The sequence below is a fragment of the Capricornis sumatraensis genome, chromosome X (assembly GCF_032405125.1).
Source record: "Capricornis sumatraensis isolate serow.1 chromosome X, serow.2, whole genome shotgun sequence".
Classification (NCBI taxonomy): Eukaryota; Metazoa; Chordata; class Mammalia; order Artiodactyla; family Bovidae; genus Capricornis; species Capricornis sumatraensis.
This window is the reverse complement of record NC_091092.1, coordinates 10593685-10882042: the sequence shown is the minus strand read 5'-3', so window position 1 is coordinate 10882042 and position 288358 is coordinate 10593685. Positions and strand designations below refer to the sequence as shown.

At 38.1% G+C, this 288358-nt stretch overlaps 2 protein-coding genes across 2 annotated transcripts; one reads left to right on the top strand and one right to left on the bottom strand.

The window, feature by feature from the left end:
- The first annotated feature begins 57129 nt into the window (after positions 1 to 57129).
- Positions 57130 to 179579, top strand: NRK (Nik related kinase). Its single transcript, XM_068962949.1, has 29 exons — positions 57130 to 57186; positions 64448 to 64513; positions 113031 to 113087; positions 114368 to 114439; positions 120509 to 120634; positions 123739 to 123849; positions 125270 to 125360; positions 128373 to 128503; positions 130372 to 130426; positions 132937 to 133015; positions 134078 to 134253; positions 135829 to 135892; positions 136307 to 137474; positions 139475 to 139582; positions 142813 to 142880; positions 144662 to 144756; positions 147278 to 147375; positions 148622 to 148983; positions 150512 to 150848; positions 157479 to 157665; positions 158107 to 158262; positions 160960 to 161103; positions 165151 to 165309; positions 169552 to 169656; positions 171425 to 171567; positions 171858 to 172007; positions 174926 to 175085; positions 177715 to 177854; positions 179484 to 179579. The coding sequence occupies exons 1-29, from the start codon at positions 57130 to 57132 to the stop codon at positions 179577 to 179579; spliced, it is 4761 nt and encodes a 1586-aa protein (XP_068819050.1).
- Positions 179580 to 239941: 60362 nt separating this feature from the next.
- Positions 239942 to 246161, bottom strand: SERPINA7 (serpin family A member 7). Its single transcript, XM_068962570.1, has 5 exons — positions 246135 to 246161; positions 243585 to 244220; positions 242261 to 242534; positions 241406 to 241553; positions 239942 to 240859 (listed from the first exon to the last, which is right to left on the bottom strand). The coding sequence occupies exons 1-5, from the start codon at positions 246139 to 246141 to the stop codon at positions 240662 to 240664; spliced, it is 1263 nt and encodes a 420-aa protein (XP_068818671.1). The 5' UTR covers positions 246142 to 246161; the 3' UTR covers positions 239942 to 240661.
- Between the last annotated feature and the right edge of the window lie 42197 nt (positions 246162 to 288358).

The following is a 288358-nucleotide window of genomic DNA, read 5'->3' as shown; positions in this document are numbered from 1 at the left end:
ATTAATATCCAACACTGAGCATTACAGGGACTATTTTAAAGAATTTAATCATGAAATGTGTGTAAGGTAGGATACTGTTAATTACTAGTCATGTCTGTTATTCAAAGATGGCTAACACATTCTTTCTTTGAAAATATCAAAGCCATTGTTCCAATTACTATTTTTTATTTCAAATATCATTTATTTTCACATTAGAAAATGATTCAGAATTTTCACTGATTCAACAGTAGACAGATCTTCCAATTACTCTTGAATTACTGTGTTGTAACTGTACCTCAACAGTCCCTTCTTTCCCTGCCAAATAGCAACAATCTTAGACATTTTTAAGAAGTAGTTTTTCAACCTGCTTAGTCCCTTGGATTTTTCTACGCACAAGATATCAACAGGTTTGAAAGGCCAAAACAGTAAAGAGGAAGTTCACCAGGTCAACAAGTCATTACATAGTTGTGGCTTTTAGGCAATCAGAAGTTGAAATGAGTCAATACTGTGATGTAGCTTCTTAGAAAGCAAACTCTGTGTTAGAACAGAGAAATACAAATAGAATGCCCAGTTCAAGGGAGGAACTCAGCACTAGTCTGACCACATCTGGTAGACTGTGCTCATTTCTGGGCACCCACATTCTAATAGGAACTTTATCAGTTTGAAGAGATTTCAGAATAAGATAGTCCAGATGGTGAAGTTTATAAAATCATGCCAGGGAGGGATGATTGAAGAAATTGGAAACATTTTTTTTTTTCCTCTTCTCTTTTTCCTAAAAAAGGGAAAATTGAGCCAGAATATGACGTAGAAACAAAATTAGACATATTCAGTGTAATCCCAAGGGGAGAACCAAGACAATGAGTAGACGTCATGAGGAGGCAAATTTAGGCTTAGGATAAGAAAGCTCTAAGGATACAAAATACCCATAAACGGAATGAGCTGCCTTGTAGAACAGTAAACTCTGTCATTGCAAACTGTCAGGCTGGGAGGATGCAGAAAGGATTTCTACTTTATGTGTGAGGTTAAATAACTTGATATCTAAGAATATTTTCTACTGGGATCTAAGACTGTAGATCTTATGACTCTTATGTCCAGATAGAAATACCCATCTAGCTGATCCATCTTCTAATCCATGCTGAACACTATTATTACTACACTATTGTCAAGCTAACCCTTCAACACAATTTTTATTTACTATTTCCCACTACCCTCTCGTCTCTTCTCTCTCACACACATTCACATAATTGTTTAGACATGGATGTCGTTCACTGTGTGCCAGGCACTGCTCTGAGTGCTACATGTACACACACACAAATGCACTTTATGTATGACTGAATTTTACCTCTTGCGTTGAGTTCAAGTCTCTTTTCTGACACTTTGCACCTCCTACTCCCTGAACTGCTCCTTCTTGGCAACCTTATTCCTCCCTCTTCTTCAAAATACGTTCTCATCTATTGAAGACTTCCTAGCTAAGTCAAACTCATTTTATCCCATGCCTTTGTATGTACTGTGTTTCTTCCTGAAATCCTTTTACTTTTTCCCTCCATAAAATTAAATGATATTCATATTTCAGAGCCAAGTTCTAGCACATCTTTTACCTGGCGCTTTCTCTGGCTATTACAGTCCCCTGAGTCTCTTGTTTCTCTGAATTTGTAAATACAGCATTGTCTTATTTTCAATATCTAATTTTATGTAATCCACAATTTTCCAAATGAGGAAATGATATTGCCCCCAAACAAAGTGACTTGTCCAAGCTAATCCAGCATGTTAGTAGCAGAGCCATAAAAAGAACTCAAACATCTGTTTTTGGTCTGGGTGCTTTAGTGTGTCATTGGTTTTAGGTCTGTTTATTTAATCTTCTCACGTGGACTCTATACTTATGGAGGATAAGGAGTGCTTCATATTTAAATTTCAGAGGGATTACCACTTTATTAGGCATATAATTGATGCTCATTAAGCTCTTGTTGACTGACTCTACCAGGAAAGTCTTACTGAGTACTCTCTCTTACAGGCACTGTTCTAGTCGCCAGGTTACTAAAGTAAACAAAACAAATACAAGTGCCTGCCCCCATAGCACATACATTTTAATTGGTTGGCCAATAAACTCCAGGAAAGGAGGATTTGTTGAAACAATCTGACTTGCCCTTTTATAAAACCTTGCGTGCATGCTCAGTCATGTCTGACTCTTCATGACCCCGTGTCATATAGCCCGCCAGGCTCCTCTGTCTATGGGATTCTCCAGGCAGGAATACTGGAGTAGGTTGCCACGCCTTCCTCCAGGGGATCTTCCAAATCGAGGAACTGAACTCCGATCTCCTGCGTTTCCTGCACCACAGGGGGATTCTTTACCACTGAGCTGCTGGGGAAGCCCAGTAAAACTTTACACACTGCCAGATGTTGACTTGAACTAAATAACACAGATCTTAGCATTTTGAACAATTTTGAAAACCGAGTTCTTCTCCCTGTATTTTAATGCACCTATTAGAAGGGTCATCTGGCATGCTTGTGTCAATGAAAGTAAGTCCTAGAAGCTTCCAGTTTTGTCCTGTATATCCAATATAACTGGAGGCAAACTAAATTGACTACCATTAAGAAAAGAATGCTTGAATTTGGCTGTCCAAAGTCACATTTGTCCAGTGATTTCTGTTTTTTGGTTTTATACCTTTAAATGAAAAGTCCAATCTCTAGGAGTCAGAGATATCATTTTACGTAACTAAAGTTCAGAAATTACTAGTCAACATGAAAATTGAAGTCAATCAGTAGATATTGAGTATTACATGTGGAACATTGTGCACATAAAGTTTAAATCATGGTCCCTGCTTTTTTCATGCTAGACAAGAAATAAAATGTACCAAGTACGAAATATAAGCACTTCATGTGTAACCCTGGCCTAACTCACCAAGGCAAACATATGCATAATGTATAGTATTGGGGAAGGGGATAATTTAAGGGCAGAAATTAGAGATCCAAGGTGACAAAATCTGAAAATGCCCCAATTCTGATATTGTGCATCAATGGATGAAACTATTTCTGAGAGAGTAGCCTAATAAGTTGAAGAAACTCTTTTTCTCCCCACTTTTTACTTCCCCCACAGACCAATGCAGACTATGGAATGCAAGTCCACAAACCGCCACATCTCCACTCTTTACCTTGTGAGGAGGCCAAAAATGTTTAGCTATGTCAGTGGGTCCAATAGCCAAACCTCATATTTTTATGCATAAATAATTGGGAGTATGTGTAACACTCTGTCCTCAGGGTTTTCAGGGACTGGGAGGGTGTAAATCATCTCAGAGTGCTGAATAAATGCAGATTGATAAAGAAATATACACAGGTTTACACATATAAATTCACAGATATTAATATGCTGGAACATTTTCCTCAGCAACCTACAAATAACAGCTGGACCTCAAATATTTGAAAAAGATTTATAAGTCCAGCAACAGTTCCTTTGCTGTTTCTCCTTTAGGAGCTACAACTGGTGATTTTTATGTGACTTTTAACAGGTCAGCTAGTAGTCTGTAAGTTCCAGCAGCTTGAACAAGGAGACACAATCTCTACCTGCAGAATCCCCAAAATGGTTGTTTTACAATCCAGAAAGTTCTAGTCTCATCTCATGAGAACTCCTCAAAGAAAGAGAAAGCTTTCTTGAGAAGAAACTCCTTTTCAGGCCAGAGACCCTTATTTTATTCTCTGAAGAAGTCTCTCAAGGCAGATTTGTCTAGGTTTGTATACACTGATAATTCTGAACATATTTTTGACTCATAGACCATGTTGAGAATCTGGTGAAATTTATGGATCCCATTCCTCAAAAAAATGCACACATATACAAATACACATAATTTTGCTCAACTCACAAATCTGAGAGGATTGGCATGTTTCCAGAAGCCCATCTATGTGTCCATTCAGGGCCAGTGGCCCCCCGAAAAAGACTGTCTTCCTCCAGAAGTTGAAAAGTAAACATGGGAAGGCTGAGATGCATAATAAGAGAAAAGGTAGGGGGTATAGCATAACACTTTCAAATAAAGCAAAAATGCAAAGAATATAAGCAGTCTAGAGTTAGAGCTATGATAGTCCTATCCCAGGAAGAAAACAAAAAAGAATGCAAGTTGTTGTCACAAAAATTGAACTTTTTTCCTTTACGAAAATAAAAGGAGAATAAGCTTAAAGATATTCTTGCAGAATGTAGAAACTGTGACCCTTGGCTGCTATCATTTTTTTCTATTTTTCTTGCCAAATAACTGTTATGAAAGAATATCTCCAGGCATTTGCTCTACCCTGAGGGTTAAAAGCATGTACAGGATGGAAACTGGCAGAGTGCTGAGGTTGGCAGACTCATCTGCCTCGCTAAAGCTTCTAGAGACCTTCAAGGGCTCTAGGGATGAGGGAGTTGTCATTTTTTAGAGAAAATCAGGTCACAGGAGAAGTTTCCAAGTCTTCAGAACAATTGAGCCATGGCAGCAGATACAAGTAGAAAAAAAATTCTTCAGTGTAGATCCCATGATCTCAGAATGCTGTATTTTACATTAAGAGCATCTACAGGAAATACTCTTGCCAGTACAAATAATCAGGAACCTTTCTGAACTGGAGAAGCTGGGAAGAAAACAGCAGAGACATTATATCTTGGGAGAAGATAGATGATTGAGGCTTTGAGACAGGATTTCTTGAAGCTAAAATTCTCAAAAAGAATTTTATAGCAGCTGAGATCACTCTCAGATATTACTAGATTTCCAAGGATCTTTTCATTTTTTTTCTTGCCTCCAAGGAAAGCAGTATCATACTGTCTTTTGCATAATTAAATGACTTTTAACATATGTTTATGAATTCCACTTACAGGCCCTGCAATTTACCAGGCAGAAAGAACACAGAGAGCATAATGGATAAGGTTCCTGTCCTTAAGGAGCTTAGTCTAATGGGGAAAGTTAGAAACTCAAGCATCTAATTATCATGACCTGTCCTAAGTAGACTACTAGATGTATGTACAACATACTAGTTTTCCCTTCTGCTATTCCACTAAGTCTTCTTGAGGAGGTGATACTTTGACTTAGGTTTCAAAGGAAGAGTAAAATTTTGCTACGTAACCAAGGAGAAGAAGAGCATTCCAAAGAAAATGTACAGAAACTACAAAGAGAAAAACAAATGAAATAACATTCATATCTGGAGAAGTACAAACAGGAATTGTTACTGGAGCATAATATGCAACAAGTTAATTGATTTACAATGGCCATAATCTATGACACCCAAAAGATATATAATCAGGAGTTGGGTTGACCCAGATGAGTTTAAGAGCCAGTTAACTGGACAATGGGACTCAACTGGCTAATACTGTTTTTTAAAAAAACATTTATCCTTACCTCAAAGAGGTCTTTTTCTGAATCTTCTGCCCTCTAAAACCCAATTCACTTCAGAGTGGAAAATGTGAACCTCAATGCTGTAACACACATTTCCAAGAGAGCAACATGAATGTGATGGCTTACTGTCTTCTAAAGAAGCCAGTAAAGTTCCTTCATTAACCCATTAAGATAAAACTTTTTAAAAACATTTTTGTGGTGAAATTCATGCAACATAAAATTAACCATTTAAAATGTACATTTAGTACATTTAGTACATGGGATTCTGCAGGCATTTAGTACATTTACAATGTTATATGTGTGACCAATACTTCTATTTAGCTCCAAAACATTTTCATGACACCAAAAGAAAACTCAATACACATTAAAGTGAAAGTGAAGTCACTCAGTCGTGTCCGACTCTTTGAGACCCCATGGACACCAAGCTCCTCCGTCCATGGGATTTTCTAGGCAAGAGTACTGGAGTGGGTTGCCTTTTCCTTCTCCAGGGAACTTCCCGACACAGGGTTTGAACCCAGGTCTCCTGCGTTGTAGACAGATGCTTTACCGTCTGAGCCACCAGGGAAGTCTCCAATACCCATTAAGCAATTACTATTTCTTCCTTCCTCCCCTCAGCCCTTGACAACTACCAATCTACTTCCTGACTCTGTATTTTCCTATTCTGGATATTTAATATGAATCAGTTCAGTTCAGTTCAGTCGCTCAGTCGTGTCCGACTCTTTGCGACCCCATGAATCGCAGCACGCCAGGCCTCCCTGTCCATCACCAACTCCTGGAGTTCACTCAGACTCGCGTCCATCCAGTCCGTGATGCCATCCAGCCATCTCATCCTCGCTCGTACCCTTCTCCTCCTGCCCCCAATCCCTCCCAGCATCAGAGTCTTTTCCAATGAGTCAACTCTTCACATGAGGTGGCCAAAGTACTGGAGCTTCAGCTTTAGCATCATTCCTTCCAAAGATATCCCAGGGCTGATCTCCTTCAGAATGGACTGGTTGGATCTCCTTGCAGTCCAAGGGACTCTCAAGAGTCTTCTCCAACACCACAGTTCAAAAGCATCAATTCTTCGGCGCTCAGCCTTCTTCACAGTCCAACTCTCACATCCATACATGACCACAGGAAAAACCATAGCCTTGACTAGACGGACCTTAGTCGTCAAAGTAATGTCTCTGCTTTTGAATATTCTATCTAGGTTGGTCATAACTTTTCTTCCAAGGAGTAAGCATCTTTTAATTTCATGGCTGCAGTCACCATCTGCAGTGATTTTGGAGCCCCCAAAAATAAAGTCTGACACTGTTTCCACTGTTTCTTCATCTATTTCCCATGGAGTGATGGGACCAGATGCCATGATGTTCGTTTTCTGAATGTAGAGCTTGTCTGGAGTAATTTACTCCACATCACATATTTGAGGTTCATTGATATTGTACCACATACCAGTACTTCAGTTCATTTTACAGTTGAATAATATTCTATTATATAGAATATACTGATATACATTTTGCTTATCTTCTGATAAGCTGATGGACATTTGCTTTGGGTGGTTTCCACATGTTGGTTATTGTGAATAAATAGTACCACTATGTACATTCAAGTAGTCTTTTATTTTCTTTAACATGGATTTTCAATTCTTTCAGGTATATACCTAAGAATGGAATTGCTGGGATATATTTTCATTCTAAGATTAACTTTTTGAAGAACTGCTAAACTGTTTTCTTGAAGCTTCATCACTTTATATTCCTATCTGCAATGTGTAAAGGTTCCATTTTCACGATATCCTCACCAACATTTATCATTTTCAGGTGTTTTTTTTTTTTTTTAAGTTGTGGCCATCCAAGTGGGTGTGAATAAGGTAGATCTGCCACAATAAAAACAGGGAGAAAGAAATTGACTTTATTTACACTTAGGCAGGCTATCACATCAACTAGTGGAAAATTAATTAAGCTTTGGACTAGGGCATTAAAATATGTGGACAGTTAGCATCATTGGTTAAAAACCATGATCATCAATAAGTCACATGTATTATGTTATAAAAAAAATCTCTGTTACTTCACTCTGGAGATAAAGAGTTATGCCAAGAGAACACACTGATCATAGCAACCACCCTCTTCCAACAACACAAGAGAACATTCTACACATGGACATCACCCAATGGTCAATACCAATATAAGATTAATTATATTCTTTCCAGCCAAATATGGAGAAGCTCTATACAGTCACCAAAAACAAGACAGGGAGCTGACTGTGGCTCAGATAATGAACTCCTTATTGCCAAATTCAGACTTAAATTGAAGAAAGTAAGGAAATCCACTAGACCATTCAGGTATGACCTAAACCAAATCCCTTATGACTATACAGTGGAGCTGAGAAATAGATTTAAGGGACTAGATCTGATAGACAGAGTACCTGATGAACTATGAACAGAGGTTCGAGACACTGTACAGGAGACAGGGAGCAAGACCATCCCCAAGAAAAAGAAATGCAAAAAAGCAAAATGGCTGTCTGAGGAGGCCTTACAAATAGCTGTGAAAAGAAGAGAAGTGAAAAACAAAGGATAAAAGGAAAGATATACCCATTTGAATGCAGAGTTCTAAAGAACAGCAAGGAGAGATAAGAAAGCCTTCCTCAGCGATCAGTGCAAAGAAATAGAGGAAAACAACAGAATGGGAAAAACTAGAGATCTCTTCAAGAAAATTAGAGATACCAAGGGAACATTTCATGCAAAGAAGGGCTCAATAAATGACAGAAATGGTATGGACCTAACAGAAGCAGAAGATATTAAGAAGAGATGGCAAGAATACACAGAAGAACTGTACAAAAAAGATCTTCATGACCCAGATAATCATGATGGTGTGGTCACTCACCTAGAGCCAGACATCCTGGAATATGAAGTCAAGTGGGCCTTAGGAAACATCACTCTGAACAAAGCTAGTGGAGGTGATGGAATTCCAGTTGAGCTATTTCAAATCCTAAAAGATGATGCTGTGAAAGTGCTGTACTCAATATGCCAGCAAGTTTGGAAGACTCAGCAGTGGCCACAGGACTGGAAAAGGTCAGTGTTCATTCCAATCCCTAAGAAAGGCAAGCCAAAGACTGCTCAAACTACCGAACAATTGCGTTCATCTCACATGCTAGTAAAGTAATGCTCAAAATTCTCCAAGCCAGGCTTCAGTAATACATGAACCGTGAATTCCCTGATGTTCAAGCTGGTTTTAGAAAAGGCAGAAAAACCAGAAATCAAATTGCCAACATCCGCTGGATCATCAAAAAAGCAAGAGAGTTCCAGAAAAACATCTAGTTCTGCTTTATTGACTATGTCAAAGCCTTTGACTGTGTGGATCACAACAAACTGCGGAAAATTCTGAGAGAGATGGGAATACCAGACCACCTGACCTGCCTCTTGAGAAATCTGTATGCAGGTCAGGAAGCAACAGTTAGAACTGGACATGGAACAGACTGGTTCCAAACAGGAAAAGGAATACGTCATGGCTGTATATTGTCACCCTGCTTATTTAACTTCTATGCAGAGTACATCCTGAGAAACGCTGGGCTGGATGAAGCACAGGCTGGAATCAAGATAGCTGAGAGAAATATCAATAATCTCAGATATGCAGATGACACCACCCTTATGGCAGAAATTGAAGAAGAACTAAAGAGCCTCATGATGAAAGTGAAAGAGGAGAGTGAAGAAGTTGGCTTGAAACTCAACATTCAGAAAACTAATATCATGGCATCTGGTCCCATCGCTTCATGGGAAATAGATGGGGAAACAGTGGAAACAGTGGCAGACTTTATTTATTGGGCTCCAAAATCACTGCAAATGGTGACTGCAGCCATGAAATGAAAAAACACTTGCTCCTTGGAAGAAAAGTTATGACCTTAGACAGCATATTTAAAAGCAGAGACATTACTTTGTCAACAAAGGTCCATCTAGTCAAGGCTATGATTTTTCCAGTAGTCATGTATGGATGTGAGAGCTGGACTATAAAGAAAGCTGAGCACCAAAGAATTGATGCTTTTGAACTGTGGTGTTGGAGAAGTCTTGAGAGTCCCTTGGACTGCAAGGGGATTCAACTATTCCATACTTAAGGAAATAAGTCCCGAATGTTCATTGGAAGGAGTGATGTTGAAGCTGAAACTCCAATACTTTGACCACCTGATGCGAAGAGCTGACTGATTTGAAAAGACCCTGATGCTGGGAAAGATTGAAGGAGAGAGGAGAAGGGGACGACAGAGGATGAAATGGTTGGATGGCATCACTGACTCAATGGACATGAGTTTGAGTAAACTCCAGGAGTTGGTAATGGACAGGGAGGCCTGGCGTGCTACAGTCAATGGGGTCCCAAAGAGTCGGACATGACTGAGCAGCTAAACTGAACTGGAGATAAAGAGATACCTATATTACATATGTATATAGGTATACACACTCATTCTTAACCCAAATACTCAAAAAGAGAATAGATAAATTATATAAACATATCTAGATGCACAACTAGAAAAAGAAAAATAAACACAAAAATCTCATGATGACAAGTTAGAACATCTTTATCCTCTATGAAGAATATACTTCTTCATTAACTTTAAATCCTATAGATACTATTTGCTTTATCAAAATCTCATTTTTATAAAATAGCTGAGCCTGTTAAACTCTGGGGCCATCTCAGGATTTCTTTATCATCAATTGGAGCTACAATAATTTTCCAGTGATTTCAATTCTGAGCACACTCCTAAGGGAACTAAGCTGCTTGGGTGGAGTGGAGAGCAAAGAGCTTTGTATAAAAATTTCAGTATTGAGGAGTCTCTGGCAAGCCAAATAGCTGGATGAGAAGCATAGAGATATTCACAAGGACCTGGGACCAGATTATATGAATATCTCTTACTTCCAGAAAACCAGGCCAGCAGATATTTGCCAAAATTAATTATCCCACAGATAAACCCCACAGTCAAAAGTACATAAAATCCAGAGAGACCAGCATTTGAGCATAATTTTGTTCTTAAACATATATATTGTACAAGTTGTAAATGATACCAAAGGTCAGCTACTGAATAAAATTCTAAGTATTTAGGTCTTTGCATAAGTCCAGGTATACAAATCCATCTTATTAGTCTGCCTTAGTACCTGAGTATTTCAACATCTGACTCATTCTTTCAGGCTAAGGCACTGTCTCCAGAGGACCCTAGTGCTGATATATTAATGTAAAAAGGCCATGATCAGCTCAAAAATTTTGCCCTAGAGAAATGTATTTATAATAACATTTTAAGTAACATACTTGAATTTATATAGTATTTACTTGTGTGGAACACTATGCTAAATATTTTAGGTGTGTTTTCTCATTTAATTTATACTATGAGGAGGGTAATATGATTATTTCTCTCCCCAGTGGGGAGACTTAGCCTCCAAGATTGTAAGGCACCCGGGTAAGTTAATATGTTTTGCCAGTGATAAAATCAAAACTCATTATATATGTAAAGATTCTTATTTAAGTAAGAAGAAACATATAGAAATCTCCATTTTTAAAACCAATGGAAAGAATTAGGGGTGAATATTGCTATGACAAAATGGATTTTTCCCATTACAAAAAAGATTCAATATTCTTTAGAGAACCCAGTATATTTAAATGTTAAGAGGCAGAGTGCTGGGAATAGAGTTTAGTTGAGAAAAAAATGAGCTAAACCAAAAATATTTAGCTAAACCATTAAAATCTTTTCAAAATTAGACTGTATATTCCTAAAAACTCCATCACAAGGTATATCATATTCATTCTTGACACTTGGAGTAAAAAGAAAACTAAAATTTATTTTCCTAAATTACTGAGATATGATTGGCATGTAACATTTTATTAGTTTTAGGTATACATGATTTGATATTTATATATGTTGTGAAATGATCACCAGAAGTCTAATAAACATCTGTCACTGTACGTAGTTTCATTATTTTTATTGTGATGAGAACTTTGAGAATCTATTCTCTTAGCAACTTTAAAATATGCAATACCACATTTTTAATCATAGTCACCCTGTTGTTTAGTCACTAAGTCATATTCAGCTCTTTGTGACCCCATGGACTGTAGCCTGCCTGGATTTTCTGTCCATAGGAATTCCCAGGCAAGAATACCAGTGTGGGTTGCCATCTCCTTCTCCACGGGGTCTTCATGACCCAGGGATCAAACCTGCATCCCCTGCTTGGCAGGCGGATTGTTTATCACTGTGCCACCAGGTGTACATTAAATCCACAAGACTTGCTTATTTTTAACTGGAAATTTGCACCTTTCTGACCCTCCTTATCCATTTAAAACATGCCAGGCCTCTGGCAACCACCAGTCTGTTCTCTGTATCTTTGAACTTTTTTTTTTTTTGAAGATTCCACATATAAGTGAGATTATATAGTATTTGTCTTCCTCCATCTGACTAATTTCGCTTAGCATAATGACCTTAAGGTCCATCCATGTTGATATCAATGGCAAGATTTCATTCTTTTTATGACTTAATGTTTTTGTGTGTATGTGTGTAAGATTTTCTTTATCCATTCTTTTATCCATGGACATTTAAGCTATTTCTGTATCTTTACCATTGTAAGGTAAACGAGGATGAAAATATCTTTGAGTTAATGTTTTCATTTTCTTCTGATAAATACCCAGATGTGCAATTTCTGGATCATATGTTAGACCACCATATGATACTTTCTGGGATTCACATATGCCACTCACAATTTATCCCTGTCTCTATTACCTATTGCTGCACTTTTGGAGAATGTCCATACTGCTCTCCATAATGGCTCCACAGATTTACATTCCCATCTCTAGTGCAGCTAGATGTGAACTTGAGCAAACTTCAGGAGATGGGAGGGACAGGGAAGCCTGGCAGGCTCAGTCCATGGGGTTGTGAAAAGTTGGACAAGAATAGCAAGTAAACAGCTTCAGTGCACAAGGGTCCTCCACATCATTGCCAACATGTTATTTGTTGTCTTTTGTTGATAGCCATTGTGGCAGATATAAGGAAATATCTCATTGTGGTTTCAATTTGCATTTCTGATGAGTTTTATACAGCATTTTTTCATGTACCTGTTAGCCATCTGAAAGTATTCTTTAGTAAAATGTTCATTTGGATCCTCTGCCCATTTTAAAATCAGTTTCCGGTTTTTTTCTATTGAGTTATGTTCTATTGAGTTTCTATTGCGATGGCATCCAGTCCCATCACTTCATGGGAAATAGATGGGGAAACAGTGTCAGACTTTATTTTTCTGGGCTCCAAAATCACTGCAGATGGTGATTGCAGCCATGAAATTAAAAAATGCTTACTCCTTGGAAGGAAAGTTATGACCAATCTAGACAGCATATTAAAAAGCAGAGACATTACCTTGTCAACAAAGGTCCATCTCGTCAAGGCTATGGTTTTTCCAGTGGTCATGTATGGATGTGAGAGTTGGACTATAAAGAAAGCTGAGCACCGAAGAATTGATGCTTTTGAACTGTGATGTTGGAGAAGACTCTTGAGAGTCCCTTGGACTGCAAGGACATCCAGCCAGTCCATCCTAAAGGAGATCAGTCCTGGGTGTTCATTGGAAGGACTGATGTTGAAGCTGAAACTCCAATACTCTGACCACCTGATGTGAAGAGCTGATTCATTGGAAAAGACCTTGAGGCTGGGAAAGATTGAGGGCAGGAGGAGAAGGGGATGACAGAGGATGAGATGGTTGGATGGCATCACCAACTCAAAGGACATGGGTTTGGGTGGACTCTGGGAGTTGATGATGGACAGGGAGGCCTGGTGTGCTGTGTTTCATGGGGTCGCAAAGAGTAGGACATGACTGAGTGACTGAACTGAACTGAGTTTTTTCTGTTGAGTTGTATGAGTTCTTTGTATATTTTGGATATTAACTCCTTATCAGACTTACAAATATTTCCTACTTAGTTTGCCTTTTTTTTAAGTTTTTTATTTTCCTTTTTGCATATCAATCTTTTCTTTTTTAAATTTATTTATTTATTTATTTTACTTTACAATACTGTACTGGTTTTGCTATACATTGACATGAATGCTCCATGGGTGTACATGAGTTTGCCTTGTTTTGATTATTCCTTTGCTGTTCAAAAGCTTTTTAGTTTGATGTCTAACCCATTTTACTTTTGTTCCCTTTGCTTTTGTTGTCAGTTCCAGAGAAGAAAAAGCATCACCAAGACTGATGTTGAGCTTACTGCCTATATTTTCTTCTAGGAGTTTAAAGGTGTAAGGTCTTACATTCAAGTCTTTAATCAACTTCAAGCTGATTTTTATATATGGTACCAGGTAGTGATCTACTTTAATTCTTTTTCATGTGGCTCTCCAGTTTTCCCATTTCCACTTATTTAAGAGGCTGCCCTTTTCCCACTGTATATTCCTGGATCCTTTATCATAAATTGATCGTATATATGTGGGTTTTTGTTTTCTTAGCACTCTGTGCCACTGATTTATGTCTGTTTTTATGCCCAAATCATACTGTTTTAATGACTATAGCTTGTAGTATAGTTGGAATCAGGTGTGTGTGCCTCTAGCTCTGTTCTTCTTTCCTAAGAGTGCTTTAGATATTTGGGCCTTCTGTGGTGCCACACCGGAGAAGGCAATGGCACCCCACTCCAATACTCTTGCCTGGAAAATCCCATGGGTGGAGGAGCCTGGTAGGCTCCAGTCCATGGGATTGAGAGGAGTCAGACAGGACTGAGCGACTTCACTTTCACTTTTTACTTTCATGCGTTGGAGAAGGAAATGGCAACCCATTCCAGTGTTCTTGCCTGGAGAATCCCAGGGACGGAGGAGCCTGGTGGGCTGCCGTCTCTGGGGTCACACAGAGTCGGACACGACTGAAGCAACTTAGCAGAAGCAGCAGCGGCAGTGGTACTGTACAATTTTTTTTTCATTTCATTGAAAAATGCCAGTGGGGTTTTGAAAGGAATTGCATTGAATCTGTAGATCCCTTTGGGTAGTATAGATATTTTAACAATATTAATGCTTTCAATCCATGGGCATAGAATTTATTTCCATTTATTTGTATCTTTGTAAATTTCCTTCATGAATATCTTCTAGTTTAAAGTGTACAGGTCTTTTGTCTCATTGGTTATATATTCATAGGTAGTTTTTTGATCCAAAGAAAAAAACTAATAGATTTATTTCATATTTATCATATCTTAAGAGTTGTATCAGGCACCAGTGTTAGGACTAGATTTGTCTTCAAGTGACAGAAGACCCAAGAATAAATTTGAAATAAACAGAAAAATATCAATTTGTATTTTCTGTTGTTTAGGTTGATATAGATGATCTAGAGTAGTATTTTATATAATAATCTCAGGAATCCAGGTTCCTATTTATTTGTTGCTCTGCTCTGTTCTCACTTCATTGTTTAAAATAACTTCTGTAGTTCCAGTCATCATATACTTCTTCCAACTATTAAGACAAAGGAACAGAAGAAGGGCACAATCTCCCTCTTTAAAGACACTTTCTGGAATTCACATATTCCACTCACAATTTATCCCTGTCTCAATTGCCTATTGCTGCATTATAAACACATCAAAATCTAGCAACTTAAAATGACTCAATTCTGTGGATCAGGAATCTGATCATGGCTTAGTTGCAACTTGTGTCCCACATTCTCTCACAAGGATGCAAATAAGGTGTTGGCTGAGGCTGTGTTTCATGTGAAGTCTTGACTGGGGACATATCTGATTCCAAGCTTACTCAAAGCTGACAGGATTCAATTTTTTGCTGGCAGTTGGCTGGAGGTTGCTCCCTGTTCCTTGCCAGTTCCTTCTTCTCCAACCTGACCCCTTTGGTGAGAACTTAGTCACATGGCCACACCCAGATTCAAAAGAGATTGGAAATGAAGTCTTTATTTGAGGTGGGCATGTGGCAAAATAAAATTACCCATTCTGCTCTTAAGAAAAAAAGGATAATACAGAATTTGGGGAAACAATCCATGGTTTCTACCACAGATACTTTATGTATTTTACCTCATTGATTCTCATAATTACCCTGTAAGGTAAACAATATCACACCCCACCAAAGTCCACACAGCTGAGGACTTTAAGGCTCAGTCTTTTGTTAAATGACTTTTGTAGAGTTACAAAACCCCTTAGGTTGGGTGGAAAAAAGAAAAAATGATGGAAAAATCCTGCTCAAAGAGTGTCAATCATCCTAAACTTTTGATCTGTAATGAGGGCCAGTACCTCCTATTTTCTATATATTTCACAATCTCATAATAAGAATCGCGCTTCCATGTGGATGAGTGTCAAATCCTGCTCAAATGTCAGCCATTTTTAAGCACTCTGATCTTGGCATATTATTATGGCTTAACCTAGCCAATAAGAATTGAAATATCAAGGGGATTCCACAAGCTGCTAAACTACTTGGAGAAAGCCAGCTGGATTGTAAACTTCTTGAGGATAACATGCATTACTCTTTTTATTTATTTCCAAAAGTACAGTATTGGTAACAACCCCAATTTTTGTTGGGTCCAGTGGGGCTTATCCTCCTTAAGCTGATAAAGATGTAATTGACACACTGATAATTTGCATAGATAAGTATAATACAAAGGAAATAAATGTTTAACAGTGAAAACTCTAACCTTGATTATGCAAATGAAGCTTCAATAAACTCAGTTGAGTGGATACCAGAAATGAGAAAAGAAAATTATTTTAATGGGTGAGTCCAGTCCTATATAAAGTTGGAGTCAATTTTAGAACCCAAACACAAAAGACTCAAATTTGTTTTTCACAAAGAAAATAGTATCTACTTCTTATATGAACTCAGATTCCTAGAACCTTCCCTAAGCTAACCAACTCTTTGCCAACTAGACTCTTAAGACCACTCTAGTCTCTTGGAGTTTCTGGTTCCAACTTTCATTTCCTTTTGCTGCCCAAATCACAGTGCAATAGCCTGCTTAGTTTTATCTTGACATTTTCTCCATTTTTGCCTCTTAATTTCACACACGTTTCCATTACTTTATCTCTCTCTCACTTTTTCCCTCTGTGTGACCCTCCTATGGGAGTGGGGAACAAACATATCTGTGTGATAGAAGGAAAGGAAAATGGACAAAACCTACTCATTCCTTTTACTCTCATATCAATTCCAGTCTCAACCTGGAACATGTCCATTGTTGTACCCACTGAGCTGGGGCCTAAATAATTCTTTGGGTTTGGTTAAACTTGACAGGATCCTTTTTAGGGATTAAGAGTTTCTGAATTCCTTGGGATATTTAAGGGGAAATATTCAAAAGACCTCATAATCAATCTTTCTGTATACTTCTGCATGTTAAGTTTACTGCCTCCATTTAGTTGCTTTCCAGAAGCCCTTGGATCTATGTTTAAAAGGTGGGTAGACACGTAAGTCACTAATGTTTATAGGCATCACAGAAAAATGTTTACAACTGGAGCTGCAATGTAGGAAAGCTCAGCTTTGGCTATAACATCTATGATATGTTCTTTACCCTTTGCCCTACATCAGTAATTAAACCGTGCTTGTAATAAAACTTTGACAGTCTCTTAATTCTGCCAGAGCTTCCACGAGTGTCTTAAAAGACAAAAGAAATCTACAGCATATGGAATACTGGAATATAATGCCTAGTTTGAAAATCAAGAATATCATTGAGAAATGAGAGCATCATTTTTCAATTATAATGACAGATGAGGTTGATATAAGTAAATTTATGTGCCTGTCAAGCATTCTAAAAGCACACTTTGGAAGATAATTAATATATTAAGGTTCACATATGGAAACCACCAGGCTCTGTTATAGCTAAGTCCTACTTTGCCAGGAAATGGCCTATTAATTTTGCCTAAACATATTAAAATATTAAGGACTATTCAAAGGTAACAGAAATGTCAACACAGGGAGAAAAGGCTATCAGAAGTGCCAATGCATTTATTTGGAGCCTTTTCCCAGGAGTGCACAAGTATTCCTGTAACCGTAACCAAAGAACATACTCCTCTCTCTGTTAAGGTTAGCTTCTTCCAATGAGTGTGGGTCTCTCATGGAACTCCACAAAGAGGACTGAGCAAAGCTGTAGACTGACTATTCCATATTTCACTGTAAACCTGCCTTGGTAATCATCATCTTATGATTCTACAAATACAGAAGATATTTAGGGATTCTTGCCATTTTGAAAATGTAGGATTCAACAAGTAATAGAGGTTCTACTTTGACAAAATTTTCCTCATGATTATAATGGCTACCTACAATGGTACCAGTGGGAAGGGACCTACAATGTATTAAGTACTTACTGTGTTCTAAGCACTGTGCATATACTTTTCATAGCGTATTTAATACTCTCAATACTTATATTAAGTGATATTATCTTTGTTTTATAAAAGAAATCAAGACCCATAGAAGTTAAGTGACTGGTACAATGAAAACACAGCTAAAAAGTGACAGATAATAGAACCAAGATAGCCTGATTCTAGGACTAATGCTCATTCAGAGATCCTCAGTCAAAGGAAAGAGAACCATAAAGGATTTTTCTGGCTTTTGAGGTGGGTTTGTGAGGGTGAGGGAGACTGGAAGATTTTACTATTGGAATTGTGATTACCTAATAACACAAATCTGTGATTACAAAATGCTTTCAATATGCATCTTCTTTAATTCCTACAATAACCCACAAGGCAGGTGTTAGTATTCCCAATAATAAACATCCAGTCTAAATGTAAAATCCTTTAGAAGGTATTTCTGGAATATCCATATCTTTGCCTCTTTCTGTTATACTATCTTCTATTCCTTGTGAAAAATACCCATCCCAATTAACACTCCATGCTTCAGCTTGCTTCTCCTTTCTCCTTTCTCTTTTGAACACTTATTTTCGTTCCTTAAGAGTGCCACCCTAAAAGCTTTGGTGGCTGAAAGGTGAAAAATTGGAAACTACAATGTAAGCCTGCATTGTAAATTCTATTGATTGGAGAAAGAAGAGCAAAAGGAATGGGCAGCTATTATTAGTGGGCAGCTTCCAGGTCAAAGAACAGACCTAATGTCACCCAATACAGGAATAATGTTCCTCCTGCTCTACTCTTGTCAACCTGCACTCACCCTTGCAAGTACTGATCTCCCTATCACTGAAAATATAGCATGAGTTTCTTGTTTAAAAATACAAGAGAGTAAACTTGATGTTTCTTCATAATAGGTCTGTGGCTGCTACTGTTGCTAAGTCGCTTCAGTCGTGTCCGACTCTGTGCGACCCCACAGACGGCAGCCCACCAGGCTCCCCCGTCCCTGGGATTCTCCAGGCAAGAACACTGGAGTGGGTTGCCATTTCCTTCTCCAATGCATAAAAGTGCAAAGTGAAAGTGAAGTTGCTTAGTCGTGTCCGACCCTTAGCGACCCCATGGACTGCAGCCTACCAGGCTCCTCCGTCCATGGGATTTTCCAGGCAAGAGTACTGGAGTAGGGTACCATTGCCTTCTCCGTCATAATAGGGCAAGATATTGAATTAAGGATGAATCAATCAGGGAGCACTGAGAATTAAGGCAACTCTTTTGCCCAAGAGGAGAAGGGTGTTAAACAGAATGTAGCAAATACACAATAACCATTTACATAAAGCTATCACCTTTAAATGGGTATTCCCAGTGACATCAATTACAGAGTTAAACCTCTCATTTCACCTTCTAAGGCCATCCAGCTAAGGACCCAGGTGATGAAGTCAGCAGGACCCTTCCTTTCCTCATAAAAATGCAGTCATCACTGCTAACAAACAAATAACCCAATACGTCATGTAGAAATTGACACTGGCAGCAAAAAAGTCAAATAAAATGAAGATGTTAAAAGTCTCTCAATTTAAGTTGAAAATAAAAGCAAAATAGAATGACATTTTTTTCCTATCAGAATTTCTTTAAACAGACACCAGGTTGATGTATTCCAAATATGTTTAGAGAAAAACAAAGACATAATTAGGAAGCACGTTGCTTTCACTGCAACCTAGTTTATCCCGATCCTATAGTACATACATCCTGTGATAATACAAACAACTCTATACCAGAATGAAACTGCATTAAAACCTGAAAGTATGTTTCTGTCATTTGGAAATCAATATAGTATCTGTATTGATGAGCTTGAGGATTTCTTAACAAAGTAGCTTGTTTTAAAGATAGCTTTAAAAATAAGTAATATTCCTTAAATTTTTAATCTGTAAATTTAAAATATTTAATATTTGAAGAATATTCATCCCCAAAACAAAAAAGCTTTCATTAACTGGGCTCCTCATTTACATAGATGAAATTACATTCCAAGCCAAGGGAATAGACCCAAGGAAGCCAAATCCTAGCCCAGTAAGCAAAAAAATAAATAAATAAATGGAATTTGGTGGCCAGACAGGCCTGTGCAAATAGTATTGAAAATTTCCCCAAAGGAAAATTCACTGTGTCAGTGTGTGTTGGTAAAAGTAAACAGAAAGCTTCTAAAAACTCATTACTTGAGAAATAATGTCATTATATTATAGGACAGATTTGAGCATAGAAGCCAATATAGTGAAGAAAAAATAAAACGAAAGTGTGTATGTGTGTGTTCTCAGTCATGTGTGACTCTTTTGTGACCCCGTGGACTGTAGCCCACCAGGCTCCTCTGGTCCATGGAATTTTCCAGGCAAGAATACTGGGGTGGTTTGCCATTTCCTCCTCCAGGGATTCTTCCTAAGCCAAGTGCTAAACTCATGTCTCTTGCATCTTCTGAATTTGCAGATGTATTCTTTACCACTGAACCACCTGGAAAGCCATATATAAAGTATATAGTAACATATAATATATAACCATCCTGAGCACCGAAAATTGATGCTTTCAAACTGTGGTGCTGGAGAAGACCCTTGAGAGTCCCTTGGACAGTAAAGAGATCAAACCAGTCAATCCTAAAGGAAATCAACCCTGACTATTCATTGGAAGGACCGCTGCTGATGCTCCAACACTTTGGCCACCTGATGTGAAGAACTGACTCATTGAGGGCAGGAGGAGAAGGGGGTGAAAGGATGAGATGGTTGGGTGGCATCATTGACTCAATGGACATGAGTTTGAGCCAACTCAGTGAGATAGTGAAGGACAGGGAAGCCTGGCATGCTGTGGTTCATGGGATCACAAAGAGCCGGGCACAACTTGGCAAGTGAAAAAATACATATATATCCGTCCTGAAAAACCAGAAACATTACTGAAAATGCTACTTTGCACAAATTTAATGGGTGGTATTTTTTTTAAAATAAAGACCAAGGAGTAGCTTCAAGTGACTAAAGGATGGTAGGAGTGAGACTTGGGGCTCAACTCTGGCTAAGGAGATTAAGGATACAACATGATTAACATACTGAGGCCTTCCTCCAACCTGCCTCCTTCAATAGGAAATACTTGGAGGAGGGAGAAACAGAACTTTTGAAACTGGGGGAGGATAGGGAATCCATTGAAATAAACTCAGAAGTTTGAGAGAAATAAATGTTGTAAAGCTGTGGTACATATACAAAATGGAGTATTACTCAGCCATTAAAAAGAATACATTTGAATCAGTTCTAATGAGGTGGATGAAACTGGAGCTGATTATACAGAGTGAAGTAAGCCAGAAAGAAAAGCACCAATACAGTATACTAACACATATATATGGAATTTGGAAAGATAGTAATGATAACCCTGTATGCGAGACAGCAAAAGAGACACAGATGTATAGAACAGTCCTTGGACTCTGTGGGAGAGGGGGAGGGTGGGATGATTTGGGAGAATAGCATTGAAACATGTATACTATCATGTAAGAAACGAACCTAGACTAACCCTAACCCTAAATTCTATTAAAATACAAAAAATAAAAAAATTAATATATATTAAAAAAATTACCATACACTAAAGGATATTAAATGGCATGTATATTAGCAACATTTTTCTGTTAGTAGATCCATAAAGATTAAAAACAATTGTCTTTTTACCTTACTAATAATTCAAGACCAATATAATTTAAGATCCCAAAATTAATGGCTGTACCACCCACTCTTCCCTGGTGGCTCAGATGGTAAAGTGTCTCTCTACAATGCAGGAGACCTGGGTTCGATCCCTGGGTTGGGAAGATCCCCTGGAGAAGGAAATGGCAATCCACTCCAGTACTATTGCCTGGAAAATCCCATGGACAGAGGAGACTGGTAGGCTACAGTCCAAGGGGTCGCAAAGAGTCGGACATGACTGAATGAATTCACTTCACTTCACTTCACCACCCACTCAGAAGTCAATATATTCTCCTGAGAATTGAGACTATTTGATTCACCAGTAAACAGATCATGGCACAATGGTCAAACTTAGTAGAACCCACAAGTCAAGAAGAGTAAACTTTAGTACACTTTCAGATTCTGTCATGCCAACTGTGCATTGTTTATTCATTTTAAAGGGCGCTACCAAATCAAAGGTTAGTATCAAGGAGTATACAGATTTAAATCCCTTGGGACATATGCTAAGAATTCTCTGGAGAAAAATTTATTTTTTCCAAAAGGGTTTGAGTTAGTATTAGAACCAACATGCATTGTTCATCTATAGGATCAAAAAATAACATTTTCACCCATTCAGTAATGATATAGACAGAGAGACATTAGGCTTAGAAGAGCTGTTCTTCATTATTATGAGTAATGAATAGAATAGGTAGCCTAATTCATGGCATGATTATAAGGGTATCATGAAGACACCTTCTGTCTCCTTCCCTTTTCCTCACTACCCTACAAATATTTCCCTTATGTATTCTGCTGATGCCTAACTTTCACATACTGCTTTATCTTTTTGACTTAAGGCACTGTTCTGTTCAGTGCAGTTGCTCAGTCGTGTCTGACTGTTTGTGACCCCATGAATTGCAGCACACCAGGACTCCCTGTCAATCAACAACTTCCAGAGTTCACTCAAACTCATGTCCATCGAGTTGGTGATGCCATCCAGCCATCTCATCTGCTGTTGTCCCCTTCTCCTCCTTCCCCCCATCCCTCCCAGCATCAGAGTCTTTTCCAATGAGTCAACTCTTCGCATGAGGTGGCCAAAGTACTGGAGTTTCAGCTTTAGAATCAGTCCTTCCAAAGAACATCTAGGGCTAATCTCATTTAGAATGGACTGGCTGGATCTCCTTGCAGTCCAAGGGACTCTCGAGAGTCTTCTCCAACACAGTTCAAAAGCATCAATTCTTCAGCGCTCAGCTTTCTTCACAGTCCAACTCTCACATCCATATGTGACCACTGGAAAAACCATAGCCTTGACTAGATGGAACTTTGTTGGCAAAGTAATGTCTCTGCTTTTCAATATGCTATCTAGGTTGGTCATAACTTTTCTTCCAAGGAGTAAGCGTCTTTTAATTTCATGCCTGCAATCACCATCTGCAGTGATTTTGGACCCCCCCCCCAAAATAAAGACTGACACTGTTTCCCCATCTATTTGCCATGAAGTGATGGGACCAGATGCCATGATCTTCGTTTTCTGAACGTTGAGCTTTAAGCCAACTTTTTCACTCTCCTCTTTCACTTTCATCAAGAGGCTCTTTAGTTCCTCTTCACTTTCTGCCATAAGGGTGGTGTTATCTGCATATCTGAGGTTATTGGCATTTCTCCCGGCAATCTTGATTCCAGCTTGTGCTTCTTCCAGCCCAGTGTTTCTCATGATGTACTCTGCATATAAGGCACTATAGAATTGGTTAAAAACACAGACTTAAAATTCAATCAGATTTCTATTCCAAGCATATGTATACTATTTATTAGCTGAGTGGCCTTGGGAAAATTATTCAATCTGAGCCTATTTAGCAAATTTATAAAAGGAGAGTGGTGCTAATAATAACAATACCTACCTTATTGGATTATCATAAATTAAACTTAATTAAATTTATTCAATTTAATATTTAGCACAGTATCAGGAATACAATAAGTTTGTAATACACGTTAAATTATTAAAATTCAACCACTCTACTTAGAAAGAGAAAATGTTTAGCTTTATCAATCACTTGCTGATTAATGTATCAGCTCCTTTCCTCAGAGAGGAGGTAAAACTGCTGAGAGGATAGCAGGTTATAGAGGAAGCTATATATGATGAGGACAGCATCTTCACTCTAGGTGAGGGAAGGAGGTGCATGAAAAGCAAAGCAGAACCTGAGATATACTCTCAGATTCACAAGTTGGGTCCAGCCCCTCTCCCTCTGCTTCAGATATTTTCCAATAGCTTAGCCAAATCAGTTTGTGAGCATTGTTTTTTTTTTTTTGTTATAGTAGAACAAAATGTCTGTTCTCATAATGAAAATGTTCAAACATGTAAAATAGTAGTAATGTACTGAAAACTGTATTTAAAGGAAGGGATGCTCACAGGTAAGGATTTCACTTCTGGCAGTAGGTTGAATTCATTCTCTTGCTGAACCTTCCTTGTGACTTCTGGCTTTTATAGATTTACTAATGGAAACAGCATTGTCTTTGGCAAAGGAAAATACCAAGACTATCCTATTTTATTCCACTGACTTGGCATTTGAAGAGTGATTTTGTTTTATACCTCACTTTGGTCCCAGGGAATCTGGACCTGGGCTGAAGAAATGTGAGGACCCAGCTGAATGGTTAGCATTACCTTCAAATCGACTTTAAGACAAAGCCCCTCTGGGCACATCAAACCCAGTCCAGTCATATGTCTAAAGCTTGACAAGCAGAGCAACTCCTGAAAAATCATGTGGTGATGATAGGTATCTGTAGTTGACTAGCTATGCGACCTGAGCAAATTGCTTAAGCCTCCTATGCCTTGCTTGATTTCTTCATAGATAGTACGTTCGTAGTTTCTGCAGGAGCTAATTGGAAGTGAAACAATGTCCCTAAAGCTGTTAATACAGTGTTTGCATGCTAAGTCCCTTCAGTCATGTCTGACTCTTCGCAAACCTATGAACTGTAGCCCACCAGGCTCCTCTGTCCATGGGATTCTCCAGGAAAGGATATTGGAGTGGGTTATCATGACCTCCTCCAGGGGATCTTCCCGACCCAGGGATCAAACTCACATCTCTCCTCTCCTGCTTTGGTAGGTGGAGTCTTTACCATTAGCGCCACCTGGGAAGTCCCCTTTCCCCAGTTGGTAGCAATTAGTATTATTGGTGAATTAACTCACACTGCTGGGTAGCATGATAGTATAATGACAAGGAACATGGATTTCAGAGGCAAAGAAATCTTAATTTTGAAGCTCAGACTCCCATGTTACTTTGGGCAAGTTATTTTACCTTGAATCTTAGTCTGTTCATCCACAAAATGGAAACAGTGCAGACTGCATGGATCTCTTTCAGGAAAGAAATATAATGACATAGTATATGTGAGGAGCCTGGTTGAGGGCAAATGCTCAAAAAATGTGTCAGTTCCCTTCCTTTCTGCACAGAATCTAAAAACTTGCTCTCTAATGTCTACAGATTATTTTAGTGGAAAAGTTCTCATTTAGAAAATATTCTCAGCAGTTCCCTGGCAGTCCAGTGGTTAGAACTCCACTCGTCAGGGAACAAAGATCACACTAGCTGCATGGCACAGCGAAAAAAAGAAAATATTCTCCCCAACCCAACAAAACAGTTGGACCTAGGGAAAAATGAGGCATGAAACATACTTATCAGGTAGCATTCTCAGCTAACTGTCATCTCTTCATTGAGGCTTTAATTTTACTGCCTTAGATAAGGACATTCTCCTTATTATTCTATCCTTTGTATCATTTTCCTAGCAGTTGTTAAAAGACAGATATTTGTCTATTTGACACAAAGTACCCCCAAATATTCCTCAAATGAATGAATCCCACTTCTTTCCAATAAAGTCTAGTCAGTGCCTAGAGATGTGACAGATAGTTTGTTTTTTGCACACTAAAATGGCAATCTTCCATCTCTCCCCACTTGCTTTTATTTCCTTTTGGAAATCTTTTCCAGGGGTACAAACACTTCTGATCCACCACCACTAGTAAGTTATAAGCTATGAACTCATTTCAAGGTAGTGGAAGGAGGTTTTGTATTGAGCTATTCACATACAAACTGTGCCCATCTCATGATGAAAGCCAGAAGTTACAGCACAAAATTGACAATTGTTAGTGTTGGGGTCTGTAATTCTGGAACACAGCAAAAACTAAAAGGCCCATGTGAAAACTACACCCACAATTTTGGTCTTATTAACCACTTTTTCCTCACATGAATTCAGATAACAGAGAATACAAACCATAAAGCCAAGCCTACAGGCACCAAGAATTAACTTCACATTTCCTCTTATGTGTATTAGTCAGTCAGTTGTGTTCAACTCTGACTGCAGCCCACCAGGCTCCTCCATCCATGGAATCCTCCAGGCAAGAATACTGGAGTGGGTAGCCAGTCCCTTCTCCAGGGATCAAATCTGGGTCTTGTGCATTGCAGGTGGACTCTGCCATCTGAGCCACCAAGGAAGTCCTCACAATTCCCCTTGCCAGACAGTAATTCTGCCCTAAATGAAGTTCTTCAAAGTATAGAATGGGGAGCTCCCTGGAGGTTAGGACTCAGTGCTTTCACTGCTGTGGCCCCAGTTTCAATCCTTGGTCAGGAAAACTAAGATCCCACAAGCTGCGTGGTGCAGCTAAAGGGGGGAAAAAAAGATATAGAATAACTTGGGGAAATTCTCCATCCCAATCACCATTCTATTTAGTTTTCTGGCCTACCAAGGAATCCTCTGACCAAAAAAAAAAAAAAAAAAGACTCGAAAACATCTTCCATCTGCCAGTATTTGGGGGACCAATAAATCCATTTGAAGTGACGCAACTACCTTAATGCTGTGTCTCATCAAAATCATCAAGGTGCATGATCTGATTGGTGTGGGAATTTTTCAGCTAACTTGGGATGCTTACTGATTCAGTCATTTAACAAATGAGCATCTACTATGTGACAGGCACTGTGCTAGGCTCTGGTAAGCAAGCCATTTGCAGTCATTATCTCTCAGTATTGAGGGATAAAGTGCAAGACAGTGATATTTAAAGGAATCAGGAAATAAAAATAGGCATTTCTCGGAATGTACTGCAATGTCTAAGCACTTTTTAGTAAGGCTTCCTTTTGTTGAAATCATTGACAATAGTTTAATCCTTCAATCACTCTTAATACTTAAAAGTTGCATATTTGTTATTTTTATGAGAGTCATTAATTGTTGTATGGAAGATGCCCTGAAGGTGTTGGAGGATATGTTATAGAACAAATGTTGGCACAGTGGGCAAACCTTTGGCGTGGTATGCAAAATAAAGAAGAGCCAGTTTGAAAAAAAAAAAAAAAGAATCCAATAAATACAGGCTTGTTCAGTGAATGCTAAAAGAGTTGAAAAGATCCTTAGAAGAGGATTACTTTGTACTGGATAAAAATCAGTACATATATGGTACTGAATAGACAAACATCTCCAAAAAAGGCTTAGATGTGGGCATGAATGACTGACTCATATTGAGCTATTAAGAGAAAGTTAATGGCTGATGAAGTCTTTCAATTACATGCTCAATAAACTTTGCAACCTTTGAGATGCCGTAGATTAGGGATCAGCAAACATGGTTCCACAAGCCAAATCTGGACTGCCACCTGTTTTTAGATGCCCCATGATCTAAGGATGATTTTTTACATTTTAAATGGTTGAAGGAAAAAGGAAAAATGATATTTCATAACATGTGAAAATTAGATGACATTCAAACTTCAGTATATGGAAATGATTCAATGGAACACAGCCACGCTTATTTATTTATATATTTATGTTTTTCTATTGCTGCTTCACTCAACAATGGCAGATTGAAATAACTGCAGAGACTATACTGTCTACAAAGCCAGAAATATTTACTATATGATCACTTATAGAAGAAGTTTGCTGACCCTAGCCATAGACCATAGTAGCTTTAAAGTTTCACAAAACTGGGTTCAAGTTCTCACTCTGCCTTGAACAAATAACTTCTATGAGCCTCAGTGGTCTTATGCAAAAGTGGAGATATTAATAGCATGCTTATAGAACTATGAGATGACTAATGTAAAACATTAGCACTGTGCTTTTCATGATTTAAGCATTCACTAAATCAAAGGTGTGACATAATTTTCTCTGGGTATAAGACAAACGCTGGGTTGTATAGACCATAAAAGAGCCCTAAGTGGTATTTCTGTTTTTACTGAGTTATCTGACCAAGAAGCTCTAAGTTGCAATCTGGAAAACTAATATTTGCTATTCTTTTTCTTACCCCAAATCAAGCATCAGAACCTTCTTTTCAGAAAGTTGCTCAGGTTCAGGTCAAGAATCAGAATCTTCTTTTCAGAAAGTTGCTCAGGTTCAGGTCAGTCACTCAGCTGTGTCCAATAGACTGCTGCATGCCAGGCCTCCCTATCCATCACCAACTCCCAGAACTTGCTCAAACTCATGTCCATTGAGTCAGTGATGCCATGCAACCATCTCATCCTCTGGTCCCCTTCTCCTCCTGCCTTCACTCTTCCCCAGCATCAGGGTCTTTTCCATTGAGTTGCTTCTTCACATCAGGTGGCCAAAATATTGGAGTTTCAGCATCAGTCCTTCCAGTGAATATTCAGGACTGATTTCCCTTAGGATGGACTGGTTGGATCTCCTTGCAGTTCAAGGGACTCTCCAGTCTTCTCCAACACCACAGTCCAAAAACATCAATTCTTTGTCACTCAGCTTAAATGGCAATCCAGTCCAGCACTCTTGCCTGGAAAAATCCCATGGACGGAGGAGGCTGATAGGCTACAGTCTATGGGGTCACAAAGAGTCGGACACGACTGAGCGACTTCACTTTCCTTATAGTCCAATGCTCACATCCATACATGACTACTGGAAAAACCATAGCCTTGACTACACCAAACTTTGTTGGCAAAGTAATGTCTCTGCTTTTTAATATGCTGTCTAGGTTGATTATAGCTTTTCTTCAAAGGAGCAAGTGCCTTTTTAAATTTCATGGCTGCAGTCACCATCTGCAGTGATTTTGGAGCCCAAGAAAATAAAATCTGTTTCCATTGTTTCCCCATCTATTTGCCATGAAGTGATGGGACCAGATGCCATGATCTTAGTTTTCTGAATGTTGAGTTTCAAGCCAACTTCTTCACTCTCCCCTTCCACTTTCATCAAGAGGCTCTTCAGTTCCTCTTCACTTTCTGCCATAAGGGTGGTGTCATCTGCATATCTGAGGTTATTGATATTTTTTTGGCAATCTTGATTCCAGCTTGTGCTTCATCCAGCCCGGCATTTTGCATGGTGTTCTCTGCATATAAGTTAAATAAGCAAGTTTCTTATTGAATTAATTCAATAAGAAAGTTGCTAATCTCCTATATAATCTCCATAAAAATGTAGTACTACAATGATAATTCTTCAGTGAAATGATGATTTCGAACATAATGCTATTCTGGCCAGGAGGCATGCAAAAATATTGACTCTAAATGTTAGTTGGCACATTGGCAGTGTTAGTTGAAAGTCTCCTCATCAGTCTACCAGGTAGGCTAAGGTCAGATACCAAAGAACAAGCTGAGAGTTCTGCAGAGTTAGATAAAATGAAATAAATGATAGGCCTCAATGTAATAATAATTTTTGCTATATGAAAACAGTTTTCTCCACCTTTATCACCCACTGCCACAAACTCATATTGGAGAAGGAAATGGCAACCCACTCCAGTGTTCTTGCCTGGAAAATCCCAGGGATGGAGGAGCCTGGTGGGCTGCCATCTATGGGGTCACACAGAGTTGGTCACGACTGAAGCGACTTAGCAGCAGCCGCCACAAACTCATACCCTTGAAAGAGAAAGATCAATAGATTCAAGGCCCTATTCTATATGTAAGGCACTTGGAAATCACCACTCTGACAAACAAGTAAAAAAGTCAAACAGACCTAAAAAAGAAATCAACAACCATAAGAGTGGGGAAGACACAGGTCAAAGCACTGCCCCCAAAATTGGAGAGACAGGGAAATACAGAGATTTTTCAGTTTATAGGAATGGAAACTCATAATCAGAAACTGCTGTGGGAACCGCTGCCTGGGTAGAAAAACCTGAACTGTAAATGAGGAATTGCTGGAGGGAGATTCAGTGTGGACAAGTCTGGGAGTTAAAACTCCAGGCTGACCCAGTCAGAGGGGCCCTCGTGATATTGTGAAACTTATCTCTAGGAGTTGAACAGGTTCTCACAGTAAATACTACAGAAAAATCCCCTTGTGCTTCCAGCAGGGGAAAAGGTAAAGGGACCATTTTGAAATACATCAGAATACTCTGTTCTTAACGCCCACCCTTCTGGGAAACTTGTTAATCTAATCTTACAGATATAATCAGAATTAATTGACCTGGGGAAGTGAAATGTCCAATTCCAGCCCACTCAAACCATTTTATCCCAACTCACAGGGGAAGGAAAAAAACAGGCAACAAAAGTTACATGAAAATACTGATAGACACAGAAAAAACACTGTCATCTAAAAAGCCCTTCATAATTCACAAAATCTAACATCTGTTTGTGATAAAACTCAGAAGTAGAAATAAATGGGAACTTTCTCACCTTGATAAAGAATATCTACAACAAACGTACAGCTAACATCACACTTCATAATGGGAAATTAGAAGCTTTCCCACTAAGATCAGGAACAAGGCAAAGGCACCTCACTTACCATTATGTCGGGCTACAAGCCTTGTAGTTGCCCAGCATTGAGACTGAGGAAAGAACCCGGAGACAGAGACATCAATGGCTTACTGGACGTGGCATCTTATACAGTCAAAACAAAAGCCCTGGAGCTACACTCCACCACAGATGGCAGGAGGCAGCCAGGACATAACAGCCCTCTTTGCTACTCAGGGGAGAGGGAAGCTACCATTTATAGGGGGGATAGATATCAGGTTGGCTTATAAGTTACCAGAGAAACCAGCAGCTGGGGCAAAGGGCAGGTACATAGGCATTACTAATTAAGATCTATAATTAACAGGATTGGATAGTCATGTGAGAGAATCAGGCACTGATCAAGTACAGGGACGTACAGAGAGCAAGAGAACAGCTATCTTGAGTGGCCTGGTCATACACTCCACCCCTACACACCGTGCATGAACCTTACAGTCTTGATCCACCCCTCTTTCCACAATATCCCAAGATCAGGTATGTAGAGGTGCACTGCAATCGAATACCACAGGTGCAATAAAGATAGCAGTTAAAGAATATCAAGAGTCCTGCAGGGAGGCAAACTTTGGAGCCAGGCTTTGTTGGGTCACTTTTTCATTGAAGTCCAGAGGGGGACAACAATGGCATCTTACTCTAGACCCAACAATAAAACATTTCACAGTGAGACCCCCATTTGCTCAGTCCATGAACAGATTCCCTCCACTCAGGCTAGGGGCAAAAGTGAGATGTATAACAGGCACAATACAGAGAATATTGTGACCATTAAGCAAAACACAGGCAGCAGCAACAGCATTCTGAGATAATGCCACCCCTGATTTTGTTTTTTTTTGTCCTGGCCTACAGTACCATACTATCAGTCCACCCTCAGTCTGCATAGCCAGTGCCAAATACTGAAGAGGCAGTATCAGTTCAGTTCAGTTCAGTCACTCAGTCGTGTCTGACTCTTTGCAACCCCATGAATTGCAGCACTCCAGGCCTCCCTGTCCATCACCATCTCCTGGAGTTCACTCAGACTCACGTCCATTGAGTCAGTGATGCCATCCAGCCATCTCATCCTCGGTCATCCCCTTCTCCTCCCGCCCCCAATCCCTCCCAGCATCAGAGACTTTTCCAATGAGTCAACTCTTTGCATGAGGTGGCCAAAGTTCTGGAGCTTCAGCTTTAGCATGATTCCTTCCAAAGAAATCCCAGGGTTGATCTCTTTCAGAATGGACTGATTGGATCTCCTTGCAGTCCAAGGGACTCTCAAGAGTCTTCTCCAACACCACAGTTCAAAAGCATCAATTCTTCGGCGCTCAGCCTTCTTCACAGTCCAACTCTCACACCCATACATGACCACAGGAAAAACCATAGCCTGGACTAGACGGACCTTAGTCGGCAAAGTAATGTCTCTGCTTTTGAATATTCTATCTAGGTTGGTCATAACTTTTCTTCCAAGGAGTAAGCGTCTTTTAATTTCATGGCTGCAGTCACCATCTGCAGTGATTTTGGAGCCCCCAAAAATAAAGTCTCACAGTATAACAGACCACAAAGTTAATATAATGGTGCCTTTCTTCAGTAGGGGGCCGGGATTTATTACCTTAAAGTAGTCTTAGCTGGGGCCAGGTAGAACACAGATGAAATCTGTAAGTCCCTTTCCTAATCCTATTCCCCATGGGATGCAAACCCAAACCATCTGGCCTTACCTACTAGTCCTATGACCATTTGATAATGTGTTCCTCTGGAGGTACATCCTTTTCAGTTCAGTTCAGTTGTTCAGTCGTGTCTGACTCTTTCTGACCCCATAGAATGCAGCATGCCAGGCCTCCCTGTCCATCACCAACTCCCAGAGCTTGCTCAGACTCATGTCCATCAAGATGGTGATGCCATCCAACCATCTCTTTCTCTGCCGTCCCCTTCTCCTCCTGTAGCATCCTATAGCAAGGGCAAAAGTAAGTTATTGTCCTGATTAATAGTTAGCAAACGTCCTTTGGTGATCAACAGTTGAACTTGGATGGTGTTGACTAGTTGCTTCTGGGTTAACATAAGCACTAGGATGATTACTCCTGGGATGTTCAGTTATAGTCATAGGGCTTGAGTTAGCCTCTAGTCAGCATGGTGAGAGCGTGTTTCCAGTCTCAACTGCTGCTCATCTACCTTTCCAGTTAGTGTGTAGCAGAGGTGTTATAGGGCAGGTGGAAACACCAGTGGTATGTCATTTTTATTGGCCTAGTTCTGAACTTCATGGCTGGTAAAGTGGATTTCTTGGTCACTATCAATGTACGTGAAGAGCCTCTATGTCACACAGCTGTTTTAGATGCCCAATAGTAGTTTTTTGCATTGCTAGATGACTTGCATAGATCTTTTGTAATGTCTGAACCCCCACAAGAGACTGACCTGGGCCTGCCTTTGAGTGTTTAAGTGTCTCCTGCGGAGGCATGGGTCAGCAGTGACCTGCTGCGGGGACAGGATCTCTGACTACAGCAGACCTGGGAGGTGTGGCATAAGTCCTCTTGGAGGAGGTCACCATTAGCCCCACTATAGAGGTGCCAAGCAGACAACCCACAAATTGGAGAACATTTACACCAAAGAAGTTCTTGCTCTTTTGCAAAAGTTCTGGGACCCACAACAGATTTCCCAACCTGAAGATCCAGCAAAGGGACTGAGAAACCCCAGAGAATTTGAATTTGAAGGCCAGTGGGATTTGATTACAGAAATTCCACAGGACTAGGGAAACTGACTCTCGGACGGGACAAACAAAACCTTGTGTGCACCAGGACCCTGGAGAAAGGAGCAGTGACCCCACAAGAGACTGAGCCAGACATGCCTGTGAGTGGACAGGAGTCTCTGGTGAAGGCATGGGTCGACGGTCAGGGGCATGGAATACAACAGTCCTGGGAGCATGGCATGCTGGCATAGATCCTTTTGAAGGAGGTAGCCATTACCACAGTCTGACCTCAGGCCAAACTACAGGCAGGGAACGCAGCCCCACCCATCAGCAGAAAATTGGATTCGATTTGCAGAGCATAATCCCGCCCACCAGAGCAAGACCCAGTTTACCCCACAGCCAGTCATTTCCATCAGGAAGTTTCCACAAGCCTCTGATTCTCATCTATTAAAGGGCAGACAGAATGAAAAACACAATCCCAGAAAACTAACCAAATTGATCACATGGATCACAGCCTGTCTAACTAACTCAATGAAACTATGAGCCATGCCGTGTAGGACCACTCAAGACGGATGGATCATGGTGGAGAGTTCTGACAAAACGTGGTCCACTGGAGAAGGGAATGGCAAAAAGATTGAAAGCGGGAGGTGAGGGAGATGAAGAGGACGAGATGGTTGGATGGCATCAATGACTCAATGGATAAGAGTTTGAGCAAGGCTTAGGAGTTGGTGAAGGATGTGGAAGCCGGGCATGCTGCAGTATAAGGAGTCACAAAGAGTTGGACATGACTGAGCAACTGAACAACAAAATGTCTTAACCTGTTGTGATGCATTGTGGACTACATGTAGCTGTTCTATTCACACTATACTGTTGCTCTGTCCCCTTCCATATCTGGGACTAGAAGCTAATGGGTACTGTTTTATTATTTTGCCATTGCCATAGGCCCCAACCAAACCCTTCCAGGTAACTGGCTACATCCAATTCACAAGCCTGTCCCTAAGTTAATATTTCCTAAATCCTGTATTTGTTATGGTTTATGGGTGGTGGGTTGGGAGTATGCTTGAATTTTATAAATAATCCAGATCCTTGTGTTTCTCTGTATCCCCCAGTCATCCACATGTAGTCAGAGGAACTATAAGCAAAGGGCTGCTACATTTAAACTGAAAAGTGACTCTGAGGCCAACAGGATATCATCAATATAATGGAACAGAAAGACCTCTCTCACGATAGTCAGCTGCCACAGCGACCCACATGCTAGTTGACAGATACCTCAAGATTTTCCCCAGAACTTTCCATTCCTTGTCCTTAATTCCTGACATCTCAGCACTCACAGGAGATTCCTTGGTCTCCTGGCTGCTTTGTCAATTGTTGGGCTACACCTTGTGGACCTGTAAACCTTGTAGTTTGCCAGCCTTGAGACTGAAGAAAGAGCCCGAAGACAGTGACAAAGACATCAAGGATTTATTGGACAGAAGATCTTGCCTGTCTGAAACAAACATCCTGGAGCCACACCCCACTGTGAATGGCAGACAGCAAGCAGAACGCAGCAGTCATCTTCACTACTCAGGAAACAAGGAGGCCACCATTGACAGGAGGGATTGACATTAGGTTAGCTCATCAATTACCAGGAAAACCAGCAGCTAAGGCAGGGGGCAAGTTTGTAGGTAGTTACTAATTAAGCCCTATAATTAACAGGATTGGACACTCATGTGAGATAAGCAGGTACTGGTTGAATACGTGGATGCATAGACAGCAAGAGAACAACCATCTTGAATCGCCTAACCATCCACACTCCTTTTCAACATCATACTAAAAGTCCTAGCCAATGCAATAAGACAAAAAAGGAAATAAAAGGTATACAGATTGAGAAAGAAAAATTAAAACTGCATTTGCTTGCAGAAGATATAATTGCCTAAGCAGAAAATCAAAAAGGATCAACAGAGAAAGTCCTGGAGCTAATAAGCAATTACAGCCAGGATGGAAAACACAAAGTTAATACACACAATCACTTTCCTATATACCAGCAATGAATGGGTGGAATTTGAAATTTAAAACACAGTATCATTTACATTAGGACTCACCAAAATGAAATTTGTTGTTGTTGTTCAGTCACTCAGTCATGTCTGACTCTTTGAGACCCCAAAAATTAAATACTTAGGTATAAATCTTAAAAAAAAAATGCATAAGATCTACATGCAAAAAACTTCATGAATCCAATAAATGAAATCAAACAATTAAATAAATGGAGAAAGATAGGAAGACAATATTGTCAATCTGTCAGTTCTTCCCAAGTTGATCTATAAATTCCATGCAATGCCAATCAAAACCCCAGCAAATTATTATGTGGATATAAATGAAGTTGTTCCAATGTGTGAGGTGCTCTGCCTAGTTGCTCAGTCATGTCCAATTCTTTGTGATCCCATGGACTGTAGCCCACCAGGCTCCTCTCTTCATGGGGATTCCCCAGGCAAAAATACTGGAGTAGGTTGCCATGCCCTCCTCCAGGGGATCTTCAAACCCAGGTCTCCCACATTGCAGGCGGATTCTTTACCATCTAGCCATGAGGGAAGTCCAAGAATATCGGAGTGGGTAGCCTATCCTTTCTCCAGGGGATCTTTCCAATTCATGAACTGAACTGGGGCCTCCTGCATTACAGGTGGATTCTCTGCCAGCTGAGCCCTCAAAAATTTATATGGAGAGGCAAAAAAAAAAAAAAAAAAAAACAAAAAACAGAATAACCAACATGACATTGAAGGAGAAGAACAAATTTAGAAGACTGACATTAGCAGACTTCAAGACTTACTATAAAGCTACACTAATCAAGCAGTGTGATATTAGTGGGAAAAAAACAGACACATAAATCAAAGGGAAAAGAATACAAAGCTAAAAAAATAAACCCATATAAATGCAATTAACTGATCTTTGACAGATGAATAAAGGCAATACAATGGAGCAAAATTAGTATTTTCAACAAATGGTGCTAGAATAGCTGGACCTCCATATGTAAAAATAATAAAACCAGAAAGAATCTAGATAGACTTTACACCTGTCACAAAAATTAGTCAAAATAACTCGGACCTAATTGTAAAAGACCACAACTACAAAACTGCTGGACAATAACATAGGAAAATGCCTAGAAAGCCTTGTGTATGTTGATGACTTTATACATACAACACCAAAGGCATACCCTATGAAAGAAATAATTGATGTTAGACTTCATTAAAATTAAGAACTTCTGCTCTATGAAAGGAGAAGGCAATGGCAACCCACTCCAGTACTCTTACCTGGAAAATTCCATGGACGGAGGAGGCTGGTAGGCTGCAGTCCATGGTGTCGCTAAGAGACAGACATGACTGAAAGACTTCACTTTCACTTTTCACTTTCATGCATTGCAAAAGGAAATGGCAACCCACTCCAATATTCTTGCCTAGAGAATCCTGTGGACGGAGGAACCTGGTGGGCTGCTGTCCATAGGGTTGCACAGAGTTGGACATGGCTGAAGCAACTTAGCATGCATGCATGCGTTGGAGAAGGAAATGGCAACCCACTCCAGTGTTCTTGCCTGGAGAATCCCAGGGACAGGGGAGCCTGGTGGGCTGCCGTCTATGGGGTTGCACAGTCGGACATGACTGAAGCGACTTAGCAGCAGCAGCAGCTCTATGAAAGACAATGTCAAGAGAAGAAGACACGTCACAGAATGGAAGAAAATGTTTACAAAAGACACATCTGAGAAAAAAAAAACTCTTTATATAAATATACAAATAACTCTTAAAACTCAGGAACAAGGAAACAAATCCAATTTTAAAATGGACGAAAAATGTTAATGGACATATCACCAAAGAAGATATTTGTTGTTGTTTAGTCGCCAAGTCATGTCCAACTCTTTAGTGACCCCATGGACTGCAGCCTGCCAGGCTCTTCTGTTGATGGGATTTCCCAAGCAAAAATACTGGAGTGGGTTGCCATTTCCTTCTCCAGGGAATCTTCCTGACCCAGGGATCAAACTCATGTGTCCTGCATTGGCAGGCAGATTCTTTACCACTAAGCCACCAGGGAAGCCCAAAGAAGCAATATTGATGGCAAATAAACTTATGAAAAGATGATTATATGTCATCAGGGAAATGCAAATTAAAACAACAATGAGATACTACATTTATTAGAATGGCCAAAATACAGAATGCTGGATGCACAATGCTGGCAGGGATATGAAGCAACAGAAACTTTTATTCATTATTGGAGAGAATGCAAAATGGTATAAACATTTTGGAAGATAGTTTGGTTTCTTAGAAAACTAAACATATTGTTACCAAATAATCCAGGGATCATGCTCCTTGGTATTTTGTTGTTGTTCAGTTACTAAGTCATGTCTGATTCATTGCAACCCCATGGACTGCAGCACTCCAGACTTCTCTGTCCTCCACTATCTCTCAGGATTTGCTCAAATTCATGTCATTGAGTCAGTATTTACCTTATGTCTACACAGAAACCTGCACATACACAGATGTTTATGGCAACTTTATTCATAACTGCCAAAACATGAAAGCAACTGAGATTTCCTTGAGCAAGTGAATGAGCGAATAAACTGTGGTACATCCAGACAATGGAACATTATGCAACACTAAGACAATGAGATACCACGCTGTGAAAAGACATAGAGGAAACTTAAGTGTATACTACTAAGTGAAAGAGCAATCTCAAAAGACTTTATACTGTATAATTCCAACTCTATGACTTTACCTTTACTAGAAAAGGTAAAATTTTGGAATCCTTGGTGGCTCAGTGGTAAAGAATCCACCTGCACTGCAGGAGACCATCTGCAATGCAGGAGATGCAGGTTCTATCCCTGGGTGGGGAAGATACCCTGGAGAAGGAAATGGCAACCCACTCCAGTACTTTTGCCTGGGAAGTCCCATGGACAGAGGAACCTGGTAGCCTACAGTTCAGGGGATCACAAGAGTCGGACACGACTGAGAAATTAGACATCCAACCGTGACACCAACAACCAAGACAAGTGTTTTCCAGCAGCTGGGGAGGGAGGAATAAATGGGTGGAGCATAGAGGATTTTCAGGGTAGTGAAAATACTCCGTATGATGCCATAATTATACATATATGTTACTATACATTTGTACAAACCCATAAAATTTACAACACCAAGCGTAAACCCTAAGAAAAAAATATAGACTTTGGCCATTATGTCAGTGTAGGTTCATCAATTTTAACAAGTATACCACTATTATGGGAGATGTTGATAATGGGGGAGACTCTATACCTTCCTCTCAGTTTTTCTGTGAACCTGAAACTGCTCAAAGATATAAAGTTTTAATTAAAAAAAAAAAGGCCCACAAAGCAATCTAGGCACAGAGAGTTGAATAGCATATATGTTTTATTTTGTATGAGGTACATGTATATGCATTATATTTGTTTAAAAATTAGAATACTTATTGATATGCATGAACATTTGTAGGCTTATATTTTGTCGTGAATGGGAAACCATTGTTATTAATACAAGTGAAGTTTCTCAGTCATGTCCAACTCTTTGCTACCCCATGGACTATAACCTACCAGGTTCCTCCGTCCATGGGATTCTCCAGGCAAGAATACTGGAGTAAGTTGCCATTTCCTTCTCCAGAGGATCTTCCCGACTCAGGGATTGAACCTGGGTCTCCCGCCTTGCATGCAGATGCTTTAACCTCTGAGCCACCAGGGAAGCCCCAATTAATACAAAGAAAAACAAAAAATGCTGGAATCATCTATTGGGTCATAGCTGTAGAAATACAAGAACCCTTGTAAACTGCTGGCAGGAAGGAATGTGTTTGCCATCAAACATTTGGAAAGTAATGTAACAATATTATAAAAATTTTAAAAGTACATAACCTCTGAGACAGAAATTTCAGTTTTATAAATCTGTAACAGATAATATAAGCATCAGTACGTAAGATGGGGAAACAGTGGAAACAGTGTCAGACTTTATTTTGGGGGGCTCCAAAATCACTGCAGATGGTGATTGCAGCCATGAAATTAAAAGACACTTACTCCTTGGAAGGAAAGTTATGACCAACCTAGATAGCATATTGAAAAGCAGAGACATTACTTTGCCAATAAAGGTCCGTCTAGTCAAGGCTATGGTTTTTCCAGTGGTCATGTATGGATGTGAAAGTTGGACTGTGAAGAAAGCTGAGCGCCAAAGAATTGATGCTTTTGAACTGTGGTGTTGGAGAAGACTCTTGAGAGTCCCTTGGACTGCAAGGCGATCCAACCAGTCCATTCTAAAGGAGATCAAAAATAAATAAATAAAAATAAATAAAATAAAAATAAAAAATAAAAAAATAAAGGAGATCAGTCCTGGGTGTTCATTGGAAGGACTGATTCTAAAGCTGAAATTCCAATACTTTGGCCACTTCATGCGAAGTGTTGACTCATTGGAAAAGACTCTGATGCTGGGAGGGATTGGGAGCAGGAGGAGAAGGGGATGACAGAGGATGAGATGGCTGGATGGCATCACTGACTTAATGGACATGAGTTTGGGTGAACTCCGAGAGTTGGTGATGGACAGGGAGGCCTGGCATGCTGCGATTCATCGCATCACAAAGAGTTGGACATGACTGAGCGACTGAACTGAACTGAACATAAGATATATCTATAAGGATATTTATTGAAGGATTATTTATAAAGGAATAAAATCTGGAAACTACTTGAAAGTCCACCAATAGGTTGAATCAATTATGATAGATCTAACCTATGGAATATTATGTAACCATTTAAAATAATGGGCTGTCTTTGCACATTGACTAGGGAGATGTCCAAGGAAATTGTTAAATGAAAAGAACAGGATTCAAGGTAATATACTTAGGAGATCACAATTTTATTTAAAATGTCTTTTGTTGATCTGGATCAAGATGGGGTAGTACGAAGATCCTGAACTCATCTCCTTCTATGGATGCATGAAGACTACAACTACTTATAGAACAACATCTCCAAGAATGACCTGAAGACCACAAAACAGATTTTCTACAACAGAGGATATAAACAACAGGCCACATTGAGGTAGGTAGGAGAGGCAGAGATGCACCTCATCAGAATCCACACTCCTGATGCAGCAACCCACAAACAGGAGGAGTATCAAAACTTCAAAGTTCTGCTCTAAGTAATAAAGTGTTCTAGTCCTATGTCAGACTCACCAGCCCAGAGGACTACAAGGTAACTCATGATGTGTGGCTTTGAAAACCCGCCAGGCTTATGTCCAGAAGTGCCAGAGGGCTGTGGGAGACAGAAGTCATACTCTTGATGGTTTCATGTATTGAAAAACATCTATTTCTGCTTTATTAACTATGCCCAAGTCTCCCACATTGCAGGTGGATTCTTTACCATTTGAGCCACCAGGGAAGCCCAAGCATACTGGAGTGTGTAGTCTATCTCTTCTCCAGTGGATCTTCTCAACCCAAGCATCGAACCGGTGTCTCCTGCATTGCAGGGGTATTTATTATCAACTGAGCTACCAGGGAAGCCCATAGATTGTCCAGACCAAAAACACCAATAAGTAAACACTGGCTTTAAATGATACATTAGACTGAACTGAACTGAACTGAAATGACCAGTGCATCATTGAAAAGATCAAAGAGGAAACCAATAAATATCTACAGACAAATGAAAATGGAAATGTTCCGAAAGCTATCAGTTCAGTTCAGTTCAGTTGCTCAGTCGTGTTCGACTCTTTGCGACCCCATGAATCGCAGCACGCCAGGCCTCCCTGTCCATCACCAACTCTCGGAGTTCACTCAGACTCACGTCCATTGAGTCCATGATGCCATCCAGCCATCTCATCCTCTGTCGTCCCCTTCTCCTCCTGCCCCCAATCCCTTCCAACATCAGGATCTTTTCCAATGAGTCAACTCTTCGCATGAGGTGGCCAAATACTGGAGATTCAGCTTTAGCATCATTCCTTCCAAAGAAATCCCAGGGCTGATCTCCTTCAGAATGGACTGGTTGGATCTCCTTGCAGTCCAAGGGACTCTCAAGAGTCTTCTCCAACACCACAGTTCAAAAGCATCAATTCTTTGGCGCTCAGCTTTCTTCGCTCTTGTGAGAGTCCAACACTCACATCCATACATGACCACTGGAAAAACCATAGCCTTGACTAGACGGACCTTAGTTGGCAAAGTAATGTCTCTGCTTTTGAATATGCTATCTAGGTTGATCATAACTTTCCTTCCAAGGAGTAAGCATCTTTTAATTTCATGGCTGCAGTCACCATCTGCAGTGATTTTGGAGCCTCAAAAAATAAAGTCTGACACTGTTTCCATTGTTTCCCCATCTATTTCCCATGAAGTGATGGGACCGGATGCCATAATCTTTGTTTTCTGAATGTTGAGCTTTAAGCCAACTTTTTCACTCTCCTCTTTCACTTTCATCAAGAGGCTCCTTAGTTCCTCTCCAGTTTCTGCCATAAGGGTGGTGTCATCTGCATATCTGAGGTTATTGGCATTTCTCCCGGCAATCTTGATTCCAGCTTGTGCTTCTTCCAGTCCAGCGTTTCTCATGATGTACTCTGCATAGAAGTTAAATAAGCAGGGTGACAATATACAGCCCTGACATACTCCTTTTCCTCTTTGGAACCAGTCTGTTGTTCCATGTCCAGTTCTAACTGTTGCTTCCTGACCTGCATATAGGTTTATCAAGAGGCAGGTTAGGTGGTCTGGGATTCCCATCCCTTTCAGAATTTTCCGTAGTTTATTGTGATCCACACAGTCAAAGGCTTTGGCATAGTCAATAAAGCAGAAGTAGATGTTTTTCTGGAACTCTCTTGCTTTTTCCATGATCCAGCAGATGTTGGCAATTTGATCTCTGGTTCCTCTGCTTTTTCTACAACCAGCTTGAACATCTGGAAGTTCACGGTTCACGTATTGCTGAAGCCTGACTTGGAGAATGTTGAGCATTACTTTACTAGCATCTGAGATGAGTGCAATTGTGCGGTAGTTTGAGCATTCTTTGGCATTGCCCTTCTTTGGGATTGGAATGAAAACTGACCTTTTCCAGTCCTGTGGCCACTGCTGAGTTTTCCAAATTTGCTGGCATATTTAATGCAGCACTTTCACAGCATCATCTTTCAGGATTTGAAATAGCTCAACTGGAATTCCATCACCTTCACTAGCTTTGTTCATAGTGACAAACTACCAAAAGCTATGGGGAAGAGCAAAAGCAGTTCTGAAAGGGAAGTGTACAGTGATACAGGCCTACCTCAGGAAAAATCTCAAATAAACAATCTAAGTTTACATTTAAAGGAACTAGAAAAAGAACAGAGAAAGCCGACAGTTCATAGAAGGAAGGAAATGACAAAGGTCATACTGTAAATAAAATAGTGTATGAAAAATAGCAATAGAAAATTTAGGGCTGCTTCTTCAAAAAGATAAGCAAATTTGATAAACATTTAGTTGGACTTATTAAGAGACAAAGAGAAACAACCCAAGTAAATGAAGTAAAATATGAAAAAGGAGAAGTTACTACATATACCACAGAAAAACCAAGTGTCATGAGATAACTACAATCAACTATGCATCAACAAATTAACAAAGAATAAGTGGATAAAGCCCTATAATCATAAAATCTTCCAAGACTGAATCAGGAAGAAGTAGAACATATGAATAGATGGATTACTCATAATGCAATTGAATCAGTAATCAAAAAAACTCCTAACAAGCAAAAGTTCAGGACCAGATGGCGTCACAGGTGAATTTTACCAGATATTTAAGAGTTAATACCTGTCCTCAAATTATTCCAAGAAACTAAACAGGGATAAATGTTTCCAAACATATTCCATGAGGCTACGATTACCCTGAAATAAAAGCCAGATAAAGACATTACAAAGAAGAAAATTACAGGCCAGTATCCCTGATGAACATAAATGCAAAAGTTCTCAACAAATTATTAGCAAACCAAATTTAACAATACATTAAAAGGCTCATATACCAGTGGGATTTATTTTAGGGATACAAGAATGTTTCAACATTCATAAATCAGTGAACATGATACACTATGTTAACACTGTGTAAAAATCATATGATTTTCTTAATAGATGTAGAAAAAGCATTTGACAAAATTCAACATCCATTCATGTCAAAAACTTCCAATAAAATGCGTATAGAGGGAACTTCCCTCAGCATAATAAAGGCCATAAACGGAAAATCCACAGATCACATAATTCTCAACCATGACAAGCTGAAAATTTTTCCTCTAAAATCAGCAACAAGTCAAGGGTTCACACTTTTGCCACTTTTATTCAATATTGTATAGGATGCCCTAATCACAGTAATCAGACAAGAAAAAGATAGAAAGCCATCCAAATTAGAAATGAAGAAGTAAAACTGTCACTACTTGTACAGACAAATACAATATAAGAAAACTCTAAAGACTCCACCAAAAACTATTAGATCCTATAAATAAATTCACTAAAGTTGTAGTTACAGAGTCAATACACAGAAACCTTGTGCATTTCTAGACACTAATAGCAAACTATTAGGAAAAAAGTAATAAAATAATCCCGTTTACAATTGAACCAAAAAGAATAAAATATCTAGGAATAAATTTAATCTAGGAAGTGAAAGACCTGTACTCAGGAAACTATAAGGTACTGATGAAAGGAATAGAAGATGATACAAATAAATAGAAATATACACCCTGTATGGGGCTCCTTCCCTGGTGGCTCAGACAGTAAAGCATCTGCCTGCAATGCAGAAGACCCAGGTTCGATCCCTGGGGTCAAGAACACCCCCTGAAGAAGGAAATGGCAACCCACTCCAGTACTCTTGCCTGGAAAATCCCATTGTTGGAGGATCCTAGTAGGCGACATTCCATGGGGTTGCAAAGAGTCGGACACGACTGAGTGACTTCACTTTCTTTCTTTCTATACTCTGTGCTCATGGATTTTAAGAATTAATATTGTTTTAAAAAACCAATGCAATGTTGTAAAGTAATTAACCTCCAATTAAAATAAATAAATTTATATATATATATATATTTAATGTTCATACTATGCAAAGCAATCCACAGATTCAGTGAAATCTCTATCAAAATCCCAGTGACATTTTTTACAGGACTAGAACAGAAAATCTTAAAATTTGTATGGAGTCATAGGGTGGGCGTGGACAAATAGTGCAATCTTAAGAAGAAGAACAAAGGTGGAGGTTTTACATTCCCTTATTTAAAACTTTACTACAAAGGTATAGTTATCAAAACTATATGGTACTGGCACCAAAACAAAATCAAATACATGAATCGATGGAACAGAACAGAGAGCCCAGAAACAAACCTATGCTTACATGGCCAATTAATTTATTATAAAGTGGCTATGAATATACAGTGGTGAAAAGACAGTCTCTTCAATAAATGATGCTAGGAAAACTGGACAGCTACATGCAGAAGAATGAAAAAGGACTGCTTTTTCGGGGGGGGGGGGACCGCTTTCTTATTCCCTAAACAAACAAGCAACCCAAGATAAAGCACCCAAAAAATGGATTAAAGATAAATATAAGACCTGAAACCAGATACATGTACACCCATGGCTGATTCATGTCAATATATGGCAAAAACCACTATAATATTGTAAAATAATTAGCCTCCAATTAAAATAAATAATTTTTTAAAACTCCATAAATAAAACATAGGCAATATACTCTGACATCCATCTTAGCAATAATTTTTTGAATTTGTCTCCTCAGACAAGGGAACAAAAATAAAGAAATGGGGCTATATAAAACTAAAAATGGAGCTATATAAAACTATTTTGCATGGCAAAGTAAACAATCAACAAAATTTAAAGGCAACCTATGGCATGGGAGAAAATATTTGCAAATCATTTATCTGGTAAGGTGATAATATCCCAAACATACAAAGAACTCATACAACTCAGTATAAAAAAATCTGATTGAAAACAGGCAGAAGATCTATATTTTTCCAGAGAAGACATACAGATGGCCACCAAGTACATGAAAAGATGCTGAATATCACAAATCACCAGGAAAACACAAATCAAAACCACCATGAGATATCTGTTACCTCACACCTGTCAGAATGGCTATTATCAAAAAGGCTAGAACTAACAAGTGTTTCTAAGAATGGGGGAATCCATGTTGCACTCTTGATAAGAATGAAAACTGTTGCAACTGCTATGGAAAAGAGCATGAAGTTTCCTTGTAAAATTAAAAATATAACTACCAGCAATTCAACTTCTGGACAATTATCAGAAGAAAATGAAAATGCTAATTAGAAAATACTAATTAGAAAATACATATATACATATATATACATATATATATATATATATATATATATATATATATATATATATATATATATACACACACACCCCATGTTCATTTCAGCATTAATTACAATAGTCAAGATATGGAAGCAACTTAAATGACAATCAACAGATGAAAGGATAAAGACTATCTGATATATATGTGTACATATGTATACATATATAATATAGTGAAATATTTTTTAGCCATAAAAAGTATGACATTGTACCATTTAGATACAACATGGATAGGACTAGACGGTGTTATGCTAAGTCAAATAAGTCAGTAAGAAAAGGAAAATACTATAATGCTTCACTTATATGTGGAATCTAAAAAACAAACCAAATGAACAAACAAAATAAACCAGAAATAGATCCATAGAAATAGAGGGAAAAACTGATGGTCCTTGAGGGTTTGGGTAAAATAGAGGAAAAGATTAATAAGTACAAACTTCCAGTTATGAAATAAATAAGTATCTGGGATGTAATGTACAGCATAGGAAATATAGTCAATAATATTATAATAACTTTGTGTGGTGACAGTTATTAGACATTGCAGTGATCATTTTGTATTGTATATAAATGTCTAATTTCTATGTCATACACATGAAACTGAAATAATATTTAAGTCAATTATTTAAAAAGTTAGGAAAAATAATGTAAAAGAACATCCTTTGTTATGGGTTTGCTTAGGTTTGTAAAAGCATGCTGAATTGTGTCGTAAATATAAATACTCTTTAACTCATGGAGAGTGAGACTGCAAAGGTGAAGATGGAACTATTATGCTTTACTCTTGTGACCCCATGGACTGCAGCACACCAGGCTTCCCTGTCCATCACCAATCCCCAGAGCTTGCTCAAACGCATGTCCATCGAGTCGGTGATGCCATCCAACCATCTCATCCTTTGTCATCCTCTTCTCCTCCTGCCTTCAATCTTTCCCAGCATTGGGGCCTTTTCCAATGAGTCAGTTCTTCACATAAGGTGGCCAGAGTATTGGAGTTTCAGCTTCAGCATCAGTCCTTCCAGTGAATATTCAGGATTAACTTCCTTTAGGATGGACTAGTTGAATCTCCTTGCAGTACAAGAGACTCTCAAGAGTCTTCTCCAACACCACAGTTCAAAAGCATCAGTTCTTCGGTGCTCAGTTTTCTTTATATTCCAACTCTCACATCTATACATGATTACCAGGAAAACCATAGCTTTGACTAGATGGACCACTGTCAGCAAAGTAATGTCTCTGCTTTTTAATATGCTATCTAAGTTGGTCATAGCTTTTCTTCCAAGGAGCAAGCATCTTTTTTAATTTCATGGTTGCAGTCATCATCTGCAGTGATTTTGGAGCCCCTAAAATAAAGTCTCTCACTGTTTCCATTGTTTTCCCATCTATTTGCCATAAAGTAATGGGACCAGATGCCATGATCTTAGTATTCTTAATGTTGAGTTTTAAGCCAACTTTTTCACTCTCCTCTTTCACTTGCATCAAGAGGCTTTTTACTTCTTCTTCATTTTCTGCCATAAGGGTGGTGTTATCTGCATATCTGAGGCTATTGATATTTCTCCTGGAAACCTTGATTCCAGCTTGTGCTTCATCCAGCCCGGCATTTCGCATGATGTGCTCTTCATATAAGTTAAATAAGCTGGGTGACGATATACAGCCTTGATGTACTCCTTTCCCAATGTGGAACCAAACTGTTGTTCCATGTCCTGTTCTAACTGTTGCTTCTTGGCCTGCATACAGATTTCTCAGGAGGCAGGTCAGGTGGTCTGGTATTCCCATCTCTTTCAGAATTTTTCAGAGTTTGTTGTGATCCACACACTCAAAGGCTTTGGTGTAGTTAATAAAGTTGAAATAGATGCTTTTCTGGAACTCTCTTGCTTTTTTGATGATCCAGTGGATGTCGGCAATGCTTTACTCTATATACCACTATTTCATAGTTTAACTGTTACCCTCATTTCACAATAAAGTTTTTTAGTTTCATAATTTTAATGAAATATGTTTTTATTCTAGATTTACATTTTGCTGACTTCTATGAAGTTGAGCAAGTTTTTAAATATTTATTGGTTACTTATATTTCTTCTTCTGTGAATTGCCTATTCCTAACTTTTTCCCATTTTTCCATAAGGGAGATTTTTTTTCCTCTATCAATTCTCAATAGCTTCTTGTCTATTAGTGAAGTTAAGAATTTGTTGGTCATATATATTGCAAACATTTTTCCAGGTCCATTGACTTATTTTAGTTTTTATGTGGTCAAAGCTCCAAGTATTTTCCTGAAACTCTTGAGATGGTAAGTTAGAACTATTAGCTTTGATGTATATAAAATATTAAGTGAAATAAAGCAAGATGCTGAGTGATATGTACAGTATAATCTTCCCTTCTCATTTAAAAAATAGAGAAAATACATTATGTTTGCATATATTTTTATGAGCAAAGATGAAAGCATGGAAATATAAAACTCAGACTGTTAACACTGATTATCTCAGTGGTGTGAGATGGGAGGAGAAGTGATTATTAACTTCTTTTTTACACATCTCTATATTACTTGACTTGTTACAGCAAGTATGTATGGTTATTGAAAAGGAAAAAAATACTAAAGAATACTATCATTGTGCTTTCAGTATCCTCCTTGGATGAGAATGTATATCATGTAGGTCATGTACACTCTCACAGATTCCTCTTGGAAGCTCTACAAGAGGAATAATTGGTTGGATTTGTTCCCTAAATTATGGTTAGGAAAGTAGCATAGTCACAAATTTCCAGAAGTAACACACTACACCGCCAAGACACACACACACATCCTGACCTTAAAGACCCTCCTTAATGTTTGAACAACACAAAGAGAAAAACAGAAGAAATGGAAATAGATATTTGCAGATTGTGATTAGAGTGCACATGGTGTGGTATCCCTAGGATCAGAAGGATGCTAAAGGGAGAGGGAAGGAGTGGTGGCAATGTTTGCATTGCTTGGCACTTGTTCCACATATAAAAATAGCTGGTTATGTCTTTGCATTCTAACCAAGTGTAGCATTTGTTCTGTGACTTTATATAAAATGTAGTTTCATGGGTGTGACTTAAGGATAGTACATGTCCCTAAGTTGGAAACAGAATAGCAATGTCTTCTGAGTGAATAGCCAGAGACCACAACATATAGAGGAAAAGAACTATAGTTGCAGTTTCTCCAAATTGAAAAGGATATAGAGTTGCTTTAGTTAGTTCAAACTATCTTCTAATCCATGAGTTCTTTGTACAAATTCAGGGCAGATGATCATGTAGTCTCCACTTAAAATATTTCCAGTTAGAGAGATTACTTTCCTTTATAAGCAGCTAATTATTTACAGTGATAACTATTAGAATATTGTTTAAATTGCTATATGTTTTACCTTTTGGAACATATCCATTGATTCTCCTTTATTATGACTTCCCATGAAAAATATGTAAAGATAGCTACTCCATCCCCCTGAGTCTTCTTAAAAGGCTGTACATCACCAGTCCCTCAACCTTCCCAAATGTCATAATTTCTAAATTAGTCACCATTATTCACTATTTTAGCTTGGAGACTATTTAATTTGCTTAAATGTAATATTCTGAAATAATCAGCCTCCATCAGGTGTATTTACCTGGGTACAATTAAGAAAACTGTCCTTGATTTGGTTATCTTACTGGTCCTTCTGGTGTCACTGCAATACTAGATTAACATTACCTTTTAAAGTTTGGTTTTTCATTCCTTCTTCTTATGGAATAATTTGCTTTTCAAACCAAGACGTAAAAATTCACACTTATATCTGTAAAATGTCATCTGGTTGGTTTAGACTAATTCTAGGCTCTTGATCGGAGAAGACAATGGCATCCCACTCCAATACTCTTGTCTGGAAAATCCCATGGACGGAGGAGCCTGTAGGCTGCAGTCTATGGGGTCGTGAAGAGTCAGACACGACTGAGTGACTTCACTTTCACTTTTCACTTTCATGCATTGGAGAAGGAAATAGCAACCCACTCCAGTGTTCTTGCCTGGAGAATCCCAGGGACGGGGGAGCCTGGTGGTCTGCCGTCCATGGGGTTGCACAGTCAGACACGCCTGAAGCGACTTAGCAGCAGCAGCAGGAGGAGGCTTTTGAACAGTCTGATTCTCTTTAGAATTGATATTATGCTCTAGCCCATGCCCAAAGGGAATGCCATAAGGAAAATCAAGAGAAACAAGGCAGCCAAAAGCCTGCAGGAACTGGCCTTCATTTGAGCGTATTCTTCGCTTCACTTCAGTTTACCCCCTGCCTCCCTTTCCTAACCCCCTGTTCATTCATCATTCTAGCTTCCTGGCAGCTCCAGTCTCATCTCTAGTTTTATCTTCCCAGCTTTTCTGCTTCATTGCCTCCCAAACCTATGCCCAATTTATTGCTTGTCTTCTCTACCCTATTCTGACCTTGGAACTCTTTCCTTTGAACTAAACCTAAAGACTACCTAGGTCTCAGCCCAATCACTGCCTTTACTCTACTCCCTCCTTACTCGATCTTGGAGTGGCAGGCCTAAGAAAAATGCTATCAACCTATAGATTAATAATTCTTTACAGTTTGGGTTCATCAACAAAAGGTACATGCATGTCTTTCGTGTTGTCACCTACAGCATTGATAAATAAGCTGAGTACAAAGACAAGGACAGAAACTCTGTATCACATTCTCCTTAGAGTTTCTGTCCTTAAGATTCTATTTATTTTTCCACTAAATTTTAACAAACCTTACTTCTTAAATCACAGAGAGCTGCACTGTCCAGTATAGTGGCCTTTAGCAACTGTATAATTTTAACTTATTCACTGTGTAAATTATGCACTGTATAAACAAATTTAAAGTTACCTTAATTAAAACTAAGTAAAATTAAGAATCCCATTCCCAAGTTGTAACAGCCACATTTCAAGTAATTAGCCACATGTTTCTAGAGGCTATCATACTTAACGGTGCAAATATAGAACATTTTATCACTGCAGAAGTTCTATGGGATAGGTCTACTCTGGAATGTATATTTCATTATGCTCAGCATAACCTTATATCAGTATCACAAGTTCTCTTCAGTTTGCTATTGATTCATCAGTCAACTGTTTTGTTCATCTAATCATGCCTTTCTGTGCTTTTTCCAGCCTACATTTGTCTATTTTGTGTAAGATGAGTTTATAAGATTCTTTGCTGACATAAAGACACACTGACTATAGGAGTAACCTCATCTACTTGGTGAACAACTCATTTGATCAGTTATTTACTGCTTTACAACAATTCATCCCCCAAGTTTAGTGGTGTAAAAATATAACCTTTTCTTATCTCTCATGTTTTCTATGGGTCATGAATTTAGGAATGGCTTAGCTCATGGTCTGTCATGAATTTGCAATCAGATGTTACCCATGAGTGTTATCATCTTAAAGCTTGAATGGGGCTACAAAATTCACTTCCAAAGTGACTCATTACACAAGTGGCAAGATGGTATTAAATGTTGTCCTCAGTTTTTCTGCATGTAGTCTCACCACAGAGCTGCTTCACTGTCTTCAAACCCTGGCAAATGGCTTCCACCACAGCAAGCAATCTGAGACCTAGAGAGAAGCTTCAATGTCTTTTATGACCTAGCTTTATAAAGCATATATTATCACCTCATCCATACTCCATCGGCCACAGAGGCCAGCCCTCATCAATTGTGGGAGGACACCATATATGAATAACACCATCATGAATGACAAGATGCCTGGTTCACTGAGGGGTACCTAGAAGGCTGATGTCACAAAATAGAATACATTCAAAATAGAATATGAGCTGGTTTGTCACAGAGCCTTATCAACGTATCCCTGCTCCTGGGGATTACCTCTTGCTGCTGCTGCTGCTGCTGCTAAGTCGCTTCAGTCGTGTCCGACTCTGTGTGACCCCAGAGATGGCAGACCACCGGGCTCCCCCATCCCTGGGATTCTCCAGGCAAGAACGCTGGGGTGGGTTGCCATTTCCTTCTCCAATGCATGAAAGTGAAAAGGGAAAGTGAAGTTGCTCAGTCGTGTCCGACTCTTAGCGACCCCATGGACTGCAGCCCACCAGGCTCCTCCGTCCGTGGGATTTTCCAGGCAAGAGTACTGGAGTGGGGTGCCATTGCCTTCTCCGGGGGACTACCACTTAGGAGCCATCTATATAATAATCTGTGAGAATTCCCCTAGAACCAACATCAAGTTTTCTTGCCTGGGAAATCCCATGGACAGAGGAGCCTGGCAGGCTACAATCCATAAGGTCACAAACAGCTGGACACAACTTAGCTGGACACAACTTAGCGACTAAACAACAATGACAGTAGTCTCTAAAACCAATTTTTTTGTTCTGTTTTGAAAATTGGAATTTTGCCTGTTTTCGAATTTACAGCACTTCTTTCATATTCCAAAGATCACCACAACCACATATGCAGGGTTTTTAATTTTTTTTTTTTTTTTAGTTTTTCATTTTTCTGAGCCTAGAGCTTTGTCCCTAAGTGCAATAGTTCAGTGCCCTCCATCAATTTTCTCTCTTATCCTACACTATTGTGTAGTGTATCACAATATTTTTTGTTGAAGTAATATTCTCTCAGAACATTCTTGATTCTGTGTGTATTTGTACATGTACGTGTTGCTCTCTACAAGATAGAACCATGAACAAGAATCTCACTTCTTGAGATATAAATTAAAAGATAAAGAACAAAAGAATAAGGAGAGAGAACCATGTATGCAAGTGTTTTCTTAAAGCTTATCATTATAGAAAATGGTGTACATCAAATTGTTAACAACTAGAGGGAGGGGATTATGGTGGTAGAATGTGATGTGATAGAGAAGGTAGAGACGGTTATCTTTCTTTGCATTCAACTTTGGGTTGTTTGACATTCAAATGCATTGATATACAATACTATAAAACATTAAAAATACGCTCACTATCATTATTATTTCTTTCCCTAGTGGCAGTGCTGTGATCTAGATTCAGGAAAATAGCGCCCATTTATTTGCAGTCATTAGTTTGTAGCATACTCTCATGATACCATTTCCGTTTTCTCTTTCTTTTTAATTTTCAATCAAAAGGATATCCATTCTACTTAAGTAATGGATTCCTTTTTATGTAGATGTTTAAATTCTTCAACTTCAGTGTTATCTCTCTTTTCTTTCATTTTTCTCTCTTTTCAAAATGCACACTCTACTTGTGGATTGCTAGTTGCAGCTCATTTTGTAAGTCTCAGTAATATTATGGAGATTTTCACACACATACATGCATGAGTATACTTCAACTTTACTATGGTCTCTATACATTATGCATTCAGGGCCAAATCCAAGTTCTGTTGGATCCAAAGCTTTTATTATTTGGGATGCCCACTTCAAAATAGAGTATACATTTGCCAATACAGAATTACTAGTACCACTCCCAGGTCCTTAGAAGTGCAAGTGAGGTGTCTTGAAGCATAAGCCTCATTACCATCACAGTAAATGTATTCCTCTGTGCTTCTGCTGAGTGAGGCAAGCTGGCTAGCCTGAAGCTGCTGGGTTGGGAATTCCAGGACTAGAATGGAATGGCCTTCAATGAGTGGAAAGAATGGGGGAAAAGGAAGTCCCATGGCTAACTTCAGAAATTCATCTGACTTTTGGTTTTAATTTCCCTGTTTTAGTTCTCTTTATAAAACAATTGTCTTTTTTTTAGAGTAGCATTCCAGTTTTCAATAGCGACAAGACCCATGTTCAGCCAGGATCAGATTTCCAGGGCCCCATTTTAGAAACAAGCATAGCTCAAATCATGCCGAGCTTAAGAGCATTCCACGACAAGTAACAGAAGCTTTGCAAACTATGGTCAGAAGGCACATTTCATGACCTTTAGCCTGAGAAACATCAGGTTTTTTTTTTTTTTTTTTTGCTTTGTCCTCAGAGGAGTGAAACATAGGAAAAATCCAAAGAATCAGTGGCAAGATTGTTGGGGACTATAGCAGAAATCCTACAGTTTCAAAATTGTCTCCAAAGAAAAGAAAACCTTAAGCAGGTTCTTTAGCCCGATGGTTCCCAAAGGAGGTTCCTCGTTCAGAAAGGAATCCCTCAGACTCTTAAAAGGTAGGCTGCCCCAGCCGGCTCACAAGTATACTGGGAAATATTGGACCTTGAGTATTTACAATCACAAATGTACAAAGTGTCTTTTCAAGAAGATTGCTATGTAACCTTATTTGTAGGCAGCAAACTTGTCCTAACAGAAATTTACAAGATTTGTTTTCATACCCAAGGTGTCAAAGTAGAAGAAAAACAATAAATGGCAGACTGTTTTGTGTGCTTAAATGCTTAGTAAATTTCATTTTAAAGTGTCCATTAAGATATATATTGCCAATTATAAATGTATAAATGAAAAAAAGAAGGAAAAGCAGCCTAGACTCTTTTGGATCTGTATTTTTCATAACACACACACGCTCGTCAGTGTAATTTCTCTAGCTTACGGTAGTTAGCAATTTACATGAAAAAAATGAATATGGAATTCTTTGTATACAAAGATGAAAGCAATGATATTGGAGTTTCCTTTTTTTTTTTTTTTTTCTAAAAAGGCATCACTGGATGCCCAGAGGTGAGGTGCTATCAAGAGCCAAAGAGTAGAGAGATGCACACTGGCCCTCTGGAAGATCAAACCCTTACCCTTGGCACCATGTCTGCAGTACTCATACCAACTGAGCTAACTGGCTGTAACCTTGCCATTTAGTATCTCAGGTCAGCTAAGTACGATTGCTCACAAACACAGCCTCCTACAAGTCTCCACTGAATAAGGTTTGTTCTCAGCCAAAAAATCTCTCTGGAAGGAATAAGAATGGATTTTAATATTTTACAAGCATTGAAAATTGCTGGATTTTTTTCCTCTGGAAGTTTCTTAAGCTTGAAATCCATGGTTTTTCCCTATGAGGTGATCCACTTGGTAATCTCTGCTCAGGCAGGTCACTTGGGCTATAGCTGGGCTCCATTTCTTTTTATAAAGCCCTTGTTATTTCTGTTAGGAGGGCTTGAAGGCTGAAAAGGGGGAAAGGGGAACTGGATAGCTCAGGGGCCTAACTAATGTCATCTGATCTCACTTACCCTGAAGCTTTTTTGAATTTGGCTCCTCTTCACACAGTCTCAAAATATGCACTGACCCTTCAACAGTCATTGACAAGTGGGTTCTGGAGTCAGACGGCCTGAATTGGAAGCCAGATTCCTCCAATTACTAGCTGTGAGGCTTTAGGATAGTTACTCCATCTCTCTGTGCCTCAACTTCCCTGCCTATGAGACAGAGATCATTTAAAAGCTGAAAGAATTTTTGACAAAATTAAATGAGATAACATACACAAAACCAGAACACTTATTCCAGAACATTCCAGAACACTTATTTCAGTATATAACATATACTCAATAAATATTAGCTATTAAAAACAACCACCAAAAGTCACAAAAGGCACAGGGCTTTAAGATAACAAAGTGGATTGGAGGAGAAAAGGATGGAATACATACAGGAAATAATGTATTGGCAGAGAAATGATTTCTGGGTAGAAGACAGTCTGACAAGTTTCTAGACTCTGGATTGACTGGGCTTATTTTTATGCAGTTTGAGGTCAGGAAAGAAAGAGAGAAAAAACCACTTTGGAAGGGGGAAGGGGAAGTGATGGTTGTGGGGTGAGGGGAAAAGAAACCCTGAAGGTGGAAAACAAGTGCCCTACTTCAGGATTTGTCTCAGCCTCATGCTCAGGGGCCATCTATTTGCCTTCTGGTCAGCTAGCCAGGCTGACCTTACCCAAGCTGGCCACAAAAATTCCCATAATGCCAGCTTACAAGGCAAAGTTTCCAAGGTCTTCCATGACTCCTTTTTCCTTGAAAATAATAATAACTTTAAAAAATGTGTAGATTCTCTGTCAAGTTCTGGTCAAACACCTAGCTTCCCCTCCCCCCACCACGGGGGTCCCACTAGGCGATGTGGCTAATCCCTATGGAGTCATGAAGCCGCTAGCCTCCCACGGAGCCCTGCAACTGGAGCCCAATGATCTAGCCTGGATTCTTTTGCCTGGTCTGGACTTGTCCCCATAGACAGGCTAAAACAGTCTCTGCCATCGGGGGCTACAGGGCATTTCCCTATACCCTACAGTCAGCAAAACACGTTGTTTAAAAAAAAAAGTCTCAACACTTCTTCCCTTTAGCAAAGATTCTCTTTAGATATCCTTTAAATGTTCTATTTCTTGACTCTGTTTCTTGATTTCTAAAAACTAGTTATGTATTAAAAAGTGTAACTTTCTATTAACTAGCTCACTTACCCAGCTCTAGTTATGAAATGTTATTTTCAGATTAATATTCAGAGAGATCTAGAAGAGTTTTACCGATCATACAGGAATTCTTACACTGTGTTAAAAAGAGCAAGAGTTTGTGCGGTGGAGTTGTCAAGATTTGAATTTTTGGAAAATATAATTTGCTTGGTTTACATCATATTTGAATTAACACGAAAATTCGATCCAGAACAACCGAATCTCTTTTGGGGGGAAGGCAGTAGTTGGTTTTCCCCGCACCCGTTCACAGAGAATTTTCTTTATTTAGCGAGACCGGGTTCCTCAGATAGACTGGAGATTACAGAACTCACTGAGGCTCGGAGGTTAAGGAATGTAAAGGGGTCAAACTCGGAAATTGAAACAGACACGAAATAAACAAAATCCACCAATATATAAAGAAAATAATAACAAAAGTGAAAGGCGTGGGTCAGAAATAGTGAGCTCCAGGTCTATGGGAAAAATTATTTCTTAAATCCTTCTAGAGGAGGTAGAATTTTTTTTTTCTTTCTTTCTTTCTTTTTTCTTTTTTTTGCTTAAAAAAGAAAGAAACCGGAAACAAACCCCCTACATCACGTTCGGAGCGAGGGTGCTCAACGTGGTCGATGAGCTAGGGGAAGTAAGCAGCTTTGGGACGTTTTCTAAAGTGTTCCTCGCAGTGCAAGAGCTTAGAATGCGGTTAGTTTTAGACACCGGCTCCCTTTTCCCATAAATTCTCAAGAGGTGTCTTACTTCTCCAAGTTAAAGCGCCTTTGTCAGATTCTTTTAAACCGTGTATTGGACCTCCTGCGCCTTCTGGGGAAACGGAGGCGAACAGTCTGAGCGCCCGGAAATGTTTTGCAAGGAAGGAGCGAATGAATGAAACCCGGCCAGAAAGCTGAAGACAGGGAAGGACGAAGGGACTTTCTCTGAGCTTTGCGAACGCGGCGAACTGCAAACTTAAGACCCGGGTTAACCAAAGCTTCAGAGACTCAGACTCTTTTAACTCCCAGCACCTGTGAACAGGTGCGGTTCCGACTGAGCAGCCCGGGCCTGGTACCAACTAGCCCAGGACTAGGAGAGATGTAATCCACCTCGAGGGGACTTCGCAGCGGTCCAGTCCACGCTGCGCTGCCTTCGGCTACTGGCCTCGAAGGCCAAGCTGCGGGAGCCCTGCGGCGCACTTGATGTTCTCTACCGGCCCCGCCCGCACCGGGGACTCGCCTAGGTCGGATCCTTAACCCAGTGGTAAGTTATTTCCTTATCTCGCTTGATGGGTCCTTGCAACAAATGGAGCAATAGAATCAGAGCAGAAAGAGAAGGCAGACAACTAGAAAAGTCTCAAGTGTTTCGTGGAGAGTTGAGGGCGCGGGCTGTTTGGACTGTGGTAGGGCTGTGGGGCCCAGACTGGGAGCGGCGCGGAGCGGGACCAGTTTTCCGGGGCTGGCAGCTGCCTCGAAAAAGTTTCCTGTGGAACACCCGCCGGCGGGGGCGGCGGGTGCCGCGGCGGACTTAGGAGGGGGCGGGAGGGGGCTGCAGGGCAGGGGACGGGCGCCGGGGCCGGCTAGCAAACCGTTATAGTCCTTCAGCACCTCCCTCGGTCGCTGGCCCCCTCGCCCGCCTCCCCGGCGCTCGGTTGCCCACCTGGCGACGTGACGCTGCACCAATCCCCTTCGAGCTGCTCCCCGGCCCCCCTCCCCTTGCACCGCCCCCCTCCCCACCCTGAAAGAGGCGCACCCTGCCCCGGCAGACGCTGCGCTCTCGCCCGCGGAGCACCCTTCTCGCTCCGTGGTCTCCGGGACGGTCGCTCGGACTCTTCTCTCGCCTTAGCCAGACTCGCTTTCCCGCCTCTCAAACTCCAGCTTCCCTCCACTCCTCGCTCGTTTCCTTCCACTTTCCCCTCCTCTTTCTCCCACGCCGCCAACCCTGATTCCCCGTTCCTTTCCCCGGCCCTCTCCCTTCCCCTCTCTTCGTTGGACTTCTGCACGCTTCCACCTCGGACTCCCGCGAGGGTGCCTGACCTAGTAGCCCGCTCTGGTTCCCCTTCGAAGCCATGGCGGGACCTGGCGGTTGGAGGGACAAGGAAGTCACGGATCTAGGCCACTTGCCGGTGAGTAGAGGACGCCCGTCGACCCCCTCACCCCCAAGGGGTGTCTTCTCCGAGTTCTGAGCATCCAGGGAGGGGACCGATGTCCCGGAGCCTGGCTTGGCCAGAACTTCCAGGAGACCGCGAGTGCGGGAGGGAACCCCCAAGAATGGGCTTTGGGGAGGGCGCCCCTCTGGGCACCCGAGTCGCTCCAAACTCACGGAAAGGCGAAGGGCCAAGTTTAGAGGGGGGTGGTGGAGAGAGGTGGCAGTGGAATGGTGCGAGCCACAAACAGCGGGCCCTTTTCCCAATGTGGCCTCTTCGGTCTAGTGGCGCTCGGGTTCTTGTCCTAGCGGGGGCCCAAGAGAGCGACGACGCGTGGCTTCCTGAGAGCACTCCTATGTCACCTCGCTGCCCCGTCGTTTGCTGCTGCTTTTGCCAGAAGGGATGCCCACTCTCGGCTTGACCTTTCCTTCTAGGTGACAGCCGGCCAGAAAATCAAACCGTTGCCATCTCGCTTTCTAATAGCACTTTCCAAAACCTTATTCTTCCAGGGCACTAATTACGTTTTAGTATTGCGGGAGCTAAAGAACTCGACGGCTTGGGGAAGAAGTGAATTTTTCACACCCCAATTTGTGTTTAAATGGTATCGCGCTCAGTTGCTAATCACTTGCTAACTTTTTCTCATGGTTTTCGTTTGTGGATTCCCCTTTTCCCAAACTGCCCAGGTTTCCTCCGAAGTTGTAATTGATTGGTGAGCTATTATCACTGTCGTTATTAGTAGGCTTGATTTTTTTTTTTTTAGCAGCGCCGTTTATTTCATTAGCATCTGGTTTCTGGCAGATGTTGGATCCCACCCAAATCCGTTTTTCAAGTTCCTTTTTAGACTGGCATTTCACTTGCACCCTCTTGAATGTAAAGGGTCCCTGGACTCTCTGAAAGGCATGCACCCATGTTGGAAAGGTGGCCAAGCAACTGTATATTTCAGGGCAATGGCCTGCTTGCTTTGGTAAAAGCTAAATATTAACCTTGAGGTTATAGAACTATTCAAAGTATCAGTGCCTTAATTGTATACATATTTACATTTAAATATTGTCTTATTGATGATGGCAGACTCCCCTTTCCCTCAAACACTGAGCATTCTCCAAGCTTCACCTTTACAATTTGACCCTAAAATAATGTGGAGGAGGAGATGATGCACATGGGTAACATTTTAGCAAATTGTTCTCAGCCTTTTTAAAAGGGAGCCTCAATAAAAGCATGTGGAATTACAGATGCATTGTGGTTATTGATGCAGCTTCATAAAATAAACTCACAGAGTTTTTAAAAGTATTCTCCCACTTGGTGTATACATGAGATTTCTGGAATATGGAGGCCTCAATTGGTGGTTTCCTTTCTGAACAGCACTTTCATATTCTGACTAGATTTGCTCCCAAGTGTAAAACCAACGAATAAAATGTTACCCTCCTCCAACATCATCTGTGTATTGTGGAGGAAAGCAGAAAAAAAAAAAAAAGCAAACTAGGGTAAATAAGGAAACCACACATAGATAGGCAAGCTGAAATAAACTCTTTTGAAAACTGACTAAAGGTAGGAATGGGAAAGACTTCCTGGAAATGGCAGGGCAAGGAATCCCAAAAGCAAGGAGGAAACGGAGAAGGGGTTTGATTGCCTCAAAAAATGGGGGGAAATGGCTCAGACTAACTGGCCCACTCATGGCCTGGGAAATAAGAACTTGGTGAGGGCCAAGATGATAAAGGGAAAGGCTGCAGTCTGGGGAAATATTAGTTTTCTGGGTGTTGGTGGAGGGGAGAAAGATGAGGGTAGTTTTTAATGCAGGTGCAGGAAGAAGATACAAAACCTCAGGGCACTGATGTTTGGCTCATTTTACAGACTTTATGAAAATCTCATTAAGTCCTCAGCTTCTAACAGTTTCTAAATTTCTATTATATAGGAGCCATTTTATATCATGGAGATCTTCACCATGTGAGCAAATTATGCCTAAGTCTCCCTTTGAATATCCATCCAGGTCTAAACCCTAAGAAATCAAGTGGAAGAAGATCACCCCCTTTAGAATTTCTTTCTTTCTTTTTTTTTTTTTTTTTTACATAAAATTTTTAGAGCTGTGAGAAGTTCACTGTTGCTTTGGTCACTGAGGTATAGATTAGTGATTTCTTTGCATTTGACTTATGTCCTAAAGTTGGTGAAGAAATAAGAGTAAATAAAGAGGTCAAGAGATATCTAAGTTACCTGTTTGGAAGTTTGCATTTTGGTGCAAAATAGACATGATAAAGCAAGCAAAGAAACCTGCGTACACTGAGATCCCTTGTGATAATTATCCTCAATAGGATGTATATGAGATTTAAAAAGTTGGCATTTGTCAACACTAAGTATACCAACATGGCAAAAGCCAGATAATGAGAGGGGATTCAGACGTTAGAGTTTCATACTGAGCAAAACAGAATCATGCAGAGTATATAGAATATTTAAATACAGGTGTAGTTTAAAATTGATATATTATGTCCGTTTCAGGGCTGGCCAGCTAAATGACCACAAGACAAGGACCTTTGAGGGAAGTCAGGCTGGCTGTGAAAATTGTGATTTAAAGAAAGCGGTAGAAGTTTATTTGACACTTTTGATATTAGATATTTTTTAAAACCTAAAATAGTAAGCAACAATGAAAGCTGTGTAAACAGGGAGAGAGGAGGGGAACTGTACATTTTTTGCATAATTCCCTAAAGTGAAAGACATAAAATGAGAGAGTGAACATAATAATCAGAGAACAAGAGGTAGGTAAACTACATCTTCTTTGTTAATTAATAGGTTACTATCATTTTTCCATTTTCGCTAACTATTGAATAAATATTTCCTACAGGTGAAAAACAGAAAATACAGAGATTTGTGGTTTGTGCTTCCTTTTTTGAAAAAAGAATTGCGAAAGCCTTATGTTTTATATATATAAAACATTATATGTAGGTGTGTATTTGTGTGTATATATATTTGTAACCTGTGTGTGTTTCACATTGCCTGCCAACAGCAATACCTGGGGATATATATCTATATGTATATATATATATATATGTTTTTTCCCTAGTATACATATGTCACTCCATCCTTGGAACTGGAAACTATTTCTTCATCTCCAAATCTGGCATGTCTTTTGCTATGATAGTCCCTTTGCCTTCTGTGCCCAATATGGTAATGACATTCCTCACGACTGCGGCCTTGGTATTTGACACTGCCATGTGTAGTCCTAATCTATATTGGGGTCAGGATTAGACAGGCCTGGAGGACAGTAGTGGCAGAGGTGATCTGAAATAGTACATGATCCAAAAAACCATATTTGAATTATATTAGGTTTATATTTAAACATAAACTTCCGGCTCTCCCAGTCTTCCACCACCCTGGGTGGAAGACCAAGCCTACCTTTCACGCTCAGTCATGAGAACCTTTCACTTTCTCAAATTCCTTAGCCTCCTATTTGGAATCAGTCTTGCCTTCTAGTCCACAAGGACTGAAGTATTCAGCATATCCTCCATTAGGTATTCTAGAGCGTCACCTCAACACAGCGTTGTACTTCAGCCAGTTTCCTCAGTCCCCCGCCCCAGTATCTAGAGCAGCAGGTTTTATGTTAGTGCACCAGAACAGTTCTCAAGAATGAGCTTGGAGCCCATCCGCAGAAACGCTGTTTTCATATTTCCATGGTTGGGAATCTGTATTTTAAACAAGAATCCCCAGATGAGTCTCATGTTGGGAGAGTCTGTGCCGTCCACAGTTTGAGAAACACTGGTCTAGAGGAAGAGATTGTCCTTTTTAAATTTCCACGTGAATTGTGAAGCCCACTCGTCCAAATATCTCTGAAACTTACTGACACTTATTTTGTTATATCTGCCATTTTCAGTTTCTCTATCCATAAACTATTTTCTTAAAGTCACTATTTCTAATATTTGAAACAAAGGAACAATAGCCTATGGTATTCCTTCTAGGTACCTGCAATCTCTTTTCTTTCTGTAGCTAACTACTAGAATATGTTCTGTGTTTTTCTTTTACTGCCCTAAATCTGAAATGTATTGCTACCTGTGTTGACCATTTATCATTTCCCCTTTGTTCTTAATTTCTGCTGTATTTGATTCTGTAGATCTGTCTCTCCATCTCTCCCATGACCGGCAAACACTGCCTTCTAGTGGTTCTTTTTCTCCCTGTTACCCTTAACCCCAGCCCTTAATAAAAGGACCCATCAACGTGATCACTTTCTTACCTCTTTTTGAATTCAGAAGACAGAAATATCTCCCTAAAATTCTAGATTTCAGGGGGCAAACAGACTAGGACTTTTAAATTGCAGGAGTTTTCTAGACACGTTGAAAAATATAACAAAATATAGAGTATTTGCCCTACATTTTACGATTCAAAATGTTTTAAAAATTAGACTTTCAGTACTACCTTTTGAGGAAAACTTTCACAAATTAAGGTTTCTTGTTAACTATTTTTTTTTAACCAAATGGGACACCGAAGTATATACTGAACCACCGAATATTCTCTAAATTAATATAACAGTCATAAATATAAAGATCTTTCCTCTTCTGGGTTTCTTATCTGTAAATAGCAGGGCAGAGGAGAGGACCAAGTAATCATAAAGACCCTGCTAGTGAGAATCTTTCAATTTCACAGTCACCAAAAAAAAAAGAGTTGACGTCTCAGTACTTCCTCCCTTGGGAGCCTAGAATAAACTTTCTCTGACTATAATTCAGTGGAAAATTTGATATAAGAAATTGTGTAATGTTATCCTAGTCATTAGCATAGACCCCTCCTCTTTTTGCCCAGTTTGACAGTCATTTAGTTTTGAAAGATTAATGTGGAGACAGAAACAAAAAATCTTGTATAAAACTAATGAAAAAAATACTCAGAATAAATGAATACTAGATTTAGCTTCCATTAAGAACAGAAGAAAACGTTTTTAAAACGTTTAAGTATGAGCATGAGGAGAATGAATTTAAGATGTTTCAGTCATTTGTGATCAGGAAGAAATTTCTGAACAATATGAATATAGATAAAATGAGGCCTCCAAGAATTGCACAGGCATTTTATTCTCCCGTTTGTTTCCTTGGTGTCTTTTTTGAGTAAATAGATACTTGTGTTCAAGTATGAGTACAGTACTTGCATTATTGAGGGCTAGAAAAGGAATTAAAGAAATTAAAGACTGTGTTCAAAGATTTGGAAATAAACATGTTCAGGTAATGCAGTAATTCTCTGATATATGGTATCTTTTCTTTTTTTTAAGCTAAAATGCGGCCTCAACTATACAAAGAATGGTTTACCAATAAGAACCAGCTAACATAGTTGATTCTTTTGATCAATGACTAGAGACTATTTCTCCAGAATTAATAATGTCTCATATAAACTCCGCAAAGGTCTCCTTTAAACAAATATGTTAAATTGATAAGATCTTCAAGCCGAACCTTAGGAAATTCTTTGTTGGCTTTTTCCCATAATTTTTCAATGAATTATAACAACGATATGGTTATTATCAAAACCCACTATACCTCTCTTTTTACTTTTACTATATTCTCAAAATTATAATTTAAAAATCTTTGTATTTCTGGGAGTGTTTCCCAGAACTGTTTTCCTACAGTGATATTGTGCATATTGTGGCACTGATTTTAATGAGAATTTTAAGAAAGTAGCCTGCTAGCAATTGTCATATCAGTGCATTGAAAGCACCTGGATTTTCGAATGTCAGAATCTGATTTTTTTTCCAAAGAATTTTAGAGCTAGAAGTCACCTAACACGGCACCTTTATTTTATATATGTGAAAACTGAATCCCAGAGAGAGTAAGTAACTTACACAAAGTCATATAGTTAATTAAAGGCAGAACTGGGGCTAAATTTTCAATCTCCTGACTCTGTCCAGGTGAATATTTGTTGATTAAAGTAATCCCAGAGCTATGCCATTTTCCTATGACAGTTTTGCTAGATTACACAAATATCATACCAGTTTAAAGGAGTCTATAATTTCAGTCATATACATTGCATTTGCTCAATAGTTTTTCTGTTTATCTCATATTTGTCACAGTGATAAAAATATTTTCAAACAAGGTTACATGAAGTTTGTGTATATAAAATGTGCTTTCTATAAAGCTTGTGAATTTCCAAGAATTTGCCAATGCTCCAGTTACTTTGCGTGTAAACTGGCATCTGCTCATATCTCATACATATTTTGCCAAAATAGCATAATAAGCTGCTAGGATAAAAGTTTAAGTAGTGATAAAATTCAAGAAACCATGTTTTGTGGTGAAGAGGAAATTAATATCAATATTTTAAGGTAAGAAAATAATGTTTAAGGATGAATGCGGAAACCTCAGGAATCTGTTGATAAACATGTTGTATTTTGTCGTTTATGATGTCACATTTAAGGTTAAGACACAGACTGTATCAACAGTGAATTTGTGCCATGAAAACATATTCAGCTGATGTAAAGATTAACTTAAAAACAAACAAAAGCAACTCTGTCTTTTTTTTTAATGATATTCTTTTATTGCCATGATGTTGTTTTGTTATTCATATTTAGAAGCAATGTTCTTCTCAAGAAGTGTGTATGTTTGTGTGTGTGTGTGTGTGTGTGTGTGAGTTGCCCAGTCATGTCCGTCTCTTTGCAACCCCATGAACTGTAGCCTGCCAGGCTCCTATGTCCACAGGCAAAAATACTGGATTGGGTTGCCATTTCCTTCTCCAAGGGATCTTCGCCACCCAGAGGTCCAACCCAGGTCTCCCGCATTGCAGGTAGATTCTTTACTGACTGCGTCACCAGGGTAATTGCTACTATAGAGATAAACAATTTAGACTTTATAGCTAATATCTACTCATCGTTATATATCTACTCAATATTACCATTACTGTATGGTAAACTTTCTGCCTTTCTGGTTAGCACTCAACTGATGCATATGAAAAGAGTTTTTCATTGCAAGTAAATGAATTTCTTTCTACTTCTAATAGTATTTCTAATTAAATTATGAATATGCCTCACCTAGACATGATTGTACCAATTTCACAGTTTTATGATAATCAATTGTACAACTATTTAATGTTCACACAATTGCTTTTTTAAAAAAAAATAGTACACTCAGTCCAGGGAGATTGTGATAACTGTATTCTTTTGGTAAATAACACTTAGGGTCTTCCCATGGAAATTCTAAGGGAACAAGGCAGACTGAAAATAGCATTCTATACAGCTCAATGCTTAGCTGTTTTTCAAAAAAAAATTCAGAAGTTTTATTGTACATTTTTGCAGGATCCAACTGGAATATTCTCACTGGATAAAACCATTGGCCTTGGTACTTATGGCAGAATCTATTTGGTAAGTGGACTTACATTATGTTTTCATTCTGCATTTTCTAATGACAACAGTGATTGCAAGTCAAAACCCTACACTGCAAATCAAATAATGCCAAAGCATATTTCACTTTGAGAGAACAATCAGATTAAGATAGCTCAGTGACAACTGAGAATTATTATGAAAGAAATGGATTAGAAAGCTATAGTGAACCAACCAACAAAACCTAAGATCTAAACATTATTAGCAGAAAGTTAATAAAATTGCCAAAGGAAAAGGGAACTAACTCAAATAATATGTGCTCAAATAAAAATATCACTTGTTTTATATTGTATATCCATACTATTCTGGTTATTCACATTCAACTTTTAAGCTGAATGTTGCAAAAGTTTCCATAGCATTCTATATCATCCTGTATACATGAATGTGCATATGTATTTGATAGTTTACCAAATAATCTAACAAGAAAATCTATGCATTTGTTCAATGATTTTTATATACCACAAAGTATATGACAGACACTGTGATAGACTTTGGAAATAAACTGGTGAACAAAGCAGATAGTTCCTGCTCTTCTAGAGTTTATGGACTAGAAATGTATAAGTGATTAAATGCGTGTATGTGTGTGTCTGGGAGGGTTGGAGGAGGCAAATTTATAAAAGTACACACATAAACAATTATATAATTGCAATTGTAATACATATCTGTAAGAAAATTCCTAATGATATAAAAGTAAAGAACAAGGGGGCTTATTTTAGATTGAAGCGTCAGCCTCCCTGGGGAAATCACTGGTAAACTGACAGCAGGAGAACAAATATGAGATAACCAAGCAAAGGTATGATTGTAGAGGATGATGCTGATTCATTTGAGGAAGAGCAGGAGCAGTGTAAAGGGTTCTATTGGAGATAACGGTGCTTTAGTGGCCCTATCATTTATCAGGTGCCCTTCCCCGACTCTCTAATATGGTGAATAGACATTTTCTCAATCCTGTATAATGATATGTACAAACGCAGGATTCCTCTTCCCTAGGCATATCCCTCAAATACCAAATCACTATCCCTGGACTGATCCTTACCGTCAGCTGACCACAGGTCCTCTCCATATGGGTTGTGTAGAAGTATCTTGAAATGGGTCCAGTGGAAGGGGCTTCCTTCTAATCCAGACAAAGGTGCCCTCTGCTTGCCAAGCCTTGTACCCTTAGGGCTGCATCTGCCCAGGAGTTTCATTTTAAAATTCATCTACCCAGGTAGGGTGGGGAGACCTTTAAAATTTGTAAAAAGGTACCTATAGCACAGACACTGAGTAGTAGAAACAGAATTGTGGAGGAGTCCTAAAAGTAGAAGGAAACTTGGTGAGTATAAGGAACAGAGAAGGTCAATATTCATGGTGAAAGTTTTCTTAAGTCATTTTGACCTAACCTATTAGCAGAAACAATAAGCTTTAGACAGTGATGTGATACAGATGCAAATGTATTGTTTATGTTATCCCAGTTGCATCCAGACTGAATGATTAGTTAACAATTGTGTGATCGAAGCAAATTTTGCCAGCTTGTGCATAGATTCCTATACCTTATGCATACAAGTTGCTCTTCTCTATGGCACATTTGTCATATCCATGGCTCTACACATGTTTTAATTCCTCAGGGATGTGTATTTAAGTGTGTGTGTATTTGGGTACTTTCTTTCATTTGAAGGTATATAGCTCTCTTCACCATCAGATATTAGGAATACAACCCTCAGCTTTATAAGGCAAAAAGCAAAGGTAAGGCTAGATAACACAAAAAGATGGTTTTTCATCAGCAGTCATCAGAATTGCGATGCCATAAGAAGAAGAAAAGTCAAGAGGGTAAAAGGTGAGTGTGCATAATAATTCTTTCTTTTAAACCAGGGCTTACTGAGGTATTGTTTACACGTGGAAAAATTCATCCTTGTAAGTGTACAATTTCATGAGTTTGGACAAATATGTCCAATCATGTAACTACTACCATAATCAAGATTTTTCGGTATCCATCTTAAATTACACAGTATACCTTCAAGTAATATTCTACCACTTCACTGTGTGGTATCCCAGCTTGTATACTATGCTTATGGTTGTTATACATTTTGGTCTTATATATGATATAAACCCATACTACTACTACTCTGTTCCCTCTACTCAATACTACTACTTTTTATTTAGTCAGTTGTCTTTTAGAGCAATTTAAAAGGAAGAAATATTATATTTATACTCATTTGAGCTATTTCTGGTATCATCATTTATTTGGTTAAATCCAAGTTTCTGTGTATGATATCCTTAAGCCTGAAGAACTTCCTCTAACATTTCTTATAGTGCAGGGCTTCTGGTAATTAAGTCTCTGCCTTTGTGTGAAAAGTCTCTCCATTTTCAAAAGATATTTACATTGGATGTAGAATTTGGGGTTGACAGTTACTCTTTTTCCTTTGAGCACTGTAGTAATAATGCTCTGTTGTCTTCTGGTCTGCATGGTCTGAAGTCTGCTGTCATTCTTATCTGTGTTCCTTTGTGTTTTTCTTCTGGCTGCCTTTAAAATTTTTCTTCTTTGTTTTCCAGCGTTCTAAATATGCAATGTATAGGGGTTTGTTTTTATTTTTGTTTTGTGTACACATGCATGTGCCTCCGTGTGTGTGTGTATTTTGTGGGGGTATTTGCCACCTCAGGGGACTCTGAGTTTCTGGGATATGAGCTTTAGTTTCTCCTTGTGCTCTGTGCTTCAAAGATACTCACTCAGTGCTCTCGTGCCTCCCCCAGAGGTATGTATATTGCTTATCCCTTCTTACTAGGGTCAGGAATATCCCCTGGAGAAGGGAATGGCAACCCACTCCAATATTCTTGCCTGGAAAATTCTATGGATTTGCAAGCTACTGTCCATGGGGTCACAAAATATCAGACATGACTGAGCGACTAAGCACCTAGTAGGGCAGGGAAGAGTTTTCTGTTTTCCTGATTCAACCCCTGTCTGAGGCAGATCCTGTACCTCTAGGTCATGAGAGTGGGACCTTCTTACTTAACCTGCCCTTCTATTACTAGTAAGACACCTCTAAATGGCTTGGATCCAGGAATGATTCCTGTGCTTCCCCCAGAAGTAGGGGACTGAATATGTTTTTACATTTCCCCCAGCTGTATCAGGTCCTCATCTGTACCCTGGAAGGAACAGCATTTGGTGCCCTTCCCCTAAAGCTTAGGGCTTTTACTCAATGAAATTGGATATGGTTTCACATTTTTCCTACTGCAAGGGCTTCTCTCTACCAGGTCAGGACCATAAATATGTGGAGAAAAGCTTGTGACTGTTTTAAGAGTACTGCACTCTAGTGCTAGCCCATACTTGGCATTTAGCAGTTCATTAAAAATCTTTTTAAAAAAATTTTATTTTGTATTGGAGCACAGTTGATCAACATTGTTGTGTTTCAGATATACAACAAAATGATTCAGTTATACGTGTATCTATTCTTTTTCAAATTATTTCCCATTTCGGTTGTTACATAATACTGAGCATAGTTCCCTGTGCTATACGGTAGGTCCTTGTTGTGTGTCCATTGTAAATATAGCAGTGTGTACATGTCAGTCTCAAATTCCCAATCTATCTCCTCCACCCTTTGTTGACCATTTGTCATTTCCCCTTTGTAAATTATCTTAACTTAGTTAATATCTTCTTGCTCTGAAAAGCAATGTTTATGAAGCTATCTAGCAGCACAGAACTATGTTTATGGTGTTACATATTACATATTATTTTTATATTCTGATTACAGTTATGTTAAAAATTTGCACATTAAAAATAGTGAATTAAATGTTATTAATAGAGTACTGAGATAGTGGATGTACTTTTCTATATTTTAAATTGTATATTTCTAATGATTGTAATGTTATTTGTTCTTTACCTAAATAATATATATGTGCATATATATATGTGTGTGTATATATATGTGAATATATATGTATATAAAATGATGTATAAATACCTTGTACAACAAAATGGAAGCATGATAACATTCAAAATTAATGTCAGAGTGACTCATAGAGTCCTTTGCTTTTTCAGCTCTGCCAACCACATCCCCTGCTGGTGTTTGTTTTGGTTAAAGTCTCTCCAATGTCTTCCAGCTTGTTTCCAAGGCCTTGTTCTCTGGCAGGTTTCCAGCTGTCTGCTGAGGTCTGTGCATGTTGAAATGAAGGCTGAGTTGCACACTCCACATTGTAACCCTTTTCCTTTCCTTCTTTTTCTTCTAATTAAATACCTGTCTTTCTACCCTCTCCTGCCTCCTGCCAGTATAAACCTCACTTAAAATCGTGGGTTTTACTTCTCTCTCTTTTTAGGAGAAAGTGCAGTTCTTTTTTTACTCCGCTAGAGTTATAAAATGCAGTTTCCTTTTCACCTTTAGATTCTGGTCTCATAGCTGAAGAATTGTCATTCAAATCGGAAGAATCCTTAGAATTTGCCCATGTGAGACCATATTAACAAAAAGAAATTATTTTGAAACTTTTTTTAATGGTACTATTAAAACTAGACAGTTTCCCAAAGATCAATATACCCAGAGAGACTGTAGTTATTCTATGGAATACGGAATATTAAGACAGAGACCAAGACCTTTTAGGATAGCTCAGTGGGTGGCAACCTGACCCTCCCGTTAACTGACACAATACTTGTAGACTGACTTTTCTGGGCCTATTTCCTCAAGTATAAAATAAATCTATTTGACTAGATAATCGCCAGCGTTTTTTTTTTTTCTTTTTTTGGGGGGGTGCTCTTCAACAATACACCTAGCACAGTGCCTGGAACTCAATAAAATGGAAACTTATTCTTAGTGTTATGAACATAGTAAAAACTATCCTATAGTTCTTTCACCACCTTGCAAAATAGAAGCTGATTATTGGCTGTTAGGTGGAGAAGTTACTCATTGTACAAATACAATGTGTTTCCATTCTTTCCTCCACTTTACTACCTGATGCCAAGACCTAATATTTAGCTCAGTAACTACTATGATATCCAATGCAAAGGTAAAACTGTGTTCAGTCAGTTCAGTCGCTCAGTCGTGTCCGACTCTTTGTGACCCCATGGACTGCAGCACGCCAGGCCTCCCTGTCCATCACCAACTCCCAGAGTTCACTCAAACTCATATCCATTGAGTTGGTGATGCCATCCAACCATCTCATCCTCTGTTGTCCCTTTCTCCTCCCGCCTTCAACTTTCCCAGCATCAGGGTCTTTTCCAGTGAGTCAGTTATTCGCATCAGGTGGCCAGAGTATTGGAGTTTCAGCTTCAGCATCAGTCCTTCCAGTGAATATTCAGGACTGATCTCCTCTAGGATCGACTGGTTGGATCGCCTTGCAGTCCAAGGGACTCTCAAGAGTCTTCTCCAACACCACAGTTCAAAAGCATCAATTCTTTGGCGCTCAGCCTTCTTCACAGTCCAACTCTCACATCCATACATGGCTACTGGAAAAACCATAGCTTTGACTAGATGGACCTTTGTCAGCAAAGTAATGTCTCTGCTTTTAAATATGCTGTCTAGGTTGGTCATAACTTTTCTTCCAAGGAGCAAGCATCTTTTAATTTCATGGCTGTAGTCACCATCTGTAATGATTTTGAAGCACCCCCCAAATAAAGTCTGTCACTGTTTCCATTGTTTCCCCATCTATTTGCCATGAAGTGATGGGAATGTTTCTTGAATGTTGAGTTTTAAGCCAGCTTTTTCACTCTCTTCTTTAACTTTCATCAAGAGGCTTTTTAGTTCTGTGTTACTGTTACCTAACAGCATTTTGTTACACAGAATACTATTGAGGTAAGACAATGAACTGAATCGCCAGAGTGAACCAGTTTGCCTTGATCTTCATGAAGTCTTGACTATACTTCTAACCGTAATCATCTGTTCCCACGTTGCCATTTGCAGGTGATGAGGGCAGGAAAAGGAGTGGGAAAAGGTTCAATTGGTTATTTCAGGCAAAGGAATAATTCATCTGAGATAGGGTGAAACTTTACGATTGGTCCTAGAGCTTAATTTTCACTTGTCCCTGATGCCTAGTTGGAACTGTTACTATTGGTGGAAGGAATAGATGGTGTCAAATATCTTATTATTGTAAAACTTAAAAACATAATGGGCATAAGTAAGCATCCGTCCTTGAGAGATCTTACAGCAGTCACCTGTCCCTTGGTACTCAATGGATTATGTCAGATATAGAAGGTGTGGGTGGCATTACAATGATGAGCAAATTCCCAAATTGTTTGCTCTCTGGAAGTGCGCTGTTGAATATGGCAATTCCTTTTTCTTTTTCTTTTCTTTTATTTTTTTAGTTCTTTATTTTTTATTTTTTTACTTTACAATATTGTATTGGTTTTGCCATACATCAACATGAATCTGCCACAGGTATACACGTGTTCCCAATCCTGAATCCCACTCTCACCCCCCTCCCCATACCATCCCTCTGGGTCATCCCAGTGCATCAGCCCCAAGCATCTTGTATCCTGCATCAAACCTAGACTGGTGATTCATTTCTTATATGATATTATACATGTTTCAATGCCATTCTCCCAAATCATCCCACCCTCTCCCTCTCCCACAGAGTCCAAAAGACTGTTATATACATCTGTGTCTCTTTTGCTGTCTTGCATACAGGGTTATCATTACTATCTTTCTAAATTCCATATATATGTGTTAGTATACTGTATTGATGTTTTTCTTTCTGGCTTACTTCACTCTGTATAATCAGCTCCAGTTTCGTCCAACTCATTAGAACTGATTCAAATGTATTCTTTTTAATGGCTGAGTAATACTCCATTGTGTATATGTACCACGGCTTTCTTATCCATTCATCTGCTGATGGACATCTAGGTGGCTTCCATGTCCTGGCTAGTATAAACAGTGCTGCGAGGAACATTGGGGTACACGTGTCTCTTTCAATTCTGGTTTCCTCAGTGTGTATGCCCAGCAGTGGGATTGCTGGGTCATAAGGCAGTTCTATTTCCAGTTTTTTAAGGAATCTCCACACTGTTTTCCATAGTGGCTGTACTAGCTGGCAATTTCTTTTTAAAACACTGTCCAAGGCATCCCTGTTAAATTTGATTTTTTTTTAAATCACTGCTTGACACAATGCTTTTACTCGGAAATCTCACCAGACAGGTAATATTTAGGTTTAATAGTTACATTTTCTGAATTTGAAGTTGGGACAGGGAGTGGGAACAGAAAGGCAGGAAAGAAATGTCCTCAAAGTGGATGACATACAATTTATCATATTTTAAATTAAGTTTCAGAAACATGGTGCTGACATTTGGGTTGCCTAGCCACTAGACCTATTGGATAGGGGTTTGAGTATTTTTCCTTTTAGGCTGAAATTATACTGTTTATTTGCCTACCAAATGTCTAGCACTGTGAATGCTTTCTTTTTAGGTAGGAAAGTTTTCTCACATCCTTGCCATTTTGCAAATATAGCTCAATTAAGTCAGCCAACAAATATTGCTTGAGCAGCCGTAAAGTGCATAACACTGTGCATTTCATTATACATTGCAAGACTCACAAGCAGAGACTGAAGCTGCAGCTGAGTTGAGGCCACAGGCTTACTAGACTGTTGTGCCTTCCTGGTGCAGTATCTTAAGTCCAGAGCCTTCTCTGTGTTCCTCCTCCTTCCGATGACATCGCCCCCTGGTGATTATATGCCTCAAAAGTAGGGATTGGTCTTTAAGTAACCCTCAGGCTTCTCTCGCATAGGAAACATAAATTTATCCATTAAATAAATAATTGTTTTGAATGTTTAATTTTCCATAATACAATTAAAAATATTTATCGAACGTTCACTGTGTCCCAAGCACTGTGTTAGGTACTAGGTGCTGGTTAGAATTATCAGAAGACATTTGGTGGGGAGGGATGGTCATTTTTATTGATTTAGTTTTAGTGGACCTAAAGAAGGAGGTTATTTTCCCTATGATTGTAGTTCTATATTACGGAGGGAGTCATGAAATACAGTAAGGAAAGGGAATGCAAGGGTGAAAGTGGGCAAAAGGAGGAAGAAAATCGGGATCTCCTTTTTTTTTTTTTTCCTGGATGTGGAAAGTCTAATGAACCATCTAACTCAGACTCCGGGACTAAGTTTTTCCTCAATAAGAGAACTGAGGTTGAATATTTGCAATAAGGGTGAATGAACCAGCATACACTAAATAAATTGAGACTCAGGGGACCAAATTAGTGGAAAGTGCTGAGGCCTAAAGGCCTTGGAGAACACGGAGTATTTCTGTGTTGGCCATGACATCTCTCCAACTGTGGTATGTAACTCAGTCTCTGAGTTTTAGGCTTGTCTTTTTTCCTTTTGTGTTATACCTAAGTTTACTTCTGCCTCCTGATAAAATTTGAGGGAGGAAAAAGCAATAGCGTGAAAGGTGATAATAAAAGTCATATGTAGAATTTGAGCCCTAAAGAGACCACAATTAAACATTTTCACAACTACTCTTATCTATTCAATGAGTTCATAGATATGTATGGAGAGAAAATGAAATTCTATATTTGGTATGTTGGGGTAATGCCAAAAAGCATCGTCTCATGTCTTCATATACTTAATTCAGTTGTTTTTCTAAACGAGTTCTACAAGCAGAGAAGACAAATTTAAGTGAATGGAGACAAATATATATTTTTAAACAAAAGCTGAGACTAATAAACTATAGCATAGTGATTTTGTTCAATCAGATAAAAACATCCCAATTATAAAATGTAAATAAAATATCAATCTCTGTGTGCCAGGGGAAAATAGTACAGTTACTTAGAAACTGATGTACAAAGTTTCATGACTGGTGGGAGTACTGCTAAAAACATTAATGTACTCTTTGTCAAATATATTGAAAATCAAGTTTATTTTCCATATGTATGCATATATATTTATATATACTACAAATATACATATATTTATAGGACTATACATTTAAACATATACATTTGTATATACATACATATATAAAATGCATATATATGAATCTACATAGCATATGTTTATATATAATTATACTATATAGGGACTTCCCTTGTGGCTCAACTGGTAGAGAATCCACCTGCAATGTGGGAGACCTTAGTTCAGTCCCTGGGTTGGGAAGATCCCTTGGAGAAGGGAAAGGCTACCCACTTCAGTATTCTGGCCTAGAGAATTCCATGAACTGTATAGTCCATGGGATTGCAGAGCTGGACATAACTGAGTGACTTTCACACACACACATACTATATAGAATATTTTATATGTATATATGTGACACAGTGGTCAGATTCTCAGTAAATTCAGTGAAGGTGATTAAAGTATCAACAGTTTTTTCTTTTGTCGTTGATCCTGTAACAGTTGGCCCCTAGAAACTAATTAACCGGGTCATCACCACACTTCATGAAACAGATACTTTGGAAGATAGCATTTAGGCAGTTCTAACTCTTGAAAATAACAGTGAACCCTAACTTGGTTTTAGGGCTTTTCAACATTCATGCCATATTTGTGTATCTGTAGTTAAGGTAGTTTTGTGGGTGATGCAAAAGTAGCATTTAGAAATTAATGTGCCACTATAGCTCTCTGGAGGTGACAAAGCAAAAGTTATTTAGCGACTCAGTTGTTTGACTCTTTAGCGACCTTCTGGGGTCTACTGTAGACCACCAGGGTCCTCTGTGCATGGGATTTCCCAGGCAAAAATACTGGAATGAGTTGCTATTTCCTTCTCCAGGTGATCTTCCCGACCCGGGGATTGAACCCACATTGCTTGCATTGCAGAAGGATGCTGAGCCACCAGCAAGGCCCTCAAACTCAAAGTGGCAGTTCTTAAACTTTTACATTCCTGGGGCTACATTAAAGGCAGTCTCTTATAAAGAGGCCTGTGAGTAAAATAATACTAAAATATCAAAGAATATCAGAATATTAAGTAGTTATTTAACCTGTACTCTTATTTTCTCTGCTCAGCTACACTCAGGAATTTGTATTCCTCCTCTACCAGAGCATGGAGAAAGAGAGGAACAATGAGGCATAAATTGTGTCTTTTCAACTGGAGAAATAATAACATGGAGGTGGTTTATGTGTAATTCATGCTGAAAAAATAATAAAGCTCCTTTTAGGTATGTCATTTGTAGACAGAGTTGTATTATCACTAGGAAAAGGAGTTTGGATTATTCAGGTTCCCCTAAGGGAAAAGAAGATTGATTATATTCTAAGCACTGCCACTAACGTTTTATATAAATCATTAACTCTGAAGAGAAACAAAACAAAAATACCACCTCAATCAAAAAGGACACATCTGAGAGTCCTCATAGAAGGACAGCTTTTCCTAACCCTGAAAATAAAATAAAATAAAATAAAATAATTTGGTACACAAATTGAGTGAGTAAAAAAGATGGAGAATAAAATGTTAGTCAATTTAGAGATAGTGAGCTTGGTGTCCTAAAAATTGGTACCATTAAAAAAAAGAGGTTACATTCACTGTGTTACACTGTGCCTAGTGCTTAATTTACAGTGTATTATTTATATCTCATAAGAGTGTTTTGAAGTAGGTACAATTGTTATCTTTAACCTCCCCCATCTCATAAAGAAGAAATTAAGGGTCCAAAATTTGAGTTACTGAACAAAGCTAGTAAGTTGCAAAGCCAGGAGTCAACCCAAAATTTGCCTGGCCACTAGTCTGTGTTCTTTACTATATTCTGTTCACCTCAACAGGTGCAAGCCAGAGTAAAAAGCAGTAAAGTAGATCGGCTGATTGAAAAAAATATTTGCCCAAATATAAAAGTTTACAGGAAATTGGTGAGCTGAGGTCAGTAATGAAGATTATTTGTGATATGTCCCTCCAGCATACCTGTCTGCATCATGATGGGCACTAAGGCATACTTTAGTCTGAGTGACTTAGGAGAATTCCAGAAGTAGACTGGGACAAGCAGATGGGCTTTATAGGACACTTGAAGCTCATGACTAAATCCCTACTCAAACCCTTAGAAGCCCTAGGAAGGCAAATAAGTGCTTGCTAATGCTTTACTCTAGTCCAGTGAGCAAGGCCAGAGGTATTTTGCTTCCGTTACTGCTCCTACTGGGAGCCTCAGGGAAGAGGGAGGCAGCAAATGATCATTTAAAATTAGTGTCTCCCAAAGATGAAACAGAACCTCAGGATCTCCTCTGTGGATGATTGGTTTCTGATTGGTGGGAATTTTAAAAATAAAATAAATAGATAAATAAAAATTTGTGTATTTTCTAATAGATTAATTTCTAGGAATATTGGTGAAATTATATATATGTGTGTGTGTGTGTATATATATATATGCTTCCCTGGTGGCTTAGCGATAAAGAATCCATCCTCCTGCAATGCAGGAGCTGCAGGAAATAGGAGGGCATGGTAACCCACTCCAGTATTCTTGCCTGGAGAAACCCATGGACAGAGGAGCTTGGCAGGCTATAGTCCATAGGGTTGCAAGGTCAGACACAACTGAAGCGACTTAGCATATATATACGTATAATTTGTTTCCTGCTCAAGAACCCAACTTCTCCCAATCTGGCCGGGAATAAATTTCATGTAGTGGCTAAGTGGCTATAGCTTAGAAGGTTAGAGGGTGGCAAAGGAAGACAGTTGAACAGGTTGATGGAGTCAGATTTGGCATTGAGATGAGGTAAATACTAAGTGTACTGCTTAAGTAAAATTCTTATAATACCCCTTCAGATGGAGATGCGGGTTTCAATAGAACTTACAACTTGAGGCTTTCCTGGTGGTTCATTTCTACAAGAATTGTGTAGGCAGCGAATTCCTCCTTGTTCCTCCAAGTTCCACCTTGTCACAAAATAATGTGTTGCAATGACAGTGGAAAACCAGCTACGAAAGCTTGGAGTGTATGCCTAGGAATTCATTAGTCTTTAAAACTAGTTCACAGATTTCTTCAGGGGCAGAGACCAGGACATTTTCATTTTGGCTATACTTCCAGAGCACCTCGTAAAGTGCCTTGCAGATATTAGGCACAAAGAGCATCAGGGATATATGCCAAGCAAAAAATTCAGTGTAAATGTCTTAGTATGTTTTCTATTGCCTACATTCATTTTCTCCTTTTTTTTTTATCACTGTTGTCATTCTACAAGCAGGTCTATGAGACAATTAGGTGTGTCCAGAAAATCTTTTTGAATCACCTTTATAATCTCTTTGAGACTAGCAGAATACCTTCTATATGTGGATACTTGCCACGATTTTTTGTGGGACTAAAAAGATGTATACAAAATTGACCCATTCCCAAATAACACGTTTTATTGGGGGCTCTCTGCAGATGTGCCTTGATGGAAAGGATTGTCTAATGATACCCTGTTAAGCCAGTGCTGGAGACAGGTTGGCCTTTAAAAATTATGCCACCTAAGTAACTTTCTACTCTGACTATATAAAAAAAAAAGGTGACACTGTGTAGAGATAAATATTTCCAAAGGATGGAAATATTAACCTTACTTATTTTTTATTACTCTAGGCTGAATGAGTCATTTAGGAAGCCTGAAAGAGTATTTTTTTCTTGGGGTACTGTAGTTTGCTGTAGTGTTTTTGGCACAGCCAAGTGTAAGGATGGTTTCAAGAGAGCCTCATACCTTCAGGAAGATGTCTAGAACATGTGCAAATATTTCCTGACTTGGAAGACTGGCAGCCATTAGAAAGAAAAACACATGAATAAGAGCTTACAAATGTCTTTGCTTCTCTCAGCCTTCTACCCATGCTTGCCAGTTGCTGTAATGGGGTTTTAAACTACCTTAAATTTTAGTGAGTTTCAAAAAATTAAATGCCCCCAAAATATTAAACTCTAAAAATTTTAGTAATGTGGATTTTGCAGGCCCTACACCGATGTATGGGCGTTCCTGGTGGCTCAGTGGTAAAGAATCTGCCTTCCAATGCAGGAGACGCGAGTTCAGTCCCTGGATGGGGAAGATCTCCTGGAGTAGGAAATACAACCCACTCCAGTATTCATGCCTGGGAAATCCCATGAACAGAGAAGCTTGGTGCGCTACAGTCCATAGGCTCACAGAGTCAGACACGACTGAGTGAGCATACACACGCACACTGATATATGTGTATATGTACATATACACACACACACCTTTGTTGTTGGGTTATATTTCTAGTCCCTAGTCCCATGCCTTGGGAAACTCCCATAAGTCAGGGACACCATACGTACATGCTGGATTTATTCCTTTTTAACTTGAGCAACATATGGTACCGAATAAGAGGTAGTTGTATCCTCCCCTTAGTTGTACTCAGGGCAGAACTAACAAATGGGAATAGAAAGGTGCAGAGTAGTTTCAAAGAAGTGAGAAGCAGAGTGGTGATACTTTTAGGGAGCAGAGTCTACGTCTACCCCAGCCAGCACAATGTGAAAATTGGTTTGACTGATTTCTTCACCACCACCACCATTCCCCTCCAAAAATACACCGACAGAATTAGTTGACTGATTATTTAACAGAAATTACCCAAATGTTGTTGGCATCTAGTATGCAAAACCTTACTAAAATTGAAAATAGATGTTTTACATTGTGTCCAAAATGTTTTTTAGGAGGGACTTCTCAGACAGATCTTGATGCTTGGACATCAAGGGACGTAGATTGAAGAAGCATAACTTACTGTCAACCTACCTCCCTGAGGTCCTTCAGATAAGATGTTCCCATATGAGACCAGAACTTTCCAAATTAACCTCTCCCCGTTTCCTTTACCTTCTTGGATCTGGCAGTTGCATGAAAGGTGAGTTGGGCTGGGAAAGGGTTTACATAAATAAATTAGAATATGACCAATTAATTTATAAAGGGTAATTCATTTAAAGAAATAAATATCAAAGTAACCATTTATATGATTCCATTGAAATTGAATTGTAAAGCCTTCCTCACTCTCTACAAATCAAGAGAGTTTGTATTTTTTTTAAAAAGGCAAATGATCCACCTTTCAACAATATTGGTAAATACAGTAATGTGTTCTCAACTCCTATATACTTATTTCTTCTATATTTTCTGGTTTTCTTTATTCAAATGTTATATCCCAGTGCCCTGATGATCAGATAGGGGACTGGGGGAAATGGAGAGTAAAAATTAACATATACACACTACTATATATAAAATATATAAAATCAGCTAAAATATATAATCAACAGGGACCTGCTGTATAGCACAGGGAACTCTACTCAATACTCTGTAATAACCTACATGGGAAAAGAATCTGAAAAAGAATGGAAATATGTAAATGTATGACTAAATCACTTTGTTGAATGTCTGAAATAACATAGTAAATCAACTATACTCCAATATAAAATTTTTAAAAGTTATTAAAAATAGAAGGGTAAGACAGAACTTAGAATAAGGGCTGCCAGATTTTATGAATAAAAATATGGGATGCCCAGTTAAATTTGAATTTTCATAAAGAACAATTTTTTTTTAGTGTCAATGTATCCGAAAAGTATATACTTATGCTAAAAATATTTGTTTATTTGAAGGTCAGGTTTTACTGGGCCTAACCTATAGTTTATCTGCTAACCCTATCTAGAACAGCTTTTTCCTGGGTCACAGATTTACTACCCACCAACCCTGTGTTAAGAAATGAGAGAGATTGTCTTGCCCACCTGCTGTAGTATGGCAGAGAATGCCAGTTCAGCCTACCTAAGAAGCTGCCAAAGGGTGGATAGGAGTGGTCTTCTGGTCCCCAAACCGCTGCTACTCCTCCCTGCTTCTTCTATCAAATGTTGTTTGGTGCTGCCTTCAAGCACCATAGCAAAGCTGCTTTGCTGGTTGCTGTAGGGGCCACAGAGTGCAGGTGTGTAATTTTCTCTTTACTGAGAGTCTGAGTAGAGGAAAGAAGAGATTTCTCTTTGACGTGCCAAGGAGAACATTTTGCCTGCTCAGTCCCCTGAGCTGGAAAAGAGAATCAATCTAACCTTTTTTTCTTACTCTAAAGGTGGAAGGGCACCAGGCTGGTAGCTTGCCAAGCACCTAGTGTTATTGCAGCCAGTATCGGTCAATGTTTGTTTTGTTTTTAGGTGAACAATCTTATGTTATTCTGTTTCACAGGCAGGGTATCACTGGCTCCAATTCAGAGTTGTTTCTTCATAGAAGGACCATTTGTGTTGTTAAGAGCCGTATTGCATGTGGTCCATTTCTTCTTAGAGTTGTGAGTTAAATCATTTTGCCTGTGATAGTGAGAGGTTGACCTGAAAGAAGGATACATAGGGCATGACTGATTTACAGTGCAAAATAGACACAGATTGCTAGCAGAGCTGTTTAAATCCAACCATCATGTCTTGCTGTCCCTAATCCCCTCAGGATGGCCCAGCGAATGTTCTCAAGGGTAACTGATACTTGCAAAGGAAGAATCTTTCTGTAGATTTTTTAAGATTCCAAAAGGGGCAGTGATGTACGGGAAGTCTCTAGTTCATGTGGCATTGTTAATGATGCCCTCTCTGGATTTGCTAAGAGTTCACAGTAGACAGAGAAATAGAGCCTGAAGCAATGTCATCATCTCCCAGCTCTCTCAGTGACTTCATTTGTTGGAACTTCTGCCATCATCAACTTTTTCTAGTGCTTCAGGAAGATGTAGTTCCAGAATAGTAAGTGGGGAATGCCATGCAGTGTAATGTATAGATGTAAAGTAAAATCTGTCTTGAACCCTAGCCCCAAACAGTTCAAGTTACCATTAAGCATTAACTGATTTGAGCCTTAGAGAAATCACATGAGGTAGATTTTATGAATCTTATTTTGTATGTGAAACTGAGGCATGCTGCTGCTGCTGCTGCTAAGTCGCTTCAGTAGTGTCCGACTGTGCGACTGAGGTATAGAGAAGTTAAATAACCTATCTAAAGTCATACAGTAAGTAGACAAGCCAGGTTTGAAACCAGATCACTCTGGTCTGCAGAGCCCTCACTTTTAACTATGCTGTTGAAAACTACAAGAGAATTGCTAAGTACAAAAGTAACACCTTTCTACATGATATAGTTGGATCAATGAGAACTTGGAAGGTGGTTCCACCAAGCCCTGAAGGAGTGTATAAGATGAGGTCCCAGTGACTCTGGTGTAGACCGTTCTCCATTTCAGTATTATTGTTTTCCTCCATTCAGTCTCAGAGAGATTTTCTAATGAAGACAGAGTTAATCAGAGAATTATCTTTTCAGTCAATTGACAAAGCCAAATTGGATGGTATATTTTATGGGGAACATTAGAAGCTACATGAGAAATTAATTAGCCATTCATGAAGTGCCTGTTCTGAATAGTAAATATTTAAGAAGGATTCAATTAAATTTTATCACTGAGAACTGGCTTTTATTTTTAAGAATAAATTTTACATAAAATCTTTCAATAGCAAAGTGTCTGGTGCACAATATAGGTTTTGGAATCAACCAGAACAGAGACATGCTATCAATATTGTGCTATACCATTTCAAGAGGAAAAGCTCTTCGCTCAAAAAAAAAAAAAAAATCTAGACAGTAGACACATACTCCTTAAAAGACTAATCCCTTTGATGAGAGCCCCGGTCAGGAAGGTTTCAGCATAGGTTCATAGAATAGATTCTAAATAGTCAGCTAAAAATTCATGTAGGGGCTTATTTTGACACAAGCTTGAAGTATGCAGCTTCCATCCTTAGATAATCAAGTCTGTCTACTCCCCTGCCATGCCACAGTGGGAGCATGTGTTTTCGTGTTACACAGATCTGAATTTAACTCCATGAGGTGAGTGACCAGGAGGTGGGTCACTTGTCATCTCTAAGCCACAGTTTCACAAAAATAACGGGGATAATAAACCCATTATGCAGTGCATCTGCTATTATCCCCAGGAAGGAATAGGCAAAAAGGCTTTCATCAAGACTGAAAACATTATAAAAATGGTATCACCACTGAGAATGCAGGAGTTGATGGAGGAATGTCTTTCTCATATAAAAGTTATTTTAATATTCTCTGGTTAGAAAGCAGAGGCAAGTGGGAAGAATCAAACTTAACTGCAGGGACAGAGCTGGAAGGACTCCCTAGAGATCAGATTATTTACAGATGACAAAACTCAAGCCCTGAGAGGAGATGTGACTTGCTTAAGGTCAAATATCTAAAGGTGTAAAGCCTTGCTTTGTTTTAGAAATACCATGTTCTATCCCTTGCTAACTTGTACTCAGTTCTTCAAGGCTTCTCAAATATTAGCTAATGCTCCGAGTTCCAGATAGTCATCCCCTGAGTATGCTACTTCTTCATAGGGAGCTGAGATGAAATGCTTCATTTTCTCTCATAGCAGATTATGACTAACACTGTGATAATTCCACGTTTTTAGTTATAACTTTTGTGCTATTATACCAGTGAAACTACAGTTTTTGAAATCAGAATGATGATTCAAATGTTCAAATGTATTCCTTCAGCCTCTTCTGAGTGACAGCCAGGAGTAAAGGATATTATTCAGTTTACCTTAAGGAGGCCCTTTGGTATTTATCAAAATGCAAGAATAGAAAAATATTTTATAAATCAGGCTTTAGTTACTCCAGCCTCTGAAAAATGAATCCCCTACTTTCAGCTCACATTAGCCCCACATTACATTTCTTTGTCTTGACAGGTTCTTTTTTTATATATATATCCCCTCTTATTTTTTCTTTAGTTACTGACAATCCAAAGTGTGGTAAATGACCTTGACTGCTATAAGTCTCTTTAATTTTTATGGACAGAATCTGGAGGAATGTAAAAGCAACTTATTAGTTAAGTTTCCAGAGTCACTGTGCACCATGTTTATCTCCATATGGTTTGTATTATTATGTAAAATTTTGAGTAGTTTGTCCCAGATACTTTTGATGGCAACGAACACTTGAAAGCAGTGAATTCAAGTGAAGTCCTGGCCTGCCTCATCTTTAAAATGTCTCTGTGTTATTCCTTATGGCCCTGTAGCCAGTCGAATAACCACTGATAATAGATAATAAATAATAGGGGTGAGAGGCAATGAGGGAAAGTGAATGAATGATTTCATGGATTTGTGTTGCATTATTTCAAGAGCAATCCATAATTTGACATGAATTGAGAAATTCTGTTTCAGCAGCATTGTGAGCAAAGACAATATCAGGCCTGGGTTTGATGCCTTCTAATGGAGCAGAATGCCCTGACTTCTGTATTTCCATGGTTCTTAAGCAGTAGTGCATATTAAAATCCTTGGGAGGAATCACTTAAAAATGTGAATGTTCAAGACCCACTCTAAGAGATTCTGATTGGGAACCACTGCCTAGAGGAACTTGAGATTCTGTGTGTAAACTAGAAAATCTCAAGAGAGGGTTTATTATTTTTTTCATATGTGGAAAAAATTAAGCATATGTGCTAGGAGGGCAAAGATTGAATTCAGTATGGTATGAGTTTCAGGAAAGCTATCCCAAACCAAATATATATCCCAAAGACAAACCTACCACATTCCTTGAAATCCCCATTATTAAAAAGTCACTTCTTTGGACATCTTACCAGAAATGACCTGGGTACACACATATTCTAAATTAAGTAATGCATTAAACTACTAATTAACACTTTAGCGCAGATGAGATTAGCGCTCACCCTAATCCCAAGGGAAATGAGGCACAAGGCAGGTAAATTATTTCTGATGTCTGTGAGAGAGGGGAGAAGGAAAGTTTTGTAACAGGGGGAGTTGTTCCCAAGGAAAGCAAAGCCAGATGTAGCACCTGTATAAGAGAAAGCCTTAGGGCGACATGGGAGGAGTCAGTGAGTGGGGGAGCTGGGGATGTTGGCAAAATACACTTTGCCAGAGGTTATCCATTGGCCCTTAATGGAGGGAGCCTGTTTCTCTCATTCTCATAAACTCAAGTCTTCTTGGCTTAGAATGACCCTCCACTGACCCTTATTTAATGCAAAGTGTTCATTTAAATGCAAAGCAAGGAACGGAGAAAGACTGGAGAGACTTAACCCTCCCATTTAGGTTACATAGTATTTAATAGCTGGCTGATTTGGCCTGTTCAGTGAAAAGAAACACACACACACACAGTCATGCATGCACACAGGCACACGCAAATGCATATTCAGAGCAACTTTTAAGTTTGTCAGTTAAACTATGTTAGATCAATGGAAAAACAACTTTCTCAATCATTGTGAAATGCCATTTTCTTCTTGCTCATATGAACCTCAGTCAGAGTTGTGGGTCCTACTACGTCCTCTGGCACAGAGGAGAACTGACTTGGGTGAAAGAAACCTTTCAGAAGACATGTCAGAACTTTTCAGTATGCTGAAAATGCAAGCATAGGGATCCTGGCTGAAGGCTAGATAGAAGGGATGGGGAAAATGGTCATGCAGATTTGACTGTTTTAAGTTAAATGAAAAATAGTGAATTGGTGAAAGTTCTGGCTTGGTTAAAAAGCAGTTCAGGGACATTGGTAATCATGAATTCTACTATGATTTTATCTTTCTTTCCAGATACCAGGAAAGCCCATTTGTCCAGATGTCCTGAGCAGCATATAGTTAAAAGACTATGTTCCCTTAAAAATGTGGTTTTGATTCATCTGCTCTTGGATCATCCTGTTGCTCTTTGGTCAGATGACTTGAGACTTGGACTTTTTATTATTATTTTTTCTTTTTAATATTTGGCCATGTAAAAGAGGGATTAAAGCACATATCAAATCTAAGCAGCAGGATTTAAACCAAGCCAAACACATGAACTGTCTTTTTACTTCCCCTGCTCCCAAGTTAGCATCTATTCCCTAAAGCAGCACCAATGTTTTTAATTAAGGAAGCCAGCTGAAGTGGCATGATTGGGGACCACTTTCTAAAGAGGAGCCCAGAATCTGCTTCTAAAGTCTTGGCAGATCATATAGTGGAATTAAAATCTAGTCAATATGGATTTACTGGAAATATGCTCAACTGCTCCAAACCCTCAAGACCTTAACAGTCTAAGTAGCAAAGGAAGGTGGGATATAGTGATTAAAATAATTTTTTGAATACCCTGTTACACCCTGATGAACTTCACATCTATCAATTGAGTAATGAAATTAGTTGCTTTTTTTTTTTATTTTCCTCCTCTGGTTTACCAATTTCTTCCTGTAAGGTTCAGTGCAGTGTCTCAGTGGTCCTTGGAATGACTCTTTAGTGTTTTTTTTTTTTTTAATGACTTTTTAGAGCAGTTGATTCACCGATTCTACTTTCACATGTTAATACCCTAAAGTTTGGCATCTGGACTGGAAGCATTAGTATCACTCAGGAACTTGTTAGAGGTACAAATTCTTGGTTGCTACAGTCTATGAAGGTGCTGTTTTGTCCCTCTATGGCACATGCTATTATATATATCTCCATGTCAGGCACATGCATTTATATAGGTTATCCTTCAGATTAGGTTCTCAGAGGATATAGGCTTGAGAAAGGTAATTAAGACTCTCTTCCACAGTAAAAATAAATTATGAAAGCATGTCCTTGGGCATTGATAAAAGGAAATCTCCCGACTCCTTTGCTCCCACACCACAAATCCCTAAAAGTTTAGAAATACATGTAGCCCTGGTTTTGATTATAGAATTAGTTACTTTTCCTTGCTTTGCATATGTATCCTGTTAGTGAATTGGAAACTTAAGCAATTTGTTCCTTACATCTTAATACACAGTCGAGTAGCATTTGGGGGCTGTCTTCGCAAAGTTCTTTCTTGGCAAGTCAGGGGTGGCAGCTTAGTGCCATGGTTTGGAGTACTATAACAGCATACTGCAGTAAATTTTCCTGTGATGATGGGCTAGAATTCACTAAATGTTTCTGCAGAACTTTCAAATCTGGAAACCTGGGCAAGATTCCTCAGAAAGGGCAGAAGTTAAGGATGGTAATGGAGAGAGCTGTATGATCCCCTCTCCTGGTTAAGATTTACAGAATGAGCTACTTTGAAGGTGATTTTAGGACTTTTTTTTGTTTTGCCACCGAACAGATTGTTCTATCCCAGCCTACTTAGTCAATCAGTTTAATAATAAAAAAGAAACATTGTCAAACCAGTTGTTTGACTAAATTAATTCCTGATTAACTGTATGGCTGGCTATTTCATTCAAGACACAATAACCTCAAGACACAGCTTCAGTTTGGTACATTCCCAGAAAGAAACTGAGGAAAACACTAACATCTGCAAACTACAGGAATATAATTTTATATTTCATTAATGGGCTTTAATGAAACTTCATCATTTGAGTCACAGGAAGCACCAAACCTTTTATGGTCAAGTACACTTCACCTGTGTTTCTTTTAACCTGCACCCAAGTTTACTAAAGCCAGGTTCACTATGGTCTTGTACATAACATTCTAAGTGCACATGTCAGATGATAAATGTTCTTCTGCTCTGTCTGAGGTTGAGTTTCAGTACACACAAGGGAATTCTTGGTTGTATCAGCTGTCTTTAGTCTTACTTTAAATAAATAAAACCTGGATTGCCTTTGGGAGCTGCTTATGGTATTGCAGAAAGCATGAGCTTTGAATTCACTTGGACCTGGGTTTTAACCATAACTCTGCCACTTTCTGTGTGACCTTAGGAAAATTCCTTAACCTATCTGAGCCTCCTCATCTATAAAATTAAGGATTATAATACTTACTTCACAGGATACAGTACCTGCTACTTAAAAAGTACGCAGTAAAGGTTAGTTACCACCATTCAGGACAGATGAGTCTATACTTAAGAAACTAATCTTAATTAAGAGATATAAACACTGAGATGTCCTAGTAACCTGAAGCGAATATACTATTTATCTTCCTGACAGAATCAATCATGAACTGTGTACATTTTGATATATAAGCTATTGTACAGAGGGGAAAAGAAGAAAGGGATTGAGGTTGGCACCTCTGTCCTTTGATTCAATAACAAGGGTAAAAAATGAGTTTTGATTCAGTGGAAGAAGCAATATCAAATGGTAAAATGGAAGCATGGAATTGTCTGGAAAGAAGCAAAACCTAGAATTAGGGGGAAAGGGAGAAAGTAATATCTTCATAATTGAATTAGGAGAAAATTCAGAAATAATTGTAATGCAGTGCTTATTGTAGTAAGTACTATAAAGGGAGCTATGAATGAGTGGGGGGTTGTGGGAGAGAAGAAAAGACACTGAAAGTGTTCTCGTTGAGACGATTGAAAGTGGGTTGAGTTTCTGGAAGCTTCCTCCTGAAGCCCTCCTACCTCCTCTAACTGAAAGGCAAGTCTGCATTTGCAGCATACATGATTGTCTCCTCAGGTGACTGTCTCCTAAAGTGCGATCTTTATCTTATAAAACAAAAGAATGAAAGGAAAATTATTGGCAGTAGAGACCTTTAGTTATTCATGCCTCACTTTTTATTGAGACAGTAATATTTTTTTTCTTTTTTTTTGTATTTTTTTTTAATTTTAAAATCTTTAATTCTTACATGTGTTCCCAAACATGAACCCCCCTCCCACCTCCCTCCCCATAACATCTCTGTGGGTCATCCCCATGTACCAGCCCCAAGCATGCTGTATCCTGAGTCAGACATAGACTGGCGATTCAATTCTTACATGATAGTATACAGTAATATTTTTTAATTGTGTTCTGATTCTGACAGAAATAAGATAATATGAAATCCTGCTAAACCACATTTTTTTGGTAGAAGATAAAATATGTAATTAAGATATTAACTCAGGTCTCACATCTTTCTTCATGCCTCACTTTTTAACACCTTTGTAATGTACCTAACACTAAGGGGACAACAAATTTAATAAATAAACTAAAGCGTATTAGTATGAATAGTCATTCTATAACCATTAGTCAATCAGAAGTCATTACAGCTTTCCTCTGAGCCATTTGATTCATTAAATAATTACTTTTTTTTTTTTTACCATTTTTCTTCAAGTTTCATGTTTATCAACCACACTCAAGGATAATTTGGGATAGTAACTTTTTTGTTGCTTCTATTGATCTATTTCCTGTAATTCTGCCTTTAAAAAGGACTCTTTGGGGATAGTTTCTCAAAGCCTTGAATTTATACATTAGGAAATATAGCTAGTTATTTTATGTTGATATATTAATAGTTGCTTACAAAAATATTGAAAATCAAGAAATTTATGAGGAAAGTTTGCTGAGAACCTAGGTATCTAACAACTCTCCTAGAATTCTAGTTCTTAAAGGAATTCCAAATTCTGTGACTGTGTTTATTTTCCATTTTTGCCATCTGATCTTCAATGGTATGTAAACAATCTGTAATAAAGTAACACTAATGCTCCTGGAATGCCATGAGGAATCCCATTGTAGTCCAATATGTTACAGGGTTAGTGCTCATGTACATAAGATACTAAACATCTGGATGTTTGACTTCGGAATCACATCAGTATTGCCTATGTGTGTGCTCCTTATTTAAGACTCTTCATGGATGCAACAGCAGTAGAAGCCAGCATCAGTGCTTATTATGCTTGTAGGCAATTGCAAGTGGAGAAAAATGATATACCAAACTAAGGATACCACCACCACAGGGTCATTGATTATTTAGGGACAGAAATAGGTACCTCAGGATAAAAGGGCATGGTTTTCTAAGCTACATGTGTGCATGCTAAGTCACTTCAGATGTGTCCAACTCTTTGCAACCCTATGGACTGTAGCCTGCCAGGGGCCTCTGTCCATGGGGATTCTCCAGGCAAGAATACTGGAGTGAGTTGCCATGCCCTCCCCCAGGGGATCTTCCAGACCCAGGATCGAACCCAGGTCTCATGTCTCCTGCATTTGTGGGTGGTTTCTTTACCACTAGCCCTACCTGGGAAGCCCTTCTTAACTATAGCAGTATCTAAACTATCCCTGCATGTGAAGCTGTTTCAAATAGATGCTGAATCGAGTAAGTTTGATCAGTAAGTGGGTTGTTGGGTTCAGTTAAGAAAATTATATGACTTAACAAATAGTGAAAGGCAGTAGTGTACAATCATTAAAACATAGGATCTGGATTTTTGAATTTGTATCTTGGCTCTGCCACTTAAGTACCTATGTGATTTTGGGCATGTGACCTCTTAATTTTCTCATCTGCACAGTGGGTATAATACTACTACTTATCCCATAAGGTAGTAGTAAATTAACTGAGTTTATATATGTAACAATTGTTAGAACAGAACCTGGTACATAGAAAGCCATCTAAAATTTTAATTTTTATCATTGTCATTAGTTATTTGAGTCTAATAGTTCTTTGTCCTGCAGTAGTTGTGAAACAGTAACCATCATACTGAAGGAAATGAGATTAATTTATTTCCTTTTAAAGCAATCCTTATTTTTTATTGCTCTAATTTACTATTAAGACAATAGTAGTGCTATGTAATCTTTGATTAGAATCACACTCCTCATAAACTATGGGCTATCAGTTAAGAAGCAAAAGGTTGGTACTGATTCAGGTTCCTCATTACTCTTTTTAGGCAGTTACCAAGCAACAAGATGTAAATAATTTATAAATTAAACCTTGGCTTTTTCAGATAATTTGAGGTAATTTATAATGTTGATATGCATTTGTTAAGATCAAGGTGAGAGACCAGAAACCAGTTTGGAAAAGAATAAAGATAATTATCCCAGTAATCTAACATAAGATAATGCCTTCAGATGAATAATAAAGATCTAAATTTCTGGGCATATGAGGCAAAAAGGGGAGAAGAATCCTTATGGCATTTATATCAATTTGTTGGAAAACTATATTTTTTAAAAGAAATGAAACTAATTTTTCTTAAAGTCCTATGTTGATTGGTTAAGCCCAACCTAAGAGAGCATTAATTTATTGGGGTTTTATTACATAAATAACTTGTAGGACAAGGAGGAAAATAACAAAGCAAGCATTAAAAGCTATTTCCAGGCATTTGCTGGCAAGCGAACACAAATTCCCCAGAGTTTTACAAATCTTCTGTCCATGTCAACCTTCAAGACTGACTGTCTGCAAAATATATTAAGCAAAATTTCCTTTGCCATCTCACCTTCCTCTTTTGTTGTTCCTTCCTTCCCTCTTCCCTTCCTCCCTCCCTCCCATTTGGTAGAATTCCTCCCAGGCTTGTCACCTGAGGAACCTTACTTGATCCAGTAAACTGGTCTATATCTCCTGCCTTTCTCTTTTTACTTAATAAGGCAGCAAATTTATGCTGGCATTTTAGAAAGCTTTTCAGCAAAAGTGGAACCAAACATGTTTTTGATTACCTCGCAGTTAAGCTAAACATTAAGTCAAACAGAACTTTCCAGTAACTGCTAAGTTCACTACCAGCACTGTCAATATATTAATAGTAAGAATAAAGTGCTCCCCACAAGGGAATTTTCCAGGATAATGAGACTATTCTATATCTTGATTGTGATGATAGTCACATGACTGTGTTTGTCAAAACACATAGAAATATACTCTAAAACAGGTAGAGTTTACTAATGTAAATTATACCTTGATAAACCCGACCTCCCAAAATGTGCTCCATCTCCAATTTTGTTTTGCTTCTTGAAATTTGAAAGGGAAGGATTTAAAAGATATGTGGCTGGATGAATGGATAAATTTCCAAAATGCTAGAGAGATAAAATTATGTAGCTATAGAAGAGCATTGAGCCTGAAACCCCAGAAGCATAATTTCAGGCTCAGCCACACTACTGGCTATACCCCTCCTCCACGTGACACCACTGTTTACTTACACTTCCTGAAGGTTGTTTCTGCCTGTTATAAGCATGAGAGGTTGGACTAGAACCTCATTAAGGTCAGGCAGTTCTCTGTTGAGGTGACCTGATTTGGGGGGAGGGTGGGAGGAGCAGTTAGGGAGATTTAAGTGTCAGAAAGTAAATCTTCTGTCACAGAAACAGGTGGAATGGATAATGTCACGTGAAATTTGAGAAACATCTGTTAGCCTATAGCAGTGTCTGGGTCAAGATGGAGCCACCTGGATCGAAGTGATGTATTAATATCAGGTTGCCGAAATCAGAATCTGGTTGACTCAAGACATTTGGTCAGTGTGAAAAAAAGATTATTATCAGTTTTATAGCTTTTAGGATTGTTTTCACTTTCATTGGGAACTTTTTTCTTTTTGAACTAGTGGCAGAAGAGGGGAAAGCGAATTAATGAACAGTTATTTTCAGTGTAAGAGAATTATACTCATCTTAGATGAGTAAAGATTGCCTCTAAGAGGGGTGGGTATTATTTTAAGAATGTTTTATTGTCTTGCTTTCCTGTAATTGCTTGCTCAGAAAGATCTCTTTCAGTTAGAGAAATGAGAAAAACCTGTTTCATTGATTGTATCAGTACTGAATGTGAAAGAGTAATACATTGAGCGGTATTGATATATGCTTTTAATAAAACCTGATTATGTTTAGGACACATGATTTCTATTTCTAGGCACAAATAGATCGGTTAAAATAATAAACTTGATAAGATGATGATTTTGAAAAAGGCCAGGGCAAACTATGTTCTCTGGTTGAACTTGGTTATCTTCAACCTATAAAAAGCATCTGTAAATGAAACCTGCTGGATAAGATTCTCTAGTGATAAATTAGAGTATTTTTATGTCAGTGATTTGTCAAACAATTATATATAGCCAGCATCAGCATGATTTTAGCTACTCATAACCCAGCAAGGGTGTAGTTAAGATAAAATGTGGCTTGAACCTAGAGAACAGCAGCAACTGAGAAGTCTTTATATATCTCAGAAACACACTGGAATGTGTCCCTCCACAGAGTGCTTGGAAATCAGGCTTCATTTAATTGCAAAATACTTAAAAATATATAATATAGATATCCCCAGTGAGAAGTAACTGCTTTATAGTGTTCACTTAATAACAACATGCACAAGGAGAATTCTTCACACTAGCTTACTTGACGTTTCCATAATCATATGTGTAATAGTGCAAGGGTGAGAGGGTACAGAAATCTTCTGAGGGGATAAATGGGTAGCTGAGTCGCCCTTGCTACACGGAAAGCTTGGAAAGAATAACAAACCTGGTTTATGGTCATTTTTAATAGCCTAGTTGACCCTGAACTTCTTGAAGGTGAAGTCCTTGACTTAATTTGTTTTTAAAGCTCAAGCCCAGCACCTTGCATTGAATGAATTAGTTCTCTTTGGTTTCTTTCTTTCTTTCTTTTTTTTGGTGCTTACTTTATGTCAGGAACTATGCTACTTCTTCCATGTACGTTATTTCTTTTGATCTCCAAAACTTCCCTGTGAGAAAGATATCATCATTCCAGCTTTACAGATGAGGAAACGGAGATTCAGAGAAGTCAAGTAACTTGCCTAATAATTGGTCACATAATTATGTTATGCTAAACATCTGAGATTCAAAGACCAACATACTCTATCATACCAGAGCTTGCTTCACTGTCCAATGAGATGAAACTTATATGTGTGTGTACTCTAATATATTAGCAATTATTATTATTAAGCTGTTTCTTTTGACAAATTATTCTGTTAAGACTAGAGGAGATTCAGGGGACTTCCCTGGTGGTTCAGTGGCTAAGACTCCACTCTCCCAATGCAGGGGGCCTGGGTTCAATCCCTCATCAAGGAACTAGATCCCACATGCTACAACTGGGAGTTCACATGCCACAGTTAAAAGATCACACATGCTGCACCTAAGACCTAGCACAGCCAAATAAATAAAGACTAGAGGAGATTCATCGGAGAAGGCAATGGCACCCCACTCCAGCACTCTTGCCTGGAAAATCCCATGGATGGAGGAGCCTGGTGGGCTGCAGTCCATGGGGTCGCTAGAGTCCGACACGACTGAGCGACTTCACTTTCACTTTTCACTTTCCTGCATTGGAGAAGGAAATGGCAACCCACTCCAGTGTTCTTGCCTGGAGAATCCCAGGGACGGGGGAGCCTGGTGGGCTGCCGTCTATGGGGTCGCACAGAGTCGGACACGACTGAAGTGACTTAGCAGCAGCAGCAGAGGAGATTCATGCTTAATGTTCCCACTGTCATTATTTAACTTTCATTTTTAAATAACAGCTTTATTGAGGTAAAGTTAACATAATTTTCACCTCTTAAAAGTATGTAGTTCAGTGTTTTTTTTTAGTATATTCACCAATGGGTACAACCATGACTTTTATCTGATTTCAAAATCTTTTCATCACCCACAAAAGAAACCCTGTACCCATTATGCAATCATTCGTCATTCCCTGTTTTCTCAGCCACTGGCAGTCACTAATATACTGTCTCAAAATATTTGTATATTCTAGAAATTTTACATAAATAGAATCCTACAATATGTGACCCTTTGTGACCAGATAACTTTCACTTAGCATACTATTTTCAGGGCTCATTATGTTATAGTGTGAATTAGTGCATCATTCTTTTAAAATAGCTGAATAATATTTTATTGTATGAATATAGCACACTTTATCCATTCTTCAGTTTTTTTGGAGACTTGGGATGTTTTAATGTTTTTGACTATTATGATAATGTTTCTATGATTCATGTACAAGTTTTTGCATGGTGGTATGCCTTCTATCCTATTGGGCATACACCTTGGATGGAGTTGCTGAATCACATGATAAGAATGTAACCTTTTGAGGAACCATAAGAGTTTTCCACAATGCCTGGACCATTTTACATTCTCACTGAAAGTATATGAAATTTCTGACTTTTTCCATCCTCACCAACACTCATTTTCATTAAAAAAAATTATAACCATCCTTGTGGCTATAATATGGAGTGGTATATGAAGTGGTATCTCATTGTGGCTTTGATTTGCATCACCATAATAACTATTGGTGTTGAGTATATTTTAATGTACTTATTGACTGCTTGTGCTTTTTCCTTGGGTAAATATCTACTCAAATCTTTTGCTAATGTAAGTCCCTAATCAGGTATATGATTTGCAAATATTTTCTCCCATGCTGTGGGTTTTCTTTTCATTCAATTTTCATGAAATTTAATTTATTTGTATTTTCTTTAGTTATTCTATGAAACCATTACCAGATTCATTGTCCCAAAGATTTACTCCCATGTTTTCTTCTAAGGGTTTTTTTAGTTTTGACTCTTATATGTAGGTAACTGATCCATTTCAAGTTAATTTTTGTGTATGGTATGAGGGAGGGGCACAACTTTATTCTTTTGCAGGTTATCCAAATACCATTTGTTGAAGAAAACTTATTCTCCACAAATGTCATAACACTCTTGTCAATATCTATTTGATCATAAATATAGGTGTGAGTTTATTTGTTTTAATATTAATATATTATCAATTTTTATGATGTCTGACATGAATTTAATTTAGATATTTGAGCTTCACAGAAAAAGAGTCATAAGATACAAACTTACTTGCTTTAAAATAGCAATTCTCTATTGTAGTTTCACCTTAACTGTGAAATGGATTACCCAAGAGCTAGTTTTGAATACAGTAATATATAAATGTCATTATTGACTGCCTTCTGTTAAATACAAGGAGAACATTTACTGGTTAGCCACTAAAATTACAAAGTGATAAGAAAAAAAAACCTTTCAGATAATTATCCTATACAAATGAAATATAATCACAAGACACTAAATATGTTAGATATGTTAGAATAAAAGGAAACTTGTTACACATCTCCAAAATGAAGAAATATATTTCACAGTTTCTGAATTGCTTTCCTTAGAACTTTCTTTGGCTGAGATCACGTATAGATTTATTTCAGATAATAACAATGGGTGACAGAATGTTTTGGTATTATGATATGGATCATTTATTGTACAAGCAAACTATGCAGAGAAAAAGTTAGTTTTTTTTTTTTTAATGAATGTGTTTCTGGCTATCACTTTCCTAAGTCAGTATTTATGATGGATACAGTTAGTGGCAGGTGTTAAAACCAGGCTGGAGGAGCTCGTGCTTTTTGTGCTCTTAATGTATTGCAGCAAATTGATTAAATTTGTTTCCAGTGGCAATACATTTGTGTGAGAGAGGCCCTACATGGTACTGAACAAATTCATACTTTAACTGTCCTTAAACCTTCTAAATGGTGAGTGACTGATTTGAGAACTGGGAATTTTAATCACTAAAAAATTAGAAAGTAGAAGGAGAGTTTATATTCCATTTATCTGACATGATAGACCTGGCAAAAACAAAAGCAATAATGTATAAATGGAAGACAAGGAATAATAGTTAAGCTATGGGATGGTATGATACATGATTTTTATGAAACCTTAGTCCACTCTTGTGTGCTACATTGATGATGTTTCCTGAAAGGCAAGAAGGAAGGTCACTATGAAAACACTAGGAATGATTCAAAGGATCCTAAAGTCGCAAAAGGTAAGAAAGCAGTGTATTATTGAATACTATTAATATCAGGGAATAGTAGGTTTTGTTCCAACACTAACACTCTCCGTTTAGACTGGCCATACTTCAAACTTCAAGTTAGTTACACACACACACAGTTTTTAAAAGGCTCTGTGAGAAACAAGTAACCCATTCTCATTTGTTATCCTTGTAATTGTCAAAGAATTCTTGCTGCTGTTTAGTCAAAATCTTTCCTGCTTTAATTAAAGTCTTTTTCCTTTCTATCACTTTTCTGTAGTCACAGGATGTGTGTGTGTGTGTGTGTGTGTGTGTGTGTGTGTGTGTGTATTTGAAGACAGTCTTCCAGCTTACCATTGAACCTTTTCTGTCAGCTTTACAACCTTAATACCTCTAAACTTTCCTAGAAAGATTCAGTTACCTTCACATCAGTGATTTCTGTTATTCTTTCTAAAAGAGTATCCTCCTTAAAAAATGATAATGCTCAAATTGTCCTAAGTAGAGTTTCTTTGTGGAAGTGGAGGGGGGGGGTCAATACTTTTTATTCCTTTTCAAATGAAAAAGGGAGCCTAACAATCTCAGAATTCTATTTAGAAGAGTATCATTTCTCATCTTGACATTTCTCAAACTGTTGTTTCTCACCAAAACATCTCTCAAAAGCTTCTGCTGCCATTGGAGTCGATTTGGTCATTAATGCAGGAGAACAATGTGTTTAAAACAAATTGAGTCATTTTTTTTTACAAAAGGATGATCTTCTAAGCTTTCCTTTATCTATGGTCATTCAGTGCAATGCATAGCAATATAAAGTGGTAATTTGAATGGAAAGTTTTTCAAAGGGGTTTTGAAAGTTTTTCTCTGTTATTATAACTATATTTAGAATGTATACTGCAAGGACATGCTGAGTTTATATATCTGAAGGTACAGTGCATAGAGTTATAAATCCCTATAGGAAGGATCCCATAGTTCTCAGCTCTGCTTAATTTCAAAAATCAAATTGGGACAGAGACAAAAGACAGATATTTAGTCTGTAATGTTATATAGTACATCTCATTACCTTGTAAGTATAGGGGAGATCCTAAAATATCTATGGGCCACTGCCCAGTTATATCTGGCCAATGTTGCAAATTTATTCACCCTATTTATTAGAAAAATCTCTCCATATTGTTTGAGCTGAAAGTTTTTAAAACCTTTAAAGTTAAAAGGAATGAAATAGGTATTAGTTGAAAAACTCTGAAACCATCAAATGTCCCAGATAGAGGGATATACCTGATCTTTATAGAAAAATATCATTTATTTTAGCTGATGGCAAATGTACCAAACCATCCAAATGTTAATGAATATATATCTATTAAGTGAAACACATATGCACATGCACCCATATATATGTGTTCTCAATACCTGAATGATCGTATTGATATAACTTGATAGTTAAACTTATCAAGGTAGGAAAACTAGTTTCCATTTGACTTTTCTATAAGGCAAGACTTGGTTGAAACTGAAAGTCGCTCACTCGCGTCTGACTCTTTGTGACCCCATGGACTATATACTCCATGGAATTCTCTAGGCCAAAATTGTAGGATGGGTAGCCTTTCCCTTCTCCAGGGGATCTTCCTAACCCAGGGATTGAACCCAGGTCTCCCGCATTGCAGGCAGATTCTTTACCAGCTGAGCCACAAGGGAAGCCCAAGAATACTGGAGTGGGTAGCCTATCCCTTCTCCAGGGGATCTTCCCAACCCAGGAATCATGCTGGGGTCTCCTGCATTGTAGGTGGATTCTTTACCAACTGAGCTATCAGGGAAGACTTGGTTAGGGCAGAGTTAATTTGGGAGAATAAACCTAGCTCTTTTAGAGTGTCTGAATTTTGTGAGACTAGTAAACTTTACAGACACTAAGCAGAAAGGACTAGTAAAATGAATTGCTTTGGGTATACAATTTGCCGACTCTCATAGAGTCAGTCTTTCTCATCCTCTTCCTTCTTTTCCTTACCCTACCCTCCTCTTCCTCCTGCTTCACCACCTCTTTCTCCTCCGGCACCTCTTTCTCTTCCTTGTTTCATCTTCTTCCTTCCCCCCCCTCCTCCCCCTCTTCTTCCCCTTGTCCTCCTCCCCCTCCTGCTGCTTCTCTCTCTCCTTCCTTCCTCCCCTTCCTTGCTTCTCCCAGTCTCCAACTTGACCCAGTCAAAGAAGATTGGTCTACTCCATTCTACTACACAGCTCTTCTTCAGGGTCATTTTCAGGAATGTTTTTCCCCTTCATGATTGCCTCTGATGTTTGTTTTAATTTGTGAATGTCCCCTGAACTTCAGTGTTGTTGCACTCCTTAACAGCTGCTGAAGCATATTACAAGGATTCCATTTCAGCCAGACAATTATAAAACAAACTCACTGTTTTTCTAAGCTTATGCCTAGACTGCTAGATTGGGGAGGATAGGGGGAAAGGTAGTGGAGGATAGCAATTTATTCCTTGGAGGGAGCTTACAGTTTTCACAACTACAGTATCCTCCCTGGGGGGGCCCCTGAGTTCACATTCTTTCAGGTACCGCCCCACAAAGATAAGGAATGTTCTGACTTCTCATAGTTCACAGTTGAATAAAGGTGTAGTATAGGATAAATAAGAACAATAACTTATGTATTACCTGCTGACACTGACTCATGACCATACCACTATCAAAGACCCTTGAAACCAGAATACTTTGGCGTTGTGGACTTAGATAGTGAAAGCTTTTGTTAAATAATTGTCTTGTGGAAACCCTGCAATATGTTTTCATCCTCTGTTATGAGGTCCAGCAAACATTTAAATCCACACAAGTGGTGAAGGCTGTTGAGCTATTAGTTATGTAAGTAATTTGGACCTGAAAGGAATTTAAGTTGTGTATTCATAAAATTGGAATAAAGAAAAAAAATCTGCCTTTGCTCCCTTTCTTTGCATGTATCTAATTCTATTTCTGTATCTGTTAAATATTTGTTTAGGAAAAAGATATTTATTCATCTTACAGCTTTTTAGGCATTACTATGGCAAGATCATCTTTTCTTCTTTTAGATTCTGTCAACAGAGCCATTTGTATGTCAATTCAGGGGAAAACCAGTCAGTCAGTTATTTTGCTTTCAGTTTGGCCCAAGGAACACTGCTTAACCTGGGGAATACTCTAGGTGGCATAGCTCTCACAAACTGTAAGTCAAGTGCTTAAAACATAGGAAAACAAAAAGTAATAAAAAGAAGTTCATTCATGATAGGTTTTAATATGTGTTATAAACTCTAATAAATTTTTCCCTGGCTTATGTGTATTTTTATTAAAAGAAGCTTATTGTATAATTATGAAATTTAAAATATACTGGTAAAATATTAAAGTATCAGAAGTGAAGAAAAACTGATAGAATGACAAGGATAAATTGGTCTGTTCCCAATTACAATGGAAGACTTTGACACCTGTCTCAGAATTTTAAAGACCAAATTGACAAAATTAATGAAAATATAATTAGCAAGCTTGATTTCTTAGAAATGAGTAGAATTCTGCAACCAACTATTAGGGGACAAACATTGTTTCCCATCACATAAGCAACATTTTGAAAAATTGATTATATGTTTGGCTATGAAGAAAATCTTAAAATATATCTTACAGAACATAGTCTCTGACCAAAATTCAGTACAATTTAGAAAGCAACAACAAAACGGTAACAAAACCTCATGTATTTAAAAATAAAAAAACTTACATATATAAATAATTCATAGAGAAATTAGTATTTTAATATACATTCAAAAATATTTATGTACTCAGATATTTATCCAATCCAGCAATAATTTTGATTAAATAGGAAAGGGCTATTTTGAACTTCCCATGCATATCTAATAATAGCAGTAAACACATAACATAATAATTCTTTATACTTGGTTGATTGGGGAAGAGTGTTAAGCAAATTATAGATACTTACAAGATTATTTAATCTGTTTAGAATAATATTTGTTTTCAAATCCTTTGATAGCACTAGATTTTCACATACTTCCTAGAAAAATGCTTTGGAAACAGACAGTCTGTTCATTTTTGTTGGATTGTATGCAGTAAAAAATAGTGAAAAACTATCCTCAGTATAGTCTTTATGAGCTAATTGAAAATCATTCTTACCTAGTCATTAAAGTAGATTCACTAAGGTTGTCTATTTGTCAACCTGGATTGATATAATGAAGTTAGATTTTGGAATAATTCAGATGGGCCTTTCTGAAAATTATTCTAAATTAATGAATCAAAATATACATATTTAATCTCTTGAAAAGGCAAAATGACAACCAAAGCTACATCATACAGATGCTCTTTTGCCCAAGACAGGTATGAGTGAAGTGTCTTCTCTGGAATCCATACTCTGATCACAAGCCAGGTGTGATATATATTTTTGAAAGATCTGATAATTAGCCAAACTGAGCTTGCTACGGTTATAGATAGACCAGCTAAACATGGTGGCCTAATTCCAGAATTAGGCCACAGTCCCTGACTTACACAAGCCCACCCTGAAAATAAATTTCACCAAATGTATTTCTATCACTTAGTAAGTCTCAGCATTGTCAGAGAAACACTTGGCTGGTTAAAATAATATTTAAACAGCACATTTGTGCCTGTATTTGAATTCACAGAGCTGTTTACATAGGAACTCCTATCTTCCATTAGAAATAAAAATGGAAACATTAAAAGTCAAATAGTCTGTGATATTGGCTGTTTTCCTTATATGCTTTAAATATTAGCAGTTTACCTCATTGGATTTTATAATGAATCCATCCTGAAGCTTATAATAAAAATATGTGACATTGCCATCAATATGAGACCACATAGAACCTATGGCCTAAGAAAATGTAACTGTCATGTAGGATTTCAGTTATATTCTAGGAATTTGAAAGAAGTCAGACATATAAGATCCAACAGATTTAGAGGAATGCTGGTCTGAATTTGTGAAATATTTTCAATAGGAAAATCGTAAGTATAATTCTGGTAGTATCAAGGACTCATTTGCACCCTTATAATAGTTGCCACCTTGTCTCCTGCATTTTGGTAGTTTATGTACCTTTATTACTATTTATAAAATTCCTTAAAAGTAGAAACTGTAACTAATTTTTATGTCTTGCCTGGTGTCCAGGATATAGGTAAGATTTAATAAATATTTCTTAAATATGGAGGTTGGGTGAAGGAGTGAAAGAAACACTAGATTGGGAAAGGAATTTCGGGCCTAATTGTGGCTCTGCTGCTAATGCTAGTGGTGGAGAAAATAGCAGGGAAAAAATGGCAAAAGTATTTGAAGGAGAAAAGAAAAAAGTTGAAATTGTGAAGAAGGCAAAGTTGATTTCCACATGCCCCCATGGTCCTTTGGATTTCTCTTGTTTTTTCCTCCAAATCTGGAAATTGTCATTGGGAAATTGTCATTGATACATACACACACACCATTCCCCACTAATGCTCCTCCCTCATATGTATGTGTATGAACACACACAGAAATTTTATTGAAATAGCAAGGTATTTGATATAAATCTATGTTTTTAGCCTTATCATTGCCTTAGTCTCCATTGCTTCCTTTGCTAGATTTGACTTGCCTCAGTGCCTTCCCTCTTTTAATTAGCTGTCACTAAGATCTTCCTGTACTTTTATTTCCCTGTGTACTAGCATCATTCTCCATTTATCATGTTACAGTTTTCAACTCAGCAGTTTTGGGAGGCTATACCCCACTATCATTTCTCCCCACCCACCACTGTCTGCTATGCAACTGTGAGGGATACACTGAGGGGTTTAACTTTGAGCCTTTTAGTTAATTTCACACTCTTCAGATTTCATTTCTGCAGACTTGATGTAAACAGCATGTTACTGGCAAATCCAGCACTATAGTTGCCAAGATGTGCTGAAATTCCCTTTGCCTAGATAATTCCTTAGAGTTAAAAAAAAAAAAGCCCCCAATAAGCAGACAGCTCTAGTTAAAATGCACGTGTAGTTCCTTGATGAGAAGGAAGTTCACTAGACAAGACCTTCCCAGTACATCTGTAAGAGAAGATTAGCTATTGCTTTGACTTTGAAAAGGCCAGAGCAGGATCATGAAGGAATGCGGTAGCAGAGTGGAGTGTTAAGGGAGTAAACATGTAGGGCATGGAGCATTGCCCACAAAGGTCAATTCAAGGTCAGTTTAAGGGTTTAAGTCATCTTAGTCATTCTTAAGAATGAAGACTCCCAAAATTTTAAGGTCAGCAGAGACTGGGAGTTAGTGGTAAATTACCAAATTAATATTGGTGGAAAATGTCCTTTAATTTCTTCACACTTATGCTTTGGAGCATTGATTAAACCCTGAAGGCTATTGGTGTTTCTTGGCCTCTCTTCTGTGGAAGCCAGTTTTTTCTCTCTTCATCTCCTTTCTCAATCTTTCCTATGCCCAGCCTGTCCTCTCACTTACCCCACTACTCCTTCTTTTTCCATTTTCCCTTCTCCTTGGCATTTCCCTAAGTATTAGTGTCCATCCTGGTCAAATAGAGATGCCTCAAAGGTGCCTTTGAGAACTGCTAATCACTGCTGTAGATCATGGAGACAGTTTCGTTTTTAAGGACTTTTCTCTTGAAGGCATCAACATCCTCTCCACCTTAGCTTCATACTGAAGGTGTTGTGTTTGTACCTCTGTCGACAGACCTGGGAAAGTTGAGGATTCTGTTTTGATTGAGTAGATTTTGAGCCAAAGCTGCTGCTTTTGGTTGAGTCTCTTTCCTTACCCATCTGTCTTTTTCTTTCAACTAGTTGTGCTATTTGATAGAATTGAAAACACTGCAGCTTACATCTGTCTGGGCAGATGGAATGCATTTTGCATGAGTGTTAACTGATTCATGCGTTGCATAAAGAAAGCAGTCTGTATGCATGCTGAAGACTATTTATTGGCTTATAGAGGGTTTGATTCTTTGCCTTTGCCCATGCCCTCACCAACTACCCCATGGTCAAGCCCAGACAAACCTTAAAGAAAAAGAAAAAAAAGGGGGGGGGGATACTATCAATGACAATGGAAGAAAATGGGAACTTAGAGGGAAAAAAGTCTGAACACAGAAGTGTCTTCTGGTAGCTGAGTTCCTTTTGTATTTTTCTAGTGTATGGACCTTCAGAAGGGGAAAACTCATTGTGGGGAAGCTTCACACATGAAGTAATTCGTCATCTCTCACTTGATCATTATTTCACCATATATTATAGACAAAGCTGTTTGGAAATGTTTTCAGAGCATTTGGCATAGTGTGGTCCCTAGTCCCACAGAGTTCCTACACAGTTTCCTCAGCATGAACATAGTTACAGACTGTGACTTTAAACCTGAGTTTGTGATCAACATCAAAGTTTTTATGATGCCACCCATTTGCAGCACAAATAATGGCTTTGTGCTTTTGTCCCCCGTGGATGCTGATGTGCTTGTCACACAGCAGCGTGATGAAATCTCCCCTTAGTTGACTACTAGTAGCTATCCATGTATTTCCAGCAAATGCTGTGTGTATCCTGAAGCCGAGAACATTGAACTTTATTGTCCATTTTGTGCAATTTGCTCTTTGAATGCTATAGCGTGATAGAGAGCAGCTTCATTTGCAAATGATGTTACTACATATTTTGACCTAATTTTCCCTGCTGGAGTAATAACAAGGGTAATAAAACTCACTTGAAGCTGCTGTATAAGCACACATAACTGCCTCAAATTACAGGGGAGTTTCTAAGCTACATAGCCACTGAAACCACGAAGGCCCTCTTCCGACTCTTTTCACAGTTCTAATAAGCATGACCATGACTGTCCCAAATTTCTGGATGAGGAAAAACATTATTCTGTTGGATTATGCTGGTGGTTAGAAGGTTTTTAGCTACAAAATTTGTGTTTCAGTATATATTCTTTGGCTCCATCTAGCCAGGGTTTGGGTAATTTGGGGGTTTGCTAGGGAAAAAAAAGAGGTGAGGAACTTGGAGTGCTCATCATCTCATGTATTTGCAGTAGATATAACGACAAGAGGTGTAAACAGCAGATCTTTAATGAAGAAACTTTGGAAGTAGTAGCCATGGGTTAAGGAAAGCAAGGCTAAGAATTAGGCAAATCAGACATACCAACTGGGCAAGAGCCTTGGCACTTCCATTACTTATGCAGGCTCATGCCCTCTGAGTAGCACATATCGTCTCCTGGATGGTCTCTGACTGAATGAATTTTGAGGAACTTCGAGTGGCTTCAGAATGGAACTCAAACATGATTATAGAGTCAAAAATGAAATTCACCTATGGACTAATAATGATCTTTGAATTCCTGGAGTACCCTGGTGCAGTGCAGCATTTCAGTCTTTGTCAGAAAGCCCCAGTATATCATAGGCACATTGGTCGCTGAACTCCCTCCACATCTTCTCACACATAACTTGGCATAAAAATTATCTTTGTACACCACCCTTCCACCATTACGTACACACCTTTGCCCATGCATGTCCTCCCTTATTTAGAGCTCCATATGGAGATTGACTTGGTTTAGTTTAATGCTTACTTGCAGAGTGATGGTGACATGCCAGGCTTTGTGCTAGACTATAAAGATATACCAGAGAAGGCAATGGCAACCCACTCTAGTACTCTTGCCTGGCAACAGAGAGGAAATCTGCCCTTAAAGATCTGCCAGTCTAATAGCAGAGATGGACAAGTAAATAGACTAATTAAATAAAAGGAATTTATGAAGCCTCAGGAATATAAAGTACCAACTTAAAATGTATTTCATTTATGTTGCTGAAATAACATGAATGCCAATTAAATTTCCTAATATCTGATGCTGGGAGGGATTGGGGCCAGGAGGAGAAGGGGACGACAGAGGATGAGATGGCTGGATGGCATCACGGACTCGATGGACGTGAGTCTGAGTGAACTCCGGGAGATGGTGATGGACAGGGAGACCTGGCGTGCTGCGATTCATGGGGTCGCAAAGAGTCGGACAGGACTGAGCGACTGAACTGAATATGTTTATAAAGATATGATATTTCTTCAAAGGGACCTAAATGTGACAACTGGGTCATTAAAAAATATAAAGTCGAGCAACAATCTCTTTGTTACTCTTCTTGAAGGAAGTGTAGCTCCTGTTTCTGCCCAATTGCAATTTCTGAAAGTTGTATCAACTTGATTATAGAAGCCTGTGATCCTAAGGCATCAAGGTTAAAACAGTATTTATTCAACTCCAAGCTCCATCTTCTCAAAGCCAGAAATATCTGCTCCTGCTTATTCTGAATTCACTCCAAAAGGAGAAAGTCACACCCAAAAAGAATTTTTCAACTTTGGTACATTTGGTTGCATCAAGACTTTTGTGGTGACGGGATGCTCATGTAAATATCAAATTAGAGACTCTCCTTAGTGCCTCTTGTCAATTATTCCCCTCAATAAATTTAATGAACACAATTTCTGTGGCCCTGTACTGTACATACTAGACTTTGAGGGAGTTATAAAAATTGTGTCTTAATAATCTTAATTATCAAATAGCACTTATCAAACATGTACACATCTGTGAGTTCCTTACAGCATTTATTCATTTTTTTAAATATAAATTTATTTATTTTAATTGAAGGTTAATTACTTTACAATATTGTATTGGTTTTGCCATACATCTACATGAATCCACCACAGGTATACACGTGTTCCCCATCCTGAACCCCCCTCCTGCCTCCCTCCCCGTACCATCCCTCTGGGTTGTCCCAGTGCACCAGCTCCAAGCATCCAGTATCATGCATCGAACCTGGGCTGGCGACTCATTTCATATATGATATTATACATGTTTCAATGCCATTCTCCCAAATCATCCCACCCTCGCCCTCTCCCACAGAGTCCAAAAGACTGTTCTATACATCTGTGTCTCTTTTGCTGTCTCACATACAGGGTTATCGTTACCATCTTTCTAAATTTCATACATATGTGTTAGTATACTGTATTGGTGTTTTTCTTTCTGGCTTACTTCACTCTGTGTAATAGGTTCCAATTTCATCCACCTCATTAGAACTGATCCAAATGTATTCTTTTTAATGGCTGAGTAATACTCCATTGTGTATATGTACCACAGCTTTCTTGTCCATTCATCTGCTGATGGACATCTAGGTTGCTTCCATGTCCTGGCTATTATAAACAGTGCTGCGATGAATATTGGGGTACACGTGTCTCTTTCAATTCTGGTTTCCTCCATGTGTATGCCCAGCAGTAGGATTGCTGGGTCATAAGGCGGTTCTATTTCCAGTTTTTTTAAGGACTCTCCACACTGTTCTCCATAGTGGCTGTACTAGTTTTCATTCCCACCAGCAGTGTAGGAGGGTTCCTTTTTCTCCACACTCTCTCCAGCATTTATTGCTTGTAGACTTTTGGATTGCAGCCATTCTGACTGGTGTGAAATGGTACCTCATTGTAGTTTTGATTTGCATTTCTCAGATAATGAGTGATGTTGAGCATCTTTTCATGTGTTTGTTAGCCATCTGTATGTCTTCTTTGGAGAAATGTCTATTTAGTTCTTTGGCCCATTTTTTGATTGGGTCGTTTATTTTTCTGGAGTTGAGCCGTCCTTACAGCATTTAAAAGCAAATCTAAAGTCAATGGAATTCCTTTAAGGAGCTCCCCAAACAGGCTGCATCTCTTCCTTTGGCAATTTTTAGAATAAATAAATCTTCCTGATGGATAACTGGTGGGGTGTAGAGTGATTGACACTTTCCCCAGCTCGACCCATTCATCATCTGTGTTAGATCCTCTCCAGTATTGGCCACACCTCTAAACTCTGACAGCCCCAAATTCATCTGTCCCTTTGGGGTTCTTGAGCTTGTTGGTAGTGATGAAGACTAAATGGGGAAGCAAAGGAAAAGACTTTCAAATAACCAAACCACCATTACTTCCCATCTCAAACACTGGTTAAGGAAAGTCCCTGCTTGGAGGCAGGATTATGGGCATGCTAACCTTTGAAAGTTCTCTTGAACCCCGTGTCCTTGTTTTTCTGCATAGACACAATGATGATGAAAATTGCCCTGTTAGCCACGTTATCCACAGCACAGCATGAAGTACGTGGTTGATGCCATTTAGGGCTGTACTCTTGGTGACCCTGAAGCATCACTTGGTTTGTTTGCTAGGAGAAAACTGGAATACAAACAAATGACTAGAAGGACAAAACTGTGTGAATGAAAAGCAAGGTTACCAAATAGATATGAATGCAGTGAGTACCTTGTGGCCTTCTGCCACCACAAAACGAAGTGAAAAGAAAGAAAGAATGCCCTGGGGATTATGTGCTTTAGATTTGCCAACAGAAGGCAAAGCAAATAACTAGAAGGACTATGTAGGAGTTGCTGAATAGTTGGCAGTCTTTCCACAGCAGTTTCCTTCAACTGCATTATTAACAATAAAGTTTTTAGCCTAATCAAAATTACAAGGCCATCAAGGACTGTCTTGTGTTCTTTCTGGGGAAAAAACATGGTAATTAACTGCTGCAGGATGATGGATTTTTCCAACACAGCTGTCACAACTGCTATTTTAAATCATTTGTTATGGTTTAAAATGTGTAATCCCCAAGAAATTGATCATTACTGCGATTCAATGCTGGTGTTTCAGTGCCTTAACCAACCTGAGCTTTACATGAGACCATTAACTAACAAAAGCCAGTCATGAAGTGCTAACTACTAATGACTGATTTCTCAATGATCACTTCTGTCTTCTTCTAAACAAGATTTTATTTTTTTTTAAATTTGCACTGAAATTTCTGACAAGACAAAAACAGGTGCACTCTCATATTCTTGTTTCTTTCTTCTCTGTATGGTCACTGCCACTTTTTTTCTTTTCTTCCTCGCTGGCTGTGCCTTCCTAATCAGGATTACTTCATAGCCTTTGTTCATGGTGTGTCACTCATTGGGTCCACCCTGCCCTTCAGAATCTGTTCAGATGCTGTGACATCTTCATGGTGCAATTGATATTGTACCTCTTCCAGGAAGCCTTCCCGGTTACTGTATTCATCATTCCCTCAATTAGTATTCATTAAAAGGGTACCAGCCATTCTGCTAGGCATTAGCGATACCAAAATGAAAGACATATATTCCCAAATGTCAAGAACTTTTTATTTTTTCATCCAAGTTTATTGTTGGAGTGACTAAATCCTTGATATGATTATATGTGTGAGACCTAGACTTTATTGACTTTATTTTTCCATTGTAATTGTCTGCATGTAAATTAATTTACCCATATATCTTGCTTACCATCATCAAGACTCTTTGCGACACCATGGACGGTAGCCCACCAGGCTCCTCTGTCCATGGAATTTCCCAGGCGAGAATACTGGAGTGGGTTGCCATTCCCTTCTCCAGGGATCTTCCCAACCCAGGGTTCAAACCCAGGTCTCTTGCCTTGCAGATGGATCCTTAACCATCTGAGCCACAAGTGAAGCCACCGATTTTCTTCTATAATCATTGGCTAATCTGTAGTTTGATTCTGGATTACCAATCTGCAAGTTGATCTTGCTTTATTACTTCTGATATAGTTCCTCAAATTGGAAGTAATCTGAAATGTGGTAATTCCACTTTCTGAAAATAAACTTGAAGAGTTTGGTGTTTAATGAAAGCTAGTGTAAGTCCATTTGTAAACCAGAGTTCTTTTATAGTCATCCCTTCATTTATTTTGTTATGTATGTAAAGATTGTCCTGCAGTTATTTTTGTTTAAAGCAGACACATACACCTTTTAACAATGGTTTATATGTAACTAGTGTCCTAAATTCAGAGACATATCACATTTTCTGTTCAAAGGACAGATTCACAATGTTTAAATTGAGCTTGGAGCCATTGACAAGCAATAGTACAATAGTAAATTTTGTTTTTCCTATGAAGAAGACCAACACTGCTTATTTGATTATCTAAATTAATTAATAAGAACATGAATCATTGCCAAATTGAAATCAACACATTGAGGAATTTATGTTCTTTCCTGGATAATTTCAAATGGTCCTGGAAAAAGAATACATTTGTCCTAATTACTATATTTTAGGGTATAATCCTAGAAAATAGTTGTGAGATCATAAATTAGAGAAATTTCTTAGGACTTTATTTAAGACCTTCATGTGGTATCATATGTTTATTCTCTCAAACCCTTTAAACTGTATTTAGACTGTATCTGGGACCCAAGAATTCATGTTATTAAGTAATCTTTGTATTTGGTTTCATTCTGTACTTGTTTCAGATATATACATCTTAAACACTGTAAATTCCTCCAGTAAAATTGTGACTTGGCACATTTTGTCTCTTTACCTCTCCTCTCCACCCCCTCTTTTTATTTTTTCTCCCTCCACACTTTCAGAGTCTCTTCTCAGACACCTTTACCTTGCTCCCCATTCTAGACACTTGCTACCTTCGTTATGGTTGAGGAGCAATCTCTCCTGGAACTCCTCAGACCCTCGCACTTTCCTTCCTCCATCAACACTTAACTGTTTATTACCATTCCTGCAGTTATCTAATCTGATCGTCTAACTCATGCTAAAGTGTTAATGACAAATGAAGAATGATAATCAGTTTTTTCAGCTAACATTTGAATAATAAGAGAGTTTCATTTCTTTAATAAAATTGAGGCCATAATACTGAATTTTATACTTGTGAATTGTAAGGTGGAGTGGAAGGGGGATTTTTTGGAGTAGTTGACCTTCTTTTGCCCCTAAAATTAGAATCATATGAGCTGCATCTATAAATAATGAAATTTAAGTTAAATGAGCTTGGTGACAAGACAGACAGTTGCCTAAGGTGAAAATATAGGTGATTTGACTCCAGATGTTAATAGGCTTGAGCTTAGAGTTGGGAAATTGCTACAAAACATTGTTACTACATATCTTCTATTACTCAGATATGAGAGGGCCTGTGAACGTATTGAAAAGATTTAAGCAGAAATTTCTTTTCTAATGGTAGGAATGAAAGCTAGCGGAATTTTCTTCTTGCACTGTGATGCTTGAGAATTAAAAATTCTTAGTTTGCAAACCCTATTTAAGGGAGCATTGTACTGTAATGCAGTTAGTAGCTCCTATATGATAGTATTGAAATTACTGATGGTAGGAAACTCAGACCCCAAAACCCCACATTTATAATTTAAGATTTTCTTTGTGATTTTCCTGTATAATATTCACTAAGACCAGTGGGAAATGTGAGATTATTTAACGTTCAATCTAGAATTAAAAACCAAACTCCTTTCTTAGCATTCTCTATGTGTGTTTTCAACAAATGGTGTTTTAAATTAATTTTTCATAAAGCGTATATTGCAACAAAAAAAGGCACATCCTAGAAATAGAATTTGCTGGTCCTGGTTCAACATTTTATTTGATAGGCAGTCTGCTTATGACAACATGACCTTCAGCTAAAATCAAGATCTTATAACAACTTTTATGTAGTCAATGAACCACAAGATGGCACCACTAAACAAATAGTTTATCTCAAGATGATGTCTAGGTTCTCTAGATAAATGCTCAAAAATAGGACTTTATTTAATACCTCTTCAAAACCAACATCGATCACTTCTGATTAATAGAATGAATAGAATATGAGAGGGGGAAATAGGGAAAAAAGAAACCTAACAGACATCACTTAAACCAAGTGATCTAGGTTAATTTCACCATGCTCAGTTACGTCATACCATGTACTTGTGACATGATGTGATGAGGAGGGCACTTCACTCCCATGATGTTCTTTCCTCAAACCCGTGACCTCAGTCTAGTCATGAGAAAACATCAGACAAACCCGAAGTTAGGGACGTTCTACAGAATACTTGACCAGTACTTCTGAAAAGTGTCAAGCTAGTGAAAAACAGAAAGACTGAGGACTACCACAGATTACAGGAGTCTAAGGAGACGTAACAACTAAATAGAGGCAGGATCCCAATTTGGGTCTGACAAAAAGTACATTAGTGGGGAGACTGAGGCAATCCTAATAAAGATTTTAATGTTGTTAAGAGTATTAGACCAACATTAATTTCTTAGTTTTGACAGTTGTGCCATGGTCATTGAGATGTTAACATTTAAAAGAAACAGTGTAAAGGTTATAGAGAAACACTCTGTACTATCTTTAAAACTTTTCTCTAGGTCTGAAATTACTATTTAAAATAAAAAAAATATTTTAAAAGTCAAGATACAGAAAGTAGTCTCTGATACACTAAGTTAACAGGCAGCAATTTTCCATTTATTGCCTGGACATTCTAGACGTCTATAAAAACTCGCATAATGGTTAGGCATGTTAACCCTGTGCTTGGTTCCACAATCTGGGGTTTAATTCCTCTATAGACATAGTGAGCATGTTTTTTTAAGACTCCACATTAGAATACCTTGTCTCATCAGAAAAATAGTTGTAGTTTTCAGTTGAGAGAATAAAACCCAGATAATAAAGATGGAGCCAAGTTGATTTTCTCTGTTCTATGGCAATTGGTGGCACCTTTTAAAGACGTTATCTCACTAATATATGTCATGAATATTATGGCTGTGCATTCCATATATTTAACAATTTTGTGGTTTACTCACTGTAATCTTGCCACATGCCGGGATTCCCTGTCTAACATGCCAAGTATTTGTGTTGCACAGGATAGTAGTTTGTCTCACAAAACCTCTTAGAATCAAGGGGTAAACATTTTAACTCCTCTAAAGGCTGTGTGAGAACCAGTTTCCAGCATGTTATATTTGTACATACAGATGTGAGTAAACTTTGACTAGAAAGTGTTTATGTGAATAATTAGAAAAACAGTACTTTCTATGTCATGATAAGGGCTACATAGATAAAAGTTTTAATATATATTTTCTCCCAGATCTATAAATTAATGTGGAAGTTTCCAACATATTTAAATTTCCACATGCAAGAGATTAAAATCGGACCCTTATCTTACCCTACTTCGAAAGTTAACACAAAATGAGTTAAAGACTTAACCTGAAGTTGTAAAGCTCCTGAGAAGATAACATAGTGGGAAAAAGTTCTTGACATTGGTCTTCAAAAGGATTTTTTGGATATGACACCAAAAGCACAAGCAATAAAAGCAAAAATAATTAAGTGGGACTACATCAAGCAAAAAACTTTCTGCATAGCAAAAGAAACCATCAGCGCAATGAAAAGGCAACCTACAGAAAGGGAGAAATATTTGCAAATCATCTATCTGATAAGGCATTAATATCTAAAATATTAATTACTTTTCTCTGATTAATCAATAACCTACAACATTTTCGTTTCCTTTAAAAATTCTAGTCTTTGGTAGCTGTCATGCTCACTGATCTTAGATATTTCCTTATACTTTGACTATTAATTTCTGAACACTATCCCAAGTCCAGCCTCATTCCCTTGCTTAGTTTCCATCAGGCTAGCCTTGTATACTAGTTTTTGAGGTCTGCTATAGCAAATTAACCATAAACTTGATGGCTTAAAAGAAAGAGAATTTATTCCCTTGCAATTCTAGAGGCTAGAATTCCAAAATCAAAGTGTCTATAGGGCCATTCTCCCTCTGGAGGGACTAGCAAGGAAGATTCCTTGCCTCATCTAGCTTTGGGTGATTGCCAACAATCCTTGTAGACACACCAGTCAAATCTCTGCCTCTGTCATCTTATGGCATTCTCCCTGGATATCCGTGTCCAAAATTTCCCCTTGTTACTAGTTACTGGTTTTAGGGCCATCCCTAATTCAGTATGACGTTATCTTAAGTTGCTTATATCTGCAAAGGCCCTGTTTCCAAAAAAAAAGGTCACATTCAGAGAAACCAATAGTTAGAACTTCAGCATTTTTTTTTTTGAGAACACAGTTGAACAAAAACCACCTTGACCCGACTCACAGGCCTGACTCCATAAACTGAAACCAACAATCCATGCCACTTCTCATCAGTGCTTCAACCATTTAACCAGTATAGCTGCTTAATGCCTAGTTCAATTCAAAGTGCTGGTGTTTCTAGAGTTACTTTATTTCTTTGAAAGCCTACTGATCTATTTGTGACACATGGCTTCATTTACAAACAGTGGCTTGTTCAATAGGACTGAAGTAATCTTGAATGTACAGGATTAAATCCCATCTATCATATCTTGGAAAAACCAGTTTTGACACTCATGTAACCTTGACGGTAATGGTAGAGTGGACTTTTTTTCTTTCAAGCTTCTTTGATCAGTTGGCTTTATTTTGATGAGAAAACTTGTAGGAATCATCTAAAGTATATGAAAACTTCTACTTTGTTTTCATATACTTCAAAGCACATATTTTTATAAGAGAGGTGTGACAACAGACAAGCAATATATTTAAGGATCACTGTCCTGTATTCAAGGAATCTTGATCTCTTGCATAGCTACTCACTTGGCACGATCATTCTAATACGTTTAAAAATATGGCTGTATTTCACCTGAGATCTGTGACTACTGACAGTTCTTTGTTTTGCCCCCATATTATTTTACTACATTTGCAGTAACAGATCCACAAATTAAGTGGATTTAAACATCAGAACTTTATTCTCTCCTAGTTCTCAAAGCTATAACTCTGCAGAGCCATTCTGCCTCTAAAGGCTCCAGGGAAAACACTGCCTTCCCTCTTGCTAGCTTCTAGTGGTCGCCAGCAATCCTTGGCGTCCTTTGGCTTGCAGCTGCATCACCCCACTTTCTTCCGTTTCTCTGCATGTCCAGAAACACACTGGTATGTAAACATACCAGGCATGGACCATGGTAATCGAATACAACCTCATTTAACTTGATTACATCTGCAAAGACCCTGTTTTTGAGAAAAGTCACAATCTGAAGTTATGGGTGAACCTCAATTGTGGGGAAATATTGTCTAACCCAGTCCAGCCAAAGAATGCAGTCTCCTAGGGAAAAAAAAATCTGTTTCAACTTCCAGCCTTACTCATATCAATATCAGACTGATTTTTCTCTATGACTTCAGCTTGAAATACTTTAAAAGGCATTAGTTACAAAATAAGAAGTCTTCTTATTCCCAACCTCTGTGCTCATTTTTGAAAATTATAAATCTGTAACTTGTTACTTGCATTTTGTATAAATACAAGTTTTAGAACTCAGAGGGTTTTCAATAAAGAATCTTTCAGAACTTCTGTTCCTAAATATCCATGGTTTATATGATTGAGACACACTAAATGGTTTGCAGGCCATTGAATTAATTATGTGTCACTCTTATCTGTGATAATTATGGAAAAAACTTATTTTAGTATATGAAGAGAAGTTCGATAGAAATATCTGTCTGCATAGTACCACATAATCAGTTGGAAAATGTTCAATAAAACATTTCCTTTTTCCCTATCTCCAGTCTGAAATTTTTACTTTTCATTGGGATGCTTTAGTTTATATAATACATTATAGTTCATCTCTCTATAATACTTTATATTTCATAATAGACTACAGTGTTTAATTTTATTTAATTTTAATATTTTTTTACTTTGCTTCTTGATTGCTGGATTATATAACCAGCATTCAGTGTTTATTACTATCTTATGTTTCAGGGACTCCATGAAAAGACTGGTGCATTTACAGCTGTGAAAGTGATGAATGCTCGTAAGGTAATATTACATCCTGTCTGTATTCTGTTGCTTAGTAGATTGTTGTCTCGGGATAAACAGCTCAGAAAATATTGTATTTGTTTTTTGCATCACTGTTATATATAATTATCTTAATTTGCATTTATTATATTTATAATTTTATATTTTCTATCACTAGTATATTATTTTTATGGATTTATTACATTTACACATAAAAATTATAATCGCAGCAAAAGTCCTATATATTCTTGTATTTTACAAAGATGAAAAAATCCATATTCCTATTTCTAGTTGATTATCTATTTCCAGGCATAGTAAACTGTAAATTTCCTCTAATATTGTGTTACTCCTCTGTGTTTTATCATATTTCTTTCCCTCCCCAACAATTCCTTTTGAAAACTCAGGCCATTACGTTTTCAGTGACAGGTAGAAGGAAAAGAACTTGTCTGAGATGCACTTTTTTTCATGTATTTTTTAACAGATGCACAAGAGAGAGTCTAATTGGCAGTGTTCTGACTAACATTCATAAAGCTGTGTCATGGGTCATAATATATTGTCATAGATTATGCTAAGCCCTGATTTCTGTTATCTTTCTTTAGCATGAGTACTTCACTTTCTCAGGATAATATTAGCACGGGCATAACAAAGGTCAAGATATTTTCACTTCACTATAAAGTAAAAGAAAATTCTAAAATATCATATTTGAAAAAAGTGTACATAGTCACTGAATTGTTTTCAATGCCATAAACTGTTCTTCTCCAATTTGTGCAGGAAGTGAATTGCTGAAACTCTTCAAAGAGTTACATGTTTTTTGTTTCATCAGTAAATGTCAAATGAATTTTGAGGTGTTGTGGATTTATTTTACTCTGTAAACCATGACTTCCAAATAATCAGCTTGGTACTCTTTGAGTGAGACTCTCTAAAATACGTTTTCCCTTTTTTTCCACTTAACAGACTTTGACCCACATTTAATCTACGTTTCAGATACTCTGACTTGAAACAGTTAAAAATTATGTTCAGCCCATAGATAGTGTCAATTACCTCGTTTGTTAGAGGAAATAGCACTTTACAATCATCAAATTGTAATATTCCATAAATGGCAGTTAAATCTGTTACTATGAATTTTTTGCCAAGTTTCTATATATATAAGAATCTGATTTTTCTAATTAAAACTATTAGTGTAAATTGAGAGAGGAATTATGTTACTCTTTCATTTAGTACTTAAGTACAAAGTACTCAAGAATAAATCATTTTCAGAGTGTACCAATGCATTTAATAAAGTTTTGTTCTTGGCTTTGCAGACCCCTTTACCTGAAATAGGAAGACGAGTGAGAGTGAATAAATATCAAAAGTCTGTCGGCTGGAGATACAGTGTGAGTACTGAAAGTCTTCATTAGCGTCCAAGCCATCTTTCCTTTAATTTTCAACTTTAGACTAATCCCTTTGTATTGTATCATTATCTGTAGAAGGCCACCACTACACTCTTCTTGCCTAAAGGTGATATATATATTTTTAATGTACTGACATAGATTCATTCATCATATTTGAACACTAGCATCTTTCGGAAAGTAGGGCCTAGAAGAAATGGTACCCTGAACAGGTAAGTGTTGACTGCAGATGAAGGACTAAGTAAATTCACAGCAGATATAGCCTACTAGCTGAATAATAAAAAAAAGGGATGATGGGAACAAGAGTGAATTTTGTCTAAAATTGGCCTTGTATGCTTAGTCACTCATTGTGTCCGACTCTTTGCAATCCTATGGACTGTAGCCCGCCAGGTTCCTCTGTCCATGAGATTCTTCAGACAAGAACACTGGAGGGGGTTGCCATGCCATTCTCCAGGGGTTCTTCCTGACCGGGGGATCAAACCCAGGTCTCCCACATTACAGGCAGAGTCCTTACCGACTGAGCCACCAGGGAAGCCTAAAATTGGCCTCGGCAAGGTTCTTTTCATGCCTTTTACATGATATTCTGGACTGACTAGCTTTTCCCCATCGAGATTTTTAGAGACATTGCCATCATGTATGAGCCCAGTGAAGACTACTCTTTTCGTGTGTGAGAGAACAGTCATAGACAGCAAACCAACAGGCTGCCCAGCCTGAGTGTTCAGACATCTGGCATAGCACTTGAATACATGAAGGAGTGGGAAGGTGATTTCTACCTGAAACCTTTTAACTGCCTTGCAAAGCAGTCTCTATTACTCTGATAATTTGCTTGCTCTAGAGTAAGCTCTGGCAAAGGAAATTCTTTTTCAGTAGATCTTGATGATCTAGATGTTAGTGATCTATCAAAATACTCTGGGGGCCTAAATATAGAATTTTGCTCTAACAATATAACTGATATTTTTTTCTTGATTTTCTCCCCTGCAGTTAGCTATCTAGTATTCAAATATTTTCAACCTTTTGTATCTTAATAAATATGCTTCCAGACTCATTTAAAAATAAGCTTTTCCATTAATAATCACATCCAGAAGAACTTTCTAGTTATATTAAGAAGATATCGGTAAACAGTTTCATGATTAGTTTAAAAGTACTGGGCCCCTGTTTTGTTTACAGTGTTTCTTGGGAGACAAAGCATACCTAAACATAAGAGGTAATGCTTATGTTAATCAAGAAGCTTTGAAAGGTAAGGTATGAAAATTATAATTGTTTCAGTAATTCTGGTTTTATCAAGTATTTGTGTTAATTCATTTGAAGATCATCTCCAAACTCTCTCTGAAGTCTTTCTATATAGGGAAAAACACTTAGATTTTAGAATTGGGTGAAACTGCAATGCAAGTTTTGGCATCCTGAGCTGCCTCTTCTTGACAAAAAGCAGGATATTCAGGCCACTCTGGGATCAACTGGCCTTGAGCCAGGAAATGCTATAGCATCATATTACCGGGATATATGTGAGAGTTTTAAATTACCCACTTGGCCTGATGGATATAATGTACTTATGTGTTTCTCACAAGCTCAACTTCCTGTTAATTGAGAATGGCAAACATACTAATGCTTTCCAAACATATCTGATCTTGGTTTATTGGTTTTGGGGGAGTTTACATTTATGTGGGAGACCCACTCTTAGAAGTTTTTTTCTAGTGGGGAGCTTTGAGTTCTCTGATTATATATTTTAGTAAGAAAAATAATTGATCGGCCAGTTAGCATCTCTAAATCATCCTGAATCCTTTGGGGTAAGAAGTTTGTGACTTACACACACATCTCATTAATCAGGGGTTTACAAAAATAGCAGTAGTGTGGAAGTCAAGAAACATGAGTTCCAATGCCAAGTCTACTGCTAAATAGCTAAGAAGTACTTGGAAAAACGGTTTTACCTCTCTAGTCATCAGCTTTCTCATAGGTAAAATGGCACCAGAATAAGTCTTCCCTGGTGGCTCAGTGGGTAAAGCGTCTGCCTACAATGAGGGAGACCCGGGTTCGATCCCTGGGTTGGGAAGATCCCCTGGAGAAGGAAATGGCAACCCACTCCAGTACTCTTGCCTGGAAAATCCCATGGACTGAGAAGCCTGGTAGGCTACAGTCCATGGGGTCGCAAAAAGTTGAACACGACTGAGCGACTTTCCCTATGACAAGAATAAAAGTATAGTTAAATACAACTACATAGTTGCCAGGAGCCCAGCTGTTCTCTTCCTGCTTGAGGACATGAGGTTTCTAACTCAGAAAGAAAAGGAAGTTCTTTGATATCAAACTACCAAACAAGTTGAAGGACTCAATCTGGCCTGCGCTTCTCTTTAACCTGTTCTTTGTGTTCTTATCCTCACATTACCATCTCATTCTTGTTTATTGCAGGCTTTATGAGTTCATATTTCTCTCAGCAGAACCTTGGTGCCTTGCTACAAACTGAGAGTACCCCTCTACATTTAGAATTGCTAGTTTCTAAGGTTTATTTCTATATGATGGCAAATATTGTTATCATTTCAAAGAATAACAACATCACAAGGGAAGCAGAAAGTTTAAGGGTCCTATATGGCAAGAATGAAAGCCATGAGGATCAGCCTTTAGCTAAACAGGTGAAGGGTATGTGAAGGCAACTTATCAACCAAGCTTCCCTGGGAGGCTAGGGTGAAACTGGAACCTGAACTTATATACAATTCTCATGCTACAGGTGATTGTTTTAATTGTTCATGCTTTTATTACACAATAAATGCAAATCCTGTTGTTGGGGTTTCCAACTGGAGAAATAAGGCTCCATCCCCTCCTCCAAAGACATTCAGGTGTCTAGATTTGTTTTATAATTGTTGAATGTTTATGAATAAACCCCCTGGAAAAATCCTAGGGAAATGCTAAAAAATGTTCTACATTTGTATTTTCCACTACCTCAAGATTGTCAAGTTAATTGAGGGAAATGCTGGGGATAACTAAAGATAGTTAGAGGTTCACCCATTAATTACTTTTAATGCCAGCGGGCCCTGTTCTAATTCATTGCCCAGAATAAGTCAAAGGTATCCTTTTTCACTGGATTTCAGAACAGGAGTTTAACTTTATCTTTAAAAGTCTTCTTTTCTTCACATACTGCAAATATATCTCACTCTGTACAGTGAGAGTATTCCTGAAAAGGTTATATAAATTGAACTTTTATAGATGCTGTAGGAGAGCTTTTTTTATTTACAATGAAATGAAATTTATAGCTGCTAGGAATTCAGACCACTGGATTGATAGCTTTATAACATATTTACCACTGTAGTGATTAGGAAAATAATGAATTTAAGCATATCTTTTAAAATTATAGGACAATTCAAACTAGAAAATTTAGAATTCAATTAATCAAGGCAACGTGGTACAAGCATAAGGATAGGCATATAGATCAGTTCAGTTCAGTTCAGTCGCTCAGTTGTGTCTGACTCTTTGCAACCCCATAAACTGCAGCACACCAGGCCTCCCTGTCCATCACCAATTCCAAGAGTCTACCCAAACTCATGTCCATTGAGTCAGTGATGCCATCCAACCATCTCATCCTCTGTCGTCCCCTTCTCCTCCTGCTCTCAATCCCAGCATCAGGAACTTTTCAAATGAGTCAGCTCTTCACATCAGGTGGCCAAAGTATTGGAGTTTCAGCTTCAACATCAGTCCTTCCAGTGAACACTCAGGACTGATCTCCTTTAGGATGGACTGGTTGGATCTCCTTGCAGTCCAAAGGACTCTCAAGAGTCTTCTCCAACACCACAGTTCAAAAGCATCAATTCTTCGGCACTCAGCTTTCTTTATAGTCCAATTCTCACATCCATACATGACTACTGGAAAAACCATAGCCTTGACTAGACAGACCTTTGTTGAGTCTCTGCTTTTTAATATGCTGTCTAGGTTGGTCATAATTTTCCTTCCAAGGAGTAAGCATCTTTTAATTTCATGCCTGCAGTCACCATCTGCAGTGATTTTGGAGCCCCCCAAAATAAAGTCAGCCACTGTTTCCACTGTTTCCCCATCTATTTGCCATCAAGTGATGGGACCAGATGCCATGATCTTCATTTTCTGAATGTTCAGCTTTAAGCCAACTTTTTCACTCTCCTCTTTCACTTGCATCAAGAGGCTCTTTAGTTCTTCTTCACTTTCTGCCATAAGGGTGGTGTCATCTGCATATCTGAGGTTATTGATATTTCTCCTGGCAGTCTTGACTCCAGCCTGTGCTTCTTCCAGCCCAGTGTTTCTCATGATGTACTCTGCATAGAAGTTAAATAAGCAGGGTGACAATATATAGCCTTAATGTACTCCTTTTCCTATTTGGAACCAGTCTGTTGTTCCATGTCCAGTTCTAACTGTTGCTTCCTGACCTGCATACAGATTTCTCAAGAGGCAGGTCAGGAGGTCTGGTATTCCCATCTCTTTCAGAATTTTCCACAGTTTATTGTAATCCACATAGTCAAAGGCTTTGGCATAGTCAATAAAGCAGAAATAGATGTTTTTCTGGAACTCTCTTGCTTTTTCAATATAGATCAGTGAAATAGAATTATTTCCATATACATGTGGCCAACTAATTTTCAACATGAATGAAAACACGATTTATAGGGAAAGACTTGACTTTTCAACAAATAATGCTGAGGTAACTAGATATCCACAGGTAAAAGAATGAAATTGGTCCCCTGCTTTCTATGAAAATTAACTCAAAATGGATAAAAAACCTAAATATAAGAGCTAAAACTATAAAATGTTTGGAAGAAAAGATTGGAGTTGATTTGGTGACCTTGGATTTGACAAGAGATCCTTAGATATGACACCAAAAGTACAAACAACAAATCAAGAAATCGATAAATTGGACTTCATCAAAATTTAAAGTTTTGTGTCTCAAAAGACACTATCATGAAAGTAAAATGACTGGCCACAGAATGGGGGAAAATAATTGCAAATCACATATCTTATAAAGTACTTATATATAGAATATATAAATAAACCTTACAATTCAATAATAAAAAGACAAGTGACCAAACTTAAAAATAGGGGCAAAGATATTTTATTAGACACGCCTCTGATGATCATAAAATGCCTAGTAAGCCAATGAAAAGATCCTTAACTCCATCAGTCTTAAGGGAATTGCAAACCGAAACTACAATGAGATAATTACTTTACACCCACTATGATGTTATAATAATTAAAAAGAAAATAATGAGTGTGAGGTGAAGGCATAGAGAAATGAGAACCATCATTCATTTGGGAATGTAAAATGGTATAGCCACTATAGAAAACAGTTTGACATTTCATCAAAATGTTAAATATAGCATTACCATTTAACCCAACGATTTTACTCCCAGGTATATACCAAAGGGAAATGAAAATATATATCTACTCTAAAGCTGAAATGAATGTCCATAGCAGCACTATTCATACTAGATAAAAGGTAGAAATAGCTTTCAGTTGATGGATGGTAAATAAAAAAGAATGAAATACTGATATGTATTACAACATGGATGAACCCGGGGCGGGGGAACAAACTAGTCATAAAAGTTTATATACTATATTATTTTCATTTATATAAAATATTAAGGATAGATAAATCTATAGAGATAGAAAAAATGTTTGTGGTTGCTTGAAGCTGGGAGGTGGTGGCAGAATTTGGGGGTGATAGCTAAAGAGTATGGGATTTCCTTTTGGGTTGACAAAAATGTTCTTATGGTTGAATAATTTTATTAATATACTAAAACCATTGAATTTTTCAGTTTCATTGGGTGATTCCATTTAGTGCAAACTTCATACAGTGGTCACTGCTGGTCCAAGGATCATACTTTAAGAACCATTGAATTAAAAGATACTCAATTGACCTTTATTTTCTCCCAAATTCCCAGTTAACCCCACATCTCCATTCTGAGAATTCTAGTTGAGATTTTATTATAATACATTGTTGCAGGGTATAAAGGGTTGCCATACGATTCTCCTTCTTTGATCTACTATAGCTTAGGATACCATAGTCATTGAGTGGCATAGCTTAGGAATTTTACTATCCTTATTCTATAGGATGAAGAAGAGGATCTCAGGACTGAACTCAACCTTTTGAAGAAGTACTCTTTCCACAAGAACATTGTGTCCTTCTACGGTGCATTTTTCAAGCTGAGTCCCCCTGGCCAGAGGCATCAACTTTGGGTGTGTATTTAGTTACCTTGATCTTATTGCATTAGACTAAGGCTCACTTCAGAACATATACTTTCATAAATGAGATGTCATTTTTGTGCACCTACAGAAGAACTTAAGTATGCAACTGCTCAAAGTAGTATGAAAAAAAATGTCCTCTAATTTCTGGAAATGGGAGTGATAAAATATGGAAAAATAAATTAGGTGACTGGCAAGGGGTTCAGGGGTAAGATGTGAGAAGACTCAAATGAATACTGGAAATATCTAACATATTTCTTTTCAAATAGAGATTTGCTGCTTTTAACTTTATGTAGCTAATACATTTGCTTATAAATTAAAGATAAAGCTAAGGAGATTACCTGATGGATTTGGGCCCAATGACTGAATAATAAATATGTATTCTAAGTCACACTTGGAATGAGTATATGAGTGCAATTTAAGTGTTTGCTAAGTGCAATTATCTTTAAACATAATTCCTAGAAACTGTTTTTCTAAATGGTTAGTTGACTTATCCTTTTCTTAGGCTTCATGCCTATAGTATCATGAATTACAAATCAATGAGCTATAAATTTTAAAGGCTAACTGAAACCCATGCTACAGTTACCAGAATTGTTGCTGCCCTCTCCCATAGGAGACATAATCAAACCACAAGAAAATTAGCTTCAATCAAGTATATCTTTATTTAAAAAGGAATATTTAGAACATCATCATCTGGGGTCAGTGTACATTCTCTTGCATTTCTAGGCCAAGTTAAGAGTGGTATTTTTTAAATAATACCTGAGACTTTTCAAAATTTTTAAGAATCAAAGAAAGATTCTGTTACATTTTATGTGTGAACTTTTAGGAAGCAGGATAGTGGGCAATATAGGAAGGTTTCAACAAGGGATTGAATTGAAGCTGTGGTTCTCAAACTTTAACCTGAAACAGAATTTCATGGAGATCCTAATAAAACAAGTTGCTGGGCCCCACCCACAGAGTTATTAATTCAGTTAGTCTAGGGTAGGAAGTGCACAAATTTGCACTTTTTAAAAAGTTTACAAGTGATGTTGATGATACTCGTCTGGGTACCACATTTTGAGAACCCTCAAATTTAGAGACCTTCAGTTTAAACCTATTTTCTCCTAAATGTCCAGTTAACTAAATCGTCTATTCTCTGCCAACGCCAGTTCAAATTTTGTTAAATACCACTGTGCGTTTTTCATAGCTACTGTTTTTTTTTTTTTTAATTCTTTTTGGCAGGGGCATGCAGCATTTGTCTTTAAATATATTTTTACAAGTTTTTTTTACTCTTGACAGTATGGCAGTCTACTTATTAGATATGTTTCTCAGTGCTCAATTAATTCAGTCATATAACATCTATTCATTCAAAAGCTATCTGTGTCCAGGCTTTCTCCTAGATGCTGAGGATACATTCATAAGCTGAATTTACATGGCTCTGGCCCACTGGAGCTTACAGTCTATTTGTGAAGACAAATATCAATCAAATAGTCACACAAATAAATGTATAATTGGTCAGAAGGGAAGTAACATGCTTTTGTGTGGGCAAATAACAAAGGAATCTAAGTTAGGGAAAGGAAAACTCTTCCTTGAAAAACTTTTTCTTACACTGATATCTGAAGGATAAATAGGCACTGCATGCAGAAGTTATTTGTGGAGGTGAGAGTTTTCCTGGGACCATTCACTTTCTTTCCTGTGTAAATCTGAACACATAGGAAGCAAATAAGAAAATAATTACCCTTTATAACGTAGAGCCATGCACTGTGCATACAAATTCGGGAAAATGAGAATGTCGTACATTCTTTTCATAGTAGAACTCTTCTGACTCAGGTAATACTGGCAAGATTTTCCAGTGTTCGCCTTAGTGAATGACTTTAATTCATGTTTGCCATGGTTCAAAATGAGCCCCTTTGCTTCCGTTACCACAGTGTATGTGTTGTAACCATTTGATGTAGTAGACATGAAAATTACCCTTTTTGTGCTTTATCTGCACTATCTGGTTTGTTAGGCTGCTTTTCTTATCTTTGTTTATTGGAATAGTGTACTCAGGGAAAAGACTCCGTGTTATATCAATTGTGAACAAATATAAAATAAGGAAGCAATTTTCTGAAAGGAAAATCTTAGCATTCCAAAAGGAAATAAGGTATACCTTTTAAATATTCATGATTTGGGGCCTATCCTTTTACTTCCTTTCATCTATGGCCATAATTATCTTACCTATAGTTTTTTTAAAAAGGCATGTCTTGTTCTACTGACAAAGTAGTATTAACATTTGACATTGGCACTAGTGCATAAACCTGCGCTTAAAGAGAAGTTTGTGAAATTGATTATAATAGGCAGATTCTCCTTCACATCGGTCAGTCCTCTAGTTAGCTAATATATGAAAGCAAATTTGCTCGTAAGGCTCCTGATGCATTAGTGGCAAAAACAAATTTCCTGAAAAATTGCATTTGTTAATAAAGTAAAATTTGAATGAGACACTGTCAGAATATTAGCCTTAAAATAGACTTTCCTTAGCAGTTTATTTGGAAAAAGATTGCCCTACAGTAATGGAACTGACAGTTTCCCCCTTCAGGTTGTATGTTGCTAGTATCTTGGGGAAAATATTCTAAAACTTGAAAATAAAACAACAGTAAAAACAAATCTAGTCAATGCTTAAGTGTAAATTGTTTCGAGATACCCTCCATATCCTGTTTTTCCACCCGCAAACTATTTCCTCAACTGTCTTTTTTGTGCTACTCCAGTCATCACTCAGACTTAGCCCTGTGCAAGCTTCTTTCTAAAGGCATGTGCTCATTCTGTTTTCAATAAGCTGAATGTTCTTCTTTCTGAGCATATCCAAACACAACCTATCCTTCAAGGCTTAGCTCAAATCCCACCTCCTGGTTTAAAAATCCCTGGTGTGGTACCTCCTTTCTCTCCCTCCAGAGATCTTTGGATATTTTTTTTCAGTTCTTTTTATTCTACTAGCTTCCTACCAGATAATTGAGCCAGTCTTTGCAGTATCTTAATGTCTAAACATAACATATACATGTAAGCCATATGAACTAAAACTCTCCAGATATTTTCAGAGAACTACTTTCTAAGTCTTGATACTTTCTTTGCTGGCTTCCCTGCAGATGGTGATGGAGTTATGTGCAGCAGGCTCAGTCACTGATGTAGTGAGAATGACCAGAAATCAGAGTTTGAAGGAAGATTGGATTGCTTATATCTGCCGAGAAATCCTCCAGGTGAGCATTCATATAGTCATTTGCCCCTGACCTTGAAAAAACCTGGGGGTAATATATACAGTGTGTCTTATACTTGCTCATATAGGATGGTCTAAAAATTCTAAACTTCTGGATCAGGATACTGAAAAAAACCAAAAGGCTTTAGAGAAAGCAGCTTTGATGTAATGTCATTCCAAATCATGGCTTTTAATGGCTCTTTCAGAGTCAGACTACAGTGTTTGGTGGATCATGGGTATAATAACTTAGAGTGTTAAGCTGTTGTGATTTTTAGAGTTGTTTTTTTTTTTTCAAAGCATAGCACTATCATTGGAGATTAAGATAGGCTGAGAAATCCGTTTTACTCAATGGCTCCAAGTCATCTACAACTCTTTTGCAGACAGATATCCTCTCTGAATACAATGTCTTAACTTTTAAAACATTCCTTATTTTGAACACCAAATTGGATGAAAATGACAGTCTTCTTGATCTACCAAACTCAATTTTTCTTTGTGTCTTAAGTGCTTAGAGTCACCCAAGAAGGATGTTAACAGAACTGAACAGCATCGCTGATAAAATATTAGAATGCTATCTTAACTGGATTCACTCATGGTAATAGTGTATATAGTTAAGAGTGCAAATTCTGGACTGATTTTACATTCTGGTTCATCATGTATTAGCTGTGTGTCCCTGAGTCAATTACTTAATTTCTTCAAATCTCATTTTCCTCACCTGTAATTTGGGGTGGAATTAGCATCTTCCTTAAAAGGTTGCTGTGAGGATTTAAGAGTTGACTCCATGTAAAGTGCTTAGCACAGTGCTTGGCAAAGAATAAGGACTCAATTGATATTAGTTGTTTTTACTGTTATTTCTATTATTAATCTCCTGTTAGTATGTAGAGCAATCTTACTGAAACCAGGGCATGGGTTAGTTTTAGTGGTGAATGGTCTGGAGACAGCATGGTAAACCAATACAAATGGCAAGTACTTTAAAGTGAATTTCCATATTCCTCCAAATTCTCAGCCTTACAAGGTTGACTTGAAAATATTTTGGACTAAACAAATGGTTGGATAAGTAGAGTAAAACAATGGCTGAGCTACAATAGTTCAGATATCCAGGTCTTTAGTCATGTAGTTAGTTGGAAAAATGGAGACTAGAAAGGAAGGTAAATGGCCCAATATATACAAGTATTAATTTTTGGTGTTCTTTCTCTTTCATGGGTGTCCTGATTTATTTTCCTTTCCTTATAGCTGAAAGTACTATTTCTGGGAACTGGTTGTAGTAATTCCAGCCTAAAGAAGAATTTTGTCTGAAAAATGCAAATCTGGGCCATTTTTCTTACCACAAGTCTTTCCAAAAATGCTAAAAACAGTACCAGAAAAAGAGAAAAACTATATATTGATCTTGCTTTTTTATATAAATGTATATATGTATGTATATGCAGGGCTTAGCTCATCTTCATTCACACCGTGTAATTCACCGGGACATCAAAGGTCAAAATGTGCTACTGACTCATAATGCTGAAGTAAAACTAGGTAAGTTTATTCTTGTAATACTTTAAATGAACCCCAAAATATCTTAACAGAGAAAAACCCTTTACGATTACTGTTTTCTCTCATGTCACTAATATCTCCCTCTACTTATTTACACTATGTTGTCCCTGCCTGCAAAATAAATCAAAATTTGAAATTTTGTTTGGGAAGGGATGTGGGACAAGAGAAAGATGCACCTAACTGTTTCTGAAATCATTTTGAGAACAACAGTTTTGAAATGGGAGTTTTACATTTTGGTCATTGCTTTATCTTCTGTTGGGCTTACCAGGCAGCTCAGTGGTAAAGATTCTGCCTGCCAATACAGGAGATACAAGTGATGCGAGTTTGAGCCCTGGGGTCAGGGAAATCCCCTGGAGGAGGGCATAGCAACCCACTCCAGTACTCTTGGTGGGATCTGCTATTATATTTATTTCAACAATTTAATTGAGTGTTTACCATGTGCAAGTAGTGTGTCATGAACAAGGATTAAACAAAAAGACAATTCTTCCACATTACAGAGCCATATTTTCCAAAGAATATCTAAGAACTTTTAAATTTACTTAAGCACAAATCGCTTCATTGGAATTTTCCCTCAAATATTTAAAGAACTGATATAAGTTAGAAATGATGCTCCAGTAATATCCAAATCAAATTCGAAATTAGAAATCTAGAATCCAGAGTTTCTAGCTTTCAGTTCCAGGGTTCAGAATGGTATAATTAATTGAAAATAATTATTATATTGTCTCACAGGCACACAGGGAACAATATGTTGTGCTCTTTAATGTTTAAAATAAATATTGTTGGTGGATTTCTAAATAATATCATATAAATAATGTCAGCACTATTTAATGGCAGATGACCTCATTGATATAGAACATAAAATCACTGGCATCAAATCCTGTATTTAATCATATCAATTCTTTCCTACCATATCTGTGTGTGTGTGTGTGTGTGTGTGTGTGTGTGTGTGTGTGTGTGTGTTTATAAGTCACTCAGCTGTGTCCAACTCTTCGCAACCCCATGGAGTATAGCCCACCAGGCTCCTCTGTCCTTGGGATTCTCTAGGCAAGATTGCTGGAACAGGTTGCCATTTCCTTCTCCTGGGGATTTGCCTGACCCAAGGATCAAACCCAGGTCTTCTGCATTGCAGGCAGACTCTTTACCGTCTGAGCCACCAGGGGCTTCCCTACCATATCTCTAGCATGATCTTAAGATCATTCCCATTTTTCCTGCCAAATAAATATAACCAGAATAGAGTTTTTGTTCCTTCACTAAGAATGCTTTTCACTGAATATTTGTGGAAGAAGCATGTGGTAATAATTGTTCCTGCAGTAAGTTAAAAGTAATTTGAAGTAAATGTATTGTTCTTTTGTGTCTAAAAGCTAAAAAGCTAGAAACAGAATTTTAAGACACTGTGTTAAAATACACGAGGGTCATTTGGATCTCACAGTGAAATGTGCAGCATGGATATAGTATGTCACACAGCTACATTCTGTGTTCACATGTGGCAGTGTTCCCATATATTTGGGTCAAGTTGCTAGCCAACCCTATCATCTGCATCACAGAAGAGAAATTGTAAGTAAGCGAAAAGCCTCTGAAAAAGCTGTCACAAAGTCCCTGCACTAAAGATCATGTACTTGACTCTGTAGGAGAGACCTTTTAGCACTGGGTTAAAATTTTTCAGGCTTCTTATCTCTATATAACCCTTAGACATTGGTTTCTAGATTTCTTAGATCCCACAATATTTTTAAATGACAAGTTATAAGGAGAAGGTTGAAGAAGCAAAACCCAAAGGGAGTAACAGAAAGGAGAGAGACTGGACAATGACTATATTGCAGTCGCAACTGATCAATAACCCTCATATTCTGGTCCCTAAGTCAGTGAGGAAAAATGAATGATGCCACTGGTGGGATCTCATCCCTACTTTTAATTTCAGCTGTTCTTTTTTCCCGTTTTCTTCCATTTATCACTCTTTTCTTCCAGTCTTTGCTCATTTCCTTTTCTTCTTTGAATGTCATATATAAGCTTATGGCCTTCATAGATATTTCTTGGCCCTTAAAGTTGGCCCTCAGGGGTGGTGAGAATGCTGAACTCTGATGTAACCTATTCTCAAAAAAAAAAAAAGTGTCTAGATAATGAGATTGTGCAACACCCAATGATTTTCATGTATTATGGACATTGTGTTGACATTGTTTTTATTAGTCCTTCCTTTAACACTGCCTTAAACGCTTAACTTTTTAATTTTTCTTTTCTTTTCCTAAGTTCTTTAAACTACTTTTCAGTCAGGGTTGTTAGCCATCCTCTAGATTCCTGGAAACCACTCTAAATTAGAAAATCTACTTCATTTTTCATCCATGTTTTATTTTTTCTGGACTAAATAACCCCAGTCTACTTTAGCCTTTTTTTCTGTCTGTTTCTGAGGATACCATACTAAATATTTTCATATAATATATCCCACAGATGAATAGAAGACTGAACTTTAATAGTCTAAGCTGAGATATGGATACCACACTAAATATTTGCATCTGGTTCAGAAGATCTGTAGAAGAACTTAAACTAAATTTTAGCATAAATTTATTTTTCTTTATTAGTGTAGTAGGACTTTCTAACATCATGAGTGAGACTTCCTAATAAAGTACTAATAAGTTTTTGATTTCTTAGATGTTGCTTATAGTGCTGGTCTTCTTCCAGCTTGGTGGCAGGTCCAAACACTACATATGTTATCACTTCAGAGGTTTAGGGTATACTGATGGAACTTTATTTTTAATATTCATGGTAAACATTCAGCCAAACCTACTGTAGATTTATAATAGCACTGCTGAATCTCTTTCCAACATAAATACCAGCAAAAGCCTATTTCCCAGTGTTACTGGAGTAGACTTCATGGTAAAGTTTGCTGGGCTGGAATGAAAATCTGTTATCCATTGTGGCTTTTGTATTGGCTTTCCAAGTTAAAGCAATAACTTATTGAGCTTTTTGTTACTCATTAATTATTTTGACAAATGAATTTTGCAGTGGATTTTGGAGTGAGTGCCCAGGTGAGCAGAATTAATGGGAGGAGAAATAGCTTCATTGGGACACCATACTGGATGGCACCTGAAGTGATTGACTGTGATGAGGACCCCAGACGCTCCTATGATTACAGAGTAAGTGTAAAGATTCAGATAGTAGGAGACAAAATTTGTAAAGGACTTTTGACTTTTTATTTTAAATTATGAAATAAAAGAATAAAAACCACTACTTAAATAGGAAGTACTAGCCACTATTGCTATATGTGGTTTGATGATGTGTGTAAAACTAATATTTTCTAAGAATGTAGGCAAAGTAGACCATTGGGAGTTATCCATACTTGAGGAAGAATGTCTAGTTCATCTTGCTTACAACTTCTTGGTAAAGAATATTATATTATGTGGCTTTATATGGAAATTTAACTTCCAGGGACAGACTGCTTTATACACTTAAAACTGAATAAATGTAAAGCCAATTATTAATCCCCACAGTAACTTAGCTCCAAAGAAAAAAAAAATAATAATTTGATTACTCAGGGTAATGGAGAAAGTCCTTGGCGTGGTTCAGCTCCAAACCACAGAAAATCAGTGGAATAGACAGATTAAGTAACAATTTATGCTATTTATTAAAATTTCCACTGAAGCTGCAATTTGGACAATATACATCTATGTACACATTTTTAAAAGTTGGTATGGAAAGAAAACACCCCATTTGCTATAGACTGGAAAAACCACACTCACTCTCCACATCATAACTCATCCAAACAATTCATTGTGGTTTCGTTGTGTGGAACCTAGGACTCAATACTCAAAGTTGATTAATTCAAATTTCATTTCTTTTCCTTTTCCCTTAAATGCCCTCTGCTTGATTTGCAAGCAGATCTGTTGAGAGCCAATGCTATTAGGAGCTATGGAGACAATGGAAGTATAATGCTCTTTAAGTGACTTGCTGTAACAATAATGCTTTATAGCTGTACAGTTTTTGGCAGTCTTCCAAGGACTTTCACCCATATTAATTATACATTTTAAATTTTCAGTCTCACATAACTTAAAGAATACTTAAACCTATATCATCACAACAACTCTTTGAAGCTAAGACATCTATAAGCAGGTATTTTAATAATTCAGTTAACTTGTTTAGGAGTCATTACGCCAAACAGTGCACTTCTAGCCCTGTGCCCTTTCTGCATTCTAAAAAACAAAGTACAGTTAACAGTAGCGAAGATCATTTCCTAGAGCCTCCTAAAATGTATAATTTTCTAGAATTATCATTCTGTCCTCAGTTTCCTGTATTCAAGGAACTCCTGAAAGTGCTTATGTATATAGTATTTCATTTAATATTTATGCTAGTTCTATAACATGGGTCCTATTATTATCATCTCTATTTTGAGAGTGAAAAAAAGAAAGTGTTAGTCACTCAGTCATGTGTGACTCTTTGCGACCCCATGGACTGTAGCCCTCCAGGCTCCTCTGTCCATGGAATTCTCTAGGTAAGAATACTTGAGTAAGTAGCCATTCCCTTCTCCAGGGGGTCTTCCTGACCCAGGGATCAAACCCATGTCGCCTGTGTTTCCTGCATTGCAGACAGGTTCCTTACCATGTGAGCCACCAGGGAAGCCCTAATTTACATAGGGTAAAATTGAGGTACAAAGTGTTAAATCTTTTACCTAAGATCTGACTTCTTTAGAGCTAGTAGTATGTGATTGGACTTCTTTACAACAAATTCCTTTTGGTATTTCAGTTAAGGTAACAATAGCAATACATCCAAGATGAATTTTCCTTTCACTGAATCCCCACCCATATCAACTTGTGTAGTACAGTACTGGCTGGTCATAGGGTCAGATAACATCTTCCTATAACATCAGTCTATAATGAAGAAAACCCATAAAATGGCTGTGGCATTGGTACCTCCCCTCAGCCAAAGATTGTTTAGAGATTCTAAATACTATCTGTTTCCCACTTTTAAGTGACTTTTTTTTTTTTTTTGGTCATCTTTTCCTTTGCAGAGTGATGTGTGGTCTGTGGGAATCACTGCTATTGAAATGGCCGAAGGGGCTCCTCGTGAGTAATAATATTTGATGTTGGTTAAAAGTTATGGAAACATGCTGTACAAATCTGCCACTTGTACCAGTCAGCTTGTACTGATCACACAGGTGCCACACCACGTGCCAAACTGTAAATGATGGTCTTCCCCAGTTATGAAATGCCATAGTCAGAATGGCCAGATATGTCTGTAAGAAGAGTTTTTATTTTTCTCTGTTAAGATATCTTATTTTAGGCTGATTGAGTATTGACTCAATTTAGCCTCAGTAACATTTGGTCATGATAGTAATAACCAAACAGAATCTAAAGGCGTTCCAGTACATATTCACTGATGAAATATTTAGGTTCCTGAACAGTTACACTTATATACTTCAGACTGTGCCAGTTAAGAAAATCCGCCAGTAGTTCCTTTTAATTGAGCCAATCCTCAACAATATTGAGAAGGAAGCTTTTTTCCCCACTTTGGAGTCAGTCCAGCTATCATTGGTGCCTTCCATGCTCCTACCAGCCACTCCATTGCCCCTCCTTGTTCAGTAGGCTCCATTTTCTCTTTTTTCCCCCTCCCTCTCTTCATTGAAGTAGCCTGTCAGCAGTCTATTCTCTCAGGTTACTACTGCTTTCTGGTAGGAAAGTAAAAGTAGAATGTGAACTTGAGTGTAAATGATTCATAACCAGCAAATGTATAATCCCATAAACAGGGCATATTTGCTGTTCTCAATACCTAAATCCAAGAATATGAGTGATAAACACATTCATAGTATTTATGAGAAGTGAGAGAAATGCCTGAAGTGTGTATGTCAGGGGGCAGGGCTTGCAACTGCCTTGCTTTTCCCTCTCCAAGCAGATCCTGTAGGTTCCCATGTGCCTATGTGCTTCATCTGTACAATATCTGCTGTTTTAGCACTGTGTTTCATGACTAATGGGAGTAATTTCAAGGAGTAGAAATAGTGGTATTATAATTGTTAAGAATCTCTGGTGTCCCTTGGAATATCAAGAATTTCTGGTGTCCCTTGGAATATGACATATCACAGAATGGGCATGGGTTAAAGCTAGGTCAGATATGGAGATCAGGTCACTGCACCTTCTATTAATTTATATAAAGCTTGACCTTTGAACAATGGCCTTTATATTATTCTAATGAAATTACCCTGGGGACTTTCTTTATACTACTATGAGAGGCCAATTTGGCACTGGAGAGGTTTTTTTTTTTTTTTGAGATATATTTTGGGAGAGGAAGGATTCCTCTAAAGAGTTATTAATATCAAATTGTCCTCACATGAATGACACACTTTTAGTATTAGGTGAAATTTACACTATGGCTCTCCTTTGGGGAATTATTGCACTGCCAGTTTTCTTTAATCAAAACACAAGAGGAAATAAGTAAGTGAGACACATATTTAAATACTTATTGAAAAGCCCAGAATTCCCAAGCCAATGAGGTAATGAATTTATATACCACATATTGGAATAGGCTTTTCTTTGTATGGTTGTGTTTCTGAAAAAGAGAATGAAAGTCTAGTAATTTTGCACAGAATTGAGGTGCCAGATAGTTAAAATCTTTCTTATAATATCAATAGCTAATATTTATTAAGTGCTTACTCTGTGCCAGACACTTTTATAGGTACATTGCCATTTAATCCTCATAGCAACTCTTTGAAGGAATTCTTGATATATTTCCTGTTTTTAAGATGAATTAACCAAAGCACAGAGAGGTAAGTAATTGGCCCAAGGTCACAAAGGTGGAATTAGGATTTGAACACAGATGATCTAATCTAGAGGGTGTGTTCTTAATAGTTGTGTGTGCGTGCTAAGTCACTTCAGTCGTGTCTGACTCTTTGCAACACTATGGACTGTAGCCCAACATGGTCCTCTGTCCATGAGAATTCTCCAGGCAAGAATACTTGAGTGGGTTGCCATGCCCTCATCTAGGAGATGTTCCAGACCCAGGGATCGAACCCATGTCTCTTATGTCTCCTGCATTGGCAGGCGGGTTCTTTACCACTAGTGCCACCTAGGAGGCCCGTTAATAGTTACATTGTATCTACTTCTTTTCCTAGGACTGTTAGCTTCCAAACCAGATTATTCTCATCTTTTTAGACTACTAAAGCATTGTTTGCATATTCTTATGCATAGTTACTAGTATGGTTGACTTTTCAGCCTATAATTACATATTCCAGTTTTACAACTGGGGAGGATACCGGCAGTACACAAGCACAAAAGAGTACTTGACTCCACCTGTATTTTTGGCTTCTCTAGATATAAATCATCAATCACACATTTCAAAATTTTAACCTTGTGTAATTGATTATTATTTGTCCCACTTGGAAATAGTGAAGCTTTAGTATCTTATATAATGGACAGCTTGTATTAAAGTCAGCTTTTCCTCTGACTACCTCCTTTCATGTCTATTCTTCGGTGTCTATTCAACATGATATGTGAAAGAACACTGAGAATCCCCTCTGGAACTAGGAGTTTGTTCTGTAGTTACCTTTCTTACTCATTCTAAACTTATCTATTTTCCTTTGCAGCCCTGTGTAACCTTCAACCTTTGGAAGCCTTATTTGTTATTTTGCGAGAATCTGCTCCCAAAGTCAAATCCAGTGGATGGTAAAGATGAATGACTTAATCTTTTAAACACATTAACTTGATATTTTTATATAGCAAAGAAGTTTTAATTCATTTGATCAGTCCTGTTTCCACATCCTTATTGGACAATATTTCCTGAAAACGGATACCTTAAGGAGTCTAAATGAGTGCTATTCATTAAGAGCTAGCTAGCCAAATAGAAATAATACTCTCCATGGTAGATTATCATGACAGTACTGTCCTGGCATTAGTGACGTATTCAGTTTTATCTCCTGTAATGGGCTGGACCAATGGAAGCCTTTTGTGAAGTTTCTCACTGAGCTTACATAGGCAGTCAGTGATTGTGATGTATAGCCCAGTCATTTGACCCATAAAACTAAACATCCATAGAACCTAAAGAGGACTTGTTCTCTCAGAGTGCTACAGCCCAACTAAACTTAAAAATCTTTCTTCCTGAAGTTTTTGGAACTAGTAAGTGAAGTTCTTGCTTATTCTCAGTATATTACTTGCCCTGGTAAAAGTGGTTACTATGATTCAGTTGCTGACATTCTTCCTTGTGATTAAATTTAACCCTTCCCACAGATTCAGGCTTTCTGGTCACATCTGTTTCCATGGGCCATTTTATAAGATTAATCAGTCCTGGTGACATAACACCCTTTTCTGGATCATTACATGGACAGCTTTAGAGCTCAAAGTGCACATAGTCAAGCAAAACACTCAGGCTTCAAAATATGACTACTGTGGGATGACCAGTCTGGTCTCATGGTCTGCATAAATCACATCAACCACTTAATTGCCATCCCACCACTCACCTTTTTTATCACACAAATTCTTCTGAACTCACTGAAGTTTCTACTATTATTTGGGTAGAAAATATCATTGACTCCAGCCTCTTCTGAGGCTTGAATGGCATTGCTGTGTAATGTACATTGTCAAGCTATAGGATATCTGGTTATTGAAAAGACTATTACAGCTAAGACAACTCTCTCCAAAAATATGACCTTCAGAGTGGCATGTGGGTGGAGGTGGGAGGTGTGGAATACCTGAGAATGCTCTTTTACCTCTTTGATTCATTTCTTTTAGGTCCCGCAAGTTCCATGATTTCATGGAAAAGTGCATGATAAAAAATTTCCTATTTCGTCCTACTTCTGCAAACATGCTTCATCACCCATTTGTTCGGAATATAAAAAATGAAGGACATGTTGTTGAGTCATTAAAGAAGCATCTTACTGGAATCATTAAAAAGAGACAGAAAAAAGGTAGGATATGTAAATCTTCATTTTACTGGAATAAATATTCAAATGAGGGAAATTTTTCTTATTTTTTTAGGAAAAATAATATTTAAGAATTAAGTTGAAATTAAGGTCTGAGACCTTTTCACATTTAGCTTTTCCACAAATATCCCATGTGCATTTAATTCATTATCTCTTACCTGATCATATATATATATATATATATACATACACACATAAGATTATAAATTTTTGCTAGTTCAGCTAGCATGCGTTCATATTTACAAAGGCCTTTGAAAGCCTCAAGAAGAATTTTATGATGTGCTAATTTTATTTTAAGACAACTAACTGGAGAAATAAACACAAGATAATGAAATCTGTATCTTATTGTTCTTTCTCATTGTTAACTCCAATTAGATAAATGGATTTATAATTAATCACTTATTGACTGCTACTTTTGATGCCGTATCAGTGAACTGCACATAGTTGGTTTTATGTATTAATCTCCAACTTTAAGATGTAATTAACAAAGCACAATTTATGCAAATAAAATTAAGCTTCTAGATATTAATGCCAAAAATGACAGGATGGTTATTCATCAAATCCAGAGGAAACTACTTAGAAAGTTCCAACTTGATAGGTTATATGGCATATTTTGCATTTAGTTTAGGGTGCCATATGCAGAGTTGAGTGATAATGGAATGGTAAGTGGGGAGCCTGAAAAAGATAGCAGGCATTCTCAGATGCACTATAGGATTGACTGCAGCCAATCTTCTTCCATCTACATAACTATACATATCTTATTTTTGAGTGAGAAGCAGAAGGAATTAATGTATTTAACCATGGTAGAGAATTTATTGGACCAGTATCATCATAAAAGTCGACCAATCTCAGAATGGGTACCACATCTAGTTGAGAATTCACTAATTTCCAGAGTTGCAAAATTTCCAAAATGTAATCTGCAGGAAAAGTCACATTTGTATAGAATGATGGATAATGTCAATATAGTTGTCCTAAACTTTTTAGTATAGGAAATTCAAAAGAAAACTCTTTTGTCTATAAGTGTCTGTATTTCAGTGCAGCACAGGTGACAGGAAAGATGCCAAACATTTTCACTGTGTTAGTTGTAAAAACCGGAATTTAGATTTTTGCCTTCTCATTGAAAGGACCAACGATCCCGATCCTCATTTTCAAGATCCTCATTAAAAGGACCAAAGATAGGTGTGGGCCCAAACCATAAAGTCCTTCCATCCGTAGTACATACCTGTAAGCCATGCTCACCAACCATCTGGAGTTTCTCTTTGTCCCTTTGTCCCTTTACCTTTTTCAATTTTTTCTCTTTAGAATTGCAGCAATCAGATTGCTATTTTTTTTTTCCTATACAGAGAGAAATTAGTCTCTGTGGAATAACTGTGCTACAAAAGGAGGCCTAGGAAGAAGGATATTGTCTATACCACCAGTAGATGTGATGTGAAGGGTTACAGCCCTCTTGTTCTTGTAAATTCACTCAGCATCCTGAGCAGTAAAGGGTGCAAATTGACTAAGGTGGATTTATTAATTTCTGTTGATTATTATGCGTTATTTTTTTCTATTTCATAAAAGGAATACCTCTGATCTTTGAAAGAGAAGAAGCTATTAAGGAGCAGTATACCATGAGAAGATTCAGGTGCGTTAGATAACTTACATATATAATTTGATGTTAGCAGTTCATGTAAGACAGTTGATCCCATATTGTTGTGTTTAACTCAGAGAAACTTAATCCTTTCTGATAAAATAAAACAGATCTCTATTTTCAAGAGATATTTGAATGGAAATGTTGAGGAAAAAAATTTATTACTACTCAAAGAGTCCTTAATTTCTGATGATAGAATGATCAACTAGATTATCAGGCCATTAATATTGACTATGTTGCTAATGTAAAGACTTTCAGACCTTACAGGAATGATTCAAAAAATATATAGTGGAAGTATCTTTATTGCAGAAAAATGTTCATCTTTTAAAAATAAAGCATCTCCCCTGAATGACATCACTCTACTGACAACACTAATTGTATGGCAACCATTTGTACTTTTATTTCTAGGGGACCTTCTTGTACTCATGAGCTTCTGAGACTGCCTACCAGCAGTAGATGCAGACCACTTAGAGTCCTGCATGGAGAACCCTCTCAACCAAGGTGGTTACCTGACCGAGAAGAGCCACAGGTTCAGGCCCTTCAGCATCTCCAGGGAGCTGCCAGGGTGTTCATGCCACTACAGGCTCAGAACGGTACACCTAGGCCTCTACAGGGGCAAGCCCAGGCACCTCAGCAACTACAAGGGGCTGCACGGATGTTCATGCCACTACAGGCTCCGGTGAAGGCTAAGGCATCTATGCCCCTTCAGATGCAGATGAAGGCACCTCCACGACCACAGAGGACAGCCTGCATGTTTATGCCACCACAGGCTCAGGTGAAGGCCCCTAGGCCTCAACAGGTACAGGCCCAGGTATCCAAAAAGCAGCAGGCTCAAGGCCAACCCCAGGCATCAGGAGAGCCCCAGGATCTGGATCAGGTGCCAGAGGAATTTCAGAGGCAAGATCGGGTGCCTGAACAACAGCAAAGACACGGCCGGGTCCCTGAACAACACCAGAGGCAGAATCACATACCTGAACAGCCGCGGCAGCCGAATGGGGCACCCGAACAGCCAGAGGTACAGGAACAGGCTGCAGAGCCTCCACAGGCAGAGGTGGAGGCAGAGGAGCCCGAGTCATTACGAGTCCATGCCCAAGTGTTCCTGCCCCTGCTGTCACAGAACCACCACGTGCTGTTGCCGCTCCATTTGGATACTCAGGTGCTCGTTCCAGTAGAGGGGCAAATCGAATGGTCACCTCAAGCACAAGCCTGGGCTCTAGACCCCACACAGGCAGTTGGCTCGGTTCAAGCACTCATAGAGGGCCTATCAAGAGACTTACTTCGAGCACCAAACGCACATAACTCAAAGCCGCTTGGTCCACTGCAAATCCTGATGGAAAACCTGGCATCAGACATGTTTTACTCTCAACCAGAACAAGCACGGAAGAAAAAATCAAAAGTTTCTAGTCTAAGGCAGGCATTGGCAAAAAGACTGTCACCAAAGAGGTTTCGGGCAAAGCTGTCACGGAGACCTGAAGTGTTTGAGCTCTCAGATTTAGAAGCCCATAGGCAAAGGCGCCAATGCAGATGGGAGGATATCTTTAATCAGCATGAGGAAGAACTGAGACAAGTTGCAAATGTAAGGGTTTTTGATATTTTTCCTAAGTCAAATATGCAGAGAAAATATGCTAGGTCATACTCAGGTGATCCCTCTGTAAAAGCAAATGAAGTAAATGTTCATTGTGTCTCAGAAAAGATTAAATAATTTGGGTTTCAAGTAAATTATCCTGAAATTTCCAAATAATTGTGACTAAATTTGAGAAAGAAAGATTTGTTTGAATGATCCAGTTATTTGCTTAATATCTCTTTAGTGATATAGCTTTCATTATTAGTTGATTTTCTACCTATTATTTCCTTAACCAACATCATATACACACTTAAAGGTACTATTTTGGATTTTTAAAAATTACTTTCATAGGTCAAAATTAAAAATATAACTCATTAAAATAAACACAAAAATTCAGTTTTGTTCCTCTAATCTCTAAGTACGTTTATTTTGCTCTTTCCTCCCATAGAATGCTAAACATACTATTTAAGAGAATTGCACTAGTTTTTGTACTTTAGGATGTTAAAGGTTAAACATTTTGTACATGCTTACCATAAGTATGACTCGTCTTACTTATTTTCCACCCATTTTACATCAATGAAGTACCTGCATAGAACATGGCACAAGTTACAAATTCAAGTTAATAAAACTTCATTCTTCAAAATTCCCTAATATAAATAGATATATAGATAATTTGGCTGGAGTTGGTGGATTCAATCTGGCAAATCTAATCTGTTAGTGAAGGGTTTGTGGGCTTCATAAGCAAATTAAAGAGGTCAAAAATACCAGGAGAGCAGTCGTTTTCTAATACTTCACAGTATCTGTTTATATAAAAGGAATCATTGTGAAGATCCTAAATTAAACCCTGCTATCAACATCCACTTATCTAATAATAATTAATGTAGTTATTACAAATCAGCCTTGTCTGAATGTCTCAATAAGGGAGTGTTTGGTTTGTGGCCATTGTGTTAATTGAGCAAATGCTGTTTCCCAGACATGTTTAACATGAGAAAAGGTAAAAGCAACAAGAGAAGCAAGACCCAAAAGGGGAAATGATTGTCTAGTCCCCCAAATCTGACAGATAAGAAGCAAAAGAAGCCAAATAGAGAAGGAATTGCAAGAGTGCAAAGTGCTAATATTTGCCAGACATTAAGCAATCTAAAATGCTAATGACTATTCCCAATGAGCCCTAGTAACAATTGCATTTTTAAAAAAGACTTTTATGCATTCCTGCAAGACTCATGGTATTAGTAGCATAACACATTACTTATTCTCTTTCAGTGTTTTAAATATTTATGTAAGAAGCCATTCTAAAATGGAAGAAAAAGTCACTAAATAATAGCTACTAATCCTAGTACTAAATCCTACTAAACCTAGGATCTTGTATAGGTATTCCTGCCTTTATGTGTAACTGTCAAGGGAAATACAAAGAAAAAGAAAATTCTTGTTGTTGTAATCAAGTCATAGGTCTTTCAAAATACCTGAAAATTTATTAGAATTTAAAGATGTATGTGTGATTTCAACTCACTAGAAAGAAAGACAACACATTTCCATTATTTCCTTTGTGTTGAAGAAATGCCGATTGGCTTAAATGGGAAAACAGAAACTTGCCTAAACTCTTAGGACTCAAAAAGAGATATTTGCACTGCTGTATTGCAGATCTTCCATTGCTCAGGAGGACCAAACTTTGTAATTATAACCACTCATTAAATGTTAGAGTTTTGGGTTCATGAGTTAAGCTTTAGACCAGAGTTTTTAACCTGGGTCTAATAAAGTGAGCTGCATGTGGTCAATGACCCCCTAAAATATATGAAGAGACATGTGTCTTTCTATATGCATTTTTCTACAAAGAATCTGTAGCATTACTCAGATGCTGAAAGGGATGCAGAACCAAAAACTACTAGAAACTACATTTAAATCAGTTTGAATATTGAAAAATTGTTTTTTTAATTGAACAGTAAGATGATGATAATTGCTCCTATAATTTACAGTTTAACAGCAAGTAAGATATTTATTTTCCTTTTTGTTTCAAGGACAAAGAAGATGAATCATCAGATAATGATGAAGCATTTCATTCGATTCAGGCTGAAGTCCAAATAGAACCATTGCAGCCATACATTCCAGATCCTAAAGAAAATGAGGTAAGTCTCTCAATATGAGTTACTGTGACACTAATAAGTGCATGGAACAATGGTTCTTAACTTTTTTGTCTCACAGTCTCTTTATACTCTTAAACACTGGAAACCCCAAAAAAGCTTTTGTTTACTCAGATCATGTCATTGAATATATAGTGTATTATAAATTAAAACCAAAAATTTAAAATATCTATCACTTTGCTTAAAAAGTAATAAAACTATTAGATGTTAATATAAGAAGCAAATTTTAGTGAAATAACAATTCTTCATCTTGCTTAATAAGAAACAGCTGGATTCTCATATCTGCTTCTGCATTCAATCTGTTACCATATGTTGTTTGAAAAGAAAATGTGAAAGTGTTAGTCACTCAGTTGTGTCTGACTGTTTGCGGCTCCATGGACTGTAGCCTGCCAGGTTACTCTGTCCGTGGAATTCTCCAGGCAAGAATGCTGGAATGGGTAGCCATTCCCTTCTCCAGGGGATCTTCCCAACCCAGGGATGAAACCCAGGTCTCCTGCACTGCAGGCAGGCTTTTTACACTCTGGGCCACCAAGGAAGCCCGAAAGATAGACTAACACCTGAGTGGAGACATGAACGCCGGGCCATCAGATTAAATGTCTGATGCTCTACTGACAGCCATCCAGGCCAACTGTTGAAGTATGTGAGTAAAAGCTAGCTTCTCACATATTTGTGATTGAACAGGGAGAATTTCCATAGATTTTTCAGATAATTGTGCATATTCTTTGATAATACACCACAACTAGAGAAGTGGAGTCTAAAACCATATCAGTGAGATTTTGGATATTCAGTAATATTAAAATCCATCTAATCAACTATGAATAGATGTTTTATTCACACACAATTTTATATCTTCCTGCATTGATAAGTTGGAAAATATTGGTTCACTGTGTATGTGGTTCTTTCCAAATATGCATTTTATTTCACAACACCAAAAATAGCATTAGTTAATATCATCAATTTCATCATAAAATTGTTGAGTATTGATAAGCTGTCAAGTGCACAGTAATAGATGAGTCTAAAATTTTACTTTGTTATTGAAAGCTCAGTTTTACCATTGTTAACAAATAACATCAATTGTCTTTTCCCTGATTTGACAGGCTTACTTCATTGATTTTAAATAAACTGCCTCCCAGATACCCAAGTTGAATAATCAGTTTGTCTCCTCAGTCATTCTTTTAAGTAAAAATATTGCCCATGAAAAATTCAGTAGTTCAGCTTATATCTCTTTCTGAGATGTAGATTATGACAGGGTCTGGCTCATTTTAACCTATCATTTATTTTCTTAGATTTATGGGAATAATCATGTCAGTCCTGGTGTCCAGATTGACTTTTGTTTTCACAAGTTTTTTAATAACTATTTAGCACATGGTATTGGTGAGGAGTGTGGACAAGGTCCTGTCATTATAGACAACATTCCTTACAGCTATTAGTAGCTATCTAAAACTTTTTTGGTCACTAAGTGCAGATAGGTGGATTAGTGAAGAACTCAGACATTCTTGTTTTATTAATAGTGAGTCATTGCTACTCTTAATCAGGACAAGCACCCAAGATCACTATCTATTTCTTTCAAGATACTTCACAGTAGTCTATTATGATGTATGCCATGGACACTTATCCTTTTTAAATATGTTATTTCTGATAATAACAGTCTCTTGAAATGAATAACAGAGCACTGCTTTATCAATACTAGTTAGTGGCAGATAGAACATATGCTGGATTGTATGATTTAATTACAAGAGGCAATATATCCCCCTCTCTGCTGTATTAAATGATGACTTTACTCTTACCCCAGATGACAATTATTACATAAGCATAATACATTAAGCCCAAAATATAATAAGCTGTATAAGATTTGTTTGGAATACATCATTTGCCTTAATATATGCCATTCTTACGAATCATTTTCTTCTCCCCAATTTTCAGAAAAAATATAGTCTATTCATATTAGTCATTAGCCTTTCTTATTATTGACCTTTATCTCTAATTTTGGCCTCTGGTTAACTAGTTTCAATAAACTTTCAGAGATTAGCTTCATGAACCAAGAGGCCTGGACAGAGTCAGTATGATGCCAGTTATCTGAATCAAAAGTGGAAACAGTCAGTCAGATGCTTGTCTTGCATACTGCCAAACATCTGGTTGTACTGGAAAACATTCATTAGCAAAACATGTGAATGATTGACAACATTTTTCATGTCTAATCTATCTGCTGGAGTATAAAGAAAACCTCGATAGGTTGCTACATAAGAGGAAAAAAATAGCATAGTAAGATTAATATAGTTTCTAGAAACTATAGAGTGATTTCATCAGCATGAAAATACTAAATTTATTTTTCATTGTAACACTGAATTTTCCTTTCTAAAGAATCTAGTGTGACTGCCTTGTTGAATGTCAGAATGACCTATTTGAGGGGGGTAGTTAAAAACTATTTTGAGTAGAAACCTAGAGATAAAGAATTAAATGAGGCAAGGCAACACTTCATGGCCCTATATACTAAAGTTGGCAGAAAGTAAATCTGTACCACAGATGGAAGTGGGCTCTTTATATGTGCTCTGTCTCAAGTCTTTTGCTGTATTAGATGAATGAGTAATTGATAAAATAAAATTAATTTGTTTAGAATTGAGAAGTGTTTCAAACACTGATTATGATATGATAAAAGGACATACTTCCTTAAAGATTAAACACTTTAAACTCTTGAGACATTTGAATAATGTATGTGTGTATGTTACAACTTTTGAAAATTTAGTATTAGCTTAGAAGGGTAAGTGGGTGAAAAATTTGAATTTCAATTCTGGGCAAGAAGTTTGAACTTGATATAAAAAGTAATATGATAACATAAAAGGAACATTAAATTATCAGGCAGGAGGCCTACCGTCTGATTAAAGATACTCTTTGACTTGATGTAAATCCTTGGAAAAGTCATTTTCCATCTCCAGGATGTAGATTCCTCAATAATAATATGAGGGTGTTTGACTATATGATCTCCATAATCTGTTGTTATACTAAAATTCAAGGCTATATTCAAAGATTTTGGTTAAGCAGTTCTAATGTCATACTGTAAGTAATTAGGAAAATATGATTTATTTATGAAAATCAGATTTTATAAGTTGGGTTTTTAAGAAAATATCTCTATGTGAAGAATGACATTTTCCCATAAATTAGTAACTCAAAAAATTTATGATTGAGAATTCTACTGAAGTTTTGCATTTTATCTCAAGGTTCAAGAGAGATCTGCTTCTATGCCTTACAACCAGGATCGTGTACATCGTGTCAAGTTCTCTTCAAGGTATGTATCTCTGATTTCTATATTCAGATTACGCTGATTTACTATCATATGGAATATTAATGCTTATTTATTTGACACTAAGTTCTATGTAAATTCAAAATTAAAATATTAGTGACAACATAGTCATCAATGACATCACTGGCCCACGTTTAAAACCCCAAAACTGCAACAATCCATTAACTAGATCTTTCATATTTGAATATACTGCAATCTCAGTGTTATTTAGTTTGATGATCAGCTGGTAAGATTCACAATTTAATAGAAGGATCAACAGTGAATTCTTGAAAAGCTTTCAATTAGTAATTTACAGTAAAAAGATGTGATATTTTAGTGTATCAAGTACACTTCAATTACATATTTTATCATGTAGTACATCATGTAGTACATGATAAAACACACATACAATTGATAACCTCAGCAGCTAATGCCACAGAATGGGCAAACCTGAAATGACCTATAAGGAAAATCAAATCTAAAACTCAATATTATATCATTATTTTATACCAATCACTGTAATTTTTCACTCTATACTATCGATAATAATCACTAATTTTCAAAGTCATGTTTCATATTTTAGATGTTGTATGCCATGTGTTATGTTTGACTGCTAAATTTTAATATAGGTGTTCCTTGAAAATCATACCCCCTCCAACTCCCAACTCATACTAGAGAGAACTTAGCCTATATTCATTCACTCAATCATTCCGTGAATACTTACTGTATTCAAGATTCTGCACAGTATGGTCAGATGGCATAGAGCTGATAGTATTTAGTATGTATATTCCTGTCTTATTATTTTTTAAAACACTCATGAATTTATGGCATTTAGATTTAACTGGTAGAAAGAAATCTTGAAAAACTTTAAAGCAAAATTGGGAGCTTTCCCTTACTATGCATTCAGTGAATGAGTTGTCATGATCCTTCTGACAACAAAGGAGGAGAAATCAGTTTAGTTTTTGTGTATCTGTTTTGGTATCATGGATATAATATAAAATCAGTATGACTATTAAATTGGGTATATAAAAATTCAATATTGCTTTTAAACTGGTTTTGGTTGTTTTTTTATCACTAAAAGGTTTTTGAGTTTATGTATAGCAAATATATTTACTTTAGATATGGTTACATTTATGAAACAAATTTAACTGAATCTTGAGTCTTTTCTGAAATTCAGGGTCGTAGAAAAGACTCTTATCTGTTCCGCCTAAATCAGTAATCAAAGTACTTCCTATATAGAAATTTCAAAGCAACTGTAAAATTTAGTAGTGCTTGTCCAAAGAAACTTTCTAAATATTCCCTGAATTTGAATCCTGAAAACCAAAGTGTCCTATGTATCTATTTATTCATGTATCTAATAGGCTGACTTTAAGAATCACAAATTCCAAGCATTTGAAATAAGGATGGTAATAGTAGAATATTTAAAATAACTTAGCTTTTTATCATGTTAAAATCCTCACATACACTATAAATTTCTGATTATTGCTGTTTTACCTAGGTAATGATAAAGTCTGAATATTAAAGAAACTTTATAGAAATTTTTAGAAATAAACATGATATGTGAAGGAAACATATACTTGTATGGAGACAGTTTTTTTATATTTAGAAATTGTTTCTCTTTTCTAGATAAAATAATAGATTTGCAGAAATTGGAAAATATTACTTAAGCTCTACTTTCAGTTTGATATATACCCATATACTTAAAAGTTTGTTGGTCTTGATGTTGAGTTATACATTCCCTTTTTGAATGTTAGGACATGGCACATGCTTTTCTGTCTTTTCATTAGTGTTCCTCAGCGGTCTCTTTTGGAACAAGCTCAGAAGCCCATTGACATCAGACAAAGGAGTTCGCAAAATCCTCAAAATTGCCCAGCAGCATCAGGTGATTCAAAGCACAAAGTTTAAACAGTCAAAACGGAGTTAATGTTTAACAGTTTATTTTGCAAAAGTCAAGAAAGAATTTCAAGAAGGAATGAATCAATAGTGTCAGGGAGGCCAAGTAGGATGAAGACCAAGTCATTGGATTTGGCAGTCCTTTGAGAAATGGAGAGTAATTTTGATGACCTTTGAGAAATGGAGAGTAATTTTTCTAAAGTTTCTTTTTTCAGTTGGGTAGTAGTTAAGAATGTGCCTAGGGAGGTGGAGGGTTGGAGTTCAGCTTTAGTTTCTATACCATGTGTGAAAAATATGGGAAAGGAACTTGAGACAGGCCTCTCCAACAGGCTAAAATTTATAGACAATCTTTAGAATATTGAAATATTAGATGGACTAGTTGTGGGCATGTGTTTTATTTATCAGTTTGTTATTTTACCTCCTCAAAGTAAAACATATACAGTATCTCCTAAATGTTAAAAATTAATATAGTTACTCAAAAAGAAAAAAATTAATAAAATCATAGAAAATAGCTTCACAAACTGTGATATGAATTTCAAATAAGTATTTTATGATGTACTTTTGGGAGAGTTTAAATGTATTATAGATTTATGAAATATCAGTATAAACAAAGTCAAAATTATGCCTTGGAACATAAAATCTGGCACTATCTACTTTTAAGTAATTCAGGTAAGTTAAACATGGGGAAAATGCCTGACTGAGTCCCCAGGTCACCTGTAAAAATATAGCATATAGATTTTATTGAAACGTTAATACTTAAATGAATATATAGGTATACTGTATGAAAATCAGATACTCAAAGACCTGAATTTTTAAAGGTCATTCTTCTTCTTAGGAAACTCAGATAGTGATGTACTTTCTTTAAATAAGAGTGTCCCCTCATGCAGAAATATTATCTTGTGAGAAATAAGACAAGCCTATGTGAAGAGAAACTTTAGCAATTTTTTTCCCTCAGAATCTTTCTGGTTTGACCAGGGTTAATTTGCTAATACTAAAGAAGCAACTAAAAATTGAAGATTTATTCATATTGTATATATTGAAATAAGGAAATTCTGGACTAGGCCCCAAAGCAGTTATGAACAGTGGTGGGAGAGAGAAAGGGAGAGTATCTATGTAGACAATAGCTAAGGTTCTTTTCAGCTCTAAAATTCTATTATTTTATTGTGTGTGCTACATAGATGATTTGAAGTTCCTATGATATTGCATACCTCATAATACAGGAAATCAGAAAACCTTACTACAAATTTGCCTCAAAATCTCGAACATTTACCCAAACTTCTTACCTAGCCTAATGACACACCAAAACACTTGCAAGAAAATAGTTTTCTGCAGAAAGGTAATAAACTGCAAAGGTATAACAGTGTCAGAAGGCATGAACACAAATTGTAAGATGTGTGCGGTATAATATCCTCAAAAGATAGTAATATTTTCAAATACATGCTTTTTGGAGTTGTAGTGTCAATATTTTGGCTATATAAATATCAAAGCTGCAAATAAAAGAGAGAGAATACTATTTGTCTTCAAAATCCAAGCACCCTAAAACAATAAATAGGGACTTGAAGGTCCCCTTAGTGAAGCTTTTTCTAAGTAAACTCACCCAGATCTACTGATCTTTGAATCTAAATATTCTCACCCTGTTTTAACCACAGGTGTTATTTACTATACCACAAACCTTAATATAAAAAATCCAGACTTCTAATCTGGACAGATTTGCATTTTAAATGGAAATATTTACACTGTAAAATTGAACTGTGTGTTGTGATACAGCTAGCAAAATGTGGCTGTTAAAATTAAAACTAAAATGAAAATGAAGTTAAATTTAAAATTCAACCCCCCAGATACACTGGCCATATTTCAAGTGCTCAAATGCTATGTGTGGATAGTAGCTAATGTATTGGACAGTGCAGATACTGAACATTTCTGTTACTGCAGAAAGCTGTATTGCAGAGTGCCTCTATAGAAAGGCTCACAGCTTTATAAAAAGGGCTAAGATTTGTCACTTTTCAGTTGTTCATGTCTCAACTGTATTGCAGTACTTGAAGATATATCTGAGTGGAAATTGGGGGATTAAGACTGAAGAGTCAACTCTCCTCTTGAAATTTTTGTTTAAACTATCATCTTCTATACACCGTTGGGCTCTTTTTCTACTGGTTATTAGGGGAGGCCAGAAATACCACCAGCCCTTACTGTTCTTGATGCATTCTCTTCTTCTCATGGGACTATCTGCATACCAGTCTTACTATGTACCTTTTTACACAAAAATATTCAGCAAGTATATATTTAATATTAAAAAACAAGAAAGCCATGTAGGTCTAACAGAACAAACTTTGAGTCTCTCTCTACCTGTGAAAACAGAACATAGGATCTTGGCCCCATAAGAATTTATCAAGTGATCTCTCCTGAATGGAAAGAGGCTACAAGAATACCAAGAGATTGAAGTGGTTCGCTATAAAAATGAAGATAATGGTTGTGATTACCACTGTTACTAATGTCTTTTTGGCATTCTACAGAATCTTCTTCTGAGGAAGCAAGTCCTGTGGTCAGGAGGAGGTCCCAGTCATCACCACCTTATTCTACCATTGATCAGAGTTTGCTGGTTGATATTCATGTAGGTTTCCATCTTAACTCTTAACATATTTATGTTTGTTCTCTTTAATCTTCAATTTCTTTTGAGTTACATATTTTCATCTTCATTTGAGGGAAAGGTTAAAGCATTGAGTTTTTAAATTAATCTTTCAAATATAGATTTCTATTGGTATGTCAGCATGCAGAATATGAAATCTAGAAATGACATTTGATATGTAAAAACATTTAATTGATCATAAAATATTTTATTTTCGCATTCTAATATCAGAATATATTTGAGAAAGGAGAGATAAAAAAAGCTGCTTGTAGAAGCATTAGCTCAAATTAAGAAGTACAGTTTAAATGCTTTTTTTTGTCTAATAACATTTCTTAGAAGATGAGGCAATACATAAAAATTTAAAAAATAGTGAAAAATGAAATGCCATCTAATTTCATAAATAAAAAGGCCTTCTAATTATTTATGATTTAATGCTTTCAGATTATTCTGTTTTATTCTTGTAATTACCTCTACCCTACTATACATACAACCCTTTCAGATTGCTCAGAGATTGCCTATAGGACATTATGTGTATATGTGTGTGTGTGTGCGTGTGTGTGTGTGTGTGTGTTAGTCACTCAGCTGTGTCCAACTCTTTGTGACCACGTGGACTGTAGTCCATGGGATTTTATAGGCAAGAATATTGGAGTGGGTTGCCATTTCCTTCTCCAGGGGATTTTCCCAACCCAGGGATTGAACCTGGGTCTTCTTCATTGCAGGTAGATTTTTTTTAAGGTGGATTTATGTTTGTTTGCTTCTTAGAAGTGTTTGCATTACTTTAAGATAATCTATGTTGTATAAAACTAGAGTGGAGAAATTAACACATCAATTTTAAGAGCTATGTATTAATCCCAATATCAACGGATAAAACAAAAGGAAAATAGTGACACTCTTCTGTAGAGTGTCAAATCATCTGTCTTCTTCTCCAACACCAAAACACTCTTCTCCAAAACAAAACTAGAATGTCTAGTTCTCAGCAGGTAAGTAGAGCTAATTAAAAACAAAGTGAGTAAATTTTGCCCTGTGTGATCTAGAAAGGCCATTAAGGATCACAGCCTGAGGTTTGGGTTTTGGTGGCTCATCCTTAAAAAAATGTTGGCTCTACCTAATGAGTGAACATCTTCATTTCAGTTGAAAATATATTTTAAAATATTGTCAGCTTGGAAGCTTTCCAATCTAGAAGAAAATGAAAGGCTACTAGAGACTACATTAACCTTTCTTGTGCACACAGGTTCCAGATGGATTTAAAGTAGGAAAAATATCACCTCCGGTTTACTTGACAAATGAATGGGTAGGCTATAATGCACTATCTGAAATCTTCCGGAATGACTGGTTAACTCCTGCACCTGTTGTTCAGCCACCTGAAGAGGATGGTGATTATGTTGAGCTTTATGATGCTGGTGCTGATACTGATGGTGATGATGATTCTAATGATGCTTATGAAGATAGTTATGACCATGACAATGGCAGTGATGAGTTGAATGACCAGGTTGATCAGGCTAATGTTGTTGGTGAAGACCATGATGATGATGACAATGATGAGGTTATTGATGACAAAGGCAATAATCCTGATGATGCTTCTAACTGGCCAAGGTTGGTTTTCTTGGATTATTTGCATTGTCCATGTTTTATAATTTCAGAACAATTTGTATCTTTGGTTTACCTTTAAAATTTATCACCAGGAGGGTGAATGAGTTACATTTGCATATTGGTAAATGGTTGATTTTCAATAATAGATTTTTAAATTATTTTATTAAAAATTATTTTAATGCAAAACACTTAATTTTGCATTTCTTTTAATATTATATTTTATTAACATTCAACTCTTTATTAAGTTCTTTATAACTGGCATTATCTGGGTGTTTCTCTTAAAATTAATGCTACTAATCATTCTGCCCTGTAAAATACAATGAGTGTGATAAATGGGGTGACAAATTAAGTAGTGTGCTTCTTAATAATTATAAGTTGAAGCCCTGATGTTTAGGGCTTTAGAGAACAAAGCCTCTAAATTTGTTGAGCAAATGTGATACTCACTTGATAGGTTTAAGCTCCAACTTACTAACATCCTTGAGACTCTGAAAACTGCCGTAACTAAATTCAATGCTCATTCAGTTTTATCTTCTTATAGAGTAGCTACTCAAAGTGATAATATTTAGTGAAGTATTGTTTTTGGCATACCACCAGTTCTTTGCTATATATATAGTTACTTGGTCCTGCTTTATAAACAGCCAATGTGTTCTTATTTTAAATTTGCTTATGGTTTGTATTTAAACTGCTCTTAAAGATGATTCATTAACATAGTATATTTTTGTATTTTTAGAAAAATAACAGTGGGAAAATTGTTTGCTTTATAATATTGAAATTCATATTTTGTTTTGTTAATTTTCAACTGTTACTGGGGCTTTATATGACAGAACAGACTACAGAGTATTTAACATTTTTCCTTTTTTTTACCAACTAAGAAAACTACCAGGAATTCTAATCTCAAATTCATTTGCTTTTAGAATTATCATAGTTACTTATTTATGTATTCTCTTATGCAAAAGATTATTGAGACATTTTGCTAAGCTTGGTGGCCCTAGCAAGTAATTAAGTGACTGTATTAACTAAATGAGATCTATATTACTGAGCTTCCTGGTGATAGTAGTAGAAAAATCAATGAAAATCTGTTGCAGAATGGATGATACACATGTTAGAAGATCAAGGCATGTGTTTAAATTAACATAAGTTAAATATAAGAAATATTCAAATATGTTGTGATTGAGCCAAAAATATGGGCTTGATCATTCATGTGGCTGTGAAGTTGCTAATGTATGAAATAGTCTATGATTTAAGAAAAAATCATATTATTGCTGCTAACCTAATATATGTTCCTAATACGTCCTTTTCCATCTGTCATGCAAATTTAACCAGGGAGTTGAAAGCGACTATGATAATTCAGTATTAAGATTGATAGGACATAGGGACATTTTTCATATCTATATCATACCAGTAGTGTTCACATAGAGCAAAAACATTTCTGGAGATGATACATATGTGTTAGTCAACCTAATTTTGTTTCACTTGTTGACATTTATTTTCGTTGGGTGACTTTCTATCATTAATTGAATCTTGTTATCAGGCCAAGCTGTGGCAGAGGCAGAAGCTACAAGCAAGATGGTAAAGATGGAAGTGATAGAGGAGAAGGATCTTTCAGCAGCTATGGAAGTCAGAGAGCTAATAGAAGCCATGGAGGAAGTGCAGCCCGTGGGGACGGTGCAGCCATTGGAGACCATGAAGAACACAGAGCGAATGTAGGCAGTGGAAGAAGAGGCAAGGAGAGTAATGGAAATGAGGGAGTCAGTGGAACCAATGAAGAAAGTGAAGCCCAAGAACTGAATGGAGGAGAAAATTGCTCAGAGACAGATGATCCAATATTGGAGAGACCAGCATTCCAGGAATTTGAACATCAACTAGAGGTAATACACCATTTGAAAAGGAGAATGAATTCATCTCTTTGTAAATACGTTTGTTCATGTGATATGTCATATTTCCAGCCACTACAAATATATTTTAAACTTCTATTCCAAAGTCTTAAACATTTTAAATTATATCTATAGATACATCTTTATTTCTTCTAATTTGGATGCTTCCTATTTTCTTCTAAGAACAAAAATATCTTCTTTGTCCTCCTTTATTACTCAGATCATATGCTTGAGATCAGTTCAGTTCAGTCATTCAGTCATGTCCAACTCTTTGCGACCCCATGGACTGCAGCACACCAGGCTTCCCTGTCTATTACCAACTCTCAGAGCTTACTCAAACTCATATCCATCAAGTCGGTGATGTCATGCAACCTTCTCATCCTCTGTTGTCCCCTCCTCCTCTTGCCTTCAATCTTTCCCAGCATCAGGGTCTTTGAGTCAGTTCTTCACATCAGATGGCCAAAGTATTAGAGTTTCAGCTTCAGCATCAGTCCTTCCAATCAATATTCAGGACTGATTCCTTTAGGATTGACCAGTTTGAGCTTGCAGTCCAAGGGACTCTCAAGAGTCTTCTCCAACACCACAGTTCAAAAGCATCAATTCTTCAGCGTTCAGGTTTCTTTATGATCCAACTCTCATATCCATACACAACTACTGGAAAAACCATAGCTTTGACTAGATGGACTTTTGTTGGCAAGTAATGTCTCTGCTTTTCAATATGCTGTCAAGATTGGTCATAGTTTTTCTTCCAAGGAGCAAGCATCTTTTAATTTCATTGCTGCAGTCACCATCTACAATGATTTTTGAGCCCAAGAAAATGGTCTGTCACTGTTTCCATTATTTCCCCATCTATTTGCCATGAAGTGATGGGACCAGATGCCATGATCTTAGTTTTTTGAATGTTGAGTTTTAAGCCAGATTTTTCACCCCCCTCCTTCACATTCATCAAGAGGAAATGGCAAATGGAGAAGGGAATGAAGAAGGAAATGGAGAAGGAAAAATGGAGAACTCCATGAACAGTATGCTTGGGATAGTGTCTCTTAATACATACATTTTTTCTGGGAGAAAAATTTTTTATTGTGATAGAATAAATTTTTTATTGTGATAGAATACACATAACAGAAAGTTTCACATTTTAACTATTTTTAAGTGTACAGTTCAATGGAGTTAAGTACATTCACAATTTTGTGCAACCATTAATACTATTAATTTCTGGAGATTTTTTTATCACCTCAACCAATTAACTCCCCATTATCCTCCCAAGTTCCCAATAACCTCCATTCTACTTTTGTATAGGTACCTTATATGAGCAGAATCATATAATATTTGTCTTTTTCTGTCTGTCTCAGCATAATATTTTCAAGGTTCATCCATTTAGCATCATATATCAGAATTTCCTTCCTTTTTAAGGCTTGATAAATAGTATGAATATATCACATTTTGTTTATCCATTTGTCTTTTGATAGACACTTGAGTCATTTTCATCTTTGGCTGCTGTGAACATTGCTGTACAAGTATCTGTTGTTGGAGCTGCAGTTTTTAGTTCTTTGATCTGTATACCTAGGAATGGAATTATTAGCTTGTATTTTAACTTTTTGAGGAACTGTTAACACAGACAATTTAAACGGAAGTAATGTACTGTGTTTAGACAATGATTTTGACATTCAAAAAACATTTACTGACTTTATAGATAAGTTTAAAAATACTCAAGTAGCCTCACAGATGGTAGATCAATAGGAATTATCACAGAGATTTCTTGAAACATGTGCTATTTGAAATAGTTCTTGGCAAATGTGGAGTATTGGATATCTGAACAGAGCTGAGATTACAGACAGAAGAATTATCATGCCAACTTACTTCCCCGACCCATTGTCCTATCATACAAACTAACTTAGAAGATGCCTTGCTCTTTCATGAATTAATGACCCTATGCCAGCAATTTTCTCTGTCTATATGGCTTCCCCTTACCTCTTCTCTGCTTTTGAACTAGTCATCCTTCATGACCCAACTCATGCTATGTTTAATCCATCCTTGACAACTGTTCTTCATCTACTCATCCAGTCCCAGGGTCCAACCTCAGGCTTGGTTTATGGTAGGCATACAATAATTATGGTAAGGAATCAAGGAAGAATCAATAAAATTAGAAATGAAAATGGAGAAATCACAACAGACAACACAGAAATACAAAGGATAATAACAGACTACTATCAACAACTATATGACAATAAAATGGACAACTTGGAAGAAATGGACGAACTCCTAGAAAAGTATAACCTTCCAAAACTGAACCAGGAAAAATAGAAAATCTTAACAAACTTATCACAAGCACGGAAATCGAAACTATAATCCAAAATCTTCCAACAAACAAAAGCCCAGGACCAGATGGTTTCACAGCTGAATTTTACCAAAACTTTAGAGACAAGCTAACACCTATCCTACTCAAACTCTTCTAGAATTGCAGAGGAAGGTAAACTACCAAACTCATTCTGTGAGGCCACCATCACCCTAATACCAAAACCAGACAAAGATGCCAAAACAAGAAAACTACAGGCCAATATCCCTGAAGAACAGAGATGCAAAAGTCCTCAACAAAATTCTAGCAGACAGAATCCAACAACATATTAAAAAAATCATGCATCATGACCAGGGATGCAAAGATTCTTCAATATTTGCAAATCAATCAATGTGATACACCACATTAACAAACTGAAAGGAAAAAAACATATGATGATCTCAATAGATGCAGAAAAAAGCCTTTGACAAAATTCAACATCCATCTATGATTTTTAAAAAAAAAAACACCCTTCAGAAAGCAGGGCCAGAAGGAACATACCTCAACATAATAAAAGCCATATATGATAAACCCACAGCAAACATTGTCCTCAGTGGTGAAAAATTGGAAGCATTTCTCCTAAGTCAGGAACAAAGCAAGGGTGCCCACTCTTACCACTACTATTGAACATAGTTTTGGAAGTTTTAGCCACAGCAATCAGAGAAGAAAAAGAAATAAAAGGAATCCAGATTAGAAAAGAAGTAAAATTCTCACCATTTGCAGATGATATGATCCTCTGAATAGAAAACCCTAACGACACCACCAGAAAATTACTAGAGCTAATCAACGAATAATGTTGTAGGATATAAAATTAATACACAGAAATCCCTTGCATTCCTATACACTAACAATGAGAAAACAGAAAGAGAAATTAATGAATCAATTTCATTCACCATCACAATGAAAAGAATAAAATATTTGGGAATAAATCTACCTAAAGACACAAAAGACCTATATATAGAAAACTATAAAACAATAATGAAATAAATCAAAGAGGACACAAATAGATGGAGAAATATACCATGTTCATGGATTGGAAGAATCAATAGAGTGAAAATGAGTGTACTACCCAAAGCAATCTATAGATTCAATGCAATCCCTATCAAGCTACCAACGGTATTTTTCAGAGAACTAGAACAAATGATTTCAATTTGTATGCTGTTGCTGCTAAGTCACTTCAGTCGTGTCCGACTCTGTGTGACCCCAGAGACAGAAGCCCACCAGGCTCCCCCGTCCTTGGGATTCTCCAGGCAAGAACCCTGGAGTGGGTTGCCATTTCCTTCTCCAATGTAGGAAAGTGAAAAGTGAAAGTGAAGTTGCTCAGTCATGTCCGACTCTGTGCGACCCCATAGACGGCAGCCCACCAGGCTCCTCCATCTATGGGCTTTTCCAGGCAAGAGTACTGGAGTGGGTTGCCATTGCCTTCTCTGCACAATTTGTATGGAAATGCAAAAAACCTCAAATAGCCAAAGCGATCTTGAGAAAGAAGAATGGAACTGGAGGAATCAACCTGCCTGACTTCAGACTATGCTACAAAGCTACAGTTATCAAGACAGCATGGTACTGACACAAAGATAGAAACATAGATCAATGGAACAAAATAGAAAGCCCAGAGATAAATTCACGCACCTATGGACACCTTATCTTTGACAAAGGAGGCAAGAATATGCAATGGAGAAAAGACAATCTCTTTAACAAGTGGTGCTGGGAAAACTGGTCAACCACCTATAAAGAAACAAACTAGAACACTTTCTAACACCATACACAAAAATAAACTCAAAATGAATTAATGATCTAAATGTAAGACCAGAAACTATAAAACTCTAGAGGAAAACATAGGCAAAAAACACTCTGACATAAATCACAGCAGGATCCTCTATGACCCACCTCCCAGAGTAATGGAAATAAAAGCAAAAATAAACAAATGGGACCTAATTAAACTTAAAAGCTTTTGCATAATGAAGGAAACTTTAAGCAGGATGAAAAGACAGCCTTCAGAATGGGAGAAAATAATAGCAAATGAAGCAACTGACAAAGAATTAATCTCCAAAATATACAAATAGCTCATGTAGCTCAATACCAGAAAAACAAATAACCGAATCCAAAAGTGGGCTAAAGAACTAAACAGACATTTCTCCAAAGAAGACATACAGATGACTAATAAACACATAAAAAGATGCTCAGCATCACTCATTATCAGAGAAATGCAAATCAAAACTACAATGAGGTACCTTCTCACGCCAGTCAGAATGACTGCTATCCAAAAGTCTACAAACAATAAATTCTGGAGAGGGTACAGAGAAAAGGGAACCCTCTTACACTGTTGATGGGAATGCAAACTAGTACAGCCACTATGGAGAACAGTGTGGAGATACCTTAAAGACCTGGAAATAGAACTGCCATATGACTCAGCAATCCCACTGCTGGGCATATACACCGAGGAAACCAAAATTGAAAGTGACACATGTACCCCAATGTTCATCACAGCACTGTTTACAATAGCCAGGATATGGAAGCAACCTAGATGTCCATCAGCAGACGAATGGACAAGAAAGCTGTGGTACATATACACAATGGAATTTTACTCAGCTATTTAAAAAAATACTTTTGAATCAGTTCTAATGAAGTGAATGAAACCGGAGCCTATTATACAGAATGAAGTAGGTCAGAAAGAAAAACACCAAGACAGTATACTAACACATATATATGGAATTTAGAAAGATGGTAATGATGAGCCTATATGTGAGACAGCAAAAGAGACACAGATATGAAGAACAGACTTTTGGACTCTGTGGGAGAAGGCAAGGGTGGGATGATTTGAGATAATAGCATTGAAACATGTATATTACCATATGCGGAATAGATCACCAGTCCAAGTTCAATGCATGAAACAGGGCACTCAAAGCCGGTGCACTGAGACAACTCTGAAGGATGAGATGGGGAGGGAGATGGGAGGAGTTTCAGCATGGGGGACACATGTATATCCATGGCTGATTCACATCAATGTATGGCAAAAGCTACCACAATATTGTAAAGTAATTAGCCTCCAATTAAAATAAATTAATTAATTTAAAAAAGAAATCAAGGGAGGAAGGAAACAAAACAAACAAACAAAAAAACAAGGAAGGAAGAAACTCCCTAGATGATTTCCAATGGGAAAGCACTATCAGTAGAAAGAAATCTCTGTCTGCCTGCCTGTCTGTCAGTCTATCTGCTTGTCTTTCTATCCACCCATCTGCTCATCCATCCTAGTAGGTAGCTCTTAACTACTTACCTACCTACCTACCTGCCTACCTACTTATCTTAATTAAAGACATTAAAACAAGATGTCCTGGCATGGTTTTCATAGCACCCTTAGGTATCTCCAGTTATCTTAAGAAATGTTTTAAACATTTGCAGAGAGAATAGATCTTCCTTTCATTTTAAAAGGACATGTTGCCATATAACATTTTTATGGTAGGAAAGGACATAAAAACAAGTTTTTGATAGGACAGGATAACTGTATCAATGCCAAGAATCACTGTTTATACATAAAAGAAATGCTTATTGGCAAACAGGCTTACCAAAAAGAATTGGTATGTTTTTCCATCAGATATGGCATCCCACATAAATTCTGTCACAGTTTGTGACTTTATCCTTGTATTTCTTGTCTGTAAGTCAATAGAATCTAGCTAGATCTTCACTGAAGCATTTTTGCACTCTGGAAATTGTGTTGGTTGATTTTCTATCATTAGCTTTGTCCTTTGACAAAATGAAGTTGAATCCAGCACAATAGTACTTTTTAGTTTTTTCATGCAGCTATTTAAAATAATGTAACTGAAAGCATAAGCTTTGGAATCAGACAGACTTTGGCATCAAACTTTAATCCCCCAAATTATTTATATTACCTTGAATAGATTGTTTAACTTCAATAAGCTTTAGTTTCCTTATAAGTAAAAGAGAGATAATCAAACTTATTTTTGGTGGTGTTGCAAGAATTCACAACAATCTGTAAATAAGATGCCTAACAGGATATCTGATGCACAGTAAAATTTCCACAAATTTTAAGTCCCCAAATTCTATAGCTGAGGATTTCATGCTCCATGAATTTCTGTTCTGACATCAGTAAGTTAGTTCTTTCTTTTCTGCTAACATTATTGAGTTCTATTGGTAAATTTGGGTTTTATAAGGATCAAGAATTACAGATGTTACAAAATTTGCATTCCCTCTTTCAAGTAACCCCTAGGCATCTTACATTTCTCTCACTGTTAATTTCCTAATAAAGTCAAAATCAATTTTTGACCATCTTTTAGGAGGCAGGCGGTAGAAGTGAGGCCTCAAATGCCATTGCCCCAGGTGCTGCACCCGCAGTACCTGATGCTGAGAATGACACTGTGGACATATCAGAAGTATCAACAGAATCAGGTTTCTCTGCCAGCCACTCATCTCCCTCCAATGATTCTGAAAGGACTGCAAATGCTGACTTTGCCAGTGCCATCTGTAAGTGTATTTAATATAATCTTCAAATGCTTCAGTCTGTTCCGTATTAAATACAGTTTTTAACCACTGGTTCATTATCAGAAAAGAATCAAGTCATTCTGATACTCAGTTGACATAAATTCAGATGGATTTTTAAAAAATCTACTCTTCACTAAATCTTTATAGCACCTAAATTCGAACTGTAATTGAGAAATTGGCTCCCTCATCTGGATTTCATTTGATATCTAATCACAGTAACTTGAAATGCATTCATATACAGAAATATATTCTGTCTTGATTTATGTCATCTGATGATTTATGAATTATAGAAATGATAACTCCATAAAAAATAAAATACAATAAAGGAAAAGGAATTTTTCTAAGCTGTGTCTCATTTGTAAAAACACTCAAGTGCATATGGTGTACACACTAATAAGTTCTCTCAATATCTTCGCTTCACAGTATATGCTGGATTAGTGGAAGTACCTGAGAAATCATCTAAGCGACCCTCTGACGTTAACGTTAACCCATTATATGTCTCTTATGAATGTAAAAAACCACTAATCCACATGTATGAAAAGGAATTCACTTCTGAGATCTGCTGTGGTTCTTTGTGGGGTAAGTTTGATTTCTTAAAACTGAAAAATAAAATGTACTGGAACATTTAGCAAAAAAAAAGAGTACATTTTTGTCTATATAAAAACTAGTGTAAATGTGCAGATATAAAATATGTATTTGCTATTGACAAACTGTTTTCAGGGCTTCCCTGTTGACTCAGATGGTAAAGAATCTGCCTGCCATGCGGGAGACCTGGGTTCGATCCCTGGGTTAGAAAGATCCCCTGGAGAAGGGAATGCCAACCCGCTACAGTATTCTTGCCTGGATAATCCCCATGGACAGAGGAGCCTAGTGTGCTACAGTTCATGGGGTTGCAAAGAGTCGGACACAACTGAGTGACTAAACACAACTGTTTTCAATTATGCATACATGCTAAGTCACTTCAATCCTATCCCTCTGTGCGACCCTGTGGATCATAACCCACCAGGCTTCTCTGTCCAAGTGATTATCCTGGCAAGAATACTAGACTGGGTTGCCATGCCCTCCTCATTTCCAAGTATGTGTGTATGTTTGTATATGTTATTAAACATACATATACGCATGTATCTACACACAGAGAGAGTAGTTAACTTGCTTATTTATTTTCACTCAGTGCAGTTTGATGTTTGAATTACTCCCTCTCCTGTTCATTCTGTTTTTCTTTATAACCTGAATTAACTTTGCTAAAATATAAAATTGGACTAGGTTATAATTATTTGAAAATTCAAGCTTTGTATTTTTAATTTGTGATAGAATGCAATGTATAATACCTAGTGAGATTATTGCAAGAAATTTCTTCAAGTTCTTGTTTTTAAAATATCTTGAGGATTTGTAGACAAAATTCCTTGTATAATATCTTAACTTTGATAGACTTCTTCAGTCCTTTATTCCAGAAGAATTTTAACCGCTTGGTAATTCTGAGACAATTTTTTACCTCAAGCCAGTCTGAATCATAAATGAAATAGAATAAATTAATGCAAGGAAGTGAAAAGTCCAAAATAAATGCCAACCTCCAACCTGCAGTTTCATAGATTTTGCTTAACGTATGACTGAACAGGGGACAGAATTTTAAATTAAAAATAGAGCAGTGTAGCAAATATTATAGTTTTGCGGGGGGAAAAAAAAAGCCATCCTCAAAGTTCTACTAATGTAATGTGTCAGATACCAAGAAAGCAAAGTTTATTTCGTTATCATTTCAGTCAGGCAACTACCCAAAGATGAGCTTAATGTCTAGTAACCCATTTTTATAACTTGTGGTTTTATATTTTAAAATATAAAAGATAGTAGTAGTATGTGTCATCATGGTAGAACAAGATGCCCCAAATGGCCACTTCCGGTGTCTCAGTCCCCAGGGGTGTCTCAGTCCCCAGGGGTGTCTCAGTCCCCAGGGGTGTCCCAGCTGCTTTGTGCCTCTCCAAGGGGATTCTCCAAGATCAACAAGTGTGTCTGACCCAGGCACGTTTCAAACCACTGTGTCTGCCTTGAAACTTGAAGCGTATGAGATTTTGTGCATGCCCTGTAAGAATAGAATTTCTTTTACTTATGGCCCTTCAGCTCTCCTGAAAATAAGCCCCACTTGATTTTCAAAGCCAATTGTCCTAGGAGCTCATCTTCCCAGTGCCAGACCCCCGGGCTGGGGAACCCAATTTGCATCTTGGAAGAACCTCTTGTTTATGAGTCATCAGTTCTTGAATATGAGTCTTTACTAAACTGCATCTCTGTCATTCCTTCCCATCTTGTTGTGGCTCCTTTTTTATGTCTTTAGTTGCAGAAAATTTTTTTGCTAGCCTTTAGGTCATTCTCATAGACAGTTGCTCTGTAAATAGTTGTAATTTTTGTGTGCCCATGGAAAGAGGTGTGTTTAGAGTCTTTCTACTCCACTGTCTTGATCCTGACCCCCATTTGAAGTGCATTCTGAATTTAGTTGAATCTGCTATTTTAGTCTTCTCATTCAGTCTTTAAAACAGTGCTTATATTTTAATGAATAGAGCCAGCAAAGTAACAGAGTATAGGAATGTAAATACATGAAATAGGAACTAATTTTATAGACATTCAGCAATATAAGTTTTTTAATATATGCATGAACACAGAATCACCCAATTTTAAAATAATTTGCATATAATTATTTAAAAGTATTAAATCCCTGTTATAGTTAGGAATGAGAAACCAACAAGAGGGAAGGGGTATATGTATACCTATGGCTGATTCATGTTGAGGTTTGACAGAAAACAACAAAATTCTGTAAAGCAATTATCCTTCAATTAAAAAATAATTAAATTTAAAAAAAGACTATATATACTAGGCCTCATGAATATTTAATAGTAACTTTCAAAAGAGTTGACCGATTTTTTAAAGTTTGGGACGTTACTAAAAGGTACCAAGTTATACACAAAGTTCTATCTGTGTGATGGCATACCAGACACCAGCCAGTAGAATATTACCAGAGGGTGTTATTTTCTATATTTTAATGAAAATAAATTTGTTCTGTTAGTAGAGAGTTCCCTGTTACACAGAATGAAGTCAACAGTAGCTTAAAATGACAAACATCACCTTTACATAGATCAGCACACTGAAGGAGCAAAAGTACTAATATAAATGCAATTATAACAATGTAATCTCCAATTAAAATAAATAAATTTATATTAAAAAATAAAATAGTAAATTAAAAAAAAATGTAATCTGAGCTAATATAGCACTTTTCTTTTTGTATATGAACAGGAGTGAATTTGCTGTTGGGAACTCGATCGAATCTGTATCTGATGGACAGAAGTGGAAAGGCAGACATTACTAAACTTATAAAGAGAAGACCATTCCGTCAGATTCAAGTTGTAGAGCCACTCAATTTGCTGATTACCATCTCTGGTTTGTTTAAGAACTAAAATTAGCTGAATCATTATGCAGATTAATTAGGTGGTAAACTGGGCTAAAGACTTTCTCAAGTGAAAGTGTTCCTAGGAAAGCACTGTAAATATAACTTTAATTGGGACACCAGGCTTTCCTACTTGTATTTTCTTAACTATTTACAATTTAAACTTCTGACTCCCCTTTCATGTCTGGATATTTGATTGCAGTGTACCTCTTCTATGTCAGGGAAAGGAAAAACCATGCCATTTGCATCCTATGAGGTCTTCTCTCAGTAACCATGCACAACTTTGGAAGTCACAGCTTCAGCCACCCATGCACTCACCACCACAGAAACCTCCACTATATACCTTTCCTGTGATGTGTTAGAAGCAACAAGGAACAAAGAGGCCAATAACTGGATAAAAATGAGAGTCTGTTGTACCTACCACAGCCCTGTAATAAGGGTCTACAGATAGGGCTCGTAACAGGAATGGATCCTCTATTCTTCCCACATAGTAGCTGAACTTTTTAGTTTGGGTCAGTCGGAACCTGAACCTTGGAATATGAGAGATCAAGTATATGGATGTTAAAAATATTGTGGTTACTAAACAGTACTTGGTATCAGGAAAGCACTAACATTAATGCTGACTTTAGGCAAAAAGCTATTCTTGAAAGATTGGGAAAAATGTTAAATGTTTTAACTGTAGAATAAAATGATACTAATCACAGTAATTTTTATGTGCTTATATACTTCCTGTCTATACCCAATATGATATTGCACATTAATTACTGATTATGTATAGTCCTAAATATGATTAATGTTGCTTTAAGTTTTGATTAGAGAAAATCCCCTAGAAAAATATACCAAAGTATCATGATTTTTTAAATCGTTTTTCTTGGCCATTCATTTATAATTGTTTGAGGCACACGGAAGCAACATTTAACTTTTGAATACATCTGGATGGCTTGCAGGCTGCACATCTGGATAACAGATTTCTTTTATCCAGCTTTCTCTAACCCAAATATTCTCTTTTTATTGCTGAAGTTTCTCTTAAATGTGGATTATTTTTGCATCAGATAGTACAGAGAATGTTAGTATAGAAAGATACCTAATAGTTTGGAGCTCAAATTTATTATTTGAGGACAGAATGACAATAGATATAGATACTTGAATTCTAACACTGCTAAAAAATGTGTAAAAATATGTTTAAGATTACATGAATAAGAATCTTATTGTTGGGCCTAGAAATCTTATAGTCTAAAACTGACTATAAAGTCACTATATATGAAAATAAATGTGTGATTAATAATGGCTTGTTTTTCTGAAAGAACTGAAAGAATTTGATGGGATTTACAATTAGAAATAGCAAGAAGAGATAAGAAAGCCTTCCTCAGCAATCAATGCAAAGAAATAGAGGAAAACAACAGAATGGGAAAGACTAGAGATCTCTTCAAGAAAATTAGAGAAACCAAGGGAACATTTCATGCAAAGATGGGCTCAATAAAGGACAGAAATCGTATGGACCTAACAGAAGCAGAAGATATTAAGAAGAGGTGGCAAGAATACACAGAACTGTACAAAAAAGATCTTCATGACCAGATAATCACGATGGTGTGATCACTCACCTAGAGCCAGACATCCTGGAATGTGAAGACAAGTGGGCCTTAGAAAGCATATGTGAGACAGCAAAAGAGACACAGATGTATAGAACAGTCTTTTGGACTCTGTGGGAGAGGGAGAGGGTGGGATGATGTGGGAGAATGGCATTGAAACATGTATAATATCATATAAAAAACGAATCTCCAGTCCAGGTTTGATGCATGATACTGGATGCTTGGGGCTGGTGGACTTAGATGACCCAGAGGGATGGTACGGGGAGGGAGGAGGGAAGCGGGTTCAGGATGGGGAACACATGTATACCTGTGGCAGATTCATGTTGATGTATGGCAAAACCAATACAATATTGTAAAGTAATTAACCTCCAATTAAAATAAATAAATTTATATTTTTAAAATAAAGAAAGCATCACTACGAACAAAGCTAGTGGAAGTGATGGAATTCCAGTTGAGCTATTTCAAATCCTGAAAGATGATGCTGTGAAAGTGCTGCACTCAATATGCCAGCAAATTTGGAAAACTCGGCAAGTGGCCACAGGACTAGAAATGGTCAGTTTTCATTCCAATCCCAAAGAAAGGCAATGCCAAAAAATGCTCAAACTACCGCACAATTGCACTCATCTCACATGCTAGTAAAGTAATGCTCAAAAATCTCCAAGCCAGGCTTCAGCAATACGTGAACCGTGAAATTCCAGATGTTCAAGCTGGTTTTAGAAAAGGCAGAGGAACCAGAGATCAAATTGCCAACATCCGCTGGATCATCAAAAAAGCAAGAGAGTTCCAGAAAAACATCTAGTTCTGCTTTATTGACTATGTCAAAGCCTTTGACTGTGTGGATCACAATAAACTGTGGAAAATTCTGAAAGGGATGGGAATACCAGACCACCTGATCTTCCTCTTGAGAAATCTGTATGCAGGTCAGGAAGCAACAGTTAGAACTGGACATGGAACAACAGACTGGTTCCAAATAGGAAAAGGAGTACGTCAAGGCTGTAAATTGTCACCCTGCTTATTTAACTTCTATGCAGAGTACATCATGAGAAATGCTGGGCTGGAAGAAGCACAAGCTGGAATCAAGATTGCTGGGAGAAATATCAATAACCTCAGATATGCAGATGACACCACCCTTATGGCAGAAAGTGAAGAGGAACTAAAAAGCCTCTTGATGAAAGTGAAAGAGGACAGTGAAACAGTTGGCTTAAAGCTCAACATTCAGAAAATGAAGATCATGGCATCTGGTCCCATTGCTTCATGGGAAATAGATGGGGAACCAGTGGAAACAGTGTCAGACTTTATTTTTTGGGGCTCCAAAATCACTGCAGATGGTGACTGCAGCCATGAAATTAAAAGACGCTTACTCCTTGGAAGAAAAGTTATGACCAAACTAGATAGCATATTGAAAAGCAGAGACATTACTTTTCCAACAAAGGTCTGTCTAGTTAAGGCTATGGTTTTTCCAGTGGTGATGTATGGATGTGAGAGTTGGACTGTGAAGAAAGCTGAGTGCCGAAGAATTGATGCTTTTGAACTGTGGTGTTGGAGAAGACTCTTGAGAGTCCCTTGGACTGCAAGGAGATCCAACCAGTCCATTCTGAAGGAAATCAGCCCTGGGACTTCTTTGGAAGGAATGTTGCTAAAGCTGAAACTCCAGTACTTTGGCCACCTCATGCAAAGAGTTGATACTTTGGAAAAGACTCTGATGTTGGGAGTGATCGGGGGCAGGAGGAGAAGGGGACGACAGAGGATGAGATGGCTGGATGGCATCACCGACTCAATGGACATGAGTCTGAGTGACCTCCAGGAGTGGGTGATGGACAGGGAGGCCTGGCGTGCTACAATTCATGAGGTCGCAAAGTGTCAAACATGACTGAGTGCCTGAACTGAGTAACTGACTGACAATTAGAAAAATAACATTAAAGATAGATTAGGCTGAGAAAAAATAATAAACCGTTCAATTTCTTTGTAAGTTTACTGGAATGAAAGAGTACAGAGAAAGAGACCCATCTTACTAGCTGAGGACGCCTAACAGTCAATACACCAGATATATCTTCTCATATATGCACACTACCAGAGATAGCTTCTAGGTCTCTGAGTCCCAAAACAGTCATGGCTTAGATAGAAAGCTAAGGTACAAATGAATGGATGGTAATTCTGTTGCCCACACAGTAGTAGTCTTAACGTGTTCCAAAAAGTATTGTACATTCACTTCTACTTTGATAACTGGTAGACACTTCAGCTATCTTGGAAGTGAGAGACTAAAAGAAACTTTGCTATCATATTTCCAAACTCTAAAGGGGAGACTCAATGCAGTATAGTTTTTTAAAAGTGCTTTTTACTTTAATTAAAAGATTTGATTAAAAATACAAAATACCTTTACCTTTTTTTGTTCTTCTAATATGTAAAAAAAATAGACTGAATTAAAACACTGTGTCTTTCCTTATCTATCAGGCCGTAAGAACAGACTTCGAGTGTATCATTTGACCTGGCTGAGAAATAAGATTTTGAATGATGATCCAGAAAGTAAAAGAAGACAAGAGGAAATGCTCAAAACAGAAGAAGCCTGCAAAGCCATTGATAAGCTGACAGGCTGTGAACACTTCAGTGTCCGTAAGTCTCATTTCACATTTGCTTTTGTTGTTGTTTAGTCATTGCCATGTCCAACTCTTTTGTGACCTCTTGGACTGTAGCCTTCCAGGCTCCCTAGGCCTTCTAATTTCCCAGGCAAGAATACTGGAATATGTTGCCATTTACCTCAGCTGTATAAATTTTGCCTCCCTTCATTTGGTGAAGTACATTCTTGTGAAAGGAAAGCAGAGATAGGAAAACATTTGCAACTTCAACTACAAAAATGAGTAAATTTCTCTGAGACATCTTTCAAGCCTTTTATGTCACAATAATGGCTGTTATTGAAAAAATATTGATTGACTGAAATAGCTGTTGAAGTTCAATTTGGTTTACTTTTTCTCCTTTCTTCCCTTCCCACTCACTCTAATTAGTTCACAGTAACTGATGTTTCTTCCTGCTTCTATTTAACTTCAATTGTATAAATGTTTATGTGTCTTCAATAACCTGCAAGGAGATTTATATGACATTGTCTTTCCTTGGAGCAGCAATAAAATAGAATCCCATAATGATTCCCTTTTTAAAAATTGGACAATCCCTCTTAATACTGACCAAGAAACTCTACCATGAGTCAAAAAGAAAATTTATCAATTATCTGCTGGCTCTCATTCCCACTTATGATATTCATGAGTATAATTGCAAAATATTTCCTGTCTGATTAGTGTGTTTTCATATCCCCTGTGTCTTCACAACCATCCACTGTGGAATGGAGTAACAAATCCAGGGTCTCAGACTCCTGCTGTCATCTCTCAACAACTTGGAAGTAATGCTTTCCCATTCTTTCTATTTCTGAAGCAAATCCCCTCTATTCTTAGCCTTTTATCCTTCTTTCCTCTTTACTAATTGTCTATCAGTCAGAACTAGTGGCATAGGTAAGAGATAGTTAGAATCACATAATATGAGTTGTGGCAAGATATTTTTATCCTGACTGACCATTTCTATTCTGCATACTAAGAGGCTTTCCCAGGATAGGTTTCATATATGTATACATATGTGATGCCATGTACTGTAGCCTACCAGGCTCTTCCACCCATGGAATTCTCCGGGCAAGAGTACTAGAGTGGGTTGCCATTTCCTTCTCCAGGGGATCTTCCTAACCCAGGGATCAAACCCAAGTCTCCCGCATTGCAGGCAGACGCTTTACCATCTGAGCCACCAGGGAAGCCCATATACATACATGAGTCAGTTTAGTTCAGTTCAGTCGCTCAGTCGTGTCCGACTCTTTGCAACCCCATGAATCGCAGCACGCCAGCCCTCCCTGTCAATCACCATCTCCTGGAGTTCACTCAGACTCACGTCCATCAAGTCAGTGATGCCATCCAGCCATCTCATCCTTGGTCATCCCCTTCTCCTCCTGCCCCCAATCCCTCCCAGCATCAGAGTCTTCTCCAATGAGTCAACTCTTCGCATGAGGTGGCCAAAGTACTGGAGTTTTGGCTTTAGCATCATTCCTTCCAAAGAAATCCCAGGACTGATCTCCTTTAGAATGAACTGGTTGGATCTCCTTGCAATCCAAGGGACTCTCAAGAGTCTTCTCCAACACCACAGTTCAAAAGCATCAATTCTTCGGCGCTCAGCTTTCTTCACAGTCCAACTCTCACATCCATACATGACCACTGAAAAAACCATAGCCTTGACTAGACGGACCTTTGTTGGAAAAGTAATGTCTCTGCTTTTCAATATGCTATCTAGGTTGGTCATAACTTTTCTTCCAAGGAGTAAGCGTCTTTTAATTTCATGGCTGCAGTCACCATCTGCAGTGATTTTGGAGCCCAGAAAAATAAAGTCCGACACTGTTTCCACTGTTTCCCCATCTATTTCCCATGAAATGATGGGACCAGATGCCATGATCTTCATTTTCTGAATGTTGAGCTTTAAGCCAACTTTTTCACTCTCCTCTTTCACTTTCATCAAGAGGCTTTTTAGCTCCTCTTCACTTTCTGCCATAAGGGTGGTGTCATCTGCATATCTGAGGTTATTGATATTTCTCCCGGCAATCTTGATTGCAGCCTGTGCTTCTTCCAGCCCAGCGTTTCTCATGATGTACTCTGCATATAATACATACACACAAATAAAGGTAGAAATGAGTGCCCAGATAACTTAAGTATTAAATAAATATACTATTTTCTTCTAGTTTTGTGTATCACTATTTTAATATTCTCAGATGTCAACCCAGAAGATGATATAGCAGAAGTACCTCTTACTAACTTATGAAATTTTTAGTTCAATAAGAGAGAGTTTACAAAGATAGTCAACCTTGCAAAGATAGTCCTGTGCATTTGTGAAACAGATGGACTAATTTAGTCTACTTTTCCTGGTTGATTGCATTCCAATCCATCCCAGCTCTCTAATAACACTTGTCCTACTGATGAGTGGAACAGTAGTTCCTTCCCAAAGGAGAATAACAACATAAACATACTTGCATTGTATTTTCATAGCCTTCCAAGGTCCACAAAATAATGGACTGATACCAATTACTGCCATATATTAAAATTATCAGCATTATTTGCTTAAAAGAGAATTTGTTTGCTTGTTGGGGGATTTATTAATCATAATTCTTTGACCTACTTCTGAACAGTTAAAAAAAGAAAGAAAGAGAGGCCAGACTCAGAGAGGAAGAGATACAGAGTGAGAGAGAATGAGAGAGGAAGGGAGAGGAAAGGAGAGAGAGAATTCTAATATATTAGTCTTAGATGAAGTCTGGCTAGAGAAGACAGCAGCAGTATCTCTGCCAAAGAAGAGGGATTTAGCACAAACATAAATCTAGAAGTAGGACAACATATTTCATAAGAGCCAGAAGGTCTGGCCAAGGGCAAATATATACTTTTTATAAACTTTCTCTTTCTTTAATAAAAAAGCTCTATTGAAATAATTTATATACCATAAAATACACCCAGTTAAAGGGTACAATTAAGTGAGTTGCAGTATGTTTATAGAGTTGTGTAACCATCACCATGATCTGATTTTCATCATTCTAACAAGAAACGTCATAGCCATTAGCAATCACTGCACATTTAATTCCTCTTACCTTATTCCCTTCATAATCCTAAGAAGCTACTGATCTACTTTTTCTGCTATAGATTTGTCTTTTCTCCACAATTTACATAAATGGAATTATACATCATATGATCTTTTGTGACAAGCTTCTGTCACATACCATAATGTTTTCAAGGTTCATCCATGTTATAACCAGTACAACATGTATCAGTATTCCTTTTTATTGCTGAATAGTATTGCATTGTATAAATATTTCATCTTTTGTTTATCCATTATAAATTCATTGCTTAAAATGTCTTTCTTCTGGTTCTAACCGTCCAAGTAGGTATAAAGTGGCATCATATTATAGTTCTGATTTGCATTTCCCTCATGAATAATGTTGTTGAGCACTCAAGTGTTTATTGGCCATTTGTATATCTCCCTTGGGTTATTTATCTTTTTGTTATTGAGTTGTGTTTTTTATGTATTCTGGATACTAGACCCTTACAGATATATGATTTGGAAATATTTATTCCTGTTCCATACTTTGTCTTTTCACTCTCTTGATAGTGTCCTTTGATACATAGAAGAGTGAATTTTAATGAAACCCAATTTAGCTCTTTCTTTATTTGTTGTTTATGCTTTGGTGTCAAACATGAGAATCTATTACCATGAAGGTTTATTTACTTTTAAGAGCTTCATAGTTTTACCTCTTACATTTAGGTCTTTGATCTCTTTCAAGTTAATTATTGTATATATGGATTAAGGTAAGACATCCAGTTCATTTTTTTATGTGTAGATATTCAGTTGTCTCAGTACCATTTGATGAAGAAATTATTGTTTCTCTATTGAATATTCTTGGCACCATGACCATAAATGTACTTTATTTATAGACATTCAGTTCTACTCCATTGATCTATATGCTTATCCTTATGGCAGTACTACACTGCTTTGATTATTATAGCTTATAATAAGTTAAGAAACTGGGAACTGTGAGTCATCCAACATTGTTTTTTATTTTCAAGAGCATTTGGCCTCTTCCAGTTCCATGTGAATTTTAATCAGCATTTCTGTTTATGCATAGGGGGCCACTGGGATTTTAGAGATTGTATATTCGAATCCATAAATCACTCTGGATGCTATTGCCTTCTTAATTGTCATTGTTATGACATTTTTAACAACAAATACAAATACTTGAGTGTTCTTGTTAACCCTGTGGCATTGTTACTTCTTTGTATTTTATCATTGTAGTCCAACATGAAGAAACAACATATATTGCAATTGCTTTGAAATCATCGATTCACCTGTATGCATGGGCACCAAAGTCCTTTGATGAAAGCACTGCCATTAAAGTGAGTGGTCTCCATTTTCACTGGGCTTTCTTTTGAGAAATTGTAAACAGAACAGTATTTGGAATATAGTAGGAGAAATATAGATGCTATTCTTCTACAGTTAATGTAATTTGAAAAGACCGTGTCAATGATTATCATTTAACCCTTTTCTAGCCAATTCACAGGCACCAAACCAAGGGAGAATGTGAGGGAAATCCCTGACCCCTCCCCTTACAGGAACTCCCTACCAGCTCCTCACTCCCAATTCCTGTAGCTAACATGAAGAACTCCTCTTCTAAAGCCACAAACACAAGCTTTGGGTGCCACCCCAATGACTTGAAGCTGAGAAAGTCCCTGTTCTCTCTTAGTGGGGGGTGGAGAGCAGAGGGAAGCTAAGGAAAGGTGTGACAGTGGCAGAGTAGGGAACCCCCTGGTAGCGGAATGAAGGGAACGAAGGCCTTTGCTCTCATGGCCAGGACTGTAATAGCTGGGGGTGGGGAGGAAAGGGTGGCTCTATATTCCTTCCAAGCTGGATCTCTAAACACATTTCTCTCTAGAACTATTACAAGGAATGCTGGTTAGGTTTATTTGGATTACGAGTACTGTTTCCACCCTTATTTTGGTTTAACTGAACTTCTATGGATCAGCCTCATAAGGTAACCATTTAGTGTCCCAAACAATTAAGTTGCTGATGATTTTTAATCACATTTCATAAACTGGAGACTATTTTTATCTTTATTATCTTTTTTACAGTGCTTCAGAACTCAACATAAATAGAATTATTCTGTATTTGTTCTGTATTAATAAAGACTGATTAATGAACCAGTGGTACTACATAGAGTCCAGTAGCTCCTTAGAATCATCTGAAGCATTTGTTAAAAGTTTAGATCCCAGACGCAACTGTAGGCCAAATTAGTAGGTTTGGAGTGGGGCCTGGGGAATCTATATTTTTAGCAAACATCCTAGGAGATTTTGAACTGGTTGGTCCATGGAGTTTTTCAAAGCACTGATAGGGATACATTGTGATAGACCCCAGCAAGGTATTCATGAAATACAATCATAACTTAGGCTAGGATCTGTTTACATATTATATTTTATAGGCTAAAACATCACATGTGTACAATATAGATGGGTTAATGTTTATGACTGCTCCTCAAATGTCTGAAAGTGAAAGTCGCTCAGTCGTGTCTGACTCTTTGTGACCCCATGGACTATACAGTCCATGGAGTTCTCCAGGCCAGACGACTGGAGTGGGTAGCCTTTCCCTTCTCCAGGGGATCTTCCCAACCCAGGGATCGAACCCAGGTCTCCCAAATTGTGGGCAGATTCTTTACCGGCTGAGCCATTTGTACAATAAATATGTTCTTTTATAAATAGCACAGACTACTATATAGATAGTCTGGGCCTGTCCTGACACAAATCACATCCCTGATCTGATCTCCCTAAATTGGGCATTGGGTCAGTTGTCAGTATTTGGATATGGGTTTGTTCCTGGGTGTCTGCTGATTGGTTAGAGCTGCCTGGTATGGAGCTGGGAAGCAAAGAAGGTAAGTACCAACAGTCTGTCTGGCCTGATACACAGTTCCTTGTCTAAGTCCTCACTCCAGTTCTTGAATCCCACCACATGAGTTCAATATGGTGAAACCTGTGATGCCCAGTCCTCTACTGTGACCTGAACTTGACAGTGTATGCTGTTTGGCTTTTTGTTTCCTTGGACTAGGAACCATAAGAGCCTAGAGTACACCCAGTCTATGGCAGGTTAACATGTCTGGCCTTTCTCATTCCCTACCAAGTGTGCATTGATCAATCAGCAGACTCCGAAGGAGACTACATGTCCTATGAAGCCTATATACGAATACTGGCAAAAATACAGGCAGCTGATCCAGCAAACCGGTTTAAGAGACCAGATGAGCTCCTTCATTTGCTGAAGCTCAAGGCAAGGAATTTAAAGACAGCACAGAGAATACAAGGCCGTATAAGACTCTTATGATTTTTGAAGATTTGGCCTTTGAAGGAAAACTCAATATTTAGAACCTAAATATAATTGTCCTTGTTGAGTTAACAGATCTAAGAAAAGTTGTAATATATAGGTCTCTAAATATATTATGTAATTTTAAAAATCATTCTGGGTTCTATACACCTGTTAAGCAAACGGGCGGGAGAATTTTCATCTTAGACAGAGTTTCATTTTTGGCCTTTTGGCCATATTTGGTTTTATACCTACAGGTGTTTCCAACACTTGGTCATAAGCCAGTGACAGTTGACCTGGCTATTGGTTCTGAAAAAAGACTAAAGATTTTCTTCAGCTCAGCAGATGGATATCACATCATTGATGCAGAATCTGAGGTTATGTCTGATGTGACCCTGCCAAATAACGTAAGATCCCTAGAAATTATTGTATAACACAATTTGAGTATTTCCAACTGTGAAACTCTTAAAAGGTTTAAAAATACGAGTACCAATATCTATATTAAAACTGAGACCTAAAAGGTAAGTATTGAGTGCCAGAAGGTAGTAATGGATAAACAAAAATCACTGGTGGTTTCTTAGTCCAGAGTGCTAAGTCTTTTCTGCAGATAGACTTTGTCTGGCACAGTGATGTTTTGTATTTGTTTTTAAATGAACCACCTCATGCGAAGAGTTGACTCACTGGAAAAGACTCTGATGCTGGGAGGGATTGAGGGCAGGAGGAGAAGGGGACATCAGAGAATGAGATGGCTGGATGGCATCACCGACTCGACGGACATAAGTTTGAGTGAACTCCGGGAGTTGGTGATGGACAGGGAGGCCTGGCGTGCTGCAATTCATGGGGTCGCAAAGAGTCGGACACGACTGAGCGACTGAACTGAACTGAATCCCTAGTTTTCACTTAAAATCTGGATTTCTATTGAAAAACCAATGATCCAACATTACTATCTGGCCATAATCAACTGGAACCAATTGGTGCCTGCCCACTTTTAGATGGAACATATGCTATGCATTCTGTATCCATCCATATTTATGTATTTATAATAACTGGCCCTCTTAGGCATATGAGTTTACAACCCTTACTTTTAGTTCTCTGCATCTCATTATGCATTATTATGTATATGCCCTTTCTTTATCCAGATTTAACTATGATATATAGCAAGTTATCATAAAGTATTCTCTTATAGTATACTTTGTACTTAGAATTTCTGATCAAAGGATTCAACACTTTAAAAGCTAACGCATATCAACTCTCAACTCAAATAATTATAAACGTGAAAATATGGCACAGCATCTAAAATATGGATAGTTGTAAAAAATACTATACACATACATCATTTATATAAAGAGCTCAAATATAACATAATATCTCACACACTCACACACACAATATACGTTTAATGGTAGAAATGACATTTTTTCCTATTGAAAATTATTTTAAAAAGGAAGAGATGAATCAGCAAATCTTTTTAAATTCCCCATTTTGTCAGACACTAAAGTTTTAACAGTTTAGTGATATACAAAAGTCCAGGAGAAAACTTTTTTGTACTTCTGAGTCACTGTAGTAAATGATATTCTCCACAGCTTTCAGAGTTATCTTGTATATCTCTGACAGATTACACAGAACAGTTGTCCGATCATTAATGGAGACTGTTTTTTCAAGTTTTGGTCAGATTTAACAATCTAACTAGATGATCATTCTATTGTCACCTATGATTATATAGAAATCACTGTTTAAAACACTGAACCGAGCCCCAGCCAAAGCCACTTAAATATGAGTTCAGGTTAGTTTTAGTATAAATATTATAGTACTCTTCACTTGGAATGTCTTCCATCACTTCCTGCATCTTATTTTTTTACATCACATCATGCATTATTGAAAACCTTAGTATTGATCCAAGTTTATACTTATTTGAAAAGTCATTCAGAAAGATTGAATTCTGTGTTCAACTTGACTACTAAGCAAGAAGAATTACTTTCTTTTCAAGCAACCTGTTAATTATTATGGAAACAATGAGAGAAGAAGATTTTTTTTTAATCATTTTCTGGCCTAATTAGGATACCTTAACTGAATTCAAAAATAGAATTTTTAGCTAAATGCCCTAGTGTCTTGACCTATTAAAAGAGAAAGGACTCTAATATAAAGGAGGAGTGTCTTCTGAAACAGGATGTACTAAAAATAATTTTTCCAACAGTGCTAGATTACAAAAGCTATAAAGCTACAAGGGAGCTATGTGTGCTAAAAGAATATCTGATTACTTCAGGAATCATCTGAGAAGCAAGAGAATTACCTCTGGTGCTTTCTGGATTTACAGCAGCTAAGCTCTTTTCTAAACAAATTTTTTGAGACAACCTTTTTTCTTGCAATTTCTTTTTCTCTCTTCCTTCATCTCTTTTCTGATTCAGTTGCTCATGAGAGTGCCCAGGGAACGCATTAAAATTGCTTTTCGCCTCTGGATCCCCATTTTAGTTTTAAGAATTGTTGTTGCTGAGACTGAGGCATGGCCACAAGCACTTGGCCTGAGTGCGCTGGGTTTGGCAAGTATAGTTTCTGACATTTTTTCCCTTAAATTGCTAAATTGGAGACATGATAAGAGGAACTGATTGTTCATTTTTAAGGGAAATATGATTAACGTGACAATATCTATAGTTTGGGCAAGTTTTGTCACATTGTTTTACGCATCATGAAATTTAGAAATTGTTAGATATTTCTTAATATTTCATCACCTAATACCTCTCTGAATTGAAGATATTTTAAGATTATGTAAATTGGATAATAAATTCTATAATTTTTTTGAAGGGAGGATGACTGTTACATTTCAAGCAGTGAAAAATATTATAAGGCTGTTCCTTGTAAATATTTAAGCTCAAGCTATTTTAAAGTTAATTTTCTATTTCTGATTTGAATGAATTGGATGATAACCAGTGATTTTATATTTGTTACTTGGTTCATTCCTTACTAAATTTAGTATTCATTAGTGTGCTAAAAATGAATCTGAAATCAAACAAGTGATGTTCCTTTTATCATTATACATAATACTTGGTGAAATTTCAACAAATTTCTCTGTTAGAAATATATTCTGCTTTTTACATATATAATTCTTCTCCTAAAAATATTGGAGAATATTAAACAATAACAACCTTATGACATGGGGAAAGCTCTTCTCAAGCGTTGGATAGCATGCTGTTTAGTACTAAGACAGAAATTTCTCTCCTCTCTGTACTTTGAAGCCCTCTTTGGCCTTTATTGTTCAGCCAAGCTGCTTCTCTTAAAGTAGTAGTGATAAAATGTTGGGCATATAAATCCTTATGAAACATAATTCCAGCCCCTGGAAATCATTGTACCACAGAATATCATCATTTTACCTGATTCCTTGGGAATTGGCATGATGCTCACCTTCAATGCTGAATCCCTTTCCGTGGAAGCAAATGAACAACTCTTCAAGAATATCCTTGATGTGTGGAAAGACATACCATCCTCCGTAGGTATGTGGAAAATTTTTCTCCTTTCAGATGATCCCAGAAAAGCTTCTATTTCCTAAAGTGTCACTTTTTCTCAAGGCATCTAGGGTTAATTTGGGGTACTGCATACTTATTCCCTTGTAAGATAATGTATATGTTTTTCTTATGCTTAATGATTTCACAAGGCTACCACAAAGAGACTGATTTTGGCTGTCTTAGTAGTTCATTTTCAATAATCATGTAATTAAAATAGGAAAGTGATTATTTTCTATAATAATCTATCATTTTCTTTTAACTCCTTTTGCTTGCAGATTTTACACAGATGTTGAAAATGCTTCATTCCATAACATTGATTTGGGGGTTTTACCTTTATCTTAGGAGAGTGCCAACTAGTATAAGAGAGGAGCAAAATATTTCCATTTTGTACAGTCAATAGTGTTCTGTTTAGCCAGTAATAGTCCTGTGAAGAATCAAATATAAACTGCATATGTGACTCATTGGTTGTCACTAAGATTTCATCATCCTTCATTTACAAAACAGATAAATATGACTGACTGAAATGCTCTTAGGTACTACCCAGATGGCAACACAAAGAAAACTGCCTTCTCATCTTCATTAGACCAGGACATTTTTTTCTTTCTGACCAGCACAGGACTGGCAATCTGGGAAATCTGAATAACTTGAATCTTTCGTACATGTCTCTGAGGCTTGATGACACAGAGATAATTCTAAATAGGAAACAGAATAATGCATATAAACAGCAAAAATACTAGAGTAGAATGATTTGGTTGAAATGTTCCTGGAAGGAGGATAAGTTTAATGAAGCAAATAAAAGAAAAGGGAGAAGGAGAGGGGGAGAGAGATAGACGGGGGAAGGAAGGAAGGAAAGGAAGAAGACAGAAAGATAAGAGAGACAGAGAGAAAAGCAGTTTATCAATAAAAAGTTAGAAGCTTCTGAAATCTCTATAAAAGGGCTAAATGTGATCCACATGTGACTTTAAGGACGAGTTTGAAAGAGCTTTTTTAATGGACATTTTTTCACTATGGATGATGGCACATTGCATTGCATCTGCAGAATCCTTTCTTTTTGCATACGTAGTGTTAAGGAATGTCCTGAAAACCTCCAGTTCCTTCAAAAGGTAAGAACTCACAGAGGGTTTAAAACCATTTTGTGAAAAGAGGTAAATGCTTACAATATAATTGACAGATCTGAGGCAAAAGAAACTGAGAATATGCCTTGTTCTAACTTTCACAGTGGTTGTGATCAATTTATTAATCGGAAATTAGAATAAGGAAATTTAGCTCAAATGGGAAATGTAACCCCTATATTTATGCCACTAAACAATGATAGGAATCAAAAAGATCCTAAAAAGTCATCTGCTACAGTTCTTGTCCTTAGGCAAGACAACTTCCAACCTAAAACAGAGCTATTTTAAGTAACTAAAATTGAAAAGTATCTCTCTATATGTAAAATAAATTAGAGCACTATGAGAAGATATTTCGGTCTGGGTATTAAGGGTAATTTGAGAGCATGTAAAGATTGCTTTATAACTCTACTATTAAGGAAATCAATTGCTCTCTTTTTTTTTGTCTAAACACAACTTCTTTTTAAATTTAAAACTAACCCAGATCCAGATTTCCCCAATCTAAATTTTGCATTTTCCTTTAGATATAATGAATGTTCTCACTAATAAGATCATTGCTTTGGATTTTCAAACAAATATATAGAGATGCAGCAATCATAGCAAGTATCATTAAGCATTCCCAACTAAATCATTGGATTCTATCTCATATACAAACTAGCTCAGTACCTAGGTTAAGTGGCAAATTAATGTGCTTTAGAATCAAGGTATAAATTATTTAATGCCGTATGAACTGTGTACGTGGACTCAGCAAGTAGACTGTGCATGAAGTTTATAAATTTTGCTGTATGCAGTTGTTGAAAAAAATACTGCTCACCATGTCAGAAAATACCTTACAGTGTCAGCTGATTATATGGCTATTTATATAACTAGGTTTTCTGTTTTAAAGCAGTTGTCATAATCTTAATTGTCACTGAATAATATAAAGCAGCACCCAAAAGTTTTAATCTTAATAAAAATTTCCTGAGCAAGAGAAAGGCTTAACAGTGTCAAATTAGCTTTAGTTCTGTTTATAACATGATAGTTAATTGAATTACATTAGAGTGGCTAAAGTCATTATTTTAGCAAGTCATTTTTTAACAGTTTTAATTTTGAAGAGTTAGGTTTCCATGTATGTCACTTAAGCACAAGTACAAACCCATACAGGATATTGTACCCCAACTAGATCATAAAATAATGCCTGTGGCTAGATTTGATTTTATACAAAGAGGTTAATATTAACCTTTAGCTTTTTCTGTGGTGTTGGAGAATGTAAATACAAAAATTAACTTAGATCTAGTTATTCACTATGGTGAATAGTTGATCACAATGATGAGAGTACATAGCTAGCTTGAACATTCTGTTGAGCAGCATAATGGCCAAACTACCGACTTTGAAGCAGGAAAATAAGAATGTTTTAATCCAAACTGTAATAATGTCTCTCTTAATAATCAAACATTAGCTGTAATTATAATTTTCCATCACTGGCAGAAATATTTTGTGTTTTTCTGATTTTTAAATTTTTATTGTAGCTTTTGAGTGTTCACAGAGAACCACAGGATGGGGCCAAAAGGCCATAGAAGTCCGCTCTTTGCAGTCAAGGGTTCTGGAAAGTGAACTGAAGCGCAGATCGATTAAGAAGCTGAGATTTCTGTGTACCCGAGGTGACAAGGTATAGTTTACATACCCCAGTTAGAGCAAAAGTAGAGCAAGCAATGAAAATTAACTGAGGAAATTTATATTGTTTTCTTTCTGGCTATAAGTATATTTATGTTATATTTCCCAAATTGACATATTAATAATATAATAAAAATAAATTTGCAATTTGCATTAGAAACATTGATTTGGTAAATGATGAAATTTGGTTTCAAGAGAAATCATTTTCAAAAATGTAAAAATTCTAATTGTGTTCAAAGCAAAACCAGCCTCTATTTGTTACAAATTCCATTATTGTCTGTGATGTGTAGTTCTTTTCAAATTCATATTAATATGACATTTTGAAAGATAATGCTTGAGTAGATCTGCCTTTTATAGTTTTCAACATAATCCAATAACAGAAGAAGGAAAAAGTTAATTATGTTTGTTGAACACCTAATCATATAGTAGAGTTTGTGCTAAATGCTTAAGAGGGTATCACACTTAATCTTCAGAAAAGAAAAAGGAAATCAATATTTGACAATTATTTGTGTAACGTGACCAATTTTAGCCAATTCAGATAGTTTATATGGAAAAAATGAATTGTATGATATCAGAATAGTCCCTACATGTTGTGAGAAATAGTAGAATGAAAAAGTAATTCTAATAAGACTAGGAAGCATTCACATTTGTAAGAAATTTCAGAGGATTTGAATTATCAGAACCAACAGGGTAAAGCACTGGGCATCAATAAAGGTACTGGTTTACAATATAAAGAGAGATAACGGCAAGAACCAATGATTGAGATCAGGTACATCTAGGATGCAGTCCCACCTCTAACTACATGTGAGAACCTGGAAGTTTGACTTTGTTTTTCTGAACCTTAGTTTTTTCATCTCAAAAATGGGAATATTAATAACTTGGAACAATTCTGTAAATTATCAATAATGTATATATAATAAGCATCTCACAGGTCGACAGCCTGGCACATAAAAGGTGTTAAGTCAAGGGTAGCTGGTGGTGTTTTCATCATTACGTCACACACCTTCCTAAGTATATTCATTGTGGATGTTGAAAAACCTTGGTCAAGAATACTTCTATTTGCTATTTATACTCTTGTACTGTCCTAATTTTCTTTATGGCCCAGACCATATTTGCACGACATGTTCCTCTCTAAGTCAATTGGTTTGGCTGATAATATCAATCTATTCATGTCAGTCTATTACACTGAAATAGAAAATTGTACCAAGTAGAAAATTTCAGTGGCCACTTAAGCATCAGTGACAGCGTGAACTGCATCTAAATAATATGATATTTTCCATATATTAAAAGTTAAAGGAAAGCTAACTTAAGTAAAAGTAGATTTTTTGTAATAGAAAAGGAAAATTGTTAAACGAATCAAGAAATTTAGCAGATAAATGTCACCTACAAAAACTTAATTTTATTTAAACTATATGAAGTACAGTCATATAGAATATGGTAAAAAGTACTTTTTAAATTATAATTTTGGCTCCATACTCATTTGAATTTGTAGACTTTAATCTAAGGAAATCTCTTTCTGAAATTGATTAATAACAGATAAATTGAAATTATTGTTGTACCTATCAAATATCGGTTTGCAGTTATTAAATATTTACTAATATTGTCTCTTTCTCTCTTTTTAAAGCTCTTCTTTACCTCTATCCTGCGCAATCATCACAGCCGGGTTTACTTCATGACCCTTGGAAAACTTGAAGAGCTCCAAAGCAATTATGGTGTTTAAAAGTTTCCAGTGATTTATTATACTGATTACAAGCATCATAAATATACAATTTGCATTTTTAAATTTCTGAGATTAAATGAGCATTCACTTTTACTGGTAGAGAAAAATTAAATCAGATACTTTACTTTTAATGTAGCACAGAATAGTTTTAATGATAAATGCAGCTTTATATATAAAATTAACTATAGCAAGCTCTATGTACTCCAATGGTGTACAATATCTTTTGCACAAACTTTGTAACTTTTGTTACTGTGAATTCAAACATTACTCTTTGGACAGTTTGGACAGTATCTATATTTGGATTTTACAACATGGAGTTAAGAAACCTGTAATGAGTTAGATTCCAAACAGCTTTCAAAAGAGTTGCCCCTGAATGAGGGTTTGGTTTTGTTTTTTTTTTTTTCCCAGAAAAAAATCAAAATAGCAACAAACCATATACAGATTTGCCAAGTCCTAGAAAGAACCAAAGGTTAGGTTATGAAATGAAATTAATAAGGACTAGGTATAAACCAGACCTAAGGCTGAACAACCTGCATGCCTGGAGAAAATACAGTGATAAAGAGGGATAAAGCCACCCTTTTTCCTCATTGCTCCATGACAGTTAAGCCCACGGTTAGAGAACAGTTGTGTTCTTTTCATCCCATGTTAAGCTGGTTTTCTCCTGATAAGGAGAAAGGAAGAAAGCCTAAAATGATTGATTTTCCTCAGAAACCCCAAAGATGTGCAATAGCTACAAGAACCACCAAATAATACACTTGCAAGCCTGATTACAGGACTGAACTCCTATACATATGTACTGTAGAATAAGTTGCATTTTTTAATACTTTAAAGTAGGCGTCAAGTTCTATCCCAAAGACAGATTGGTTGATTTATCAAAATTCTTATCTGGCCAACAATGTGACTATCAGACAGCTTTAAGTATTTTCCTGATCCCAGATTAAACTACAGGAAAACTTCCCTCCAGTTATTAAGCAAAAATAACAAAATATAACAACAAAAAGTTTTGACCGCTAATACGTGTGTTTTTCATGGTTCTATTTCTGTAAAATCAGAAATTAATCTAAAAGTGATAAGTCCACATGTAGAGACTTAATATAATAGGTTAAAAGGAAAGATTTGGAAAAAACTACAACTTAAATCAATACCTAGGTCTGCAAATTTATAGCAGTGAAAAGAATCATGCTAGTCCATCACCCCTATATATTCTAGACGCCATAGATAGGTGGCATTTGGTCGCCTATGATAATTGCTACCTGGTGAAAAGCATCATTTCTGCATATCCATCCTCAATACCATGGTTAGTTCTGGGGCAATAAAGAAGCAACAGAACTACCACAAAGTATACCTCACTATCATTCCTCTAGTTCTGCTTCTAAAATCTGAAGACGGTGCTAGTGGGATAATAATTTTCAAACTACCTGGTTAACCAAAATACAAAAGCAGCTAACTATATGTGATTTCATAATAGCACACTATTTCTTGGCACCTAGGTGCCAGGAATGATGATTTGGATTTTCCTAATAACTTTTATCAAGAATGTAGTAGCTCAATAATGATAATTTAGGAGAACCTGAATCCATGAATTAAAGATGAATGTGATTCGCATTTGTTACTGTGACACAATAATGTGATCTTAAAACTGGCTTATCCTTGAGTGTTTACAACTCAAATAACTTTTTAAATGCAGCAGTTTAAAGAGAAAACAAACTTTTATGTCAAATTCTTTCTTTAGAATTAGTCTTCCTTTTTAATTTGTACACCAAAAAGGCCATGGGGAACTTTGTGCAAGTACCTCATCGCTGAGCAGATGGAGCTTGCTATGTTTGAATTTCAGAAAATTCTCTCATTTAAGTAGCGTGTAGAATCAAGTCTTTTAAAAATTCATTTTTTCTTCATAATATTTACTCAGTTAAGGTTCAAACATAAGTTTTCTCTTAAATCATATTTTTAACACAGTAAGACAGTAAACTATTTTAGGATGTCAACTCCCATTGTGCTCTGTGGCTGTCATTCTAGCAAATATACACAGTAGTGAACTGCATCTACAGAGGTGTCCCAAAGTGAATAAGCAAGAGAGATTGCAAATGTGTAATTGAGCGTCAAATGATAAGGTGCTAATGAGGAAAGGAAGCTAGGTACATACTAAGAAGGGAGATTAGATGTTGGATAGCCAACTTAGGAAGGACTGAAAATATTTAGTCATTTGTAGGTAATGAATATTTCCAATTTAGATGTTTAACCCATCTGGAATTTTTACATCCTGTGCCAGATGAAAACAATAAAATGAAGGAGCAATTGAATTTCATAGTCAGTGCACAGTAAAGAAAAAATTGTAACTACACCTCACCTTGTAGCAGCAGCACCTGGAAGCCCTGGCTCATCACAGAAGCATTGACAGGGATTCCTGGAAAGCCAAATTCCCAAGTCCTGTGAGTTGAAGCATGAAAGTTCTGGCAGCTTGTGAGTAGCATTGGGACAGAGTACAGTTTATTTTAGTGTACTTTAGTTTTTACACCAAAGCCCTTGTCCGAAGTAGAAGAAATCATTGAAAACTAGAAATGTGATATATGCAAAAGAGCTGACAAGGAAAGTTCAGTGTGATTAGGTCTTTTGAAGTAAGGTTAAGAGCCTCAGGAAACAGAAAGGATAATTGTTAAGATAGTAGATTAGACAAAGCACAAATCATACATGCATACACACAAGCATACACACAAACCATATGAATGCATAAACTTTAATATTTTAGTGCTACCAGTTTCCAGATAATTAATCAATAAGTGTTTTCTGCCAGGACTTACTTAACTGAGACACTATCAATTAAACTAGGAATAATGCCACATGAATTCAATGGGATCTTTTAAGTACTCTTCAGTTCTTTTCAAAACTGTGCCTATTTAAATCGATTTGTATTCAATCTGTGCTCTGATTTTAAATTTTATAGAAATAATCTTTGAGACTGCTAATTGTTTTATCAGAAAACCTGCAATGAATCATTGTTCAATCTCTAAAAAATTTTAAATGTATTGATTGATGTCATTGGATCTTTTAAGTACTCTTCAGTTCTTTTCAAAATTGCATATTTGAAATCAATTTGTATGCAATCTGTGCTCTAATTTTAAATTTTATTGAAATAATCTTTGAGACTGCTAATTGTTTATTCAGGAAAATTACAATGAATCATTGTTCAATCTCTAAAAATAAAAATTTTTTAAATGTACTGATTGATGTCATTATTTGAACTATACTCATCTAACACTTCAGAATTAAGACTCATTCAAGGATTATTCATTTCCTTAAAGTATGTAATAATGCATTGATTAGAAGGTGTTAGGGGTTCTACCTATTGTTCCATTAGGAATTCTAGCGAAGGAAGGGTATATTAATTGGACCAAAATCTTTCTGGGTTATGTAGTAGTGGAATTAAAAACAAATAACACATTTCCTCTAAATATGTGGAATTTTACACAGACTCATGGGGTATGAGCAAAGGTGAAACCTGAGCAAGTTTTAATGCTGACTTCCTTCCCGTCCCAAAGAGTAAAAACTGTATCCAAAGAGAGTAGTAAATATTTCTAGATCAGGGCTTCCCTGGTGGTTCAGTGGTTAAGAATCTGCCTTGCCACAGAGCAACTAAGCCCATGGGCCACAACTACTGAGCCAGCGCTACAGCCTGTGAGCCACATCTACTGAGCCATGTGCCTAGAGCCCATGCTCTGTAACAAGAGAAGCCACCACAGTGAGAAGCCCAAGCACCACAACTGCATAGAGCCTGCACACAATAACAAAGGTCCACCACAGTCAGAAAATAAATATCTTTAAATATTTATAGTTTTTTTTCAGATTTTATTTTATTTTTACTTTACAATATTGTACTGGTTTTGCCATACATCAACATGAATCATATTCAAGAAAAGGTTTAGTGTGGAGTGATGGTAGAAAATGGAAGATAGAGCAAACCTGGAAAATTTGAGTCCCTCAGCTGGGATCAGAAGAGGAATAGCACTTCTCTCAGCAGATCACAAAAGCATTAGAGGAATGGTTCCCTGAAGAGGCTATTGTCTCAGAACATTTTGGAGAGATATTCATCAGACCTAACTGTTAGTGCCAGTTGGTATGGTCCTAATTTGTCAAGTATGGACAGACATTCTGAAGTTGTGTTACCTGTACACGGCATACTTGTGCAGGCTTTTATAGGCTAAATTTAAAGTACTTCATTATAATCAAATTGACTCATTCAGCTTGATACATAGGTACCACAGACTTCTACTACTTTAAGAGACACTGTTATGAACCAAGGAATAATAATATCAACACAGATTGGAATTAGAATGGTCAGGGTAACACCCTAAGACTGAAAAATGGCATTATCCTGGGAACCCTTTACCAAAGAAGGGGATATGGTAGGTCATGAATAGAAATCGTGGTTAGTAAATTTATCATTCTCAAAGGGAGCAGTGGGTTTACAGACTCCAACACTGCAAGTCTATTAATCTTTTTCCAATATAATAACACTTTTCCCTTATAGGTCCTTTAACCTTCACCTAAGGATATTCAGGTTGGCTACTTTTTAATAAACAGCTAATATAATAAAGGCCAAACATCTTTCAAAAAGTATTATAAATATCACATTTTATGTTATTAATAACCATGTCAACTGATATAAAAAGAATAGTTCCTAAGGGAATAAAATGGATTCTATATGGATTTATCTTTTCAGAAGCTAGTACACAGCCTACTTTGTAGACAAATATAAAAAAATCAGGTTCAAGATTAACTTTTTCTTATGTTGCTATCCCATATGTCCAAGTGGTTCATTTGGTACTTATACAGCAAAGACTCAATAAAAATATTAGTTGAAAAGAAAAATGAGTATTTTTTTCTGTGTATTTAGTTCTATTAAATTTACAACAGCCTAAAATTAAGACTGACAAATTCAATTCTTTCATCAAAATACCATTCAAGTTCTGGGGACCAAAGGGAAATGACCTTTGGGGTAACTTCACATAACTTTACCCTATAAACCTGAAGTGAAACAAAGGGTAGATCAAAATAAAATTAAAATAGTGTCTTTTAAAGTTTTGTTTACCCTTAAAAGCAACACATAATGGACCACTATGCCCCATTAGTAATTACCCAAGGATCATGAGAAATGACAAAGGTCATTTAATAAAACAGCACAAAAAACAAGTCATCTAACTGTTTTGTACAAACACTTGGTTTGAATGTGATTCTTTTTTCACAAGAACAACTCAATGTTGCAGCATCCTGAGACAAATTTAAGGATCACCAAAGTATGTCAATATAATTTTGATCCCAAAATTTTAAATTATGTTCCCATAAACCAATATACCAAATTCTAGGCAATCCCCAAAGGTACTTTTTTAGATGATGAAAGAATGTGTCTGATTTGCTCAATTCAATTCAGTTCACTCAGTCGTGTCCGAGTGCAACCCCATGAACCGCAGTACACCAGGCTTCCCTGTCAATCACTAACTCCCAGAGCCCACCCAAACCCATGTCCATTGAGTCGGTGATGCCATCCAACCATCTCATCCTCTGTAGTCCCCTTCTCCTCCTGCCCTCAATCTTTCCCAGCATCAGGGCCTTTTCAAATGAGTCAGCTCTTTGCATCAGGTGGCCAAAGTATTGGAGTTTCAGCTTGAATATCAGTCCTTCCAATGAACACCCAGGACTTATCTCTTTAGGATGAACTGGTTGGATCTCCTTGCAGTCCAAGGGACTCTCAAGAGTCTTCAACACCACGGTTCAAAAGCATCAGTTCTGTGCTCAGCTTTCTTCACAGTCAAACTCTCACATCCATACATGACCACTGATAAAACCATAGCCTTGACTAGATGGACATTTGTTGGCAAAGTAATGTCTCTGCTTTTTTAATATGCTGTCTAGGTTGGTCATAACTTTCCTTCCAAAGAGTAAGCATCTTTTAATTTTATGGCTGCAATCACCATCTGCAGTACCAAATGGAACACTACTTCCAAAATTCTAAATGCAAACTTCCAACACCATGGAGTCTCACAAATCCACAGTGAGAAAGGAATACAATGAAGTTCAAAGAAAATTAGACTACACAAAAATGAAAATCTTCTCCCTAAAAGTAAAATTAACATTATATGACAAGCTGGGGAAATAGACATTTCATTTGACAAGTAGAAAGTATCTATGAATTTTACTCCACAAACCTGTATGTGCAAAAACTAATTCAAAACAAGCAAAAATGATTATTTGAACTCCAATTCCTATTCTACCAGTCTAAAGAGGAAATTTAAACTTATTTGGACTATTGTTATTTATCCATTAGGGTTCCATGAAAGTCTGAGGGATCAGAAAAAATGGGGTATCCCATTGGTCTATAGTCTACATAAGCCAACACTGATACAATGTGCACTGCTCACTCCTTGAAACAATTTCCTCTCTCAGCCACTGGGATACCACTCTCTCTTGATTTGTCTCCTACATCACTAATGTAGTTGACTATGGCTCTACAATCAGGTAAAACTTTGTTTCTTTCTGGCTCCTTTCAAGATTTTTCCTTTGCCTTTTGTTTTTAGAAGATTTACTATTCTGGGTCTTGGAGTGGATATCTTTGGATTAATTTTTTTGAGTACCAGCAAGGTCACTGGTAGGGCTTCCCTGGCAGCTCAGCTGGTAAAAATCTACCTGCAATGCAGGAGACCCTGGTTCACTTCCTGGGTTGGGAAGATCTGCTGGAGAAGGGATAGGCTACCCACTCCAGTATTCTTGAGCTTCCCTGGTGGCTCAGCTGATAAAGAATCTGCCTGCAATGTGGGAAACCCGGGTTTGATCCCCAGGTTGGGAAGATTCCCTGGAGAAGGGAATGGCTACCCACTCCAGCATTCTGGCCTAGGGAATTCCATGGACTCCATGGGGTCACAAAAAGTTGGACATGACTGAGCAACTTTCAATTTCACTTTCAGCAAGTTCCCAGACACAGAGAAGAGAAAGAGAGGGTAGTGCAGAAAATAATATAAAGAAATAGTGACAGAAAGCATCCCCAATACAGTTAAAGATTAACAATCCAATAATTTGATTAAACTCATAGAACTATTTTTATAGGCTCTCATGTTTCAGTATGTTTTTTTTACATTTTCATATTTTAATATATTTTTGATATCCCTTTTGATTTCTTCTTTGACTCATTGGTTGTTCAGGACTGTGTTGTTTAATTTCTATATATTTGTCAATTTTCCAGTTTCTTGGTTTTGACTTCAAGTTGCTTACCACTGTGGTTGGAAGTGACACTTGGTATGATTTCAGTCTTCTTAAATTTGCTAAGACTTGTTTTGTGGCCTACTATATTATATATCCTGGAGAATATTCCATGCATTCTTGATAATAAGGTGTGTTCTGCTGCTGTTGGTAGAAGGCCCTGTATGTATCTTTTAGGTCTATCTGTTCTACAGTATGGTTCAACTCCAATAGTTTCTTATTTATATTTTGTCTGGATGATCTATCCATTGCTGGAAGTGGGATATTAGAGTTTCATACTATTACTGTACTGTTGTCTATTTCTCCCTTCAGATCTGTTCAGTTCAGTTCAGTTCAGTCGCTCAGTCGTGTCTGACTCTTTGCGACCCCATGAATTGCAGCACGCCAGGCCTCCCTGGCCATCACCAGCCCCCGGAGTTCACTCAGACTCACGTCCATTGAGTCCGTGATGCCATCCAGCCATCTCATCCTGTGTTGTCCCCTTCTCCTTCTGCCCCCAATCCCTCCCAGCATCGGAGTCTTTCCCAATGAGTCAACTCTTCGCATGAGGTGGCCAAAGTACTGGAGCTTCAGCTTTAGCATCAGTCCTTCCAAAGAACACCCAGGGCTGATCTCCTTCAGAATGGACTGGTTGGATCTCCTTGCAGTCCAAGGGACTCTCAAGAGTCTTCTCCAACACCACAGTTCAAAAGCAATTCTTCGGAGCTCAGCTTTCTTCACAGTCCAACTCTCACATCCATACATGACCACTGGAAAAACCATAGCCTTGACTACACGGACCTTTGTTGGCAAAGTAATGTCTCTGCTTTTCAATATGCTATCTAGGTTGGTCATAACTTTTCTTCCAAGGAGTAAGTGTCTTTTCATTTCATGGCTGCAGTCACCATCTGCAGTGATTTTGGAGCCCCCCCAAAATAAAGTCTGACACTGTTTCCACTATTTCCCCATCTATTTCCCATGAAGTGATAGGACCAGATGTCATGATCTTCATTTTCTGAATGTTGAGCTTTAAGCCAACTTTTTCACTCTCCACTTTCATCAAGAGGCTTTTTAGTTCCTCTTCACTTTCTGCCATAATGGTGGTGTCATCTGCATATCTGAGGTTATTGATATTTCTCCCGGCAATCTTGATTCCAGCTTCAGATCTGTTAGTATTTGTTTAATACATTTATGTGCTCTGATGTTGAGTGTGTATATATTTCCAGTTGTTATGTCCTCTTGTTTAGTTGATCTCTATATCAATATTATGACTTTCTTTGTCTCTTGTTACTGTTTTTGGCTTAAAGTCTACTTTACGTGATATAAGTATCACTACCCCTTTCCTCTTTTTGGTTTCCACTTGCATGGAATATCTTTTACCATTCCTTCACTTTGAACCTAACTGTGTCCTTAAAGCTTGTAATCAGCATGTACTTGGGTCCTTTTTTTAAAATTCCATCCAGCCATTCTGTACCTTTTTGGAGAATTCAATGCATTTATATTTAGAATAATTACTGATATGTAAGGACTAATTCCCATGGAGAAGGAAGTGGCAACCCACTCCAGTATTCTTACCTAGAGAATCCAATGGACAGAGGAACCTAGCAGGATACAGTCCATGGGGTCGCAAAGAGTCAGACACGACTGAGCAACTAACACGAGACTAGAAGGACTAATTAATATTACAAATTGATTTCCAGTTGTTTTGTAGTTACCTTGTTTCTTGCTATCTCTCTTACTGCCTTCCTTTTTAAATTGGTGATTTTCCATTATGGTATGCTGTGATATCCTTATCTTTATTTTTTATTTTTGTGGGTCTACTATAGAGTTTTGCTTGTAGATACTATGAGACTTACATAAAATACCTTATAATAGTTTGTGTTATGCTGAAAACAACTTAACTTTAATCACATAAAAAATCTGTACCATTTTACTCCCCACTTTATGTTTTCAATGTCGCAGTTTACCACTTTTTATATTATGTATTCATCAATATAAATTATACTGGCTATAGTTATTTTTGATCCTCTTGTCCTGTAACCTTTATATATAGTTAACATACCATCATATTAAAGAATTAGAGTCTTATTCTAGTTGTGTATTTACCTTTACCACTGAATTTTATATCTCTACGTTTTTTCTACTGAATAGTGGCCTTTCATTTCCTTTTAAAGAACTCCTTGCAACATTTCTTGTTAGGCATGTCGTGTGTGTGTGCATGCATGCCAAGTCGCTTCAGTCATATCCGATTCTTTGCAACCCCATGGACTGTAGCCCACCAGGCTCCTCTGTCCTTGGGATTCTCCAGATAAGAACACTGGAGTTGATTGCCATGCCCTCTTCCAAGGGGTCTTCCTGATCCAGGGATTGAAACTGCATACTACTACTACTACTAAGTCGCTTCAGTCATGTCCGACTCTGTGCAACCCCATAGACGGCAGTCCACCAGGCTCCCCCGTCCCTGGGATTCTCCAGGCAAGAACACTGGAGTGGGTTGCCATTTCCTTCTCCACTTTTCCTTTAAAATTGGAGGAAGTTAAAGTTCATATGGAACTGCATATCTTATGTCTTTTGCATTGGAAGGCAAGTTCTTTACCACTAGAGCCACCTGGGAAACACTAAGGCATGTCTAAAGGGGATAAGTTCCGAGTTTTTGTTTGTCTAAGAAAATCTTTATTCTCTTTCATTGTTGAAGAATAACTTTGCCTGATAGAGCATTCTTGGTTAGCATTTTTTTTTTCCCTTTCAGAACTTTGAATTTATCATCCTACTCTCTCTTGGCCTGTAAGGGTTCTACCAAGAAAGTCTAAAGGGTTCTTTTGTAGATCACAATCTTTTCACTTGTTGCCTTTAAAATTCTTTGTCTTTCATTTTGGCAGTTCTATCATAATGTGTCTTGGAAAAAATTGTTTTGGCTTGAAATAATGGGATGAACTATTTCATTAATTTGGGTGTCTAAATCTCTCCCCAGTTGTGGAAAGTTCTCAGCCACTATTCATTAAATAAGCTTTCTGACTCCTCTCTCACTTTGCCTTCTGGAATTTCAATGATTTGTGTTTTTTTTTTTTTCATGGTCTCCCATAGATCACATAAGGCTTTATTTCACTCTTTTTGTTGTTGTTGTTCTCTGACTGGGTTATTTCACAGTCCCTATCTTCTGTCTCACTGATTCCACTGATTTTTTTTCTTCTATTTGATCTATTCTGCTGTTTATGATCTTTATTGCATTTTTTTCATTTTCATGAATTTTTCAGCTCTGTGTTTGGTTCATTTTTATGATTTCTATCTCTTTGTTAAATTTTTCATTTTGATTATGTATTGTTTTCTTGATTTCACTGAATTGTCTGGAAGTTTTTTTTGTAGCTGAGTTTCCTTAAAACCGCTATTTTGAATTCTTTATTGTATAAAACATAGAGCTCCATATCTTTGTGTTTGGTTACTACACAAAGAAGATTATTGTAATCTTTTAGTGCCATAGTATTTCTTTGATTCTTCACATTGCTTAGAGTTTTGTGTTTCTGTCGTCACAGTTGAAATAACAATTACTACTTCCAACCATTACTAACTGCATTCAGGTTAGAAATATCTTTAATCCTGAGACTCTCTCAGACATTGTATGGATACAACTGCTCCATGCTTCTTGTTCTTTCTTGTGGCAGAGTTCTTAAGCTTATACGGCTTCTCATTATCCTACAGGGCATCAGGCCAGTTGCTGGTTGCCGTCCTTTTGTTTTCTTGAAGGAGATACTACAGCTCAGCTTTATGCTTTCTCCCTTGCCCACAAACCCTGACCTGCCTTCTGTGAATGTTCCCTAGTCTTATTCCAAATCTCACCATCATGGTCACCACAGGGAGCCAGCTGCAGAGTTGGGGGAGGCATGAATTTGGTATTATATACTGTGGGTGTCTGTGAACCAGTCCAGGGGATTTTCAGTTGAGATTTTCCTTGCAGCTGCTGGGTAGTTTTCCAAAGGAGTCCAGAATGCCACCATTAGAATCATGTCCCTTTAATACCCTCTAGGAATCTTTTATGCTACTCCCCTGATCTTTCTTCCCCCCAGTCATGGAACTCAGAAGTTAATACTCTGGATGCTATGAGAGAGAAATGTCTCTTTGGCAGTGTCCCATACACCTGGGAAAGGCAGGTGTTTACCCACCCAGTCTCCCATTCTCCCCTGGGAGAAATCACAGATTTATTTCCTTGGCCCTAAGCTTTGTTGCCCTGGGGAAAGGGTGATGCTAGCAAAGTGAAGTTTTTTTTTTTTTTCTTTTACCCATTCCAATGTGTACAAATTTGTAAATGTTCTGCTCCAAGGAAGTGGTAAAATTTTTCTTCTGGAAATCTGAACTTATAAAAAGACTCACATCCATAGCTATCTGCCCAAGCCAGTGTTCTCCAGTTACTCTCAGACAATAGCCAAGAGGAACTAGAACTGGTTCACCCTCTTCTGCAGATTTCAAAACCAGTACCAAGATCTGTCTACTATTCAATGCACAGGTGGGTGAGACTCCCCCAGGTCCTTTGGCATATGGTGCTGGATCTCTCAACTCCCACAGAGGCAATTTTGTTCATGGATTGTTAAGTTTTGCTGTTGAAATTGGAGGACAAATACAAGGGGTTACTTACGGTCCATGATAATTGATGCCTAAATGACTCCAACATTTGATTCATCTTAATGTTTGGCATCTGTTAATTAACTTTTCTTATTCAAGTTAAGATTTCTCTGATTCTTGATATGATTATTTCCTATACGTTTTATTTATTATGTTAGGAGACTCACATTTAAATCTTTTATTTAAGTAGGGAGCCACCATGCCTAGAGATAACACCAAAGTCCTGGTGTACTTTTGTGGTCTGTGGTTATAATGACAGTTTATTTATTTTTAGAGGTTTTGCACTATTACTTTGTTCTGTTTGGTTTATCTAATGCAGGAGACCCAGGTTCAATCCCTGGGTTGGGAAGATCCCCTGGAGAAAGAAATGGCAACCCACTCCAGTATTCTTGCCAGGAGAATTCCATGGACAGAAGAGCCTAGTGGGCTACAGTCCATTGGGTCACAAAGAGTCAGACATGACTGAGTGCTGTAGCTCCAACTGGTGCCTGCTGCTGGGGTGGAAGATGTTTCCCTTGTCCTGGGTACCTGGTGTCTCTGGGTAGGGTAGAGGAGTTTCAGGCCATGGGCAAGAGTCTTTCCTGGCAGTAATGTTGTTATGGCATGTCTTCCTCTGTCTGTGGATGATGGAGTGTACGTCTCTAGCTGGTCAGTTGTTGTAGGATCTTGTCCACTGGTGAACTAATGTCTCTGGGTGGGGAAGGGGAGTCTTATGCTAGTGGAGATAAAGAAGCTTTCCAGACTCGGGTGACTTTTGTGGTGGAACCCCACTTGCTGTTGTTAGCAGGCTACCCACAGTATTTTCCAGTGTGTAATTGGAGTCTCCTGCTCAACTGGGTAAAAGGCTGCATCCTTTGACCACTTAATCTTCATGAGGTTCCTGATAAATCTCCTTTTCTAGTAGTGCTGGGCTTTCTTGATGTTGTCAGAGGAACTCTCATTAAACCTGGGGGAGAAATGATTCTATGTGGGGGATTTGGAATACTTACAACAACTTGCCATTCTGTTGTTTCTCCAGCCTTGGGAGTCTCAAGCCACCATACCTTCCTGTTACCACCCTTCAGAATTTTCTCCTTTGGTTGCCAAATGCACTGTAAATTCAGAGTTTATAGTTGTATCTAGTGAGAAGGGACAGGAAGAAATGAGTCTCTTCCATCTTGTCCCTAAAACTTGTAGTGATCTAAATAATGCATCCATGTGTTGTTTTATTCTCTTTCTTTCCTTTTTCTTACTCTACCAAATCTTCAGCTGCTTCTTTCTGAGATCATCTCTCAAATAAACTATCTGAATTCAAATCCTTGTACGAAGTTCTCCTTTCAGCGGAAGCCAAACTCAGTAGATTGAAATAGGCTAAAGACATGAACAAGGAGAGAACAAGATGGCAGAGGAGTAGGTGGATGTGGAGTACATCTCTCTCCACAGATACATTAGGAATACACCTTCAGACTCAGAAGTGCATGCAGAACACCAATTGAGAGCAGACAGGAGTACCTGATAAGCAGTAAAGAATATATAGAACCATGCAAAACTCGGTCAAAGGAACTAGGGAGAAAAACAGCCCCCTATTTTTCCAGCGTTTTAGTAGTACTGGACCTGCCTTTGGTGAGTGGGGGAACTGAAGCAGGGGTCTGATCCCCAGATCACGGCAATTATCTGAGTCAGAGGAAAAACATTTAAGGCTGAGGGTGAAACAGCTGATCTGTGCAGCCTAAATGGAATGAGAATCAGACAGTCCCTGCTGCAAACATGAATACCCTGGACAGTGCAGGTCACCTGGAGTTTAGGGATTGTGGAGCAATCCTTGGGTGAGGGCTGCTGTTGACTGCAGAGAAATGGATGGAGGGGGATGTGAGGGAGGATACTGTGGTGGGAAATGCCTGTGGAGGAAAGCCAGGTAGCCATGGAAGCTAGGCGATATTGTTGAGTCACGCGAAGGGAGTGGAGCCATGACCGTAGCCTCTCTCTTCCCACACGCCAGCATCTGCAGTTGAACAGTAGAGAGATTGGTCCATCAAATGCCTGACACACGGAACTACACAATAGGATCCCGCTCAGGGTGCCCCTTTAAGTGCTTGGCATGCCAATCTACAGAGTAGGAACCCATTCAGGGGGGCCCCCTCTATGTGCTTGACACACCAAACAACAGAGAAGGCTCCCAGGCAAGGGAGCCCCTTAAGTGCCTGAATGGGCAGAGCCATGGAGAAAGACTGGCCAAAGAGGCCCTCTGATAGCCAGCTACAAAAGCCTCGAAAAAAGATCCTGATCAGGCCATAACTCCTGTGGCAGAGGCAGTCCATGTGCTTGCACACTTGGTGCCACCAAGGTCCCCTCAACCCAAGCAGCTGTGCCACCTTCACGCTCAATCCTCACCGGGGCAGAGCTGCCACAGGCAAAAAAGAAGTCTTGCATCTATGCACACAGGGTTGCTTCAGTCGTGTTCAACTCTTTGCGACCCTGTGGGCTGTGGCCTACAGGCTTCTCTGTCAGGAGGGTTCTCCAGGCAAGAATACTGGAGTATATTGGCCAAGACTGGTTGTCATACCCATCCAGAGCACTATATTTCCTGCTGCCCTAGCCACCAACTCCCCTGAAAGTACCTGGTGCTACCAGAAACCCTGCAACCCAAGCAGCTGCACCACCTCCACACCTTGCTCTCACTGGGGCAGACCCAAGTCTTCCAGGGCAGCCTCAGGAGCAAACCCCAGTGGATAACCCACATGCAGAGGTGGAAATAAAACCACAATTGAAACCCAGGGGCAGTGTGGCTAAGGAAGAAGACCCAAAACCTTCCTACCAGCTGTACAAGCTGCAGATTAAATCTGCACAATTAACTAGGCAGACTCTGTGTCTATGGAATATATAAAAGGATATTGAAAGCTCGCACAAGAGAAAACTCACTAGTTCTGATAGCTGTGGACCTTGGAGGCAAGAACACACAGGAGTAGGACCAGATTAGAATCTGAGCTGCCCCCACAGCAGATCCAGAGACCAGCACAGTGTTGGAGGGCATCCTGGGGAGGTGAGGTGGACTGTGACTCCCAGCAAGGGAGAGGACTCTGACAGCAGTGACTCAAGAAAAACAATTATAATTCTTATGTTTTGACTTGTTCTATAGATTCTTTTGAATTTTTTCTTTTTCCTTTTCTCCGCCCCCATCCCCATTGTTGTTGTTGATTTTATTGGCAGTATGATATCTAAATAAGATTTTGAGTGTTTTTTTTTTCTCAGTCACACTTTGTATTGTTGTTATAACCTCTGCCTCTACATTGGGCTTTTGCAGTTCTGTGGAGTTTTCTTTTTCTGTTTTTCTTTCTTCTTCCTTTTTTTTGTCTTTTCTCTTTTATTTTCATTTTTAAACATTTTATTTTTTCTACATTTATTCCTTTGTTTGCTTTTCCTACTGTTCTTGTCCCCTTGCAGTAAATCTTTAATGTATATAAATCTTCTTTATCTACCTCTATTTACCTTTGCATATATATTCTTCCTTTCATTTCCTCTAAACATATTTGTTAGTTTTGTTTTCACTTCTTTATTCCCCACTTGGCACCTTGCTTTAATTATGTTTTATAGTTTCTGCTTTAGTTAGTTTTGTTCTTAGGTGGTAGATATAACTTTTGGTTTCCTTTGTTCACCAGGTTGATGTATTGTACTTTATGTTTTTGGACTGCTTTGATTTTGCTTATGGGTGTATATGTATATGTGTATATTCCACTATTTTAATTATTATCTTCATGATTTTGTAACTGTCATTTGTCTGGGGTTCATCTTTGGTTTCTCATTTCTGGGCATTTGTTTTAATCTCATTTAATGCCATTACAAACCACTTGTGGAATCTTCGCTCCTGACCAGAGATCAAGCCCTGACCTTTTCAGTGGGAGCACTGATTCCAAGACCCTAAACTACCAGAGAATTACCCCTAGGGAGTGTCAAATAGTGAGAACTCCCACAAAGGAAACCACTTGAATACAAGACCCAGCATCACACAACCACCAGTGGCACTCTGTGCAAGACACCTCATCTAAACAACAAACAAAACAAAAATACAAACCCAATCATCAGCAGACAGGATTCCCACTTCACTCAGCCTTGCCTGTAAGAGGAAAAAAAATTCAGCACAAATCTCCGCCTATGCAAAGCTTTCAGAAACCACTGGAACAACCTTAGGAGGGAAGAAACCAAGAGAAAGAAAGAATTCAACATTGAACGCTGGGAAAAGGAAATCTTAAACACAATAAGTTAAAAAATAATGAAAAGGCAGAATAAAATACTACACAAATGAAGGCACTAACTAGAAACACAGAAGTCCAAACAAATGAAGAGGAAACAGGCAAACTACCTGAAAAAGAATTCAGAATAATGATAGTAAAGATGATCAGAAACCTTGAAAGCAAAATGGAGAAAATGCAAGAATCAATTAACAAAGACCTAGAAGAATTAAAGAATAAACATACAGAGACAAACAACACAATTACTGAAATTAAAAATACTCAAGAAGGAATCAACAGCAGAATATCTGAAGCAAAAGAACGAATCAGTGTGCTAGAAGATAAAATGGTGGAAATAACTTCTGAAAAGCAAATAAAGTAAAAATAATGAAAAGAACTGAGGATAGTCTCAGAGACCTCTGGGAAAATATCAAATGCACCATCATTCGAATTATAGGAGTCCCAGAAAAGAAGAGAAAGAAAAAAGGGTATGAGAAAAAATTTTAAGACATCATAGTTGAAATTTTCCCCAACATGGAAAGGGAAATAGTCAATCAAGTCCAAGAGGCACAGAGTCCCATATGGGATAAACCCAAGGAGAAACATGCCAAGACACATACTAATCAAACTAACAAAGACTAACACAATGAAAGAATATTAAAAGCAGCAAGGGAAAAGCAACAAGTAACATACAAGGAAAATCCCATTTGTTTAACAGCTGATCTTTCAGCAGAAACTCTGCAGGCCAGAAAGGAATGGCAGGATATATTCAAAGTGCTGAAAGGGAAAACTCTACAGCCAAGATTAGTGTACCCAGTAAGAATCTCATTCAAAATTGATGGAGAAATCAAAAGCTTTTCAGACAAGCAAAAGTTAAGAGAATTCAGTACCACCAAACCAGCTTTATAACAAATGTGAAAGGGGCTTATATAGTCAAGGAATACAAGAGAAGAAAAAGATCTAAAAAATCAACCCCAAACAATTAAGAAAATGGCATTAAGAACATATATATTAATAAATAATTTAAATGTAAATGGATTAAATGCTCCAACCAAAAGACACAGACTGACTGAATGGATAAAAAAAACAAGACCCATATATATGCTGTCTACAAGAAACCCACCTCAGAACTAACAACACATATAGACTGAAAGTAAGAGGATGGAAAAATATATTCCATGCAAATGGGAACCAAAAGAAAGCTAGAGTAGCAGTCCTCAAATCAGACAAAATAGACTTTAAAATAAAAACGATTACAAGAGATAAGGTAGGACACTACATAATGATCAAGGGATCAGTCCAAGAGGAAGACAATACAATTGTAGATATCTATGCACCCAACATAGGAGCACCTCAAAACATAAAACAATAAAAGATATAAAAGGAGAAATTGACAGTAGCACAATAATAGTAGGAGAGTTTAATACCCCATTCACACCAATGGACAGATCATCAAAACAGAAAATTAATAAGGAAACACAAGTCTTAGTGATACACTAGATGAGATGGATCTCATTGATATCTTCAGGACATTGCATCCAAATGCAGAAGAATAAACAGTCTTCTCAAGTGCACATGGAACATTCTCCAGGATAGAGCACATCTTGGGTCACAAATCAAACCTCAGTAAATTTAAGAAAATTGAAATCATATCAAGCATCGTTTCCAGCCACAATGCTATGAGAATATATATCAATTACAAGAAAAAAAAAACCTGTAAAAAACACAAATACATGGAGATTAGACAATGCGTTTCTAAATTACCAACAGGTTACTGAAGAAATTGAAAGGGAAATAAAAAATTTCTAGAAATAAATGACAATGAAAATATGACAACTCAAAACATACGGAATGAAGCAAAAGCAGTTCTAAGAGGGAAGTTTATAGCAATACAATCCTACCTCAAGAAACAAGAAAAACATTGACTAGATAACCTAACTTTTAAAACAACTGGAAAAAGAAGAAGAAGAACAACAAAAAACCCCACCAAAATTAGTAGAAGGAAAGAAATCATAAAGATACAAGAAAAATAAATGAAAAAGAAATGAAAGAAACAATAGTAATGATTAATAAAACTAAAAGATGGTTCTTTGAGAAGATAGACAAAACTGAGAAACTTTTAGCCAGACTTATCAACAAAAAAGAGAGAAGAATCAAATCAAAAAAATTGGAAATGAAAAAGTAGAGATTACAACAGACAATGCAGAAATACAAAGATTATGAACAACTATATATTTGGCAATAAAATGGATAACCTGGAAGAAATGGACAGATTCTTAGAAAAGTTCAATCTTCCAAGACTGAACCTAAAAGAAATAGAAATTAGGAACAATGCAATTATAAGCACTGAGATTGAAGCTGTGATCAAAAATCTCCCCCAAAACAAAAGCCCAGGACCAGATGGCATCACAGGAGAATTCTATCAAACATTTAGAGAACTAATGCCTATTCTTCTAAAACTCTTCCAAAATATTGCAGAGGAAGGAACACTTCCAAACTCATTCTACAAGGCCACCATCACCCTGAACCAAAGCCAGACAAAGACAACACAAAAAAAGAAAACTACAGGCCAATATCACTGATGAATATAGATGCAAAAATCCTCAACAAAATTTTAGCAAACAGAATTCAGCAACACATCAAAAAGCTCATACACCATGATTAAGTTGGGTTTCTTCCAAGGATGCAAGGATTCTTCAATACATGCAAATCAATCAAAGTGATTCATCATATTAAAAAAAAAAACGGACATAGAAGGAACCTACTTCAACATCAGTTCAGTTCAGTTCAGTTCAGTTGCTCAGTCGTATCCGACTCTTTGCGACCACATGAATTGCAGCACGCTAGGCCTCCCTGTCCAACACCAACTCCTGGAATTCACCCAAACTCATGTCCATCGAGTCAGTGATGCTATCCAGCCATCTCATCCTCTGTCGTCCCCTTCTCCTCCTGCCCCTAATCCCTCCCAGCATCAGAGTCTTTTCCAATGAGACAACTCTTTGCATGAGGTGCCTCTTGAGAAAGCTATATGCAGATCAGGAAGCAACAGTTAGAACTGGACATGGAACAACAGACTGGTTCCAAACAGGAAAAAGAGTACGTCAAGGCTGTATATTGTCACCCTGCTTATTTAAATTATATGCAGAGTACATCATGAGAAACGCTGGGCTGGAAGAAGCACAAGCTGGAATCAAGATTGCTTGGAGAAATATGAATAATCTCAGATATGCAGATGACACCACCCTTGTGGCAGAAACTGAAGAGGAACTAAAGAGCCTCTTGATGAAAGTGAAAGAGGAGAGTGAAAAAGTTGGCTTGAAATTCAACATTCAGAAAACGAAGATCATGGCATCTAGTCCCATCACTTCATGGGAAATACATGGGGAAACAGTGGAAAAAGTGTCAGACATTATTTTTGGGGGCTCCAAAATCACTGCAGATGGTGACTGCAGCCATGAAATTAAAAGATGCTTACTCCTTGGAAGGAAAGTTATGACCAACCTAGATAGCATATTCAAAAGCAGAGGCATTACTTTGTCCACAAAGGTCCATCTAGTCAAGGCTATGGTTTTTCCAGTGGTCATGTATGGATGTGAACGTTGGACTGTGAAGAATGCTGAGTGCCAGAGAATTGATGCTTTTGAACTGTGGTGTTGGAGAAGACTCTTGAGAGTCCCTTGGACTGCAAGGAGATCCAACCAGTCCATCCTAAAGGAGATCAGCCCTGGGTGTTCTTTGGAAGGACTGATGCTGAAGCTGAAACTCCAATACTTTGGCCACCTCATGCAAAGTGTTGACTACCTCAACATAGTAAAGGCCATATATGATAAGCCTACAGCAAATATTATTCTCAATGGTGAAAAAAAGCATTCCCCCTAAGATCAGGAACAAGACAAGGGTGTCCACTTTCACCACTATTAATCAAAATAGTTTTGGAAGTCCTAGCTATAGCAATCAGAGAAGAAATATAAATAAAAGGAATCCAGATCAGAAAAGAATAAGTAAAGCTCTCACTGTTTGCAGATGACATGATACTGTACATAAAAAAAAAACCCTAAAGATAGTATGTAAGAATTAAAGATTTTAAAATTAAAAAAAAAATAAATTAAAAAAAAAGTATCAGAAAATTACTAGAGCAAATCAGTGAATTTAGCAATGTTTCAGGATACAAAAGAAGTACACAGAAATCACTTGCGTTTCTATATACTAACATTGAAAAATCAGAAACAGAATTTAAGAAATCATTCCCATTCACCACTGCAACAAAAAGAATAAAATATCTTGGAATAAACTTACCTAGGAGACAAAAGAATTGTACACAGAAAATTTTAAGACACTAATGAAGAAATCAAAGATGACAAAAACAGATGGTGAGAATGGGTAGAAAGAATCAATATTGTGAAAATGAATATACTACCAAACACAGTCTAGAGATTCAATGTAATCCCTATCAAACTACCAATGGCATTTTTCATAGAACTAGAATAAATATTTCACAACTCATATGGAAACACTAGAGACCCTGAATAGCCAAAGCAGTCTTGAGAAAGAAGAATGGAGCTGGAAGAATCAACCTGCCTGACTTCAGACTATACTACAAAGCTACAGTCTTCAAGACAGTATGGTACTGGCACACACAGAAACAGAAATATAGATCAGTGGACCAAGATAGAAAGCTCAGAAATAAATCCATGACCCTATGGGTACCTTATTTTTGACAAATGAGGCAAGAATATACAATGGAGCAAAGACAGCCTCTTCAATACATGGTGCTTGGAAAATTGGACAGCTACATGTAAAAGAATGAAATTAGAACACTTCATAACACCAAACACAAAGATCAACTCAAAAACTCAAAATGGATTAAAGACCTAAATATAAGACTAGAAACTATAAAACTCTTAGAGGAAAACAAAGGCAGAACAGTCAATGACATAAATCAAAGCTAGATCCTCTATGACCCACCTCCAAGAGGAATGGAAATAAAAACAAAAGTAAACAAATGGGGCCTGATTAGACTTAAAAGCTTTTGCACAGCAAAGGAAACTATAAGAAAGGTGAAAAGAAAACCTTCAGAATGGGTGAAAATAATAGCAAATGAAACAACTGACAAAGGATTAAGTTTCCAAAATATAAAAGCAACTGATACAGCTTAATACCAGAAAAACCAACAACCCAATCAAAAAGTGGGAAAAATATCTAAACAGACATTTTTCCAAAGAAGACATACAGAAGGCTAACAAGCACATGAAAAGATCAACATCCCTCATAATTAGAGAAATGCAAATATAAACTACAATGAGATATCGCCTCACACTGGTCAGAATGCCATCATCAAAAAGTCTACAAACAATAGATGCTGGAGACGGTATGGAGAAGAGGGAAGGCTCTTGCACTGTTGGTGGGAATGTAAATTGATACAGACACTGTGGAAGACAGTACAGAGATTCCTTTAAAAACTAGGAATAAAACCACTATATGAGTGCTGAAGAATTGATGTTTTTGATCTGTGGTGGTGAAGGAGACTCTTGAGAGTCCCTTGGACTGCAAGGAGATCCAACCAGTCCATCCTAAAGGAAATCAGTCCTGAATATTCATTGGAAGGACTAATGTTGAAGCTGAAAGTCCGATAATTTGGCCACCTGATGTGAAGAGCTGACTCATTTGAAAAGACCCTGATGCTGAGAAAGATTGAGGGAAGGAGAAGAGGACGACAGAGGATGAGATGGTAGGATGGCATCACCAACTCAATTGACATGAGTTTGAGGAAGCTCTGAGAGTTGGTGATGGACAGGGAGGCCTGGCGTGTTGCAGTCCATGGGGTTGCAAAGAGTCAGACACGACTGATCAACTGAACTGACTGAACTGAACTGATGACCCAGCAATCCCATTCTTAGGCATACACACTGAGTAAACCGAAATTGAAAAAGACACATGTATCCCATTTTTCACTGAAGCACTATTTACAATAGCTAGAACATAGAAGCAACCTAAATATCCATCAACAGATGAATGGATAAAGAAGTTGTGGTACATATACAAAAGGAATACTCAGTCATAAAAAGGAACACATTTGAGTTAGTCCTAATGAGGTGGATCAACCTAGAGCCCATTTTACAGAGTGAAGTAAGTCAGAACAAAAAAGATAAATATTGTATTCTAACACATATATACAGAATCTAGAAATATGATACTGAAGTATTTATTTACAGGGCAGCAATAGAGAAACATACATAGAGAATAGACTTATGGACATAGGGAGAGGGAGGAGAGGGTGAGATGTATGGAGAGAGTAACATGGAACTTACCATATGTAAAATAGATAGCCAACAGGAATTTGCTGTATGTCTCAGGAAACTCAAACAGGGGTTCTGTATCAACTTAGAGGGGGTGGGATGGGGACGGAGATAGGAGGGAGGTTCAAAACAGAGGGGATAGATACATACCTATGGCTGATTCTTGTTGAGGTTTGACAGAGAAAAACAAAATTATGTAAAGCAATAATCCTTCAATTAAAAAATAAATTTTAGTCACTATAGAGAACAGTGTGGAGATTCCTTAAAAAACTGGAAATAGAACTGCCTTATGACCCAGCAATCCCACTGCTGGGCATACACACTGAGGAAACCAGAATTGAAAGAGACACATGTACCCAAATGTTCATCACAGCACTCTTTCTAATAGCCAGGACATGGAAGCAAGCTAGATGTCCATCAGCAGATGAATGGATAAGAAAACAGTGGTACATATACACAATGGAGTATTACTCAGCCATTACAAATAATACATTTGAATCAATTCTAATGAGGTGGATGAAACTGGAGCCGATTATACAGAGTGAAGTAAGCCAGAAAGAAAAACACCAATACAGTATACTAACACATATATATGGAATTTAGAAAGATGGTAACGATAACCCTGTATGCAAGACAGCAGAAGAGACGCAGATGTAGAGAACAGACTTTTGGACTCTGTGGGAGATGGAGAAGGTGGGATGATTTGGGAGAATGGCATTGAAACATGTATACTATCATGTAAGATACGAATCGCCAGTCTATGTTCGATACAGGATACAGGATGCTTGGGGCTGATGCACTGGGATGACCCAGAGAGATGGTATGGGGAGGGAGGTGGGAGGGGGGTTCAGGATTGAGAACTCATGTACACCCGTGGCGGATTCATGTTGATGTATGGCAAAACCAATACAGTATTGTAAAGTAAAATAAAAATAATAATAAATAAATTAAATAAATTTTAAAAAAGACATGAACAATGAGGTCATCAAAAGAAATATGAAGTACTTATAAACTTATTTAAATATTTGGCTCACTCATAATGAAAAAACAGGAATGAGAACAAAGATAATCATTTTTTATCTGTCAGATTGGCAAAGGTTAAAGACTTTTGTATTATTCCACTTGTACGTTCTATTGTTACAGTCTCTTTGCAAGGGAATTTGACAACAGCATTCAGCACGCACATTCCCTTTGAACCAGCAATTTTAGTTCTAGAAATATATACTACAGATATACTCAGACATGTGCACAGTTATATGCAAAAGAATGTTTGTTGCCTGATTGGTTGTAATCAAGTACTGGACTAGAAGGAAAAAAACTGAATTCCCATCAGTAGGTGACTGGTTTTAAAAATATAGTAAATCTATACAGCAGAAAATACTCCATTAACAAAAATGGAACATATCTAGATAGGCCAATATGGTAGATCTCTCAGATTCATTAAAGGGATTATACAAGGTACAAAAAATACATAACATAATTAATAATTGTAGTATTTATATTATCTATTGTATTACATAAGAACTTTAAACATCAACATACAATGTTTCTGAGAAAGGAAAAAAAATTCTGATTGGGTAAGACATCTGTTTTTCTATCCTTTCATACTTGTAGAGCTTTTAGTCATGTCTGAATATTACTTTTTTAGTTATAAAAAATTCACCAAATAATGGGTGTTGTGTTCCTCAATTGTAATTGAAATTTATCTTCAACTTATTTGTATCTATTGGTTTAAGAGAGAAAAACAATTTTTTTCTATAAAGCTTGTACATAGAACACACACACACACACACACACACACACACACACCTGCACATACACATACCAAACATTTTAAAGTAATTATCTACATAGAGATAAGACTACATATTATCTTATGTATTCTTCATAATTTTTTGAATTGTTTTTATTACTTCTATAATAAAATAACAATGGTCTCTCCCCTGAAAAAAAATACTTTCATAAACTCTGCATGGCATGTCTGGACCATCACCCTCCTCACTGGAAAACTCCTTTATCCTATTACCGGCTATTCATTTCCCCTTGATTCCTCTACCTTGCTCTAATTGCTGTTTTTAGAGAAAAATCAAGCAGTACAAGAGAAAAGGGGTTCCTTCACCTGAACTTGAGCTCAGGCCTCTAATAAAACATCTAACAAAGGGGAATATAAATTTTACCAGAAACTAGATGAAACTGCAACTTTTTGACATTTGTATTAAGGTTCTGCTGCACTTGATTATTTTAAACAAGCATAACAAAATTAGAAGATAGGAATGACATCTATTTTCCTATTAGGAAAGCTAAGTCTAATAGGAAAATATTAGAAAATATTTTAAATGCTACTTTTAAACTTGCTTTTCATATTAGCTGTACTAGCCACTAAGTGGTGCTACAGGCTCATGTATGAGAAATGAGGGACATTAGAAATTATTTTATGAAAATAGACACAGCTATCTTTTTGGGATTCTCCAAGAAAAAAAGACAAAAATTCAGGCCAGTTTTCCTCCGCAAATTTTACTCTTTTGCCCAAAATGAGTATTTAGAAACTGAGATGTTGAAGGACTGGATGAGTTCACTAGAAAGCCTAGGAGTGGGGTGTATAGGTGACACTCGTTTCATTCTTCTACTTCATGCCAGATTATTTAAAACAATTGTAATGTTATAGAATGTACAACAATTTTATATCATATAATTGTCTTTTTCATTTAAAAATCCAACTTCCTGCATGCAATTCTATGATGCACCAGTGATTACTGAAAGACTTATAAAAGACTTACATAACTACATGCTAGGAAACCACAAAAGAACAATGCTTTAAGTTCATGTCATATTTAATACAATTTTTATTAAATGGTTAATAGGTAGCTCAGTTGGTAAAGAATCCACCAGCAATGCAGGAAACCCCAGTTGGATTCCTGGGTCTGGAAGATTCCCTGCAGAAGGGATAGGCTACCCACTCCAGCATTCTTGGGCTTCTCTGGTGTCTCAAATGGTAAAGAATCTGCAATGCATGAGACCTGAGTTCGATCCCTGAGTTGGGAAGATCCCTGGAGGAGGGCATGACAACCCACTCCAGTATTCTTGCCTGGATAACCCCCATGGACAGAGGAGCCTGGTGGGCTCTAGTCCATGGGGTCGCAAAGAGTCGGGCATGACTGAGCAACTAAGCAAACACACATTCTAAACTGGTAACACTTAGCATTTACTGTTTCAATATCTTATTGCCTAGAACAGTAGCTCTGAACTAGGGGCAATTTTTCCCCCAGAGGTCATTTGGCAATGTCTGGAGACAATTTTCTTTGTCACAAAAGAGTGAGGTGGGTGTCACTAGCATGTAGTGTGTAGAGACCAAGGATGCCAAGGAAGATGTACTTTATACTTTCCCTAAGGCATTTCTATTACCCTTTCTGATCCTTGATGCTATTAATACAATACAAAGAAGAAAAAAGAAAGTGAAAGAGAGACAGGAAAAGAAAGAAGAAAGGAAATTTAAAATAAAAAAATAGTAAATGAATTGCCCAAAGCCATCTGAGTTAAAACTCAGCTCTTTTGACTTTAAGGCCAGTATCTCTTTGAAAACTGATATGCAATGCTACAGTTTTAAAATTATTGTTTGAATGGCTTCCATAGTGGTATACAGGTAAAATTTTATGTAAATAGTCATATATATATGAGCTATTTATTGAACTGACTATGTGTAAAATGCTGTTCTTAGGCGATTTATATACATTATTCATATTAAAATTGCAACAATCCCAGAATTGGTGTTTTGTCTGCTTCACATGTGGCAAATTGAGGTTCAGGGAGGTGAAGTAACTTGTCAAAGTTCATAGGACTTGTAAGTAGAAGAACTGGGGTTTAAATCTAAGGTCTGCTGTCTCAAGATCATGTTTGTTGTTCAATAGCTAAGTTGTGTCTGACTCTTTGCAACCCCATGAACTCTTTGCAATATGCCAGGCTTCCCTGTCCATCACCAACTCCCAGAGCTTGCTCTAACTCATGTCCATCAAGTCAGTGAGGCCATGCAACCATTTCATCCTGTTGCTCCCTTCTCCTCCTGCCTTCAGTCTTTCCCAACAGCAGGGTCTTTTTCAGTGAACTGGCTCTTCAGATCAGATGGCCAAAGCACTGGAGCTTCATCTTCAGCATCAGTCCTTCCAATGAATATTCAGGGTTGACATCATTTGGGGTTTTCTTTCAAATTTTGATACATTTTTAGAGCAGTTTTAAGTTTACAGCCAAACTGAGTGGTATCAAGTCCACATTTTTAACCACTGTCTCATCTCATATCACCTCTTTCATAAAGACTATTCCCACTGTGCACATGAGCACCTGCATACACATACATATACCTATTGATGCTAACTGCACTACATATATATATATGTAATTGAGAAGGGTGGTGGCAGAGACTGCCTCTGATATCCATTTTTCTCAAACCTGCTATAGGACCTTAGATTCAATGAGCAGAATAATAGTATTTTCAGTTGGAAATGTAGCTCCCTAGATAAGGAATACATTTCTAAGCCTCCCTACATGTGACATGTGATAAGTTCTGGTCAATGAGATGAAAGTAGAAGTGTCATATGAAATCTTCCAACAATCTTCCTTATAAAAGTACTGAAAGTTGCATGTTGTACCTTTTTCTTCATCTTTTCCTCTGTCCTGCTACCTGTGATGTGGGCGATGCTTCAGACCTAAGAATAAGGGCCCCACTCAGCAAAGGTGAAGTCCTCTAAGATTTCAATAGTTAGAGCTATCATGTCACCCCTGTCACATACAACTTCAGATTTCCATGAGAGAAGTACATTTCTAAAATATTTAAGCAATGGCAATTTTGAATTTTTCAGTCATTGGCCACAGATCTTAATCCTAACCATCATACTCATAAAGTGTTTTTCAAAAGGAGAGCTAAAGACCAGGATGCCATAAGTCCTTAGGCCCTATTGATTATATCACAGCAATGCTTTCCCAATCAGGACCACCCTGTCTTCAAATCTATAGTGTCTTTTCCCCAGTAATATTTCCCCAGATACAACTGAAAAACTACACAATCTTCCTGAGACAAAAATATCTTGACTCCATGAATCTAAATCTGATTTCATTTTATCATATAAACACACTTCTAAACACATCTGAGGAGCTTTCCAGGTGGCTCAGTGGTAAAGAATCCTCCTGCCAATGCAGGAGATATAGGTTCAATCCATGGGTCAGAAAGGTCCCCTGGAGAAGGAAATGGTAAACTACTCCAGTATTCTTGCATGGAAAATCCCATGGACAGAGAAGCCTGGCAAGCTACAGTCCATAGGATCACAGAAGAGTTGGACACGACTGAATAACTAAAGAACAAGAACAAACACATCTGACTGATCTGTGGAGGAGGCTATGTCTATGGTCACCAGACCATAGAAGTGCCATCTTTGATGAAGGCCCTTATTAGATGCAGTTCACCTCCTAGGAAAGAACTTGACTTTGTACACTGAAGTACATGTTTATATGCTCCATATAGAAACACATCTGACAAACTACATTTGGAGGGTATGATAGAAGAAAGTACAGAGCCCTGCAAGTGAGCCCAGTCTAGCAATATTAGTCAACCATGTAACAGGGACAGAAGTTAGAGAACAGTAAGTACTGGAATGTATATGGCCTTCTGACAACATTAAGGCATGCTCAGTCCAAGATGATTGAACTCGCCTTGACCCCACTCTCAAGAAGCAGCTTTGTGTCTTAGAAGAAATTGCTGTGAGCATAAAACTAAACGTGTTATACATAAGAGTTATTGCATATGTACTGTCAGACCTTTCTAAACTAGCAAAAAAAGGCTTTTCCTTATAGTTCTGAGAAATTTAAGTCTAGGAGATTATTATAGCAAATGATTATATAAAAAACACATTGTAGTGGTGAAGATAATGACTTAGGCACACTCTTGAGTTGTGGTTTGGAGTATTGAAGTTACATAAATGACCAGTGGCATTTGAACAGACAGGAGATCCATGAAGCTGGCATTGGTCAAGTTTGCCCCAAATGGTAGCAGCAGTAACTAGCACTTATACATGTAGAGGGGGCTTCCCAGGTGGTGCTAGTTATAAAGAACCTGGCTGCCATTGCAGGAGACATAAGAGACAGTTTTGATCCCTGGATCAGGAAGATATTCTAGAGGAGGGCATGCCAATCCATTCCAGTATACTTGCCTGAGAAATCTCATAGACAGAGGAGCCTGGTGGGCTTCAGCCCATAGGGTTGTAAATAGTTGGACATAACTGAAGCAACTTAGCACACAGCACACAAAGGTGTAGAGGGTCGATCAGTAATAGCAATCACCTGCATCTGTGCAGTTGGTAGCAAAATAACAATGGTGATTATAGACGAATTCAGGGTGTAACATATGTCTAAGAATAGCCTTGAAAGCAGTCCAGGTAGAATTTGATTCAAAATTCACCAACCTTTCTTGAGTATCTAGTATTTTTGAGTCTCTATTCCAGATGCTGGTGATATAACAGTAAACAAGAGACAAAACCCTTCATCTTCATGGAACTTATTTTCTAGAAGAGCGGCACACTAAATATGCAAAATATTAAGTATAGAGTATAATGGAAGGTATTATGTAAAAACAAAGCATCTTAAAGTGGAGGAGTGCTGGAAGAGTAGACTGCAGTTTGAAAGAGAGTGGTCAGGGTAGGTCTCATGGAATTTGCATGTGAACAAAGATTTGAAATTGGTGAGGGAGCAAGTCATGTTTCTATTTCAACAAAGAGCCTTATAGGAAGAGAAAATAGCAAGTACAAAGGCTCTGAGACGGAAACAGGCCAAGTAGGTTTAAGGAGCAAGAATGTTAGAGTTGCTGTAGTCCATGGAGATGATGAATAGAAGTGGAATTCATAAAGTAAAGGTCTAGACCATTTAAAGGACTTTGGATTTTATTCTGACAGAATGTCTTTAGATGATTTTATGCATAAGAAACATATGAGCTGACTTAGGTATCAAAAGGATTACTCTGACTTTTTGAAACTATACTGTAGGAGGGCAAGAGCTACAACAGGTAAAAAACTATTAAACAAATTGAGAGATGCTAGTGACTTTGACCAGGATAACAGCATTGGAGGGAATGAGAATTAGTTAGTTGACAATATTGTATGTTGCTAAGGCCAACAGAATTCCTAGATGAATTTTTTTTTAAGTACAATAAAGAGAGAAGTCAAGCATGATCCCCAGGTTTTTATTCCATACAAGAAGAAGGAACTGAAGTGAACTGAGATGAAGAAAAATAAAAGTGTAGTAGAGTTTTTGATTGTCTGTTATGTTCTATATCCTCTTTTTTTTTTTGGAAAATAGGAATAGAAAACAAGATTTGGGTATTAGGTATGCTCATTGCTACTGATCCTGTGTGAGCATTTCTAGTTTGTGTTTTTCAAGGAGTTGGTATATTTCATATGTTATCAAGTTTGTGGGCACAGAATTGTTCCTAGTATTCTTTTTATTATATCTAAATGTTCACAGGATCAGTAGTAATAATCCTTTCAGTTCCGACATTGGCTATTTGTGTATTTTCTTTTTTAAAGGTTAGTCTAGCTAGATAATTATTCATTTTTTCCCTCTTTTCTAGGAGCCAGTTTTTTTGTTTGTTTGTTTCATTGATTTCTCTATTGTTTTTTTTTGTTTTCCCTTTTTTTTTCATTTCTGTTCAAATACTTATAATTTATTTTCTTTTGATCGCTTTAGGCTTAAGTTGCCCTTCTTTTTCAGGTTTCTAAGGATCAGAAGATCAGAAGATCCTCGGTTCAACTCCTGACTGCCTTGAAACTCTTTAGGCTTCCCTCGTGGCTCAGATGGTAAAGAATCTGCCTGCAATGCAGAAGACCCAGGTTCAATCCTTGGGTTGGGAAGATCCCCTGGAGAAGAAATGGTGAATTCCATAGCCAGAGGAGCCTGATGGGCTATAGTCCATGGGATCTCAAAGAGACAGACACAACTGAGTGACTAACACTTTCACTTTCACAAGGTAAACACTTAGGATATTGATATTAGATCTTTCTTCTTTTATAATATATGCATTTAATGCTATAAGTTCTCCATTAGCACTGCTTCTGCAACATGCCAGAACTTTGATAATTTTTATTTTCATTAAATTTAGTTCAAAATATTTTAAAATTTATCTTGAGACTTCTTCTTTGACCTGTGTTATACATAGAAGTGTGTTGTTTAATTCCCAAATATTTGGGGATGTCATGGTTTCTTTCTGATGTTGATTACTAATTCAATTCCATTATATTCTGAAAACACACTTTGTATGATTTCTGTTATTTTGAATTTATGAAAGTGTGTTTTAGAAAGTGCTCTATGTGAGGTTGAGAAGATGTATATTCTACAGTTCTTTGAAGTTCTCCATTAATGTCAATTCAGTCAAGCTGACTATGCTGTTCTGGCCTACTATATTCTTACTGATTTTCTGCATGCTTGATTTATAAATGATTGACAGCTTTTTCAATTCTTTAAACATAAGAGTGGATATATCTGTTTTTCTTTTAGTTCTATCAGCTTTTGCATCACATATCTTTGATACTTTGTCATTAAATGCATACATACTAGGGACTGCTATGATTTCTTGGGCAACTGGCCCTCTTATCCTATGTACTCGAACTTTTTTTATCATTAATCATCTCCCTTATTCTGAAGTCTGCTTTGTATGAAATTAGCTCAACTTTCTTTTATTATATATAGTTCTCTGTCACTTAACATTTAATCTATCTCAGTCTTTAAAGTGGGTTTCTGATAGACAATATTTGGCAATGTTATGTCAGGTCATTTTTTTAACCTGTAACTATTTGTGTATTTTAACAGGCATATTTGGATTCTCACATTCATAGTGATTATTAGTTTAGATTTCTACCAAGCCTGGTGGGCTAAGGTCCACAGGGTCACAAAGAGTCAGATACAACTGAAGTGACTGAGCAAACACCCACAGTCTCCTCTGTCCATGGAATTTCTCAGGCAAGAACACTGGAGTGGGTTGCCATTTCCTTCTGCGAGAGATCTTCCCAATCGACTGATCAAACCTGGATCTCCTGCATTGATTGGCAAGTGGATTCTTTACCACTGAGACACCAGTGTTAGTAAAAGTGTTAGTTTCTCAGTCGTGTCCAACTCTATGTGACTCCATGGACTGTAGCCCTCCAGCTCCTCTGTTCATGGAATTCTTGAGGCAAGAATACTGGAGTGAGTAGCCATTCCCTTCTCTAGGGGATCTTCCTGATCCAGGGATTGAACCTGGATCTCCTGCATTGCAGATGGACTCTTTACCACCTGAGCCACGAGGGAAGTGGTAAAGAACCACCAGGGAAGCCCTTATCTTTTGGATATTAAATCCTTATCAGACATACCATTTACAAATATCTTCTCTCATTCAGATATTGTCTTTTTGTTTTGTTGATGGTTTCCTTAGCTACACAGAAGCTTTTAAGTTTAATTAGATCTCACTTGTTCATTTTTGCTCTTGTTTCCCTTGGTAAGGGAGATAGGTCCAGATAATATTGTGAAGATTTTATGTCAAAGAGTGTACTTTCTGTACTTTATGTTTTATTTCAAGGGTTATATAATTTCTAGTCTTAAATTTAGGTCTTAAATCTATTTTATTTTTGCATGTGGTGTGAAAAATGTTCTAATTTCATTCTTTTACATGTAGCTGTACAATTTTCTGAGCACTAATTATTGAAGAGACTGTCTTTTCTCCATTGTATGTTTTTGCCCCATTTGTCATAGATTAACTCACCATATTGTGTTGATTTATTTCTGGGTTTTGTATTCCGTTCCATTGATCTATGTATCTGTTTTTGCACCAGTACTGTACTGTTTTGATTACAATAGTTTTGTAGTATAGTCTTAAGTTGAGGTACCTGATACTTCCAACTTCATTACTTTTTCTCAAGATTGCTTTGCCTATTTGGGGTATTTTTGGTTCCATAAAATTTTTAGGATTATGTTTTCTAGTTCTGTGAAAATTTTCATAGTGTTTTATAGGCATTGCTTTGAATCTTTAAATTGCTTTAGATAGTATGGACATTGTAACTATATTAATCCTTGCATTTTATGAACACAGGATCTATTTCTATTTATTTTATCATCTTCAATTTCTTTCATCAATATCTTACAGTTTTCAGAGTCTTTTACCTCCTTGATTAAATTTATTACTAGGTATTTTATTCTATTTGATGTTATTGTAAATGTCATTGTTTTCTTGCTTTCTCTTTCTGATAGTTCATTTTTAGTGTATAGATGTTCAACAAATTTCTATATATTAATCTTGCATTTTGCAACTTCACTGAAATAATTTGTTAGTTCTAATAGATTTTTGGTGAAAACTTTATGATTTTCTATCTATAGACAGTTTTACCTCTTTCCTTCCAATTCGGATACTTTCTTTCTTTTTCTCATCTAAGTGCTGTGATTAGAACTTCCAATATTATGTTAAATAGATATGATGAGAGTGGGCATCCTTGTCTTGTTCTTCATCTTAGAGGAAAAGCTTTCAGCTTTTTATTATTGAGTATGATATTAACTGTCTGTCACTTATGGCTTTTTTTATGTGGAGGGACATTTCCTCTATATCCACTTTGTTGAGAGTTTCTATCATAAATTGGTGTTGGATTTTGTGAATGCTTTTCCTCATCTATTGAGATGATCATGTGATTTTTACCCTTCATTTTGTTATTGAGGTGTGTCACATTGATTGATTTGCAAATATTGATCATGCTTTCCTGTGTCCCTAGAATAAGTCCCACTTGATCACAGTGTATGATCCTTTTTGCATATTCTTGGATTTAGTTTGTTTATATTTTTTCAAAGGTATTTGCAAATATATTCATCAGGTATATTGGCCTGCAATTTTGTTTTTTTGTGTGTGCATGTGGTGTCTTTGTCTAGTTTTCATTTCAGGGTAATGGTACCCTTATAGAATGAATTTGAGTGTTCCCTCATGTTAGTTTTTTTTTAATAGTTTGAGAATAATAGGTATTAGCTCTTATTTATATGTTTGGTAGAATCCCCTTGTGAAGCTACGTCATCCCGTACTTTTGTTTGTTGGAAATTGTTTTGATTACTGATTCAATTTCAATATTATTCATCAACATGTTCAGATTATCTATGTTAACTGATTAATTTTTGGAAAGTTGTATGTTTCTATGAATTTATCTATTTCTTCTGGATTGTCCAGTTTTTCATTTATAACTGTTCATAGTATTACTTTATGATTATTTGTATTTCTGTGATATCAATAGTAACTTCTCTTTCATTCCTTACTTTGTTCATTTAGATCTCTCTTTTTTTCTAGTGAGCCTGACTAAAGTCTTATCAATTGTCTTTGTCTTTAAAAAACAGCTCTTTGTTTCAATAATCTTTCAAATCGGGCAGGGGTCTCTATTTTATTTATATCTTCTCTGATTTTTATTGTTTCCTTCCTTCTGATGACTTTGGGTTTTGTTTGTCTTTTTTCTAATTTCTTTAGATGGTAGGTTAGGTTGTTATTTGAGATTTTTTGTGTTTTTTTCTTTTTTGGTTCCTTGAGGTATGCTTTTATGAACATAAACATCCTTCTTAGAACCATTTTGTTGAATCAAATAAAATTTGGAAAGTTGTGTTTTTATTTTTTGTCTCAAAGTATTTACTGATTTCCTTTGATTTCTTCATTGATCTATTGGTTGTTTATTAACACATTGTTTACTATCTACTTTTCTGTGTTTTTCCAATTTTTTCCTGTAATTAACTTCTAGTTTCATATCCATGTGGTTGGAAAAGATACTTGGTATACTTTCTGTCCTTGTATTTGTTGAGACTTGTTTTTTGGCCTAGTATGTTATCTGTCCTGGAGGGCATTTCATGTGCCCATGAAAAGAATGTGTATTCTGCTGTTTTAGAATGGACTGTCCTGTAGATATCTATTAAGTGCAACTAGTCTAATGTGTCATTTAAGGCCACCCTTTCCCTATTGATTTCCTGTCTGAATGAGTTATTCATTAATGTAAATGGGTGTTAAAGTCCCCTACTATTATTTAATTATTGTCAATTTCTCCTTTTATGTCTATTAATGTTTGCTTTATATAGGTCAGTTCTATACTAAGTGCATATATGTTTATTAAAGTTATATCCTCTTGTGCTGATCCTTTTATTATTGTATCATGCCCTTCTTTGTGTTTTATTATAAACTTTGTTTTAAATTCTACTTTTTTTAATATGAATATTGTTAGCCCAGATTTCTTTCCAGTTACATTTGCATGGAATATGTTTCCATTCCTTAACTTTCAATCTGTATTTTTTTTTTAAATCCATTCAGCCACTTATGTCTTTTTGTGGGAGCATTTAGTCCATTGATATTTAAAGTGATTATTGACAGTTCAGTTCAGTTCAGTCGCTCAGTCATGTCCTACTCTTTGCGATCCCATGAATCACAGCACACCAGGCCTCCCTGTCAATCACCAACTCCTGGAGTTCACTCAGACTCACATCCATTGAGTCAGTGATGCCATCCAGCCATCTCATCCTCTGTCGTCCCCTTCTCCTCCTGCCCTCAATCCCTCCCAGCATCAGAGTCTTTTCCAATGAGTCAACTCTTCCCATGAGGTGGCCAAAGTACTGAAGTTTCAGCTTCAGCATCATTCCTTCCAAAGTAATCCCAGGGCTGATCTCCTTCAGAATGGACTGGTTGGATCTCCTTGCAATCGAAGGGACTCTCAAGAGTCTTCTCAAACATCACAGTTCAAAAGCATCAATTCTTTGGCGCTCAGCCTTCTTCACAGTTCAACTCTCACATCCATACATGACTACTGGAAAAACCATAGCCTTGACTAGACGGACCTTAGTCAGCAAAGTAACGTCTCTGCTTTTGAATATGCTATCTAGGTTGGTCATAACTTTTCTTCCAAGGAGTAAGCGTCTTTTAATTTCATGGCTGCAGTCACCATCTGCAGTGATTTTGGAGCCCAGAAAAATAAAGTCTGACACTGTTTCCACTATTTCCCCATCTATTTGCCATGAAGTGATGGAACCGGATGCCATGATCTTCGTTTTCTGAATGTTGAGCTTTAAGCCAACTTTTTCACTCTCCTCTTTCACTTTTCATCAAGAGGCATAAGGGTGGTGTCATCTGCATATCTGAGGTTATTGATATTGACAAGTACTTATTGCCATTTTTAAATTTGTTTTCTGGTTGCTTTTGTAGTTCTTTTCTGTTTTTTCTTCTTTTAGTCTCTTCCTTTGAAGATTTTCTTTACTATTACGTTTTTGTTTATTTCTCTCTAGTTTGTTTATCTATTGTTGGGTTTTGATGTGTGATTACCATGGAGTTCATATGTGTTGACCTATATCTACTTGTTTTCAACTATAGTCATTTAAGTTCAAACATATTCTAAAAGCTCTGCATTTTTTACTCCCCCGTCATATTTTCTGTTTTTATGTCATATTTTACATCTTCATGTTTATTTATTAACTATTTATTGTAGCTATATTTAATTTTACAATTTTGTCTTTTAATCTTTGTACTAGCTTATTTGAGTAGTTGATCAGCACAGCCTTTACTATATATTTGCCTTTATCAGTAGAATTTTTCCCTTCCTATAACGTGTTTTTTTGTTGTTGTAGCCTTATCTTTTTCACTTAAATAAGACCTTGTAACACTTCCCATAAGTTAAGTTTAGTATTGATGAACTCTTTTAGTTTTTTGTTTTTCTGAGAAGCTCCTTGCATTGTCTTCAATTCTGAATGATAACCTTGCTAGGTAGAGTATCCAAGGTTGTAAGCACTTTAGCTTACAGCACTTTAAATATATTATGCTACTCCCCTCCAGCCTGCAAACTTTCTGCTGAAAACTCAACTGATAGATTTATGGGGGTTCCTTTATATGTTTGTTTATCTCTTGCTGTCTTCAGAAGTATCTTTTTATCTTTAAAATTTACCATTTTAATTATGATATGATTGTTGTGGGTTTCTTTGTCTTAATCTTATTTGAAACTCTCTGTATTTCCTATACCCAGATATAAAGTTTCCTTCTTCAGTTTGAACATTTTCAGCCATAATTCCATCAAATAAATTTTCTACTCCTTTCTTTCTTCTCTCTCTTGTACTCCTATAATGTGAATGTCTATGCTTGATATTGTTCCAGTGGTCCCTTAAACTAGTCTCATTTTTAAAATTTGCTTTATTTTTTTTACTGTTCTAATTGGGTGATTTCCATTATTCTATCTTCCAGATCACCTATGCACGCTTCTGTATCACCTAATATACTGTACCCTCTAGAGTATCTTTCAATATTGAATTCTTGAGCTCTGATTGGTCCTTTTTTATATGTTCTTGTTATTTGTTAAAATTCTCACTATGTTCATCTATTTTTTTTAATTTAAATTTATTATTATCATCTATTCTTTTTTTTCACTTTAGTTAGGATTCTTACTACTATTGTTTTGAACTCTTTACCAGGTAAATTATCTGTTTCATTAGGGTTTTTTCAGCATTTTTCTTCCTCTGTTCTATAATTTGAAGTATATCTGTCTGTCTTTTTATTTTAACTTCCTCTGTCTCTTTGGAATTTGGTGAAACATTTACTTATTCCAGTCTTGAAGGTGTACCCTTGTGTGGGAGTGTCTCTATGCAGTCTGCTTGTGCCCAGTAACTTTGTTGACAGAGCTGGACCTGAAGTGAGCACAGGCTGCATCTTTTCCTGGGGTGAGCTGGCAGTCACCGCCTTGGTGGGAGGTAGGGCTGGAGTCAGAGAGTTTAGAACCAAAGCTAGGTGCAAGTCAAGACTTCTCTCGCGCTCAATGGCCATCACTGCTTTATCACAGATGGAGTTGGGGGCTAAGGGCTGGTTCAGGAGACCTGAGGCAACTGGGCTTCTCTTCCATATTCCAGACCAAGATAGTTTCCATATTCCAGACCAAGATAGTTTCCATATTGGTCTGGTATATGGCTGGGGCTTGAGGGCTTGAGGGTTTGGGGTTGCAACTCTTAGCTGGTTTCGCTTTTCCCTTGCATACATGTTTTGGTTAGAGGCTGGGTCCTGGTCAAATGGGTTGTATACTACACTACTGAGCTGCTCCTCCCCTCTGCCAGATGTGTACAAAGCTGTATGTTTTTGCAGTGGCTGTCTTTGCCCTGGAGTTAGTTTCACATTCTCTGGAGTGTGTACAGGAACATTCAAACTGGTAATGGCTGTGCTGCCCTGGTCAGAAGCAGAGGCAGGTCTGAGTCATGTTTATTCACTTCAAATATGTGCATTCTAATTGGCATGGCACACTCCATGATAATGGGTAGCAACAATGGAGCAAGAGGGGCTGGAGTAGGAGCTTGGTATGAGCAAGAGTGTGGTACTGGAGCAGTCCTGGCAAACCGGCTAGATTTCCAGGCAGTTTTCAGTCTGTTGCCTCTGAGCTGTGACTGTGAGTGTGAAAGTCTATGCACTCTTCAAGAAGAATGTCTTAGCTTCTTATAGCTATACACTAAGTGCTACTGTTTTTAAAACAGCTAAGGGGTCTTGTGTTCCCAGTGTTAGATACCAGAGGTGAGGTGCATCATATGTAGAACAAACTTTGTATTAATTGACCTATCAATAGCATTTAACACAATTGATTATACCTTTTCTTTTTAAAATAGATATATTTATTAACATTTATTTATTTGACTATAACCAGTGTGTTCTCTTGGAAAAAGTTTGTAAGCATTTGGCCTGCTTCATTTTGTACTCCAAGGCCAAACTTGCCTTAACTCCAGGTAACACTTGGATACCTACTTCCTACTTTTGCATTCCAGTCCCCTATGATGAAAAGGACATATTTTGGGGGTGTTAGTTCTAGAAGGTCTTGTAGGTCTTCATAGAACCATTCAACTTCAGCTTCTTTGGAATTACTAGTTGGGGCATAGACTTAGATTACTATGATATTGAATGGCTTGCCTTGGAAATGAACAGAGATCATTCTGTCATTTTTGAGATTGAACCCAAGTACTGCATTTTGGACTCTCTTGTTGACTATGAGGGCTACTTCATCTCTTCCAAGGGATTCTTACCCACAGTAGTGGATATAATGGTCATCTTAATTAAATTCACCCATTCCAGTCCATTCTAGTTCACTGATTCCTAAAATGTCAATTTCAACCTTGCCATCTCCTGTTTGACCACTTCTAATTTACCTTGATTCATGGACCCAACAATCCAGGTTCTTATGCAATATTGTTCTTTACAGCATCTGGACTTTACTTCCATCACCAGTCACATCCACAACTGGGTGTTGTTTTCGGTTTGGCTCTGTCTCTTCATTCTTTCTGGAGTTATTTCTCCATTCTTCTAAAGTAGCATATTGGGCACCTATAGACCTGGCGAGTTCATCTTTCAGTGTCCTATCTTTTTGCTTTTTCATACTATTCATGGGGTTCTCAAAACAAGAATACTGAAATGGTTTTTTTACACATGGACATCATCAGATGGTCAACACCTAAATCAGATTGATTGATTATATTCTTCGCAGCCAAAGATGGAGAAGCTCTATACAGTCAGCAAAAGCAAGACCAAGAGCTGACTGTGGCTCAGATCATGAACTCCTTGTTGCAAAATTCAGACTTAAATTGAAGAAAGTAGGGAAAACCACTAGACCATTCAGGTATGACCTAAATCAAATCCCTTATGATTATACAGTGGAAGTGACAAATAGATTCAAGGAATTATATCTGATAGAGTGCCTGAAGAACTATGGACAGAGGTGTGTGACATTGTACAGGAGGCAGGGATCAAGACCATCCCCAAGAAAAAGAAATACAAAAAGGCAAAATGATTGTCTGAGGAGGCCTTACAAATAGCTGAGGAAAGAAGAGAAGCTAAAGGTAAAGAAGAACAAGAAAGATATACTCATTTGAATGCAGAACTCCAAAGAATAACAACGAGAGACAAGAAAGTCTTCCTCAGTGATCAATGCAAAGAAATAGAGGAAAACAATAGAATGGGAAAGACTAGAGATCTTTTCAAAAAAAGAAAATTAGAGATACCAAGGGAATATTTCATGCAAAGATGAGCATAATAAAGGACAGAAATGGTATGGACCTAACAGAAACAGAAGATATTAAGAAGAGGTGGCAAGAATAAACAGAAGAGCTATACAAAATAGATCTTTGTGGCCCAGATAACCACCTAGATCACTATGATCAGTATGATCACTCACCTAGAGCCAGACATCCTGGAATGCAAAATCAAGTGGGCCTAAGGAAGCATCACTATGAACAAAGCTAGTGGAAGTGATGGCATTCCAGCTGAGCTATTTCAAATCCTAAAAGATGATGCTATGAAAGTGCTTCACTCAGTATGCCAGCAAATTTAGAAAATTCAGCAGTGGCCACAGGACTGGAAAAGTTCAGTTTTCATTCCAATCCTAAAGAAAGGCAATGCCAAAGAATGTTCAAACTACTGCAAAATTGTACTCATCAGACATGCTAGCAAAGTAATGCTCAAAACTCTCCAATCCAGGCTTCAACAGCACAAAAATGGTAAACTTCCAGATGTTCAAGCTGGGTTTAGAAAAGGCAGAGGAACCAGAGATCAAATTGCCAACATCCACTGGATCATCAAAAAAGCAAGATAATATCAGAAAAACATCTACTTCTGCTTTATTGATTATGTAGAAGCTTTTGACTCTAGATCACAACAACTTGTGGAAAATTTTTCAAGAGATGTGAATACCAGACCACCAGATCTGCCTCCTGAGAAATCTTTATGGAGGTCAAGAAGCAACAGTTAGAACTGAACATGGAACAACAGACTAGTTTCACACTGGGAAAGGAGTACGTCAAGGCAGTATATTGTCACCCTGCTTATTTAACTTCTATGAAGGATACCTCATGCAAAATGCCAGGCAGGATGAAGCCAAGCTGAAATCAAGATTGCCAGGAGAAATATCAATAACCTCAGATATGCAGATGACACCATCTTTATGGCAGAAAGCAGAGAAGAACTAAAGAGCCTCTTGATGAAAGTGAAAGAGGAGAGTGAAAAAACTGGCTTAAAGCTCAACATTCAGAAAACTAAGAGCATGACATCTGGTCCCATCACTTCATGGCAAATAGATGGGGAAACAATGGAAACAGTGACAGACTTTATTTTGGGGGGCTCCCAAATCACTGCAGATGGTGACTACAGCCATGAAATGATGAGATGCTTGCTCCTTGGAAGAAAAGCTATGACCATCCTAGACAGGATATTAAAAAGCAGAGACATTACTTTGCCAAGAAAGGTCCATCTAGTCAAAGTTATGGTTTTTTCCAGTAGTCATGTATGGATGTGAGAGTTGGACTATTAAGAAAGCTGAGTGCTGAAGAAACAATGCTTTTGAACTGTGGTGTTGGATAAAACTCTTGAGAGTCCCTTGGACTGGAAGGAGATCCAACCAGTCAATCCTAAAGAAAATCAATCCTGAATATTCATTGGAAGGACTGATGCTGAAGCTGAAATTTCAATTCTTTGGCAACCTGATGCAAAGAACTGACTCACTGGAAAAGACCCTGATGCTAGGAAAGATTAAAGATAGGAGGAGAAAGGGACAAAAGAGAATGAAGTGGTTGGATGGCATCACCGACTAGATGGATATGAGTTTGAGCAAGCTCCGGGAGTTGGTGATAGACAGGGAAGCCTGACATGCTGCAGTTCATGGGGTCACAAAGAGTTGGACGTGACTGAGGGACTTAACTGACTGACATTTATTTCACTTTACCAAATATTCATTGTAGCTCGTGGGATCTTTATGTGAGGCATGTGAACTCTTAGTTGCTGCACGTGGAATCTAGTTCCCTGACCAGGGGATGGAACCTAGGACCCCTGCATTGGGAACTCTGAGTCTTAGCCACTGAGACCACCAGGGCAGTCTCTACACCTTCTCTTTGATATTTTTCTTTGATCTCCAAAACGGCTTTCTCATGTCTTTTATTCAACTTCATCGACAGCTTCTTCTCACTGCCCTTTCTATTTTCCCCTATGGTAGATAACCTCTTAACATTGGCACTCCCAAGTTCAGTCCTTATTTCTCTTCTCTGTCTATACGTACTCCCTTGCTTATATCAGTCTTGTGGCCTGGTGGTACAAAGTAAACAAGATATTTTTACCCATGGTAGAAATGTATAATTAGTAGGCAGACAGACATCTACCCAAATCCCAGATTGTTACTATAAAATTATATAAATACTGTAGTGAAATATATTTTTAAAAAAGGAATGTGAAAAGAGTACCTTTGAACAAACATGTAGTTTGTTTGAATAGTTTCACAGGACACCATGGAAGTAAAACCCCTTAGGTTCAGGATCAGATTGGATGTAGCTAGACCCACTGATAAAGAGAATAGCTGGGTGGGAAGCTTTTGTGGCTGGATGTGGAGCATGTATGGTAAGAGAAGGAGAATTCACAGCTAATCATTTGGGGTTGTGTGAGTCTCAAATATGTCAAGGCAGCACATGAAACCTCAGACTGCAAAACAGAGGTAAAGAAGCTAGGCATAAAAGCCTCTGTCTATGGACTATTGAGAACATTTATATTTAAGAACAGATTAAACTAGCCTATAGTTATAGATGGAAACAATAAATGTTTGACATGGAGACTGATTATAAAGGGACATGAAGAAATTTTATGCAAATATTTTATATCTCCATTTGAGGATGAATTTTGAGGGTGTATACATTTGTGGAAACTCATTGAATAATACAACTTCAATATAATTGTTTCACTACATGTAAGCTATATTAAAGGTGAATGTACATGCACATGTGTGAAAGAGAGGGGGCAGAGAGAGAATAGAGAATGGGATGAGAGATATTGTATATATCAAATATTAATAAAAATTTTTATTATACTCTGCAAGTGATTAAAAGAATTTGTTGCCAGATAACAGTGAAGTGATATCAGGGAACATTTCTTTAATGATGGAAGAAGTGATTAAAAAATGTTATGTTTATTGGAATGATCCACTAGAGAGCAAAAAATAAAGATGCTTTTACAGGAGAGTGAAGAAAGAATTGCTGGGGCTTAAGCAAATGTGGTTAAAAGAATATGCAATTTAGTGCCAAAAAGATTAGTTTTAGAGAAAAGGAAGGAAAAGATCATCTTTGTACAAGCAAGAAGTTAGAGTATATAGATATAGATGCTGCTAAGTGGATAGAAGTAATGATAACGTATGTGGAAATTCCCCTTTAAATGTTCCAGTTTATCTCCAAAGTGGGAAGCAAAGAAATCTGCTGAATGAGAGGATGGAGGGGGGTGGTATTAGAGATTTGAAGATAGAGAAGAAGCTGTGAACTAGTCACCTTTGTAGATAGGAGATTTAATGTACGTAAAACAAATAATATATCTGGAAGGGTTAAAAAGATACTTTAGGTATGTGGTCATTAATTTATTGTTATGCACTTTTTTCTCCAGTCATGATCAGCTTTTCGGGTGCAGACATGAAAGAAAGTTGGATTTAATTAAGGTTCCAGTTTCCCAAGTGTGCCAGAATGAAACAAGAACAAGGGAGTCAAGGACATATACGAGAAAATGATTATCATGATTGAGCACAAATTTAAGCTGGATAAAATACCTAGATACAGAGACTATTATTATTATAGATTTCCTAAGAAAATTATTTTATAAGGAAGGATCGATAGTTTAGAAAAATGTATAATTATAAAAGCATCACATGCTCCTTGTTTTTTTTAAAAAATTAAAATATATAAAATAAAAAAATTTAATTCCCAACATCCACACCTCCAACCCTCACGAGAGGGCCAACTATTATTAAATGCTTTGTATGTATGCCTGAAAATTAAAAGTCTGGTTAATTTTCAAATCTTCTCCCTACAAATTCAGCGTTTTTGAGTAGTAAAAGGGCTGCAGTCCCAGAAAGAGGAAGATTCATGAGTGAATGAACAAATAAATAAATCTAAGCTCCCCCATAATTAGCAAATTTTGGGAACATAATTTAGGATAAACAATAGGAAAAGATAGTTCCTCTAATAGTTAAAGTCACTTTTATTAAAAGCAGAAATTTTTCTCAAGTGGTTCTGTTCTTGCAACGGGGAAAGAGACATTTGAACCGTGTCTTTAGCAAAACGTGTTGCTGCCAGATGGGAAAGGTAAAGTACTTAATGGGGAGAGTTTAAAGTCCTCAGTGTTTTCAAAGTAAATACTAGTTAAATAATATTGACAAAGTGCTTAAGGACTCTGAGGCAGGCCATTATGGTCAAAATTTTCACTATATGCATGTTGGTAATGAAGACTTAATTACAGAAAACAATAGGAAAATGAGCACAGATAGAAGAAATAGTATCTATTGACATTGCCTATAAAAAAATTATGTGGCGGAGTGGGCAAGATAGAATGTATCAGCTGAAACTCTCAGGAACACAATGAGGGAAGAACTCAGCATTCCATAACATCACACACACACCTAATTTATTTTCATTAATCCAAAGTAAAACTTACTGCCGTTGATCAATTACATCACAATGTTATATCCCAAACACTCCAGTTCAATAACCAAAAATCACTGAAAATCAATTTGAAATAGTCACCTCTTCCTAGGAATGTCTCCTGACCCTTTCCAAGGTAAATTGAGCTAATCTTTTTAGGGCCCTTCAGTTCTGCAGCTCTATTCATTATTCCAATCAGCACAATAAAAAATCATGTCAGACAGCTGCCCATGCAACAGGGGATTCCTCCTTATGATATGGTAATGAAGGACAAAAGAGTAGCAATACTTAATGTAAGAAAATTTAGCCAGCTGTATGATAATAAAAGCTAACAATTATTGGACACTTATCACAAAATAACTCTAAGATGTAGGTGCCATACAAATAATAAAACTGAGGCCTAGAAAGTTTCAGTAATTTGTGGGACCAGAATTTAAACCCATGCTCTGATGCTGGTACCCATGTACATCATTAGATTAGAGAGCTGAAATTCTTTGAGATTTTTAAAGTTAGAAAAGTGAATTTGCTATAATGATATTAAAAGCTCAGAGAACGAACAGGAAACTGGATGGTTGGGCTAGGAATAACCAAAAGTGATGGCATAGCATGATTGGTCTGATAAGGATACTAACACATGGTTTTCTTAGACCTCAGACATTTTCAGTCTTGTTTTCCAATGATTATGATCCAAAATCTAGCCACAGAGCATTAGGTTATTCTAACTTAGCTCAAGATATGCCTGCCTCTTCGTTAGAGGAGAAATCCCATGATTTAAGTAGATTTCATATAAAAGGCCGGGGAAGGAGATGGCACCCCACTCCAGTACTCTTGCCTGGAAAATCCCATGGACAGAGGAGTCTGGTAGGCTGCAGTCCATGGGGCTGCTACAAGTCGGACACGACTGAGCGACTTCACTTTCACTTTTCACTTGCATGCATTGGAGAAGGAAATGGCAACCCACTCCACTGTTCTTGCCTGGAGAATCCCAGGGATGGGGGAGCCTGGTGGGCTGCCGTCTATGGGGTCGCACAGAGTCAGACACAACTGAAGTGACTTAGCAGCAGCAGCAGCAGCATATAAAAGGCAAAAATACTTATTTAAAAAGAAACTGGACATTTCTCCAAAGAAGACATACAGATGGCTAACAAACACATGAAAAGATACTCAACATCACTCATTATCAGAGAAATGCAAATCAAAAGCACAATGAGGTATCATCTCATGCCAGTCAGAATGGCTGCTATCCAAAAGTCTACCATCAATAAATGCTGGAGAGGATGTAGAGAAAAGGGATCCCTCTGGGAATGCAAACTAATACAGCCACTATGGAGAAGAGTGTGGAGATTCCTTAAAAAACTGGAAATAGAACTGCCTTATGACCCAGCAATCCCACTGCTGGGCATACACACCAAGGAAACCAGAATTGAAGAAGACACATGTACCCCAATGTTCGTCACAGCACTGTTTACAACAGCCAGGACATGGAAGCAACCTAGATGTCCATTGGTCAGATGAATGGATCAGAAAGCAGTGGCACATATACACAATGGAATATTACTCAGCTATTAAAAAGAACACATTTGAATCAGTTCTAATGAGGTGGAGGAAACTGGAGACGATTACACAGAATGAAGTCAGAAAGAAAAACACCAATAGAATATATATGGAATTTAGAAAGATGGTATACTGATGACCCTATATGCGAGATAGCAAAAAGGAACAGACTTTTGTACTCTGTGGGAGAAGGTGAAAGTGGGATGATTTGAGAGAATAGCATTGAAACATGTATATTACCATATGTGAAATAGATCACCAGTCTAAGGTCAATGAATGAAACAGGGTGCTCAGGGCTGGTGCACTGAGACAACTCTGAGGGATGGGATAGGGAGGGAGATGGGAAGGGAGTTCAGAATGGGGGACACATGTGCACCATGGCTGATTCATGTCAACATATGGCAAAAACCACCACAATATTGTAAAGTAATTAGCCTCCAATTAAAATAAATTAATTATTTTTTTTTAAAAGAAAATAAGCTATAACCAAATCTTTCAGTGGGTTCAAGAGAGAAGCTGCACGTACACATTCTTCTTCCTGCCATGGTTCAAAAGTAGAACTCAGAGGCCTCCTCACCTGAAACAGTTCTCATGGTGACCTTTAAGCAAAGTTGTCCAGTCTGTGCTCAAAACAGACTCTGCAGAGACCTTGCATCCTAGCCTGAGTATTCAAATATAAATTAATTTGGAAACCACAACTGATTAAACCTGAGAAGCATTATCTTGACTGATTAACAGATATTTGGTGATGAGATAGGCCTCTATTTCTGGAAATTAAAATCCTCTCAGAAATAAAAATAAATAAATAAATTGGAGCACAATAAGGACTGGAAAAGTTAATGCTGGGTTGTCTAGAAGCAATCTGTCTATTAGAAGCCATGCTTAGAGCTGCCCAACATCTACATACCCTTCTTCCAATATACTTTCTTCCAAAATTGTTCTTACCTAAAAAGATAGCATTATCTTATGAAACAGGGCTTCCCAGATGGCACTAGTGGTAATGAATCCACTTGCAGTGCAGGAGACTCAGGTTCGATCCCTGAGTGAGGAAGATCCCTTGGAGAAGGAAATGGCAACCCACTCCAGTATTCTTGCCTGGAGAATCCCATGGACAGAGGAGCGTAGTGGGCTACATTCCACAGGGTAGCAAAGTGCCAGACACAATTGAAACAGCTTAGCGCACACACAGCACATATCTTATGTAATATAATCCAAAATAAATTCTGTCACTTCCCAGTATTTCTTCAGTCATTTCACTGAGCTTCAATTCCAAGATCATGGGTAATGCTCATACTTTCTCTAGATCTATTATGACTATGCTTCAACATCCCTCAACCTGTGGACTAAATTTAGCCATTTTAAACACCACTTACTTATAGTTCTGGAAGAAATTGATTATATTAATTAAAATATATAGATATAAATCCATGACCAAGAAGAAAGAACCTATTTGTAAAGACCAAAGCTCTCAGTTCTGTAGCTGGCATTGAGGTCATATTTAGCATTAATGACTTCCTTCCTCCACTCTCCTTAATATATCCTTTTCTTTCACCAGCACCTTAGTAATTGGGCTTCATTGTTCAGTGGTGTGTGCAAACTTTAATTCTTGGCTGATCTGGGATGCACTGCAAGAGAAGAGATGCATTGATTTACATTCTGGTTCTAACTTTTCAATATAGATAACAAGTTTACATTGTTTTTCTGGCATATATCCATATCATGCTATTCAGGCAACAAGCGATTGCATTATCACTTGTTCAGGAATAGAACTGGGAGTAAGTGACAGAACCCCTACCCAGTAAGTGATAGAACCAGGGTTTAATTTCAGGTTCCTCTGATTCCAAAATTCACACCTATAATTCTAGTCTGGCTCCTTGAATGAATAAGAGACTAAAATAAGAAGTAGGAAATAAGAGTAACAACATCAGCAGTCATAGGCCCATAATCAGCAAAGAACAGAGGTTTGGATGGGCAGTAGAGAGACGGAAAATAGATAAGACAGCTGCCATAACAAGATAGGGGAAGGGAGGTGCAGGCTGAGACAACCCCTTGCAAAATCGTACCTTGCAAAGTTAATAATTGCAAGGAAACAAAACAAATAGGTGATAGCAAGAGCAAAAATCAACTTAGACCTTGTGAGGGTGTTTCATCTCAAGTTCTGGGAAGTGTGGCATATTAAACAGAAAGAGTAACCCTTGTTTTTCCAAACTGCAGAAAGGCACCATTATATCCAAATTGTTTTATTTTTCCTTCTTCCTCGCATTATTGTTGTCCATTATACTCATAGCCAAGTAAGACCTAGTATATTTTACTTATTTATCAATAGTTTACTGTCTTTCCATGCTTGGAATGTAATCTTCAAGAACACTTTATTTTTTTTTTTTGTTGAGACAGATCCTGGCACAAGATAGGCCCTCTACTTATGTCTGTTGATTGAATAAATGAATGTATCATCAAAAAGGTTTGTGCCCCTTGCCACCTGCTTTCGAGGCTCTCAAAATTTGGAATACCAAATTCCAACATTCCAATTGACTTCTTGCAAATGTATGGCTCCTTCTCAAAAACTAATGAAGCTTTCTGACTGCTTTTGTTTATTGCTTTCTATTTCCTGCTGCAGCAGGAAGTGACTTTGGACAAATACCAGTACTGTTGGCATTGCCCCTATTTCTATTTCCCTGGAGATAGGTAATGTCCTAGCCAAGAGCAGAGGCTCCACAGTGAGACAGCAGTAAGAATCCTTGTCTCAACAAAAAAGCCATTTGATTTGGGGAACATTCCTTAAGCCCCTGAGCCTTTATTTCCTTATTTGCTGTAGAGGTTCCCCAATCGTTTTTGCACCATGAAAGACAATTTTTCCACGGATCCGAGGGAGTGGATTTCGGGACGATCAAGTGCATTGCATTTATTGTGCACTTTATTTCTATTGTTATTGCATCGTCTCCGCCTCAGATTATCAGGTATTAGATCCCAGAGGCTGGGGACTACTGATCTACAGTGTTTCACTTTGTGTGCCTTCCTTTTCACATCTAGAATATATGGACTCCCTCTCCAAAGAAGATAAGCCAGTGTTCTGACCTTCAGCTCAAAATCCAGGATCTCTGGGTAGTGACTAGTTCTGTCAGGTCCACATGCAGATCCTTTTGAATTAAAAGTTATATCATCAGTCTCTCCCACATCCCCAGTAGGCAATGGTGGCATAAGGACAGAATGCTGCTGCTGCTGCTGCTAAGTCACTTCAGTCGTGTCCGACTCTGTGACCCCATAGACGGAAGCCCACCAGGCTCCCCCGTCCCTGGGATTCTCCAGGCAAGAACACTGGAGTGGGTTGCCATTTCCTTCTCCAATGCATGCAAGTGAAAAGTGAAAGTGAAGTCGCTCAGTCGTGTCTGAGTCTTAGCGACCCCATGGACTGCAGCCTACCAGGCTCCTCCATCCATGGGATTTTCCAGGCAAGAGTACTGGAGTGGGGTGCCATTGCCTTCTCCAAGGACAGAATAAGCTGAATAAAAACTCCCTTTATAAAAATGGAAGAATGAAAGATATACTGTGATCGCTTATTCATTGCAATGATGGAATCTGATCACTACTCTGAAGACATTCTTCACTTTTAATGAGGGAAGTCCTCTGCTTAGATAGTAAATCTTCTCTGTGTGAGAAACTCCCTTGTCCATTGCTAACCATAGACATATGTCAAGTGGGTTTGGGGGATATTTCCTTCCTTGGTGGATACACAATTATCCACACCCCTCTCTCAGAAGGCTCAAGTTTGGGGACAAAGCCATACAGTCATAAACTCTTTGAAGACCAAGTTTGTGGTTTCTTTGTCGATGCAATTGCCTCAAAACTCAATAAACTTTCCACTTATTTGCAACCGACACTATATGACAGCAAACTTATCCAAATCTTTTTTCTAGACACAATTGTCTCCCTTATTTCTTTCCTTCCTCACCCCCTGCCAACCTCTTTCCTTATGAGGCCATCTAAATCTGTTTGATTGGGTGAGAAGGAAACAACCTTAATCTGATCTTGCTGAGGACATTTGTTTAAGTTCAGTTCAGTTCAGTCAGTCGTGTCCAACTCTTTGCGACCCCATGGACTGGAGCACACCAGGCTTCCCTGTCCATCACCAACTCCCAGAGCTTGCTAAGACTCATGTCCATCAAATCTGTGATACAATCCAACCATCTCATCCTCTGTTGTTCCCTTCTCCTCCTGCCTTCAATCTTTCTCAGCATCAGGGTCTTTTCCAAGGAGTCAGTTCTTCACATCAGGTGGCCAAAGTATTGGGGTTTCAGCCTCAGCATCAGTCCTTCCAATGAATAGTCAGGACTAATTTCCTTTAGGATTGACTGGTTGGATCTTTTTGTAGTCCAAGAGACTCTCAAGAGTCCTCTCCAACACCACAGTTCAAAAGCATAATTTCTTTGACACTCAGCTTTCTTTATAGTCCAACTCTCACATCCATACATGACTACTGGAAAAACCATAGCTTTGACTAGATGGACCTTTGTCAGCAAAGTAATGTCTCTGCTTTTTAATATGCTGTCTAGTTTGGTCATAGTTTTTCTTCCAAAGAGCAAACGTCTTTTAATTTCAAGGCTGCAGTCACCACGTGCAGTGATTCGGGAGCCCCCAAAATAAAGTCTCTCACTGTTTCCATTGTTTCCCAATCTATTTGCCATGAAGTAATGGGACCAGGTGCCATGATCTTAGTTTTGTGAATGTTTAGTTTTTAGCCAACTTTTTCACTCTACTCTTTCACTTTCATCAAGAGGCTCTTTAGTTCTTCTTTGCTTTCTACCATAAGGGTTGTGTCATCTGCATATCTGAGGTTATTGATATTTCTCCCAGCAATCTTGATTCCAGCTTGTGCTTCATCCAGCCCGACATTTCACATGATGTACTCAGCATAGGAGCTAAATAAGCAAGGTGACAATATACAGCCTTGATGTACTCTTATTCTAATTTGGAACCAGTCTGTTTTTCCATGTCCAGTTCTAACTGTAGCTTCTTGACCTCCATACAGATTTGTCAGGAGGCAGGTCTGGTGATCTGGTATTCTTGAAGAATTTCCCACAGTTTGTTGTGACCCACACAGTCAAAGTCTTTGGCATAGTCAATAAAGCTGAAGTAGATGTTTTTTTAGGAACTTTCTTGCTTTTTTGATGATCCAACAGATGTTGGCAATTTGATCTCTGGTTCCTCTGCCTTTTCTAAATCCAACTTGAACATCTGGAAGTTTACCGTTCTTGTACTGTTGAAGCCTGGATTGGAGAGTTTTGAGGATTACTTTGCTAGCATGTCAGATGAGTGGAATTTTGTGGTAGTTTGAGCATTCTTTGGCATTGCCTTTCTTTGGGATTGGAATGAAAACTGACTTTTTCCAATCCTGTGGTCACTGCTGAGTTCTCCCAATTTGCTCACATATTGAGTGTAGCACTTTCACAGCATCACCTTTTAGGATTTGAAATAGTTCAACTGGAATTCCATCACCTCCACTAGCTTTGCTGGCAGTGATGCTTCCTAAGGCCCACTTGGCTTCCCGTTCCAGGATGTCTGGCTCTAGGTGAGTGATTACACCATCGTGGTTATCTGGGTCATAAAGATCTTTTTTGTACAGTTCTTCTGTGTATCCTTGCCACCTCTTCTTAAGATCTTCTGCTGCTGTTAGGTCCCTACCATTTCTGTCCTTTATTCCCATCTTTGCATGAAATGTTCCCTTGGTATCTCTAATTTTCTTGAAGATATCTCTGGTGTGAAAAGATATCTGTTTAAGGAAAATCTTAATAAGCCATTTTTCTTCAAAGACATTTTTCTTTTTGAGTTAATTAAAACTTCATCTATTTGGAGTTAATTTTTGTATATAGTCTGAGGTAAGCGTTCAACTTCTTTCTTTTGCATCCAAATATCCAGTTGTCACAACATCATGTGTCAAATAGACTATAATTTCTCATTGAATGAACTTGGGACTCTTGCCAAAAATCAAGTCACCGTAGATGTATGGGTTCATTTCTAGACTCAAATTCTATTCCACTGATCCACATGTCTATGAAAGCCAGTACCACAGTACTTTGATTACTGTAGCTTGTCATAGGTTTATGTGTAATTTCTAAATCTCTGTTCTTTTTCAAGATGTTTTGAGTACTCAGGATCCCTTGTACTTCCTTATGAATTTTAGGATCAGTTTTTCCATTTCTACAAAAGGAGGTTGGAATTTTGATTAGAATTACATTTAATCTGTGGATTCATAATGGGTGAGTAATGCCAACTTAATATTAAGTCTTCTAAACCATGAACCCAGGTGACTTTCTATTAATTTATGTATTCTTTACTTTCTTTCAACAACATTGTATAGTTTCAGTGTACAAGTCTTACATTTTCTTAGCTAAGTTTAGTTTATGCCTACATATTTTAATCTTTATGATGCTGTTGTAAATGTAATTGTTTTCTTAATTTTCTTTCAGATTGTTTATTGCTAGCATATAGTGTAGATATACACCTGATTTTTGTATGTTGCTATATGGCTGACCTCCTTTATTAGTTCCAGTGGTATCCTGTGGATTCTTTAGGGTTTCATCTGCAAATAGAGATAGTTTATTTCTTCCTTTGAAATTTATTCATTTATTTCCTTTTCTCACCTAATCCCTTTGAATGTAAATACCAGTAAAATATTGAATATAAGTGGTGAGATTAAGCATCCTTGTCTTTGTCCTGATTGGGGAGAAATGCTGCTAGTTTCTTGCTATTGACTATGGCATTAGCTCTGAGTTCTTAATAAATGTCCTTTGTTATGTTGAGGATATTTCCTTTTATTCCTACCTGGTTGATTGCTTATATCATGAAACTGTGTTTAATTTTTCAAACACTTTCAATTATTGAGATGACTTTGTGTTTTTATTCATTCTGTTAATATATAGTAAAATACGGATTGAATTTTATATATTAAACCACCTTTGCTTTTCTTTGTTAAATCTCCTTGGGTATGGTGTATAATACTTTCTATATTTTCTGGATTCAGCTTACTAGAGTTTTGTTGAGAATATCTGCATCTATATAAATGATATTGGTATTTGTTTTCTTTTTTTTGTGATGTCTTTGTCTGGCCTTGGTATCAAGGTAATATTGGCCTAATAGGATAAGTTAGGAAGTGTTCTTTCTTCTATATTATTCCAATAGTTCAAAAATAATTGATCTTAATTATTTTGCAGAAATTGGTAAAATTTGACAGTGAAGTCGTCTGGGCATGCACATTTTGGAATTTCTGTATGTACCTATTATGACCATCTGCTCTAGTGTTTCATTTAAGGTTAAAGTTTTTATGTTGAACTTCTATCTGGGTGATCTATCCATTGATGTTCAGTTCAGTTCAGTCGCTCAGTCGTGTCCGACTCTTTGCGACCCCATGAATCGCAGCACGCCAGGCCTCCCTGTCCATCACCAACTCCCGGAGTTCACTCAGACTCACGTCCATCGAGTCGGTGATGCCATCCAGCCATCTCATCCTCGGTCGTCCCCTTCTCCTCCTGCCCCCAATCCCTCCCAGCATCAGAGTCTTTTCCAATGAGTCAACTCTTTGCATGAGGTGGCCAAAGTACTGGAGTTTCAGCTTTAGCATCATTCCTTCCAAAGAAATCCCAGGGCTGATCTCCTTCAGAATGCACTGTTAGTGAGGTGTAAAAGTCTGCTACTATTATTGTGTTACTGTCAATATCTCCCTTTAGTTCTACTAATAACTGTCTTATATATTTGATGATCCAGTGCTAGGTGCGCCTATATTAATAACTTTCCAGAGTTTGGTAAAATTGATTTTGACAGAATCTGCCAGTTTATTAGTTGTTTTTATGGAAGAATGGGCTTTTAAGACTCTAATCTACCATTTTCTATCTAAGGAGACTAAATGAGCCTTTTAAAAAATTTGTATTGGTGTATAGCTGATTCAAAATATTATGCTAGCTTCTGCTGCATAGCAAAGTGAATCAGTTATACATATACATATATCCACTCTTTTTTAGATTATTTTCCCATATGGGTCATTACAGAGTATTCAGACAAGTTCCCTGTGCTATACAGTAGGTCCTTATGAGTTATCTCTTTTATATATAATAGTATACACACACACACACACACACACACATATCTCTCTCACAGTCTCCCAATTTATCCTCCCCTTCCCCACTTTCCCCTAGTAATCATAAAAAATTTGTGTTCTACATCTCTGACTCTATTTCTGTTTTTAAAATAAGTTCATTGATACCATTAGACAACACGTGTAAGTGATGCATGGCATTTGTCTTTCTGACTTACTTTGCTTAGTATGAAAATCTCTAGATCCATCCATATTGTTGCAAATAACATTATTTCATTCTTTATTATGGATGAGTAATATTTCATTTTGTGTGTGTGTATATATATATTATATATATTTATATATATGTGTGTGTATATGTATATGTATATATACACATACATATATATATATACACACATATATTATATATATACACACATATATATATACACACATATATATAAATATATATATATAAACACTTTCTTTATCCATTCCTCTGTTGATAGACATTTAGGTTACTTCCATGTTCTGGCTATTGTAGATAGTAATGAGCTTTTTTCCTTAAAGACTTTTTCATCCTGAAGTCTTATTTAGAATCCAGGAGTAATTAACATTTTAAATGCCACAAGATCACTGCTATAGACTGAATGTATCCCTCCAAACTTTATATGCTGAAACCTTAATCCACCATGTGACTATATATGGAGATAGAGCTTTTAGATTGTAATTGAGCAAAAAATGAACTATAAGGTTGAGGTCCTAATTACACAGGATTTGAGGCTTTACAAGAAGAAGGGGATATCTCTCTCTTTCTACACACACACACACACACACACACACACACAGAGGCTGTGTCAGGACAGAATGAGAAGGTCACTATCTATAAACCAGGGGGCTAATATTTTCTAGTATTTATTCCTACTGTACTTTGATCTGGGACTTCTGGCCTCTAAAATTATGACAAAATTAATTGCTGTTGTGTAAGATACCCAATTGATGACATTTAGCAGACTAAGACATGTTTTGTTAGTGAGAAATGGGGCTCTACCAAATACCTTAAAATGTGGAAGTGGCTTTGAAACTGGGTAATGGGTAGAGGCTGGAAGAGTTGTATGATGAAATCTAGAAAGATGGACATTAAGCTGATTCTAGTGAGGCCTCAGCAGGAAATGAGCAACATATATAATGTATATGAGATTCATTGATTGATTTTATGGAACTGGATCACATGATTGTGGAAGTTGGCAAGTCCAAAACTGGGGGACATGCTAGCAGGGTGGAGATTCAGGGAAGAGTTGATGCTGTAGTCTTGTGCCAAAGGCACTCCAGGAACAGGAAGGAACATCGCTCAGTCATGTCCAACTCTTTGCGACCCCATGGACTGTAGCCTACCAGGCTCCTCTGTCCATGGGATTTTCCAGGCAAGAGTACTGGAGTGGATTGCCATTTCCTTCTTCAGTGGATCTTCCTGACCCAGGGATCGAACCCAGGTCTCCTGCATTGTAGACAGACGCTTTACCATCTAAGCCACCAGGGAAGTCCAGAGGCAGAAAATTTTCCTCCTGTTCCTATAACTCTGGGCTCTCTAGGGTTGCAGAGCATGATCTCCAAACAGAAGGTACTTCTCCCAGGAAAACCAACAAGAATCCCATTGCCTGGACACTTCAGGATTCTTTTTTCAGTGTATAACAAGCAAGAAGAGGAATCACTATCTGTTGTGGCCATCCTTCAGACACAGAATGGACCCCTGCTCAAAATTTGTTTCAGATATCAAGATTGGCAAACACACAAAGTGTGAAAGTCTTGTTGCTTACATGGTAAGGATTTTTCAAGAGTCAGATTCTTTTGCTCACCCAAAATCACTTCAGAGATCAGAGAAATAAAACTGGCTTGAGGTTTTTATGGTAAGTAGGGTATGGAGATTCTTTTGTGCATGCAGGGACCTATAAAATTTAAACCTCCCATCAGCAGCAAAGGAAAGAACACCTAGGTTTCTTGTAAGCGTGCCCAGATGTGGTATACAAGAGGAATAGGGAGAGGTGAGGCTTAAAAGATGCTAGCAGTCAAACATTAAAAAATGGATTCAGGGGACTTCCCTGGTGGTCCACTGGTTAAGGCTCTGCCTTCCAATGCAGGGGTCACAGGTTTGATCTCTGGTCAGGGAGTTAAGATCTCACATGCCGTACAGGTGGCCAAAAAATAGGTTTAGACTATCACACCATCTAGACAAGGGCAGTTGACCTTCTATCAGGAGGAGGAAGAAATGTTACACAGTGGAAGCAAGCTGAATATGCTTGGCCACAAAGAAACAATCCCCATGGTGCCTTTTGATATTCCTTTGACCAATTTTGATGGAGAATGGACATATGCAGTAACCTTGGCCAAAGAAGCGCTCTTGTCAGGGATGAGGGTCTCAGTCATGTTACCGAGTGAGGTACAGAGACCAGCTAAAGAGAGGAGAAATGTAGAATGGATAGTGGAGGACTCTGGAGGATCTCCTTCTTGGACTTAATATGAAGAAGTAGATTTTGACAGCATTAGAAGTAGATTGTGTTGGATTCCATACATATTCCTTTTCAAGAAAGGACTTCTTTTTTCTAGTTGTCCAGTTAGTAGAAAGCCTTCAGTTTTCAGAACTTTCTAAGACAGTCTTAGTTGCAGAGAGATGTCTGGCCCATATCCAATGACTGAGGCGGTTGTGTGAAGGGTCATCCATTTCATTGCATCAGTTGCAAAGGCACTCCCTAATAAACATTGTGTATGTTGAAACTCAACATTCATAAAAAAACTAAGATCATGACATCTGGTGCCATTTCTTCATGGCAAATAGATGGGGAAAAAAATGGAAACCGTGACAGATTTTATTTTCCTGGGCTCCAAAAATCACTTCAGACAGTGACTGCAGCCATGAAATTAAAAGAAGCTTGCTCCTTGGAAGGAAAGCTATGACAAACCTAAACAGTGTATTAAAAAGCAGATACATCACTTTGCCGACAAATGTCCATATAGTCAAAGCTATGATTTTTCCAGTAGTCATGTACAGAACTGAGAATTGGACCATAAAGAAGTCTGAGCACTGAAGAATTGATGCTTTTGAATTGGGGTGCTGGAGAAGACTCTTGAGAGAACCTTGGACTGCAAAGGGATCAAACCTGCCAATTCTAAAGGAAATCAACCCTGAATATTCATTGGAAGGACTGTTGCTGAAGCTGAAAGTCCAATACTTTGGCCACCTGATGCAAAAAGCTGACTCATTGGAAAAGACCCTGATGCTGGGAAAGACTGAAGGCAAAAAGAGAAGGGGGCGGCAGAGGATGAGCTGGTTAGATGGCATCACCAACTCAATGGACATGAATTTGAGCAAACAGATATAGTGAAGGACAGGAAAACCTGGTGTGCTCCAGTCCATGAGGTCTCAAAGATTCAGACACAACTTAGTGACTGAACAACAACAACAATGATGAACTCTGTCTTCTTCCTGGAGAATATAACCTGCAGCATCCCTACTAGTGCTACCAATTTCTGTATGACTTGGAATAAGGGTAGTGTTATGGATGGGGCTCAGGGGTTAAAGCATCTGCCCACAATGCAGGAGACCGGGTTCGATCCCTGGGTCAGGAAGATCCCCTGGAGATGGAAATGGCAACCCGCTCCAGTACTCTTGCCTGGAGAATCCCATGGACGGAGGAGCCTGGTGGGCTACAGTTCATGGGGTCGCAAAGAGTCGGTCATGACTGAGCGACTTCACTTTCACTTCCCTTTACGGACAGGATGTATGTGTTCCTCCCATTCATATGATGAAAGCCTGTCTCGGCAGTGTGGCTATATATGGACTAAGGAAGTAATTAAGGCTAAATGAGGTGGCCAGAGTGGGGACCTTTTCTGATAAGATTAGTGTTCTCATAAGAAGAGATACCTAAGAGCTCAGTGGCTCTTCCCACCCACAAGTATGCATGAGAGAAAAAGGCATGAGAGCACATGGCACAAAGGCTTCAACTAGGAAGAAGGATTTCAACAGAAATATGATTTGCCAGCACCTTGATCACAGACCTCTAGCCTTCAAAACTGCAAGAAAAAAAAGCTTCTCTTGTTTAAGTCAATCAGTTTGTGATATTGTTATGGCAGTCTGATCAGACTAATACAGCCAGGCTGCTTAGTAAATATTCTCACGATAAATCTAATTCTTAAAGAAGACAGAAATTTATTTCTAGTCACTTAATCATCTGCAATAAGAATTTTTGGTCAGTGGCTACCTCTCTTCCAAATAGGTATTTAGATATCAAGGTCTTTTCCATTATGTTTTTACTGCAAAAGCAGAATTGTTAACCTGGAGTCCAGAAAAACTTCAAGGATGTTTAAGGATAAAATTTTGAGAATCTATGCATTTGTTTATGAAAAAATTCATCTATAATTTTACCAACGTCCAGCCAAAATTTAGCATTTTGTTCATTTATAAATGTGGGCCACAAACCACAGTAGTGGCCACTGTACCCGTGATTTTTATCACAAAGTTCACATAATTTCAAAACACATTATTATTGTTGGAGATATCTTGAAACATCACATACTTCCTATTACTTTGGAAAGAATGTTTTCATTATATCACTTATAAGATATAATTAATACATTGTGGTTGAAGCATACATATCACCACATTAGTAATTTCAATTGTGTTATTTTTATAATTTTATTTCAATATTACTGATGGCCTTTGTAATGCTAAATTTTTTGACATTTAACATACTACTCTGAAAAGAGGCACATATATTGCATCACGCTAAAGAGCTCTTCATCTTCCTGGTGATCAAACTATTAGTAAATCACGAGTAAATCCACAATCCAGTTCAAATGAGATGGAAAAAGAATGAAAGAGGTACCTGACTTATTGTAATGCCCTGGCCAGTAAATGTCACACCACACATATACTCACATTCCATTGATGAGAACTTAGTCTCATGGGCACCTTTAATTGTAAGAAAGGCTAAGAAATGTAATATATTAGGGAAGACTTGTGTCTATGATTCTATTACAATGGAGAAAAGAAAAAAGAGTTAATTAACTTCATATAATCTATGCCACTATTTTTTTGTACCTTGTCCCCCTGCAAGTTTTCTCCCTTTTGTTCTAAGAGTTTAGTCACAGATTTTTATTGGGTTTTTCTGTGCAGAGGGACTTCCCTGGTGGCTCAGAGGTTAAAGCGTCTGCCTCCAATGCGGGAGACCTGGGTTCGATCCCTGGGTCGGGAAGATCCCCTGGAGAAGGAAATGGCAACCCACTCCAGTATTCTTGCCTGGAGAATCCCATGGACGGAGGAGCCTGGTAAGCTACAGTCCACGGGGTCGCAAAGAGTCAGACACGACTGAGCGACTTCACCTTCAACTCTGTGCAGAGAGATTTGTTTTCTCCTTTCTGCTCCATTTTTAATAATGTGGATTTCTTTTTCTTATCTTGCTGTATTCACTGGGACCTCCAGGGTAATGTTTAATAGGAACAACAATAAAGTATTTGCCTTTTTCCCCAATTTAGTAAAAATTCTGCTGTGAACTTTTACTGCTAAACGATATATTGGTATAGGTATTTTATGATTAACCCTTATGAAATTAAGGAATTTATATTTTAGTCCTGGTTTGCTAGAATAAACTGAGATTTATAAGGTAAATAGTGACCATCCTTTATGATCCAGCTACAGGAATAAGTGATTAAATGAGATTTGTTCTCTAATAAGATACATGAACTGCTAGAAAGATAGTGTCTTCCTAATTCCCGACTTGCAACTGGAGAAACTGATATTTCTCTCAGAACAATTTCTGATGAACTCATTTGGAGAGGTTTAGAGAGGGAAATGTATGGTATTTACTCAGGTCTCTGGAGGTAGGGCCTGAGCTAGAAAGCATATCTCCAAATCAGGAGACCCACACTATAATCTTGGCTCTGTCCCTAAGTTACTGGCTAATGTTGACCAACAGGAATAACAATTAATATTTATAAGGCTTTTTATCAAATATCTGGGCTTCCCAGTTAGTGCTAGTGGTAAAGAACCCACCTGCTAATGCAGAAGATGTAAGAGACTCAGGTTCAATTCCTGAGTCAGGAAGATCCCCTGGAGGAGGGCATGGCAACCCAATCCAGTATTCTTGCCTGGAGAATTCCATGGACAGAGGAGCTTGGCAGGCTACAGTCCATGGAGTCACAGTCAGACACGACTGAGGAGCTAACACTTCCCTTATCAGATATCTGGCTCTGTGATGAGAATATTACATGCATTATAGCAGGAATGTTCACAAAATCCTGATGACATGGATATCATTAGTGCTCCCATTTTAAAGATGAGGAAAACAAAGTGAAGGGTTTAAGTACCTTGTCCAAGATCACAAAATAATATAAGCAGCAAAGCCAAAATTGTAATGTAACCTCAGTGAAACCAAACTGCATGTTAGCAATGATTTTTCTGTCCTGTAAATCACCTTTCCTGTCTGGACTTCCAACTTATTATCCATAAAACCAAAATGTAAGCTATACCAGGAGTAAGCAAACCTCCATCCAAATTGTCTGAAAAAACACCAGAATGCTTGTGGGCTATATACTTTTCTAAGCATATATATTTGTTTCAACCTGAAAGTACAGTATTTGCAAAAGCACTTATGCACTTGTTATTATTTCCCTGTCACTGAAGAATTGCACCTTAGAGCTAGAATTTCAGTTAGTACATCATTGACAGTCACTGTACTATTTGCGTATACTGGGGCTTTGAATACATATTGTCTGAGATAAAGTCTAGTTTAGTAGATGGGGGTAGAAGAACATGAACAGACAAGGGGAAGTTGCTGAAGCATCTGAGAACAGGGAGGTATCAAACTTCAGTAAAACTAACCAGGAGATTTATACTTAAGCAAGTGGGACAGGGGTACAACTTTTTAGAAAGGGGTCTGATTAGAATACAGAAAAGGAAGGGCTATGAGTTATAATATGAATGCATCACTTTCCTTCTCCCCTCCCAGCTTATAAATTAGCAATAAGAAAACATTTTTTAGGGGCAAGGTGGGCTTGTACAATGAAGTTCATCTTTGTCTCTTGCTTTTTTGTACCATGCTTGTTAGGTCACAAAAGCTACATCCCTACCAGTAGCTCTCAGTCGGTGACTCAGCCCTGTAGTGAAAACATCTTTTTACAAGCCACCAGTGGCAGTTCTGGCAAGAACACAGAGAACAATTTTGATTAGGTGGGAAGAAGGAGGTTGAGAAGTTCACATATAATCCACTGCATTTATGCTGCTTAATATTCGTTGTACTTTTTAGTGGAATCATGGGGTATGAGGACTTGACCTTCATTTCAACTATTTACCAAGAGGGCAGAAGACAGGGCATTTGTCAGCCCAGTAAAATTCCTTGGAGCTGACTAATTGGGATGGGAGTGGATGTTCTGATAAAGAGGAACATATTGACATGGGGCCTCCTTGTGCTTTGGATACTGAGCCACTCATTGACTATCCGAACACACGAGTGGCCTCTTTCATACCCAGTGTAGTTCAGCTAGGGTCCAGCCTCCACCCCTGCACAAAGGAAATCATGTCCAAGCCCATATCGATCACATTGGGCTATACTATTTATTTATTTCTCATTGCAATAAGCACATGAAATTAGCCAATAGCCTCTTTCCCAACTACACTTCCGTTGGGTCCACAACTTTCCCTAGAAAGAGAATACTCTTAGTGTTTTTCTCCAATATCAACAACAGGAAAGATCTATCAAATTGGATGATAGGATGAAGAAGAGTTGTCTCAGGCTGATTCAGGAATCTGACTTCAGGAATGGCTTCAGTTCCCTTTTCACCAATGTAAAACATAGCCTTGTGGGCAACCTGTTGGGGGAGAACAAACACTGCTGATCCCCGGAAGAAACAGGATATGACTTTGAAACAGTTTAGAAGTAGGGAAGTAGAAGAAAGGGAAGTAGAAGAAAGGATGGGGCTACCCCTTCCCTATACTGTGTTGATGGTGCTTGAATAGGAAAGACACTAGGCTAAGTGTAGTTAATGAATCTCTGCTGATTGTAGAACTTGCTGTCAAGGGACAACCTTTTATTCATGGCTTTCTGACTAGAAGTCATTTATTAAGCTTTCTCCTGCCCCTGCCACCTCCTCAAGAACTGTATTCCATCAGAGTCGATTCTAATGATTAAGTTCTTCCATCAGAATCATTTTAGAACATGAAAGTCGAGGATGGAAGTCAATGTTACAATGACTTGTTTTGGGGGTAATGAGAATGGCCCTGGAGTAAATCTGGCCTAGGAAGAGTTATTCTGCCTCTATAGGCTTCAGAATCATCACTGATAAAATGAGAGATCTGAATTAACTGCTTGTCAATGGCCCTTACATCTCATATATTAAAGGACTCTATCAACTTACATTGGAAACTTTAAGACCATTGTCCTTTGTGAGTCCAGAAAAATCAGCATTGTCGGCAAAAGCATCCTGGATGCCCATCTTCAGAAGGATGCCTCCAAGGTCATATGTGGCAGAAATGGAGAACTTTGGAACAAATAAGTCAACCCACCTGTGGGGAAAAGAAGAGGGAACATACGGCTATTAGAACACCAAGCTCATGATTCCCTCCCTTTCTGTCTCTTTGGTATGGTCTTGGATTCTGTTCCTTCCCTAGGTATTGATAACCACTACTATGCAGGTCAACACATGATACCAAAACCTTAGAAGTTATCCTAGATGAAATGCTCTCTGGTTCAGCCCATTTGGGACTGTGGCAATGGAAGTTGGGAGATGTGACTCACTTATAATAAAAAACAAACACCTCTAGGGATATTCACAAAAGTTGGGATGTCAGTGGCATGAATGACAATTGGTAGTACCAGGGGAATTTCATGGATTTCCATCTAACACTTCTGGTGCAGTATGGAACATCTATCAATATCTTACCCATCCCCCAAGCTTCAGCTGGACTCTGGGAAAGTATCATTTTTACTAGCTGGCTGACTTTGTATAGTTCATTGCATTTTTCTAGTCCCAACTTCTTCATTTGAAAAATTCTTATAATATTATCTCCTTTGCCAGTTTGTTGAAGAGTTTAGATGAAATAATGTATGTAAAGTACCCAGCAAAGGGATTGGCAAAGAGGATCTCCTCACTGTACTTTAGTGGTCATCACACAGCTCTTAAGTGGTTCAGGGTGTTTCTCCTGCCTCTGGGTTTCTTCTGAACTTAGTCTTATGCCCACCCTCCACTTTGCACATCATCTAAGATGTTTACCCCTTCTGCAGTAAGCGGTTCCACTTCTTCAGTATTTTCGATGACATGGCCCCTTCCACCCCCTCCATCTGGCCCTCCTTGGGAAGGACAAAGAGCGCCAGAGCATTCTTGCTGTAGTCCATTTGCAGCACGGTGCAGTTCAGCTCTGTATCCACCAGGTGATAGTATTGATCCACCTGGTGCATCATGGGCACTTGCACTGTTGTGGTCTTGTCCACTAAGAAGCTGGAACCCTCTTCTGTCTTGGATGGATCAAAAGGATTTGCCCACTGGGCTTAAAATACAAAGAGGAGAGAGTTTGTTTTAAACCTGCATTAGCGCCAATGTGAACCTCTCCATCAGTCATCTAATCTAGTAATGAATACCACCGCAGAGGTAGGTAACTTCTGTCAACCAGTTTTAAAAATGAGTAACTGAGGATCAGGGAGAGACAGTGACTTTACATAGTCTCCCAGATAGCTGGTTGCAGAGCCAGGAGTCACACCCAGGGCTATTGGACTCCATGTTCAACAGATGTTCCGTCTGTGTTCAAAATCACTATACTTACACTAAACCCATCAGAGCCACAGTTTCCTCTTCCGTAAAAAGGTATAAGCACATCCAACACACAGGATGAAATGAGACAACAGATCTGTTCTGCCGTTTTATCCGTCTACAAGTGTGTGATTTGTGGCCAAGAATCGTTCACTCTTCCACCAAACATGGCTGACATGTGCTGTAGAACCAGGAGAAATCATTTGGGCACAGCACCTTCAGAAAAGAGTCACATGATTCTTGTTGTTACAAGAACCAGCTTTAGAATCAGACAAACCTGGGTGGGAATACCAGCTCTGAAATTTATTAACCGTGAAGATTAGATGAGACAATGTGTATCAGCCACACATGTAGCATGGAGCTTAGTATATAGTGGGTACATAGTACGTGATAGAAGCCTTTATGTAACATGCCCAAGAATGAACAGCAAGTGAGGGTCACAATAAGATTTAAAACTAATTCTGTTTACCTGCCAAGTGCAAGCTTGTCTCACCTCACCAAATCTTTTGGAAACCATGATCCTTGAGCTAAATGTGAGCAGGGTGTTCAAACCATTGTAACTCCTCATCTCTCTGAATATTCCCTCTCCCTAGAGATTTACTTGTTTCATCCAGAGAGCTATGTGTCCCTCCAGGAATATCCAAAATTACACACAGCTATATCCAGTGGAACAGGTCTCTGTGGTACGAGAGACACCCACTAATGCCAGTGAGAAGACACCATGAGCTCCCTCCAGTGCCTCATCAAATTATGGAACATTGAACTAGAAATTGACATCTTAGAACCTTACCTTTAAAGCAAAGGTAGTTCACCAGGACTGTGATGGTGTTTGGTTTGAGGTCTTGGATGAGGCCCACAATTTTCCCTTTGGTTTGCCTCTCCACATGACTATTGATCTCCTGCTGGGCTGCAGAAACATTGGAGAAGTCGGTAGAAAAGACTTCAGTCTCATAGAGGTTCTTGACATCATCCAAGAACTTTTCCAGTGGTTTCAGCTGCTTCCCAATGAAAAGGGCATTTCCCATCTGTAATTCCAGCTCCTTCTTTGGAAAATTCAATGAACAGATCAGGTGCTGGAAGCCCTGCTGGATCTCTGCCATTGGGGTGTCTGTAAGGTTGAATCCCAAGCTTTCCAGGATTTGAGTTTGGGTGCTGGAGCAGGCCCCAAGGGAGAGCATGGCCAATCCTGCAGAGATGCTCACAGGGGAAAAGAAGATGTTCTGATCTGGAGTCTCCACAGTGACCCTCCGGTACAGGTTGAATGCAAAGTCAGCATTGATAGATGACATCTTATAGAGAGTGGCATTTTGTTGGGGGGAAAGGCAGGAGGTTATTTTGCCTTCACAGCTGTTAGGTGGTGCACAATGAAGCCCAAGTATCAAGAGAACCAGAGAGAAGAACAGTGGCATTTTGGAAGGAAGGTAATCTATAAGAGATGAGGTGAGAAAACCATTGGGGAATCTTAGCTGGATGAAAACTCTGAATCAGAAACATGTAATAATCACGCATCGTGATTAGTAAAACAGTAGAAAATATTTAACGGTGTGCTCACCAAGGCCTATGGGGACGCTTTTCTCCCCTGAGAAACTAATGACACATCTAATAGGAGCAGGAAGTAGGTTCCTGGGGCCACAGAAATAGTGGCAAGGATTGTCATTCAGATGTAATAGTGACATGAAAATTCTGGGAGTAAACTGACTTTATGGAAATTTAATTACTTTTTATTTGAACTAGAGGCAACCTTTTGGAGTGAAAAGAATCTTTAGATAACATTAGCACTCTTCTGCTTACATTATTATTTATATTAATATATAAGAATTTTAGATTTTTTTAATTTTGGCATTATTCTTAAGATAAAATCTATGAGAGGTGAGATGAGAGAAAGCTTGTACTTTTCTTTGAATAAAAGACTAAAAGAGGGATTTCCATCGTGGTTCAGTGGTTTGAACTCCGCCCTTCCACTGCAAGGGGCACAGATTTGATCGCTGACAAGGGAACCAATATCCTGCGTGCCATGCTGTGTGGCCAGAAAAAAAGGGGGGAAATAATTTTCACAAGAAAAGTATGTTTAGTTGGAATGGAAGGGTGGTAGTTTATGGAGCCATGTACATGATCATGAGCTGAAATTAATACATTCATGCAACATATGGAAAGTATAGGAATATTTCTAAATAACAGGAAAATGAAAGTGTAACCTTTTGCATTTCAGATCTCTGTCACCATCAGTATAATACAGTCATTTCTAAGTTGCAAGACATCTAAACACTATTATTCTTATATTCATTCACGTTATATTTTTATTTATCAGAGCAGCAATCAGAAAATATGATGTAAGATTCTCTGAGCCTGAAAGAGTACAAGACAGAAGAGTGTGTAAGAATTAAAGATTTTAAAATTTAAAAAATAAATAAAATTAAATTAAATTAAAAAAAATAAATCTGTATAAAAAATAAAATATGTACATACTAGTTTTTGAATACTAAAATTGTAAATCTATATTGCCAACCATGTCTGTTATATATTAAAAGATGTATTACTTTCTAGAAGAAAAAGAAAAAAGACAGAAGTGTAAGGGAGTCAGCTGTGGAATCCAGTGACCATGGACAGGGGTGATATGAAGAAAGAAATAGACCTCTGTTTTCTTCCTGAGTGATTTTGTCCACTTCCAGGAACTAAGCTGCCATAGCACAAAACTACATACTGTATTACAGTGTGCCTCTATATTCTCAGTAATTTGTCCAGCTGCCTACTGCATGTATCCACTAGAATGTTCCACACATACCTCAGTTTCCATTTGGAAGTCTGTTTCCTAATGTAAACACATTGTCTCCTTGACCCTCAAGGCTGCTCCTTCATCTTCATTCCATATCACTATCTACTGAGGCTCCCGTGCCAGAAACCTGGGAGTCATCTTAGGGGTTTCTTCATTCTTCATCCCCTACATCTAATGAGTTATGATGCCCTATGAGTGGCACCTTCTAAACACCTCTCAGAACTCTTCCCTTCTCTCCCTTTCTACTGCCACTGCCTCAGTTTATGGACTAAACTGCCACTATGCCACCTGGGAAGCCTAAACTATTTCACTGTGTCCTAGCAAGTCACATAGCCTTCAATCTCTCCCAGTCCAACACCCCCGCTTCTACCCCTCTGACCAATCTCCATGTTGTCACCAAAGTCCTTTTTCTGAAAAAGTCACAGAAGCTAGTAGGGGGTCAATTATCAGAGGATCACACTTAGACCTTGACCTCTAGAATTAACAGTCTGAAGCTCATGATTATTTGGAATTCTGACTTGCTGACAGAAATGCTCAAAGTTCCAAAAGAGGAAAAAAAGTACTTACAGCACATGCCCAAGAAGCCACTTGCATATCTCAGAAAGCAAAATCTTTCCATTTTTATAATGTGCCCTACTCTATTGCAAAAGTAGAGTGTTCTTAGTTACTCATTAACGCCAGGCATTAGCCCTGGGATGATAGTTTCAAAGCTGATGTACAAAACCAAGGCCAAAAAGAACAAAGTGAAAAATGATAAGGATGGAACTTTGAATGATTGCTTTGCTGTCACATCTTCCAACTATAAGAAGAGAGGAAAAGGATGGTTGGTCAGAGCTGGTAGGGTCTGAGTTTGTGTCTTTTCAGCAGGCAGAATGAGGACCAGAGGCAAAATTGCCAAGAGGCAGCAGGACAGACTGTTTTCCCTATCACGGCTGGGATCAGCAGCCTTTTAAAGGAAAGGTACACACAGGCAGAGACTGGGTAAACCTCTTTAATGGGTGCCGTAGAAGTTATTTACACATTGGCTTGGAGGAGATCATGTCAAAAGTAGCTTCCAACTCCAGATTTCCGATGCTGGACACATCTACGTCTGCTCAGGGAGAAATTAGTCCTGTCCTCTGGTCACTAAAATCTCCTGTTCCATCCCTTGGGCCACAGGACCCTAAAAAGGATGCAGAAGGAGCCAAGGAGAATGGAATCAAAGGTTTCATTGTTCAATATTCACTATGTACTGAAATGTGTGCTGCAAAGAAGCAAAGGGAGCTAAGAGCACTGGACTTGCTCAGGAGACCTGAGTTCAAACTTGCCTCTGCCAATTTCTAGATCTGGTGGTATAAGTAGTATTAGCAGTAGTCATAGTAGCAGCAGCAGCAACTCCAGAGTATTTAGCATGTGCAGGGTGTGATGTGAATCATCTAATTTCAGACACTGGCCGCTTCAGGAGTACATTAAGGATACGTATATGTTAAGATTGGGGTGATTGCTGGCGGAAAGGGAGTTAGTTTGAGATAAACTTAGATCACAGTCTATGGTGGGACTTGAAAGCCAAGTTAAACAGTGCAAACTTTACCTAAAGGGCATTAGAAAGCCACTGGGGGATTTTGACAAGGCAGTGACTAAACAGAGGGTGATAGTACGGTGACAACGTTTCTTCTTAAGCAAACATCGATAGAGCTCCTACTGTGTGGAAATGACCACACTTAGCACTGGAATTTCAAAAGAAACTGCCAGCTATCGGTGCTGAACCCAAGGGATCTTTCAAACTACCTGACACCCACTGTGCAACCTGAACAGAAGACAGTACACCTCACACATAGGATCGTCACGGGTGCATTTGTCCTGCCACAAGGCAATGGAAAGCTCAGAGCTCCCAACACTGAGGTTAGTCCATACTCACTCCTGGTATACAACACATAATCTGCTCTCCGTTACAGGTATTTGCTTCCGACGAAACAGACTGTCTAGAAAGAAAATTTCCAAAGTTGCGCCCTCTAGCGTCCTAGTCAGGCAATAGCACGACTTATTTTCTGTATCTGATTCAGCTGAGCTTTGCTGCTGTTAAGTCGCTTCAGTCGTGTCCGACTCTGTGCGACCCTATAGACGGCAGCCCACCAGGCTCCTCCGTCCCTGGGATGGGAGGCAGGAACTGCAGGATCTGCTGACGCATGAGAAGGGCAACCCTCCCCCACCCCCACAGACTCCCCTATTCTGCCTTCTGGAGTCGTGTGCTCCTGTCATACCTTTGCTGTGTAAGAGTTGTGTAATTTGGAGAAAGTAACTTAACATCCCTGAACCTCAGTTTCCTCTCCTCTATAGTGAAATGATATGGGCTTCCCTGATAGCTCAGTCGGTAAAGAATTCGCCTGCAATGCAGGAGACCCCGGTTTGATTCCTGGGTTGGGAAGATCAGCTGGAGAAGGAATAGGCTCCCCACTCCAGTACTCTTGCCTGGAAAATCCCATGGACGGAGGAGCCTGATAGGCTACATCCCATGGGGTCGCAAAGAGTCGGACACGACTGAGCGACTTCACTTCACCCACTTCAGTATTCTTGGGCTTCCATTGTAGCTCGGCTGGTAAAGAACCTGCCTGCAATGCGGGAGATCTAGGTTTGACCCCTGGGTTGGGAAGATCCCCTAGAAAAGGGAAAGGCTACTCACTCCAGTTTTCTGGCCTGGAGAATTCCATGGACTGAAGTCCATGGGTTCACAAAGAGTTGGACACGACTAAGCGACTTTCACTACTTTCACTACTAAGTTTATAGTGTAATAATAACAATCTCCATATCATGTGGTTATCAGAAGTATTAAATAAAATTTAGAGATGCTGTCTGGAAGCTCCTATATTGTACTGGGCACATAGGAGGGATCCAGAAACTGTTAACTCTCTTCCTCTTCATCTATTATCTTGATTCTCTTCCCCCACCCCGAGTCTCCAGAGTTCTGTCCTCCACCTCCCTCTCATTCCTGACTATTGTTCATTTCTGCATTCTGGAAATACATTCTTCCTAAGATGAAACTGATTGATTGACTGTTAACTTGAAAGATCTTCTTTAAAACTTACATTTAAAACAATCGTTTCAGTCTTGTATAAAGCTGCTGAAACTAGCACATTGAATACAGAATCTCTAGGAAGTGCAGCCATATCAATAAACTCAACTAAATCCAAAAATATGTCTCTCTCTTATAATTCAGAGGACCATTTAATTACATTGTCATTTATTTTCATATTCTCTTTATAGAATACAAATTGGGTTTTCAACTGCCTTTATCCCACTAGACCAGATAATCAATTTCAAAGTATCATAATTTCATTAAAAGCCCAATGGCATTTTTCACAGAACTGGAACAAATAATCCTACATTTGTACAAACCACAAAAGACCCTGAGTAGTCAAAGCAATTTTGAGAAAGAAGAACAATGCTGGCGATATCATACTTCATGGTTTCAAACTATACTATGAAGTTATAATAATCAAAACTATATGGCACTGGCACAAAAAAAGACATATAAGTATCAATGGAACAGAACAGACAGCCCAGAAATAAGCCTATTTTTATATGGCCAATTAGTTTATGACAGAGGAGCCAAGAATATACAGTGGGGAGAACACAGTGTCTCTATAAATGGTGTCTTGAAAACTGAACAGCCACATGCCAACGAGTGAGATCAAAGTTGTTTAAAAACATAAATGTAATACCTGAAACCATAAAACTCCTAGAAAAAAACATAGGCAATATGTACTTTGACATCAGTCGTAGTGACAATTTTTTTTGGATTTGTTTCCTCAGGGAAAGGAAACAAAAGCAAAAGTAACTAAACACTACTATATCAAAGTAAAAAGTTTTTGCACAGTGAAGGAAACTGATAGATTACAGTGAATAATATCAGAATCATGATCTCCAAAGAAGTTTTAACTTAGGGATCAGGGACCAGGCTTAATCATGCAGGGCTTTTTTTTGTGTGGCAGAAGTTTTATTACAGTGAAAAAGGACAGAAAAAGCTTCTGACATAAACATTGGAAGGGGGACAGTGTGCCCCCCTCACAAGTCTTCAGTTCAGTTCAGTTCAGTTCAGTTCAGTCACTCAGTCGTGTCTGACTCTTTGTGACCCCATGAATCACAGCATGCCAGGCCTCCCTGTCCATCACCATCTCCCGGAGTTCACTCAGACTCACGTCCATCGAGTCAGTGATGCCATCCAGCCATCTCATCCTCGGTCGTCCCCTTCTCCTCCTGCCCCCAATCCCTCAGAGTCTTTTCCAATGAGTCAACTCTTCTCATGAGGTGTCCAAAGTACTGGAGCTTCAGCTTTAGCATCATTCCTTCCGAAGAAATCCCTACTTCAGAATGGACTGGCCAGATCTCCTTGCAGTCCAAGGGACTCTCAAGAGTCTTCTCCAACACCAGAGTTCAAACGCATCAATTCTTCAGCGCTCAGCCTTCTTCACAGTCCAACTCTCACATCCATACATGACCACTGGAAAAACCATAGCCTTGACTAGACGGACCTTTGTTGGAAAAGTAATGTCTCTGATTTTGAATATACTATCTAGGTTGGTCATAACTTTTCTTCCAAGGAGTAAGCATCTTTTAATTTCATGGCTGCAGTCACCATCTGCAGTGATTTTGGAGCCCAAAAAAATAAAGTCTGACACTGTTTCTACTGTTTCCCCATCTATTTCCCATGAAGTGATGGGACCGGATGCCATGATCTTCGTTTTCTGAGTGCTGAGCTTTAATCCAACTTTTTCACTCTCCTCTTTCACTTTCATCAAGAGGCTTTTTAGCTCCTCTTCACTTTCTGCCATAAGGGTGGTGTCATCTGCATATCTGAGGTTATTGATATTTCTCCTGGCAATCTTGATTCCAGCTTGTGTTTCTTCCAGTCCAGCGTTTCTCATGATGTACTCTGCATAGAAGTTAAATAAGCAGGGTGACAATATACAGCCTTGACGCACTCCTTTTCCTATTTGGAACCAGTCTGTTGTTCCATGTCCAGTTCTAACTGTTGCTTCCTGACCTGCATACAGAGTTCTCAAGAGGCAGGTCAGGTGGTCTGGTATTCCCATCTCTTTCAGAATTTTCCACAGTTGATTGTGATCCACACAGTCAAAGGCTTTGGCATAGTCAATAAAGCAGAAATAGATGTTTTTCTGGAACTCTCTTGCTTTTTCCATGATCCAGCGGATGTTGGCAATTTGATCTCTGGTTCCTCTGCCTTTTCTAAAACCAGCTTGAACATCTGGAAGTTCATGGTTCACGTATTGCTGGAGCCTGGCTTGGAGAATTTTGAGCATTACTTTACTAGCATGTGAGATGAGTGCAATTGTGTGGTAGTCTGAGCATTCTTTGGCATTGCCTTTCTTTGGGATTGGAATGAAAACTGACCTTTTCCAGTCCTGTGGCCACTGCTGACTTTTCCAAATTTGCTGGCATATTGAGTGCAGCACTTTCACAGCATCATCTTTCAGGATTTGAAATAGCTCAACTGGAATTCCATCACCTCCACTAGCTTTGTTGGTAGTGATGCTTTCTAAGGCCCACTTGACTTCACATTCCAAGATGTCTGGTTCTAGATTAGTGATCACATCATCATGATTATCTGGGTCGTGAAGATATTTTTTGTCCAGTTCTTCCGTGTATTCTTGCCACCTCTTCTTAACAGCTTCTGCTTCTGACAAGTCTTAGCAAGGCCTTATATACTTTTGCCAGACTCACTCCCACAACATACATCTTAAATTAGTAAGATTAGAACTAATAATAGAAAGGTCTAACCAGACCCACTCCCACATCAGATAACAAGATTAGTCAAAAGGTTCTTGTTAAGAAGGAGAAAGGTGTCCTCCAGCAAGATACATTTGTTGTTATATAATCCTTAGTATAGAACTTAAGGGAAAAAATACCCTTGAACCATTAGCTCTGAGCTTAAAGAAACAATGTTTTATGTGACTAAAACAAAGGGATGCAGAAGAAAAGTTTGTCCTTTTCTCCTCCTTGAGAACTCTGGACCCCTTTCTCCTCCTCAACAGCCCCCAACTCCTTGTCAACCTACCTAAGAGTTAATTCTCTCAAAGTTATCAATAAAACCAAAAGGCAATGTACTGAATGAGAGAAGATATTTGCAAACAGTATTTCCATTGAGGAGCTAATATCTAAAATATACAATAAACTCACAGAGTTCAATATATAAAAAATAATATAGTTCAGGATGGGGGACACATGTACACCCATGGCTGATTCATGTCAGGGTATGGCAAAAACAACTACAATATTGTAAAGTAATTAATCTCCAATTAAAATTAATTATTTTTTAAAAATAATATGAATAAAAATTGAGCAGAAAATTTGAATAGACATTTTCCAAAGGAAGACATACAGATAGCCAAAAGATACATGAAAAGATGCTCAACACCACTAATCATTAGGGAATGGCAATTCAAAACTAAAATGAGTTATCACCACATACCTATCAGAATGGCCATTATCAACAAGACAACAAAAAACAAATGTTGGTGAGAATATGGAGAAAAGAGAACCTTAATGAATCATTGGTGGAAATGGAAATTGGTGCAGCCACGATGGAAAACAGTACACAGATCCCTCAGAAAAACTAAAAATAGAACTATCATCAGTTCAGTTCAGTTCAGTCGCTCAGTCGTGTCCGACTCCTTGCGACCCCATGAATCGCAGCACGCCTGGCCTCCCTGTTCATCACCAACTCCCGGAGTTCACCCAGACTAACGTCCATCGAGTCCGTGATGCCATCCAGCCATCTCATCCTCTGTCGTCCCCTTCTCCTCCTGCCCTCAATCCCTCCCAGCATCAGAGTCTTTTCCAATGAGTCAACTCTTCACATGAGGTGGCCAAGTACTGGAGTTTCAGCTTTAGCATCATTCCCTCCAAAGAAATTCCAGGGCTGATCTCCTTCAGAATGGACTGGTTGGATCTCCTTGCAGTCCAAGGGACTCTCAGGAGTCTTCTCCAATACCACAGTTCAAAAGCATCAATTCTTCAGCGCTCAGCTTTCTTCACAGTCCAACTCTCACATCCATACATGACTACTGGAAAAACCATAGCCTTGACTAGACGGACCTTTGTTGGAAAAGTAATGTCTTTTCAATATACTATCTAGGTTGGTCATAACTTTTCTTCCAAGGAGTAAGCGTCTTTTAATTTCATGGCTGCAGTCACCATCTGCAGTGATTTTGGAGCCCAAAAAAATAAAGTCTGACACTGTTTCTACTGTTTCCCCATCTATTTCGCATGAAGTGATGGGACCAGATGCCATGATCTTCGTTTTCTGAATGTTGAGCTTTAATCCAACTTTTTCACTCTCCTCTTTCACTTTCATCAAGAGGCTTTTTAGTTCCTCTTCACTTTCTGCCATAAGGGTGGTGTCATCTGCATATCTGAGGTTATTGGTATTTCTCCCGGCAATCTTGATTCCAGCTTGTGCTTCTTCCAGCTCAGCATTTCTCCTGATGTACTCTGCATAGAAGTTACATAAGCAGGGTGACAATATACAGCCTTGACGTACTCCTTTTCCTATTTGGAACCAGTCTGTTTTTCCACGTCCAGTTCTAACTGTTGCTTCCTGACCTGTATATAGGTTTCTCAAGAGGCAGGCAGGTGGTCTGGTATTCGCATTATAATACAAAATTCAAAAAAAAAAAAAACCTGTCAGTATTGTCAACCAACAACACAAGAGAAGACTGTGGATATCACCAGATAGTCAATAACAAAATCAGATTGATTATATTCTTTGTAGCTAAAGAAGGAGAAGCCCTAAACAGTCAGCCAAAACAAGACTGTGAGCTGACTGTGGCTCAGATCATGAACTCCTTACTGCAAAATTCAGACTTAAAATGAAGAAAGTAGGTAAAACTACTAGACCATTCAGGTATGATCTAAATAAAATCCTTTACAATTATACAGTGGAAGTGACAAATAGATTCAAGGGATTAGATCTGATAGAGTGCCTGAAGAAGTATGGATGGAGGTTCTGACATTGAACAGAAGGCAGTGATCAAGACCATTCTCAAGAAAAGAAATGCAAAAAAAGGCAAAATGGTTGTCCGAAGAGGCGTTACAAACAGCTAAGAGGTTCTTTAGTTCTTCTTCACTTTCTGCCAAAAAGGTGGTGTCATCTGTGTATCTGATGCTATTGATATTTCTAAAATATCAAACAGAAGAAGAGAAGTGAAAGGCAAAGGAGAAAAGGAACGATATACCCATTTGAATGCAGAGTTCCAAAGAATAGCAAGGAGAGATAAGAAAGCCTTCCTCAGCAATCAATGCAAAGAAATAGAGGAAAACAATAGAATGGGGAAAGACTAGAGATCTCTTCAAGAAAATTAGAGATACCAAGGGAACATTTCATGCAAAGATGGGCTCAATAAAGGACAGAAATGGTATGGATCTAACAGAAGCTGAAGATATTAAGAAGAGGTGGCAAGAATACATGGAAGAATTGTACAAAAAAGATCTTCATGACCCAGATAATCATGATGGTGTGGTCACTCACCTAGAGCCAGACATCCTGGAATGTGAAGTCAGTGGGCCTTAGGAAGCATCACTACCAACAAAGCTAGTGGAGGTGATGGAATTCCTGGTGAGCTGTTTCAAATCCTAAAAGATGATGCTGTGAAAGTGCGACACTCAATATGCCAGCAGGTCAGGAAAACTCAGCAGTGGCCATGGGACTGGGAAAGGTCAGTTTTCATTCCAATCCCAAAGAAAGGCAATGCCAAAGAATGCTCAAACTACTGTACAATTGCACCCATTTCACACGCTAGCAAAGTAATGCTCAAAATTCTCCAAGTCAGGCTTTAACAGTACGTGAACCATGAAATTCCAGATGTTCAAGCTGGTTTTAGAAAAGGCAGAGGAACCAGAGATCAAATTGCCAACATCCACTGGATCGTCGAAAAAGCAAGAGAGTTCCAGAAAGACACCTACTTCTGCTTTATTGACAATGTCAAAGCCTTTGACTGCATGGATCACAACAAATTATGGAAAATTCTTCAAGAGATGGGAATACCGGACCACCAGATCTGCTTCCTGACAAATCTGTATGCAGGTCAAACAGCTACAGTTAGAACTGGACATGGAACAACAGACTGGTTCCAAATTGGGAAAGGAGTATGTCAAGGCTGTAAATTGTCACCCTGCTTATTTAACTCCTATGCAGAATACATTAAGTGAAATGCCGGGCTGGATGAAGTACAAGCTGGAATTAAGATTGCCGGGAGAAACATTAATAACTTCAGATACACAGATGACATCACCCTTATGGCAGAAAGCAAAGAAGAGCTAAAGAGTCTCTTTATCACAGTGAAAGAGGAGAGTGAAACAGCTGGCTTAAAACTCAACATTCAGAAAACTAAGATCATGGCATCTGGTCCCATCACTTCATGGTAAATAGATTGGTAAACAATGGAAACAGTGACAGATTTTATTTTCTTGGGCTCCAAAATCACTGCAGATGGTGACTGCAGCCATGAAATTAAATGACACTTGATCTTTGGAATTAAAATCTATGACCAAACTAGACAGCATATTAAAAAACAGAGACATTACTTTGCCAACAAAGGTCCGCCTCATCAAACCTATGGTTTTTCCAGTAGTCATGTATGGATGTGAGTTGGACTATAAAGAAAGCTGAGCACTGAAGAATTGATGCTTTTAACTGTGGTGCTGTAGAAGACTCTAAAGAGTCCCTTGGACTGCAAGGAGATCCAACCAGTCCATCCTAAAGGAAATCAGCCCTGAATATTCATTGGAAGGACTGATGTTGAAGCTGAAACTCCAATACTTTGGTCACCTGATGCGAAGAACTGACTCATTTGAAAAGACCCTGATGCTGGGGAAAACTGAAGGCGGGAGGAGAAGGGGACGACAGAGGATGAGATGGTTGGATGGCATCACTGATTCAATGAACATGAGTTTGAGCAAGCTCTGGGATTTGGTGATGGACAGGGATACCTGGCATGCTGTAGTCCATGGGGTCACAAAGAGTTGGACACGACTGAGCAACTGAAGTGAATTGACTAGCTGTCAACCAATAATCCCAAATCAAGCAAAGTGATTTTTCAAGAATAAAGGTGAAATAAACACATTCCAGACAAACAAAAGCTTAAGGAATTTGTTGCTAGCACACCTGCCCTACAGGGACTGCTAAAGGAAGTTCTTCAGGCTGACGATGAGTGACCTCAGATTGTAATTTGAATACACACACACACAAAGAGCAATAGTAACTATGTAATTATAAAAGACTGTATATAATTGTATTTACTCTCCTTTCCTTTCTTAACTGATTTAAAAAGCAATTGTATTAAAATATGTACATAATGTATTGTGAAGGTTATAACACATAGAAATGCAATATATTTAGCAAAAACAGCACAATGGAGGTAGACGGGAGGAAAGCTGTGTTAGACAAAGAAAATGACTCTAGATGGTAACCTGAATTCACAAGAAGAAATGAAGTGAATCAGCTACAATAAATAGGAAAGTTAATATAATAAAAGCTACAAACATGTATTTGTTATCCTTCTCTAAGATTCTTCAAGAGACATAAAATTTTATAAAGTAATAATTATAGCAATGTATTCCTGAGTTTGTAACATTTATTAGTTAACATATATAGGAATTGCTGTTGTTCAGTCACTAAGTAGTCTCAGACTCTGCGACCCCATGGACTGTAGCCCACCAGGCTCCTCCATCCATGGGATTCTCCAGGTAAGAATACTGGAGTGAGTTGCCATTTCCTTCTCCAGGGGATCTTCCAGACCCAGGGATTAAATTCATGTCTCCTGCATTGATACCACTAAGCCACCAGGGAAGCCCATACATAGCAATAATACCACAAAATAGAGTAAAGGGAATAAAACTATATGAAAATAATGTTTCTATGTCTAACTGGAATTAAGTTATTAATAATATAAAAATCTGAATTTGATATTGGAAAGTTAAGATGGAAGAGCTTCCCTAGAGGTCCAGTGGTTAAGACTTTACACTTCCACTATAAGGGGTACAGGTTCGGTCCCTGATCGGGGAACTAAGATCCAGCATGCCTCGTAGCCAGGAAAAAAGAAAGAAAGAAAGAAGGAAGGAAGGAAGAAAGAGTTAAGATGTAGACCACTAGACCAACCACTACAAAAATTACCACTAAAATTTTATGATGAAAAAGAGGCATCTGGCTCCTGATTTTAAAACTTACATGTGATTTTCAGGCCTCACCATAGGCAATTACGAAGGATTTAACCTGCACACTTTGAAGGCTAAAACTTCTCTCCCTACATCAGACGTGTTGTACAGCCAACAGATTTGTTGTAGGAGTGTGTAATTTCCTCAGTTCTGTCTCGTTGCAACAAAAATTTGAACCGATGGACCAATGTAACAGCTCCGTAACAGCTCAGTTTTATTTAGAAAGTAAAGATTGAAGGCAGGAGGAGAAGGGGACGACAGAGGATGAGATGGTTGGATGGCATCACCAACCTGATGGACATGGTTTTGGGTGAACTCCAGGAGTTGGTGATGGACAGGGAGGCCTGGAGTGCTGTGGTTCATGGGGTTGCAAAGAGTCGGAAATGACTGAGCAACTGAACTGAACTGAAAGGAAAATACATCCTCGAGGCATGAGGGCATGCCAACCCAGTAGATGGGAAGAGGAGAGGGAGGCCTGCAGGCCAATTTTGGCTCCTCTTTTTATGTTTTTTCTCCTCCCCTTGGGCCTGCCCTATGTAAATTGGGCTAACCAGGAGTGCTGTTTGTTTTACCTGAGATCCTCACTCTGGTCCTCAGATTTTCCTTTGTTCTATTTTTATGGGCTTTTCCCTTCCTTGTCTTTTAGCCACTGCCATTCTGGACTATTTTTTCCTATTTTAACTACCTAACAGATTGACGTCTCAGGAGGGTGTTGCTGTCAAGCAGTCAGCCTCCCCTAGCTGGCCATGCTCTCACACATAGCTGTGTTCCTAGCCTAGGTGCCTCAGACCTTAAAACCACAGGAGCATTTTATTCAGCGCTCCCTCTACAGTGAGACAACCTCCTTGTCTATGTTCATCCATCTGATCTCATGCTGGTACTGGTCCATGGGCAAAGCAGAAAAGAGTGGGGTCAGCACTTTTCCCAGTTTAGCCTTTTGCTTTTCTTATTGCAGTAAGTGATTTAAGTAAGGCTTGAGTGTTACTTTTACTTTGGCATGTTGTCTTAAGCAGCTACTCTGACATCTGGCAGATCAGCTTTCTCTCCAGCTCAGCTGAGCTTCTGACAAACTTAGAGAGCCAATAAGTCAATTAACCACAATGCTCTCCTGGAACTCAAAAAGCCTGAAGATCCTACACAGTACCTTTGGGAGTTATTAACAGAGTCTGCAGGGCATATTAGAAGGTTGCTAGTGGATTATTTGCAAGAGTCTAAACGTCTCATGGGGCACTTTGCTAGTCATGCATATGGATCTTTGGGAATGCCAGGAAGCCATGAGGCATTCTTAGGAGGGTGTTAGCATATTTTTATATAAACTTTTCCATTCTGAGGGCAGTTTCTGGTCCTCTTTAGTGCCTGACCACCACCAGATCATCCCCCAGCAGATCTCACCTGGCTGGTCAGATAAGTGACCCAACAGAGAGGGTCAAAGAAAGGTAGGGAAGCAATATCCTAGCCACTGTTTAAGGCTCTCCAACAATGATATGGGGGTGGGAGTCATCACACAAGCTGAGTAACTTGAACAATATGTTCCTGGTGCCAATAAACACCCTGGTGTCAGCAAGTTGTTGAAACATCAAGAGAGGGAAAAAAAAAGTGTAGTACTTTTCAAGATCGCTTTGTCCAACAGCCCCCAAAGAGACCTTAGAAACTTAATTAGATCTCTCCAGAGGTAATCTGATTAAAGTTAATAAAGAGAGAGTGGCACAGTGTAGGGTGCTTTACTACAAATCCTGTCCTTCATAGTGCCTTTATGGCAGCCGTCACCAGGGTAACAAAATGCAAACAGCAGCAGCAACAGCAGCTGTGACCTTCTGGTTGCCCCCTACCCCCCGCTCCCAGAAAGATTGGGCTCTGCTTGAACAGGCCCACCCTGCATGCCCCTAAGAGTCTCAGCCAGGAAGCAGCTGTCCACCCCAGTCAGTTGCCTCACCCACTCTCTGCTCCTTCTCCCTCTCCTGCTTCAGATAACTTGTGGCCAAATCCAGGGAGGTAGCCTTGCTGGGGTCTTTATGTTGTCAGCCCCTGTGACTGATGCAGGTCCACCCCTCTCTGTGGACCTGGGAATAGAGGGAAAGGCCCAGAAGCTTTTTGTCTAACCTATCAGCTATTTTTTTCTTTTTCTTCTTTAAAACAAATACTTTTGACTGAATTTATCTATTTTTTTAAACTTATTATTTTATATTGGAGTACCACTGATTAACAATGTGTTAGTTTCAGGTGCATAAAAAATGACTCAACTATACATGTATATGTAACTATTCTTTTCAAATTATGTTCCCATTTAGGCTGTTACATAAAATTGAGATGAGTTCCCTGTACTCCATAGTAGGTCCTTGTTGGTTATCCATTTTAAATACAGTAGTGTGTACATGTCGATCCCAGGCTTCCCAGGTGGTTCAGTCGTAAAGAATCCACCTGCCAATGCAGGAGACACAGATTCGATCCCTGGGACGGGAAGATCCCCTGGGGAAGGAAATGACAACCCACTCCAGTATTCTTGCCTGGGAAATCCCATGGACGGAGCAGCTTGGCAGGCTGCAGGCCATGGGATCACAAAAGAGTTGGACATGACTTAGCAACTAAATAGCAACAACAACATGTCAATCCCAAACTCCCTAACTATCCCTTCTCCCTGCCTCCCACCCCTAGAATCATAAGTTTGTTATCAAAGTCTGTGAGTCTGTTTCCTTTTGTAAATAAGTTCGTTTGTGTCATTTTTTAGATTTTTCTAATAAGCGATATCATATTTTCTCTGTCAGACTTACTTCACTCAGTATGTCAGTTGCTAGGTCCATCCATTATCATTTAATTCTTTTCAATGGCTGGGTAATATTCCCTTATACACACACACACCACTTCTTCTTTATTTATCCTTCTGTTGATGAACATTTAGGTTGCTTCCATGTTTTGACTCTTGTAAATAGTGTTGCTATGAACATCAGAATGCATGTATCCTTTCAGACTGTGTTTTTCTCTGGATATATGCCCAGGAGTGGAATTGCAGGATCATATGATAGCTCTAATTTAAGTTTCTTAAGGAACCTCCATACTGTTGTCCAGAGTGGCTGCAACAGTTTACATCTCTGCCAATTATATAGGAGGGTTCCCTCCTCTCCACACCCTTTCCAGCATTTAATGTTTGTGGAATTTTTGATAGCCATTCTGACTGGTGTGTGGTGATATCTCATTGTAAGTTTTGATTTGCATTTCTCTAGTAGTTAGCAATGTTGAACATCTTTTCATGTGCCTCTTGGCCATCTTTATATCTTCTTTGGAAAAATGTCTATTTAGGTCTTCTGCCCATTTTTTGATTGGGTTGTTTATTCAACATAGTTTTGGAAGTTCTAACCATGGCAATCAGAGAAGGAAAATAGATAAAGGGAATCCAAACTGGAAAACTGTCACTGTTTGCGAATGACAATATTAAGAAAATGCTAAGGAGAATATCACTACAAAAATCTTAAGAAAACCACTACAGCTGTGATTTTGGTTAAGTTGCAGGTTGCAAAATTAATACACAGATATCTATTTTATTTCCATACACTAACAATGAAAGATCAGAAAGAGAAATTCAGGAATCAATTCCATTTACCCTTTCATTGAAAATAATAACATACCTTGAGAGTCCCTTGGACTGCAAGGAGATCCAACCAGTCCATTCTGAAGGAGATCAACCCTGGGATTTCTTTGGAGGGAATGATGCTGAAGCTGAAACTCCAGTACTTTGGCCACCTCATGCGAAGAGTTGACTCATTGGAAAAGACTCTGATGCTCGGAGGGATTGGGGGCAGTAGGAGAAAGGGACGACCGAGAATGAGATGGCTGGATGGCATCACGGACTCGATGGACATGAGTCTGAGTGAACTCCGGGAGATGGTGATGAACAGGGAGGCCTGGCATGCTGCGATTCACGGGGTCGCAAAGAGCCAGACACGACTGAGCGACTGAACTGAACTGAACTCAAGAATAAACCCACCTAAGGAGATAAAAGACCTCTACTCCAAAAACTATAAGATGCTGATGAAAGAAATCAAAACAAAACAAACAGATGGAAAGATATACCATCGTCTTGGATTTGAAGAATCAATATTGTGAAAATCACTGTCCTATGCCAGGCAATCTGCAGATTTAATGCAATTGCCATCAAATTACCAACAGCATTTTTCACAGAACTAAAACAAAAAAAGGCATTTACAATTTGTATAGAAACACAGAAGACCCCAAATAGCCAACACAATCTTGATAAATAAAAGCAGAGCTGGAGGAATCAGGCTCCCTGACTTCAAACTATAGTACAAAGCTATAGTCTTATGACTATAACAGTATGGTACTAGCACAAAAATAGTAATATAGATCAATGGAACAGGATAGGAAGCTGAGAAATAAACCCACATGCCTATGATCAATTAATCTACGACAGAGGAGGCAAGGCTATACAATGGAGGAAAGACAGTCTCTTCAATAAATGGTGCTGGGAAAACTGGACAGCTACTTGCAAAAAAAAAGTGAAATTAGAACTTTCTTTGACATCATACACAAAATAACCTCAAATGGATTAAAGACCTAAATATGAGATGAGATACTATAAAACTCATAGAGGAAAACACAGGCAGAACACTCTGACATAAATTGCAGCAATATCTTCTTCAATCTGTCTCCCAGGATAATGGAAATTAAAAACAAAAATAAACAAATAGAACCTGATTAAACTCAAAAGCTTTTGCATAGCAAAGGAAACCATAAACAAAACAAAAGGCAACCCATAAAATGAAAGAAAATAATTGCAAATGATGAGGCCAACAAGGGATTAGTCTCCAAAATTTACAAACAGCTCATGCAGCTTAATATCATCAAAAGAAATAGTTTTTCTTTTAAGTGAGGTTTAGTGATATATAACATTATATTAGTTTCCCGGGTAAAATACAATGATTTGGTTTTATATACCTTGTAAAATGATCACCACAATGTTTAGTTAACATCTATCACCTTACATAGTTACAAATTTTTTTCCTTGTGATAGCATTTACTTTCTTAGCAATTTTAAAATATGAAATAGAGTATTAACTATAGACACTGTGCTGTATGTCCCCATGACTTATTTATTTTAAAACTGAAATTTATATTTTTTTTAATCCCTTTTACCCATTGTTGGTTATCTATTTCATATATCATAGTGTGTATATGTTAATCTCAAACTCCTAACTTATCTTTCCTCCCCACCTTTCCTCTTTGGTAGCCATAAATTTGTTTTCTAAGTCTGTAAGTCTGTTTCTGCTTTGTAAATAAGTTCATTTGCATGATTTTTTTCTTATTCCACATACAAGTGATATCATATGATATTTGTTTTCTCTAACTGACTTCACTCAGTATGATAATCTCTAGGTTCACCATGTTGCTGCAAATGGTATTTTTTCATTCTTTTTATAACTGAGTAATATTCCATTGTATACATGTGCCACATGTTCTTTATTCACCCCTCTGTTGATGGACGTTTAGGTTGCTTTCATGACTTGCTTACTGTAAACAGTGCTGCAATTAACATTAGGGTGCATGTATCTTTTTGAATTATGGTATTCTTCAGATATATGCCCAGGAATGGGATTGCTGGGTCATGTGGTATTTTTAGATTTTTTAAGGAAGCTCCATACTACTATAAATAGTGATTATACCAATCTACATTCCCACCAACAGTGTAGGAGGGTACCCTTTTCTCCATACCCTCTCCAGCATTATTGTTTGTAGACTTTTTGATGATGGTCATTCTGTTTGTATTTTTCTATCTGACTTTTTTCACTGAGCTTAATGCCCTCAAGGATCATCTGTTTTCATAAAATGTAAGATTCCATTCTTTCCTATGGCTAAATTATAATACGTATGCCATATTTTTTGTCCTTTCTTTCATTAATGAACATGTAGATTTTTCCATACTGGGGCTAATGTATATTGTGAATAATGCTGCTATGAACATGGCCACATGTGTATTTTTGTTTTCTTCAAATAAATACCCAGAACTGGAATTGCTAGATCACATGGTAGTTTCATTTTTAATTTTGAGGAAACGTTATACTAGGCAATGACAACCCACTCTGGTACTCTTGCTTGGGAAGTCCCATGCATGGAGGAGCCTGGAAGGCTGCAGTCCATGGGGTCTCGAAGAGTCGGACACAACTGAGCGACTTCACTTTCACTTTTCACTTTCATGCATTGGAGAAGGAAATGGCAACCCACTCCAGTGTTCTTGCCTGGAGAATCCCAGGGATGGGGGAGCCTGGTGGGCTGCTGTCTATGGGGTCACACAGAGTCAGACATGACTGAAGTGACTTAGCAGCAGCAGCATACTATTTTACATAGTGACTACACCAATTTTATTCCCAGCAACAAGTCACAAGCATTCCCTTTTCTCTATGTACTCACCAACACGTTGTTTCCTTTTTGATAATAGTCGTTCCACCAAGTGTGAGGTGGCATCTCATTATGATTTTGATTTGTATTTCTCTGATGATTAGTGATGCTGAGCACTTTTTCATGTACCTGTTGACTACCTGTATGTCTTCTTTGGAAAAATATCTATTCAGACCTTCTGCTCATCTTTTAATCACAATGTTTTGCTCTTAAGTTGCAAGAGTTATTTATATATCAATAATTTAGATATTAACCCTTGAATATATGATTTGCAAATATTTTCTCTCATTCATTAGATTGCCTTTTCTTTTTGTGAATGGCTTCCTTTGCTGTGCAGAAGCTTTTTTTGTTTTACATAGTCTCACTTGGTTTTGTTTCTTTGCTTTTGTTGCTTTTTCTTTTTATGTTAGATTCAACATAAAAATACTATTAAAAATAGTAAAACTAGTATTAATTTTTCTAATCCATAGTTTTTCATTTATTTGTGTATTCTGCAATTTATTTGATCAATATCTTGTAGTTTTCATTGTACAGGTCTTTCATCTTTTTGGTTAAATTTATTCCTAGGTATTTTATTCTTTTTGGTGCAAGTGTAAATGGTTTTTCTCTTAATTTCTCTTTCTGATATCTTGTTATTAGTAAATAGAAGCACAACATATTTTTGTATATTGATTCTGTATCCTGCAAATTTACTAAATTCTTGTATTAGTTCTAACAGTTTCTAAATGGAGTCTTTTTTTAATATATATAACATCTTGTCATGTGCAAATAGTAAGAGTTTTCCTTCCTCCTTTCCAATTTGGATGTCTTTTATTTCTTTTTCTTGCTTAATTGCTCTAGCTAGGACTTATAATACTACGTTGAATAAAAGTGGTGAAAGTGAGTATCCTTGTCTTATACCTGCTCTTGGAAGAAAAGTTTTCAGCTCTTTATCATTGAGTATGATATTAGCTGTGGGATTGTCATATGCTGCCCTTTATTATGTTGAGGTACATTCCCTCTATACTCTATTTGTTGAGATTTTTTTGCCATAAATGGTGTTAATTTTGTTAAATTATTTCTGCATCTATTGAGATGATCATCTATTGAGGTAATTTTTATCATTCATTTTGTTAATGTGATATATTGCATTGATTGACTTTCAGATGTTGAACCATCCTTGCATCCCTGGAATAAAACCCACTTGATAATGGTATGTTATCCTTTTAATGTCTTTATTGTTGAATTTGGTTTGCTAATATTTTATTGAGGATTTTTACCTCTATCTTCATCAGAGATTTCAGCCTATAATTTTCTTTACTTGTAATGTCCTTGTGTAGTTATATCAAAGTAATGCTGACCTTCTGAAATGAGTTTGGAAGAATTCCCCCCTCCTCTTCTATATTTTAGGAGTTTGAGAAGCTGCTGCTGCTAAGTTGCTTCAGTTGTGTCCGACTCTGTGTGACCCCATAGATGGCAGCCCACCAGCCTCCCCTGTTCCTGGGATTCTCCAGGCAAGAACACTGGAGTGGGTTGCCATTTCCTTCTCCAATGCATGAAAGTGAAAAGTGAAAGTGAAGTCGCTCAGTTGTGTCTGACTCTTAGCGACTAGAGTTTGAGAATTGTTTTTATTTCTGTTTTTTTCAATGTTTGAAAGAATTTATCAGTGCAACCTGGAGTTTTATTTGTTGAGAAGTGTTTTATTAATATTATTACTACTAATTCAATCCCCTTACTAGCAATATGTCCAGATTTTCTATTTCAATCTTTGGTTAGGTTGTATGTTTCTAGGAATTTATCCATATCTTCTAGGCTGTCAGATTTGTTGATGTATATTAAGCCCATATGATCTCTTGTATTTCTGTAGTAGCAATTGTAATATCCCCTCTTTCCTTTCTTATTTTATTTACCTGAGCTTTTTTCTCTTTTTTTTTTTTTCTTGGTGAGTCTAGCTAAAGGCTTGTCAATCTTGTTTATTTTTCCAAAGAACCAACTCTTATTTTCATTGATCTTCTCTATTTTCTTTTTAGTCTCTATTTCATTTATTTATGCTTGATTTTTGTAATTCTTCTCCTTCTACTAACTTTGGGCATATTTGTTCTTTATTTGTAGTTTCTTTAAGTTTAATGTTAGGTTGTTAGCCATTTGGAAACAACCTAAATGTCCATCAACAGTATAACTTATCCACTTTGCTGTACAGCAGAAACTAACACAACATTGCAAAGCAACCATCCTCCAGTTAAAAAAAAATTATGTTAGGTTGTTTATTTGACATTTTATTGTTTCTTGAAGTAGGCATTTATTGCTTCTCTCTTAGAACTGGTTTTACTGCATCCCCTAAATTTCATTTCAATTCACTGTATTTCCAATTTTGTTCATGTCAAGGTATTAGTAAATTTTTTCTTTGATTTCTTCTTCTATTTGGTAGTTCTTATATTTCCATTTCTTTGTTGAAGTTCACACCGTTCATCTATTCTCCTGAGTTTGATGAACATCTTTACTTTTACTTTACTATTACTTTCAACTCTTTATCAGGTTTAAATTACTTATCTTCATTTCATTAAGACTTTTTCTGAGACTATCTTTTTTAAAAATTAGGAACAGATTCCTCTGTTTCTTCATTTTGCTTGATACTCTGTGTTGACTTCTATTCATTAGATGAACCAGGTACCTCTCTCAGCCTTGAAGTAGTGACCTTAGGTAGGGGATGAGCCTTGTCATTCAACCCTTCCCTAGATCTTGTTTCTCTCTCAAACATTTGTGATTGTCCAATCAAACCATTATAATTTTAATAGCTCCAAGTAGTTGAGGCTGTCCTGAGACCTGTCAGTGTCCCAATAGGTAGGATCTCATTTGGGACCTAGATTCAGGCTGATTGGAATCCAGACCCTCAGGCAGCAAAACTTAAAGTATACAAATAAATACAGTCTTCTGGCCACCAAAGCCAGGCAATTTGGAGGGGTCCCCTGTGCAGCAGTCTCAGCAATTGGGTCTCCAGATAAGCATAAGCTCTTTTCTGGGAGATACTGGCAAGCTTTAGCAAGGCAGAGGGAGAACACAAAGATGTCATCCACTGTCCTACATTCCCTAAGAGCAGCTCCATAAACTCCAGGGTATGAGTCAAAACTGAAGCTTACATCTCAGGCCAATGCTCTAGAACAAGCAAGGAAGCTTCTTTCACAGAAAGACTGGAGGTGAATTTCAGTCCATCATTTCTGCAGTCTTCTTGGAGTGGGGGGGGTGGCGTGGCTAGCTTGTAAAGAAATGTCTCTCTGATTGCCACTCTCCCATGGGACCCAGGAACACAATTTTCCTTGGCCACAAAAACCAGGGCCCCAGACATGCATAAGAGGTCCCCTCTGGGAGATAGTGTTGCTCCTGAGCATAGCAGATGGAGAGTGTAAAGATAGCACCCATTCTTTGAGGTCTGTGGAAAGGATTACAGTCATGCCTCAGATATGTACGTAGTTAGAAGCTTGCCCCTCAGTCTGCATCTATGATGATTAGCTAACAAGCTTCTTTCACAGAGACTGAGTTCCTGGCTCTGCTGCCTCTTGTTGTGCCCTGGAGATGCTAACTATTTAAGGACTATTTTTCTGTTGGTTAAAATCCTGTGATACCCAGAGCCAGGCTGTGTTCAGGCATTCTCTGGTGGCAGTTGAAGAATCTGGGCACCAGGCAACGATATAAGATCCTTCCTGGGAGATACCAGTGAGCTGTAACGAGGCAGAGAGAGAGTGCAAAGATTGTTTCCACTGGCCTCTATTCCCTGAAATTACTTCTAAGGGCACTAAATGTGTGTTAAACCAAAAGTTTTCCCCTGAGACCAAAGTTCCTGGATAAGCAAATAAGCCTCTTTCAAATACCAGGGTATGTTTCAGCTACTGTCTGTGCAATGCCTTATGGGTGGTAGACTGCTAAAAACTGAAAACTGTCTTTCTGATTGATATAATTCCATGGTACCCATGAACACAATTTCTCTTGGCCTCAAGAACCAGGAAATAAAGGGGCATGCTCTAGCCACAAAAATCAGGACAGCAAATTTGTGTAAAGCTCGATCCCTGAGTTACTGGTGCTCTGGAACATGGCAGAGGGAGAGTGTGAAACTGTTCCCCACCAGTTGTAATGAGGCAGAGAGGACACATAAAGATGGTTTCCACCAGAAATAGAAAAAATAATTAAAAGATGGTACCTTCTGTCTAGGGTAAGGCAGAAAGTGAAAGTATTAATCACTCAGTCGTGTCCAACTCTTTATGACCCTGTGAACTGTAGCCCATCAGGCTCCTCAATAAGGCAGAGGAAGAGCACAAAGATGGCTCCCTACAGTCCTTGTTTCCAGAGAGCATTCCAGCAGACTCTTAGATATGTGAGTTAAATAAGATACCTGACTCTCAGGCCAATACTTTAGTACACACAAACCTCTTTCACTTAGCCTCTGGATGCAACTGCCTACCTCTGAGCTAAGCCCTAGGGTAGTGAGCACAAGCACTTAAGCCCTTTTAGATCCATTTCTCACATTGCTACAGTCTTGTAGGTCTCATGGATATGAGTCTCTAGGTCCATCAGATCTCTGTTGGTTTTTAAAGCTAGATGTTTGGGGGTTCACCTCTTAGGTACAGGTCTTAAAAGTTTGGGTGCCCAATGTGGTGTTCAAATCCTTTGCTACTCAGGGAGAAGCTCCAGGTTTTGAGTTCCATGCCATTTATAGGCCACCATGTTAGCACACACGTGAGGGGTGGCTTTTATGGCAAGATTGTATCCCAGTCTCTTCTACCCACTTTTATGTGCTTTCTTGCTTGCTTGCTTGATGTATAGTCATTACTCAGCCAGTCTTTAGGTTTCTTCCCAGAGGAAATTGTTCCATATGTAGCTATAGACTCATTGTGTCCATGTGAGAGGAAAAGTTCAGAATCTTCCTGTATAGCTATCTTGAACCAGAATCTGACCTCTCAGCCCTCAAATACAAATAACACTCGGGTTAAGCCAATGACCCTCTCTTACCAGGGGGATCAGAATTCCTACACAAAGGTTAAAATTTAGTAGAGAGGTGAAAAATTAAATTCTTTGGCTGAATATCATTTCATAGATGACTGTTTTCCACACAATTACAGGCACCAAGGTGAGGGAAAAGTAGATAATACCCTCTGATTTGGAGCCTAAAGCCACCACCATTAAGACCCTTGCTTAACTTTGACAATGGCAGGATCCCTTAAAGCTTCTATAAATCTGTTTTTATGACCCCCATAAATGAATGTGTTATTGGTATTGACATATTGTCTACGTGCATCTCTGCTAGTTTTTTCCCTCAAGCCCTGATGGGAATTGCTACAGTTAGGGCCATTTTAGTGGGACATATGGAAAACCATAAATTTATGTGACTCAGGTTATATCTAATGGTGTGGAAATTTGATCAGGCCACTATCAAGCCTCAGACTGGTATATAAAATAAGGCTTCTTGTGGAGTAGAAACATTTAAATAAAAATCAGTTCTGCTCCTAATAAACTTGATATTACCCATATAGATGCTCACTAGAAAGGCCTCTAATAATGGTGTGAAGTGAAGTGAAGTCGCTCAGTCGTGCCTGACTCTTTGCGACCCCATGGACAGTAGCCTGCACCAAGCTCCTCCGTCCATGGGGTTTTCAAGGCAAGAGGACTGGAGTGGGTTGCCATTTCCTTCTCCAGGAATAATGGTGAGGGAAAGCATAATCAACTAGCAGACTATACTTGTCAGCTAAATCCTGAGAATGAAGTGTCTTCTACCCTAAAGCAGGTGGATTTACAATAGCTTGCCTCCTGGATGCCACTGCCATTTGAAAATGATGAAACAGCACAGAAAAGCTGTTGCACCTGCCAAAGCCTAGCCAACACTAAAAGCATTGCCTAAGGACAGATTCTCCAAGCCATGGGCCGGGACTTTCTTAGCAGGTTAATCACAGTGAGCCTCTGGTCACATCTGGATAGCTTCACTGGATCCTGACAGCTGCAGAGACTTTCTCTGGCATTTGGCCTAGCCATTTATAGATATTTCACTGACTTGGCCACATTATCCTAAACCTACAAAACCACATTGGGTTTCCCTGATAGCTCAGTTGGTAAAGAATCCGCCTGCAATGCAGGAGACCCCGGTTCGATTCCTGGGCCGGCAAGATCCCCTGGAGAAGGGAAAGGCTACCCACTCCAGTATTCTGGCCTAGAGAATTCCATGGATAGTCCATGGGGTCGCAAAGAGTCGGACACAATTGAGCCACTTTCACTTCACTTTCACAAAACCACATTAGTTTCCTGTTCAGGTTTCCTGAACACTATTCATCTAATAATGGCTTCAGATTTGTGACCCAAGTACACACCAGTGGACCCAGTCATGGGGTATATAAAACAATCTCATGCTTCATATCACCCACAAAATTTAAAGGATAGGCTTAAGCAGCTGACAAGATGGAACAAAATAATACCAGCTTGGATTACATATCTCAAGTGAGTAGTCTAGGCTATCAACACACCAATTCTGCCCCTCTCCAAAGGCCCTTATGCCATATGTTTGATCGTGCTATCTACCTTCCCATCACTTTGAAATAGCTGGTCTAATAGCAAGTGAAAGGGCCTTTTGATGACTCAGTTTCAGAACCAGCTAGATGACAGCACTTTGTAGAGTAGGACAATGTCCTTTGTGATGTGGTATATGCTCTAAATCAGCATCCAAAATGTGATGCAGTTTCCCCCATAGTCTGGATTCACGGGTTGTGGAATCAAGGAGTGAAAATGAGTGTGAACCCTCTCATTACTCCCCTACTAATCTATTGGCATAATTCTTGCTTCCTGTCCCTATGAACTAGGCTCTCCTAGTTCAAATGAATGAACACTTCCACTGAGGGGATACAACAATGGTTCCACTGGACTTGTAGTTGAGATTGCCATCTGGCTACCTTGGTGCCACTGAATGAATAGGAAAAAAGAGGGGTTAGAATACTGGTAGAGGTGGTAGATCCTGACCATCAAGAGGAAATGGCATTGCTACACAAAATGGGGATTTGTAATACAGGAGTTTCCCGGGGATGCCTCTCAGTACTGCTATACCTGAGCAGGACCTGATGGGGCCCTCCTAGGGAGACATCCCCAGGTACTTTGCTAGTCTGTTCTCTGTAGAGAAGACCTCCTATGCTTTCCCTGAGTTCCAGTCAAGCAAGACAAAATAATAGTACTTCAACCATTAAACAAAGTGAAGGACATTTAGTTCTTCTTCAAGGGCTATAGATAATGTTCTGAGCCAAGTCCTTTGAGCTGTTTTACAGATACTGAAACCCCATCATCACCAGGTGGAAGAAGTTAACTGCATGCTGCCCACAAGCACATAGACCTCAGAATGGTTGGAATCAGAAGATTGATGATGTGCACTCCCAATTACCTCACCAGAAATCAATCAGAAGAATGTCCACAAACTGATCACATACCTCACAAGCCACCACCCCACTCCCTCACCCTGTCTTTAAAAACCTTTCCTTGAAAGCCATTGGGGAGTTTGTACCTTTTGAGCACTAGCTACCTGGACTCCTTACTTGGTGCCCAGCAATAATGCTGCACTGTCCTTCACCACAACCTGGTGTCAGTAGATTGGCTTTATTTCATATAGGCAAGCAGATCCTAGTTTGGTTCAGTAACATTCCTATGTCCGGTGAACAAAATCAATGGAAAACTATAACAGCCCATACAAACAGAACTGCTAATAGTCCAGACCCTCTAGAAAGGAAAACTTAGGTCATTCCACCAGGCAAGGAAATTAACCCAGCTAAGGGACTTGCTTCCAGCAATGAGAATATGAAATGGGTATTAGAAGAAGATTGGTGAAAACACCAGTTACGACCACCAGGATTTTCCAGTTGAAAACTCCAGGGCTGTGATAGTAATGAGTAATTTTGCTTATTTTGATATCAATATATCTATTTTATTAGCTATTTTTCTTCAACCTTCCTTTCCCCTTATTCTTTCCTATTTATTAATATATAGCAAATGCTAATAAAGGTAAATTTTTATTTCAGGGTACAAGTTACCAGACGTTAAAGTGGTCTGAGAAGAAAAATAAGCATCTCACCCAAGATGGATGAAGGGAATTATACCTTTTATGAAGGGAGTTAGCATGTTCGGATTTTTACATGGGAGAGTTGCATCATGATAGGCTGAAGCATGGCTTTGCTCTTTTCTTTAGTTGAAGTGTGTATGGATGCCAAGTTGACAAGGGCTGGACTGTGAAAGCACTAAAATGTGGCCACTTGGCCAAGCCAAACTACATTTCCCATAATTGCTTACTTTGCATGTTGCAAGTTAGGGTTGATTACCGTAAAACGAAAATCTGAGATGAAACAGTAGCCATGTTTTACTCTTGGAAGAATGATGTAGTCAGGCACCAAGTTGTAGATCACACACTGCTGCTCCCCCTGTTGACAATGGCAATGGCCAGGCTCACAACTCGAGCATTCAGGGTCATATTCCTCTAGATTCTCTAATTTCTGGCCAAGTTCAAGAGGGATTTTGTAACAAGAGTTACATTTCTTCAGCAAATTTTTAGGGTTGATGATAGACAAATTCTGACACAGGGTCCAATGAAAGAAAGGAAGATGCAGGTTCCATCTTTTTGTGTATTTCAATTTTCCCCTACATTTCTTGAGTTCATATTCATTCTTCCTTCCTGGCCTTGTGTCCTGTGAGTTGAGAATCATCACCAAATGTAACAATAATGGCTGAATCAAAATTGTTTTACCAGTTTTTACAATAGTGTAAGTCAAATTCCATTGTATTTCTCTTCTTCCTGAGAGAAAAAGTCAAAGACACTCTGAGAAGACAAGAGCATTTTGAAGGGGTAACGTGAAAACTATCCTTTCAAGTCCGGTGTCTGATGCCTTTCTTTTGGTGTATACCTTACATCTTTCCTCTTCCTTTCTTGAGAAAAGCCCACCCAATGTGTCCTTTTCCGATGCTTTCAGCTACATAGTTTGTTCAGTTCAGTTCAGTTCAGTTCAGTCATGCAGTCATGTCTGACTCTTTGCAACTCCATGGACTGCAGTACCCCAGGCTTCACAGTCCATTACTGACTCCTTGAGCTTACTCTAACTCATGTCCATCAAGTCAGTGATGCCATCCAACCATCTCATCCTCTGTCGTCCCCTTCTCCTCCTGCCTTCAATCTTTCCCAGCATCAGGGTCATTTTCAATGAGTCAGTTCTTCACATCAGGTGGCCAAAGTATTGGAGTTTCAGCTTCAGCATCAGTCCTTCTAATGAATATTCTGGACTGATTTCCTTTAGGATGGACTGGTTGGATCTCCTTGCAGTCCAAGGGACTGTCAAGAGTCTTCTCCAAAAGCAGAGTTCAAAAGCATCATTTCTTCAGTGCTCAGCTTTCTTTATAGTCCAACTCTCACACCCATACATGACTACTGGAAAAACCATAGCCTTGACTTAGATGGACCTTTGTTAGCAAAGTAATGTCTCTGCTTTCTAATATGCTGTCTAGGTTGGTCATAGCTTTTTTTCCAAGGATCCAAGCATCTTAATTTCATGGCTTCAGTCACCATCTGCAGTGATTTTGGAACCCCCAAAATAGTCTCTCACTGGTTCCATTGTTGCCCCATCTATTTGCCATGAAGTGATGAGACCAGATGCCATGATCTTCGTTTTTTGAATGTTGAGTTTTAAGCCAGCTTTTTCACTCTCCTCTTTCAGTTTCATCAAGAGGCTCATTAGTTATTCTTCACTTTCTGCCATAAGGGTGGTGTCATCTATGTATCTGATGTTATTGATATCTCTCCTGGAAATCTTAATTCCAGCTTGTGCTTCATCCAGCCTGGTATTTTGCATGATGTAACCTGCATAGAAGTTAAATAAGCAAGGTGACAATATACAGCCTTGTCATACTCCTTTCCCAATTTGGAACCAGTCCTCTGTTCCATGTCTGATTTTAACTGTTCCTTCTTAACCTGCATACAGATTTGTCAGGAGGCAAATGGTATTCCCATCTCTTGAAGAATTTTTCCACAGTTTGTTGTGATCCACACAGTCAAAGGCTTTGGCATAGTCAATAAAGCAGAAGTAGGTGTTTTTCTGGAATTCTCTTGCTTTTTCAATGATCCAACAGATGTTGACAATTTGATCTCTGGTTCCTCTGACTTTTTAAAATCCAGCTTGAACATCTGGAAGTTCACAGTTCATGTACTGTTAAAATCTAGCTTGGAGAATTTTGAGCATTACTTTGCTAGCGTGTGAGATAAGTGCTATCGTGCAGTAGTTTGAACATTCTTTGTCATTGCCTTTCTTTGGGATTGGAATGAAAACTGACCTTTTCCAGTCCTGTGGCCACTGCTGAGTTTTCCCAATTTGCTTGCATATTGAGTGCAGCACTTTAACAGCATCATCTTTTAGGATTTGAAATAGCTCAACTGGAATTCCATCACCTCCACTAGCTTGGTTCATAGTGATGCTTCCTAAGGCCCACTTGACTTCACATTCTAGTATGTCGGGTCTAGGTGAGTGATCACACCATCATGGTTATCTGCATCATGAAGATCTTTTTTATATAGTTCTTCTGTGTATTCTTGCCACTTCTTAAGATCTTCTGCTTCTGTTAGGTCCATACCATTTCTGTCCTTTATCAAGCTCATCTTTGAATGAAATGTTCCCTTGGTATCTCTGATTTTCTTAAAGAGATCTCTAGTCTTTCCCATTCTATTGTTTTCCTCTATTTCTTTGCATTGATCGCTGAGGAAGGCTTTCTTATCTCTCCTTGCTATTTTTGGAACTCAACATTCAAATGGGTATATATTTCCTTTTGTTTAGCTTCTCTTCTTTTCTCAACTATTTCTAAGGCCTCCTCAGACAACCATTTTGCCTTTCTTTTTCTTGGGGATGGTGTTGATCACTGCTTCCTGTACAATGTCACAAACCTCCATCCATAGTTCTTCAGGCACTCTATCAGATCTAATCCCTTGAATCTATTTGTCACATCCATGGTATAATCATTAGGGATTTGATTTAGGTCATACCTGAATGGCCTAGTGGTTTCCCCTACTTTCTTCAATTTTAGTCTGAATTTTGCAATAAGGAGTTTATGATCTGAGCCACAGTCAGCTCCCAGGTTTTTTTTTTTTTTTCCTGACTTATAGAGCTTCTTGGTCTTTGGTTGCAAAGGATATAATCAATCTAATTTCGATATGGACCATCTGGTGATATCAATGTGTAGAGTCTTGTCTTGTGTTCTTGGAAGAGGGTGTTTGCTATGACCAGTGTGTTCTCTTGGCAAAACTCTGTTAACCTTTGCCCTGCTTCATTTTGTACTCCAAGGGCAAATTTGCCTGTTACTCCAGGTATCTCTTGACTTTCTCCTTTTGCATTCCAGTCCCCTGTGATGAAAAGGACATCTTTTTTGGGTAAGTTACTACATAGATGGTAGTAAATGTATTACAGGTAATGATAGTTTAGTTATAGATCCACTTCGCATTTGGTCTTTTCTCCCAGAAAATACTTTGAGCTTCTCATTTTGGGGGATTTTGGCAATTATTTCTCAGTTCCTGTCAATGCTTCTGGTCAAAGGTTGAGGAAGAGTGGTGGAGACAGCTTAGTCTGGTCTTTCTGATTCCTTTACTTGGGGACATTGACTTTCTCTGTGGCTAATTAACCTTCAGATGTCATGTTGCCCCCCTAGGTGGATAGAAAAGAAGTAATCTTGTTTAAATGTTGATTCGACATCAGGAAACCTTGGGTGGAGACTTGACTCTGCCATCAATTTTCATGACCTTTGGCAAGCCAATTAGGTGCTCTGGGACATTGATTTTCTCTGTATCTGGTTAGTTACCTTGCTATATTCCCTTCGAATTTAAATCAAATTTTTTTGACAATGCCATGCTCCCTTCTTGATGTGAGACCAGAGACAAAATTAACTACCATATGATCCAGCTATCCCTCTTCTGAGTATTCATACAAAAAATATACGTCAAGGGTGTATATTGTCACCCTGCTTATTTAACTTCTATGCAGAGTACATCATGAGAAACACTGGACTGGAAGAAACACAAGCTGGAATCAAGATTGCCGGGATAAATATCAATAACCTCAGATATGCAGATGACACCACCCTTATGGCAGAAAGGGAAGAGGAACTCAAAAGCCTCTTGATCAAAGTGAAAGAGGAGAGTGAAAAAGTTGGCTTAAAGCTCAACATTCAGAAACGAAGATCATGGCATCTGGTCCCATCACTCCATGGGAAATAGATGGGGAAACAGTAGAAACAGTGTCAGACTTTATTGTTTTGGGCTCCAAAATCACTGCAGATGGTGACTGCAGCCATGAAATTAAAAGACGCTTACTCCTTGGAGGAAAAGTTATGGCCAACCTAGATAGTATATTCAAAAGCAGAGACATTACTTTGCCGACTAAGGTCTGTCTAGTCAAGGCTATGGTTTTTCCAGTAGTCATGTATGGATGTGAGAGTTGGACTGTGAAGAAGGCTGAGTGCCGGAGAATTGATGCTTTTGAACTGTGGTGTTGGAGAAGACTCTTGAGGGTCCCTTGGACTGCAAGGAGATCCAACCAGTCCATTCTGAAGGAGATCAACCCTGGGATTTCTTTGGAAGGAATGATGCTAAAGCTGAAGCTCCAGTACTTTGGCCACCTCATGCTAAGAGTTGACTCATTGGAAAAGACTCTGATGTTGGGAGAGATTGGGGGCAGGAGGAGAAGGGGGACGACCCAGGATGAGATGGCTGGATGGCATCACTGACTCGATGGACATGAGTCTGAGTGAACTCCGGGAGATGGTGATGGACAGGGAGGCCTGGTGTGCTGCGATTCATGGGGTCACAAAGAGTCAGACACGACTGAGTGACTGAACTGAACTGAACTGAACTGACACTAACTTGAAAAGATATATGTAGCCCTTTGTTCACGGCAATATTATTTACAATTGTCTTCCACATCTTCTGTGGAAACAACCTTAGTGGTGACAATCAATAAATGAATGGATAAAGAAGATGCAGTGTGTATATATATATATATATATATATATATATATATATATATATATATATGTGTGTGTGTGTGTGTGTGTGTGTGTGTGTGTATAAAGAGAGGAAAAAAAAGAGAAAGACATGTATCATACAGTTTCATTCATTACTGGACTGTAAAAGCCAAACAAACAAACATAATAAATAAAGAAATAACCAAAAGCAAACACCTAGATACAGAGAGCAGAGTAGTGGTCATCAGAGGGTAAACACTGAGGGGGGGGAGAAAATGAGTAAAGATGATCAACCACATCGTGACAAAACTCAGGTTTGCTGCTCACCTCTTGTAAGCCAATACTCAAGAGGCAAGGTTGGTGGAAAGGAAAGTTTGCTTTATTCCAGTCTGCAGCTGGGGGAGAAGGCAGAATCATGTCCAAAGGCCGACTCCCTTCTGACAATCTGTAGGCAGTAGCTTTTAAGAGGGAGTTTCAGGGTGTATAGTCAGAAGGAGGGGGACATGTAGATATAGCTCAGTCAGCTCTAACAGTCATCTTGGAATTGGTCATGCAGTGGTCTATCAATATCATCTTGATTGTTCTAAGTACAGTTAATCTTCAGTTCCAGAGTTGGCTTGTCCCATTTTCTTGAGGCCAGTTTTCAGAATTGTGGCAGCTTATGTCTTGGCTACAGTCTGGACACCATGCAGTTAACTCCTTTCACTTGGTGGGGGATTCAGTATCTACAAAACAGTTCAAAGGATATGTCTCAGGATATTGTCTATAGATTTTGAAGAGGGATAAAAGTCCTTGACTTTGTTTATTGACTATTATTATTCTATCTGGCTTGACTGCTTTCCTTTATTTCTGCTTTTTCTCACTTCTCTGATTAAATTTATTCTTTGACTAAAGTTTTTCTATAGACAAAAAGCAGGCAGAGGACATTGTGTGTGCGTGTGTGTGTGTGTGTGTGTGTGTGTGTGTGTGTGTGTGTGTGTGTGTGTGGTGTGGGGGGCGGGGGTGTGTGTGTGGAGCTCTGTCCTGGGAAGGCCCAATAGGCTCCTGCTCTGTTTCAATATGGTGATAAATGGAGAGTAAATTTTTGATGCTGAGCATGTTACTGTGTATTCAGAAGTGGAAATTCCATGTCATACACATGAAACATATAATGTTATGAACTAATTTTACTTCAATAAACATACATTAGCTTTTTTAAATTCATTGAAATTTGGTTGAAATGATGAAAGGGATTTATCAGTGTTATTTTTCTGGTATATGATATTTGATAATTCATTTCCTATGGCTCTCTAAAATATTTTTCAGTTACAAAATGCTTTAATTTTCAGAATAAATACAAAAAAGTGACCTATCATTTTTTTAAATTGCTTTTTACACATGGTTTCTTGGTTTAGTGGGTCTGAATGCAGCAGAAAGCCTTAGTTTACTCAGATCATCCTAGGAAGGCTGCCCTTTTAAAGCATTTTATGGTTGCCTTCTTGGAGAAGGCAATGGCAACCCACTCCAGTACTCTTGCCTGGAAAATCCCATGGACCGAGGAGCCTGGTAGGCTGCAGTCCATGGGGTCGCTAAGAGTCAGACATGACTGAGCGTCTTCACTTTCACTTTTCACTTTCATGCATTGGAGTAGGACATGGCAACCCACTCCAGTGTTCTTGCCAGGGACGGGGGAGCCTGGTGGGCTGCCGTCTGTGGGGCTGCACAGAGTCAGACAAGACTGAAGTAACTTAGAAGCAGCAGCAGCATGGTTGCCTTAAATAAGCATTCTCTTTTCTGTATTCATTCTTTAGAGTCTTGGTGTGTTTTTCGCAGCATTTATTAAACTTCCAGCTCCTGTTTCTAACATTTCTTCAACCCTTTGTTCTGATTGATGCCATTTTAACTTTATATGTTCTTTATTATTCAGGAATTTTAATAATGTTAAGAAGTCTAAAATCTTTTCTCTCTTCTTGGAAGTTATTGCCACTGCTGAGATCTGAGCTATACAATTTTTAATGACTCTGTCCCTACTGACATGAGCTGGCCTTTGATGAAATGGAAGAGGGGATTACAGTTCTTGATTGGAATACTGCCGTTTTGCTGACAATTATGAAATTAACAGGACTTGTGGGCTTGCGTGGTCCTAAAGGCCAAACAAGGACTTGAATGTCTCAAAGATATAGGAGATTCCGAGTAACCCGGAACCTCGGGGCCTTGATCACTCACTGGACACCAGGTATGTCAATCCTCACTTCTCAGCAAATGAGCTTGGGGCTCGCTGATGACGAAATCGCTCCTTTGTTGACCCTTCAACTTTCAGCTCCCATCACCCGCCCCTCTGATTCTTTCATAACTTAGGCACCGCCACCTTGGCACCAGTCTCTGTGAGCTCTACCTGTTGCAGGGCCCCTTCAGGCACCTTTTTAGACTCTGTTACCTGCTCAACCGACTTCTCTGTCACCCCACCACCTCCCTGTAGCCCCTGCTGCCAACAGCGTCCAGTCAGTGGCAGTCACTTTGGTGGCCTCCATTTTCACCACAGTCCTTTCTGCACTTGATCACAACTTGGGTCCAAGCAGGGACAAGTGGGTTCTTCCTGCCATGTCAGCCACGCAGGAGCAAGACCCAGCTCATAGTAGCCAGAATGTAGCTGATGGTGGGGAGAACCGTGATCCTGGACTCACTGGCGTCCCTGTGAGTCCCCTTGCCGAAGGGTCAGATGGGATCGCAGGGACTGCTGCCTTTCTGGCTTCACAGGCAGTCGCCAGAGCTCTTCTGGAGGAGGATGCTAGGCAGCAGGCCGCCCAGCTCACAATCAAGGAGAACAGGGACACCCCCTCAGCAGAGCAAGAGGAGGACCTGGAGGAGGGTGAAGAGGAGGAGGAGGAAGAGGAGCTGGACTATGACGACATGGAGAAAGATGAATACGAGGAGAAAGACCATGATGATGAGGTACAGGAGGAGGGCAGAGAAAGCGTCGTAGGGGCCCATGAGTTACCCATGGCAGGGTTTTGATCCCTGTTCCAGGATCTGGTCCATTCCCTTCTATGCAGTATCATTATAATAACCACGTCTTGGTTCACTCTCATTCAGGCTGCATAATGGTCAAATGTGGCTCTCAAGAGCTTGAGGATCCCGGAGAGGAACCCATACCTCGGGAGGGCAAGGGTCTGGCAGAGGGAGCAGAGAACTAGGGTGGGAGGGGTAAGCACCTGATGAGGGAACCGCCCCCTAAATGCCCGAGGAACTTGCCGATGGGACAGCATTCTAGAAGGTAGAGGAACCCTAGAAGCCCAAGGTCGAGGAGGGCAGTTCCCTGACTGATGCAGATGTATTCTGTGCACTGGAGGGACCTATGCAACCGAGGAGGCTGAAACCCGCAGGAGGCAACCGATTCCTGAGGCCCTTGTGGCCCCTGTTGGGGCATCGGGTTAAAGTCAGGCCACACTCAGCACTGGCCTCTAGCGGTTAAGCAGAGGGTCAAAGCTCTCAAAAACCTCCAGGCACAATTTGCACAAGTGGAATCCCAATTCTATGAAGACCTTTATGGTCTTGACCAAAAGTATGCTGTCTTCTACCAACCTCTGTTTGATACGAGAGCTGACATCATCAATGAAATTCATGAGCCCACAGAAGGTGAATGTCAGTGGCAAGTATCTGTTTCAGAAGGAGCTTGGGAGGAGATGGAAAGAGAGCCTGAAGGGAAGGGGAAAACCAAGGGCATCCTTTGCTTTTGGTTAAGAGCATTTAAAGATTCTCGGTAGCATGACCCAGGGAAATGATGAACTTGCACCAGAGCACCCGAAAGATGTAAAACTAAAATTCTCAAGGGTCCGGAAACCAATGAGCTTCACCCTAAGAATTCCTCTTTAAGTCAAACAAATACTTTTTCAACAAAGTTCTGATGAACACATACCCAATGTGATCAGACCCAGATGATTCTGATCCCTTCTTCTCCAAAGGGCCAGAAATAATCAGCAGCACAGGGTGTGAGATCTACTGGAAAGATGGTAAAGACCTCACCCTGAAAACCCTGAAGCTGCAGAAATGTGAGGGCCCTGAAGGTGTCGCTCCAACCACTAGGAAGGTGCCTCCTTAGTTTTTCTTCACTTACTTCTCTCCTCCTGAGGGTAGAATACTGGGTGTGATTGTATCACTACTGATTGTAAACTGGGTTATTTTTTCCATGAAGTCTGGTCCCAAAGTCCATATTATTCTTCATGAAAGAAGCTAGTAATTATCAATATGCAAATTCTAATGAAGAGGTCCAAGAACTTGAAGGCAAGGAGGGAAAGAAGATGAAAATGAAGAACCAGAAAAAGAACCTGGAAAGGATCCAAATCCAATAGAGTGCAGCCTGGGAGAGTCCAGGTTGAGTGTGATCCAACCATTTCTGCCATACACATGTTATATTCTTAAATTTTCTTGATAAACAATAAAAATTGTTTAAAAATTATTTTTATAAATCAGTTTTAGGGTTAATAATTTGCATATTCACTAGATAGTATAGAATGCAGAATATTCTGAATTGTACATCTTTCATAGGTATGCATTCTTTGAGCTGTAATGATAAGACTTAACATAGGTGAGAAATTTATCAGACCTGGTTTAGAACCCTTATTTGTTTAGAACACAGTTGTCAGCACTAAGTAGCAAAAGTGACTGGAACATGCATTAGAGATGGGACTTAGTCATTTGGTGGCCACTAAGTACTTTTTCTTATATTAACAAGGACACAATGCCTTTGATAATGTGACTACCTAAAAATTGTGAAAAGATAACAATTTCAAGTAAGATCTCGTTTAATGACTTATACCTAAGTATTTATTTAAACTTTTGTATTTCATGTGTCAGGCAAAATAAAATTAGTTATATTAAGATTTTGGTTATCATTGAATTATTAATTTTACTTACATCTCTTCTATCATTTTTCTTCCTTTTTTTTTTTTTCTTTCTCCTTTTGCAGATATGGACTCTGAGGGTCTGGGAGATTAAGAGATTATGGTTTATGGAAAGAGCACAGTATTTTAAGGTGGAAAGACATTTATATCCCTGTCTGGTGTTCTCCTTTCCCCCACCTCACCAGCCAAAAATAATAATAATAATAACAAACATTTTTGGCATTTGACAAGTCAAAGATGAGATTGGTGTGATCAGTTAATTGAACACATGTTCAATTGATGAAGAAACACCCTGATACCCAAGGGTCTGGTTTACAAGAGGAAAATTGTGTTTTCTCTTGTTGAGACAACAAATATATACAGGATTGACTATTATTAGATTTAGAAAGTCACTGTTGTGTTTAATTGTTCTTTTATTTCTTCCTACAGTTTGAAGCCATAGAAAGACCTGGATGAAAGAGAAACAGTGGATTTATTCATCACAGATTTGAGATTTTCTGATTTTTAGTAGTCTGTGGGAAATTTATCAAGGCTGATTTGTTCCAAAATTCTTCACCCAAAAAGTAACATCGCTGATATCTAATTTTTCTGTTTTCTCTGATATGTCTGACAGAATTTGTTCAAGCTGAAAATAAAAGGCTTTTTAAAAATGAATAAGCTTCAAAATTTTTTTTTATATAAATAACCCTGATTCAAATCTATCTTTGTATCTTTCTGTTCTGGCCCACCTTACTGTCATTGAAAAGGATCACTTTCAACCATGTTGTAAGTTCTTTTATTGAACTGAACTGATTGTGTCCTCTAATTGAAATGGGCTTTCTAGATGATGCTAGTGGTAAAGAACCTGCCTATCAATGCAGGAGACATAAGAGACATGGGTTCAATTTTTGAGTCAGGAACATCCCTGGAGAAGGAAATGGCAACCCACTCCAGTATTCTTGCCTGGAAAATTCCAAAGAGGAGCCTGGTGGGCTACAGTCCATGGGGAAGCAAAGAGTCAGGCATGACTGAGCTCACACACACACACATGGCCAATTGAAACATCAAGTTAAAAACAACATATGTAAAAAGGGATAGAGGTCCAGGCCCTACTGCATCTTTTTTTTTTTTTAATGTTCACTCATGTTTTTTAATGTGGTAGAATATTCCTTCATACAAACATAGTACAGTTTAGCTATACATTTTTTTTAATGTTTATGGAAATTTGGGATTCTTCCAGGTTGGAGCTGCTAAAAATGATGTTGCATTGAGCATTTTTGGCATGAATCCTCATGAACACGTGCACACATGTCTGTTGGTTATACACCCAGGACTGGAATACTAATCATCAGATCTGCGTATCTTCAACCTTCTACAAGACAATATCAAATTGTTTCCAAAATAGTTGTACCAATTAATACTCCCATCACAACATATGAGTGCATTTTGCTCCACAAAATTACCAAGTGTTGGATTCATCTAATTCTTGCTTATCTAATGAAGGTATAATGGCTTTGTGTTGTGGTTAAGTTGCATTTCCTTATGTATCAATGAGATCAATCTTGGATCTTATTGAAAGAACCTGACGAAAGACTTAGCTTATCTTAAGATCAGATAGTACTGGGCTGTTAGTGGGCTGACATAGTATAGTAGCATCAGTATCATTTGGGAACTTGTTAGAATTACAAATTCTCTGGCCCTATTCCAGACGAATTGGAAATCTGAAGGTAGTCCAGCAACCAGAGTTTTACAAGCCCTTTAGGTGATTCTGAAGCACACTATAGTTTGAAAAACACTGGTCTAGGCTTTATCTATGTTATGACCAGTCTTACTTCACTGATTTGAGACTGTTTCAAGTAAATTGAATAGGACGATAAAGGATGAACTGGGAAAGAGACTAGAATTCTCAGGGATGCAGACACAAGGAGAGAGCAGGTTCAAAGACTGGGTAGTAGCAGTGAAAAAAAAATGGGTAAGGGAAAATTTCAGTCTCAGAAGTATACAAACATTAAGATGCCTTGTATACAAGGTCTGCTGCTGCTGTTGCTAAGTCACTTCAGTCGTGTCCGACTCTGTGCGACCCCATAGATGGCAGCCCACCAGGCTCCGCTGTCCCTGGGATTCTCCAGGCAAGAACACAGGAGTGGATTGCCATTTCCTTCTCCAACGCATGAAAGTGAAAAGCGAAAGTGAAGTTGCTCAGTCGTGTCCGACTCTTCGCGACCTCATGGACTGCAGCCTACCAGGCTTCTACGTCCATGGGATTTTCCAGGCAATAGTACTGGAGTGGGGTGCCATTGCCTTCTCCGTATACAAGGTCTAGAGACATTCAAAACAATCACCATAAATTGATTACGGGTGAATATACATATGGGCTTCCCTTGTGGCTAAGGTGGTAAAGAATCTGCCTGAAGTGCAGGAGAGATCCAAGTTTAATTCCTGGGTGGGAAAGATCCCCTGGAGAAGGGAATGGCCACCAACTCCAGTATTCTTGCCTGGAGAATCCCATGGACAGAGGAGCTTGGTGGGCTACAGAGGTCTCAAAGAGTCAGACATGACTGAGCGACTCACACACACACACACACAAACATACATGTAATCAAAGGAATGCATAAGAATTATGCACACATATGTAGCAGACAAAAAGTCATAAGAATTATAAACAACTTATTTAGGATAGTGGCTACATCTAGTGGAGAGAGTGAATAAAGTTTAACTGGGGAGGGTAACATGGTGGGCTTCAACTCTGCAAACAGCCAAGTGTGGTTAAGTGGATGTGTGTACTCAGGACATTTGCCTCTCAACCTTAAACCATGCTCTGTGGATCAGGGCCCTGAATTTGCTCCTCATATAAACCTAAGTCCTAAGCCCCAAGAGGCTAGTCCTCTTCAGAGGGCCTGTGCTTCTGAGACTTCAGATCACAGCCAAAATAAATACGTCCAGGACTGAGAAGTAGCTTAGAAATAAGGGCTATAGGCAGGGAACAGAGGATAAGGTAGTTACATTATCTACATATGTGCAAGTAAAGCCTCTTGAGGTGAGAAATGGCACTCAGTGATGGTAGAGAAAGGGTGAGGAGAGACTGGAGCCTGGGAGAGGATCATGGGTCTAGGGTGGTGGATCCATTCTTCCCACATCACTGGAAAAGAACTTAGAGGAGTCCAAGTATGGTGGACAGACTAAAAGCTGGCCCCCAATAATCCCCACCTTCTAGTGTTCACAGTCTTGTGTAATCCCTTGTCCTGGACGTTGACAGGACTAATGACTTCCTTCTAACCAGTGGAATATAGAAAGGTGAAGCTATACATGACTATAGATGAGAGAGATCTTTTGTGTGGCAATTTGTTATGTAACAGTAGAAAGTTTATACACTGGATTTAGCACAGGGCAGCCCTGGAGACAGGTATCTAGATGTGTGATCTTGAGTATCACTGAATCATTCCTGGTGTATACCTGTTACTGACAGATTTGTGTGTGGTTTTTTTTTTTTATTATTTTTAGTTGGAGTATAGTTGATTCACAATGTAGTGTTGGTTTCTGCTGTACAGCAAAGTGAATCAGATATGCATATACATGTGTCCACTTTTTTTTAGGTTCTTTTCTCATATAGGTCATTACAGAATATTGAGTAGAGTACCCTATGCTATACAGTAGGTTCTTATTAATTATATTTTATATCTAATGGAGTTGTGTGTATATGTCAAGCTCAATCTCCCATTTGTCCCTCCCCCACTTCCTGGTAACCATAAGATTGTTTTCTATGTCTACACTTCTATTTCTGACAAGTTTGTTTTTAAATTTCCTCAATCAATTATATAAGGAAAAACATCAAAATAGACCAACTATTCAAATGCAAATGTAACCATTCAGGTTAATGTGAAGATATTTTATTTAATACTCTATTAGTTGATTTAAACATTTTACATATTTCACATGCCTTTCACATATGCCATATGTGTGTGTGTGTGTGTGTGTGTGTGTGTGTGTGTACTCAGTTGCTTAGTTGTGTCTGGCTCTTTGCGACCCCATGAACTGTAGCGCACCAGGCTCCTCTGGTCATGGGATGTCCCAGACAAGAATACTGGAGTGGGTTGTCACTTCCTTCTCCAGGGGATCTTTCTGACCCAGGGATTGAACCCACATCTGCATTGTAGGCAGATTCTTTACCACTGCGCCGCCTTGGAAAACCCCATGGAATATAGACCCCCAACTAAACTCTTGACCTAAACCTTCAAATATTTCAGATGTTGCAGGTGGTCCAGTTTAAATATTTGATCTGTTACCCTTTCATCATCCTCACTCCCTGTCATGCTCTGTTACCTAGGCACAGTAACAGTGTCGACCTTGCTTTGGAAATAGTCTCTGCAGCTGGATAGTTCATCATTCACAGTGCTGGATGGACCTATGGATCTGGTTTCAGGGCAAGGCTAAAGTAAAACCACCAACCATCTTGCCCATGCCCATTCCCACATCCAACCACATACACCATCTTTCCCGTTCACATCTCACTTTCTTCAAACATATTGCGTGCACAAATCCTCTTAGTCAAAATGACTTCTCTCCCATGCAAATAGTCACCTTGAGGCTACATTCAGCAGCTTGTTCATACATACCTATATGGAGCCCATTTAGGATCATACAGAACAATCCTTCTTAAGAACATTTTGCTTCTCTGACAACCTTCTATTCTGACCTGTCAATATCCTATTTGATTTCGCTCTGTTACTGATAGATTGCAATGAGCTACAAAATAGTTGAGAATCTTTACTCCCTGAATATTTTCTATTTTTGGAAGTGTAGTTTTTCACAGAGCAAAATACCAAGAAAGCTACAAAGAATCTGGAAACTTGTCAAAATGTGCCTCTGTGAATTTAGAAATTCTTAACCTCTTCTTTCTGCAAAAGTTATACTATTCATTTTGGAAAATAAAATATTAATGCAAGAATTGTCAGAGTGAGAATAACTTTACCTTGGTCCCCTCCAAGAAAAAAAAAAAACAAAGGGGTAAAAGGAGTAGCAGCTAACATGTTACAATTATCTTGGGGAAGGGTATCAACTCAAATAAACTATTTGTTATGGACATTTGAAGGAAATATAAGCAAACTGTTAGTTTGGGCTTCCCTGATAGCTCAGTTGGTAAAGAATCTGCCTGCAATGCAGGAGACCCGGGTTCGATTCCTGGGTGAGGAAGATCCACTGGAGAAGGGATAGGCTGCCCACTCCAGTGTTCTTGGGCTTCTCTTGTGGCTCAGCTGGTAAAGAGTCTGCCTGCAATGCGGGAGACCTGGGTTCGATCCCTGGGTTGGGAAGATCTCCTGGAGAAGGGAAAGTCTACCCACTCCAGTATTCTGGCCTGGAGAATTCCATGGACTATACAGTTGCAAAGTCAGACATGACTGAGAGACTTTCACTTTCACTTTTCACTTTCATCACTTATAAAAGAATGAAAAGTGCTCCACACAGCATCCTAATATGCCACAGTCACAGCAAATTCCACTAGATCTGCTTGACTGTACTGACCAAGTGGAAGAGCACCTTGCATGGCAGCCTGGGAATACTGCAAAGCTTTTCCTCATTCTGGACCCTACTCAAACATGATAGCCTTTTAGTGTACTCAGTAAATGGGTAGAATTATTAATAGTGCTCCCAAGTAAGATATACGATACCTTCAAAACCAAAAGAAGCTCATTAGTAGGGGCCAGATACATCAACTTGTCCTTCCTCTTGACAGAATACTTCAATGTTCTGTAGACCAGTAACCCCCTGGAAAATTCACCAAGGAAGCCAGTCCCTGAATTTTTATGGGGTTCATTTCCCATTCTCTGGAATGCATTCCTCTCAACCAGGTGTCTAGGATTGCTGTTATATCCTGCTCATCCAGTTCAATTAGCATGGGCTTCCCAGGTGGCTCAGCAGTAAAGAATCTGCCTACAGTGCAGAAGACCTAGGTTCCATTCCTGAGTCAGAAAGATTCCCCCAAAGTCAGAAATGGCACCCTACTCCAATATTCTTGCCTGGAAAATTCCATGGACAGAGGAGACTGGTGGCCTACAGTCCACGGGGCCGCAAACAGTCCGACACATCTGAGCACACACATCCATGTAATGGGACAGTGTAATTCCCATGGTATGGAGAGATGATCAAGATCCCCAAGGATTAATTGTTGACACAAGTCTGGAGAGTTGATACAGCCTGGTGAGGGTAACTTGCTTGCCCTGACAGCTATAATCAAACTGCTGCATATGGTCTTTATTTCCAAATACAGGGAAGAAAAAAACTTCACACCAGATGCCAGGGGATATGTTGCTTTTCTGCAGCAAAGAAATGACATCTTAAATAGTATCTACAATTGAGTTCATTATTTGACTGCTTTTATAATAATCCAGTTATTCTTGAAAATCCACCTTTCTCCTGCACAGGCCAAATAAGAAAGTTCAATGGGCATGTGATGAGAATCTTCACTCTGTGAATATTTAAATTCCTAGATGGTGGTGCTAATCTCAAGTTTCCTCCAGGAACACAACATTGCTTTTGGTTTGCTATATTGGTAGGTAGAGACAGTTTGAGTGCCTTTCACTTGGCCTTCCCTGCAGTAATAGTCCATATTCTATGGATCAGGAAACCAACGTGGGGATTCTTGCAGTTTCTGAGTATGTCAATTTCACTTACACATTCTGTACTGGGGATAACAACAGCATGGCAGGAAATGCGTCACTCACTTGAGTCAAAACTCCACAGTGGCATTTTGAGTCTCTGCGAATTAGGATTACTTCAGAGTCAGTGTCTAGTAATCTTTGAAAAATATCTGATTATTTCCGTCTTTCTTCAATGCAGTTACCCTGATAAATGGAGACAAGTCCCTTTAGGGAAGACTTCCCTGATGGTCCAGTGATTAAGGGCTTGCCTGGTGGCTCAGATGTTGAGGAATCTGCCTCCAATGTGAGAGACTCGGGTTCTGTCCCTGGGTTGGGAAGATCCCCTGGAGAAGGAAGTGGCCACCCACTCTAGTATTCTTGCCTGGAGAATCCCATGGACAGAGGAGCTACAGTCCATGGACTCACAGAGTCTGACACAACTGAGCAACTATCACTTTCACTTTTTTCAAATGCAGATTTGACTGGGTAGCAGAGTCCTTTTAAAAGAAGATCTGGCCTCCTCTTTGTTCACAGGGCACTGAATTTTTGAAGTGGCTCAAGTATGGGAGTTGAGTTCAAGAGGACCTGTGAATTTTTACCATAGTCATTCAAGTCAGAATTCTATTCATTAGATATGGAGCTGTCTAATTTATACAGATGAAGTACAACTTAGTAAGCTGCTCATCTAATTTAGTTCTAGGGA

What these genes read in the sequence shown, in the direction of transcription:
- NRK (XM_068962949.1), top strand. Translation starts at nt 57,130, where the DNA reads ATGGCGGGACCTGGCGGTTGGAGGGACAAGGAAGTCACGGATCTAGGC. An exon ending in GTTTGCTGGTTGATATTCAT is followed by an intron (nt 147,376 to 148,621) that starts GTAGGTTTCCAT and finishes TTGTGCACACAG; the next exon opens with GTTCCAGATGGATTTAAAGT. An exon ending in CTGTGAACACTTCAGTGTCC is followed by an intron (nt 165,310 to 169,551) that starts GTAAGTCTCATT and finishes TTATCATTGTAG; the next exon opens with TCCAACATGAAGAAACAACA.
- SERPINA7 (XM_068962570.1), bottom strand. An exon ending in AACCGCTTACTGCAGAAGGG is followed by an intron (nt 241,554 to 242,260) that starts GTAAACATCTTA and finishes TTTTCCCCACAG; the next exon opens with GTGGGTTGACTTATTTGTTC. An exon ending in ATGGTCTTAAAGTTTCCAAT is followed by an intron (nt 240,860 to 241,405) that starts GTAAGTTGATAG and finishes CTCCCCCAACAG; the next exon opens with GTTGCCCACAAGGCTATGTT.